The sequence below is a fragment of the Apus apus genome, chromosome 7 (genome assembly GCF_020740795.1).
Source record: "Apus apus isolate bApuApu2 chromosome 7, bApuApu2.pri.cur, whole genome shotgun sequence".
Taxonomy (NCBI): Eukaryota; Metazoa; Chordata; class Aves; order Apodiformes; family Apodidae; genus Apus; species Apus apus.
In genome coordinates, this window is record NC_067288.1 from 29,695,111 (window position 1) to 29,951,536 (window position 256,426).

General features: G+C 44.2%; 3 protein-coding genes across 6 annotated transcripts; 2 read left to right on the top strand and 1 right to left on the bottom strand.

Moving 5' to 3' along the window:
* Positions 1 to 39,403: 39,403 nt before the first annotated feature.
* On the top strand, positions 39,404 to 141,524 carry CACHD1 (cache domain containing 1). 2 transcript variants are annotated; one of them, XM_051625359.1, is made up of 27 exons: positions 39,404 to 39,668; positions 74,538 to 74,600; positions 81,282 to 81,430; positions 93,789 to 93,895; positions 103,627 to 103,753; positions 105,922 to 106,066; positions 107,598 to 107,814; positions 111,250 to 111,399; positions 112,502 to 112,735; positions 115,449 to 115,598; positions 116,066 to 116,189; positions 116,631 to 116,748; positions 118,284 to 118,452; positions 120,545 to 120,687; positions 121,667 to 121,848; positions 123,535 to 123,645; positions 127,434 to 127,556; positions 129,571 to 129,670; positions 129,794 to 129,910; positions 131,594 to 131,754; positions 132,609 to 132,695; positions 133,206 to 133,322; positions 134,622 to 134,773; positions 135,208 to 135,369; positions 136,259 to 136,336; positions 137,284 to 137,385; positions 139,859 to 141,524. In XM_051625359.1, the coding sequence occupies exons 1-27, from the start codon at positions 39,459 to 39,461 to the stop codon at positions 140,095 to 140,097; spliced, it is 3,837 nt and encodes a 1,278-aa protein (XP_051481319.1). In that variant the 5' UTR covers positions 39,404 to 39,458; the 3' UTR covers positions 140,098 to 141,524. The 2 variants fall into 2 exon arrangements, with proteins under 2 accessions (XP_051481319.1, XP_051481320.1); XM_051625360.1 differs by lacking the exon at positions 136,259 to 136,336.
* Positions 141,525 to 152,503: 10,979 nt separating this feature from the next.
* On the top strand, positions 152,504 to 184,386 carry RAVER2 (ribonucleoprotein, PTB binding 2). Its single transcript, XM_051625759.1, has 14 exons — positions 152,504 to 152,656; positions 162,338 to 162,404; positions 165,332 to 165,801; positions 169,507 to 169,698; positions 170,544 to 170,670; positions 171,548 to 171,633; positions 173,779 to 173,883; positions 174,081 to 174,192; positions 175,314 to 175,537; positions 177,576 to 177,687; positions 178,065 to 178,210; positions 179,924 to 180,013; positions 180,655 to 180,783; positions 183,687 to 184,386. The coding sequence occupies exons 1-14, from the start codon at positions 152,504 to 152,506 to the stop codon at positions 183,822 to 183,824; spliced, it is 2,151 nt and encodes a 716-aa protein (XP_051481719.1). The 3' UTR covers positions 183,825 to 184,386.
* A 1,382-nt stretch (positions 184,387 to 185,768) lies between these two features.
* On the bottom strand, positions 185,769 to 243,473 carry JAK1 (Janus kinase 1). 3 transcript variants are annotated; one of them, XM_051625492.1, is made up of 25 exons: positions 243,322 to 243,473; positions 212,901 to 212,975; positions 211,845 to 212,043; positions 209,160 to 209,283; positions 204,854 to 205,007; positions 203,268 to 203,431; positions 202,721 to 203,063; positions 201,297 to 201,470; positions 200,412 to 200,569; positions 199,575 to 199,698; positions 198,438 to 198,624; positions 196,489 to 196,595; positions 195,197 to 195,343; positions 194,619 to 194,709; positions 194,015 to 194,142; positions 193,617 to 193,752; positions 193,065 to 193,216; positions 191,531 to 191,681; positions 190,673 to 190,767; positions 190,381 to 190,573; positions 189,882 to 190,006; positions 189,345 to 189,517; positions 188,792 to 188,909; positions 188,417 to 188,527; positions 185,769 to 187,400 (listed from the first exon to the last, which is right to left on the bottom strand). In XM_051625492.1, exons 2-25 carry the CDS (start codon positions 212,904 to 212,906, stop codon positions 187,299 to 187,301), a joined length of 3,462 nt encoding a protein of 1,153 aa, XP_051481452.1. In that variant the 5' UTR covers positions 212,907 to 212,975; positions 243,322 to 243,473; the 3' UTR covers positions 185,769 to 187,298. The 3 variants fall into 3 exon arrangements, with proteins under 3 accessions (XP_051481452.1, XP_051481451.1, XP_051481453.1); XM_051625491.1 differs by having other exon boundaries at positions 212,901 to 212,979; XM_051625493.1 differs by having other exon boundaries at positions 194,619 to 194,706; positions 212,901 to 212,979; positions 243,322 to 243,472.
* Between the last annotated feature and the right edge of the window lie 12,953 nt (positions 243,474 to 256,426).

The window sequence follows — 256,426 nt, forward strand, 5'->3', positions numbered from 1 at the left end:
GGATTTTTCCCTACTAACCAAAGCAAAGCAGGATCAATTAAACTCAAATATGTAGAAGCTTTACCAAAATAGAAGTGCTATAAATTAAAGAATTGGGTTTTATATATCCAAAGTCAGGTGGTGGGTTACACACTTTTATTAGCATAAGGTTTCATTTTTTAATTATATTTTTTTTCAGAAGAAAGTACAGGTGGAAAGTTGTTATATAGCAATACTGTTGGAATTAAGCTGTTACACACTGATTTAAAATACGCATTATTTCAGGAGAGCACCATTACTGGCTTTCCAAAGTTGATCATTTTGCTGATAAGGGAATCTTCCTGGTATTCCTGCTAGAATTCACGTTGACCCAAACTAACACTTCCTAGGATTGCTAAAATAACTGATCATCAGAGGCCCAAATAATGTTGCATGAAGTGTGTCAGTCAGTACCTTCAGGGGAAAATGGCCTACAAATTCTTCATAAGTGTATGGGATGTTGTTTCATAACCTGAAACATTTTAGGCACATGTTTTTTCCATGTGAAAAGTATGTTTCCTAAGCTTTTTTCTTCCAGAATAGTATACAAATAAGAGTTTAGTGGTTTGGAGCATTGTGTTTTTCTAACATTCAAAGTACATGACATCACTAACTGGCTGCAAATTAGTCAGAAGAAATGTTTAAAAATAGCACCATTTTCTCAATAAATCTGTTCCTTGTTTGTATTAGAGGCATATGGGCTTACTTATCTGACAAAAACAAATTATAATACTGTTAACACAGCGGAGTCCTAGAGCTATAAAGGAGCAAAGGGGAATCCTGCTGACAGAATTGTTAATATTGATAATCCTGGGAGTGGTGGAAAGGATATTTCACTCATTCAGAACACAACATTGTCATTCAGAGCCTCGGAAAGAAACCCTGGTTTTGACAGCTTAAAAAGCAACTGTCCAGAATAGTTTGGAAGAATCTATGAAGTTTGAGTTTCAATAGATTAGTGGCCAGATTTCAGGCAGAGCTGTCAAACAGATGAAAGATTTAGTTTATTACATTATTCTGCAACTTGTTATACAAATACTTCTCTATTTATAGTGTCTGAATCTGCATGTTCCCCGCACATTCCCAGCAGATGCAGTTTCACGTATTATGAGAAATTTGGGCCTGCATTAAAATGAAAAATATGTTTGGGCTTGTTTTAGAAGCCTCCTTTCTACTCCTTCCTGCTGTACTTCATTTGCTTCAGTTATTATTGATCTTCCTTGTCCCAAACCGTAGATGTGCCTGAGCTCCTATCAGGAAGGCAAACAGCGGATGAGGGACATGGCAACCAAGAGGAAGGATGGGGGAAGTGGACAGTCTTGTAGCTGGGACTAACCCTCTATCAAAAGATGGTAGGATTAGATCAGGGAGACTGCATGTACAGATAAGCAAGTGCTTTATTACCTTTGAAACAGTTTGAGGATTTTTGTACCATTCCTACCAGGCAAATCTTTTGTCGTTACTTGGTTGGGGTTGGTTGGTTTGTTTTGCCAGGATTGTGCTATCAGCTTCATTTAGAGATAGGGCAGGAATAAAATGAGGATCTGGTTTATGCACGTAGGCTTGGCTTTTAACCAGGATTTGTATCTTCCTCTTACTCTTGGTGATTTGTTGCTGCGTAATTTCTTGGATCTTACTGTCTAAACAGTCTGGTATTTTTAAGTCTTCTAGAGATCCAGTAGATCTCTATGTGGATCTCAATAGATCCACAGGAGAGTGGATCTATTCAGTGAAAAGAGGTCTTCAGCTATATCAGAATCTAACTATGGTTGTTTTCAGACTTGAAAATCCAGCAACTCTAATTTTGCACTCCAAACTTTCTTCTGGTCTTTTACACTGGATATGAAATGTCTGAATGTGGCAAGTCATAGAAAAAGAACTGTACATGTCTTATCTCTTCCAGGCTTATCAGTTGTAGTCATCACTCAGTAATTCCTGCAGAAGTGTTGAGACCTATAAAAAGGGCAAATGACACACAGGCAGCTAGGACAGTACAGATTCATCCAGCTTGGATCCAGGCTCGGGTTTCAAGAGCCAGCCAGGTACTGTCATTCAGTCAAGAGCCACTCTGTTACAAAAACTACAGAATCACATTCACAGGAGACCTGTGAAATTACAGAAGAAATGTGTTTTTTCCATCTCAAGTCACTGGCCTCAGACATGTCTGTAGACTGCCTAAAGAGATGTGGAAGGGGCTTCTATATTGGGGCTTTTATACTGCCTAACCCAAATTAAGTGCAAGACACAAGGAACATAACTAGGACTTTGGTAAACAAGGGACAGCTTATACATGGACATCTGGAAAAACCAATACACATTCTGGGGCTAAAAGAGGGATTCCTCATCAGTCAGCACACCACATGAGCTGGGGCTGAACAAGTCCTGGCTCTGTCCACCCAGCATCTGGAGAGGTGGAGGATCACTGTACCAGATCCCTCCTGGTGTCTTTCTAGAAACGGTTCATAGCCAGGAATGCAAACAAGGTATAACTGAGTGAAGCTGCAGTTTGAGCTTCAGCCTGGATACATATGATCTCACTTTAATCCTATTGACCATGTGTGGAAAATTAGCTCCAGCTACAAATGCCTCATGTCTTTTCTAATGAAAATCTAGCGCCAGATTTTCCTGGGTACAGAGTAACAGGACACCCAGCTGCAGCCCTTTAAATTTCACACTTCTTTATGAGCCCTTATCTGTGACCTTTGCTTCATGTAAGATACAGAATGCAGGTTATGTGCCTGTGCTGCTATGAGATAACCAGGGGGCTCTCATTAACGGAGAAGGTTCTTCAATCTTTTGTAATCAGACACCTGTAGAAAGACTAACCAGCTGCCTCTGGTTTAGTCACAGCCGAACCTAGCTGAAGCAGCTGCAGCGCACACTAGGCTGCTGCAATGCTCATTAAGGCTGTTCAGGACTGTTGCTGTCGCTGAAGCTCCTTCTCCTCTAGATGGCCTCGTGTCCCCGCGTAGGACACGCCGGGAAGGGGCTGCTACTGCTTCAGGAGCTCCTTGTACGAGTGTCAGCTGCCGGAAGGTATTGTTCTACATGTGATAGTCCGTGTTAGGGACATGCTCTCGTGGAGCTGGGGACCCTTCTGTCTGCTGTACTCTCCATGGACTAGCTTGTGCTGTTCTCATTCTGAATAATGTTCTTCAAATAATCCTGAGATCCCCAGCTGAGTTACATACAGAAGAAGGTGCTACTTGCTCTGAACTGCCATATCACAATGACAATTCATATGATAATAAGTTGAAAAATAGTTTAGAAGGGGTTAGTGAAGTACAGAAGACCTTGCTCATAGTAAGACTGATCTTGGAGTGAAAGGCAATAAATGGTTTGTTACCCCTGGTACCAACTGCCAGAGGTAGAGTATTTGTAACCATATGTATTAGACTATTTAGCTTCCTAAGATGTCTATAACAAGCATGTACTCCTTTTTATAATTATGCTTTTCTTAACATTAAGGGTGACCTCTCTCAGGAACTTGGGTGACTTCAAAGTGCTGCCTTAGCTCAGCAGAAAATTCTGATGGCAAGGGGTTGCTGAATGGCTCCCTCTGGATTCTTGTCTCACTAGGGGTGTCCTGTGGCTTAACATCCGACAAGCAGGTTGATCAAAGATATCTAGTGAGAAACAACATGACCAGCTCAACCAAGGGGTGAGAATGAAAGTTGAAAGTTCTCTTTTATCTTGAGCATACTGTAAAATATGTTAATAATTTAGAGCATCCAAGGACAAAAAGATAGCACTTGAAAGGGGGGTGAGAGAATGGCAGAAGTTTATATGGGTTGTTTGCGAAGCAGCTTAAATCAAGCAAATCTTTCATTTGACTCTAAGCATAAAAAAGAGGTGTGAACAAATTCTTAATCAGATTGATGCCCAAGGCAAAGTGCTTTATGCTAAAGTAGGTTGCCAGCTTCTTTTGTGGGTTTGGTGGGGTTTTTTTTAATAAAAAACAAAATAATTTTCTTGAAGTCTTGGGGCCGAGTCCTATGGTTGGTTTCTTGTGTGTGCCCTAAAGGCTGCAAGATTTGCCTTGAAATGAAGCCCAGCTGTGGGGAACCTCATGCCTTGCCCCTTTCTCCCAGCTGCTCTGGGCTATGTTGATTTAAGGTGGAGTAGCCACCCTCACCTGCTGCTTTTTTTATACCATTGAGGTGAGGGGTTTGGAAGCTCTTCAAACCGTAGCTCTGACATAGCCAGGTAGTGTAGAGGCCATGTGGCCTTCTTGTAGAGCCCCATGTTTTAGGATATGAATAGCAAAGTAGTCTTTATGTTTGATGTTGGGGTTTTTTGAGGATAGCATTCCCTGTTCTCCTGATAGCAACACCTTACAAATAATCCATAGGGCATCCTGAGTTTGGTTTTTGGCCTCCTCACCCCAAATACCTTCTACAGGTCTGTCACTTCTACAAGAGTTGGCTCTGAACCTGTTAATCTGATGGGTTTAGCAGCTCCAAATACAAAGAGTGCTGAAGAGACCTCCTCAGCAGTGTTTGCAGTGGATGAAAAATCCCAGCTTTTTAGCATGATGGGTGAGTGGAGAACAACTTTACAACTTCTGTAACTTTTGTCTGCATTTAATAATTCCCTGCTTCTTCAATCTATTTGACTGCAGGGGTTTAAACAACATGAATGTGTGCACTTCTCGTGGCTAACAAACGAGTAGTATCAGCAAATGACTGGCCTTTCTTGGGGGCAGGTGGTGGTGTTCTGCCCTGGAAACAGTCATAGATCTATGCAGATTGAGGAGAGGGTGGGGGACAAAGCCAAACAGCTCCTAGCTGGGCACTGAGCCTCCCAGAAACCAAGGCTTTGAAAGCCTTCCCACTATTATCCCACCCCCGTTGGATGTTGTGGCTCTGATCGTTTCTGTGTGTCTGCAGAGCAAGGACAGCTGCTGTTTAAAATGATGGCACATTAATTGTTAAATTACATTGGAGAGCCCAGGAAATGCGTGTTAGTGCCACATTAAAGCCACATTAATTAATCATGATTAATTGCATAAGGAATATCAAATGAATTCTTCATTGGTCTCTTACTACCACAACAGCTGTCTGTCATTACTGTGTGTGGTGGTTTGTGATAACTATTACCCTTGTCATTTTCTGGGCTAAAACTCTGTGATGAATCATAATCTACATTCCCACAACCAACAGATGCCAATTTTCCTGCTTTCAGTGGTCAAATGAGTAGGTATTAAAGTTCAGTGTAGACACTGACTAGATAATCTAGTAGTGTTTAATATGTTGTTAAGGATTGAATAATTAAATGGTCCTGGAAGTACAACCAAGAAGGGGAGCAAACACCCCTAAATGTAGCTATTTTGGCAGCCTGTGAAGAAGGAAACTGCCAGGTTTTCATGCTAAGGTCAGGTTTGGTTTAACTGTGCTTGCCTGGAGTTCAGTGCTGTGCAGTGTGAGTTGATCCTGTGTGGTGAGGTGTAGCTGGGGCTTTACTGGTGTGAAATTGGTTTGTGCTTGCACCGTTGCTTTCTCTCCAACTGGGAAGAGGTGGAAGAGCCTCTCTCCCACTGTGTCTACTTGTTGACAAGCCATGCCCAGCTCGGAGCCAGCAGGGGAAGCTTTTGTCCTCCCCTAGAGGCACTTAGGCCTCCATTCACAAAATACACCACCACATCCTTAATTTTTAACTGCAGGTTAATGTTAGATCACATTGCCTATTTCTGGTGCTCCTCGCCAATCCTGGCAGTCACTTCCTCTGGGTGCTTCTCTTCCATGACATTCGTGAGCGAGCTTTGTTCCTGGCACTATAGGAACGACTTGGTGAGATGTGATATGTGAGGATTATAATGCACTGAGAGGGTATGACTAATTGCAATGACAGGGCAGAGCTGGTGGATTCATTGCAGAGAAATTAAATAGCACATTCCACACCACTGTCTGATCAGCTGTCGGCAAGAGAGGAAGGCATGTACAATGGGAAAGAAAGGCCAGGCTCCAGAGACAGCACCCAGATCCCCTCCTCAGCTCATCATCCTTTCAGACTGGGAATTACAGCAGTGTATGTGTGTCAGAGGAAGCCAAGCTGACATAATGGCCATTGGTGATTGATGAGTGAAATAAAAAGAAAAATGCAGGAGCAAAGACAAGTGAAAGCATCTCCTCGGGGCAGGTATTTGTGCTGTGCTGAATTCATCATGTCTTTGTCCTTGTCCACCATTCTAAATTGATTTTAAGTAAAACTATTAATTCTTGCGGGTCCCAAACTAAAGTGAAAGCTGCAGTTTCCAGTGACAATACATAGCAAAACATTGTACTGAGGAAAGCATCATCTCCAAAGCTGAAGCCAGAAGAGGTGAATTAACTTAGTCACTGGAAGAAATAGATACCATTACCTGGAGGGACAGACTGCAGCATCCCCCAGCCCTGCTGCTCCTGACACCAGTGATGGGATCATACCCCAAACTGGACCAGTGTAAAGTCCAAAGGATCCCCTCTCAGAGTAACAGAATTATTTCAGGCTTTTGTGTAGCAGAATTTGAAGGGTAACAGCTGCCAGGCTGTGACCCTAAGCACGAAACAAATAAGATGCTGGGTAAATGAGACCAGTTTGGCAGACATCTTCCCCTTTCTCCCAGGAGTACGTGCCTGGCAGTCAGAAAAGCATTCTGTGTTGAGCTGCTGCTGAGTGCTAACAGCAAGGGGATCGTGACAGAGCCCCACGCATACTTAGAAAACATTTAAAGTGTGCATGCTATTACAGAAGATGGTTTTGCCTGCAGTGGAAAGAAAGGTGAAGGTAAATTCAAATGCAAGCAGCTTATTTGCTGAAAAATGCAATTTGAGCTCAGCCCCAGTTGTTAGTAAATCTGCATTAAATTCAGTGAGTGCAGCCAGTTTTCTGTTGTAATGCTGAGAGGTTGCCATATTCCAGTTAGTAGAAGAATGCAGATAAGTTAGTAGTATCATCCTATGCAAAACCATCCAGGTCCATCTGTTGTTTGCAAATCAGCCCCATCCCCACTTCTTTCTGTATCTTTTTTCACCAAGCTCTGCTTGTGTTCTCCCTCCTGGGAGCATGTTTCCCCTACTGGGAGCAGCCCTGAGCTGGCTTTAGGGGCAGCATGGCTTAGATTTATTCCAAATATAAGATCCACTAAACAAAGAAATAAAGATATTACAATCCCAAAGCTCTTGATATAAAACCTCCTGACAACAGGCAATGTTGCCTCCATGTCAAGGAGTAACATGGATGGAAAAAATTGAAAAAATTCTTCTCTTCTATGTAAAGAGGTGATTTGGAGGCTGGAGCATGGAGTTGGGAAGATAAAAGCTGTTCTCTTGTCTCTGCTAGAGGCTGGTGGCATCATGCAAGGTGCCCTGCTTCTCTGCGTTGTGTTTTCCCCAAATGTAAGAAGGGAGATAAGCACTTTGACATCTCAGAAGTCTTCAAAAGCTATGGATGGAGATTACAACTTCAGAGTTCTGTATTGCTATTGGTGCCTAAACATCTCTGGTTTGACTCGGTAACATTCTTGAGATCTTCTGCAAGCTTCTTCTCCTTATCCCTTAGTTTAGCTGCAGAAATGAAGCTGAGCAGGGTTAAGGGATGCAGGAGGGAACTGCAAGAGACCGTGGAGAGAGAGCTTGGGGTGATGCCCTAGGTGGGAGGCTGGGGCCACAGACACAAACCTGTTAGAAAGGCTCTGTTAGTTCTGCTGCTGCTCCTGGTACAACTTGTTTACTTGACATTGCTTTTGAAGAGTTTTGAAGAACGAGTTACATTCTGAAAGTGAGGTTTGGGTTTACCATGAGAGCTTAATTTCTAAAAGAAGAAAATCTCCATCTCCCAGTAACTTTCCCCTTCCTGTATAGGGCTAAAAAAAGGAGGCAATTAAATATTTAAACTTCTCACTCTCCTTTGTTGTGCACTGATACTAACACATGCAAACCTTGACTCTACCTAATGGTATGATAGTTTTAAAATGCATTGCTGTGTAGTGTTGCAGTAACTGGATCCTAATTGGTGTAAATGGTTGTATTTGCATTAGTGGGATGGAGCAGGGCCAGCCCAGGCCTCTGTTTCAAAGGAGGCACCTCTGTCTCTTAAGGAGAACAGAATATTTTCCTGGGCTCTGAACTAAATGACAAAACCCAGACCTTTTCTTTTTGAAACCAGCAGCTGAATTCTGATGGAGTTAAATGGGAGCCACATTGTGCCCAGATGTGCAGAGGGTCTCTGCAGTCACCCTCCACATGGCAGGGAGGAGAAGTGTCCTGTAAAAGGAATATCAGAGCTTTTGGGAGCTTATGGTGGGGGGGAGGCTACCCAACTGCAGCGGAATTTGTCCAGCACTCCCTGGCTCCTTGGCCCCTATCTTGGCAGCAGCAGGATGCTACCTCAGTACACCCTTCCCTGCCACAGCTGGATTCTGCTCCCTCCATCCATGCCAGGTCCCACCAGGAAGGAGAGGCTCTTACTTTACTTGATTTGATTAGAAGTAATTTGTGCTGATAGGACCCTTCATCCAGATGATCTGCAGCTACCTAAGTGGCTGGGTGGCTGTAATTGCCATTACCAGAGGCAAAGGGAAAAACACAACATGTGGAGAAGAGGGAAGACATGTAAATGAGTAATTTCTGTGCCGCTTTCTTAAAGTAAGATGGAAGAAGTAATGAAGCCCAGCTCCTTTTGCTAGAGTGCCACAGCAAGGAGTAGGTGAGCACAGAGTTGTGGTCAAAACAGCAGCTCAGGTGAAGTTGGCCAAGGCTGTTGTTGGCTGATGAACTTCCCCCAGGGGGGATGGTTGGCTGCAGCGGCTGTGGGACAGGAAGGGCCGAGCTGCCACCAGCAGCAGGAGGAGCTGAGGCTGAGTTGGAGAGGGAGAACAGAGCTGGCCAGAAGCTATTTGGATTTTAGAAGTCAATTAATGAAGCTGAAATCCCACTTCAGGCATTGATTGCAAGGATCTGGAGATCTGGTGCCCTGGCTCTTTGCAAGTGGCTATGGAGGCAAGTAGGCTCTTCCTCACATGTGAACCAACTGGGAGTAGCTCCTCATCCCCTTGTGCAGATGAAAGATCATATAAAAATGTCCCTGGCACTCTGCAAAGGCTCACTGTCAAGTCAGTGGCCCAAGTTCTTAATTAGAACAGTATTACAATAATGGCCACTGACTGGATTTTGAGTAAAGAGGAATCAAAGAAGGTTCCCTTGGAAGTGGGGGTATATGACAACACCTGACTGACAGCCTGGTAGCAAACTGCTTTCAGGAGCCCATCTGCTCATCTCTGTCTTCTAGGGAGACTAATTTAATTTTGAATATCTTCACCTCTGCTTGCAGGAATGAGGAGATATCAGAGGGGACCTAGCGAGGAAAAAGAAGTGGGGAAAAGATACACATGAGACAGAACATTTCTGTTAAGTCTAATCAACCATGGCCCCTGTGATTGATAGACTTGAGTGTATCTTCCTGGCCCTGCTGGGGGATTGGGAAGGATGTTCTCCAAGTCAGTGCTTGGGGTCTTGCTCCATACATAAAACACTTTTTTTTTTTTTGGTGTGGAAAGCTGTAAGGTCTCCTCTGTGTTTGGTAGAACTATTAGGGCAAGCTTCCATTTCCAACTACATTATATATAATGAAACAAACCACTAAGTGTTTGCAGCTGGAGGCTATAGGATCATTAAAGAGTCCTTACCAAAAAAAAATTCCAACCAAGTAGCTCCAGCTTGAGCCACAGAATAGAGGAAATATCCCCAAATCTCCACCAGGGACCTCTCTCTCTTCTAGAATAAAAAGGTATTTGGCCAGAAAGAAGAGACTTGATTTCCTGGAATCATCTGCTGGGTGCTTGGTCTGTAACACAGGCAGGAAAAAGAAGGGAATTGGAGGTTTGAGGCTATTAATATGCTTAAGACTAGAGCAATTAATTGCAATTCTTGTGTGTAAGCTGTGCAATATTCCCTGCTTGCTGGTCTTTCTTCCACTAAACTCTTCCTCTCCCCTTCAAAACTCTTTCCAGCAGCCAGTCCTTTCAACAATAGTTCATTCTTTTCCTTGCTATTTATTTTTCCACACCTTTTTTTTTTTTTCCTTACTCTTTCCCCACTCAGTTTTTCATGCCCTGTGTTTATGGTGCCTGTTGGATAATGAGAACTGCAGAGACAGGTGCCCCATACTATGTTTGTAAACCCTGCATATCTGTCTGGAGCTGCCTAAACAGTTGACTGTAGTAGCATCTCTTATGGTTTGGGCTGTTTCTTTTTCCACTTTTCCAATGCCATTCCTCCATGATGAGCTTGCAGGGAAAAACTGAACTAGGTAGTCCACATTTTGCTGAGGTTTTAATATTTGACTATTTGCTCCTTCTCTTGTCTTCTAGTATGTAAATGTAAAAATGTCAGTCCTGGAGATACAATAAGATGATGATCAGTCTTATTCCCATATGTCACATTATTTTAAATAATGCAAGAGAGAAACTTATCTAGGGAAGGGAAATCTATGGTCTAGATTTCAGTATACTTCCAGCACAGAAATCTGCATGGATCAGAGACCTTTTACATGAGCAAGTTGGCATGCAAAAGCTCAGGGACTGTTTTCTCCTGTTTCCATCCCTCCCCCGCCAAGTGTAAGGCAGCTTGTTCCTGTTTCTCTGGAAGATGGAAATCATCATAGGGCTCTTCATAGGAATGATCTAATGCTGGAGATAAGGAGGCTTGACCACTTAGCTGGTGCTGTGAGTTCATGCTCTTTTTCATCTCTTGTTTTTAACTTTTTAGAGGACATGCCAGAGCTGGTACATACATTTGTAACCCCTATACCCTGAGGTACTGATTGCCAGACTCATGAAAGCAATTATTAGCACTTAAACCAGCCAGAGGACAATAAAGTTTAGAAACACCAGCTTTTTAGCAGCCAAACCACCTCTGGAAAGTACACTATTTGTTTGGAAGCCAGAAATTTGCACCAGCAGAAGCCAGGAGCGATTCTGTGGGAGCTGGTGTGGAGGTGGTGGCACGAAGCTGAAGCCCCCTCTGTGGATTGCTGAGGTCTGGGTTCAGTCTCTACATGTTTTGATCAAGTTTGCCATGGCTGCATTAGTCTCTTGATTAAAACCTGCTGTTGCCAGGAGTCCTCTCCTCCTCTCTCCTGAAACAGAAACTTGCAGAGCCACCAGAAGAAGAATTTCCACTGGTTTCCATCTGTCTGGAACCCAAAGCCTTGCAAAGGGAACCCTTTGTTGTGGGCCATTCCCTGCCATTTCAGGGATCTCCTGGATGTATCTAGCTACATCTCTCATTCCTAGATCCGAAAGCTTTTCTAGTTCCATGGAGAGATTTATAATCTCCTGTGAAAACTGAGATATGAGCTTTGTATTGGCAGTAGGGCAGAATGGACAGAAAGCCAGGGAGAGGAGAAATTCCCATTCAGTTGGTACTAGCTAATGCTAGTTAGCAATAGCTTTAACTAGCTATTCAGACTAATTATAAATCTACAAATAGAGAAATCCATATAGCATTTTATACATATTTAATGTGGTTTAAATTGTGGATTTAAAAAATCATCATTAACTCTCATAGTTAAGTGGCTGCTTTGTAAGTGGATTTGTTAGTCTGGTGTGTAATTAGTAACATTATCTGTAGAACAAACTTGACTTCTGTACGGTTTTTGATCACTTGAACATTTATCACCACAAACTGATACACAAGTATGACAAGAATAATTTGCTAGCAGCTACTGTAAAGGTCCATTAGGCCCTGCCATAATAGTTGGACCAAGTCGGGTCTGTCAATTTTCTCTTACTGTTTCTAGTATTTAGCACTTATTCAGATTTTCATTATCACTTTTTAAAGTTCCTGTGTCTGATTCATTGCATTTCCTGAATATATCTGTGTGACAGAAAATTGGAGAGTAATTTTGCTTTTCTGAAAGACAAAAAGACACACGCACTTCAGTAAAGACACTCCTTTGGAATGTGCTACTCTGCCCATTCTGCTTGAAATACATCAATAGTATGGCTTTCACAGCAGAAAAATCAGTATTAGAGGTCAGTATAATCTGCAAACCTTGGTCTTAGATTTTATTTTTGCATGTTCTCTCCTTCCAAAAATTAGATCGTGAAGGGTAACTAATGAACACAAGCTTGCTTCTGTATTTCTGAACGTGTCAGTGGCTTCCAAGCCAGTCCCAGCTGTAATTGCATACCTACTGTGTAAGTGATCCCAGTGCTCTTCATAAATAATTCACACCTTGTCAGCAGGTTGTCCTGGCTCCCTCAGAAAGTTTGGACCAAATACCAACTGCATTGCAGCATCTAATGGAGCTGAGTGCCCTGGAGAAAGAAAGGGGAGGACCACAAGTGGTGGCATCTGGCAGGGGCTGGAGGAGCAGCTGCCCATGGAGGCCAGCTCAGACAAACTGAGGTGCTGTAGCTTTTACCAACAGTGGTAAGGGTGGAGGAAAAGCATCCCTGTTGGTTGTAGCAACAGTTTGGGTACCCAGCTGGCTGGTTCTGCAGCTGGTCACCTCATGAGTGGCAGATCTCGTATCCTCTTCACTACTTCAGATCCTACTCCCTATGTGCAGACATATCAAGATATAATCTGGTGTATCTGAGGACAGATTATTCCTAGAGGAACTCCAGCATTGTACGTGGCTTATCAAGGGCATTGTCTGCTCCTGGCAGCCTTGTCTTCATAAGTGATATTAGGCACTAACAGGGAAAAATGTATGAAATGAAAAATGGTGATTATGCTCTTCATCTGTAAAGTAGTTTAAATAGTATCATTCCAGTCTGAATATGTAATTTGGCATTAAAATCTCATAACAGGATTAGCCCATCACTCAGAGACCCTGCAAGAATAATTTAAAAGGAAGTTATTTATATGGAGAAGCCATGGCACTTGTGCTTTTTACAGGCAGATAATGGAGACTGGAGAATGATTTATGCCAAATGGAAACAATTCCTTATAATTGCATGAAGTACTTAATATTCCATCTCCACCCCCATGAACAGGAAACTGTCTGGGTTTCAATTTATGGTTAATTTGTAATAATCATTTATTAAATCTATCATGTGTTCAGTTGCACTCTGAAATACAATGAAGTCTTTTCCCCTGAGAGTCGTCTTCCAAAGCCTCACTAACCCCTGCCTGTCAGCAGCATCGCTTCCTTTCCTTGCATCATGTGCCTCTGATCAATCAGCCTGCACCCAGGCATTACACATTTAATCCCTCTAGTATTTGGAAACAAAATCCATGCATTCCCATCTCCAGCAGCAGAAGAATTTCTCAATATACTACATTCATCCTAGGAGGGGAAAACACAATTTCTTTGTGTTGTGAGCTGGGATGTAGCTACAGGGATAGAGCAGGGCAGTGAGAGCTGCTGTTCACAGCATCCTCCTCCAGCAGGATTCCATTATTGTGTCGGAGCCAGAAAGTGCTTCTGTGTGTCTGGGGCTGCTGTGCAGAGTGACCCCCACTGCTGAGCCCAGCCAGGAGCTCCTGCTCTTCACAGGCATAACTTGAAGATCAATTGGGATATATTCTGCGTCCAGCATCGGTGTGGAAGGAATTTGCCTGGAAACCAGTTGACATTACAGCAGCATGTTCATTTTCTGAAGCTTAAGGATCTTGGCTTGAGCTCTGAATAAGAACCCACAAACCTTAATTTAGTGGGATGGCTTGAAATTGGGCCTCTGCCCTCCAGCAGACCTTGACATTAACCAGCTTCCCCACCATCTCTTCTTACCAGTATAATTACAATCTGAAATGCTGCCAGGATATGTGTGCCCAAGAGGGCAAGGAACTGATTGTGGGGGCTGCAGGAATGTAAATAGTGAGAAATATCAGAGCTGGAAATGCATGGGCTAGGTTTATCACTAGGAAACAAATGCACAGGCTGGCAGTGAGGTCTAGGAGTTTCTCTACGTTATTCCCAGAAGAAGTAGCGGAGGAAAACAAAATGCAAAGATTTCTTCAAGTAGATCTGAAAATGAAAAGCCCTGGAAGCTCTGCTGAGGGAAATTAGTCTGCACTGACCCCAGGCTGACATATCAGGATTCATGCACAGGGAAACCCGGTGGATATTCCTACAGGATCTAAATAAGTTTCTGTATGTTTATTCCAAGCAAATAGAGTATAAGCATGTAGCCAAGTCTGGAAAAATCCACAACAGATATGTAGTGAGAAACAAAGTTCTTGCCAACCTACATCCAGAGCTGGACTGACCCACTGTGCAACAAGGAAGTAGTTAAGGTGGGAGGTAGACAAGCAGGGATGTTTGCTGGGAGGCAGAGTTCAGCAGAAGGTTTGACCCAAGACAAACAATGAATCCTTTGTCCTCAGACAGAAGAAACCCAAAGCTGAAGGAAGGCACAGTCTGGCTGTTCAACCCAAGGCCACAGGTGGGGTGCAGGACAGGGGTTGTGTTTCTCCCTTCTCCTCTGACAGCTGCTCATAACATCCTGACCTGAGGGACACGATGCATGGAAGACAAACCTGTATAAACCATCCACAGAGACCGAAGGATTTTTTTGTTGTTGTTGTTAATTTTGGGAAGAAAAAGGACAGTTCTGCCTAAATGTGTATTTTTAAATTAATCTTGTAGAATCCAGCTCAAAATGACCAGAGTGTTTCAACTCACTGCAAAGAGCAAATATACCAAGTCTTTCCTGTACCTTGATTTTTCTCTAGCTCAAAGAAATACAGCCTGAAATCTTAAAGGTCATTCCTGAACATTCATGGGAAAAGCCAGATACAGAGAATGTGCTTGGTCACAGTCAGACAAGTGATTGGCTTTATCAATACATTCTTTGAGCCCAAAGATACCAAAAATGTCTGTCTTGTTTATAATCCCCCTGTGGAATCTAACTAGGCTGAGAAATATTTTTCTCTCCTCTTTCAGTTCTTCCCCAGAAAGACATTTTCCAGACATTGAAGCAGTTTTTGAGGATGACAGCTAGCTGCAATCCAGGCCTCTCTGCTAATTTTGAAGCACTGCTTGTTGTCAGAAAATATCTGAAGGAACTGGCTGTTTAAAACCCAGGAAATCTTGCTTTGTCTTGGAATAACGGAATACCTGGAAAACAGCTTGGCTTCCCAAATCTTCCTCCAAGCTGTTTTATCAGTAGACTCCAGCAGTGGGATGGGGTTTGGAGCAAGATGAGCATTTTATATTGACATTGCACAGCCATTAGCAGGAGTGAACGTGTCAGTAAGAGTCTTATGGAAGGAGGATGAGAGATGCAGCTGAATTAAAGAGCTCCATTACTGAGTACATGCATGTGGCAGTTATACTCTCCAGAAATTCGGGGAAACACTTCCCTCCAAGCACACAAATACTGGAAGAGAATGGCTTGCAAGAGGAGGCTGAGCATCAGGAATAAAATATCTGTGTTTTCCTGCAGTCAGGAGTCTTCTTTTATTCCTTCAAGGAACTCCTCTCCCTACCTCTCCAGAGACAGGCAACTGATGTGTTTGCAATATTGATTACATGGGGCATTGCTTGTAATGCCTGGATCCAGGAGAAATCCATCACTATTAATAATAATGTGGTTCAGCACTACAGCCATGGTCCTTTCCTCATCCCTCCCTTGGCTGTTGCCCTGGTGACTTCTCCAGCCATGGCTGATCCAGGCTGTGTCCATCTGTTAATGCCATTTCCAGTCGTTCCTGGGAAGGGAAAAGCTGAACACCAGTCAGAAATACAGCTGTTGTCAGCAGGCTGTAGCCATGATGAATGAAAACATAACTTTTCCCATATGCTCTCCCATCCTTTCCAGTTTCTCCATCTCCTGTCCTTTGCATTCATCAACCCTTTTATCCTGCTGCTGGGTTTGTGATGGTGCCTGTGGTCAGGAGAGCTGGTCTCTGAGTTTGCTTAATGGATGTTGACAGTGAATGGAACACAAAAGGGAGAGACTCAGCCCACAGCCACGGCCTGAGCTGGAAGTTTAATGGTTCAAAGACATCAAGGCAGCCTCTGCACCAGGGGAGCATCTGGGAGAAATAATAATCTGATGCAGCTGGTTGGCACGTTCTGAGCAGGTTGGACAGGACAGCCACAGTAAGGTAATGGTACAATTGCCCTGTCATTTTGGGCTGCTCTTGTAGATGCTAAAGTAGAAACTTGCTGGCCTATGTGCCTCCTGAGCTGCCCAGAAACCTGCTGCTGGGCTTTAGCTCCTCATGAAGATTTAATGATGTAACTTGGAATCAGAGTCAATCCTATTATTTTTATTATTTATGTGTTTTTTTCAAAACATATGCAGAAGCAATTGCTGGAACTAAAGGCAGTATTTATAAATGATGAAAATTAAATTATCTAGGCATGCATCTGTAGCTAATCATGCAATAAGTTGATTTTGTATGAATGTATTATGATATATATTATGGACTGGTACATCTATACTTACATAAAGCATATATGTGCATACACACACACCCAGACTCACACATGGTTTAGGAATACAAACCATAGCTGTATTGGGTATCTAACCAAAGGCTGGTCCAGGCAGGGAGCAGAAAGCAAAGGGACACAGGGGAACAAGGGCTCTGTACTAACTGGTTCTTCTGCTCTGCACCTCTCAGTTTCAGCCCCTGCAAAATAAAGCTCCCAAAATTTCCTGCTGCCACATCCAGCCTTATCTTGCTTAGCACCTCTACCAGCACAAGGGCTGTCCTGGGGGTTGGGAGGCTGCCCAGGTCCCTGATGTCCACTCAGAGGGGGCAAGAGGAACCCTTCTGTCTGCACACTAGGTAGAACGATGCTGACTCTTAGACATGTTGATTGTCTGTGCCATTAGGTGCTTTGCTCTTTTCTTTCTCCTAAGGTTACAGTCACCCCAGTGCTGCTTTCAGCTTATAGCTGTGTTTATTTCCTATCTTTCTCCTTTTCTTCAACCACTAAATTTTGAGTGACTCCTCCCTTTGCCTCCACCCCAGCCCTGTTCCCCTGACTGACCTGCAGCTGGGTGGGACATCCCGATTTTGCAGCCTGCATCTCAAATGCTGCCACAGGAAGGTTTGCTGGTGCACATGGCATCCCTGTCCCAGAGCTGTGCATTGACTGTGGGGAACCCAGTGGTGTGCTGGGGATCAGGGCTGCATCCTCAGCCCCTATGCGTTAGCTCAGCACCCTCCACCTTTACAAAGTGATGCTGTTTTACACCAGCAGAATCTCTGTGTCATTAGAGCTAAATACCAGTGGAAATCATTTGATTGATCCTACAGGCGTTGTCTCACTATTGATAGCCATGATCATGGGCTGCAGATTGCTGTTATTCCTTCTTAGGGGGAAAATCTTGTTTCCAGTAAGGAAACCTCATTGATCCTTGCTCCAACGCAGCACATCAGCAGGGTCAGATCCTGCCTATGGGCTGTCTCTGTAGGAAAATATCTGAGGGTGTTGTGCTGTATTTCTTCTGCCCAGCTTTTCTGCAGATGCACCCAGCCCAAAATGTGATCTCAATTATTTTTGTCATCATCAATGACAGTTGTGATTCATCATCCAGTTGTATTTTCTTGCACATAATAACTTCTTAGGGGCAGAAATCTACTTCAGCTGCACATCTGTCAGCAACCCCTGGTGCCTTTTCCAAGTAAACAAAGTAACTTCATTTATTCCTACTAACAAAGACATTTTCTAAAATGTGCTGTAAATATTTAGAAGGAGTTGTGTTGCTGTCTGAACTTTATATGCCTCTCAAACCTTTCCATCATTGTATTCTATAGTCCAGAACTGGACTGAGACACCAGCTGCATGTGCCATTAAAGGAGCAAATAATAACATCAAAGCCCTTTGGGGATGCACAGGGTGACTGCTCTTAGCACACTTTAGCAGTGAAACTATTTTAGCTTGAGTAAAATTGCTGTATATGTACTCAGATAAATAGTAAACATTTTAACGCAGTAATTAACTGATGTAAAAAAGCCCAGTGTGCTGCCTGGGCTGTTTCAGATGAGCTGGACTTCACAAAGGCCTGGCTGGCCAAGTCCACCTTGTTTTCAGCTGACGCCACGTCCCTTCCCTGTCTGTGCTGAGGGCCCAGGACAGGCACAGCCAAGTCCCAGCAGCTTTTCTCTCCTCCAGCACATCTTAGGGATGGTCCATGGCAGGGTGCTGCTTCAGCACGTCACACAGGGATGCTGCAGCACATGCCATCACCCACATGGTTTGGAAGATTTGATATGTGGAGACTGGGGAAAAAAGACCCAAAATGGTATTTGGATTTACACATGATATTTTAGCAAGGAGGAATAAAGCACATGCATTCCACACTTGTTAAACTCTCTCCTTAGGTGCAAACACATGTTATTCCTCTTTGACCTCTACGTAAATGGCAACAGCTCCTCTGCTGTTAGAGATCATGCAGCTCATGCAGATCATGTAGTGAAGTATCTGCTCTGGATTCAGATTTTTACTGCATCCTATGATCTATGTCCTGTTCACTGGTGCCTGGCCCTTTATATGTGGATATATCTATATTGTGGGCACCCCAGCACCATTTTACAAAAACAAGTGACATAACTGTTATTTTTTTTGCCACTTAACACCACCATGGTGCTCAACAGACAGTTAAATAATCAGTTTTTCATTAGCTTTGTTGCTAATTTGTGTAAGTACTTTGGCAAAACCTGATTCTGAGCCATTGGTAGTTCTTAAATGTTAAAAGAAAAAGAAAAATTTGGGTTTGAATTTCAATTAAAATCATAGAATGGTTTGAATTAGAAGGAACCTTAATGATCATCTAGTTCTACCCCCCTGCCATGGGCAGGGACACCTCTCATTAGACTAGGGAATGTGTCACAGGAAAAATTTTGTTTGGGAGACCCTGTCCTATCCCTCCTGGGAGCTGGAACTGCTGTCTTCCCATGTCTGCCCTCCTGGTTTGGTCTCCCCCATCCCACACTGGTGGCTTTGCAGGGAGGAGAGACACTGGGGTCCCTGGCAGCAAGTGCAGTCTGAGAACAAAGGCCAGCACAAAATAAAGCAAGAGGAGGGGTGATGGTGGACACCAGCCCTTGGAATGTGACCTACTGATGCTCTGGGCATTCAGAGGACAAGTGAGCCTCTGCAAATGGCAATTGAGCATAGGGACAAGTGAGGACCAGGTGGGTTTTTGACAGAGGTGGAAGTGTCAGATGGTGTAAGTCTGAAAGGACCAGCAGAAGTGCCTGTTGTTGCTTTGAAGCACTCAGAGAAGTTAATGGCAAAGCACAACAAGAAAATCCATGGGAAAAATATTCTCACACCAGAGAAGAGTTGCATTTGAGGCTGCAAGTGTGGATTGACAATAAGAATAAAGGCTTGCATGACTCCCTGTTAAATGAGCACTAAACTAGCTAGTGAAGGAGTCACTGGTATTTTGAGGAGAAAATAGAAATTACAGTGCCATGTGAGGCTATGCCATCATCCAGGGCCCAGCTGGGACCACACCCAGCCTCAGATCTGTCATCTCCTTCATTTTGAGTGCTTATTTTTACTATCTCACTTTAATATATGTAGCATATATCTGGGATGTGCGTGTGTTCGTATGTGCACAGGCATGAACTAAGTATGGATTCATGAATGTATAGATCAGTTAGGTTTTTCATAGTGTCTGTTTTCTAGAAGTTGGCCCCATGAATCACTGCCCCAAGGAGGGGACTGAGTCAGGGTCTCTGGCCATTCTCCTCCTCCACATTTTTCTTTTTTAGTGAATAAAACCAGATAGTGGTACACCTATTGACATCTACTGATCATCTTTAAGAGATGTCTGTCTCATCTGCTCTGAAATGCCTATGATGGGATCCACAAGCTCCATGTTAACTACTACCATACCTCAGCTGGATTATATTTCCTAAGTACCTAAGATGTATCCCTCGTGCTGTGAATTGAGCTGATTTATTCTGGTTTAATTCTTAGGGAATGTGGAAAACAGTTGATAATTGTCTTTTGTAACATAACTGAGGAGGATCCTTACTGTCTTTTACCTGTCTTCAGTTTTTTGTATGAAGAAAAGTCAATACTTCCCAACTTTCCTCATACATCTTAATTTAGAAATCTATTATCATTTCTCTGAACCTTTTTTCAGTTGCTTAGTGTGTGGGTGCAGAATAACTACATCAATACGGACACAACATTCCTCCTAATACTTGGCAGAGCAAGCTCTGTCATAAATATTGCAGCAATTGTCTGCTCGTGCCTGATTCAGAAGCAGAACTGAGGAGCAGTTGATCTCTGTTGCAAACCTCCCTTCTCCTCTGCTAAGGTGCTCATAGTTGCTTCTGGTCTCTTTACCTGGTGTTTTCCTTTGAGTAAATCTTTGCATCTTGGAAGCAGCCCAACAGAGGGGGTGCAGATCTCCTCTTGGAAGTAGGGTGAAGAGAGGATTTACATTGAAATGAATTCATGACTTTTTATTCTTGCCCCATCAAAGTTTCACTTTATAAAAGAATGCAGGAGCTATGTGCATGGCCAGATGGTTGCTGTCACCCAATGTCACCCATGTGAACGTCAGCTGAAAGATTTGCTTTGCTGATCCTTGGAAACAGTCAGAGGAGCTGAGGTCCCTCATCAATGTTTAATCAGTGCTTAATGGGGCAATATTCTCTGCGACCTCTGGCAGTGCTGCTTGAGCAAGAGATGCAGAAGTCAGCCTTTGGAGAGCAGCCTAGTGATAGGGCAGGTTCCTATTACGTGTCAAAGACATGCAATTTACAAAGTGAGCCGACAGCAGAGGTGAGCCTGAGGGACAGACAGAGATGGTGAACTTTACCCAGAAGGCCAGGAAGTTCTTTCAGGTTTTGGAGACATTCCTCCCAGAGAAATACAGAGTTCAGGCTCTCAAGTGAATACAAAAACTATTAGAAAGAGTGCTCAGGGTTGATTCTCCTATACACATGCAGTGATGGTGAGCCTGGTAGGAACTGGTACTGTGTTCATGATCAAGGGTAATACCCCCTGAACTGGAACAAAAAATGTTTGCTAGAATCAAATCAGTTACTATGAGAAAACCTTGAAACATCAACAGCCCTGGATCGACCTCTGAGTATAGTGGAACATATCAGTGAAATTATCTGTTGCAATTGAAAACAGACTTTGGATCATCAGATAAAGTAAACCTGGAGTTTGCCTGTATTGACAGAGCCCCTTAAGTCCTTGAGATGCTTCCTGGGTTAGCGTGCAGGCTACGAGCAAAATTAACAGCATGTGAACTTTGTCCTTTCCTCTTAATGTAGAGTTAAGATAATGAGAGGCCTGACTGGAGAGCTTCTCAAGCTGATGCTTTGGGAAAGGCAAAGGTGCTGTCACATGAAGCACTTGGCTATCAACTGTAGCAAGGTCTGTGTGTGCATTGCAGCTTGAGTCTGTGCAGTATCTCTGCAGGGCTGGAACAGCTGGAGGTTGGGAAGTCAGGTCCAGCTCTTCCCTTCCACCTGCAGTCAAGCATCAAGAACCTGCAGACTTCTGCAGGGACTCAATGGAACACAGGGAAACACTTTGCCAACACTCCCTCATTTTGAAGCTGCATTCCTTTGCATGCAAATGATTTAAAATACACATGTCCCACCTTTGGCATTGAACAAAAGGACATGTGGCATAAACCAGGAAGCAAGTCTGCAGGCCAAGCCAGAACCTGGTGCCAACACTTCTGTCCCCACCTACCTTACAAGAGCTCAAAAGCAGCCAAGAAACCAAGTGCAGTTTGAGCATGGATGCAAATATATTTTCATGTCACCAATTACAAGTCCTTTATTAGCCAGAAATGAAGGGCTGTGCATCACTCACATACCATGCACTGCTGAGGCCTTGTCAGGCCCTAAGAGTCAAACAGGTAATAACCAACAAGGATTGACAAGACTAATGAGTGTGTCCCCCCCAAATTTTAAACACTTCACAGCAGGTTTTTAAAGTGCATTTGATAAAAGTGGACTTTTCCCTCATTATTTAGAATGGTTTCTCCATGGAATGGGAATTGCAAGCTTGCTGCCAGCTAGTAATAACATTTTGCACTTTTATGGCATCTCTTGTCTGAAGATCTTAAAGCATTTTAAAAACATTAGCTAATTATGTGTGACAACACACCTGTCAGAGAGGCAGATGAAGGGATAAAGCAGCAGCAGATTTTCCTCGGTGCTGGAACCGAGCCGTGTGTTGGCTGGTGTGTGGGGAAGGCAGCAGGGCTGGGTGTCTGGCACCATGGGAGACCTAAACTCCTAACGGTAGAGTTTATGAGGGCAGTGAGGGGTTGTCCCTGCTGAGGGTGGTCTCTGGCATGTCTCCAGGTTCAGCTGGGCATAGTGCTGGGCCATCTTGTCTAGACTGTGCTTTTGCCAAGAAAGGTTGGAGGAGATGATCCTTGAGGTCCCTTCCAACCTGGGACCCTATAATTCTGTGTGGCTTTGGGACATCTTTAAAGTCATATATGCCAAGTTATTTTTTTATCATAGAATCATTAGGGTTGGAAGGGATCTTAAAGATCATCAAGTTCCAACCCCTCTGCCTTGAACTAAAAAGGAAGAAACTAAAGAGATAGCAGCACAGTGTCCCCCACCCCCAGAGGAGGGCTCACCGTTCCACATTCCTTCCATGAGGGAAACTTATTTTTACAGTGCCCTGCACAGAGGAGTTGCCGCCTCCTGTCCTGCTGTGTGGCTGAAATAGGTGAGCCTGATGGATGGCTGAGAGCCAGGGGACTCCAGCTCCCTCCCTGGAAGTGTTCAGGGCCAAGTTGGAAAGGGCTCTGGGCAACCTGGTCTAGTGGAAAGTGTCCCCATCCATGGCAGGGAGTTGGGTCTAGATGATCTTTAAGGCCTCTCAACCAAAACTATTCCATGATGTTATGACTCTCCTCATCATGGCTCTGTGAACCACAGCTGTGTTTGCTGAGCTCCAGTGTGGAAACCTCCACCAAACCTTTCCTCGTTGTACTGGGAGAACAACCCTGAATCTTACAGAGCAAGACCAGCTTCATGGTGCTCAACTCGGATCCAGGCCCTTTGCCACACTAATAAGGATTGACTTTGCTTTTCAAAGACGCTTCTTAAAGAAGGTGTTGCCCCAGCTTACAAAACCCCAAATAAGCACTTTGTAGCTCTCCCTAATTAGATGGTCTGAAATATAGAACACCAAACATAGCGAAAACAAAACAGAAATAAAATCTGTGCTCCTCACCATAATCACAGACTGCACCAAAACCTACCCCAGCCACTGCTCTGCCCCAGCCTTTGGTTTCCCTCCACACACCTTCGATTTAACTTCCCTAAACATGTTTGATTTGACTTCCCCAAAGCAGCCCACCCCCCCTCAGGCAGCACACACCAGCTCTGCACTGTGGTTGCCTTGTGGTGGTATATAATTTTCCATTTTTCCTGCTATTTGTTGCTAGGAGCACAGAAAAGCAGGAACAGGACCAGGAGGGACTCCTGGGCTCAGGGCAGCCAAGCCCCTGGTTTTGCAAGGCCCCACATCGCCCCTCCGCTGCTTGGTGCTGAGTGAGTGGGGTTTTCTCTGACTGTTCCTCCTTTTGGTTCATGTCCTGGTGGTGAGAGATGGTCTAACCTCCTGTCCAAATGTCTTTGGTGAATTTTTGCCTGTGTGTTCTTTGTGCCGGTGTTGTTCCCAAACACAAATAGCTCTTCTCTCCGGCTCCTTCCTTGGGTGTCACCTTCCGGATACTCTTCCTATTTTTATCTGTTGACCTTGTGCAAGTTTCAACTGAGTGTTTTCAATGCACTTGCAGTACCTGCTCATGATATTTTGGAAGCTTCTAGGCTTTTTTGGAGAGGGCCTGGCACTAGGCCCCCATGAAGCACACCTGCAACTTTGCAGTCTTCATGTGGTCGCATCTGTGTTCAGAGCTGTCCAGCCTGGCCTTGAACACTTCCAGGGATGGATGTGTTCAGCTTCCTGCCTCTTCCTTCTTTCCAACTGTCTGTATAGTTCCTTATAGTCCCAAGATCTGCTCAGTGGCTTTTTGCAGAGACAGTAAGTAGCAGACAGGGAAGACACCTATTGCCATTGGTGTAAGAGCCCTGAGTCCATCCCTGTCCCTAACCCTGCTCAGCTTGCGGCCTTTGGCTTGCTCAGTCACATGGCTCTGTTTGCTCCACAACTCAGAAATATCCCCATCCAGTCCACTCTAGTCAAACTGCATGAGCCAGACGTGAGGAAACCTCTGTTACCTGCAGCAGTGGAGCCCTGGCCAGTCTGACTGCACTCTGGCTCCCAGGGGGACTTTGCTTTCCACAGAACAGAGCAGAGAGGCCTTTGAAGGAGCCACAGCTCAAAATGCAGTGCTCGTTTTAATGAAATTATATAATCCTCTGTGCCTACTAATGCTGTGTCTTTACTACTGTCTTTTAAAATCCCTTTCTCGCCGTGTGCCAGAGCTGCTGGGCTCCCCCACCGTGTTGTCTGCAGATGTGCAGCAGGGAGCAGGCCGAGCGATCCCCACACACTCCTCATCACCCCCCGCTCGGCTGGCAGAGCCCGGCCCCTCTTTCCTCCTGTCATACTTTCAGTCAGTTTAAATGCGTATCATCTGCAGTCTCCATGAGAAAGGTAGTCCCACCACCTCCATCCTTGGCTGATCTTTCCTTTCTCCATCTCCTTTGAACCATCTTGGGCAACCAATGAGAATTTAAATAACTTTAAAAAAAAAACAACAAACAACAAACCACAAAAGGGTTTCACTTTAGCCCAAACAGGTTGCTTTAAGCTGGACCTGGATCACTGAGATGACCTCTGCAGCCCTGGCCTATGGTGGGGTGGCCACGGCCAGGACCCACAAAGCAAGGAGGTTTGTGGAACAGTGTCCTCGGGCTGATGGCCTCTAGAGCTACATAAAGCAGGAGAGATGTTGTCTGCAGGGCAAAAAGCTTTACAAGAAGGGAAAGATCTGAAGCCCAGCAGGTGAGAGCAGCCACTATCCTCAGTATCCCTGCTCTCCTCCCCATATCCTGGGCAACAGAAGTTTGCCAACGTGAGGCTTTTCCCCAGGCTCTTTATCTGCATCAATGTTCCAGGCTGCTTTTTTATTTTCTCCAGATGGACTACAATAGTTTCCTATCTTCCTTCTTTGGTCTTTTTATCTTTTATTTCAATCCAAATAATTTCTGCTCTTCTTGCCAAGCTATATATTGTATCACATTCTTTCCTTCTTCAGACACAATATCCTCCTTGACCCAGGCTGGCATGTTTCCACCTGCCCTGTTGTGTCTGTTCCTTCTGCAAACTCTTTATTTCAACGTTAAAAGCAAAACCAGAGGGACACGATATCCTGTTGTCTGTCATCCCAGTGTCTCTTGGACATCAAGGGAGCTAATTCCCATCCCTTTAAGCTCTGCAGCCATCCAGGAGGGCTGGACCTAGACCATCCCTTTTATATTAATGTTGGTACATTTGTTAAGCATCCCTTTCAAGTGAATCCTCTGTTTCCTCATACACCCACCCTCTCTCCCAGGTTGACTCCTGCTGTTGTCTACAGCTTCATGTGCCAAAAAGTACATTTTAAATTCCTGAATTGTTTCCTTTTAGCAAGTCAGGACAACATTAATTGCAGAGATGCACCTCTGCCTCTCAACCCCAGCTGCTTTAAAGCAAAAAATTATTTGTATTATTTTTTCCAATTTATTTCTGATCTTCAGTGGCTACGACAAAAAAAGGTGAAGAACCTTTGAGTGTTTCCATGCATGTTTTCAGTGTTTCCAGTGTTATCTCAGCATACTTTATTTTCTTGAGTAAAGCTGAGGACAGCCTGAATACATCAGAATAAATACTCCTGCTGATGGAGGGTGTTTGAGGTACTGATGGCAACATCAGATTGTCACTTCTCAGCACCTCCAGGTGCCAGGCAATGGTCTCATATAACCACAGGCACTTGATTTCAGAGATTACCCTGGATTTGCTCCCAACACTTCAGTTTTCTGTTTGTTTTTGTTGGTTTTTTTAAATTTATTTTCCACAAATGATCCAAAAGAGAACTGAAAACCAAGCAAATTATTCTAATATTTCCAACAAAAACAAAATAAGAAACTACTCCACTGATAAGTTTAAACTAATTTGACTAATAAGTCAAAACTAATTCAAGCAAATCATAATACTAGGGTAATTTACTATAATTTCAAAGTGAGTGCAAAGGTACATTTGAGTAGGTAGTCTGGTCCACAGGCTTGTGAGGAGTTTTTTGAGATTAATGATGTGCAAGAAGGAAGAACCTGGCTTGACTCTTTATATACATTAATATTTATGAGGTTGCACTGGCATAATGTGGCAAATCCCATGTATGGAGCTAGTGACACTAGGCAAAGATGCATTTGAACTGTCTTTTTTAGGGGTAATTGTTTAAAATACACTTATCTTGCACGAGCTAAAATTTTCTGCGGTAGAAGTGGGTTTGAAGGTGGGATAATTTGGGTCTGTTTATAGTTAGGAAAAATATTTTGCTGTTGCTACCTGAGGACCTTTGGCTCAATGTTCTGTTTTAACAGATATTCTTCCTGTAAGAGAAATGCAATTTGAATTTGCTAAATTGGTAAATAATGCGTAAGAGAAGTGAAAGAATTAATGCCTTCATAGACTCAGACCCAAACAAACGCCAGCTCAAAGACTGACTTATCTGTGGCTTTGCTCTGATGTATCTGAGGCTGTTGGATCCATGGCCCCATCTTAATTTGTCATTCCCACTGCAAAGCACCTAAAGGGTCTGCTGGGAGATCTTTTCATTGCTGCTGTTTAAAAAAGGCCATTTTCTTGGCAAGGCATTTGTCTCTGCCTTGTTTATAACAGCAGGAGGTATGGCTGCTCATGTCTATCAGATTTTAAAGGGCCATTGGTGAGAAGATGATCAAAAGAATGCAGATTCTGTACAACCACTTGAGTCCAACAAACTGTAGATCTCCCGTATGATGAATGGATTATTTTAATTTGCTCTCATTTTAAATACATGATCATTTTCAGCAAGACTGTGGGGTATGAACATGTTCTGCAGCATATCCCAGTGGCTGTGCAGGGTTGTTGAGTGGATAATTAACCAATAAGACTGTCAGGAGCATTTCATAAATGACATCCTGGCCTGCATGAGGAATACTGTGGTCAGCAGGGAGGTGACCTTACCCCTGTCCTTGGCACTGGTGAGACTGCACCTCGAGCAGTTCTGGGCCCCTCACTACAGAGAGGACATTGAGCTGCTAGAGCTGTCCAAGGAAGGGCACTGGAGCTGATGAAGGGTTTGGAGCATGTGTCTTACCAGGAGCAGCTGAGGGAGCTGAGGTTGTTTAGCCTTGAGAAAAGGAGGCTGAGGGGAGACCTTATCACCCTCTCCAATTACCTGAAAGGAGGCTGTAAAGAGGTGGGGATCCATCTGACAAGAGATAATGGCCTCAAGTTGTGCCAGGGGAGGTTTAGATTGGATGTTAGGAAGAATTTCTTCACTGAATGGGTTATTAGGCATTGGAACAAGCTGCCCAGGGCAGTGGTGGAGTTGCCACTCCTGGAGGGATTTAAGAGTAGCATAGACATAGTACTTAGGGTTATGGTTTAGTTAAGGACTTGTCAGTGTTGGGTAATGGTTGGACTTGGTGATCTTGAAGGCCTTTTCCAACCAAGGTAATTCTGTGATTCTGTGATAAGTGTTCCTCTATCTGTGATGAATCACTAGCAATACATTTGCAAGAGGCTTTGTGGAAAGTCCCCACCAGTTTTCACAAAGAAGCAACAGTCATCTCCTATTAATCTGTCAGGAGGTGGAGGAGGCCCCTGGGAAGTGCCAGGGCTGTGATCACTCACACTAAAGCAATCACATGCCTTAGACCTTTCATTTTGATTGGGGTAAAGCCCATCTCCACCAGTGCATGGAGAACACTGTTATTTAGCCTTCAGCAAGCATTCACACCGTGAAAGAAGGTAGTTTTTCAAGCAGCGATTGAGACAAACCCATAACTGATCTAGACTTCATGGTTGCCATGAGGCAAATCAACATCCACGGTGGCAGCGCTCTACAAACTGGAGCAAACGGTGAAATCTTGCCACTTGCATCGAAGAGCTGGTTTGCTTCTGGCGTGGGCTCGGTAGCAGGGAAGGGGCCCCAGGAGTGGCTCCTGTAAGAAGCTACCGAAAGCTCCCCCAGCTCAGGTAGTCAAGAGGGTAGTTAGAAAGACAATAGATGCACCTCCAGGATTAACATATGAAAGCACTGATACAAGACCCGCGGAGAGAGCAAGCAAGGAGAGCTGTGCTAGAGAGGTGAAAGCAGTGCCGGGGTGGAGATCCCGAGGTTGGTGAGGAAGAAGGGGAAGGAGGTGTCCGAGCAGAAGTTCCCCTGTAACCTCATGGTGAGAGGTTCCGTGAAGCTGTCCCCCTGCACTCGTAGAGAAGCACAGTGGAGCGTTCCATGAAGGCACCAGGAGGGATGCCATGGAGGACCTGTGTATTTTTACTGGATTTTTTGGTTAATGGTGAACTCTCATCTTCTTGAATAGAAAGTCCTCCAGGGCCCCCAAACACCTCTAGAGAGAACGTGCTCTCTTGACTGCACTTCCAAAATCTGCCGGCATAGGGAGAAGTGATAAGCCAAGTCAAGCTATGATTACCATATGCATTGCATTTGCTGTCACCAGCCAAGCTACTAAATGAAGCTTTTAAAATGTCATCATTCTTGTCTACCCTCTGACCCTACTTTTGTCTTCGCTCCTGAGAAGGTCTGCAACTAACGCCCTGCAACGTTTAAATATAGTCCTCTAACGAGCTGTTTCATATGTGTTAGATTCAACACTCCTGATTAAGAGAATGAATATCTGGAAGAAAAAAACAAAGTCTGTTTCTTTACCACATCTCAGCTGTTCATTGGGTGGTGGAGCTGAAATCTGTGATAAGAATCGGCAGGCAGAGCCAAACTGATAAGTTTGTAATCCTGTTGATGGAAGAAGAAAAAGAAAACCAGCTGGGATTTTTCACTCTTTGTTTCTTTAATGAAGTCTAGACTATATGTGTTGTGCAGCTTGGAAATACCTGGAAATATTTCCCAAATTGCATTCCGATTATGATGTCAATAATCAAATTAAAAGACTGAGAAAAGAAAGACTTGATTTGCAGATCCATGTTGCTTAACAGGACATCACTGAACTTCAAAGACAGAAAAGTTCTTTCTTCCCAGTTTGTAAAATTTATTCTAGCCAGCACTTCTGGTTCCCATGAAACCAGAATTTTACAACAGTAGCACCAGAGAAGGGATGTGGATGAGAAGATTTCACTTCTTGCCCTCTTGGCTTTCCAGTTAAAAAACAGAATCCCTGTTTCAGCCTTCAAAGGATTTCTCCAGCAAATCTCAAATATATAAGAAAAAAGCACCTACAGGGTTTTATGATCTCTAGTCTGAGGTTTTAGTCTTCCCAGACTGTACACAATTTCAATCCCTTCCTATATGTTTTCTTTTAAAAGCCTTTCTTTAATGAAATATAACTGAGGCTTCAAACCTATAATGACTTATGTATGTGTCCAACATGAGGTTGGAGGAGAACTTCAGATGAGTATCTGTGCACTCTAAACATAGTAAAATAGTGGCAGGATGAGAATATTCTGTTGGTACTTGCCAGAACAAAGAATAAATAGCAACAGACAAAGAGGAAGCCAAAAAAAAAACCAAAACCTGAGGAGGCATGGAGTAAACATGATGTTCATCAGATACAGAGATTGCTCTTCTCTGCCTCTTCATTAGCTGCAGAATTTACAGCAACATCTCAGCTAATCATGAGTGAAACTGTGGAGGAGCATGTCTGTAGGGATGATCATAGATCATCAGATGGTTCGGGTTGGAAGGGACCTTAAAGCTCATCCAGTCTCAACTCACCCTCCATGGGCAGGGACACCTCCCACCAGACCAGGTTGCTCCAAGCCCCATCCAACCTGCCCTTCAACACTTCCAGGGATGGGGCATCTGAAGTTGTTCTGTCATCCAAGATGACAGTAACTTTTACTGTTTTTTTCAAGAAAAAGACTTTAAGAGCAGTTAAGTGACTGGATCCTCTGGATTCATCCCACAGGTGCATGTTCTGACTGTTGTTTAACGAGCCTATAAATGAGCTGTTAAATTACCAGGTAGATTAAATAGTTTATAACATACAATTTTATTCCAAATGCAGACCTACAAACCCCTCTCTTCAATGGCTTTGTAATGGTTTATTTGATTTTATTTGTTCAGCTCAGGCACAGAATCATAGGATGGTGAAGGTTGGGAGGGACCTTAAAGATCATCAAGTTCCAACCCCCTTGCATGGGCAGGGACACGCCACACTAGACCATGTTGCTCCAAGCCCCACCCAACCTGGCCTTCAACACTTCCAGGGAAGGGGCTTTCACAACCTCCCTGGGCAACCTATTCCATCACCTTCTTACCCTCTCGGTGAAGAATTTCTTCTGAAAAGACAAAGCTACTTTGTTTGTCAGTCAAAAAATGGTAACTCTAAGTGAGTGTGTCATCATCTCCTGTTTTCCACCAAACTGGAAAATCTAAGAAAATATCTTTTTTCTTTTTAGTTTTGTAACATTACAAAAAAAGGATCAATTCAGGTGCATTCCAAACTTTCTTTTGGCAGACCTGTATTTCTGTCACTGTTACTGGTAGCAAAATTAATTACTGTCCTTAAATGTGATCCCTGTAAAGTCTGGACAGTCCTGCCCAGAGGATACCAGCAGTTTGCAGTGACACAGCTTGAAGATTTTGCAGCAATAAATTCTCCTAAGAAAAGCAGACATCATATCTAGCCACAGTGGTGGGATGACATTATAGGGGATACTTTTTGGAGGGGTTTAAAGGAAAGAGAGAGATCATAAACATGTAGGAAAAGCTGGAACAAAAGCAAAGATGGCAATGTACTCTGAAAAAATAATGACCAAAAAAAAGATAGATATATTGATTTGTATAATTTTGGTACTTGTTTACAGTCTGACACTGATTCACTCTGATGGCATTCCTCAGAAGGTGGCAAATTCCACCTTTCCATTCATATCTCACAAGATAGTGACACTCAAATCAGTATTTTTCAGCTTTTAGAACACACGTTTCCTTTACTTCTGTAGGTCCTCATGCGTGGCCGAATTCCAAGCCATTGAACTGGATACACTAAAAACATAACTAGCCACAGATGGTGTCATTTAAGCATTTATTTAGGTGCACATTAGGTATTCCTAAAAATGTAATAAAAGAAAATTCTACTTATTGACTGCCTAATTTCAGAGACCATAACCAGCTCAAGGTGTTCCTGGAGCACAGGCTGTGGTGAGGATCCCATTGCAGCCTGGCTCCTAAAGGCTAAAGAATTCCAGATGTGCTGGGCCAGAGGAGCAGGATGGGGAGGGCAGGACTCCAGACACAGAGGAGGGTGTTCATTAGGCTAGAAAGATCCCTGAATTTTGGCCTTTGTTCTTGGGATTATATTTTAATTGATGGTTGTTGAATGTAAAATGCAGAAGAGATGAGCAGAGCCCAGACTTGGAATCTTGGCTGCTGAGTGATGTACCCAGCAGAAAAAGCTGTTGACTGAGGTGGACACCATCAGGCTGTTTCCTGAGAAGGTGATGACACACCATGGAGATGACTATCACCCAGCATGGAGCTCCACCCTGCTGTAACTTCAGAAAGGACTTCCCAGAAGAACAGAAGATGGAGAAAGAGAGAGCTGGGTCCTGCTGAACACGCAGTTCCAAATCACCAAAATGCTCCTCAGTGACATTCTCCATGACTGGCCACATCCCTCAGCCCAGTGGGCTGGTGAAACCTGTTAGACAGCACGTTTTCACTGCGTGGCTCTTCTGCTTGCTTCCAGCTCTTCTCCAGCTTTGTTTACATGCTACAGTTGAGAGATCATATCGTAGCTTTCAGTTTGATGAGATGGCCGTGTCGGCAGGCGGCTCTCGAGGCACCATCCCAGGAGAACGCTGCATCCTTTGCCTAATTAGAGAGCATGTTCTTGAAGACAAAGATCTTGCCAGCCTGTTTACCAAGTGCTCCACAAACCCTCTCGGGAGGTACAGCAGGAGTGACTACTTCACCCCACAAGCCTTGCCTTGCGCGGCGGGGCCCTGGGTGACAGCGATATTAATAGCAGCGTGATGCCACCTTGAAAGTGTCTGCTCAGCATTTCGAGGGAGATGCAGATCAGGGACCTCAAGGAATCCCCAGGACAGGGACAGCTGAGATATATATACTGTTTCCCAAGGGGCAGGAGAAGGGTGAGTGGCTCTCACGTTCTCCTGTCACCACTGCAAATGCTTCCATCCAACTGTTCTGGCTGTGACAAAGTGACAGTCTTGGTCCTGTGGGGGATCATCCTTATGCCCTTAAAAAGCCCTCAATGCTGTGTTTATGTTCAGTCCTGTGACAAAACGTGGTCCCCCAGCAAAGAGAGAGGATAACTGCACCTCATCATGAGGCAGGAGCCCAGGAAGGGCACAGAAGGTACACCAAAATGTTGGCTTTTTTTCAAATAATAAAAACAAAGCTATTTTATTTTCAAGAATGAAGGCAAAGAAAAAAGAAAAGGGGGGGGGGGGGGGGGGGGGGAGAGGAGAAAAATATATAAATTTGATGCCATGAATACCACAGGATCAACATGAAGGTAAAAGAAGAGATGCAGAAGGAAGATAAAGAGATTAGAGTATCAGAATGATTACAAATCTTGCCGGTAGCAGTGCCTGTTCCCGAGCCTGCCTGCCATTTCTCAACGATAAGATCCAGGTTTTCAGGTTTGTTGGTTGTTTTGTTGGGGTTTTTTCTGTTAGTGCTGAGAAGCTCCCAGCTATTTTTTGCCTCACGCTCCAACGTATTCGTGCTGCAGGGCTCAGCCATGTCTATGATTGAGGTTATAGAAAACTATCAACAAAGCTGTTTTGTTGAGAAAAGGGAAAATATGGGGTTGTTTGAGTTCTGCCACCCTGGCCAAGACTGTGTCCTTGGATACACCTGGGAAAATCCAGCCAAATTGAACCAAATTATAAGTCTCTGAAAAATTATGATTTGCATATATTTGGCGAGTTTTGCTGGAGTCTGGCAGCTCCAAGGGTGGAAGTACACTAAAAACCCAGTGATTCACCCAGCTAAGGTGGAGGTTTATGTTTTATGAGATCACTAAAAAGTTTGATGCTGAACTTAATGAGAGGTCCAATCCTGTGCTCTCTGGCACCCGAGATACATGATGTCAGGAGCTGTTCTAGCCTAGTGAAGGGTCCTGTGGGTCTCATCTGCATCTGCTGCTGAGGCAAGGCTGCACCCACTCCAACACTGGAACTGCTGATGTGAGATGATCTTGAGATTGAAAATAAGTTAAAAAGAGGCATCTGGTGCTATTTTTAGAAACATTTTTCAGATGACCCTAAAATTACAGAAAAAGTGCAAGTAACACAATATGTTGATTTTAGCAGAACTCTCACAAATTGTATCTTCCTAACCACGTTTGCTCTTTCCACTACCTAAAATATAACACAGAAAGGGAAGAACCATGGCAGAATGAAAAGATCAAGAAATGTGAATTAGAAAGTAGTACCCCTTGTTTCACAGCATGGACATGTCCTTTTATCCGTCGGCATGAAGAATGCTTAGTGATTCATAGGGTCTGGATTCAGGAAAGAACCATGGATATTCAAAGAATTCCTTAAACATGTTTCAAATGTAATTTTCCTGTTATTCCCAATGTGCTAGGAATACCACCCTGGGAACAATGTCATTCCTTAATGGAGGTGCACACTGCCCAGAACTGGTCCATGTGGGAAAGCACAGCAGAAGCCTTGGAAGTGGCAAGAAGAAGATGGATACTCTGATGTCTGCTGGTGAACTATTAACATCCTGACGGGCTGGTTCCCTCACAGGTACTTGTGTGATTTTCTAAAGGACATGATTTATAAATTGCCATGGACTGCTGGAGAACTGGTTAAAAAAAGAGCCATACCATCTGCTTCCATGGTTATATGAATTCCAGCAAGCTCTGCAGGGGAAGTTCCTGGCTCTGTCTCCCATTTTCTCTCTCTGGGGACAGCACGAGGAGCAAACCAAGATCCTCAGGCCCTTCCATCTGCTTTCAGTGCCCAACCCAGCCCTTCCTGTGGCTGTCTCCCTCCAGCTGCAGGGATGCCTCTGCCTCTCCCCGTGCTCAGCAGATCTGCTTGGCTGGGCTGTTACCCCTCCCTGCTGTAATTCACCTCCCATAGCGCTTGACCAGACTGATCTGTCTTCTGCCCCCACTCCTGACATGCATTTCCAGGCATTTTTTTGCACTTGCTTAAACATTTCAGCCCTGCAAATATGATATTTTGAAGCCTACGAGTTTGTTTTCTTCCATACATCATGTTTCAGTCAGAATTCAGTATAAATTCTATACATTGAGAGGAGACTACACCAATGATGCTGTGGTCCAGCTCTGCTGCTAGCACCAGGTTTTTCCAGCCCTGAGCTGTGCAGCTGGGCACAATGCTCACTTTGAAATCCCACACCACACACGTGATGGCTTTCATTAAAAATATTATCTGGTGCTGATGGTGCTATGGAAAGAACTCTCTCATAGCACACTTACAGACCCGAGCTGGGGAGGGAGGAGACCAAGGCATATTTTCCATTTTCATTACTGGTTGCAATCCATAGGGGAATGACTGATTAGGTGGGCAGATGTTGCACTGAGTAGGAGATCAAACTTGGAGTCTAGAGCCTTATAGGAGCCACCATCTGATAATGTGAAAATGGGCACGTATGAGGAGCCCAGACCTAAGAACAGGCTTATACCAATGCTCTCCCCACCAGGATGATCAAGGAAGAGTTATTGCTGATGTATAACACTGTTTATAATCTGCATACAAGCAAACAAGGTCGGGAGAAGCAGATTCCAGATGCATTAATCAATTGTTATTTGGAATATTCCATGTTAACTCAAAGAATAGCAGATGTCACCCTTTGCTTAATCCCAGTGTACCAGTTTGTTCAACGTGTCACTCCTGTGAGGGAGCAAAGATCAAACTTATTGAGAAAGCAAGAACTGCAGCCAAAATTATCACAGGGGTGTAACTTCCAGAGAAAACATTTAAATATATAATGAGAGGGATGGGAAACTAAACATGAACATCAACTTGGGGAAATGAAGCCCTCCAGTTGTAGCCTGGGTGCAGCTTATTGATGACCACAAGCAAATGAAGGCAACTAGAAAAGGAGTGGGACAAGAAAGTAAAAACAAATCCCACAAATTGGGAGGTACCAGAGGAAGACTGCAGCAAAGCAGAAAGCAGTAGCCTCATGCAAGCTTCCACTTTCTCTATTTTTAATCTGGATGTATACCAAAAAGATTAAATTTAGTCTTTGCTTTGAGGTTAGAAATGAAACCCACAAAGAGTTTCTCAGTTCCTCTCTTGGTGAGTGGCTGAGTGTCACTCTGCCTTTAGGGGTTACTGAATGCCCAGTTTGCACACACCCAGTTAGAGAAAGGGCCACAGACTGGGAGAAGGAGGATCAGCCAGCAATGAGGAAGCTGCCAAATGCACACTCTGTCTACCTTATATATATATATATAATGTTTTGTATTGCTTGCAGGTGTGAAGATGAATGTAAAGAAAGAAGTGGGACTTCCAAGGAGATTTTTCAAAGCTCAGACCATGTTTTTTCAGCATGGGATGCTCCTGGTTTGCTCAGAGAGTGCAGGGACTGGCTGCAAAGTGAAGGGGCATTGCAGAAGAGGCCTCCACATCCATAGGATCTGCACCTGTACATACAGTAAGAATACAGTTTTAAAAATATAAATTAAATATTTATCTGTAGAGGAACTTTAGAAGGCATGTCAGTAATGTCATGATCTCTACGGAGGGATACATGCAATTACACTATGCAATTAACAAACCTTGATTTAGCACATGTTGACTCATTCACTGCAGAAATAGTGCTTTTCTTTGGTGCCATCACATGCACCAGCTACTCTGGAGACATCTCCCTTGCTCTGTTCCCCAACGTTGCCAGGCACTGACCTATTCAGCATCTGCCAACACTGCTGTCAAAAGCCTGTGCATTCCCACCATGGTGCTGGGATTTGTATGGGACATACGTTCCTCTTCTTCCCATACTCCATCACTTCAACTCCAGATCCATGCTTTTCTTGTTATTGTGGGGGGTTTTTTTTTGGCTGTTTTTTTTTTTGTTGTTGTTCTGAAAAAGGGACATATTTCTATTGTGGCCTCATTTTTGCAGATCTTAATGGCTGCATTATTTATGCCTGGATGCTGTTAGCAGAGGCTTCATCTCCTCTCTGCATCTCACTGTCCTTGCCTGCAGCACATATACACTGCCACAGGCCTACAGCACCAAGCAAGGGCAACTTCCCTCTTCTTCAAGGCTTATTCTAAATCAAGAGGAGACAGATTTAATCCACAGCTGAATCTAAGAGTGTTAAAGACAAGCCTGGTTTGAGAGGGCAATAAACAGCAGCTTGTCTGAATCAGCAGTTTTGACTGATATGTTTGGACTCCAAAGATCATATCATCTGAATTTTTAATATTTTAAATTTTTTTAAGACTTCCTGTCCTTTTTTTCTCCTATGTTTTTGAAAGGGAGCTGTTTCTTCTTTTTCTTTAAATATTTTGATGTGTGAAAGTGGGCACGTGTGTAACTAACTTAGAAATGGCACCACTGGGGTTGCAGTTCTGCATGGGGTCTGCTTTCCACGTCCCCTCCGTGAGTGCAGGAGGCTGTGGGGTGGAAGAAAGGGTGCTGGAAGCTGGGTAGCTCAGCTGGGGAAGCAGCAGTGTGGGCATGGAGCATTTGGGAACTGTAGGAGGAGTCTGGGTTTGCCTCAAGGGCTGTAGAATAAATGAGTTTAGGTTGTATGTGAAAAAGTTAAACCTGTTCAGTCGGTTCCCTCGTCATGAGCAGGATCCTGGGGCCTTGGAACCAGAGGACAATTGCCTCATTCATTTCCTGAGGTTAGTTTGTTAAAAAAATAATTAAAAGAAAGAATATTTGTAGCATCCACCTTGTGATTTCATGATGGGGTGCATGGATTGGATGACTGGGATAGCTAGAAATGTAGCAGTGTTGCTGATATGTGATTTAGCTCCAGCTGGGACCTTGATCTGATACTTTTGTATGTAACAAAGTTTACAGATGCTGAGTTTTCTTTTCAAACATGCAGCTAAGGTCAGACATAAAAAAAAAAAAAAAAAACAAAACAAGGGGTAGTTGAGCCAGGATAGATGAAAACCACTTGGCTTTTCACTGTAATTTAAAACCTTTGCATTCTACACTAGTGATTCTAATAAAAAACCCTAAGACGAAATATGAAAATGGCGAGTGCTACGAGCGACTTTGGCTCAGTTTTGCTACTTTCTCCCTTGGGTCCAGGGAAAATATTCCAACAGAAGTCTAAAAGCTTCAGCATGATGGAAAGAAAATTCCTTGTCTTTCAGGTAGCAAATGCTGCTTAAGGAATGGAGATACAGAATTTCTGATACTGATTATGGCAGCTTTGAGGGGCGGCGTTTTGGTTTGGGTGACTTGCTAAACCAGAAGCCCTCAGGAAAACAGAAAAAAATATATTTAATTTAGACCTATAATCACCTAAATTAACTGATATGGATTTTGCATAGTAAGAATTAAATTTAACTCATGAAAACCAAATGAAGAGCTTTGCTGATGTCCCTTAGAACAGGTAAAAACCTGACCCTGAGAGATGCCAGTGGATGCTGCCCAGCCACAGCCCTCTCCTGTGGGAGAAGGGTTTCAGGTCTGACCCAGCTCCCACTCTTGGGATGGTGGATTGCTGTTGGCACCCAGCACCTGGGAGAGGTGAAACAATCACCTCTTAAAGCAGACAGAAGCCACATTTCAAGAAAATAGAATACCATTATAGAAAATATGTCGCTGTGTTAAGTCTGAGGTGAACTGTTACCCTGTGGAATTCACTGCTGCAGGACGAGTGGCTCTGGGAGGACTCTTAAAAATTAACCAGTGAAGTGGGTCAGTTATTTAAAATTATATATATTTGCAGGGTTTTGTCATGAAGTGTTAATTACTGAGGAGTAAATCTAGAGGGTATGTGTCTCGTACATGCCTAGTATTTGGCTTCTTGTGCTGGCTGATTGCTGGGCAGGAATTGCTGCAGGGTAAATAAAGATACTCCTGCTTTCATTTGGAAAAAATGATTCCCCTGTACATGTTTTCCTAATACACCCATCACGCACACAAGGCTCCTGGCCTGTTCCTAAGGAGCTGTGTGACAAGGAGGGAAGGTGAGAGGAAGACGAGGGCTTGAGGAGGTTGCTGCTGTGTATCACTGGGTGAAGGGGCTGCGTGTTCTGGTCTGCTCGGTGCTTCCAGGGCCGAGGGGGCGATGAGCAGAGCTCACGGCATTTCTCCGAATAGCCCCAGCCTGGCTTTGTTCCTACCCCAGCACTTCCTCACTCAGAAGGGATGTTTCTCCAGAGGTCCCGGCTTGTTCTCCGTTCTCCGGGCCGCGTCTTCCCGGCAGGACAGCTGGCGTTCGGGTGCCAGGGAGCGGGTCAGGCTTTGCGATTCGTTCCTCTCTTTTATTTATTTTCCAACCCTGCTGCACAGTTCTCAAGCCTCACGGACGGCTTGACACGAGCCTGCGCTGCCCGGGGACGGACGCCTTCGCGCCCCGGCTTGTGGGAGGAGGCAGGATCGTTGCTCTCCCATTTAAGAGGAATAAAAGGAAAAGAGAAGGTTTAAAAAAAGTTAGTAAAGGAAAAAAAGCGTACTGCCTTTTTAGGACTGCGCTCGCGGCCGGTCAAAGAAGCACTCGCGGTCGCCACCGCCGCAGCCTGGGCTGGATCTCCAGCCCGTGCCGTGCTCTCCGGACCCCAGCCCCTCTCTCCGCGGCAGCCCCGCTCCCCCGCGCCCAGCTCCGCTCCCCCCGCGCCCTGCCCCGCTCCCCCGAGCCCAGCCCCGCGCCCAGCCCCGCTCCCCCCGCGCCCTGCCCCGCTCCCCCCGGACCCAGCCCCGCGCCCAGCTCCGCTCCCCCCGCGCCCTGCCCCGCTCCCCCGAGCCCAGCCCCGCGCCCAGCCCCGCTCCCCCCGGACCCAGCCCCGCTCCCCCCGAGCCCAGCCCCGCGCCCAGCCCCGCGGGGGGCAGCGCGGCCTGCCCCGGGGCGGTGGGGCGGGAGCGGGGCGGGGCGCTGCCCGCAGCACGGCGGCACCAGACGCCTCCTCCCTTTCCCCGCCGCGGCTCGGCCCCGGCCCCGGCCCTGCCGCTCCCGCTCCTCCTCCGCCCCGCAGTTTGCGTCTCTCCGCCTCAGTCGGCGGCGGGGCCCGCGGCGCGCAGTGTCCCCGGAGCCGGGCGGGCAGCGCGGGGCGCAGCGGCCGCCCGCCCGCCGAGCCGTTCCCCCTGCATGGCGGCCGCCCCGCAGCCCTAGCCGCCCCCCGGGGCCCGGGGGAAGAGGGCGCGGGAGTCCGGGGCGCGGGGGGAAGTTGGCCGGAGGCGGTGCCCGCCGCTCTCCCGCCGCGGCAGCATGGCGCGGGGCAGCGGGCGGCTGGAGGCCGCCGCCAGCTCCCCGGGCCGCCGCCCGCCCGGCCCGGGGCCGCTCGGCCTGCTCTGCCTGGCGCTGCTCTGCGGGCTGGGCGCCGCCGAGGCGGAGTTCTCCATCCTGGACGAGGCGCAAGTTCTGGCCACCCAGATGAGGAAGCTCGCCACCGAGGAGCTGGGGGTCGTCACCATGCAGGTACGGCCCGGCCCGCGCCTCGCCTGGTTTTTCCTCCCTCTTTCCTTTCCTCCTCCACACGCTCTTCCCGATTCCTGTTTCGCCCTTTCCTTCTTCATTCCTTTTTTCCTTCACCTCCCCATCTCCCCCGGTTCTTTTCTTCTTTGCAAAAACTTTCCGTACCCCTCGCGCGGGCCGCCCGGCTCCCCCCGGCCCCGGCTCCCCCGGTCCCGGCTCCCCTCGATCCCGCTCCCCTCGATCCCGCTACCCCCGGCCCCGGCTCCCCCCGGCCCCGCTCCCCCCGGTCCCGCTCCCCCTCAGCCTCCGCCCTGGCTCCCCTCGGCCCCGGTTCCCCTCAGCCCCGGCCCGGTTCTGGCGGGCGGCAGGTTCTGCGCCGGGGCGGGAGGCAGGCTGAGGGGAGGCACGGAGGGAATCCCGTTTTATTGGTAGTTGACACAATGGAACCGGGAAGAAAACGCTCCCCCCAAGTCCCGGAGGCCGTTTTTCGCAGCGGGGGCCGAGCCCGGCCCTGGGGCTGCTCCCGCCGCTCCCCGGGGCTGCTCCCGCCGCTCCCCGGGGCTGTTGCCGGGCTTGCGGCTCGGTGCGAAGCGCCCGAGCATCCCTCCCCGTGCCCGCTGGCAGGGAGCTGCGGTGAGCCGTGTCCTGCCCGAAAACGCTCGGATCGGGGGCTGAACAAACGCTCCCCGGCCCGAACGTGCGTTGGGACAAGTTTTTATTCAGATGCTGTAATTCGTTTCGGGGTTTGGGTGATGAGTTATTTGCATCCCGGTCTTGGAGGCTGCATCTGTAACGGGGTGTTCTGTGTAGGGACTGGTGGGACTGGCAGGGTGTGCTGGTACCTGCCTTGGGGCTATCGGCCACGGACCCTCCCTCGGGGGGGGGAAAAGTGTAATCTGATCCCGAGCGGCTTCCAGGGGAAGGTATGGTCAGTAGCAAATGCAGTTTTAAAAGCCTCCCAAATTGAAAAGGAGACACTTTCATAGGATCAGCGGGGGTCTCTACCCAAATGGCCTTTTATCTTCTCTGTAAACTGGCTTCATTCTCTCACCTCTGAAACATCATTGTGTCGGCCGGCCTCCTAGGGCTGCGTTTTGTCCGGGAAAACACTGAGCTGTCTCTTGTCCTTGATGCTAAGACGACGTGGATTTACATGACTTCACTTAACAAGGTAGATTATTCATGTACCGAATTCAGGGAAGTCACTTTCTTCTTACGCCCTGCATTTGCGTTATGTATTTCCCCTCCAAAGATCCGAGCATAATCCTGTAAATGGTGGAGTTTCTGATTAATGCAAATTAAGTCAGTGTAATTATGTTGCTAAATCTGTGCCTGGTGTTAAAAAAAAAAAAAAGCTAATACCATCATCTCAACATATATTGTCTTTTAAAAAGCAACGTGGTTACCTTGCTGCCGTATTCTTGATAACTGTAGGATGAGCCAGGTTCTCTTTCCAAGAATTGTACTGATGGTACAAACTTGGGAGCAATCTGGATGCTGGTGCACAGGGATGCAAATAGTGTTAAAACTGTGTTTACTATTCGTTGAGTATTTAAGGCCTTGAAATAATTTAATGCGGTGAAACTGGTAGTTAAACTCTGAAAACCCTTTTCATACTGAGCTCTATTTTTATATGCTTAATATTTTGGCTGCCTTAACTCCCATCAAGCTAATGCGCAGCCTGTCCTTTGCTCTCCCCTGTAACATTATTACAGCTGTTTAAGATTAAAAGCCTGTGGGAACAAACCTCCCCTGATTTTAGAAGCTTCTTTGCTGACCTCCTACAGTAGAACAAAAAAATGTTATGACATGTGTCACTGCAGCCCATGCTTCTCACTCAATTTTAAGGCAGAATTTTGCTAAGTGTGCTCAGGCAGGGCTGGGTGTAGCTGGAGCAGGATTCTCTTTTTCTCCATGTGTGCAGGGCTGATGGAGAGTGGTGGTGGGTTTCCATGCCACAGGACCCTCGGCACAGCCCAGGATGCTCAGGGAGTGCAGACAGGTGCTGGCTGTGGTGAGGCTGTGCCTGGGCACAAAGGAGAGGTGGAGGATATTGGGGGAAGAACGAGAGTGCTTTTGGACTTCAGTTGGATAAAAAGTCTGGGAGTGTTGTCTTGGGTTTAGAGGAGGCAGGCTTCAAATCAGGACCGAGTGAGAGGAAGTTGTGGCAGCGAGAGGAAGGATTAGTAACCAGCCATTTGGGAGCTGCAGTTTGATGTAGTTAAATAAATTGTAGAGGAGGAAGCAGCAGGATTTAATGCTTCCCTTCGTGCTTTGGTCCTTGCCAGTTGTGGCTTCCACATCTGCACATCCTGGCAATATGCAGGAGGTGGTGTCACCAGCCACTAAGTGGGATGTGATTGTGGGAGATGGCTTTGAAGGAATGGTAGGTCTGAGCTGGAGGTGGGGAGGAAGCATCCAATGAGTGAAGGAGCAGGTGGAAATGCTTCAGCAGAGTAAAGGTGAGAGGTTGGTTTGGGTGTGTTTGAGTCTGGAAGAGAGAAAATTGTAGACAGAGCCTCCATAAACACAGGAAAGGAGGGTGAGGTAGAGCCTCCAGATGGAACACAAGAGGAGCAATGGAAGAGGTAAGAGGAGAACCGCAAAAATTCTGATCCTTAAATGCCTTTGTAAAGAATATGGGAGTTGTGAGATAGAAAATAAATTTGATACCTGCTGGAGCAGCCATCAGTGCTATAAGCGAGATCCCTCTCCTCGGTGCGGTACTGACTTCCTGAGGTAAGGGCTTAGTGTTTTTAATCAAATCACATTGTTTTGCATTGCTGAAAGGAATGAGGTGCATGCATCTCTGCGTTGTAATATAGGCTGAACCTATAGAAAGAATGAGGAGGAGAGATTTCTGATGCCAGCATCAGTCTGACAGTTGTTTTAGATACTCACACCTCTGCTCTGCTATTTATAGACACTTGCATTAGTGCAATATCTGTTACCTTCAAGTAAAGCTTTATTTTTTCATCCCTGTAAGTATTCTGATTTCTTATATAAATGTATTCCTGGAATGGTGCTGTGCCGAGCAGCTGAGGATAATGTAATGTTGGTGACAACTCATGAGCTGCATCAGTCACTGAGCATATTTTGACAGTTTCTTCTGTAAGTTTCCAACTGGAATGTGCACATTTGTTTTGTGTGAGAACCTGCATTGTGTGCTGCATGCAGAAGGATGTCTGGGTTCCTGATGTCTGTGTGTGGTGTTACCATCCTGGGTTTTATTCCTCCAGGAGTGGTTAAACACAGAATGTTCTTTGATTGTCTGACTTCCTCTGTTGCACCGATTAATTGTTGTTCCCACTCTGTGTGACAGTTCTCCCAAACTACAGCTAAGGACACTGGATATCTCGATACCTCCTGTACCTTTTGTGCATTGGGGTCCAGACTGGTGTGTACATGTGTACTACTGTGCCTTTCCTTACTCTGAACAATGAAGGTGATCTGCTTAGGGTACTCCCCAAAGTTCTTCACTGCTTATTCCAAACTAACCAGGAGCCGCCACACCACGATCTCTTCCTCTGCCCTCCTGTGGGATGGAGGGTGCTGTGCTGTGACAGCGGTGGCAAGAGAAGCTGCTGGTTGGTGTGGGGGTGCTGTGCTGCAGCAGGACACAGGTACTGTCCCTGCAGTCAACTGGACTATTATCTTCTTCTTCCATTGACTAGAGCACATTGACAGCCCCCGTGTTGCGGCGGGAGCGGTGCTGGGCAGCGGCTGCGGGCTGGGAGGCGGCGCGCGCTCACCTCTCCGCTTGCCAGGCTGAGCAGCCGTGCTCCTTGTCCTTACTCAGTAGACTGTCTATTAAATAGCCCGGTGTCGTAATTCCCAGAGGTCTGGAGCTTGGTGAATGAGCAGCTCGCGTGACAATCCTGTAGTATCCTCTCCTGGGCAGAGCTGACACTCAGCAGTAATTAGAAGCTAAGCGCTCTTTTATGCTAAAATTATAACTAAATTGGTGGTTGTGGCATGACCTGATCTGCTGGTGGAGTTTCTCCACCCCTGTTAACCTGGCTCCTGTGAGCCTGGCTTCTCTGACCTGGTTGAAATTACAGAGTAGGTTGTTGGTTGAAACAACCGAAATTCTTCTGCTGGGAGGTGAAGGCAGGAAAATAATAAATCAGAGCTTTTGTGAGCATTTTGTTTAATTTTTTTGGCAAGGTTTAACCCTCTAAATCTGCACGGGGCGTCCAAGGTGAGGACTTTTTTTTGGTAGTGTGGGGCAAGGTAGTATCTCCACCTCCAAAATGGGGCTATAATACTTGCAGTGAGAGTTGAAAGGATTAAGCAATGCTTTGAAGATGAAAAGCATTGTTAAGTGTTTTTATAACTTTCAAAATGCATGTTGATGTTTCCAGCCAGATAGTAACAAAAGTTACAGGCCCAGAGGGCCTTAAATATTTTTGAAGGCAGTTCTGCCATCTTAATCCTCCGTGAAGGAAACACAGCCCTTTCTCATTGTCTGTGACTGATCTTGGAGACTGGAAGAAAAAACCCTGCATTTTGACTCTGAAAACAGCAATTGCTGGTAATTTTTTTCCTGTGGTGTTCTGTTGTTTTGTTGTTTGTTTTTTTTCTTTTTATATTAATACTTGCTTAGATGATCTAGTGATGTGTAAAATAATAAACAGCACAGCACAAGCTTCTCCAGGTTGATTGGCAAACATATTGTTTATTTATTTTACTAATAAGTTGTCTTGCCATATGTTTTTCAAGAAGAACAGATTGTGCACAGACCAGAATGACACAGAGATGGAGAGATGTCTGGGGGTTTGTTTGAGGAGGATGCTCTGACATTGTTGTTCTGAAAAATCCACGTTCTTTGAAGATTTCTGGATGATGGCAAAGAGCTGCAGTCACCAGAATTGTCTGTTGATTTAATCTCTTTGAAAATGAACACTGATGGGATACAGGATTGCTTTTTTCTAATGGGATGGTCTTCTGGCTAATAGCAATGGATGTGTTACTTAGAAGAGAGAAATCCCATTTGGAGCTGCACTGCAGACCAGCTGGAGTGCCAGAACCATGGTTCTCCATCTCTGAAATCAGAGGTTTCACACATTTCCCCTCTTCTTTCTGCTGGTATTTATAAATATATCCATTGCTGACTGCAAGGTACTTGTGCAGAGCGTGATACAAAGCACTGCAAGACCTCCAGCACTCAGTAGGAAACCTGGACCTCCATGGAAAATCGAATGACAGCACAGAAACCTGCTGCCATTTTTTCCCCCTCTTGTTTCGAGGTTGTTTCCAGCTTGTGAAGCTGAAATACAATAGAAAAAGATAAGTAGGGAAGGCTGATAAATGTTTGACTATATGTATTTTTTAAAGTTATTCTTTGGCAGTAGTCTTCACTTCAGTAATAATTACAGAGTAGAAACCAGCGGAGTAAAACCTCGTCTGTTTTCCATGATTATGCCCTGGTTCAAATCCAGCTACAGCAGCCTTTCTCAAGGCTCCCTGGAAGCCCAAGACTGCTGCAGTTTTTCATCCTGTTCTGCATGGATTCTTTTTTTTTTCTTCTTTTTCTGGCATCAAACACTGCAAAAAGAGAGAGAGAGGTCCTACTGGAAGGGCAGTGAAAATGGCTGCGCGTGGGAGACCGAATCTGAATTTTTAATTAGGCTTTGAGTTGTTTCTTCAAAGTGCCGGGACATCGTTAGCGATGTAAGTCCTGCTGCATTAGGGAAGACTGACGTTTCACTTCAAACGGGGAGAATGCAGCTGTCCTGTGCAGATAAAAGTTGCTGAGTGTGGAGCAGCAAGGTGGGTTGGTAGATAATTAGCTGTCCCCTGCTCTGCTGCAACGAAGGACCCTGCCAGCCATGGTGGGGACCGGAGGGGTTATTAGCAGCAAGAAATCCAAGCAGGCAGTGAAGAGATTGGGGATTTTTCAGCTGTGGCAGCGCTGATAACGTGTATGTTAAGAAGGCACAGAAGTCAATGCAGCTTGTGTTAGCTGACTTTTGCTTGGCTTAATTCAGCAGAGGAGGAGTGGTGAGTGCCTGGTGATGTGAATGGAGCAGAGAAGCTGCTCTGCGACTGGTAGCTTGGCCAGGCACTGGTGAGAAAACATGTAATGCTTGTTGTCAAATAAACTCGGGTGCTTTGCCTTCTTCCAGACAGAAAGGAAGATGTGTTAGAGAATGGAAGGAAATGTGAAGTGTTACATGGTATTTTGTGTGTGTGTATTCACCATTTATCATTTTATGTCTGAGGATAAAAGGAAGTATTAAGTATTAACAGATTCTGTTGTTCAACAATTACTGTTTTCTATTCCTCAATTTTGGTGAAAAATGGGCAAAGAAATTATTGGAGCCTTATCAGTTTGTGTGTAGAAGTGCCCAGCTATAAGCGATTATCCCAAATTTAGGGATGTATGACATTTCTCAGGACACTGTATGGTTTGTACTGCTCAGGGCTGGGATATGGGGCTACTTGAGTGAGAGCCTGGCTCTCTGTGAATCTTGCTGATGGCAACAGCCAGAGCTTATGGGGGCTTTTCTGGGGGCTTCAGTGAGGGTTTGATGATTTGATTAGGAAAATACTAACTTTATGTTGTTTGTTTTTTTCTTTTTTTTTTCCTTCACATTGATAATATAGCTTAAAAATTGAAAAGTAAGCAACTTATTTCATGTATCAGCCTTCTTTTTCTATGTTAAACGTTCTGCTGAGGTTTTGGCTGGTAGCTGTACCACCCCTTCTTGTACTGGGGGCTTGATGCAGAATAAAGTCCAAGATGCTGAAGAAGGGAGGGAACACCTTCTGCAGTCATCACTCCCCTGTAGTTTATGGCTGCATACACAGTGCATGCAGTGTTACTGAAATCCAAAAGGATACCCTGTGCTCTTTCCCATGGAAAACAGAGTTTAATAACATTGTTTCTTACCCAGTGTCTGTTGTGAAGACCTGCCTTGTCTAAGACAAAACAGTGCATGCTACATCATGACTTTAATCTTGCATCATGAGTGTTCTTCCCTGGTACAGATTTCTGTGCAATACTGGATGTCTAGATTAGCAGACAAAATCTGGGTTGGCTTTTGAAATAACCACAGTGCCACAAGTCTATAATACTCATTTCCAATTTCCTAAAAAGTTTTAATGGAGTCACTTTTATCAGCTGCCTGTAAGGTCTCTGTAGATTCTCCCAAGTGATTTTACAGAAGTATATTTGTACAATTATGATCATTAGTCAAAACAAACTATTGGGTCTCCCTTTACCAGCCTCTCAGCCAGAAGCAGCTGATAAAACCAGCTTTTCACTAGTGCTGTTTCCCTTTGCACACATGGTTTTGCTCAGCTTTGACTGTGAGATTTGCAGTGTTGGACATCTTTAGCACATATTCCTGCAATGCGGTCGGAATTTTTGGCTTTGCTTAGTGCTGGTCACAGGTGGGAATGAGGCCAGGGAAAAAGACTAAAACAGAGACATCTGGAAGTTGCCATAAAGATTTCTAGAAGCAGGAATGCCTTCAGCAGAATTTCTTCAGTGTTTGCCCAGGTAGGGTTATGAGAGCATTTTTTGGTGCCATTTTTTGTGGATTTCAGACCAGAGAGCATTTGAAGGCTAGTTCAGCCTGACGGTGACGATATGACTGTACCACTTGGGTGCTCCCATGGCCTTCCTGTCTCTGTTTCAGTCCCTGTTTCTCTTGCTTTCAGCAAAGGAAGTATTAGAAATATTTCCTCTTGGGCCATATTTTCACCTCAGAAGTAATACTGAACAAAACCTAGAGAGATACTTATGGTGATGGGGGAGAGGAGAGGGACAGGTCCCCAGATAGCTATAGTGGGACCCTGCTTGCCTGGAGAAAGTCCAGGCTCTGAGTCAAGACTGGAAAGATTATGTGGAGAGCCAGGAGAGTTCTCTGCTTTTTATTTGTTGGAAAATAAAGGAACCCCAAATTGTGTGGCTCAGGAGCACACGGCTGGTGCATCCCAGGGCTGGCTGGTGCATCCCAGGGCTGGCTGGTGCATCCCAGGGCTGGCTGCTGCCTTGGGAGCAGGAGAGAGCCCAAGTCCTGCTCAGGGATCAGTCGTGTTGGGCTTGGCACTGGCACTGTTTTGCCTCAAAACAGCGAGGAAGAGAAAAACAAGTTGTGAGATGCTTTTCAGGCTGCAGGAGATGCTGAGATGTTGTATGTGTTGGCAGGCACCAGGTGAGGAGTGCTTTCTGGGAATTCTCTACAACAGACACCTTGGAATGGCTGTGGAGGTGTGTGCTTTGTTTGGAGCAAAATGAAGTTTGCTTGAAGTGTTTGCTTTCAGTGGCAGCCTGTCCACGGCAAATCAGCACATGCTGCAACTGTGATCTTGGTAGTTAGAGTTCCTTGGGCATATTGTTTGCCCAAAGAATCATGTGTCATGAGAATTTCTTAGTTGTCTTGCATTTGTTTTGCCAGTGGCTATATAGGACTGCCAGGTGTGATATAGGATTTGTTCCCTTGGTCCGGCTTGGTGGAGTTCAGTTGCAGAAAACAGTTTACAGGGAAAACTGCACTTTCTGGTGCAGGAAGGAAGACAGGAATAAGCACTGAGGATGCCTTGTTTGTCACATTATCCAGCAGTGGTCTGCTTTTAAATTGTAAATTTCAAAGCCTTTAATCTGCTAGATTAAAATTAGAAAATGTTTTTCCTGGATACACGGTCTCTTGGGTCTTGCTTGTAGGAGGTCATGATTGAAAAAAAAACAACAACAAAAACCAGAAGAAGTTAATATTCAAATACATTGCAGAAGAAGGATGAGAACTGCACACTTTCCAGACTTTTGTAGCTTCAGGTTAGCTTCTCCAATCTCAAGGTCACAAATATAAAGCCAATGTCGCTTAAGTAGCCTGCCTTCTCTTGTGAGTTACTGCTCAGTAGTGTAGTTTGGGAGAAAATTAAGTCTATTTTTTATTACTGAAATTAAACCATAATTTAAAATTATAATATTCTTGCTCTTCCTTTTGAATTCTGCTGCTGCTGTGTTTTATATAGTCCTAGATGCTTTGGGGAGCTGCTCTGAGGTATGTGCTAGCTGAAGATCCAGCTGTCCTTGGTGGAGGTGTACCTGTGCTTTCCTGAGCTCACTGCTGGGACCGTGGGATTTTATTCTGAAAGCTGTGCTCAGGTTGTAACATTTTAGATACTGACATGCTGGTGATACTGTATTTCCATTCAAACGATGGGATGCAAAGCCAAAATTAAAATAGCTTCAACATTAGCATAATGGTAGATAACAAGCTTAATAGAAATGTCTAGTCATTTATTTCTGTTTGGTAAGAAATTGAATCGAGTGAATTCTAAAATACTGGCTCACTGTAGTATCACATAAATGCAATTTTACCTCCCTCTTCATATTTATGTATTTATTCAGTAAGTTGTTGACTGTAAGTCTGGAAATACATTTAAAAAAAATACGTTCTGGTAATTGCAGCCTCAGACTTTCAAACGCTGCTTTTTCATACGTCTCCAAGAATAGAAAGTCAGCCTCCAAAAATAAATGAAACCCACCATACATTGCCATGGTTTTTAGTGTTTGAAATGGAGGATTTCTCTTGGAGGAGCAGAGGTGCAGCAGCTATTTTGAGAAGGGAAGAAGACTTGGAGTCAGGACAAAATGAATGCAGACCTGCTATGTGAAGGCTTGTTTGAAAAGTAAGACCTGCTGAGTGTGCTCTTTGCTTTGAGTGTCGCCTGGGTGATTTATAGAGCCTGAAAATTCATGCTGAAGGGGAAGAGAAAAAAAATATAGCTAGGAAGGGATAATACAGTCCTAAAAAACGTTAGTAGAGAAGTGCATTGTTTTGGGATTCTTGGGAAATGTGATGAAAGCTGTTGTCCAAGTGAGATGAGAGCTGCTTTGCTAGGCGTGCATATAGGGTAGGTCAGGCTTATTCCAGGCTCTTATCTGTGTATTATTAATCCACATCTTGGTGTAGCTTTGATAAAAAAAAGTCACTGTGTGTTCAGAGCCTTTGACCCCAAATCCTGACTCACGAGGAAGCACAGGGTGTTCAGTGAAGTTGTACTTCAGACCCTTGTGCAGACTGAAGGTGCAGCAGAGCTGGGTTTCTACTGCCTTCCGGCATCACTCCACCATTTCCTGAGCTCTTGTTTGCTTCTTTTGAGGCTTTCTTTGCTGTTCCCTGTCTCCTTAATTTCCAGTACCACCAGTGTGCTGGAAGCAATTTCCCTGCCTGTCAGCATCGGACAAGCACTGAACCCTTCTGGTGTGATGTGCGTGGGGCTGAAGTGTTCGGTTCACAGTTCTGGTAGGACAGAGAGACACGCCTCTCTGCTCAGCACAAGAAACACCACCATTGTAACAGATCCCTGAAGTTTTGTGCTTGATGGCAGATATCCCTGAGGGCCTGGCAGGGAGCTGGATGAATTCCTAGGGCTGCAAACAGACCTGAAGAACTGCAGAGCACTGTCTGCATGACAAAACCCAGCAGTTTTGCAGCCACCCACTCATCCTCCAGGTCCACCAGCATGAGCTGGGCTGGGTTTTTGCCATTGCTGCTGGGAGATGACATTTAATTTTAATACTGAAAACAGATCCATGGCCTTTTTGGGGTTCTGGCTCTGCAGTAAGGTTAGAGCCCATGTCAGCTTTGGGCCCTAAGTCTGCCTGAGTGTCCAAAAATACATTTAAAATGTTAAAACCTTGCTGTAGCAAGGCTGTGGGCTGGCAGGGGGGCTAGCTGCAGATTCTGCAAAGGCCAGTATGGGAAGCTGGCATGAAGCCAGACCCACGCTGGGGAAGACTGTCAACTTGTGGCCTTGCTTTGATGCAGACAGAAAAAAGACAGGTTCTTTTTTTTTCCTTTAGGTGGACAGAAAATAACTTGGATTCTCGTAGGGCTGGCAGGAATTTATATCTACCTTAGTTATGCAAAACTGTAGGAGATGCTGAGCCCCTGTGTGCCAAGGAAAAACAGGAAAAAGGTATAGAAAGGGAAAAAGTGGATGAAGTGGCTGTTTACTGCTTTGGTTTTGATGAGTGCAGGAGCAAATGCTCAGGAATGGCAGCTCAGCAGCTCATGCTGGTGCCATGATGGGAGAGCAGGATCTGATCAAGGGTTTTTTTCTTTTAACCTTCCTGTTGCCAAGCCAGGGGGGGCAGAGATGCTGGTGTCCTCTGAGCATCCCTGAATGGTGCCAAATGCAGAGTGGTCATGGGCTGAGGTGCCTCAGGGGCACCGAAGAAAGGAATTAAAGCATTAACAGATACACCTTTGGCTGTCATTACAGATACCAGACCTATCGCCGTGTCACTGCAGAGGAGCTGTGGAGCATTCCCAGCTACTCATTTTAAACCTCGGTTTTCTAGTAATAGACTTAAAAAAAAAATCTTATTGGGGAGTTGAGTTAGTGACTGAGTCTTCACTTCATAATCTCTTTATAAAAATGTATGCCCATTAACAGGACGTATTTAATAGACACACTGCCTAGATGAAAGGGCGCTTTGTGGCAGGAGGCTTTTGTGCCTTTCTGGATCTCCCAGCAATTCCTGCGGAGCTTCCCAAGTCTGGCTGACACCGAGCGGCCGAGGGAAAGACCTTCTCCCTTTCAGCTTGAGTGGAGAATAATGGGGAAGGGGGGAGGGAGGATTGGTCCGGGCACTCACCAGCCCGGCGTTTAACACGTTGAGTTGGTTCTACCCCCAGCTGGGGCTTTGCATTTGCAATGAGCTCTGGGCAGCCCTGGCAGCACAAGTGGGGCTGTGGCAACAATAGAGGCTTCCCAGCCCGGGGAAATTGAGACAACTTTCCCCAGCCCAAGTAGTCCCTTTAATTCTGGTTTGATTCATAGATCAGGTTTGTCTGTAATGGGCCATTTACCAAAATAGCACTTGTTTTTATTTATTAACTCAATTGAGATCTGATGTTATATGTCTTCTTCTGTTTAATGACCTTTGTTCCCGGCTGTGGTGCTCCACAGGTTCTTGGTGAGGAAAAGGTTTTCTGGCTCAAAACAAACAAACCAAAATTAAAAACCTGCAAAGTCGTGGATATGTTTGGTTTGACCTAGCAAACATAATCATTAGAACAAGAATCTAGTGGACATCTAATGAAGTTTCCACTAGCAAAAAGAACTAAACTTCAACAACAAAAAATAATCCCGGAGTTCTTTGATGAAGACATCTCCTTTTGGAGCAGCTACCCATTCACGTGCTCTGTGGGGTTACAAGCAGAGAGAGCTTCACCTCAGTCCCACTGCAAGGGCCCCAGAAAATGCATTCCAGTTTGGCACCACCTGATTCGCAGAGAAGATTATTTAAAAAGAAACAAACCAAAACAAAATAGGGCAAAAAAATCCCTATGCACTTTTAATTAGGGCAAGCAGCTGGTTGGAATTTGTCTTTTTATTTATTTATTTATTTATTTTGGTGTCTTTCGTAAGGTTTTTGTGGCTTTACCAGTCAAATGCAGGTCTTGAAATAATGAAAATTCAGTAAGCCTTGAATTGTTTCTGCAAAAGCAAAAGGTAGAGACTGTTAGTTAATAAAAGGAGGTGGCCGGAACAGATGAAGTACCTGAACCTTCTGTGGTTTAATAGCCATTCTTTATATAATTATCTAACACTTTTCTTTCCTGCTTTCTTAGTGAAATATTTAGAGAAACACACAGAGCACGTGCTGCACAGTGGTATTGTGAGCTATAAAAATTCAGATTCTGGAAGCTAGAGAGATTTATTTTTAAAAAATGTTTTCTGTTCATTTCTTTGCATATTTGGTGCAGGTTTTGTGTTCTTCATTGAACTGAAAATCAGGATCTTAGTTTGTCAGATTTCTCATCAAGAGTGACATACACACATATATATATATATATATATATATATATATAATTTTTAATAGCCACTGAGTGCTTTGCAGATTGGGATAACAAGTATTCATGTTTTTTATCAGACCCCCCTCCAGTATTGTTGTAATTACTATTTTATTTTTGGTGACTAAAAACTGAAACAGGAAATGACCTGAGACATAGTTTCCATGACACCCTCTCACTTGAATCCAGTTTTCAAGAAGATGAAAGGCCCAAGCAGTCTTTTGATAGTAAGCAACTAATTGGGTGCTGATAGAGGCAGGTTTTTCTATGAGGAAAAAATAAAGGAGAAAAGAAGTGGAACAGCTGTGTTTTGGTACATATGTATGATCCCAGATAAAACTCTCCAAGGACAAGGTAATATACCAGTGCCTTTGTGAAGGGAAAATTAGGAATCTTGGAAAGCATCAATGTGGATTTTTGGGAGGAGGTCATATTTAAAATAAAAATCAGCTGGGACAAACATGTTAATAAATAATAGATCTGCACAGTCAGAACAGAACCTCTGGCTCTGTGCAGAATGTGGTGTTGGTTTTTGTTTCTGTCTCCACAAATCTTGAGAAAATGGCAACATGCTCAGGTTTAGTTTTGTTTTTGTTTTTGTTTTTTTTTCTGTTGTCTTTGTTCAGTGTGTTCCTACCCAGAAAGATGTGGTTGGAGCAGGGTGCAGCCAGGTCTGCTGGTCCTGCAGCTCCTCTGAGGACAGGTCTCGGACTCCCTCGCTTTTCAGAATTGCTATTGCTTCTCCTCTAATAGTGTGTGTTAGAAATGTCACAGTGCAAAAGTAGAATGGAGGAATGTGTCCTTTTGGAATATGGATTTAAATCTGAGAAGTCTCTTCTGATAATGGGGATGCGGATCAGGGTGTTCACATCCATGTAATCTCTGCAGTGGACAATAATCTTCCAAGACATGGCAAAGGTGATTAATATCTAAATATGAAATACTGAGCACAAGGATTCTTTATATATATAAATAGCTTGAATATAAGGTAATAAAGCAGATCAAATGCTCAGTATTCAGTTTATTTTACTTTCAGGTACACAATGCAATATGAAATTAATGCAGATTCCCTGGATGGAGAAACAGATGGAGTCTGACCTTGTCCATTTTTCTCTGTGCTGTTCTACTTAGTTTGGGAGCTCCAGGTATCCTGAACAAATGATTTCTCCTTCAAAAGCCTGTGTTTAAAGTTGATAAACATTGGAGTCTGTTACTAATTGGTATCCAGAATCTATTTTTTTATTTGAGGGACCAGTCTTGAAGGAATCCCAATAAGCTGAGTTGTAGAGCAAGATGTGAGTAGTGAGGGTGCAGTTTCTAAGTGGTTGTGTTTGCTTCTGCTACAGGGCCTGGAAGTGTTACAGTGCTGTTGCATTTATCTCTCTTAAAATAGGCAATGCACTGCAAGTGAGGACTTCAGTTTATAAACAGTTTGTAATATTGGCCTCTCCAGATATTGAAATGAAGTGGGGTTTTAAAAGTTCTTGTTTGAATATCACACAAAAGGAAGGTGTGAAGGACATCTTAATTTATGGTCCGTATTCAATATAGTTTCAGATTTACTCCAGTGAAGCAGGGAACAAGTAACCTTGAGTTGTGGATTCAGACACAGGTTGTTGTTAGATGTGTTGAGAGATGATGGCACATCCAACCTCCTGGCCAGCTGTTATGCAGGGAGGAGATCCTTCTGTGGGCACATGCTCCTGCCACAGCAGGCCTAGGGTTGCAGAGCAAGCTCATGAGACCCTGCTTCATTTTCCACAAGGATCTGTCAAAGTGACTCATCCTACAGCCTGTTGGCTTAGTTGTAGTAGCAAACCATGTTCAGGAGTGTTACAAAAGTAGTTGAACTCATCCTCCCTGCTGAGAGGAGAGGGTCTTGCTTGCCCTTGCATTGCCACCAGGCGATGGTCCATCCCTTGAGCTCTCTGAGCTGGCTGCACTCACCTGTGCAGTACAACAGAGATCTTTTCCCACTCTCAGATTAGCCTGGGCTTTCAGAAATAGTTGGGTAGATTTTCATGGCCTGCTCCTTCTTCAGTAGGTCTCTTTCTGTCCAGATGGAAAAGATAATTGCCTTATCTGATGTCTTTCTTGCTGCTGTGTGTGGGGTACCTTTGTTATCCCATGAAGTTTGGAATACCTGGGTAGTTTTTGTAGGAACATTTTTATGTCAGTTGTCTTCAGACCCTGTGTTCTCTCCATGGCCATATGGTATCTTTTGGTCTTGGAAAGTGTTTCCAGCTGGTTTGTGCTGTTTCCATGCATTCTTTTCTCCTTCTGAACTTTTAATGCAGAATGTGCCATCTAGGTTGGCATACTTCAAACTAAGGGAAATAGTCTGGGGTTTATCTTCTGAACATCAAAGCAGGGCTTTTGTGAATGCAGGAGATAAGGATCTCCCCACTGAAAGCTGTCTAAGCCAACAGTTGCTCCTCTTTCACAAAGACTTCAGTGGTTCATGAACCTAAAAATCTGCTGCACCATCGATAAGCAACCAACAGGAGATGAGTCTGGAGGAGTTTGGCACAGCTCTGCCTGGTTGATCTAAGACCTTTGCTCAACACCATCATGTGCTCATAACTCCTGCAGTGGTGAGGAAGCTGTTTGCTGCCTGACAGGGCTGCATCAACATCAAGAAATAAAACCCTCTAAAACCAGCTTGACTGCTCATGTTAGGCAGCTCCTTTGCCTTCTCAGATGATCTTATTAGGCAACATCTGTGATCCTGCTGCTGGTTTTCCCCTGCAGACTGAGCCCAGGGGACTGCTCATTAGCTCCCTGTGAGAGTGGAGCGTGGAAAATTAATACATGGAGAAGGTGCTGGGGTCTGACATGGTGGGAGTGCAGGTGGGTTGGGGCCATGGGCAGGAATTCCACCTCTCATCCTGCTCCTCATGGGAAGTGGGCTGCTCATTGCCATTCCTGTATTTGCTGGGATAATAATCCCAGTGGGTCTTTACCAACTCTTTCCAGCTCTCTCTGCTGACAGAGCCTTCAATAGCACGGTGAGAATTTTGGTATTGCATGAGAATTCTGAGGAATAGTCAGGTCTTCCCTTCCTCAGAAACTGGAAGTATTTCCCTAGTGATGAGCACAATGTGGTGTTTGCTGCTCCTTCTGTGTGACAGTGCAGTGTCAGGAGTGTCATTTCTCAGGACCAGTGTCTACCACAGGCAGAATTTTCTGTGCACTTGGAAATGTATGCAGCACTCCAGGCTTGGGGAAGTGTGGCTGGGAAGCTGCCTGGCAGAAAAGGTCCTGGGGGTTCTAATTGACAAGCGGCTGAATATGAGCCAGCAGTGTGCCCAGGTGGCCAAGAAAGCCAATGGCATCCTGGCTTGTCTTAGAAATAGTGTGACCAGCAGAAGTAGAGGGGTGCTTGTCCCCCTGTACTCAGCACTGGTGAGGCCACACCTGGAGTGTTGTGTCCAGTTTTGGGCACCTCAGTTCAAGAGAGATATCGAGGTGCTGGAGTGAGGACAGGGGAGGGCAGCGAAGCTGGTGAAGGGCCTAGAGAATAAATCTTATGAAGAACACTTGAAGGAGCTGGGAATGTTTAGTTTGAGAAAGAGGAGGCTGAGGGGAGACCTCATCAGTCTCTACAACCACCTGAAGGATCATTGTAGAGAGGTTGGTGCTGGTCTCTTCTCACAGGTAATGAGAGACAGAACAAGAGGGAATGGCTTCAAGCTGCAACAGGGCAGGTTTAGGCTGGACATTAGGAAAAAAAATTTTCACAGAAAGAGTGGTCAGGCACTGGAATAGGCTGCCCAGGGTTGAGTCACCATCCCTGGATATGTTTCAGAGTTATTTGGATGTGGTGTGGATATGGTTTAGGGAGAACTTTGTAGAGTAGGGATGGTGGTTGGACTCGGTGATCCCAAAGGTCTTTTCCAACCTGAATAGTTCTAATAGTTCTATGAAATGTAGCAATCCAATCTCGTGGCTGTGCTGTCAGTGTGGAGCTTTCCTTTAAGGCTGAAATTGTAATATTGTTCCCAGAGTATATATTAAACTCTCTTGCTCAGAAAATAGTCGTTATTTGGGCATTGTGAGAGGCTGAAAATAAAATAAAGTTGATCTGCTGTTGTGTGTAGGAGGCAGAGGGTAGTGTGTTCCTGTGGAGCAGGGACAGCCCTATGGGTCCTGACATCCCAGGGATTGTCCCTCTTTCTCTGTCCCTTTCATGTAACAAATCTGTTTTAACTGAGATTAAATTAAATCAAGCTGAAAATGAAAAATGATAGCAACATGTTCCAGAAGCAGCAATTTAACTATAATTTTGAAATTCAATGCTAAGTAAAACAAGTCTTTCATACAGATGCTGTTTCCAGAGGCCTGCTAAACTGCATTTATGGTCATGAGTACTTTATCTGAAAAATGTTTAGCAGGCAGGAAATACAGAACCTTTTTTGCACCTTTTTTGACGTTTATCTTCAGAACAGGTGGAACAATAACTGCTTATTTAGGGTGTTTGTCTTAAATGCAGCTCTTCAGGAGGCTATACAACAAATAAATTGGAGACTAAGCAAAATGCAGTTTAGCTACAGGGAAGATAAAGTTGAGAGCCAAAAAAAAAAAAGAGAAGCCAGGTCTCATTTTCTCTCCTACTGGTTTGCATCACTGTAATGGTGCAAGTGCCTTGAGGGGGTTGCAAATGTGATTTATTTACACTGGAAGGGTCTTGTTTGCTTCCAGCAGAGCACAGAGCAGTGAGTAAATGAGGGTTGGGCTTTAAAACTGCCTGATGGACTTAATCTTTCGTGAGCTGTACCAGTTGGTAAGGATTGTTTTGAGCAGTCAGTTTTCTTGCAACATGCCATGGAATGTTTTCTGAATTTTTGTGTGTTAGTGCAACTATTTGTGGGGCTGTAGTATAAACTAGATCCTTGAAAGGAATCTCTGGGGTTGCAGGGATGTATCACAGCCCCAGCAAGCAGGACTGGCAAGGAGGTATTTCTTAAGGCAGATTTACTGTGTATATTTAACTGCACCATTTGAGCTAAAGACTAACTGTGTTTTAAAAGTTGGCAGTTTTAGGGATGGGTGACTGTTGTCTGGCAGTCTCAAAGAATTTGTCCTTCAGAGGCTCATTCTCATTTGTTTTGGTATGCAAACCTCTGGGTTGCCAAGAGTTGCCTCCTGTTGTTGCAGCTGGGGTTGCACTTCAGCAGTCATCACCGAGTGGCACTGGTTATACTGGAGTGAAGCCCGCACAGTGACAAAACAGATCTAAAATTGTTGTATAACAAGTTGTGTTCACAAAACCTGAATTGAAGGGTTTGCTTATGAGCACTTAATGCACCCAGGGAGATGTAAAAAGACCCTTAAGCCTGATAGCAGAGATTTCTTTGTGCCCAAATCTTTGGCTTCACAAGTAGTTCATAGATCTGATGGTGTTTTGGTTGACTCTGGTCTGCAGAGGTGAAGGAGAACCTTTCAGTACTTCGAGGGGGCTTATAAGAAGGATGAGGACAGACTTCTTTGCAGGACCTGTAGTGAGAGGACAAGGGGTGATGGTTTTAAAATGAAGGAGGGGAGATTCAGATATTAGGGAGAAATTTTTCACAATGAAGGTGGTGAGACACTGGCACAGGTTGCTGAAAGAGATGGTTGATGCCCTGTTGCTGGAAACATTCAAGGTCAGGTTGGATGGGGCTCTGAGCAAACTGTTCTAGTTGAAGATGTCCCTGGTCATTGGAGAGGTTGGACTAGATGGCCTTTAAAGATCCCTTCCAACCCAAACTATCCTGTCATTCCATGAGAACATTGTGGAAACCTGTCCAGGAATTGGGGTCAGCTGGGATTAGTGCTGACTGTAGAAGAGGAAGGTTCCTTCAAAGAGAGATCTTCCACCTATTGCATATTTCTGTAGCTGAAAACTATGTTATGGGGCAGCTGGAAGATCCTCTTCAAGCTTGAGTTTTTTGCAGAAGCCTCCCATGCCCAAGGTTAGTTTGTGCCTTCTCTCCTCCAAGAGACGGAATAAATGCTGGGAACACTTTGGGTTGATTTTTAATATTTTTTTTTTTTAAAACCAATATATATGTTTATATTAGGGCTTTATCAGCAGTTCAGCCTTGCAGGGTTAGGTTTTTAGTTGTTGTTTTTGTTTGGCTTTCCTCTGTGCGTATTTCAGGTCTGTTTTGGTGCTTGAACAGGACATGCCAAACTCTTAAAGTAACACTAACTTTGCAAGTTGTAAACTTGAAATGGCCTTGACACTGTAGAAACTGCTGGTCTTTCTTTGTACACTCTTTCAGCAAAGAACACATCAAAAACTAATTCAGGAACCTTCTTGTCCCTGGTGTCTTCTACACTTCATGCATTTGATAGCTTTATCATCTGAATCTCCTGCTCTTTTTCACTTATATAAGTGAGAGGAGCAGTGATAGTTCCCCTATAAAATAACAGATCAGATTAGGGGGCAGGTGTTACAGCTGAAATTACCTTTTTAATTATCCATGTTAAAGATGACTACATCTCTTGGCAAATAAAAGCCAAAGATACAATAGGTCATTCATGTCATGGATTCTTTTTTTCATTGCTTTGCAGGGAGCTGTATTTTGTACCAGCAAAATTAAACCAGAAACTTCCCTGATAACTTTTAGGGGGGCTGAGCATGGAGGGGATGTGTAAAGTGATGGGGTAAAATGTTAAGGAGAGTAGGGGGAAGGTATGAATTGAATTTTGGTTTGGAAAGAGGGTCTCTGAATTGTTAGCACTCCAGGGTCAAGCAACTAAACCTTCCCAAACCCTGTAGAGCTGACAAACCAAACCAGGGCACCATCTGGAAACGATTCTCTGCTTTGTTCTCTGTATTGCTAGTGCAATGAAATAAAAAATATTCCAACGCCTTGTAATTGCTAAATTTTGTCATGCAAATGCATCCTAGACTTGGAAAAGGATCGTAAAGGTTTTGCTCTGATTTTCATATGTTGAAGAAAACCCCCATGTCTTTGCTGCTTTGGTTGAACAGAGGAGCAGCTTGTAGAAGGACATCAGCTTTTCAAATCACTTGTATGTGAACAAGAGCTTGTGGTTGTGAATAGGTGGAAACTGGATGCAGATACATGAAAAAAATACTGAATTCATATCAGCAACTAGTGATTGGTGTGATTGTTGAACAGGATACCTTCATAAATTGTGTGGAAATTCTCTAATAGTCCTTCATCTTCAGATGATCCGCTCAGATGTTTCTTGGCTGGCTGCTGCCTACAAGGGCAGGATTTGGTTAGCATTCCACTTCTTGTAGCTGGTTGCAGAGGTCATCACCTCATAATTCTGAACATGTGGAACAGAGTGCACACTGTGGTACCTTTTCTGTCTGGGTAATTTTTGGTTTTATGAGATAATGCTCATGCTGGAAACTTCCCGTGGTGGAGGAGAGTGGAAGCGCAGAAGAGGACAGAGCAGACAGGAGCCAGGGTGTGAATTGGTGGTGTTTACTTTATACTTAGTGATATTGTTATAATTGCCACATCATAATTTTGACTTAAATTTTATATATATATATACACACATAAATGTGAGAGTCTGTAAATCCTCCACTTTAAGGTACAGCTGCTTTGTATTGCCACTTGTTATGAATTCATCTGCAAGTATAGGGAGAAACAGGAGCACACTGGATGGTTTAGAACTCTGATTTAACATGTTAACATGTTTCACTTGGGAAAGGACTTTGCCTTGCATGGAGACAGGGCTTGCAGAATTTTCAGGTTAATTATTTTTTCTTCTTAAGCAATTTGATACTCTGACTTCTTCCTAACCCTGAAATCCATGCCATTACTTTGCCATACTGTGCTTTATCCTGTCTGTTTGAGGATGGACACAACTTGTTGGAATCTCCTGAACTTTTATGTTGCCTCATGCTTTTGATTTTGTGGTTTTAGTCTTGTGTTTGCATCCTTGCTATATTTAAGAGTGAAAAGATGTAGAAAGAATTAAAGTCAAGCTGGGGAGGTGAGACAGAAGCTTTAAGCTGTTTGCAGTGCAGGTCTGCCTGTTCCCAGGGTCTCTGTTTAGTGAAGACTGTATTATGAAAACACACATTTTAATTGTGCCATGGAAGGCTTTTGGAAATTAAAATACAGATTGTGTGCTGAAGAAGGGAGGTAAAGTTAATTTGTGTGGATCAGCAGTTTATTAATTTAATAAAGTTAAAATTTATTCATTAATTTGTTAAGATAGAGTGTCAGTATGAGGGTTTTCCTGTCCAAGAAATCAGTTTTTTTCCCTGTTTGCTGACTGGCAAATACTGATACTATTGCAGTAGTAACTGTGGTTGACAACAGGAATATTTATTCCCTGAGTAACATTAATTTACTTCAGTTCTGTCTGTGTTCAAAGTAACATTAATGCCTTTATTTCTCCGTGGTGTCTGAACTGGCTAATCCTGATCCCAAAGTGGATTACAGTGTCATTTCCATGTGCTCAGACAGATGTGCAACACATAGATAATTGCACAAAAAAGCAAAAGAAAGGGCATTTATTTAGGTGCTGAGCTGGAGGTGGTCTCTACACAGCCTTAAATCCTTGATTCAGTTTCAGGTTTGCCAGTCAGCCCTGTTGGGCTCTTGTGCTGGATGAAGCTCGTGGCCTCTTCTCATGCTCAGTTTTGATTTTGGAAGCTCTTCTGCCACTAGAGTAACACTTTGATGCCTGTTCAGCACAATTCATCGTGTATTAAAAAACAGTGGAGTTGTTATATAATGCTTTAAGAGAATTACACATTTTAGTAAAATACTGGTGGTTCTAACACAGCAGCAAGCACAGGCTTTTCGTCAACATCTTGCATTTCTGAATTTGATAAAATTTGACAGATGAAGCTTAGGTGATTTACTGGAAATGAGATAAAAACTATTGTCAGAAAGAAGCTGATCTTACACATTCTAATTTGAAAACCCTTTTGGCTGATCAGTATTTTATGTGCACTGAAGCATCCTCAAACGAAATACAAATGAATGGTGGGAAACCTTGCACAAACTGAGAAACACTGAGATTTTATAATTTTGAGTGCAAATGTCTGCCTGGGGATTCTTGATTATTTTTAATTAAGATGACACTGTACACATGATTAGCATGAGTGCTTCTTTAAGTGAGTTCCTTGAAGTAGTATCTTCTGAAGGAAATCACAGCAGAGATTTATTTTGAGTAAATCAGCAGCCTTTTCTCCAGAGGCTCCAAAATATTTTATTTAGACCAAGTTAAACATTAATTGAGATTATAAAAAAGGTCAAGTAATTCTCTTCTGTTTTGAAACAGAAATGGTTCTAATTGTGTTCATTTACCAGGAGCAGTGGAACTGGCTTCATAGTTGGTAAATGTTTTGTGAAAAAGCAGCTTGTAACAATATTTACAGAAGGAATGAATAATAGTAATTGCCTTTGTCATTGTTTTAATTTTAACAATGTGTGTGTGTGCATGAGTCCTTTTTGATCTTTTATAATAGGTACAACCCAACTGGCAGTGACATCATGTCATAGAAGGAATTAACCTCTTATAAAAACAACCAACCAAAACAACCCTGCAAACCCCTTTGCACCCAGCAGTATTCTTGCTCCCTTTCTCAGCGTTTTCACAAAGAAATGGAACTTTAGAAATAAGTAAGAGTATTTTCAAAGGGCCAAAGGAGTAGTTACTGAGTATTGTCATACCTTTGTGATGAGAAGAGGAATTCAGGAAATGGAGAGCAGGTGGTGCTATTCCATCTACAGCTTGTATGTCTGCAAACTCAAATGTAAAGGAGGATCCATCTTTTCAAATAATCGTGAATAGGAATCACACTTAGAAATAAGTATTTTTAATTTACTTTCAATACATGTATGATATGTTTGTTCAGTGTTACGTGCCTGTGTATTTGGTGCTCTCATCAAGTGATCAACCTTCATTATTGTATAGTGAATATATTTTGCAAAGGCTTCTTAAGAACAACAGCTTGCAGAAGCTGCTAGTAGTGCAGGTCTGTTCTGGCTGGAGCTAGAGCTGCATTTTTCTCTTGAAAGCTCCAGGGTAAACAGTGGGAGATCTGGGACAGCCCCAGCAGAAAACCCCTCCCGCAGTGACTGAGGATCTATGGCTTTAATGTGAAACCACAGGAATCTGACCACATGGCAAAGAGTATCCCATGCTTTGAAATAGCTGCAAAAAGATATTCCATTGACTAAGGAAAAGGTGCTTTTGTGGAGACTAAAAAAATCCTGCGTTGTCATCTGAGGTGTTGTCTTCAGTCAGGTGAACTGCCTTTAGAGACCTCTGGAGAGGGGGAATTCTTACACATTTCAGCTGCTCATTGGTAGCATCCATTTGCAAACACAGAACTCATTCAGAAGTTGTTCATCTCAGTATTATGAATCAGCAGCTTATCAGAGGAATGTACACTCTGATTTTTAAATTGAGGCTCAGTCCATTTTCTTGCTCCTTAGTGCTTGAAAGAAAAATACAATTTCAGTAAAACTCATTTTTAGAAAGCTAAAATAACTATTTTTAGTTAGGAAATACTGTAGGCTTTTCTACTTTATGAATGACATCTGTTTTCTTAGTGAGTATTTATTCATTTTATTTAAGATGACAAATACTGGGTTGCCAATATTAGAGCAGCAAGTGAGAAACTCAGTTTTGTGTTCTGAGTTTTTTATAAGCCTTTTATGCTACTTGGTCTTCTTATGTTGAAACATCAATAATGCTTAAGTTGCTTTTGCAGAGCTGAGGTTGGTTTTACGGTTTGAAGCCCTGGTTCAAGAATGACTCCCTGAATATTTACAACATTTGTCAGGGTGTTTTGGAGACCATTATAGATCTATAAAAATTTGTACTTGACTGTCAAATCATGGACTCTTTTTAACTGGAATAATTGTGTGTACCTCAGTAGCCCCCACCTGACTGCTGTTAGGTGAACTTGAACTGTCCAGTGTTCGTTGTGTGGAGAAACAGGCACACAGGTGATGGGTAAATGTCTGTGGTGGGGACATCTGGTATAGACATGGGAAAGGAGGTATGCCAGAAAGCCAGCTCTTTTTTTTTTTTTTTTTTTAATTAGGAAGACTTTCTTTATAAAAAAACAAAGTAAGACCACTAAAAAGTGAAATATGAAAGAGTTCTTTCACTTCGTGCCAAGCCCTCTTCAACCTGGGGCAGGTTCCTCTGGTTGAGGCTTCTCCATCTCAGCAGCTGCCTTGGTGGAACTGTCCCTTCTTTGTGCTCTGCAGGTAAGGACCTTGCAGTCCCACCCTTGGCTTGCAGCCTCCTCAAGTTTGTGAAACAATGAGGATGCAAGGTAAAGGGCTTTTCTTTGCAAAACATCTGACCATTTTTTGCTCCCAAAGGCTGGATGCAGAAATTCTGCTGGGGTGGTTTGGCAGAAATGCTGAGGCGAGTTTTGCTCTTCTTCCCTCATTAAATCTGGAGCTTTCTCTCCCGTTACTGGGTTGGAATCTACTCTGCTCTTGATTAACACTGAGGTTTTGTTTGATTTTTGATTGTTGGTGTTTTTTTTTCACTCCTCCCCTCTTTCATGTAAATAGTGTCTTGCTATTTGGCTTCATTTTTTTCTTTTTTAATTAGAAGAATAAATGCTGGCATTCATGCACTGATTGCTTTGAAGTGCCCTAGGAGTTCCATTCACAAACCTCTCCTTAGTCTCAATCTTTGATTTCTTTTTTATTTTTTTATGAACCGATAACATCTAATGGCTCTGCTCTTTCCAGAAGGTTGCATTTGTTTTCTGTGGGTTGCTCTGCCTTCTCCTGTGTCCTGAGATAACAAGCTAAACGCAGGGAAGAACCGTTAATCGGCCGGCTCCTTTCCTGCGCCGTTTTGTTTTGCAGAGGAGTGAGTTGTGCTGGACTCCAGCTCTGTGACAGAAATGAGGGAATAATAGTGACCTCTGTTGAGCAGGAGCCACCAGAAGAGGGGTTGCTGGCTGCCATGGGCCAGCTCTCCTCCTCTGTCTGTTGTGCTGCAGAGCGTAGGGGTTATCACCAACATTGGATGAGCCTCAGTGATTCACCTGGAAAAGTGGTTTAGCAGTTTTTTCTAGAGGTCATCTTTGCTTTACTGACCTAGCAGTTATTTGCTGCTTTGCACCTGGTTGCTAGTGTTTGGAGGCCAGGATGGAGTGTTTACTTCTGTTGCAGATCTGTTTAATCTGGTCGATAGTGTCAGATGGTCTTCTGGCTCACAGAACATAACGGGGAGAAGTCAGATAATTCAGTTCATTAGTGTGCTTGTTCCCTGAATTCATTCCACCTCTGTTTCGGAAGCAGGAGGAGAAATATCTTGTTTCCAGTGCTGGTTGATGGGTAATCCTCTTTTCATTAGCAGCTAAGTGTAGGGAAATGTTGTTTCCTGAAGCTCACAGAATGTTCCAGAGAATTTAAAATTCTGGGTTCAGAAAGAGTGCAAATCAAACTAGGTGTTCCTGGCACACAGGCGTGCAAGTGTAGGGAGAGCTTTGAACGTGAATGTGTGCTGCTATGGGAGCCTGTTCCTGCACAGACGCTCTGGCTGCCACTGGGTGCCATTCCCACTTGCTGTTGGTGGGCAAACACTGATCCTTTCCTCCTCTGTACATCTTTGGCTCCTACAGCTGCTGCCTAAACCAGGTTTGGCGTGAGGAGTGTTTTGGAAGGCTACATCTGCGGGTGGGAAAAGCCCCAGTTCATGCAGCAAGTATTTCCTTCTAACCCATAAAATATGCTGATGTTAAACTGGGACATTTTTAATACCTTTTGCTGTCCTGTGAAACCCCCCAGAGTGTAACTTTCTAGGAGCTGGGGAGCCAAAACCAGCTTTGTGAAGATGGGACCATGAGTCACCTGAGAGTTGGTGGGACTCAACTCATGTCTGCAAGGGCAGCGTGAGGGGCACAAGTTTAAGTCAATTTTAAGACCTGTGTCAGTTTGAAATGTAAAAGTTATTTTTAAATAAATTTATATCTGGGCTGGAGATGATGAAGATAATTTTTGCAAAGTGTTTATCTTCTTAATTTAATTTTTTAACTTCTTTTAAAATCTAATTGAGAAATTAAACCTCTTAAGAATTCGAGAGTGTAAAGAATTTCTCCAGCTCCCTTCTGCTCGAAAAAGGAAGGGTGTGGATTATATCAAAGAAAACCAATGCAAATGAGATATGTAAACAGGTGGCCTTAAAACTCTCCTAGTTATTAATATAAATAATATTATCATACGAGAGCACTCTGATACGTTTTATTACAGACACTGACTCAAACAGGAAGGTAGTTATGTACAGACAGTATCTTTCAGGTTGTTACTCTATTATTTTTCTCTTGAAAGAAATGCGTGAGTGCCTTGGGTGGAAACAGCTGAGGGCTGGAGCAGCTCTGCTCTGGAGACAGGCTGAGAGAATTGGGAGTGTTCACCCTGGAGAAGAGAAGGCTCCAGGGAGACCTTAGAGCAGCTTCCAGTGCCTGAAGGGGCTCCAGGAAAGCTGGGGAGGGACTTTTTGACAAGGGCAGGGAATGAGAGGACAAGAGGTAGTAGATCAAAACTGGAAGAGGGGAGATTTGGGTGAGACATAAGGAAGAAATTCTTCACTGTGAGGGTGGTGAGACCCTGGCCCAAGCTGCCCAGAGAAGCTGTGGCTGCCCCATCCCTGGCAGTGTTGAAGCGCAGGCTGGATGGGGCTCTGGGCAACCTGATCTAATGGGAGGTGTCCCTGCCTATGGCAGGGGTTGGAACTAGATGAACTTTAAGGTCTCTCCCAACTAAAACCATTCTGTGATTCTATGAAGCAGCTGGGAACCAAGTGCAGTGTGTGTTCCAGTTTTAAACCCGAGTGCCCTTCTGCGCGCGGGCAATACCGGGCGGTTAAGGCGCCGCAGCAGCGGTTGCAGGGAGGGCTCCTAGTGTGGTTTTTATCCTCCGTGTGTTGATGTGACTTACTGAGAGATCCTGAAAAATGATGGTCTTGGACAGTTAAAGAAAACAGTTCTGTAATTACGTTAGCATCAGCCCATTCATTTTATGCACAGAAGTTTAGTGTCGTGATTGATGAACTACAAATTTATATGTTTAAGCTTCTCTTGGTTTTTTTGTTGTTTTGTTTTGTTTTTTTGTGTGTGTGTGTTGTTTTTTTTTTTATGATTCAAGTAGATCTCTTTAATACCTCACTCCAGCCTTTGTGTTCCTGTGCTGCAGCATTTCTCCAAGCAAAACCCAGCCTTGGTTGTGTTAAACAGATCAGGAAACAAAATCACATGCTCTCAGTGTGTGCCTGTGTCTCCCTTTATTTTTTGGGTTTAATTTTGACATTGCTGTAAAATTACACAGTCCTAGCTGGAATGTTGCATAAATTGTTCCATGTTTATTCTGCATACTTGGTGTATATTGAATTTGTGACTAAATTGGACAAGCACAGTAATTATACTAAAATGATGTCAAGCCTATAGAGTTTCATCTATTTGGGGAGACCTTATTATCATGTTCCAGTACTTAAAGGGTGGCTACCAAGATGATGAAGACTCCCTATTTACAAGGAGTCACATGGAAAAGACAAGGGGTCATAGGCACAAGTTGCACCTGGGGAGATTCCTGTTGGGCACAAGAGGTAAATTTTTCCCCATGAGGACAGTCCAACATTGAAAGTCTCCCAAGGGAAGTGGTGGATTCCCCCACATTGGACAGTGTTAAGTCTCAGCTGGACAGGGTGCTGAGCCACCTCATATCAACTATAGTAGGACCTAGAAAGGTTGGACCAGATGATCCTTGAGATCCCTTCCAACCTGGCATTCTGTGATTTACATGCATTGTTTTGCTGCTGAAGCATTTCCCCATTTTTGATTCGTCATTTTGGCATGAGCTTGAAAATGAACTAGTAAAATGAAACACAGAGTTCTCCCAGTAGGGTTATGTTTCAGGTTGATTTTCTCCTCCTGATAAATGTTCCCTTTAAAGGGAAGAAGACCAACAAAATGCAGCAACTTGAAAAATGTGCAGTAATCAAAAAATTTTCAACCTGCAAAAACCAATATAAATATTTTAAGTTTCACATTGTAGAGGCCATAATGAGGAATAAGTAGAGGGAGAAAAAAATCCAGTCCTATTGAGAAGACCATCTGCTTTATATTTTAAGGTTGGGTAGCATGACTTTCCTCTTTCTGAAGTACTGCCATATACATTGTCATGTGTATAACCTTAGTCAAGTTACATTGGTTAAATGAATAATCTTTTTAACATGTGGAACTAATTTTCTTAGGGTATTTTCTCCTCTCTTTTTTCCTCCCTCTTCTCTGGTCCCTTGAAAAAGAGGGCAAAAAAATCTGCCGGTTGTTGATTGCATTTTTGGCAGTTTCTCAGTTTTCCATAGTTTTCTCCCCTTGTAAATGCCTTGCAAGCTTTTCAAGGAAACAGATTTATAAGAATCCTGCTCTACTTTGACTCTTTTCAAGCAAGTCATAGCGACTTCCTATCTCCCCTTCTGAATGCCACTTTGAAATTAGTCCAAAGGCTTCTGCCTCCCACAGGGTAGTGATAGTAGTTTAATTATAAATGAATTATGCTTTCTACCATAAAAATCAAGATCAGACCTGAATACCAGTTTTTCTGTTGTCCTCTTTGTTGCATTAAATGATTTTGCTCCAGTGCTGGCCGCAAAGCGGGGAGCAGAGATGATAGAATCATGGAATCCCAGACTGGTTTTGGTTGGAAAGGACCTTAAAGATCATCTAGTCTCAACCTCCCTGCATGGGCAGGGACACCTTCCACTAGACCAGGTTGCTGAGAGCCACATCCAAACTGGCCTTGAACACTTTCAGGGATGGGGCATCCATCCATCCATCACATCCGAGATGTGCTGGGCCAACTTGGCACATGTCAGAAGATAATGGTAGCTTGATTTGTAAATTGTGAATTGGTAAACAATCTTCATTAAGATAAAAATCTGGAAGAGAAGTGATGTTTTGCTGCTTAAATCCTTCTTGAATACTGAGGAATGTCTACACTCATCAAGGTGTGTGTACAAGCACGTGGAGATAAATGTCTGCAAGCACACACACAGTTTTCATCTTGAATGCCAGGAGGTTCTGCCTTCACTGTGCTTATGGAAAAGCTATGTCTGATAGGTTCAGATTTTTCTCACAATTGTTCTTTTTTCCCTACAAATTCCTTCTCATTCCAAGTAATCCTGTGTGAATTTTCTATGTAAAATGAGTAAAATAATTTAAATGACAATGGGAAAGCAGCCTTTCAAATGATGATGTAGTTTAACAACACTCCAGCAATAAAGATGATTGAGCACAAACCAGCTTTTCCCAGTAGGAACAGAGCTTCTCCGAGCCAAGTGTTGCTGGTAGGAGATAAACTGGGCCAGGATGTAGAATCACAAGCTGTATAAATCTTGGCACTTCCTCATTTTTTAATTCAAGTTGCTGCTCGTGGTGCTGCTCTCTGAGATGCTGCCTTGGCCCTGACCTCAGTTTCTGAGCTCTCCACCACCTTTGTCTTTGCCTGCTTGTCAGGTAAAACTAGCAGTTGCTGCTTGACAAAAAATGTAATGAAAAAAAACATTAATTAGTTAAATCCTTCCTGAAAACTTGTTCTTTTCTGAAACACACAGGAAGAGAGAGGCCTTGGCAGGCTGATGTTGGGATATTCCTTTTAGTCCTGTAGCTACCAGGCTGCAACCATCGTTGTTCTCGTCCGACTGGGTTTGCCTTTCACTGTTTTCCTCCCAATTTATTTTAGCTTCTTAAATGTATATTGTAAATTCTTAGAGGAAAACATGAAGCATGTCCCTGATCTCATGGGAACCCACTATTTAATGTTTCTCGGTTTTAGAGAATGGTAACAAAACAGAATGTGATAGGACTTCAGACACTGCAAAAATAAACTCCAGACAGAAGCCACAGGTTTCCCTCCAAACAATCTCACTCTGCAAGTTTCATCAGAAAAAGGATTTGTTATATATTTGTTTGCTCACCACTTTTAAAAACATTAACCTTTAAAATAAGAAACAGACCCTGGTTAGTAGCTGCTTGAAGCTTAAAAAGTAACGTAGCCCTGCTGAGCTAATACTGCTTATATTTGACACATGTACATTTTGCTACTGATGCTTTGTGTATTTTTTAATATTGTTGAGTTTTTTCATCCTTTCATTACCCAAATATGACAGATAACAGCAATCTGCCTCCTAAATTTGCTGAAAGTTGTGTTATTTTTTCTTTTTCAAGCCTTGCAGCGTAGATGCTAAACCAACTTCAATGTATTTACAGCTCAGTGGATATTTTACTAATTCTGTATTTGTTTTTCCTAATTCTCTTTGTCTCTAAAAATGTTATTTTTGTCAGTAGGGAGATGGATTTCTATCTTATCTGACAAGTGAAGTGATGTGCAAATGGTTGACTGCTCTGCAGAGCAGTTGACGCTTGGATTTGGTTGGGGACCTTGGGGGTTGGGGACTTTTTTGTTTATTTTTATGCAGTACTGACAGTCAAACTGGAGGCTTTTGAAGTATTTTCTCACTGTGGTGCGTTGCTGATGAGTTTATTTTAATCTCCAGTAACTGAGCGAACAGGCCAGTTAGTATTTTACTTTTTATGCTGAGCTTGGTTTGGAATCATCTTCCATATTTAAAACTGAGTTGCTTTTGGCTTCAAGTCTCTTAAGCTTTGTTTCAGCACCCCACAAAGCTAAACCAAAGCCACCCCTTAGCTCTGGCTTGGTGGAAACCTGACCCCATCCTGGCTGGAGATGTGGGTTTGGGTACTGTGCCCATTCATCACTGTCAGACCTGCCCCTGGGAGGCTTTAGAGATGGTGGTGGCTTAAGTCTTCCCTGTTCCAGCCCCAGGGACCCCTGCCCTTGGGTCCTTTCACTGCTTCTGATGTGTTTCCCTCACCAAATATTTGTCCTGTTGTTCAAAGCTAGAAATGAGGCAGGCTGGTGGCAGCGAGAAGGACTTGGTTGCAGTTAAAGTGATTAAAGTGTGAATCTAGATGCCACAACAGAATATTTTCTAGGAAGTTGCAGGTGCCTTGGCCCAGACAGGTAGTTAAAGTTCCTAGGAAGGCAAGAGTCTCCGATGTGTTGAAAGTGTGTATTTATAAAACAAACCCCAGGTTTCTCAGGACTCCATTGAGGCTGTGGTCTTCCTTTGCATGCTCACAGGGACACATCACTCAGCTCTCCTGAAGCCTGTGTCTCAGAGCTGTCACAGGTGGCCAGAAATCCTGCAGTAGCGCTGCAGATACCAGCATTTTCTCTTTCTGGGTTTCTGTTTGTGTAGCTGAGTGTGAGTGCTGTGTGGGGTACGGACAGGGCAGGATTAAGAACATGAGTGACGTGTTGAGCATCGTGCTGCAGGATTCAGGTGTTGCCGGGGGCGCGGGGATGGCGCAGGGCTCTGTGCTCAGCCCCGCCTGCCCCACCGAGTTTAAATGTGAGCCAGAAGCTGCAGGTGATTGATACAGCCATCCAGACAGGTGGGATTTCCCTCCCAGCAAACCGTGAGGTTTCCCTCCCTCCAATGTTTCAGTAATTTGAAAAGAAAATTGCACTTTGGCTGACTTTCTAATTTAGACCTGGCTGCATCTGGAATTCATGTCATTTCTGAAGTTTGCTTTTGGAACTAAGTGTGGAAAATGCAGATGCTTCAAAACTCCGAAGTTTTGAAGAAGTTTGGAGTTTTGTTTACTCTTTTAATGTTTTCTTTGCAAACTGATGGTTTGTGGTGAAAATAGATGCAGTGGATGAAGCAAGGTTTGCTCGCCGTGCTGGGTGAGCTGTGGCGGCACAAAGGAGGAGCTGTAACTAACCACTGGTTTCTAAACCAAATCTTGTAATTTAATTGGGAGCTTGGACCTGGTGGAGGGTGTGGGGAAATGCTTTTGTTTCTATTCAATTTTTTTTATGTAAAAAAACAACTTTGTGGAAATCTGCTTGATGGAACCAAGCCCTTGGAGTATTGTGCAGGTGTATGGTGGCACGTGAGGGGTTGGAGCATGATGGTGAAGCAGCTGTTCTCAGCTCAGGACTTAAGTAGTGGACAGCATAAGGTGTGTAGTTTTGCCCTACCACAAGAATAAAGCTGTTACCTTTTTTTAAAGATGTCAGGTTGAAAGGAATTGGAGATTTCCTAAAAAAAAGGATTCTTTTTCACGTGGTTGAATGTCTTGCTGATATTCAGAAAGAACCTGAATATTAATAAAGATCATAATGAACTTAAAATAGCTGAAGATAGCAAAAAGGGGGAAGAGGGGGAAAGGAGAAAAATGAAACAAAATGCTGTTTCAGAGGTTGAGGTGGTGTGTGAGGAGGCATTGGGAAGGGCTGGAGGCCGCAGCCTTCGTGCGGTGTGAGAGCAGGTGGTGGTGGGTTATGGCAAATAATCCTGAGCCAGCATCTCATTAAACAGGGGTGTAATTGTCCTGTTGGACTGAATTTAGCCTGCTGCCATCTGCTAAGCAGATTCAATTAAACAACGAGGGGTGGGAAGAATAAAGTACAGATGCTAATGCGCTCTGTAAACTATGGTGGGCAAGTTCTCCTAAATATTTAGACTGTTTTTGTAAGTTCATGGAGTTGACTTGCTCTTGGGTTTGTGAAGTTCTCTTCACTCCATTTGGAGGTTGCTCTCGTTTTCTACTTGGAGTTAGATTACTTTTTTAAGTGAGTGAAATTAGCTTCAATACAACAGGGAGATGTTTGGGGTGAAATTCAGCATGGGAGTTGTTGAATAAGGAGCAGATATCCTAACGGGTCTGGACCCGGGAGGGGGGTGAGCAGCTCCCGTAGCCTCGGGGAGCTCGGTGCGTGTCAGCTCGAGTTTCCCTGGGTGGTTTCTCAATCCTTGTTTAGTTTGTACTGTTGGTTTAGGCTTGTCGTCTGTGGTGGGGACTAACAGGCTCCTGCTACCCCCTCTCTGACATGCAGAGCTTTTAATTAAAAAAAATTAAAGAAGAAGCTTTTAAGGAACTTGGATAAATTATAAATCAAGGAAAAATAGGTTCAAAACCTAACCCGGTGGCCAAATAAATTCCTGCTGGCGCAGTGACTTTTATATAACAGTGTGTAATGTTCTCTGGCATGATTTTGAAAGTTCATAAACACAGCAACGTGTTGAAGGGGTGGAGGAAGGGGTCAGCTTTGTGTTAAGGACCGAAAGCTCCATTCTCAGTAGCTGACAGTCGATTTCCTTCTCGCTCCCTTTGATGCCTGGAGACTAAATGCTGCCTGAAGAGAAAAATTCAATTCATTTAAAACATTTTGCATCAAAATGACATGCTTTAATGTATTTTCTTCTGATGTTTAAATTATCTTTTCATCTTATGAGGGGAGGGAGGGGGAAAAAGCCAACATGTTTGTAGTTAAAGTACCCAAGCAGAGCTTTAAACAAAGATCTGGAAGAAAAGGGAAGTCTGAGTGTACCGGCAGCTTTTAAGAGTCGATGCCTTTATTTCCCCCCCCCCTCTGCTTCTTGGCTCTCTGAGACTTGTAAACTGAGGAGATTTATTGCTGCCCTTCCAAATGGTTCTTTCAAATGAAGAGTTCAAATTTCTGAGATTCCTGAAGTCCTCAGGAGGGAGAGGGACAAGGGGAAGTGATGATCATAAGTGGAGCAAAGAACACCAAAGGGTTTTCCAGGCTGGTTTTGCCAGCTGTAGCTGCATATGGCCTTACTAGGAGAAAATGAGGTAAACGTGCATCAAGAAAACTCCTGGAGTCTTGAGCCAGAGTAGGGTGAAATTTAGACTTCTTTGGTAATTGCAGTTATTATTGCTAATAACTTGGAGAGCTGACTCTGGCTTATGTTGCTGTAAACATCGCAACTGCCATGTCAAGGGAGGGACTCAGTGGGGTCTTGATGAATCACTGTCCTTTGCCAGATGTGGCCATGCTTACAGATGTTCTTGCTGATGTATTGTCACATGTTTGACTTTTAACACCAATAGATGTGGAATCCACTCTGACAGTGAAATCCCAGCTCCCCTTGAGTCTGGGAGAGAAAAGTCCCATGGACTTAGATTTTAAAAATGTTTTTGCCTTCTCATAGAAAGTGCAGTGTTGCAAACACTCATGTTTGCAAGGAACTGTCACCATATTAATAAGGTTCTGCTTGGAAATTTTGTTCAGCTTCTATATTGGGTATCTTGCTTTGGTAGAGGATGTTTGGTACACAGTGGGGAGCTGGCCACTTGCTTTCTAATTAAACCTGTGAACCCTTCCTACCCTTTGGTGCTTGCAGGGGTTGGCATGGACCTGAGCAGAAGAGGAGAAAGTTGGAAGATTCTGCATAAAGGAGTGGAACATATGTAGGTTTTCCAGTGGGGCTAGCTCCACTGTCCCTAAGGGGAAAGCTGCCCTTGGGAATGAGAAGTCGTGAAAGAGAAGCTTAGATGTATCAGGCAAACTTTTTGGGAATGCTGTCGGTGTAACCCCAAATCCTTCCAACTCTATTTTCCAGTCTGAAAGCAGACTATTAACAAGGTGTTGAGTGTTCTTCCCTCCATGTAACCGCTGTAAGTAGATGGTGATGGCAGTGCAGCTCTCACCTGTGGAGGCACAGTGAATGGAGGCACTGGTGTCTCTTGGGGGCAGATGGGAAGCTTTCCCAGGGGAGGACACAGCTCTCTCACTTCTGTCCTCTGGTATGTCATTTTTTTGCCATTAGTGAGCTCAGTCTGGTTCAAAAGTGGGTCTCTTTTCCAAATACCAAATAGGTTTAAGTTCAACACACAGCCTCTTACCTGTTAGTTGGAAGCAACAAGTACTTTTAAAAATAGTTATATTGAGTTAAATGTTTAGCACTAGAGAACAGCCATAGTTTGTGTGGGCAGTAGCTTTCAAATGACAAATATTTTATTTAGCACCTTATGTCAGTTTGGTAAATTAACAGATGCTTTGGAAAAAAACAAAGCCAGATCCAGAAGCAGGTATATGGAGATGGCTTCCCCTTGGATAAGCCTGGCAATAGACTTACCAGGTGAAATGGTTTTTCTGACACAGATTTCCTCACCTGTGCACCTTTTAGAGCTGCTTAGTGTGATATTTATAACAAAAGGTCTCTTACACATCCTTTCTGATTTGTCTTGCAGAGGATATTCAACTCCTTTGTGTACACAGAGAAAATCTCAAATGGAGAAAGTGAAGTTCAACAGGTGAGTCCAAAAGCCCTTTCCCACCTCCTCCTGTCCATTGGCAGTGTTCAGAGGCAGCTCAGAAATTACAGTTTATCCAGACTTACCGTGTCCACTAGTGTGACTAATTTGGGCATACTTTGTTGTTGATGATGTATCAGCGAATTATTGTAAATTAAAAAAGAAATAAGACATTGAATGCTCAAACTACTATCCCATTGAAGCAATTTGCTGCTTGGAAAGACATTGTGCAGTTTGTGATGAAAAGTGGTTGGTTTCTGTTGTGCCCAAGGTTGGATGTGTACAAATGGTGGTGGCTCAGCCTTGTGGACAGGAGATAGGTTCCCCTCTTGGTATGATGCTTGGAGCCCATCATCCTCCCTTGGGAGCCTTTGGCTGCTCTCTGAGCAGGCACAGGTAGGAGCTTGTCTGCAAAGGGACCATGAAAGGGCAGTTGTCACCCCAGTTTAAAAGTTTCAGTCTGAAACCATCCTGACACCTTACAAGAAGGGTTCTCTGGCTGTGATGTCACACCAGGGCAGTGTTGTTCTGGAGTGTCTCTGGGTGGTCTGCACGCTGCAGAAGGGCCATGTGGGCTAGATTATACATATCAGATGGCTTTTCAAAGCCAGAAGTTTTTTTTGGAAACCAAGAAGCTGGATTAAAACTTCTTTGAAGTCTTGACTATCGATTCTCCACTTAGGAAAAGACTCTGCTTGTTTCCCAGCCACAGATGTATGTATTCTCCCTAAGTAGATATAAATAACTGTCCAAACACTGTAGGTAGTGTGATGAATTTGGGGCTGTCGGAGGAGAAAAACGAGGCCCCGGTGAAGCATAATTGCTGTGGTTAAAAGCTCAGCAGTGAAGTGGATAGGAGAATAATTGAGCACTTCTCTTTCATTAATAACCAGGTCTTTTAGCCCTAATGAATCACAAGCAATATAAGCAGAGTGTTAGGAGTAAGAGCAGTGCATCGAACAGGCTTGTCTTGAGCAAATGCAACCAAATGTAAGCAAATTAAATCCCCTGTCGCTCATTCCTGGTCTTGTCATTCATTAACATTTTCTCAGCAACTGATAGCCAAAGGCAATTAATTACAGTTTTATGACAGCTGGGATTTTTATTTTTTTGTTTTCCTGGCAGGCCACTGGGTTGTTGTGGGGGATGTTTTTCTTATACCAAACTGTGTAAATAATGACTTTGAGTTTGTTGAGAATGTGAAAAACTACAGCTGGTGGCCTTCAGGCCCAACTGTTTAATGCACTTGGCTTTCTGTGTGCCACACAAGGAGTGCTTTACCTTTTGACGTTAAGCTGCTTATGCTTTTAAGGGCTACAGTTACAGAGTTACTATTGCACGTAACAGAGAAAAGCTTTTCTGCTTTGAATAGGTTATTAAAAAATAGGATGGCGAGTGCCAAAAATAACTTGGATTCCTTTCCTGTAAGTTATTTCAGTATCAGAGAACTTGCACACAATATGAAACTTTAGTGGTGTAAACTAGTGATAGAAAGTGGAAAATGGTTAGTTTTAATAGGGAAAAAACTAGATTAGCTCTTTTAAAGGAAGTCAGTGTGTGTTCAGCATCCTGCCAGACATCTGGTTTTGCAGTATAGAGAATATGAACCTGGGCTCCAAGGAGAGAGGACGGTGAGGCTGGCTTGAGCAGGAGCACATTGTCCAGCTTAATGCAGAGAAGTCTTGGTGCTTTGAACTCTCTTGTATAGAAGCTGGAGGTCCCCAGCAGCAGCATCTCTGCACAGATAAATTCATAATCTTCTCTTTCGGTCTGTCCATGCATCCTGGGGAAAGAAGCAGTAGCAAATAAAATAATTAAATTAGTTGAGATGGCCAGTTGTAAATATCAGCTGAAAATGAATTTGGTTTTGGGCTGGGCAAAGAGCTTTTGAATGCTCTTGAGAGGAAATATATCAACATGCTGAAAAATCTACATTTTGCTGTTGAGCCCAGACATCTCTCTGGCTGTGCAAAGTGGTACGCTTGCACAGTGTCACATTTCATGTCAATTAATTGTAAGCCTCATGATGAAGGCAGTTCATACTGTGTTTAATGTATCTCCAGAGTGACTTTCAGGAGTTGTGGCCCTTTCTCTAGTTTTTACATGTTTGACATCTTCTTTGGAGTAAGTCTCAGGAAGCCTTGCCAAAGTTACTGACCAGGGGGAAACCTCAAATGAGTACTGGTCTCTTTGAAGAAATGCACATTGGAAAGTAGTTTCCTGCATCCTGATTGAATGACTACATTTTCCGTGTCATCCAGAGGAGTAGGAATTATTTGAATCTGTTAAAGCAGCAACGTGGGAAGAAGCTGGTGGTGATTCTATGATCCTTTCTCAAGCCATGACCCTGCTCACCTTTGTGCTCTTTTGGGTTTGTACAGAGCAGTGGTTTGTTCCAAGACTCAAGCAGGTTGGGAATAAATATGTTGAAAATGTTCTAGAATAGGAATCCGTGGATGCACAGCAGAGTTGTGATACAGCAGGAGGAATGCTGGTGGATCTCGGGGAGAGTATTTTTTCCAGGTTCTTCTGGTTTACAAAAGGGGTTGAAAGATAAAAATACTAACTGAACTTTTAATGTGTAAGCAATACCTTACCAGGAGCCCAGCAGTGTTCAGTCTCCAGCTGTGAGTGTGCTACAGCATCCATGCCTGTCAACCTCACTGATACATATTTTATACACAGCCTTGAAAACATGAAAAATACCTTGACTTTCAAGATACAGCCAGAAATCAAACCTCACCTTGGAGCTCTGCTTCCCCTCAGTGCTCCCTGGAAAGGGAAGACTTCAGAGCTGGGGAGCTTTGAGAGGAACTAAACTTAAAAAAATGAAAAGAAAGCTCGAGGGAACTATGCAAATGAGGCAAATGTCTCTGGGAAAATTAGAGAAACTCACTGATGTTGTGATGAAAGGTTGTCAGTGGAGCTGGTGACAATTGAAGTGCATTACCCATGGGTGCTGTGGTAATAGAAACAGGTGTTACCATCCAACCTGTCTGCAGACTGAAATGCTTTGGCTGTGTGCCAGCTGTCAACAGAAATACATTTAAAAAAACCCAGAGCTAATGGCTGCATTGTTTGGAGGGAGTACTCATTTCTTATTATTCAGTTCCTTGAAATGGAAGGAGAAAATACAGAAATCTGCAAAAAGATGAGAGGAATGCCAAGGAAACCTTTCCCCCCCTACCCCCGTTTGTTGTTAAAATGAGGTGAAGAGCGCTTAGAGAATTGACCCAGGGATAATGGCATTTTATGTCAATCTCAAGTTCTCCAGATTTATTTTAGTCTCCATTAAAACAGGAGAATTTGAGCATTTCTGTGGGAGCAGGAAATGTCTGTCACTCTCGGTACCTCCCCCAGGGTATACCTGAGCATAGGATGTCAGCTACCTGCCCCTTTTATGTGCCTGATTCGAGACAGTTTTCCATTTGCCTTAAAAATGTTTTAAACAATAACGTTAGGATGGTTTCATAGTTCAGTGCTCTGTCCTTTCATTATTCTCTCTTTCTTTCTGTACCTCCGAGGTTTTGTCACCAGCCTGGTGTGGGTCTTGCATCCGTCAGGATGCAATGGCTGCTCAGCTCTGAGCAGGTTAATAAAATCAGGAGATATGTTGGGACATAGTTATCTTTTGGTTAAGAGTTTTAGGTTTATTTAGAAAAACGAGAAGGTGATTTAAGCCTGCAGCTTTTATTCTGACAGGCTGTAGCAGCAGAGTTGCATCCCTTTGCAGACTGGATAATGTTCCCCAGCTGGTGCTGTGAGGGTGCGTGCGTGGGCATGCCAGCGTGGACGAGGAGCTAGGAAGTATGTGTTATTTTTTGCTGTTGTTTTAATCACTGAGAGCTGGAATGCCTGCTCACTGCTGTGGATTTTTGTGCTCCAGTGAAGCCCAACTATGGAAAAAAAATGAAGTTAAGTTTTGCCTGGGCTTCGTCTGGATTATACTTCTCGAGGTGATGAATTGGAACCATTTGTTTTTAGTAGTTTTTCAGCTAGTTGGTGTGTTACCCTTAGGTTCTCTGCTTGGATTATTCATTGTAATTGATTTTCAATGGAAAGCTGCTTTTCGATCATCTTAACTTCTAAAGTTAGCTGTTTTTAAAGTGGCTTTGATTGTTGGGAGTGTTCTCTTGCTATCAGAGGGCAGTATTTTTAGGGTTCTTTGGAGAAGACAAACTCGGTTCTTCCAACTGTCCGTGGGCAGGGAAGAGATGTCTTTGTAGCTCTGGGAGGCTGCAGGTCCCTTGATGCTGACATGCACTTGGCTCTCTGCCCCAACTAAAGTGTTGGATCCCATGTAATGTAATGTAATGACTTTGAGCCATTCAGAGGTTTTTTTAGATGGGAGATGCAGTTTAGGTACTAAGCGTTTGCTCTTTAGCAGTATCTGAGGTAGGGGCTCTTCTGAAAACCAGATTTGTTAGATCCCCAGACTGTGCAAAGCAGGGTAAAATTCGAAGGCTTGGGGGTGTTTTTATCATCCAACCTGGAAGGTGAAAACTCATCAACGCCAAAACCTCATCTTCTGCAACATTAATTTATCAGAGGAAAGCAGTGATTCCAAATGAGATTCCTTCTGCTCTGATGCTCTGTGTTAGTTCTGTTACTGCTAAGGATGGTCTGCTGGTCTTTTTTCAGCAGACTTCATCTCTCTCCCCTTCTTGTGACTTCAGGCAGGGAAACCAAGTAGGAAGTGTATACATTCAAGTATCTGGTTTACATGGTGCTTAAGCAGAGGTTTAATTTGCCCAAATGGAGAGAGGGACTTTGTAACCGTGAGCCTTAAATGCTTTAATTTAGGAAATTTGGCTTGTGTATGGTTGGGACCCCTCTAGAAGAACACAGTTCTCAGGGACACGTTGAGGAGTACAGTTGGACAAAAATGTTTACTGGAGGATAGAAAAGGAATCATGCAGCAGATTATTAACTAACAACTTGGAGCAGTTTAATAGTGTTGGATGCCTAACAAGGAGGAGACCATTAGTAGTCCTCTGGTGCCTCAGCAATAAATCATTCTACAGAACTAATTAGGTATAATTCTGCAAGTCATTTGAGCAAGGTCCTATTAAAACCTGTGCTCCTAGGAGACCTGGTTGTTGAGCTGCAGCATTTGCTGGAAACAATGGAGGCAGAGGCATTGCTGCTATCAGTGTGGGCCTCGTTATTCGCATAACGAAGTAAATCATGATGAAATATCCTGTTAATAATAGTTAGGAAAGATATTTGTCCATCCAGAGGATCTGGAAAAACCAACTTGTGTTTCTCAGCACACTGTTAAATCATCCCCATAGAGCTTGCAGTGCATGGGGAGCAGGAGGGATGAGGGTTATGAATGAATGAGCCAACTTCAGCTCTGAAAAAAGTTTGCAGAAATGCAGAATGCAGCATTTCTGAGTATCCAGCGCTGCAGTATATTGCTGAGAGATGACTCTCCTTCATTTAGGATCTGTCTGGTGGGTGATTAAGTGTACTAGATAGAGTGAAAAGGATACCAAAAGTGTCAGAGCAAATTTTGTGCGTGCCTGATCCATTTCATTAATTTCTCACTTTGAAGGATTGGGAACAAAACTCTCCCTAAATGTCTCTTGTGAACGCTGATGCTTCCTAGTAACTGTGGTTGCTGTCATGTTTATTCAAATAACAGCCACCAAATTTTCCCTTTTAATTTTCCCCTGCAAAGCCCTTAGCTAGGTTAATTCTGAAGTGCCTAATGAAGGAGACCCAAGCGAGCTCTTTTCCTTCAGCACAGGAGCTGCCTTCATCAGAGACACCCTCTGACAACAAAAGGCTTGTGGGAGAACTTCACCTGTGTGAGGCAGTTGTTGTCGTATTCCGTTCTGTTGTGCTGTAACATCAATTACAGATTTCTCATTTTGCTGTTATTTGAAGTCATTAGTTAAGCTGTTGTAGCTTATCAGTAGCCACAGTGAGCTGGGTGAACAATCAAGAACATCACTTGGAAGATGCTCAGCTAAGATGCTCAGCTAAGAGCCTGTTGTGCCCCTTGGGAAAGCAGCAGGAGATATGAAGGAAGAAGCAGGAGCTGCAATGGCTTATTTTGCCCAAATTACAATGAGTAGAACTACATAAAAGGAGGTGTGAGATACTTCTGCACTCATCCACCTGACTGAGGAGTTTGGGTCTGAACAGAGAAACACTCCTGGCAGTATTTGGGGCTGCCTTGCTCCTGGTCTTCTTCCCTGAAACCAGTTCATTTCACAGGCAGATGTCCTGTTGCTGTTTGCTCCTGAGACAGTCAGAGATTTCTCTGTAGGTGAGGTCTGTGTAATACTATTATTTGGACTTTCGTTAAGTGTCCTTAACGTGGAGAGCTTCACGTTATGCTGGTAACATGGGTAGAGGCACATCCAGGTATCAGTTCTTAATGAAATGGAGATTTAATATAATGGAAATTTCACTTTCCATTCATGCAGAGCTCCATGTTCAATACACAGGTGATAAATGTATTTTCTCTTTCTCTGTAGACTGCTTTCAGTAGCTAATATTATCAATTAATTGACTTCACAGCTCTGAAGCAACCGAAATAGAAGTACAGTGAGCAAAGCAGGCAACTCATCTTTAACAGATACAGTTTTTACTTTCTATTTAAGTTGGTTAATAAGGAACACGGTAATACAGAGAGACTGACCTCACTTCACTCTTCTTATTTTTTTTCAGTTGGCAAAAAAAATCCGGGAGAAATTTAACCGCTACTTGGACGTTGTGAATCGCAACAAGCAAGTGGTGGAAGCATCATACACTGCTCACCTCACCTCGCCCTTGACTGCCATCCAGGACTGCTGTACAATTCCTCCATCTATGATGGAGTAAGTATTACATTATTTCTGGAATTCCTTATGCTGTCTCTTCATTTTGTGAAGAGAGAAAGATGATTTCTTTGCAAAATAGGCTGTGTTTTTGCTACTCTTGCTAACTGGAAAAGGGGGAAGACAGTACTCCAGAGGTGATCCTTATCTTGTCCTTGTACACTTTGACATTCCTACTATGCACATGTTTAATGAGAAGCTCTAAACAAGAAGTCAGCTGGGAGTCAGCTGTGATGGATTGTAAAATGAAACAAAAAGTTAAAAAGTTTGTTCCGCCCTTAATTGCATGGACTAGTCTTATACACAGAATGAGTCTGTCTGATTCCAAGGCACTGTTTTTGCCCTGAGACACTGCTTACCCTGGATAACTCTTCTGAAGTTGGTCATGGGACTTAGTTGTTTTTTTTTCCTTTTGAGGTGCAGCAACCAAAAATCACGAGTTGGTCAGTACATCACAGGCTAAATATATTGCTTTGCAGTTTAATCAAGCTGACATGCTGCTCTTTGGTACACAGAGGTTTACCAAAATTGAGTGCATCGCTTGGAAACTGAATTGGTTTGTTTTCCATTTGTTTTGGTTTTAAATACAGGAGTTTTGAGTAGTCTAAATCCAGGCAGGTGGTTGTCTTTAATCATGCTTCATTATGCTGTGTATTTGCAGAAACTTCTTTGGGTTTCCTAATTGTACAAAGGTGTGATGGAAGGTCTGATTTTTCCCATAAAAGTGTAATAGTTTATTTTAAATGCTCAGCATTTCAAACATTTATGTGCTAGGAAAGAACAAGAGTAGATTTCATTTTATACAAACCTTGATTGCAGAGTATATTTTCATTATTATTATCTCAGTCTGATTTAAAAATATTTCAGAGACAGGAAGGTAATTTGGGTAAGTTAATGCTAAGAACATATTCTGGAATCTGTAGGACAGCTCTTAATGACAGCCTGCTTCCATCTTTTCTGCAGCATGGCATTAACCTTTGTTTATATAAGGATTCAAAATGTTCACTGCACTCAAGGAAGGGGTACCTTGCTCTTGGATTGTGTGTTGATTTAGTGGTGGTCTCAGTGCAGTTCCTACTGGACAAGGTGCCTCCGTAAAATGCTGACACAGCCAGGGCTCTGTGGCCAGCCTGTTGGCAGTGTCAGTAGAAAGGTCAAGAATTAGTAGAGGATGAACCTTTCTGCCCTCTGATCCCTCTGTGCAGGAATCATCAGCCAGTAGTAACATCTTCCAAGCAAGGGGTGAAGAAAAGGAGGAGATTTATAACCCCCTTGTCAGCATTGCATAGTTTTTAATTAAAAAAATAGAGAGAGAGAGAGAGAGGGGTCTGCTCTTAGTCTGGAAACTTTGTCTTTTCACTTTGTCCTTCAAAATTACTTCACTTGGAAGTCCTCTGAAATTTCTTTACCCGTGGTGGACTTGCATAAGGATCCTTCACAGTAAGTGATTTAAAACATGGACTGGAGGTTACAGCTGGCAAAGCAGAGAGGGGTGGATTTGCTATTTGCAGAGCTCCTCATTCGGGCTCTACAGTGTGATTCTCATTTTTTAGTTATTTGGCTTGATAACGTTAAATCTGCTGAAGTGTTTACTAGGCCAGGCTATCAGTCGGCAGGACCTTCCAGGCAGCTCTTCAGCCAGATCCGATAGGGTGTTTGTGGTTGAAGAACTTGGTGGCTTATCAGACCACTGGGAATACACCCTCTGCTGTCTTTAGGAGATTGTCTACAAGTCATACGAAGAAAGAATGTAAAACCGTGGGTGTTTTTGTGAAACTTCACCTCAAAGTTGTTACTGGTACTGTACTTTCTTAATTGCCCAGTTGTCTAAATGCTTCTGCTGTCATTTCAGCAGTTGTTTCTCCCCCTTCTGCCTCTCCTGCCTGCTGCTCTTCCTTTCACTTTACTTCTGGGAGGTTCCCCACATTGGTTAGAAGTCTCATAATGAGATAACTTTCGTTTTAAACAGCAGCTTTCCATAAAAACTAAAAGGTCACTTGCTCATCAGGATCTCCTTTTCCCTCCTTTGTTCATCTCCAGGCCTGGTTAAAAGGGGGACACAGCCAGCGGGGTGGGTGGCTTTGCAGGAAATCACCAGCAGCATATTTTTTTGTCCAAAGGGATACATAAACTGAGATTTTCTGCAGAAAATTCTAGAAGTTACTTACCTTAATGGTCAAATTTTGGGGAACTGGAACACACACATGAGTGTTTGAACGTGGATTTAGGAATTGGTTGTGTTTGTGTTCTAAAAATATCTCCTACCTGAACGTTATGATTGTATTTTGAAGGTGACTGACTTACGTGACCTTTTCCACCTTTAATTTTTGGTCTGACTTGGTCCAGCTATGAGGAGGTCTGCACTAGGGAGGAGTTAAGTTTGATGTGCTGGTGGTGACAGCTCATCCTTGATGTTTAGAAGCTGTGTGTTAGTGCTGGGCACAAGAGTGCTGGAGTTAGACCAACAACCATTGTAACCGTTTGGTTTAGAGCATTTATTAGCTGCTGCTGTAGAAGAGGTGACATGGAAAAAGACACAGATTTGTCTGCACTATTTGCTGTTTTCAGGAGACACTTTGTTTTAGATTGTAACTTGAAAATTCACCTGTCCTTAGGGCTGTGGTTTTTCTTTCAGGAGGATTGTGAAATATTTTTGTTACAACTGCTTAACTCTGTGTGTTCTTTTCCTTGGTGTGGGGAGTTGTTCCTTCATGTGGCCTCTTGACTTGAGTAAACGTTTTGTGCAAGAACAGTGGCAAAAGTGCTTTATCTTCAGGGTATATTTTTAAGGTAGATGTAAAGACTTGTCCCACAAGGGTGGGAGACCACAAGGGTCTCGCCACTGGGGGGGTGAGACACTGACCCAGCCTGCCCAGAGAAGCTGTGGCTGCCCCATCCCTGGAAATGCTCAAGGGTGGGTTGTATGGAGCTTGGAGCAGCCTGGCCTAGTGAGAGGTGTCCCTGCTCATGGCAGGGATTGGAACTAGATGAGCTTTAAGGTCCTTTTCAACCTAAACCTGTCTGGGATTCTGTGATTCTATCAATATTTAAGGTTGTTTATCACACAGTTTACAGCTTCTAAATATACAATGACTTTTGTAAATCTGAGGGCACTTCATGTTGTCAGGCAGGTCCTCCATCAGCCTTTTGCACCACTGTCTAGCTTGGTGATGTTGATGTTGCTTTAGGAATGCAGGAAGTTTGGGTTGGTTTTTGAAAAATGATGTGGGAAGGTATTCACCCTATCTGTGTAAAGTGGAGCTTATAAACTACTGTGTAGAGAGAGGATTTATTTTGAGTGTTTTTTTAATGGCTTGGCATCTTTATTTAGTTTGTATCTGTTGTTAGCAGTAACAAAGTTATCAGTGTGTGGCTTTGTATTTGCTTGTATTTATCTTGCAAATCTGAGCATTGGCTTAGAAGGCAGTTTGCTATTGGCTTAGAAGACAGATAAACTGTGAGAATCCCATGCTGGGTGATCATAAATAAATTATAGGGAATAGGACTATCAAAGGACAAACTGGGGTATGAAATGAACATGGTGTTTAAATTGCTCATTTAGTTGAGATATGATAAGGAAAAGAGTATTTTTTTATTGCCATTATGTGGTGTTGGCTTTTACAGTGAAGAGGCCAAATGAGTAAGTTCCCCTGTGGCTGACTCCAGTCTGCAGTGACTTGTTCTGAACTAACATGATCAGCCACTGTGCTTTCAGTTGCTGTATGGTACCCACATACTTCAGCCTAACTAGCTGAAGTACTAGCAGTCACCTCTTTGCTCTCCCTACCAGGGCAGGCTTGTGCACTGGAAAGTGGTGAAAAAATAAATTAGATTATGCAAGGTGAAGTTGATGAGGCAGCAGAGTGAGTGGTTATCAAGCTCTTATGGCAAGGGAATTTTCCACAGGCCTTAATTCAGCACACATTTGATCATACACTTTTGCTCACCTGCTTTATCAAAGTATTGATGTGTGTGCTTGTATGAATGGCATTAATCATACAGTTATGTGTGCATGCAAGTACTGCTCAGAGCTGGACTGCTGAGTGGGAGCCACAGAATCACACAGGGGGTCAGAGAATAATCACAGCTGGAAAAGACCTCAAAGATCTGTCAACCCCCAACCCCTCCCCCTCTACCCCCCCCAAAAAAAGAAAAAAGAGCCCCCTAAGGCATGTCCTGAAGTGCTACATCTACATGGTTTTTAAATACCTCCAGGGCTGGTGACTGCACCTCCTCCCTGGGCAGCCCATTCCACTCTGACTGATCACTCTTTCAGTAAATAAATTCTTCCTTATCTCTTCAGGCCATTTCCTCTAGTCCTGTCTGTCATTCACTTGAGAGAAGAGGCCAACACCCACCTCCCTACAACCTCCTTTCAGGTAGTTGCAGAGGGGCAATGAGGTCTCCCCTCAGCCTCCTCTTCTCCAAACTAAACAATCCCAGTTCCCTCAGCCTCTCCTCACAGGACTTGTGCTCCAGCGCATTCCCCAGCTTGGTTGCTCTTCTCTGAACTCACGCCAGCAACTCAATGTCTGTCTTATAGTCAGGGGCCCAGAACTGAGCACGGTACTGGAGGTGCAGCCCCACCAGTGCAGAGCACAGGGACTATCTGTTTGTCTTCAGGTTTTGCTGTCCCTTGCTTCAGGTGTGGCTGTGTGTGTTTTCAGTTCTACTTAATCAAGGATTGGGAATGGAAAAAACCATGGTGGCACTGGAGGGAGAGGCAGCAGTGGAGAAGAGCAAGCAGGGAGCTTTCAGACAAGCTCAGAAGTGGATGGTAAAAGTTTCTGCCCCACATCCATGCAGTCAAAGTCTGGAGGCTGGCTCCTTTTCCCAGGGCTGTGTCACATTGGGGAGGGCTCATAGCCTTGGAGACCAGGCATCCCTCCAGCCAGGCAGAGTTAATGCGGATAAAGTGCTTCAGGCTCTTAGCAAAACAGATGGGTAAACTGATGGGAGATAAGGAGGATGGATGTCAAGTGACATGCATCTTCTAATCCTTGAAGAAATCCCTGCTGGAAAAATCAGGCTTTGTGTTTCCTTACTAATACAGGCTGCCACAGAAGCCATGAGAAAGAGAGTTCATGCTGTCTCCAGACATTCTCTATCAGATTGAACTGGGTGGTTATTTACAAGACAGTGTTTTAATTAAAGTATCTTCCTCCTTAAAAGGATAAATATTTTCTGTACAAGATGATGTCTTCTGTTTGGCATGCCTGAGGTGCTCTGTTCCCAAGAAGGCCCTCGGTGGGTCTTCAGTATCTTGGAACTGAAGTGGCCTGATGTGAGTGGGGTGCAGATGGGGCTATAGCAGAGTGTCAGCAAGGGGGTAGGGAAAGAACAGACAGTGTTGATTTATCTGGCACCTGCAGCATCCCTGCACCTTCAGTGGGAACTTACAGGATACGTGTTTGTCATGAAAAGTCTAAAAAGGAACTTGAGAAATGTATTTTGGGAAACAGGTTTGGAAGCATCAGCTTCGCATGGGGTTGTAACTTCTCTTGTGAGTGACATCTGAAATAGCTTCCTTCATGAAGGTGGTGTTGGACTGGATGGCAGCATGTAGATCAAACAGGTGCTTTATATTGAATATTTGCAGATTAAAGAAAATAAAACTCTTTCCACACACAAAAAAAGATTAAGTCTGATAACATGTGTAATGTTTGATTATTCAACACCTGCCTGGTACACAGAATTTCAGGAGAAGCTGTGATGGATGCTAGCTGGCTCTTGTAGGAGGCTTTCAGAAGTAGCATCATATAGATCCATGTTTACCAGGTGAGTCAAAGTTATGTTTGCACGTTAAATACGTGAAGATGCAGCTGCAAGTGTGTACTTGACAGAATGATCCTGCAGAGTCCATGCCAGGGGTTTTCTTGGCCTAGCAAAGCCCTGCACAGCTGCAATAACCTTACCTCCCAAAAAAAAAAAGCTGTAGCTTCTCATTCAGGTGCATTTGTGAGGAAATATGCAGCTGCCTTTGCAGAAAAAAACCCACAGACAATGTTTTTAAGGGGAGATGTTAAATCTTTTCCGTGAGTTGCCTGCACTGGGGCAGGAATATTCACCTGTGCTAGTGGAAACATCCCCCCTTCTTTGCTTCTACCCTTGAGGACAAAAGTGAATTTCACTGCTGGTTTTTATGGAAGGTTGTCATGGGTCTCCAAAAACCATACATTTGGACATGCATTGCTATTCATTAATGCTTCTGCTGCGTAGTTGCTTCTGCTGCTAACATCTGTGTTTCAAGGTGGCTGGAGATGTGTTTTTGTTCCTTATTTACCCACGCTGATGAGAGCTCAGGGAATGCATTTATCTACATTTGTGAAGGGAGATGGAATGGAGAAATATTTGTTGGTAAAACACACTACTTGGCAGAGTTGTGTTACAAACATTAATAGAGCTGTTTGAATAAGTGAGTCTACAAACCTATTTTTGAAAATCATTTACTCCCTGACTGTGATACCACCTTCAGAAGTGGTCTGGTTTTTTTCGTTTTTTAAACAGATGGTTAAATATTTGCTAATGCAGTTCAATTTTATCACAGCTCTTTCTGTGTTTATCTTTCCTCTCCGGAGCGGTTAAGTGGGAGATAACGGGAATCCCATTCAGTTCCTTCAGTTACCACAATATCTGAAGAGCTGCACTTCCAAAGGAGAACTGGGTGGGCCACACTGAATGAAATTTAAGATAAATTTGCTGTTCTTGCAGAGTATCAGACTACCTTAATGCGTGTGGGTTTCTAGAGAATGTGAGGAGCATGCATAGTGCTGGTCTTGGCATGACCTCAACGTGTCCATAAACCCTAGCCAGTATTTAGGAAATTGCTCTCTTGGACTGTTGCTTTTACTTCATAAATGTAACCAAGTTTCTCATTAAAAAAGGAGTTTTTGGATTAGTTTGTCTTACTGGGTTGCAGTCCTCCTTCCAATAATACACTTTCTTTACATCCAAGAGCAAGCAGACGTTGACTTTTTCAAGCAGTGGTTGAAATAATTGGAGCAACTTCTGTGCCTTGCCAGAAGAAAGTGGTTTACTGAACCATCAGTAGCTTTTTCTAAATTGAATTTGTTCATAAAAACATTGTTTTTCAGCATTCTGCTTAGATGCAGTGGGAACCGTATATTGAAGTATTTAAGTATGTGAAGTATGAGTGAAAATTTTGCCTTACAATCAAGATACACGCCTAGTTGTGAATTTCAAAGGAAGTGCTGAATTTTCAACAAACTTATGTAATTTCATTTCCATACTAAAAGCAGCTTTAAATTTGCATGAATCTTAAAACAATGAGAGCCCCTTGGTAGCTGCTCAAATGTCATTTTTGTACGCAGCTGCCTCATTTTTTCCCTAAACTGAAACTGTACAAAAGAGGTTGATTTAGCCTGTAAATTCAGGCCGAGCAAAATCCAATTGGAGCTCACTTGAGCACTGTTTTGATGTAAGATTCAAAGCTGCTGCAGATTTATTTTATCTTCTACACTTGCTGATCTCCTGCTTGTAAATCCTGTTGAAGGAGAATAAAAATGAGTGCAGCCTGATGGGAATTTAATGTCTGAAGTTCAAAGCAGTTTGCACATCAGAGCCAACGTCAATCAAGGGAACATCTTGCAAGCCGGGCAGGGAGCGCGCTTCTCCGTGGGGAAGAGATCAAAGTGGGAGTCGTGGCTCTGTTGGCTCCCTCGGGATGCACTTTCGATCGGTTGTTCATTAAAGGGAATCCAGAAGGAAGGGCTTTTCAGAGAGGCAGGGAAAGGGGAATGGGGTGAGGGGGCCTGTCTTCAAACTGCGTGTCAGCCAATGTCTTTTGCTCTCCCGGGAGTAAGTACAAAAAAAACCCGAATGACATCTAAATACAGGTTTTGGTGTGTTTTTCTGGGAAGGGTTTTGGAGGACTTCCTATCTGATGGCCGTGGTGTTGCCACCTGGAACATTCTGGGCCACACCTCAGAGGAGACCTCAGTCAGCCCTCGCTGTTATCACCCTCATCATAGTCTGGCTTCTGGCCAAAGCGGGGGCACTGGTGAAACTTAAGTCTCCTTTGTGCAGAGAAGGGGGTGGGTGATCAGTGCTTCTCTACAAATCTTAAAGCTTTTGGCTTTTTAGCTTCTTCTGAAGCAAGTGATGGGAAGATTTGTACAGTTTGGAACTTGGAGTGGGAATCGTGTGAGGTATAAATACATCCTAGAAAAGGTAAAGCCAGTAGTTGCAGCCAAGAATAGAAGTGGTTAATGTCAGTGCCACATGGGGGTGTTGAGGCTTTAGTTTTAATTCTTGCTTTAACGATGAAGATTGCCAAATAGTTAAACAGCTCATTCTGAATTGAAAGGCATTCCAAAGAAGCTCATGGAAAATTCTTCACTTTAATTAAAACCATTGTAAATATTGCAATGTTAATTGTCTTGGGTTTTCTGAAGACCTATATTTGCGGAGTCCTTGTGTCGTGGAGCCAGCTGTACTTTAAAAATACCCTCCCTTGCAAGGCACAAGCAGTTTTAAGGTAAATTGCACCTGAAAAGAGATTTGAGGTGGACATTCCACATAGGTCAGTCTAGAGCAGTCCTCGGTCTCAGATAACAGTTCTGTCTGAGGGTTGCCCTTTAATTCATGGGGTTCAAGCCAGTTCTTCTGTATGTTTTATTTCTATCATTTTTCCATGAACTGTTGTTTCACTGCTTGGCTGCTGTAGCAATAGAAAGGGAGGGGGGTGGGCTGGGCTGCAGAAATTTGTTGCTTTCCTTTTCAAGCTCTGATGCAGATTATTTAAGCATCTGTGCCTTAATTTGCCTGATGGGTAACATAATACATGCTTACTGAGAAAACTTGAGGGACATTGTTGATGTTTGCATTGAAGCCCATCAACGTGCTCCAATTAAAAGTGCAATGGAAAGAAGGTGTGGAGAGCTGATCCCCTTGGCCTCTGGTGATGGGTTTGGGGCTGCAGGAGCACCTGTGGTGGGGCTGTTGAGGGTGATGGCTTCATTTTTGCCTTCCTAGAAGACCTGCCAGAATTGTACCTGGTGTTGATCTGCCTGAAGCCCCAGGTTAACATCCATCATAACCGAGAGACCTGAAATTCAGTTTGGCAGCTCGGAGCATGTGAAGAAGTGGTGCAGAAAAGCACTCACTGTGGTGCATCGGGATAGATACAGCTGCTCCCCTGGGTAATTGCAAGCAGGTAGTTTGGGTGGTGGGAGGACTGTGTGTCAGGATGCACATGTCACTTGGGGTGGCTGTGAGCAGTGACTTTAGGCATCGAATAAAATCGAGAGGAAGGTTCCAGAGGATTTTTAATTGAACTCCAGCATTTACTGCCCGTGTTCTGAGACTTGAATAATGGTAGCTGCTCACTAGGTATCCTGTTGCCATCATGAATAGATTCTGATGGGAGCAGTGGGACAATTAGCTAACATCCTGAAAAGTCATTATCTTTCCTGAAGAGTTTCTTCTTTAGTATTCCTTGGAAATATTTCTTTAGCATGGAGATATTTAATTTGCTGTCTCTAGCCCTTCTCCATCTGGTTTTGCCTGAAGATAAACATGCTTTTTGTGAAACCCATCCTTTATCATCCATCTTCTTCTTGAGATTCTTCAGCCAACAAAAAATCAACTTTATTTTTGCTTGCTTGGTTAAGGAGCTGTAATTTTTTGAAGTGGTTACATTTTAATGGGGATAGGAAAAGCCACAGCCTTGATCTGAGAACTGTGTTCCTGTGAAACATCTTTTCCTCAATGGAGAGGTCTCTGAGGAGTTGCCAGAGAGCAGGTTGCAAACAGTTTCAACAAGCAGCTCCCTGCAGAGTGGCTGAGCCCATGCAGATCTCCACACCATCAGGGTTTGGCTGTTTCCAGTGTCTGCCATTGCATCCCTTCTTGATCTTACAACATGATGGTGGTGGGCTCTGCTAAAGTGTCTGGAGGACAATTCATTATTCCAAAATATCCATGATTCCTTTTTTGTTTTTCCTTAAGTAAAGGTTAGAGAAGGGATCAAAAATTGCTGTTGCCTCAGTAACTCTAAACTGCTCACCAGAAGTCTCATTAATCTCCTTTAAGAATAATGCAGTTAGTTTAAAATGCATGTAGTGCTTATGGATGTAGATTAAACAATTTTTTAAGCATGCCAGCTTAAGGAGACACTGTTTTTATTGGTATTTCTACATGGCAATGAAGATAATAAAATGAGGATATTAAAATTTGGGGCCTTGAGCAACCTGATCTAGTAGGAGGTGTCCTTGCCCATGCAGGAGGGTAGGAACTAGATGATCTTTAAGGTCCCTTCCAACCCAAACCATTCTATGATTCTATGAAGCAGTTAGTAATCAATAACTCTCAAAATTTAGTTTGATTAGAGCATCTTCAAATAGAGCTTCTGGTCTGATAAGCTCTAGTGATGTAAAATGGGACTTCTTGTGCCTCCACAAGAATCCTGAGATTTAATCTGATGTTAAGACCAAAGAATTCAGTGTCTGAGGTTTTGTTTGCATGAAAGACTATTTTACTTACTTGTAGTTCAGAAAATCATTAAGGAGTTTAATAGTAAGTCCTCAGGAAATGCCTTCCATACTCAAAAGGAAAATTTCTAAGCTTGGGAGCAGACTGTGCTCTACTCTTCACTTGTAGGAAGAATTAAATCTCTGCTTTAAGAAAAAAAAAATCAGTCCAACCTTACATATGGTCATACTGGTGTGAATCATGAAGAAAGGAAAACTCACAGCTTGTGCATGCAACAGCAGTGCTGCTCCCAGTGAGCTCCAGTGCTCCTCTCAGGAGCATTGGGCTGGTTTTGTAATGCTCAGATTTCTGGAAGTGGACCCAGTCACCTGCAGAAATGGTGATCTTAAGCCTGCTATCAAATATTTTTTCTTTTCCTTAGTGAGTTTTCACCTATCTCTTCCAAGTCATAGAAGGCTCTCCTACATCCCACTTGTGAGCACCCCTGAAGCAGAGATGGAGGCTCTCAGCAAATCCTGCATCTGGGGCTGTCCCAGCTACCTCCCTGTAGGATGAAATTAATTTGAATTGGGCTGGAAGATAATATATTGGATTAGGAGAGTTTTAGTTTGCTTAAAAAGCCTTGCTTCCTGTGGTCAGAACTTGAAATTTTCTTGTGGTAACCAATTCCATGTGTCTGTGGTTTTTGTTCCTGCTAATTGTTGTTTTAAGGGGATGGTTTAGAAGTGCATTGTTTCATTGTCTGTTTGTGTCTCCCAGTCCTTTGAACAAGCATTCTGTAAGGAAAGAACCAGAAAGTTGGTGTCTTGCCACTCCTACTGGGCACCATATTTGTTGAAGTCCTTGCAACTTGGGGGATTTCAATTTCCCAATTCAAATCTTCAACTAGAAAAATGGTGCTTGTTTTTTGTACCACTTTTGTGTGTAGTATTTTGGGCCTCTGCTGTGGGAGAGCATATCTAGGTGGGTGTGTTTATATGTGCACCTATTTGTGTGTGTGAAAAAGCCACTACCCTGCCCAGTTCCTCTCCAAGTCTTGTTTCCTATCCATTGTTAAGCCAGAACGGCTCCTAAGTCACCAAAATATTCAAGGTCACAAAAATGTTAACAAATAAAATTGTCCTATGTCAATGATACAAAAGTGCATTTAAGTCCTTAAAAGCTTCAGAAGAGTTTCCAGTTAGTTATAACCCTGTAAAACCCATTTTATTTGAATTTTGTTAAGGCTTTGGTTTAATTGTTTTATGTTCATTGGAACTACACACCAGAATACTTTTTGAATTGGGCTTACAAATGTATTTGAATTATTTAACCTAACCAGGATGTCACAACTTCAGACTGTCAGGTTCCTTCTGCTATTTGGAATGTAAAATCCTCAAGTTTGGAGACAGAAAGCAGGTTTACAATTGCTCTGTTAGATCTTTTTTGTAAAGACACAAGGGGGGGGAAATCCTCTTCGTGGAGGGTGCTTGGGGTAAATTTTTTTAAAGTGAAAGATGAAATAATAGTAGTGGTGAGTCTCTAGGAGTAAGAGTTTGGTTCAGCAACAGGAAGAGGGACTTTCTAATGGCATGACTGGATGCCATGCACATTTCCCAGGCTGTAACCTCTGCTCTTTACATCTAGATGAAAGAGCACAATCTCTCCTGTGATCTTATCTTCCAAGGAATATCGTGGGAGGGGAAATGCGATGGGTCATTGTAGAGAGCAGATGCAATCCAGCCATGATGAGTATATCCCCCCCCCCCCAGTTTTGGGTTTCAGAATTTTTCCAGGATCCTTAAAATATGTATAATGTTGGAGTTTTCAGAATAATTATTTTCCATTCAACCTGCAAAAAGATGTGTAAGTGCTGGTGGATTTAATAGATGATGTTAGATTGCTAATCCTGTTGTTGTCATTTCAGATTTGATGGGAATTTTAACACCAATGTTTCAAGAACTATTAGCTGTGATAGACTGTCCACCACTGTCAACAGCAGAGCCTTCAATCCTGGACGTGACTTAAATTCTGGTAAGCAGTCTAGTTTTCTTCTGTTCTAGGGGATTTTTATCCTCCCATTAGACTTTAGCATTTCTTTGGCACAGAGAATTAGCATTGATTGCCATAGCAACAAGGTTTTATTTCCCCTTGAAATTGTTGCACTGCTCTTAATTTGAGATTTCATGATTGAAAGATGATATCTGAAGTAATGCCCCTATGCTAAGTACTTTATAAAAATGTCAGGAAGATCTTATTCCAGCTTACTATTGATCATTTTGTTGTGGTTTCTGCCTTTTTTGGGTTTTTTCCTTCTTATTTTTTTCCCCAAGATGCTTTCCTTCCCCTGGCTGGCTGCTTTGCCATGAGGAGTATCAGCTGCTGCAGGGGCCAAGCAAAGAAGTTTTCTCTGATCTTCTCAGCTGAGTTCAGCTACTGTGAGGCTGTGTTTGCAGTGATATGCAAAAACTATCAGAAGGACACCCTAAAATGCTTCCTTTCTTTGTCTTGTCAGGGCATTTCCATCTTGACAATCTGTGGATTTGCTTGATGCACTTAAAGAGCTAGAAATATGCTGAGAACCAAAATACTGAAGACTTATCCCTGAATGATTCTGCTTTTGGTCCTCCAACACAGCAGGGTTTTTTAGTCTTAATTTTGTCTCGTAGCTCTGTCTTGCTTTTCAGCTTTTTAAGATGCCTTAGTGCTGTAAGTTAGAGAATGCTACAGATTTCATGTAATGTAAGTTTGGGGGGGGTTGGGGCATTTTGCTTTTTGTTTTTTGTTTTTTTTTTTTTACTGGTGATGCAGACTTCAGGGAATGTTTTTTTTATTTTAATTCTCATGTGTCTTTTGGAATAAAATAGTGATTTATTTCACCTGCCTGATGAAGTGGCAGACACACCCTTCCACCCTCACCATGCACACAGCATTTGCATATCTTAGAACAGATAGGATGGATGAACCCCAAATTTCTGCCTAGCCTCTCTTAGTGTCTCCCTTCTTACAGCCTGGCATTGTTTCTGGTTCATTACTGTCTTTTAAAGAAAAAACTAAAAGCTAAAGGACCAGTCCCTATAGGTTCCTTTCCAGCCCATCCACCACATCTTGAATGCAGGTGCTGGCCAGACAAGCCGATTTCCTGACATGTCTCATCACCATAATTTGTGCAGTGTTTTCCATCCTAAAGACAGGCAGTCTTTGTTCACTTCCTATGATTTGCTGGGCTTTGTTTTACTCATAACCTATCTCTTTATTAAAAAACCCAAACAAACAACTTGGTAATATGTTTAAAGTCAGATGCAATTTTTGATTAAATAATTTTAGAAGGCAAGTTTTTGGGTACTATTATAAAAGCAAACCTTTGAATGAATCAGTGTTTCTTATTTAAGTAGAAAAAATATTCTTAAACTGCTCTTTACTTTTTCTACTGCAAAAGATGCAAATAAAAAAAGTATTAAAGAAATATTCCTCCTTCTTGAGAGGTGGAAAACAAATAAGGTATAATTCCTTTAAGCACATTTTAAATTTCTGGTTTGAGTTCTCACAAAAACAGGAGGTGTCTTTTCAAGCCTCTTGCTGTCCTGGCCTGCCAGACTTGAGTGCCTCCTCTTCCCTGGCTCTGGCTTGAAAGCTTCCTAATGGAAGGAGAATCTTCATAAAATGGCATTGGCAGGAAAGGGCAGCAGAAGAGAAGAGGGAACTTGAGTGATAGTAGGAACAGGGAGATGCTTCAGGATTTATTGACAGCAGACACTCCCCAGCTTTGCTGTTAGCAGCTCTCTGCCTTTGGGAGAGTTTTTTGATTAGTGAGAAAATGTCTGTAAGATAAGTGATATGGAAAGACTGGATTTATGCAGAAAAGATGAGATGGAAATGGGCTTATTTGAGAAACAGAAGTTGATACTGGGTACATATCTAGTGAAATAAGAAGTCTTCTGTAGATGAGCCCCAAGGAATTCCCTTAGTCTTCACCTCTTTGTGCAGAGGTGTTGGAAAGTTTGTGAGATGACAGTTCTCACCTTCCCTTCTCGGTCCTCAGTTGAGAACATCTACACCACATGAGCTCCACCACCCTGACCATGGAGCAGGAGCCTGCTATGGCTTCAGGGAAGGGTTGCTGCCAGGAGGGTTGAGCTGAATAATGCTGGTGTGGAGCTGGGCACTGCCCACATCCAAAGCAGAAGTACTTGGGTTTGGGAATAAACTGGATGTGTGGGAAGGGTTGGGGCAGGAGGCTGGTGGTGGTATCTGTATTTCATGGGGGTGGTATCTGTAGATCTGACTTATGTAGTCACGGGCCACGACCTGTTGTGCCAGAAAAGCAGTTTCTGCCCAAAGGAACTGGTGTTCTAAGACAATAGTTGGGTTCAGACAGACCAGGGATATAAATAGACCAGGAAGCAGTTTTGGTCGGAAAGGCAGAGTGCTGTCAGTGCACTGGCATCCTTGCAGTTGTGAAGGTGGTGTCAGGTTAGAAATGGTTCTTAGAAGTACTTACTTAGTGTCATCTGTCCCATGAAACTCAGTTATTCTTCTTTCTTCAGTGACCTAGTTCAGTGGAGCTGCTTGCCTTAGAGCACGGAGCACTCTGCCCGCACAGGAGCTGTTTCTGAATGAATCTCTGTATATTTGTTAAAGTAAAACCACCTCCGAAGGATGATAAAGATCAAACAAGAAGAAAGGTTCTCTAATCTTATATTTTTCTTGCTTCTCTTGCAAATGTCCTCACGTAGAGCTAGTGAGTAATATCTGTTGCACTTTGGATTCAGGTTCCACCTCAGCTTGAATTATTTTCCTGCTCTAAAAAGCCTAGGAGCTGTTGATACATCTGAGTGTTCTGATGGTGTTTTTCCTCTCCCACCTTGCTCATTTAGACTTAAAGGCAAAATGGGAAGCCATGGCTTCCCACAGAGTCATGTCATACTGGCTACCCAGGGAGGTGGTTGAATCACCATCCCTGGAGGTGTTTAAGAGATATGTAGATGTGGTGCCGAGGGACATGGTTTAAGCACTGGACTTGGCAGAGTTAATGGTTGGAAGAGTTAGGTTATGGTTGGACTCAATGACCTTACAGGTCTTTTCAAACCAGAGGGTTTCTGTGGTACCAGCTTTCCCACTGGATGCAGCATGATGGGGAGAACTCCAGGGCATCAGCCTTCTAAAGGAAGGGTTTGAAAGCCCTCTGCTCCTCCAGCCCAGAAGTAGGAGCATCCGTACTCTTCTCTGATTTGCTCACAGTTTCCAAAACCAACCCAGCCTGTCCATCGACCAGATTGTCTTCTGAAATGGCTCAACAATTTGATTCTTGGTGTAAAAAAAATATAATTCCCCTGAGTATCTCTCTTTCCCCACATGCGTTTTGGAGTTTAAGTAATCCAGCCTCTGAAACCCTCTCAGCAAAACATTAAATTTAAACTCTGCTCTGTTCAGCCTCCATCTCCATTCTTGAAATGTTAATCTTGGCCTGCTGTGTGCCCAGCATAAGAAAGTGGGAGCAGAGTGGTGAAGCTGTAGGTGTTGGAAGGGAATGGAATTTGCACCGCAGGCTCTGGGCAAGCCACAGGAGCAGAGCCTGGGAGAGCCCTCAAGTGCCCTCAAGGCAGCAACCTCAGCTTCTGGTCTGAGCAGTGTGTTCAGAAGGGCAAAATGGCTCATCAGACTTCCCAAAAGAAAGAATTATTTTATTTCACAGTGTTCTGGTGGATGCTTTATAACTAAGAAGAAAGCATTAATCTTGGGGAAAGGAAGAAGAAAGAAATCGATGTACATCTCTCGCTTCTCGACTCTTACCAATAATACTTTAGCCACTTTTTTTTCTTGATATTAGGTGACTTTTTTTAATGTCTTGTTCTCTCTTGGCCTGAGTTTTCCATCTGGATTCCTTGTAGCCATTCCTATGGAACAGATAAGGAGAGAGTCTTTATTCTTCAGATGGAGTCCCAGGCTTTGGTTAGTTAGATGGAGAGATTTGTCCTCGCTGGTATGAATAGTCCGTTGTTTATTAGACAACAAAATCTTACCTACAGCCAGTGCCTCGTGTTACCAGATTCCTTTGGGTTTTTTTCTTTTTGAATAAACAAATAACCAGTTAAACTTTTTCCTTCTCATCCTTCAGAGTTCCAAAATACCTCTTTCAAATCAGGCAGTTTTAGCAGAGTGCTCTTCCCCAGCAAGTGCAGAGATGGTACCAAGGTGCTCAATAAATAATGTCTGAGCCTTATAAATGAAAATGCAGAGTGTCTGGTCACGTTCCTCACATTGCTCTCCTTTAAACTGGTGGCTCAGGTGAGTTAAAATAATTGGGAAGTAACTGAGCAGATGAGCCAATACTCCCCTCCAAGTGCTTTTAATCAAAGAAGCTGGGCTTGTTCCTTAAAATGAAGGTGTTAGAATTCTTTGCCTTTCAGAGTCAAAAGAGCTCCCAAAAGAGCCAGGCTCCTCCTGGCTCGTGCCATCAGCAGAATTTTAATTGAGTTCAAGCTGCAGAACTTTGTATTTCTGGTGAAAACACATGAGCCAGGATAACAGTTAGACCCAGAAAATCCTGGATCAGATTTGTAGGTCTGGAGAGTTAGAGGATGGCTTTACTTGTAAAATGAACCCCTTTACTTTCTGCTGTTGTGTCTGGGGAGCACTGAAGGATCTTCATGATGATTATTTTTCATGGAGGCCCTTGCCAGAGAGGAGCTGCAGTGTGTTGCACAGAAAATTAAACTTTCCTTTTTTTGCTGGGTGAGAACTGTGAGGTCTGCAGCTTAATAAATGTGGTGATAAAGAAGAGAACTGCAAGAAACTCCTTTATAATGAGCAATTATGCTTGGTAGTTCCTTTTTTTTTTTTTCCCCACTGACTGTGCTGTTCTTTGAAGATTAATTAGTTAATGATTTGACTATGCTTTGAAGATGTAAAGTGGTATCTAGAAGTGCTAAATGTTATCATATCTCATTCCCTTTGAAGTTTTATAAACTATCACGTAGGGCTTTCTTTCTAAAAGTCCTTTTTGCTTTGTGAGATAGTTATAATTAAAGAGAACAATAATTTCAAATACTCTCATGTTAATACTTTCCAACTTTTTCTGTCTGCAGCAGAATTTGAGGTCAGAGAGCGGAGGGGACAGAGGTTTTGGAGTGACTTGGCAATGGCAGCTCATGGGCAGCTCCCAGTTGGCCGTTTATATCCCCAGTTTCTGTCTGGAATTGAGGGATACCACTAAGATTTTTGCATTTATCACCAGCCCAGGCTGCTCTAAGCCCCATCCAACCTGCCCTTCAACACTGCCAGGGATGGGGCAGCCACAGCTTCTCTGGGCAACCTGGGCCAGGGTCTCACCACCCTCACACTAAAGAATTTCTTCCTGATGTCCAACCTAAATCTCCCCTCTTCCAGGTTTAATCCATTACTCCTTCTCCTCTCATTACAAGCCCTAGGCAAAAGTCTCTCCCCAGCTTTCCTGTTGCTCCTTCAGATACTGGACTCTATAAGACTTGGACTCTTGTCCTCCTCCAAGTAGCATGATATCTAGGCTGGGTCTTTAGCCCTGATGCTCATTTTAGAAGAGCAAAATCTTTCCATGTGCTCAGTAATGCCAAGCACCTTGTCCTTTCTGTTAGACCAGGGAGATGGACACCTTCTTGTCCTTACAAAAATGACTTGAACCTGTCCATAAATTTAAAAGTAAATTGCTTTTCAGTTAAAATAGGAACCACAGGCCATCATCAACCGTACAGATGCCTAGAAAGTGAGTAGCAGTGAGATGCCCTGCACACATTTCTGCTAGTGCTTCCAAGGGTGGAATTCTGACAAATTTACCCTTTAGCTGTAAACTAGACAGAAAACTCACCCGACTATGTTGTTTGTTTTTCTCATGGTCTTTGATTGTGTAACCTGCCCAGAGGAGGTGAGAATAAAGTACAGGCAAGCAGCTGGGGGAGTGGAATGTTTAGGGTAAGTGAGGTTAGGCTGAAAAAGAGCATCTACTGGCTGTCCTGGCAAGGACCAAGAACTGAGGAAATATCTGCAGGGCATTCTTACTGCTTCAGTGGATGGAAAATAAAAGGGTACTTAAAGAGAGAAAGTGTGGGGGTTTTTTCAGCCATGGTTTATCTGCTGAGAGATTGTCTGCTGTGGTCATAGGAAAAAGAGAAAAAGAAAAGCAAAGAGTTAGGATAAAATTGGTAGGCTCTGGGGAAAACTTTATTGAACTAACATACCAGCTGAGGGAAAAGATGAGCAGAAGTTTGTGAGAGAGGAGGAGCAGTAGAGAGAGGCACTGAGGCTGTAAGAAATTTGTCTGAGGTTGAAACCCACTTGTTTTATGGGAAAAATGGACACTTTTAAATCCAGATACTCTCGTGGGGAAATAAATTAAAATCATGGCTTTGTGTGAATAAGTTTATCTTAAACATGGCAATGATTTAAAAGCAATCCCTTTTCATTACTAACTCCTTATTTTAATGTTGTTTGTGAAATTAAGCTGGACAAGTTATTTCATCCAAGCTTAACTGAGTTTTCACATGTCTGGTTTGAAAATACATTGAAAGTTCTGTAACCCATTACAAAAACTTAAGTACCAGAAATTCTGCCTATTTGCTCAAAACAATGGCCATACTTCATCCTCAGAACTGTGACATCCTGGTGGCTAGACCTAAAAAGGAGAATTTCAATGTTTGATACTCTCTCCTGCCTCCCTGCCTGTGCAATGAAGTGAAGGAGCAGGTCAGCCTGGACTTTGATGGCTCTTTTTGTACCAAAGTGTAACAGTATTAGCTTTTTCTAAGTTGTTTATATTGCTGTAGAATGGATAATGTTGACTCTCATATACTGCTGGAAGAGTGTGGATGTTTTTAAAAAATACTTTAAAATAGTTACCATTTTCTCTCTGTCTTTTTTTTTTTTCTTCCAAGGTTTTGATACTTTTAAAAGATTTTTTTTTCCCAGGCTTTTCTTTGCATCTTAATAAAGGGTTATCAGATACTCTCCTGGATTCCAACAGCTATGGCCACGCGATGTGCTCCCATGCTGGAGAGCTTGTGTGGGCTGTGAGCGTTGATACTGCCTCTTTTCTGAAGTGTCAGGCTGCCAAACCCTCAGTCAGGTCAGAAATTAATCTGAATTTTCCCAGAAAAGATTTCAGAGAGGAGAAGAGGATGGATGGATGCTTTGGGGGAAGATGAGGAGAGGAGTTTCTGGTAGTCCTGGCTGTAAAAGCTAGAAACTCTGTGTGGGTTAGGTTTGGGCAAAAAATCAGTTTTAATTAAAAACAAAATAGTTTTCAGTGGTGCCTAAATTTGACAATATTAAGCTTTCATGTTGCTTTGTGTCCCTGCTACACAGACATTGTTGTCCGTGACCAAAGAAACCTTCTCTTTGTACAGACCAGAACTGGTGCTGCTAAAGTGGTATTGGATCAGGTGGAAAACCAAAACAAGGGTTTAAAAAAAATTTAGGGGAAAGTTGAGTGAAACAAACAATATTTGCAAGTTTGTTTGACTTTTGGTTGCAAGATCTTTCTTTGAAAGTGTGAACATTCCTGAGAAAGAGATTTTCTGCTCCCAAGAGTGTCACCAACCAGGTTGGTTTCACCTAGGCACAGGAGAGAGGAAGAAAGGAGCTTTGACTTCTTTGCTGTGGTTGAACTGGTGTTTTTTGGAGGATGAGATGGTGAGAGGTGTGAGCAAGAGTGTTATTCTGGTCCCTGACTTAGTCATTAATGCACTGGGAAAACACCTGTCAGCCATTTCATGTCTTGTTTCTTCCTCCCTCCTCCTCCTCCTTGTCCATAAAGGCACCAAATTCTTCAAGCCACACTTGTGCAAAGCTGCATCTTTGTACCAAGTCCAGCATGGGGTAACCAGGGCTTCCTCAGGGATTTGGAGACACTGTGAGAATCCAAACAACTGTGGCAAAAAGGAGGGAATAAAAACCCCAAGGGAGTGGTTTTTACAGGGTGATTCTGCTGAGCTGAACGTGGAGAGAACATCGTGGCCACAGCCAGCCTGGGAAACTTGAGAAGATGCTAAACTGTTGAGGATGTTGAACTTAGCCTGTGCTCTGCCTGAGTATTTTGTCACAGAATGTCTGGCTAAGGTTTGAAACGTGCCTTGCAGTGATTTCCAACCTGGGATGTTTGATAATGACTGAGATGTGGGAGGTGAAGCTACCTGGCCTGTTTTCAATGTCTCTCTGAAGGGAAATGGCAACAGTAAATGCTGAGCAAAGGTGAAGCACTTACATCAGAGCTGCCCTCTGCCAGCTCTGGCAAGGCTTGTAATCAAAGTGCATGACAGGAGAGATGACAAGAAAATCTCCATCACACTGTGAGGGGAAAAATCCCAGTGCCACCTCTGCCTGGGGTGATTCTAACACGACTGTCCCCACCAGGGCTCTGGATGCTCAGGATTTCCACAGTATCCACACACTGGTTTAACTTGCTGTGTTAAATCCCTTTATGAGTGCAGATGGTCTCAGCCCCTGGGGTAGGTGCTTTATTTGGTTGCTGATTTTGGTGGTATTTTGTGTTTTGACTGGTGGAGACAGTCTGTTAATATTGCTAAGCTATAGATTTTGAATTACTCTTAGTGTTTGGTAGCATTTCCATAAATTTTACTTTAATAGGAAAGCAAGTACATGAACTACAGGAGGGTTTGAGATCTGTACCCTGTGGTTATGTTCTGACCCTGGTTCCTGCTTGACTACACAACTTGGGAACATGTCATTTACCTTCTTCTTTCTTCACTTTTTGTCCCTGCAATGTGTAACTGATAATCACCTGCCAGAGAGGAGTTTGATAGACCTGGAGCAAAGTTGTGATATAGGTGCTAAGGACTGGTATTATAATTCTTTCTGAACTTTATGATCTTGAAAACGAGAACCTGGTGGTGATGCCTATGGTGAGGGCAGTTCAGCCAGCATGGAGCCACCACCTGCCAGGTGGTGCTTGGAAAGTGTGATCGCTGCATAACCCTTTGAGGGAAGGTGTTGAATTTTCCCTGGAAAGCAGCTATTTCTCCTATAAAAGCAACACATTATGGGCCCACAGCCTTATTAATTATGGCACAGGGATAATGAGAAACTGGGATAAATTCTTGAGTCCCAAGAGTGGGAGCTGTATCTCTTATCTGTGCACAAACAGGAGAGCACAACAATGAGGGAAGATTCTCTATTTTTTAACCTTTCCAACTATTTCTGTACGATGACTTTTCCCACTACCTGCATTTGCATGGGAAACTATTTTTGCTAAGTGTTCATGTCAACATTTTGAAACGTGTCAGCAGAGACAACGTGAACAGATTGGGTTACAGAGCTGTAAGCAGCAAAACTATTAAATATTTTGGTATTACCTCAGTGTAAAGAGCACAAACCTTTTTAACATTAGGATTTTTTTAATGAAAACTCCCTGTGGACAATGTGTTGATCATTGCATGTAAATGTAGGGATGTATACCTATTACATATAATTGCCTTAACCCCTTCCCTGCTCCTGCCTTGGCTTCTTGGGCCCCGGTTACGCTTCAGAGATTCAGGAATATTATCACATATTATACAAAATCTGTCCAGTGCAGTGTAAAATTTCCAAAAGCCTTTAACTGTTTACAAATCAGACCTGATGCTCTCTCAGTCCTCAAATAGAGCTGCTTGTGGGCGTTGGGACCCAGGTTATTCTTCTCCGAGCACACGAGAGAGGCCTCGAATGAATGTACCTCCCAAGTTTGACCTCCCTTGGTAATTCTGCTTTGTTTCTCATTTTTCCTCTCCAACCTTCAGTTCTTGCTGATAATCTGAAGTCTAACCCAGGAATTAAGTGGCAGTATTTCAGCTCAGAAGAAGGCATTTTCACCGTGTTCCCAGCCCACAAATTCCGGTGCAAAGGCAGCTATGAACACCGCAGCAGGTATGACTTGTCTCGTGTGATTTGTCTCCTTGTGATTTAGTGGGCCAAGCACTTCAGTTGGATTCCTCAAGTGCTGATTTCCTTTCAGCATTTTCCTTTGCCAAGACAACAAGAACATTCCTGAGTCGTTTTTAATGGGGTCCCTTGGGTTTGCTTGGGTTTGTTTTTTAAAGCACCGGTCTTTGCTTTTAAGAAACTTGGAAGTAAAATAAGATGACATACATGTTCCTCACCTCTCCCAAGTCAAATTAGCTGTAAAGAGCAGTAGCTTGTAAATTGTAGGTCAGCCCATGAGCAAAATTCGTCCAGTTTTTGACTCATACTTGACCCTCATTAGTGAAGCAGTGACATGCATTCTACTGATTTGGCAGGAGCATCATGAGAGGGGTGGAAGGATGAGAGACTGGAAGGGGCATAGGTAGGAGCAGTTTTTCAATATCCACCCAAGGTTCAAGTGGCACATTCAAGGGACACAGCAATAATGGAAACTTCATGTTTCCACCAAGCAAACTGTACAAAAAAGGATCCAAGTAGTGCCATGGTTTTCCCTTGCAGGGGAATGTTCCAGTTCTGAATGCATGAAGCAGAGCAGTTGCAGTGCAGTACTTTTTCCCTAGCCTTTGCTGTCAATATTATGGGAGTGGTCAAGAGTCAAAGGTGGAGTCTTCTTAGAAAGTGCAGTGGCTGTAGTATCTCTGCTCACACGTTAGCTAATTGTACCAGTTAATCAATCTATGCAGAACAAGTACACCCAGCTGCATGTCTACATAGCTGAGAGCACAGAAACTTAACAAGTGTTTTGGTTACCTGTCCCTGTTGAGCAATCAAGTGTTTACAGATGTTATCTTCTGTGTGTCATCAAAGCTTGAAGTGTCTGGGCTTGATGAAGGTTTCTGTGGTCTTGGGAAGGTGCAGTCAGAAGGCATGGGAGCCAGGGGCACCCCAGCCTGGATCCAGATTTTGTCACAAACCATTGGTGGTTCCATCCACATCACTGAGTGTTGGTCGCAGTTTCTCTATGGCTAAATAAGGGATATCTTTTTGCTATTATTTATTTCAGAGGGTACTTTGGATGCCTTAATTAGTTAATACATCAGTGCTTTGAAGATCAAAGGTCTGATTTAAGTTCTAGGTAATACCAGTGTAGAGCTGGAGGCTGTTTTACAATTATGAACTATTTGTGCCAGTTGTTCTTTGCAGCGCCTTGTCTAAAATCATCTGCATTTCCTTTATTCTTAATAAGATTTCCATGGCTATAATAAAATTTAGATTCCAGAACTCACTCTTGACTCTTAACTAATTTGGAGCCTGGACTAAAGAGGAAAGAGGGTCCTGTCTTTTTTTAATTCTTCCTTCTTGCTGAAGTTCTTCCTAAAACGTTCCAGGTTGACACCTTGGTGTGAGAGCTTGTGAAGTCTTTGCCACCCCTCTCACAGGATCTGAGCTGGATCTGAGCACTGCTTCACTGAAAAGAGGGGGTTTGGTGTTAGCACAGGCAGACACATGGCAGCACCAAGAGCCTTTACCAGGTTTAACTCAAATTGACCAAAAGGTTTAAAATTGTGTAGACCCAAAGGGTTGTGGAGCACAACCTCCATGAAAACCATCCCAAGGCACCAAGAGAAAACCCTTTCTTGGCCAGAAGCCTTCCCTTATTACATTGAGCTGAACAGCCTATGCTAATGCATCTCTGCACAGGTTTTCACTTGTCACCTAACCACAACTACCCACTATTGCATTTTTACGTGTGAGTGAAGTTCCTGGCACCCAACTTCTATCATGAGGCATTTCCTGCTTAACAACACTCAATCCAAAACTCGATGGGAGGTGCTGCTAACAGTAACCCCAAACACTGCTGCTGCCTCAGCAAAATGGTTTAATCCTAGCTGAAAGTGGTTGCTGTGACAGAGGGAGAAGGATCTGACACCTGATTTTGGTTAAAAAAAAACAAACCATGAGAGTGAGAGGAAGGGCTTTTCCAGTATGTCCAGATTCTCAGCTCGTCTTCCCTAGTAGAAGTTTGCATAAAGGCCAAAATTCCTGTTAAAATGGATTGTTCCTTCCTGGGGTGTTTTTGCTTTTCATCCTCAACCATTTTCACTTGTACATGTTTTAGTGGAAATGGCAAGATGACTCATGCCAGTGGTTTGGGTTTTGTTCTCCTTCAGGCCTGTCTATGTTTCTACTGTTCGACCTCAGTCCAAGCACATCGTTGTCATTGTGGACCATGGGGCTTCGGTCACGGAGACACAGCTTCAGATTGCCAAAGATGCTGCCCAGGTCATTCTGAGCTCTATAGATGAACATGACAAGGTGAGCTTTCCCCAGGCAATCAGCATCTTCTCATTGGTTTCAAGCATGCTCAGTGTTTCTAGTTTTCATCCACAGTGGTGTTCTTAACTTGTGGTCCGAGGCCTCTTAGGGATCTGTGGTCTACCTCTATGGAATGATGAAGACTTGAAGTAATTTTTTGAAATCCCCATTTGGGGATCCACAGGCTGAAAAAAAAAGTGAAACCCACTGATCTAAGGCAAAATCCTGTTTCTGAGTAATCTTTAAAGACTTGTTCATCTTGGTGAAGAGACTGGGTGACGGTCTGAAGTGTGATACAGTGTGCAATTAGGAGAACCATGCTCTGAGCATGAATACTCAGATGATGCTCTTTAGTGCTTCTGAAGTACTAGATTGCTTTGAGCAACCGATTTTACTTCTGAGGCTGACTGTTTTGCTTATGAAAATGGAAATTATTTATTCTGCTGGAGCATAATTAGTGTCTGGAAGATTCCCAGACAACCATGATACCAACGAGGAAAGGCTAAAGCAGAGGTCTGAGAAATCTGGATTTTATTTATGTAGGGATTACAACCAGGTGTCCATGAAGTGCCTCTGTAGGATCACAAACAGTCCTCAGTTTGGTCTTTACTTTCAGTAAGTCTCTGTTAGTAGGACCTTGACAATTCTTTCTGCTTGGGTTTGTTTTGTTTTAATAGGAAGGGAGTTTCAGTCAAATGAAGTTGAAGAACAACTGATTCTAATCTTTGCCTGCTTCTCATTAGTAGTGTGGGAAAAACACTTGTAACTTCTGTGCTTTTAGAGAGTTTTAATACTGTGAAATAATGGTTATAGTTCAGCAGAATTAATAGCACTTAAATTTAAGTGTCAAAAGTATTTGTCTTAATGAAGACCTATAATGAAGAAAATACATTTAAGACATATTCCTTGGTTAGTAGCTCAGTGGTTATATAGCCTGCTATATGAGTATATAATTACTGCTTAATTCTAAGACTGTCTTGCATCAGTTGTAATTAATAATGAAGTACATCACTCATTTAGTAAGACTGGTGTGTTATGTGTATATTAATGCAAGTGTTACCACTTAACTGCCTTAAGGTACTTACAGGATAAAAACTGATGGTAGATTTGGCTTGATTTGACCGAAATGCTTTGCCTGTAAAAAGTTCTTAGAGGGCTTTTTAGTGTTGTTTTTTTTTTTCATTTTGTGTGCATTCAGCTTTTCCACAGGCACTCAAATCTGTCCTGAAAATGCTCTCTGCTCATTCTTTTTTCAGTTATCCCTAGTTCTGCCCAGAACAGTGTATTAACTATTATGGAGGAGCAAAGTGAAGCTGACTCATCTGGGAAACAAAGGCTGAAGTCTCTTTTTCTTAAAATCACCATAAGTCTAATCCTTTTCAAATGTGATGGTTTTATGCCTCAAGCATTTATTTTTTTTTAACAATTGAATTTTAAATCCAGGGAACCTCTTCAGTTGGCTTATCATTGTGCTTTCTACACCAGAATTACAAATGGGAAGGTAATCCAATATAGTTTCTTCTCTTTCAAGATCTCCGTGTTAACCGTGGCAGACACAGTAAGAACCTGCTCTCTGGATCAGTGCTATAAGACATTTCTGTCTCCTGCCACTAGTGAGACAAAGAGGAAGATGTCCACCTTTGTCAGCAGCATCAAGTCATCCGACAGCCCCACGCAGCACGCCATGGGCTTTCAGAAGGCTTTCCAGTTGATACGGAACACGAACAATGGCACAAAACTCCAAGGAAGTAAGTCCCCTCTTGTGCAATCCTGATTATCTCTGAGGTTTGCAAATGGTTTTAGTTGACATTCTTGCTTTGACAGAGGCCGGAGGAGTGTAGTGTCTTGAATATTAAAAGAAAACCAACAACACACAATAAAAGCACATTTTTATTAAGTTGTATTTACTTGATCTGGAATCTGCATGAGGGACTGTTGAATGTGGCCGTGTCCTTTTAATTTATTTCACTTGCTGAGTTTGATGACATGAAATGGCAGGATTGAATTGCCTGAAAACTGAGTTATTTCCCAAGTGTGTGGGGCAGGGGTCCTTTTAATGAGAATTGCTGGTGGTGCAGGTTGATTGACTTACTGCTAAAACACTTGTGTACACGTGACCTGCCCAATTGAAATCCTTTGGAAGTGGCCCTTGGTTCTCAGGGAAAGGGGTTTTTGAGATTATCAGTTATGGGTGATATTCTGTAGAATGTGAGGTTGGCCTGACTAAATGTTTCTTGATCTAAGAATACCCTCCTGAATTTTGGTGTATGCCTTACGGGATTTCTCCTTCCCATTCCCAAGACTGGGGGAGGTTTGTGTGGGTTTTGTAATGAGGATGTGGTGAAAGATGTGGAAAAGATGGATGTAAAATGGAGTGGCACGTTAGCTTGCCAGGAAGCCATGGAAAGCAAATTCTTGAAGCTGAGTGCTTGTTGGAGTCAGGTAACATGGCCAGTGCCATGGCAGGGTGCAGAGGCAGCCCCATCTCTGGTGGTGTCATTCGTTTCTGTAACACAGATCCCATAGCTTGGCCCTGTGCTTGCTCCAGTCGGTGCCAATTCTTTGTTGTCCTGAAGGGCACCAGCTCAGAACAGAAGAAGGTGAAAAAGAAAAGTCCAGGAATGAAAGTGCTTTGGGAAGACTGAGGAAACATGCTCCCATCTCATGTCACTCCTTTGCTTTAGGAAGTGGTGGTTTTGCTGTTAAAGGTTCAGCCAGCTTCTGAAGTTTAGGCCATAGATACAGTGAGACATTTATCTGACTGTGGAGCTTAGCTGAAGGGTGGGCTTGTCAAGGGCAGTTTTTTAATATCCTCTGGAAAAATGATGGAAGGGCTGCAACTTCCTAGAAAATAAAAAATGAAAAAAGAAATAAAATCCAGCACTGCTGGCTGGGAGATGTGTTGGTCGTCAGTACTTATTCCAGGAACATCAGCTGTAGAGTCTTGCAGCATTCTACACATCTTTCATGTTTGGCCCTCTTTGTATGTTAGAATTAAAAGGTTTGGGCATCTTCTTCCTGAATGTGAAAACACCTACTTTTACTAACTTACATACCACACCATTATTTTGGGGCACAAGGCATGTGCTTTGGATTAAGGTTTTATCTAAGTGTGGAAGATTTTGAAGAACCTAATGTGTGTTTAGCAAATTGCACCATTGATAGGGTGAGACTCAATAGGTTTGAGAAGAGGATGTTTATAAAACATGTCTCATTTTCATGTAAATAATCTTTTCATCTTTTTAAAAAAGAAAAATAAACCTAGAAAAAAGAATTCATTCATTTCACTGTTAATTTTCTAACATCCTGTTCCTGGAGAACAATGTGTGGGTGTGTCAGGGAAGCTGTTGAGATACAGCCTTGCTCCTGAATTTGCACTGGGAAAGTTAGAAAGGAACTACTGGTATGAGATGGAAGAATTGTGCCCTTGAACACGTCTGAATTTCCTGCCTTGTGCTGGTTCCTGTTGCAGTCCTGCTCAGCAGAACCTCATCCCAAAGTGGAAGAAAATGCTCAGAGTACCATAATTCCCTGAAAAGACTCTGGATAATAGGCAGGGTTTGTGTTTATATTAAAAACTGTAGTGCATGTGTGTATTTTACACACACACCATCAAGCAGCATGGGATGTTGATCAGCTATTGAACAAGAAGAGAGGTTGTGGAGTCTCCTTCTCTGGAGACTTCCAAGACCTGTCTGGACACGTTCCTGTGTGATCTGCTCTGGGTGTTCCTGCTGCAGCAGGGGGCTTGGACTCGATGATCTTCAGAGATACCTTCCCTATGATTCTAAGATGCCCTGTTCAGCACTGGGCCCTGATGCAACCTTAGGACTGTCTCATGTAACTCCTGCTAGCACAGGTTTTAGGCTGCAGCATCATTTCTGGCTGCAGCATGTCACAGTTATTACAGGAAACACAGGAATAATTTTCCTTGAACTACAGCCCAAGCTGTATTGGTACCTGGCTTTGCTTTTTTTTTTTCTAGTTTAGCTTCTGAAAAAAGAAAAAGGCAGAAATTCCCCCCAAAATTAGCAGCTCCTCTTGACTTATTTTTATCAAAAGCTGATTCTGGCTGAAACATTCTTCAAGTCATGATGACAAAATGTACAAGGCAAAGCATTCATGCCTACTCTTAAAAAACCACAAAAACCCCACAAAACAGTCTAATGAGACAACAAAGTTATTGTGTTACCAACCAACCTCATGTGCTTCAGATTACTTGGTGGGGTATGAGCCTCACGTGTGTCTTAATGATATGCATGAAATACTTTTAATACTGAGATCCAACATGATGAAATAGGATGGTGTGTAGGTGATTATTTGAATTTACACATTCCAAGGCTTTGAGGCTGGCTTTTCACTGAGAACACACTCAGCTTGAAAAACATGTTGGGCTTCACACAAAAGGGGGTGCTGTGTCACATCACCGAAGCATGATGCTTGAACCCCCACTGTAGGGAGTTGTTGGGTGCTTTTCATCCCACAGCATCCTCCAGCTGTTGTGTCTTGAGAAGGTGTGGAAGCCCCATCCCTGGCCAGGTCAGGTTCAAGGCCAGGTTGGATGGGGCTTGGAGCAACCTGGTCTAGTGGGGGGTGTCCCTGCCCATGGCAGGGGGTTGGAGCTAGATGATCTTTGAGGTCCCTTCCAACCCAAACCATTTTATGATTTTTGGGTGACTTTGATGTTTGTTAAATGCTGTGAAGGGAAGTTTATATAACAAATACTGTAATTCCTAGGGCTGCAGTGTGCTTTTCAGTTGTAGATTCCATGGGGCTTTGATCAACCTGGTCTAGTGGGAGGTGTCCCTGGCCATGGCAGGGGTGTTGGATCTAGAAGAGCTTTAAGGTTTCTTACAACCCAAACCAGTCTGTGGTTCTGTGGATCTCGCAGATGAAGCTGGTGGCAGTATATGGTAGTAAGCAGACTGGTGAGGTGTTGGAATGAGCTGCCCAGGGAGGTGGTGGGGACACTGTCCCTGGAGGTGTTAAAAAACAAGTAGAAGTGTTTTCAGGAGACGGTTTAGTGGTTAGGGGTGGTAGAGTGGATGGTTGGACTTGATAATCTTGAAGGTGTTTTCCAACCTTGATGATTCTATGATTCAATAAGGACTTTTCTTACCACAGTACTTTCCTGAGGTAAAAATCTAATGCACTTTCTGCTGTAAATATATAATTCTTTTTAGATACCGATATGGTCATCATTTATCTCTCAGCCGGGATTACATCCAAAGATTCCTCAGAAGATGATAAAAAAGCTACTCTACGTGTCATCAATGAAGAAAATACTCTCCTCAATAACTCAGTCATGATTCTCACTTATGCACTTATGAATGGTAAGCAACGTTTTTGTGTTTCCAGTGGATGAAAATCTGCTTTCATTGTACAGCTACTTGATTAAGCTCATCCAAATGCAATTCCACGCCTCATTGGGAGCAGTTTGTTAATGGGTTCTGGCCTCTGTAATCTAGAGGCTGCATCCAGATGTTACATTTTGGTGTGTAAAACTGTGTGTCACAATCTATGTGCTGATCTATCACAGTGTAGCTGCTCAGGATATAAAGTGTTGTTGCCTAAATTGTCTAGTGGCAACCAGACTGTTAAATTTTTAACTATTGCAACTGGAAGCCTTCCTGACACTGCCCGTGTTTCCTGCTGCAGCCAAAGGAAGAGTGTACATGGTTCTCTCTTCATCATTCAGGAGCATGAATGTAACATCAAACATCATCTGAAGTGCTTTGATAACTTAGGACCCAACTTAAGAATGGGGTTAAATACAGAGATCACACACACAGCAGCTTGGCATTCTCTGCTTCTTCCAGCAAAGCATTTTCAGTAAGGAGGCTGTGTCTCATATTACTAAAAATTGCACAGGGACTCCAGCCAAGGAAACCAGTGCTTCACCTGATGTATCATTTGACTGTAAATCTAAATACTCATTTGAGACCTAATATGTACAAAAGCCTGTGATTTGTCTGCAGGAATTGAGCCTGGGACTTAAGTAAAATGTGAAACTTTAATGTTTAAGCTAAAGAACAAAGCCTGTTATCTCCAAGGGTGTGTAATAGGCTCCTGGTCCTTGATGTGGACTAACCACCAGTGGAGAACAAAGAGCTGTCCTGTGGATTTATGGGTCACATAAGTCTTCGCTAAAAGAGCTTTGTTTAAAGTGCTGATGTGAACAGTATGTTGAATTTCTGCACCATGCAACAGTGTGTGAGGCAATCTTATTAATTTTTGCACTAGCTAATTACTCTTCCTAAAGCCATACTCATTTTTCATCACTTTACCTTATCACTTAAATAGTATATTCAGCCTGTAGTGTAGTATGTGTATAATTTTGCTTTTATTTACAGTACTTGGGAGTAAGATACAGAAGTCTTGATGGAAATGAAGCTGCTTCTATCTCCTTCTTTCTGTTCCTCACATCTGTTGCAGAGGGAGTGACAGGTTTGAAGGAACTGGCCTTTCTGCGGGACCTGGCAGAGCAGAACTCGGTGAAGTACGGGGTGCCAGACCGAGCAGCCCTGCCTGTCACCAAGGGCAGCATGATGGTCCTCAACCAGCTGAGTAACCTGGAAACCACCGTGGGCAGGTTCTACACAAACCTCCCCAACAGAATGATCGACGAGGCGGTCTTCAGCCTGCCCTTCTCGGATGAAATGGGAGATGGTAAGTGCCTGCGCTGAGCTGAGGTATAAAAACAGAGCAGGTTAGGTTCCCTTTATTTACATGTTCTCAAATATGCTGTAGTTTTCTGAGATGATGGTTTCAGGTGTGTTCCCAAGGCAAATGTAAATTCAGCCTTTCACGCCAGTAGGTTTTTCATCTGCAGAAGGTCTAGTTATGAAAAAAGTGGTAACAGGACATGGAGTAGATAGATTTAGGCTGGATTCTTAGGGGTGAAATTTGTTCTTATGTGTGAGTACGTATACAGCATCCATAATTTAATTTATGGAGATAAACTCTTTGTACTTGAGGGGAGCAATCTTGTCATGGTGAAACAAGAGCCATGGCCATGCTGCACCATTGCAGTTCATGATTTCAGTACTTCTCTATGTCTTGAGGTCTTACAGGTAGACTCAGGGGATTGCATAAGTCCCTACAGTGGAAGACAGAAAAAGTTCTCATCATTTGAGTCTCCCTTTCCTGTGGAGCCATGCAGGGGACTTTTGAATCATCTTTCTTGCTGGCGTTCTCTTTTTTCTGTCCTTGAACCCAAACAATGGCTCATCACAGCTGGTTCAGCATCCGCTCCTGCTGCTGGGCTGTGAAGATGAGGATGTGGATGCTGGCAGTCAGACCTCTGCAAGAGATTATTAGTTAACACATTATTAATCATTATCCAAAATTTGCTGTCCTTAGCTTTTCCTTTAACTCTAGCACCCTTGGTCAGCCCCCAGCCCTGGGCAGAGGAAGAAGTCTGAGCTGGCTCATGATGGCCCAGACAGCCTGGAGCAAGAGATACACTCCGTTTAGTGGAAGCCTGGTGACAGTTTTTCCAGACTGTGAATCTACCCTGAAGAATATCTTAATGCAACAGATGCCTGCAGTCTGCTTCTCCCATCAGTTTCTAATTTATGCTGATGTGGTGGAAAAGTGCATGGATTTGCCCTTTTAGCTTAAAATTAATGGCTACGTTAATGATTACTGTGTGTTGAACTTGATCTGATCTCACTGCTACAACCAGCAGGGGAGAGGCTGAAGGTGTTGAGATTGATGGAGACTTTGGGTTTACCCCTCTAGCTCTGGGGCAGCTCACCTGGCATTTCTCTAGCATTGTTCCAGTGCTCTTAAAGAGACAGGACATCACAGTGATGTTAGGAAATACATTGGTATTGTTCTGGAGCCCCAAACATAAAAAGGACGTGGAGCTCCTGGAGAGAGTCTAGAGGAGGCCATGAAGATGCTTAGAGGGCTGGAGCAGCTCAGCTCTGGAGACAGGCTGAGAGACATGAGGGTGTTCAGCCTGAAGAAGAGAAGGCTCCAGGGAGACCTCATAGCACCTTCCAGTGCCTGAAGGGGCTCCAGGAAAGCTGGGGAGGGACTTTGGGACAAGGGCTTGTAGTGAGAGGACAAGGAGGAATGGATTAAATCTGGAAGAGGGGAGATATGGGTGAGACATGAGAAGGAAATTCTTTGCTGTGAGGGGGGTGAGACCCTGGCCCAAGTTGCCCAGAGAAGCTGTGGCTGCCCCATCCCTGGCAGTGTTGAAGGGCAGGTTGGATGGGGCTTGGAGCAACCTGGTCTGGTGGGAGGTGTCCCTGCCCATGCAAGGGGGTTGAATCTAGATGATCTTTGAGGTCCCTTCCAACCCAAACCAGTCTGGGATTGGTGATTTCATAGTGCTTTGATAATTGAGCAAATTCTGTACTACTTCATTCAAGACTTTGCATATTTTTAGTGTCTGCTGGTATGCAGGAGTATTTGAGGGCTGAGCTGAATAGTTTTCAAGGGCTGCTGAGCTCAGCTTGCACATTTGCCTTGTGTGTTGAGACCCAAAGCAAGTTTAAGACTATTCCTGAGCAAACCCCTCTGAGTCAGAACACTCACCACTTGCTGCCTTTGCTCACCTGGCTAACTGAGCTGTGTTCTGGCTCTCTCACAAACCCATATCCCAGCTTAATGGAAAACCTGAGCAACAGAAGGGTTAGAAATTGTGCAATAGAGATTTGTCTTGCATAAATTTCAAAGTGCACTTCAAAGCTTCTATGTGCAAATGAACTTGATATTGGTTTGGAGGGAGTCATGGAGTTTCCAAATCACAGTGGTGTAGAAAGTAGGAAAAAGGAAATACTACCAAAAGTTCTTACCTCAGGCACAAGCTACATCCCAAACCAGTGGGTAATTACGGGTATGATTCCTGGTACAGTGATCATACTGGAATTTAATTAAGGAGTGGAGGTTTAATATTCTGCATATGCAATTAGATGAGCAATAATTCCTCCCTGTTGTTGCTTCAGAAGTACAAATTCTCTTCCTCCTCCCCTATTTTTTAACTTGCCTTAAATGATGTTCAAGGGACAAAATACTGTCTTGGCTTTTGGTGCAAATACGTTCCTTATCTGTAAGGCATCCACTTGTAGACTGACAGAAACCCCAAAACAGTACTTGTGTATTTTAATACATTGATTTAATGTGCCCAGGTCATTATCAGAAACATAAAATTAACTCATTAAGGAGAGTGGCTAACAACAGCCAGGCAGGACAGAGAACCTGCTCAGCTTCCCTGCAGGTGTGCCAAGTTTTGTCCATATCTCAGGAAGGAATACAAGATACAATTTAACTGAATAACATCTTGAAATGATAAAGTGAATGCTTTGTTTCCCCTAAAAATAATTAACTGTGATTGCTGATGGCTTTATGTTATTTCTCTCATTCTAAGGCCTGATAATGACTGTCAGTAAACCATGTTACTTTGGAAACCTGCTGCTAGGGATTGTTGGAGTAGATGTTAATCTTGCATATATCTTGGAAGATGTCACCTATTATCAAGATTCTTTGGGTTCCTACACTTTCCTCATTGATAACAAAGGTAACTTTTTGGCTCAAATAATCCCTTCTAGTCCCACTGAAATCATAAACCATCAAAAGGAAACTCACAATTCTCATGTTTCTGAATAGTCTATAAGTAATGAATGATAATATTTATTGTAAAGATGTTTGTTTGGTTACTTTTGCCTGAGAGTTGCCTGAGACTGTAGGTGGATTCATGATAGAGGTTTTCTTTGTGTGGGGCAAAAGGCAAAGCTGGTGTGTGTTTGTGTTCAGCTCCTTCCCTCTGATCCCAGCCTCTTATTGCTTCATTCTTTTAATTTGCAACTTAACAAATTCTTAGTTTGCAACTTTGATGATAATACTGCTTGTTCACTTCCTCTCATTAAAGCCATTTTACAAACTGTGTGGTTACTGGATGTATTATTTTTATTTCCAGAAGTATTGAGCAGGAGCTCAGCTGTGGCAGTGCATTCATTGTGTTGGTTTGTGTCTGTGTTGTTTTAGGGTACACTCTGATGCACCCCTCCCTTACCAGGCCCTACCTGCTGTCTGAACCGCCGCTCCACACGGATATTATCCATTATGAGAACATCCCAAAGTTTGAGCTGGTGCGCCAGAATATCCTCAGGTAGGGAATCCGAGTTGCAGGTTCAAACATCAGGCCCCTCAAAGTATTTCTAGAGAATTTTGAAGAGAATTTAAGGTTAAGTTCCTTCTCCTTTCTGGATACTTGGATGGATTTATGCCCCGCCACCCCCCCCCTCCCCAGATGTAGACCAGTTCTGGATTGGTTTTTCTTCCAGCTTCCTTCATTTATCCCCTGGTGTGCTGAGCAGCAGTTTCCACAGCTGATCAGGGGGATACTCTTTCTGATGTCTCTCCTCCGTGTCAAGATTTTCCATTATTTGGTCTGGCTTTTTCTTTGGCCTTTGTGCCATCTGAATGTTTTAACTCAAAATGTGCCTTTTCAGCATACGTACAGTTTTTATTCACCTAGGATATTTTGGGTTTTGCTTAGGAGCTCTCTCAGTGTTTAATAAAAAGCTGTATGTTTTATTTGCCAATACAGCATCCCCCTGGGCAGCCAGATCATTACGGTTCCTGTGAACTCCTCACTGTCTTGGCATGTAAACAAACTGAGAGAGATTGGAAAAGAAGCCTACAATGTCAGCTATGCCTGGAAAATGGTAAGGAGTGGAAGTGACATTGTGGCAGGATGGCATTGAGTGAGTTCAGATACTGAAGAGTGCCTTAATGTGTTGAATTTAGTGAAGCATGAAGCATTGCTCTATACTGAAGTGTGAGGCAAACGTGATGTACAGTCACATGGAGGTTATCCTCATGCTTCCCTAATGGAAGTAAATCTATACTGGTCTGGATCTCATGCTAACATATAAATGCCTACCAGAGACCACATTTGCATCTGGTGCTGAGGCAGTGTTTAGTAATTCTTTTGCTTACTACTCTTGTTATGTTTGGGACAGAGTAATATGAGCCATTAATTAATACAATTGGGAAAATGTCAGCTTTTCATTCTGATGCTACCTTGTTTCTGAACTGGATCAGTACCCAGTAATGATGTTTGCTGTAATTTAACACTTTCCTTACAAACAGAAGTTAAATCGAAGCTTTCAGTGAAACTGAGTACAGGCTGTATTACCAGTTGTAAGAGCTTTAAGAGAGCTTTTAGCAGCTGTCTTCCTTTCTTCAGTGTAACTTTTATATCTGTACACTAACTGGGGATCAAAATGGAATGTAAAGTTAAATACAATGCAGGTGAATTTCACTGATGTCAGAAATAATTGCCTACTTTTTTTGAGCCAAAAAATTCAAGAGGGTACTTGTGGATCATTTCAGTGTATTAAGTTAAATCCAACTTAAAAGAAGAAGCTGAGCAGTTTAAAGATATTAAATCTGTCATTGTGTAACAGGAATTCACATAGGAGGGTGTCTGGAGCTAATTTTCTAGTGTTGTAATGCTACATTAAATATCAAACACCTTTGCAGAGCAGCTGGGCAACTCATGGTTAGCTAGTCTGATGTACTATAGGATACTTAAAATGTACAAATCAGTAAAGCATGTGACACATGCAGCACATAATCAAGAATGGTAATAATGAAGTCTTATTTTTGAGAGTTAATTTCTCTGTGTTTTTCGCAAGTGGAACACCAGGGTGTTTTTATTAACTGAGAACCTGTTAATGACACTGCAAAAAGTACCTGCAAAGGTATGTTAGAAATTGTTGCTAATTGAGCAACAAAATAAAGGTCTTAATGAAATCTTTTTTCCTGAAAACAGTATTTTTGTTTTGTGCATAGACTGTGGAAAAGTAGGGGTTTTGTACAGGTTTGTGGCTCTGAGAGATCCTGGCTGGTTGCAGACTGGAATGTAGCTGTATGGGACTGAGTTGCAGTAATCAGAGCACTGAAGACAAGTGTCTCTATCCTGCATGGAGAATGATAGGGCTTGACAATTTTATCTGCATAGTCCTTCTCTGTTTTCTGTGGAGTCATGTCCATATTAGCTTCTTTGAAAAGGAATTGTCTTGTTTTCAGAGACTGGGAGCTGTGGTCCCTGAGTGTGGCAAAAAGTGGTGCTGCCTTCCAGAACTGGACAAGATGAGCAATTCCAGAAAAGAGAATGGATGCTAAATAGTAAATAAGTTCTGTAACACTTTCACCTTTCTCTTTGTTTGTCTGATGACTGGCCAATGTTTTTCAGGTGCAGGACACATCCTTTATTCTTTGTGTTGTGGTGATACAGCCAGAAGTACCTGTTAAGCAGCTGAAGAACCTCAACACTGTCCCCAGCAGTAAGCTTCTGTATCATCGACTGGATCTGCTGGGCCAGCCCAACGCCTGCCTGCACTTCAAGCAGCTGGCTACCTTAGGTAGAGCTTCCCTGTGGTTCATCTGGACCACCTCCTGCATGTTTCTGTGGAGTGTAGCAGCAGAAAGTCAAACTCTGCACACAAAGCTCTAGAAATACTCTCCTCTTGAGGCTTTTCTTTCCAAGGCTGATTTTCTTATCAGCTGTTACCTAGTGCTCTCTGTTGGTCACAGCTCCCCTGCTCAGTGGTGAGCACTTGCATGGGTCTTGCTCACCACAGTGTGAGATCCATGCACCCTGAGCCTGGCTCCATCAAGGCCTCATAAACTGGAGTCGGGAGAATGAGAGATGTCTCACCAAGCTCAAAGCTAAGTTCTCTTCTCTAGGCTGTGTTGACAAATAACATAAGTACGATTAAGTCCCAGCCAGTTGTGCAGGGGCACTTTTTGACTTTGGATTTTTGTAGTATATTCACTGCCTTAAGCATTTAATACCATTGATCTATGTGAAGTCAGAAGTTAAGTCTGCTGGGGGAAAAACTGAAGACTCCTGTGGTGTGATGGTTTCCAGACCCTCCTGACATGCTTAAAAATTCTTGGGTCACTGAAACATTCCTGCTTTTGATAAGCTAAACTGATTCTACTCTACCTGACTCATTTCAGGCTCAAACATACTGGAAAGAGGGAGTGTCTAGGGCAGCTCTAGTGTCTGGAAAGGATAGAGAACTTAAAAAGCATAATATACCATAAGAACATGGATTTTTTTTTTTTATATAAACTTCACAAGTTGCAAGCTTTCCTATGTAAACGTGAATCTTGGGGGTTTTGCTAAAATCTGTGCTGAATTATACAAAGTTCTGAATCAAATGCTTTTGTTTGTAGTGAGGTTTGAAGGTCTCGTGGTGGATTAGCAGCACAGTTGTGATATTTGCTTGGCTAAATTTCAGTGCCACAAATAGCTAAGTGAGATTAGACTAGAGGAGTTAATGAGGAACTTGACAAAGTTATGGAAATTGCTTTCCCAATTGTTTAAAACACAGGGTTTTTTTCTTCAATGTGGTTCCTAGTCTTGATTAACTTATATCCAGAAAGTCAAGATGTAAATGGAGAACATCCAAAAAATGCACTACTAAGCTGACAAGTGGAAAAAACTTCATGCAAAGCAAAAAGCAATCACATCAGGATATCTGGTCTGGGAAGCAGATGAAGGACTATAATAGAAGTTCCTGAGTGATGACTGCAGTGCACATGGCTGCTGGAGGGAGTGTGATGTGTTTTAGAGGAACGTGAATAAAAGCAGAACACATACTCCAGTGACATTTTTCCTCTGGAGACCATTACACGTGGGGAAACAGGGTTCTATGGGCAGATATTCAGGGAAGCTGTTATTCTCAGCCTTCAGGCCTGCATCAGCATGATCATTTTCCTTTTTAAAATGAAAGAGCTGTCTGGGTTTGCAGTTTCTGCATGAGAAAAGTTTACTTTCTAGTCTCTGCTGAAAGTCACTCCAAACAGCAACACTTTTCTTGGGAAGCTCCCATTCTGTGCTTGTAATTTACCAGTTCTTCATTATCTGCAAATCTAAATGCTCATTTTAGTTTTCCTCTGCTGTATCCAGCCTAAACATGGACAATTAATTTCTTCTGCTTTAGCACTTTCTTAAGAGAAAACAGCCTCTGTAATCTGTCAAAAAGTAATAATAATAACAACAACAACAATAATAACAACAATAATTATTGTTATTGTTGATGTTGTTACTACTAATAATTGTTGTTATTATTATTATTCAGAAGTTGTTAAGACCATGAGAGCAAGGGACTGAAGCCCACCAAATAACACCTGGAGATCAGAGTAGATGGACCAACTTTGTGACTTCTCCATTTTGAAGCCAGAGGGGTAGCTCACATGCAACCTAAGTTTTGTCAGTGCCTGGGAAGGCAAGTTGTGCTTGTTCAGTGCTGTGATTTGGGTGGAAAACTTCACCTTTCCATCCCTCCCAGGGTGCACCCATGACCTGAAGGAGCTGTGTCCTTTGCATACTGTAGTGTGAGGGAGTGGAGGACCAGGCAGAGACCTCTTCGTGGTCTGAATGTGTTTACTGGGCAATATGTGCAATTCTTTGTCCTAAACTCTCTCTCATTTTGGTGTTTTTAGAAAGCCCTACAGTGATGCTCTCTGCTGGCAGCTTCTCTTCTCCGTACGAACACCTCAGCCAGCCCGAGACCAAGCGGATGGTGGAGCACTACACCGCCTACCTCAGCGACAACACGCGCCTGATTGCCAACCCTGGCCTTAAGGTGTGTCCTCCTGACCCTGGGTTCCTGCCACCCCATGCCTCCATCCAGGAGGGGAGTACCTGAAACGTGGATCTCCTGGTGCTCAGGGAGCTCTGGAGCAGTGGTTTGGAGTGGTATCCCCACGCCTGGAGAGATCATAGAATGGTTGGGGTTGGAAGGGACCAAGTCCATCTCCCCTGCCATAGCAGGATCACCTAGGGCAGGTCACACAGAAGCACATCCATATGGGTCTTGAAAGTCTCCAGAGAAGGAGACTGCAAAACCTTTTCTGGGCAGCCTGTCCCAGGGCTCCATCACCCTCACAGTAGTTTTTCCTCATATTGAGGTGGAACTTCCTGTCCTCTAGTCTGTGTCCATTGCCCCTTGTCCTAACACAGGGCACCACTGAAAAGAGACTGGCCCTTCCCTCTTGACACCATCCTTTGTAAACATGAACGAGATCCCCTCTCAGTCTTCTCTTCTCCAGACTACATAGCCCCAGGTCTCAGCCTTTCTGCATAAGACTGGTGTTCCAGTCCCTTAGTCATGGTCATGGGCTTCAAGGCCCAAGAGAGAGGAGAGAGGGGGCTTCCTCCCCAGGAGGTGGAAGAAAAGTTAATAAGCAGCTACTAAAATAACCACTAGAAAATGTAAAGCTACAGTAAATTCTTAGCAGAAATAAGTTCTTAGCAGAAATATCTGTGTTCTTAGGCATATAAATGAGACATGCCTGTTTGGTGTGCAAGCAGGGCAGTATTTATATTTACTTGAAGTAAAAAAGCAAACTCTCAAAGCCACAGAGCTAATGACACCAATATTTCATTATAATAAGCTTTTCCTTTGCTTGGAATGTGCCTGATCCATCTGATGTGAGAAGACTTGAACCAAGTAATTGAGTTTAGATGATCTGCAATGGCTCTTGAGGAAACCCCGCGAGCAGCTTATTATCTTTCCATGCAAGTCCTGGAGGAGCCCTGCTAGGCCTGCCTTTGTTTTGCAGTTCTCTGTCAGAAATGAAGTCATGGCTACCAGTCACGTCACAGATGAATGGATGACACAGATGGAAATGAGCAGCCTCAACAGCTACATTGTGCGCCGTTACATAGCAACCCCCAATGGGGTGCTCCGAATTTACCCCGGTTCCCTCATGGACAAAGCATTTGATCCCACCAGGAGACAATGGTGAGTTTTTAGGCTCCTGTTATCAAAGCTTTTTGGATAATCTTGGAGGGCAAGGAGACAAGTATTTGGTATGGATTTCATAGCCTGAGGGTTTTTCGTGCCCAGCTACAAAGTCTTTAACCAGAAACGTTTCCATTGTGGGTAAGAGGCTCAGTGCTTAAATGCTGCTAGTTACAACCCTGAGTGGTTCTAAACCTTTTAAGTGGTAGTTCCTGTGTCATCTCCCTGCTATGGCAGATGGGAATATAAATATTCAGAAAATGAGCCATCCCTTTTAGGGATTAGCTGATTTGGGAGGATTTTCAACTCCCAGTGCCATTTTTGGTCGTTAATATTTTAGTCCTTTTGTTTGTTTGTTTACAGCAGATTTCCTTGTTAATTGAGAGGAGGGATTTGCTGGCTCGACTGTGTGCTGTTAATTATGCACTAGCATCTGATTTGGGAAAATATTTGTATACATTACAAATGAGAGCCTGAGACATGAGAGCTCTGGAGGGTGTTTGGATGTGGGTGCTTGGAGAGGAGCCAGCTGGGTGCTGCCACCCAGCCATGCTGGGAAAGGCAGGAGCCAACACTGCATCCCAGCCCTCTGGCTCTGCAGGGAATGCTCTGAATTGCTCCTGGCATTGGCTGTGCTGTAGCTCTCTCAACCCCTATTTTCCCTGAAAGAAAGATCATTACCATAACTACTGATTAGCTTTGCTCTAGTTTTTTTTCCTTTTTGCTGTTATTTCTGGTGTTGCTGACAGTGAAGAGGATGGAATTTTGCTCTCTTGTTTTGTAGGGAGATGTACGAGGTGCATTCATGTTGTGAATGAACTGAATGCACTTTTACAAGCCTTTGTTTTCATTGAAAAAGCTCTGAAATTATTTTTATTATTGTTTTGGGGAGTTTTTTGAGGCTTTATTTTTTTTTTCCCCTTTACGCTTCATTGATGTTTTCAAGCCATGGTTTGGAAAAAACCTCCATGTGCAGCAGGACAGTGTCTTGGTGTTTATATAAAGGCCAGTGGTGGCAGTGTTTTGGAAAGGACATGCAAGCAAAACTCTGGTGGTAAAGCAGAATTCAGTCACTTGCCCAGTGCAGTCCAGACTGGTGGGTTAGTGTCCTGGCAAGCAAAGCAAGAACTTTTTAATACACAAAAGTCCTTCCAACAGTTGGAATGTTTTATAAACTTTCTTACAACAGTAGGAAGATATTTGAGATAATTGTGACTCACTTTGTGTTGACAGTAAGTTTTAAAAGACTGTAATTTGTAATCACTTTCTGACATCTTCCCAGATGTTCATGTGTGAATCCTGCCTGTGGGATGTCCTTTCTCCTGTGTTTGCAACATAATAATCTTGCCAGTGTTTGCTTTGAGTCTGAGACTCCACTGGCACAAATAATACGTTGTCCTGGGGAAAAAAGTCTACAATGACATTCAGCATATTCTGTGTACAAGTAAATCATGCTTTTTTAATGCAGTATGTACTGCAGAACCATTTATTGAGCAAGTCTGGGTCCTTATCATATTTAGGTACTTGTTTAATATTAAGAAATTAATATGAAGAAGTTGATTTGATAGCACGTTGTTCACAGTGTGCAGACTTCAGTGCTTGTTTCTGTAAAATCATGGATACTGTCTTAAAGTTTACAGTGACCCTTTATCTCTAATGAGGAGTGTTTCCTTTGGCTGCCCTTAGGTACTTGCATGCAGTGGCTAATCCAGGACTAATTACCTTTACTGGTCCCTACTTGGATGTTGGAGGGGCTGGCTACGTCGTCACAATCAGTCACACAGTCCATTCTTCCAGGTAAGTGGTGTTTTGAGGTTTGTCTTAAGAATACACTCAATTATCAAGATGTGCTTTGGGAAGGAGAGAAATAAGCTGAACGACTCCTCTGTGTGTTGAGGAACTGAAAACCAAACCTGGTTTTAAAGTGCTTTTGATGAAATGTGTAGCTTCAGTGGAAATAGTGTATTGAAATACTGAAAATAATCCATGGTATACGAATAGTTTTATATTTTGTAGCTTTTGTGATATACAAGATTGAGAGAAAAAGATGGATGAGACTGTTCTGGATGAACATGGCATGAGATGTCACGTATGCATGTACCTGGGAGGAGGAGAGGGATCACTTTCATGAGCCAGTTTGGGATAAGTTCCCTCTCTGCTGGTAGTGAAATACTTTTTCATCAAGGCAGCTCGTCTCTAAATCTCACACTTTCTCTTCTGAAGCTGTATGTCCCAGGGTGATGTTTTGAAAGGGAAGAAGAGGTGAAAGCAGATCTGCAAGTGGAAGTTAGTCTGCAGGGCACTTCTAATTAAAGAGCTGTCTGTACTCCAGGAATAGGGGGAGCTCCTCCCCTGGGCTGTTTAAATTCAGCTTTCAGAAGTAAGAACTTGAGGAGAAGCCTGTAAACCTTTAACTGCCCTTACAGGATTGCAGAAAACAAATCAGAGTGGAAACAGCAGCCTGTGCCCTTGGCACCAAACCCCACATAGCAAAAGGACCACGGTAGCCATATGTTAATGTGGTCAATATTGCCACCAGAAGTGGAGACAGCCTTTCTGTGAACATCTTGTCAGTGCTGGAATGTCCCCTTCCTCAGGGACCAGACTTTTGTTTTGTTTCAGCAAGTGTTGGGCAGGCCCCCCGCCTAAGGCTGAGGTCTGAGGTTTGAGATGAGGGCTGTTTCATAGACTCAGACAGGTTTGGGTTGGAAGGGACCTTAAATATCATCTAGATCCAACCCCCTGCATGGGCAGGGACACCTCCCACCAGACCAGGTTGCTCCAAGTCCCATCCAACCTGGCTCTGAACACTTCCAGGGATGGGGCAGCCACAGGTTCCCTGGGCAACCTCTTCCAGTGTCTCACCACCCTCATAGTGAGGAATTTCCTCCTAATGTCCAACCTAATGCTCCCATCTTCCAGTTTTAAGCCATTAAAGGCGGTCAGTTTATAGAATATGTACAAACCTTTCTGGCATGAGCTTTCCCAAGATTCAGAGATGGTAGTTATTTGTTTTGTTCTTTACGTGGAGTCCCTTCCAAGACTTTCACCCAGCATGTGGCTTCTGCACACTCTCCATCTGAGATCCCACCAGCACAAAGGTAACTCCCAACGTTGTGCTGGTAAATGCAGAGCACAAAGCCAGAAGAGCTTGAGATGCTGCTTTCCTTCTCGTAGAGTTATCTCAGCTTTGTTTGGGATTTCCCACCACAGGACATCTGCCTGTCCTTTTTGGCAGGAGTATTATCAGGCCTAATGCCTGCGTGGTGCCTCTCACAGGAATTTACTTAGGGGAAATAAGCACTTTGGTAAGAAGAGAAGTGCAATTAATCAAAGTTGTGATTTTTATCTAGCAAGCGGCGGTTCCGTTAGCATTAAGAACTTAAAGCTCGTGTAGGTTATTAGAACATGATTAAAGAATGGTTAAACAAAGTTTGGCAGATGTGAGAGTGATTCCTGGGTAAATGTGACCTCTAAAGCTTATAGTCACATGCGGTTATAATCCCCAAAGAGGTCTTGGTTTAAAAAAGCTGGAAGGGTGGGGGAGGAATCAGTAGAGTTAGTAGACACGCTTGCCTTAGAAACTGCTGCGTGGGTTCAAATAACAACCTTAGTTCATCTGGAGCTGAGGTTTTCCTCTCATTCCCATCTTATGTATATCTTGTTTTTTTGGAGGCTGGGAATAGAAGTTATTCAATACAGCTTTTGTCAGCAACCCGGGATTGAATGCTTAAAAACGAAGGTAAAATATTTACAACATTGCTAGTGGCTTTTTGTTTGTTAGGACAGAGCAGTAACTTCATCACTTGGTGCCTTGTCACGTACAGTTAAATGTGTCTGTGCTGCTTCACTGTCATCCTTTTTCCCATTCCTCCTTCATGAAATGAGTAATGTTAAAAATAAATTAAATGCAGATTTTTAGAATCTGCATTTATAAATCTACAACTTAGGTTTGACGATGTCGTCACTGAACCTCTTTAAAAGTAAACAAACTTCAGTCCAGTAAACAGAGTTAGTTTTATATAAACGGGTTGCCACCAGCCTCTTCTCTGCATAGTCCAGCTGTGCTGTTCAGTTATCTTTTCTAAACATTTTCATTCCTGTCTTCAGAGATCTGGAAAAGTAAATTTTACAAAGTAGTAAGTCAAAGGTGTCTCCTTTGTCATCAACATGAGGCCCACATAGATGCAAAATACCACACCCTGTGATCTGAGGGTGAGCTGATCATCCTGTGTCCTTCAGGGGTGAGAGGCAGCTTGGTCTGGCCATGCCATCTCAGTGCTGCAGGAGGCAAGGGCTGAGAACTGGGGTGCTGGAAATGGAGGAGTTCTTAAGACCACCACATCATATAACCATTTTCATAACCTGCCATAATGAATATTAGCTGTTTTCCTCTGTTACTGCATTAGAAGGCTTTTCTTGCAGAACCTCTGATGGCCACTGGGGATTTGCACCTTAGTTCAAGTGGATTGATTCAGGAGGTCTTGACTGTCTGGATGTTTCTCCTGAGAGGGAGGTGGGAATTTGCCAGGAAAAGAAGTTTTGGGAAAATAACAACATAAATAGAATTCAGTTTCTCTTTGGAACTGTCAGCATCCAAATGGTCGCATCCAAATGTCAAGTATTTTTTTCTGCCAGGAGAGCTCTTGCAATTGTTTCACTGATGGTGAGGAAAGTTGGAACAATACAACTGAGCAGAAGTAGGGCTTTTTTACCTTTATAGAGCTGTAGGAAAACACACTGCTACACATCAGCCTGAGTCTGTTTTGTTGGTCTTTGATATCTCAGTTGCTAAGGCAACCATGTGTATTCCCAAACTGGTGGGTAAAAATAGGAACACAAGCACGTTCTCAGGATGGGTGAAATACTACAATTTACAGCAGCTCCTGCTGCCAGGGCTGGTGAGCATCCACAGGCTCCAGGGCCTGCCCTTTCCCTGAGTCTTTATTTTATGGTTGCGCTACACTGGGGATAAATACTGAGTTGGATGTTTTGCTAAGTGACATGGGTTGAACTGTCACCTGGCAGTCCCCAGGCAGGGTCAGGTTAACAGGAGGTACTCCTGTTAAATTCCAGCTGGCACTGGCCTGGTAGTAGGATGTGGTTTGAGGCATTTAGTTCATTCATGTTGCCACCCTGGCCAGCTTTTTTCTTCTGGCTGAAATTCATAATCTCTCTTACACTTTGGAATTTCAGGGATTTAGCAAAGTATCTGTGGCAGCTTCACATACATGTGCTAATGCTGGGGACTGAGCAGAATGTGAAAGTCTCTGGACTTTTCCTGGGTGTGATCCAGGCCTTCTGTCTCCTCGTTTTGGTTGTATGAGGTGGAATTTCAGTGAAGGGATTTTGGGATGTGCAGCAAAGAACTCAGCTCTGTTAGGACACAGTTCTCTCCATTCACAGCTGCTAGGACTGTTCACTTGAACACAAGCAGGTGACCTGCAGTGTGGAGGTGTGGAGTTGAGCTGGTCCTTTCTATGCCAGGGAAGCCAGTCCCCTGTTCAATTAGGGAATTGAGTAATTAAAATATGAATTATGCATACAGCTGTCAAAGCCTTTTTCCTTTTTTCCCCTCTTTGCAGTGCACAGATGTCCTCAGGACATTCAGTGGCAGTCATGGGCATTGACTTCACCCTGAGATACTTCTACAAAGTTCTCATGGACCTGCTGCCTGTTTGTAACCAAGATGGAGGAAACAAAATAAGGTAAGCTCTTCCTTCCAGGCAAGAAATATCTAAAGCCTGCTTTTTTTTCCTTTAACCAGATGACCCAGAGATACTTTCCAACTTAGCTTATTCTAGGATTCTGTTCCTTTCAATGCTTGCTCTCTGATTTCCACTAAAACTTGTGCTTGTTCTTCTCATAGAGATTATGTGGACTTTTGTGTTATTCAGGATCAAACTGCCATCAGCTAAGTAAACAGTCTGCAGGAATACAGAAACAGAAGATAGCTAATTTTGTGTTGTTGTTACATTAAGACTTCACTGAAATCCTGGACAAAAATAACTTTATTAAATGAATACACTTGCCATTCTCTGCCATTTGTTTTCATTTTACTTTAGTTACTGTGAGCATGTAATGGTGATATATTATCTCTACTTATTTTAACTATGATTATTAAAGTATACTCTTGTGTTTTTATCAGAAATAGATAGCACAGCACTAGTCAGAAGAAGCCAGATTTCTTCTGGAGTATCTGATTTTATTTAGACCTGTGTGTCTTAACTGTTCCTCTTTACCCTTTTTTTGAAAAATCATGGGGAGGGGGGGGCAGGGGTAGATTCTAGTTTGGATCTGGAGTAACTTGATAACATGGTTTGGGCATTGTTGTTGTTTCTGTCTTTGGTTTTAAACCTTGGATTTGGAAAGGGAAGTGGTTTTTTTGTCATCCTCCCAGTTTTTTCTTGTTTGGTTTGGGTGGGTTTTTTACATATATTTTACAGTGTAGAAAAAAAACCCAAACACACCAGGATTTCTGGTTTGGCATCCCTTCTCCCCTATTTACAAGCTCCTAATAATCAACAGGGTCAGATGCTTCATTCTGTTTCTTCATTCCCTAAATGAGGAATTTCAAGCATATTGTTAATTGCTTTGTTAGACCATTCTAATGTAGGAGCTGGATCTAGTGCTCACAACTTCTGCATCCCTGCACACAGGTACAGAGACAACTATTCTAACCATCTGGCAGGAAATGGGGCTTTTAAAATGTATTTCTACAGAGCTTTTTCTCTCTGTAGTCATTCTGGAGTAGCCACTACTAGTTCTCCTGTTCCCTATAGCATCTTCCAGGAAAAAGAGAAAATGCAGCATCACAATATGATTTTTCTACTGCAAACCCCAAACAATTTGGGACAGTAAAAAGAAGCCTAACAAAAACTTTTCACAGCTCCTTTTTGTGCCTAAAGTGCACGGTCCCATCTGTCCTGCACTCATCCCTCATGGATTAGAACCTTACAGCACCTTGGTTTCTAGGTAGGGGCACAGATCCCACATCCTTCCCTGACATTACATGGGAAACAAATGGGAAGAACTGAAAAGGGAAAGGTTGGGAAAGCTGTGAGTGCAAGAAGAGGGAGTTATCTCCCTCTTAAAATTGAATTATAAGGCAGGAGGTCATTAAAGGAGAGTGTGAAATCTCTGTTTAATTAGTAACATGGAAGATTAATAAACTGGTAAAGCTTTCCAAGTTCTTTATGTTTCATTTAGTTCTGGATCTTCCCTGATCAGACAAGACAACACACTGATAAGTTTTCCTTTCTGTCTCTAATCAGTTCTGTTTTCAAGTTCTTGATGGCCCAGGCTTGCTGTAACAGATTTAAAAGCTTCAGGGAAACACCCAATATAATTTTAGAGATGTTTTGCAGTGAATTTTTTTAATGGCCCTGTTATTTGAATGAACAGAAGCCTTTAAAAATGCTTCCTCTAACTGTACATTGAAGATTGTGTTTTATTTTGCCATATTTTGCTGTATTCTGACACTGGCCCAGGCTGCCCAGAGAAGCTGTGGCTGCCCCATCCCTGGCAGTGCTGAAGGGCAGGTTGGATGGGGCTTGGAGCAACCTGGGCTGGTGGGAGGTGTCCCTGCCCATGCAGTGGGGGTGGAACTAGATGAGCTTGAAGGTCCCTTTCAACACAAACCTTCTGGGATTCTGATGATTCTATTTCTCCAAAGCCCAGGAGTGTCTAACGGGAGGCTCTTGGCTTTGTTTGTGGTGGCAGGTGCTTCATCATGGAGGACAGAGGGTACCTTGTGGCACACCCAACCCTCATTGATCCCAAAGGACACGCACCAGTGGAGCAGCAGCACATTACACACAAGGTTTGGCCCCTTTTTCCTCTCCTTATTCCTACCTTTTTAAACTTCTGAGGTGGCAAGGACTGTAGAGAAGCTGCTGTCTGTCCGTGATTTCAAAGGCATAAAATCCTCCTTTTTTTCACTTAGGAGCCTTTGGTAGCAAATGACATTCTGAACCACCCAAACTTCGTCAAGAAAAACCTCTGCAACAGCTTCAGTGACAGAACAGTTCAGCGGTTTTATAAATTTAATACCAGCTTAGTGGTAAGTATGTTTTTCTATTTTATTTTGCTTTTGAATGTACTTTGGTTGGGTTGGGTTTCTTCTGGTGGAACACGAATCCTCGCCAGGATCAGCAGAGGAGGCTGGAATCCAGCCTTCTGTGTGGATTGGCCTCCGTTCACCCGCTCCAGACACACAGTCGGTGACCTGGGTTGCACAAACTGGGCTCCCACAAGGAGTCAGTTGACATACAAGGGATTATGGTTATGGTCAGTGGCCAAGTGTGGTTGATGTCTGCAAAGTCTCATCTGGCATCAGGAAGGCAAGTTCTCGGTTGCTGGGTGAGGAGTTCCCAGTAGTAGTTGGGATTTTTTGCTTTGGGTCCTGACCTCTGGCTTCCAGCTCCGACCAGTGTCACGTCCTCCTGTGACGTGGGTAGTAAAAGTCTCTAAAAATGTAGGGAGGTGACTGAATAAATGCATTTATTGATGCAACTTGAGCATTCTCAGTGTCATTTGTCAAATTGCAGCCTTTGGAGATGTGAATGCTCCGTGGTCCCCTCTGGGCCTCTCTGAACTTCCTCGTGTGCAGAGAGTTCTAAGCCAGGGGCTGTCATCATTCTCTGTGCCATGAATGCCAATTGCAGTGCCACAGATCCACCCCTGCAAGAACAGTGTGGAATTATTCAAAAGAGGTTAAGCTCTGTGGGAGAAGCTGCTCGTTCTATTATACTTTTCAATTCTTATTGGGAGGAGAAGGTGGGAAATGAGTGTCAAAAATATTTGGAAGTTTTGTGAGAATATGTTGATGTATGTCAAGGCGGGCTAAAACACTTTGCCCACACTTGAAATGCAAAATTGCAAGTGGGTTACTGGAAATGAAATTGTACAGGACAGAGCAAAAACTCGGGATTGTGCTGTGCAGACAGGGATCAGGAATCACCTGCCTACCAAGCAGATCCCAGCTCTACACTGCTGTGGTGTGGGGTTTTTTAGAGTAGATGTGCTAGGAGGTTTTCAGCAAGTCGTGGTGGTGCCTCCCCATCAGAGTGGAGCCTCTTGGCTCATAAATGCTTATAAATATCTGAAGGGGTGTCAGGAGGATGGGTCCAGTCTCTTTTCCTCAGTGTCCAGTGACAGGACAAGGAGCAATGGGCACCAGCTGGAGCACGGGGGGTTCAAGCTAAACATAAGGAACAACTTTTTACTGGTGAGAGTAACAGAGAAAGAACAAGCTGCTCAGGTTGTAGAGTGTCCTCCTCTGGAGACATTCAAAACCCATCTGGACATGTTCCTGTGAGATCTGCTGTAGGTGATCCTGCTCCAGCAGGAGGGTTGGACTAGATGATCTTCAAAGGTCCCTTCCAACCCTGACCACTCTGGGAGGCCCCTGGTACCTGGCACAGCAGGGGTGGGTCAGGGAGTGATGAGATGGAGGGAAATGCAACCTGCTCTTGGCAGGATGTCAGACTCAATGTCCTGCCCCATCTCTGCGTGTTTACAAGTGAAGTGTATTTGTATCTGTCTTCAGCAAATTCTTTCCACCCAGCAGTAGCTTGGAAGCAAAACTCAACAGGTTGATGAATTTTCTGTTATTGGTGAAGGCAGCACTCCCGTGCGTTAGTGTTCCCTCAGCTCTGTGCCTTTCCTTGGAAGGAAGAAGGTCTTCAACTTGCTAAAACCAGGTTTCTTACTACACCCTTAACTCTACTTTTTTTTCCCCTAGGGTGATCTGACAAACCTTGTGCACGGCAGCCACTGCTCCAAGTACAGGCTGACAAGAATCCCAGGCACCAACGCTTTTGTGGGAATCGTCAACGAGACCTGCGATTCCCTGGCCTTCTGTGCCTGCAGTATGGTGGACAGGCTGTGCCTCAACTGCCACAGGTGAGAGGGAGGGCAGAAGGGAAGGGCCTCATCCAGCCATCTGCTTCTCCCCTCTTTGATTCCGTGGTTTGTTCTTGATTCAAGGGTTAGAAAAACCACATTGATTTTATAAGCTAAATGAAAAACATGCGGTGCAAAGCTGAAGTGAAAACAAAATGGTTCCTTGACCTGTGCTGTTTGTAAGGAGCATGGTGACTTGGAATGCCTCTGATTCTTACCCAGGGAAGTTATGGAAGCCCCATCCCTGGCAGTCTTGAAGGGCAGGTTGGATGGGGCTCTGAGCAACCTGGTCTAGTGGGAGGTGTCCCTGCCCATGCAGGGGGTTTGGAACTAGATTATTTTTAAGGCCCCTTCCAACCCAAACCAGCTGGGGATTCTAATCCTTTGCCATAATGTCAGCTTACTAAAACATGGGGTAGTTTGTTCTTGATGCATTTGTACATTTTGGGTAGATAATGTTAAGTAAAGACCGTGACTGATTTGGTTTCTCAGAGTAAATATCTGTGGATCAGGGCCCTTGTTCTGGCATGTTAAGGCTCAGGATTTTATGTGGATTGTCAGTTTTCCATCGAGGGGTTCCTCCTGCTTGCAGGAGGTGGCTCCACCAGCATCAGTTAGGTCTGGGACTCTTCCAGGGGTTGTCTGCTTTTGAAACTTCCACGGGTGGGTAAGAGATGAGAGAGGCTCCATGAATACATGGTCCTCAGCCCTAGTGCAGAAGAGAAGCAATCCTGGTGTTCCTGGGGGAAGGAGAAAGGTTATTGAGCAGCCTCCTCCCCGGCACCTGCGCGCTGGGGTTAACATCGGGGTGGAACGTCTGATGGTTTTTTTTGGTGTGTTTCGTGCCCCTGCAGGATGGAGCAGAACGAGTGTGAGTGTCCCTGCGAGTGCCCTCTGGAGGTGAATGAATGCACCGGCAACCTCACCAACGCCGAGAGCAGGTGAGACCCAACCTCCTCATGGACAGCACCTGACACAAGCCAATCAACCGAATTCATCGTTTGGTCATGCTGACTTACCGGATAGAATGGACAGTATTTTTAGTATAACTGAACAGATGCTCTGTAATAGGTAAAATGGTGGGTTTTATGGGGGCTGGGTATCAAGAAGGAAGGGACAACCTCTTTTCAGTTGTGTCCTGTGATAGGACAAGGGGCAGTGGATTCAAACTCGAGCACAGGAAGTTCCACCTCCACATGAGGAAGAACTTATTTACTGTAAGGGTTACAGAGCAATGAAACAGGCTCCCCAGAGAGGTGGTAGATTTTCCTTCTCTGGACACTTTTCAAGACCCATCTGGATGTGTTTCTGAGCGACCTGCCCTAGATTTGGTCCTGCTGTGGCAGGGAGGTTGGGCTCGATAATCACCAGAGGTCCCTTCCAACTCCTAACATTCTGTCATCATGCTTTGACTACTTTAATGTAAGGCTTGACTTTGTGCCACCATACAGGAACCCCAGCTGTGAAGTCCACCAGGAGCCCATGACCTTCACGGCGATCGATCCAAGTCTCCAGGATGCTCTGCCCCAGTGCATCAACACTCAGTGCAACCAGAGAACAGAGAGCGGGTAAGGGGCCCTTCTGCCTCCCCCAAAATAGACTGTGTTCTTGAAACACTTCAGGGAAAATTGGTCTTCATGCACAGTTTAAGAAAAGAGAAGAAAAAAAAAAAACTTATACCAGAATGAGGCATTAGAGCACACACCAGGGATGGCATTAGGCTGCAGTGCAGAAACAGAAGACCTCAGTATTCTTGTGTGAGTCCCAGAACACCAGTTGTAGTAGCAGCCTTTCCAGTAGCTGCAGGGGCTCCAGGAAAGCCGAGGAAGGACTTTTGACAAGGACAGGGAGGGATGGGATGAGGGGGAAGGGTTTCAAACTGAAAGAGGGGAGATTGAGATGAGATCTTAGGGAGAGATTCTTTGCTGTGAGGGTGGTGAGACCCTGGCCCAGGTTGCCCAGAGACGCTGTGGAAGTCCCATCCCTGGCAGTGTTGAAGGGCAGGTTGGATGGGGCTCTGAGCAACCTGATGTAATGGAGGTGTCCCTGCCTATGGCAGGGGTTGAAACTAGATGAACTTTAAGGTCTCTCCCAACCCAAACCAGTCTGTGACTCTGATTAATAGCAAAGAAGTGGCTTTCCTCTCTCACCGTGGGACTGGGAGCCGAGGGCTGTGCAAGTGGAAGATCTGCTCTTGAAAGCACAACAAATTCTCCTTTCTGGCAAACTGGATAGTTTTGCTGTGTTTGTCTGTCATCTGCAGGAGTGTGTGGACTCAAGTGCTCACTGAAAGTAGACTGTGCTCTCATGCTGGGGGCTGTGGAGCACATTTGAGGTGGTAGCTGCTGGTCAGCTGCTGGTTTCCTGCTGCTCTCTTCTGCTCCTGGGTTGTGTAGGGAAGCATGAGGGCTTGTTTATTTTTCACTAGTTATAAGAAGTCTCCAGGGAACTGAGACTGCTAGAACATAACGTGCTCTGAGCAGACTCTCCAAACCCTTACTTCCATCTTCCAAAGGATTGCACAAAAAGGGTGGAGCTGTAGTCAGAATTCACTATACTGAGAAATGTCTTACTGGAGAAGTTACAAGTAGGAAGTTCTTCCTTTGCTCAGGCTCTGCTGGAGGGAAAAAACAAAGCAGACAGGCTTGGAAGGTGCATGCTGAAGATGCAGCTTCCCTTGGAAGAGTAACATCCCTTATGGTACTTGAGCTTTTTAATGAGAAGGTTTTTGTGGCCAAACATTCCATGTGTGAGAGTTTGCAGATGATTTTGACCTCCCTTTGCCTCACTAAAATAGCCGGAGCTGTGCCAAATGAGGAGTGTTGAACTTGAAAGTAAATATGTCTCCTTTTGGTTTTGATTTTCAGGGATTGCTTTGGTGTATTGGACTGTGAGTGGTGCATGGTAGACAGTGATGGGAAGACCCATCTGGATAAGTCCTATTGTGCTCCTCAGAAGGAATGCTTTGGTGGCATTGTGGGAGCAAAGAGCCCCTACGTGGACGATTTGGGAGCAATAGGTAACTCTGCCTTTCCAACCAGGTGCTGCATGTACATGTTTTTAGTCAATAAGAGGCACACTGAGTGTCAGAGCATGCTTCACAAAACACGTTTCTCTCTTATACTGCTGGTAAATCAGCATAAATACTGCATCAGGCAGTGAAGAAGAAGCACCAGGCCTGTTGTGGGCATTATATTTTTGAAAACACTGATGTGTAGCTGAGTGTAGCTACACATTCCTGTCCTTAAGACAGGATTTCTTTCGTAAGGTCTTACTGTCTTCATCTCTGAATGTCTTCTCCTTTTTAAAGTGTGCTATACTGTGTGTGCAGTTCAGCACCTAGAAAAGCCTTCAAGATCTTGTCTTCGAGATCTTCAGAGGTGTTGATTTAAACCTTTCTGAAGAGCATTAATGTGTTGGGTTTTTTCCTCTGTTTTGTCCCTTTTGATTTAGGAGATGAAGTGATCACTCTGAACATGATCAAAAGTGCACCCGTGGGCCCAGTGGCAGGAGGCATTATGGGCTGCATTATGGTGCTTGTCCTGGCCGTATACGCCTATCGCCACCAGATCCACCGGAGGAGCCACCAGCACATGTCACCTTTGGCTGCCCAGGGTGAGCTGATAACTCTTGAGAAAAATAGTAGGGTGGGAGTTAAGAACAAACCAAACCAAGTCAAACCTACAAAACCAAACCAACCAACAAAAAAGACCCAGAACTTCTTTCCTTGCTTTTGTTTCAAGGCTTCACCCCATTTTATTTACCTTCTGCCAACCTTCTGGAGTCAGGTCTCGTCCAGGGTGCTTGTGTGTTGCTGCCCTCTCCTGGGCGCAGCCAGGCCTGCTGCTGCCCGACAAGAGTTTGCCCAAGAACTTTGCCGTGCAGACGATTAGCTCAGCTCCCAGCCTTGGGACCTTGTCATACCACAGCATCCTACACGCTTATTGTGGCTTTCACACCCTTGCTGCTTGGGCTGTTTGGGACATGTCTGTTCTTACTTGTGTTCCCTGCTTCTGATCCATGTGTTGTTCGTGGGATATTTATACATAGATAAAGCCTCTGGACTCTTAGACAAAACTGAGTGATCTGCCCTAGTTTTGGGCCTGTTCTGGCTTGGGGGGTTGGACTTGATGATCTTTGGAGGTCCCTTCCAACTGCAAACATTCTGTGATTCTGTGTTTGGGAGAAGGGACACAAGTCGAAAGACACAGAGGTGAGAAGTGTGATCAGGGCTAATTACCTCTGTATTTGATTATACCCCAGCTCTATTGTGAACCAGTTCACTTGCTTTAAAGCCTGGTCTTGTCAAGGCTGTAGGGTGTGTGTTTTCCTACTACCCCTAGACTCATCCGTCTTGGAAAAAGACCCCCCCAAGCTCAGCCTGCATCTCTTCACACAGTAACAAAGTGCTTCCGCTGTGTTACCAGGGTGGACAGCCCTTAGTAAGATGATCCAGAATTTTTCTCTTTAACAGTTGCATTTTTCTGTTTGTAATGGTGTGTAGAAATGTCAGTGCGTATGTCGAACCTGGAAAATGATAGGGACGAGAGAGACGATGACAGCCATGAAGATAGAGGGATCAGTAAGTACCAAATCACTTCGCTGTAAAAAAATCTTAGCTTGAGAGTACATGAGCTATTTGTTTTCTTAATATGCTAGAATTAAAAATTCCCTAAGGAAGCCCTGTGCTGATGAGCAGTGCAGAATGGCAGAGCAGTGTTTTAATTGATGGAAACTTCCAGTGCGCCTTTATTCTCATGCTGAAAAGTTTCATTTTTTACTTTTAAAAGACAAATCTGGATGTATGGAGGAGGTTTGCCCCTCACCTCCCGCCAGCATGACCACTTCCACAAATAGCTCTGATCAGCTGAAAAATTGCAATTGTGACAGCACAGGGTATGGAAAACCCCTACCATGGGTCAGCCTTGGAAAGGAGAGGCCAAGTCTGGCACGTACATTCAAGAAGCATGGCAGTGAATCTTCCCTGCATTGATTTGGGATGCTTGGACTTCTTCACTGTTCAGTAAAAATGGCTCTTTGCATGTGATTCTGCTGTACTATGGGAAGAGCTGGCGCACCTGAACTCTGGGAGAGCTCCAGAGCCAGATCCCTGTCTCTGGGCCCTCACTAAACCAGAACTAAAACAATACCCGAGATTTGAAACTGTGTCAACACTCAAAGATTGAAAAATAAGTGTATCTGAGTTTCATGGCTTGCATCTACTGCTTCTCCAAGTCCTTCTTAGTTTCAGTTTGGGTTGGCCTTCAGTGTTGCCACAGGTTCCTTAGCATTGGCACAGTACTTCTCTAACTTCTCTTAATCCAAGCAGATGAAGCGAATGAGTTTGAATGGACCTTGATCTGTTCCACATTGCAACACCACCTCTTGACTCCTACTCCTCTGTCACAGCCATCTTAAAAGAAGTAGTATTTGAGAAGCACTAGTTTGCAGAAAGCCTGTTCCCCTGTACTGATTTCCTGGAGGAGAAGCCCTGTGTTTCAGCCCAGCCCTGTTTCTTCTCTCCCGCAGTCAGCAACACGCGGTTCATCGCAGCGGTGATCGAGCGGCACGCGCACAGCCCCGAGCGCCGCCGGCGCTACTGGGGGCGCTCGGGAACCGAGAGCGACCACGGTAAGACCTCGAGTCCCTGCCCGGGCCCCACCTTCATCTTTGTGGTTGTTGTGTTGCCTTCAGATCCCTGGCACGTTGCAGATAGGGCTGCCAAAAGCAAAGCAAAGCAAGCGCCTTTGCTCCTTGTTCCTTCGCGGTTAAACAGCTTGGGCACCCTTGAGGAGGTGACGCTGTCCTGCCAGGGAGCTGGTGGTGTCAGAGCAGTGGAGCAGCAGCCAGTGCTGTGCTCTCCCTGGCTGATGGTGGGTTCTGCCAGCTTCACTGGGTCACCCATGTTCAGGCCAACAGAAACAGTACCGTGGTTACCATGCTCTTTTTCCACCACCAGCCCTAAAAGCCTAGGTGTTCAGTGGAGATAATGGACCTCTCCTACTTAACAGGGGAAAGGAAATCCCTTGCAGTGAGGTCAGCATCTCTGTGGCTCTCCTCTCTGCCATGACAAGCACAGCTTTCACAATATTCTAGCAACATGTGCTGGACACCTGCATTTGCTGGGGTAAAAGAAGCTTGCATTTAGACACCAAAGAGTCAGGGGCCTCCTTAGCCTTTCCCTTGCACACTCAGTCCATACCATCACCACAGAGGGCATCTTATGTCACCTTTAAGCAAATAACATTAACTGCGCACACGTGGAGCAATGAAGGGTATTCAGCCATGGGTGTTTGCCCCCCACACATACTTGAACCCTGGTTTGAGTCAGGGAATTCTGACAAGACTCTCATGCCCTGAGACTAAGTCTTCTTAACTCATGTAAGCTGTGGGAGGCGTGTCATGGTGTTGACTCATGAGGAAGCTCAATGTAAATTAAGAGGAGGGTTGGACAAAGCAGTCTGCCACAGATGTCAGCTCTAGCTGCCTGGGTATGTTACAGGCCTGTTCAATTATTAAGACAGTGGTTGCACTAATGCAGTTGCTGAGGGACAAGACATTTGAAGGCCAAAGCCTGGGAGGGCAGGTGAACAGATGTCTGAGGGACAATCTTGCTCTAGGAGGAATTACCCTGGATTTGGGGTCAGATTACCTGTGCTGAGGCAGATTTGCTAGACTAATGCTCCTTTTCCTCCATTTCTTGCACTCCTAGCAGATCCTTCCCATCTTTCTAGTCAACATGTCAGGGTTAGCAAGGGAGCTGTCTACCTATTTCTGAAATGTGTCTATTTTTAGTTTCTGTAATTCCATCTTCTTCAAAAGGCTGCCCAGTCGTCTCCCCCAATTCCTCTCTGCCAGCTAGAAACCATGGCTTGGAGCATGGGAAATAAGAGCAGCTTTGGGTACTTAGCCTGATATTTTTAGCACACTTCTTTTAGTTGTCTCCAGCTGAAAACCTGACAGAGATGCTCAGAAGCACCAGTGGGTTTTCAGCTCTCAGCCACAGTTTTTGGATAATTTTTCGAAGTAAAGCAAGATCTTTTTTCCTTTTAAATGTTGTAGGTTTGCATTTAGAAATACCCAGGTGGTGGTGTTTGTGCTGCCGACTGGTTTTGAGGGGTAACAGCTGGTTTTCAGTGGCAAATCCCAATCTCCCAGTAACTGCTATCACCTGCTCCAAAAGAAAGGGACAGAAGATCTCTGAGGGATGTGTTAAGAGACAGGTTCCTTACTGAGCATGCATGACCTTGTTGCGAGGGCTAGCTGTAGCTGGCTTTCTACTGACAGTTTCCTTAGGATATCCCATGGAATGTGACATCTCATAACTCCCATGGATGGCTGATCTGGATTTTTAACCTCTCAGGGTCAGTTGTAGGTATTTTAGCCAAAGGAGAGCCTCGAGTTCACTGCATGTGCTTAGCTGAAGTGTCGGCACTGCCTGGCTGAAGGACCTGCTGTGTCAAATACTTCCCTGGTGGATTCAATAGATTTCTTTAACTCCATGGAAAGCTCCCCAGCATTAAAAACAGCTGCTTGGTTTTTGCAAACAGACCCTCCCAGCTGAGAAGTGCTCTCTTCTTTTTAAAAATATAAAGTGTTGCTATACAAGATGATGTGGAGAACAACTGCTGTTTCCAGAGACACTCCTGGCAACCCTTACTAAGAAAGATGGAGTTTGATAGGAATAGAGGACAAGGTAGTGGATCCTGCCTCTTTCTTGTGGGTTTGCAAAAAATCCAAGTGATAGTTGAAAAGTTACCACCCTTCAAAACAATCTGCTATGTTTCATTTTTTAAATTGGTGCCAGCAGTTCTGCTGTAACAAACTGTTGAATGTGTGATTGTTTGTTACTGTTTGGGGTGGGACAAACCAAGGGTCTCCAAAGTTTATAAACAAGGACAGTGACAGGGAAAGGGATCCATTATGAACCTACAGAAGAGGATGGACTTGTTTGCTTTTCATTTTCTAATAATTCCAGAAAATTGGTTGTTTCCTTCGTTACAAAGCACTGACTGATTCCATGAAGGGGGCAGCAGCCAGCCCTGTGGAATATTGATTTCTGTTCTTGCTTTTAACTCTTTTGTCCTGCTGGATGATTCTCTAGGCTACAGCACTATGAGTCCTCAAGAAGACAGCGAAAACCCGCCCTGCAATAACGACCCCTTGTCGGCCAGCGTTGACGTTGGGAACCACGACGAAGACTTAGACCTGGACACGCCACCTCAGACAGCTGCCCTGTTGAGTCACAAGTTTCACCACTACAGGTTGCACCACCCAACTCTTCACCACAGCCACCACTTACAGGCTGCAGTCACGGTACACACTGTGGATGCAGAATGCTAATGAACAACCACACCAGAAGTGTCGCTCGCGAACAACCATCCACGCGGCCACGGGCAGCTTTGTTTCTCTGCTCTTCCCCAGGAACCATTTAACTTCCTGAGTAAACTGTTAGGCATAAAAGCTTTACATTTTTAGAAATGTAAGGTTGGCTTTGAAATGGAAGGGAAATGGGCTTGATGAATGGACCTGCCATAACATTTAATAAAATGGAGCAGGAGGCACGTTAGACCTCCAAAAACAGGGATGTGAGTTTATACAGCAGCTGACGCTTTGGAAGCCCTGTTACACTGAGCCAAGAGGAGAGAGTGAACTTAGGAGCCAGAGGTGATTTAGTTTCCTTAACTGGAAGAGCAGAAATCTGCAGCTGAAGACTAAAAAAGTGCCAGACAGAGGATCTGGCAGGGGGGGAAAGGCTGTTGGTTTCCCTGCGGTTTGTTTCGCACGTACAAAGCTCACTGCTCCGACACGTTGCCGTGTGGAACCTGGGACAATGCATCTCCAGATTTTTAAGTAAAGGATTATTTTTCTACTATTTATTGAACTTGAAACTCTGGGGGGGAGGGAAGGGAGAAAACATGTTCGCAATTCTCAACAACTACCACATACACTCTGTGATGGTGAAGTGGTTCTTCTGAGGAAGACATCTGTTTCTTATTAGCTGATACTCATCCACTGCCCCACTCTGCAAAAGGGAAAATGAAGAAGTCCTTTCTGACGTGTTTACATTCTGAATACTTTCTTTTCCTCCATTGTTTTCTGTAAATATTACAACCTGATTTATATCACAGTATTTTCTTCCTATTTGCAGAGGAGAAACCCTGTACTAGGCTACTAAAATTCTGAGAATTCTGCCCACCAACCTCTCCACCTTTACCTCTTTGATCATCCCTAAAGGTTTCCTGTGTGGAAGTAATAAAGGATTTATTTAGCATTAGTGACCAGGTAATTTCAAATGAAATCTGTGCCATTCTTCTGTTCCTATAGGACACTGAGATCAGAAGTAGGGATAAACCAGTGTTTTGTAAAACTTGGGTTACTGTGGAAGGCATCTTGCTGAAATCATGATTTTAAGCTGCTGCTGTTTGTCTGGAATTTAACATTGCTTGGTAAGTCAAACAGATTAATCGCAGGGCATCATAATTATGAATTAGTTTGAAATCAGTGTTGTATTTTAGATTCACATTTTGTGATTACGGTGATAGAAAACCATTCTTGCACTGTGCATATGATAAACATCCATTTATACGTAGGTTTTTTTAAAAAGAAAAATAATTTGTTTGAATTGATATGGTACTTAATACTGTATTCTGTAAAAAATTGGTTCTTAAACAGTATGGTAAAATAACTATATGTGTGATATCAGAATACCCCTTTATACTGTGTATAAAATTAAAATCTCTAGTGAAATAAACTGTATATAAAGTATAGTTCTGTGGATAACTGGCTAGATGGAAATGACTTTCTCAATTTCCTTGAATTTTTCTGGCTGATGAGTGCCACAGCAGGAATGAAACATTGGATCAGGTTGTTCTTGTTTTTACCAACAAGCCTGAAAGATGTGAACTTCATATATAAATGACAGTATTGACAAATATTTTAAAGCTTTTTTGAATGAATGTTTCTGGAAGTGGTCAGCCACTGTGTAGACTCACCAAAGCACATAATTTGGGTTTTTTCTGGTGTTTCTAAAAATTCTGCACTGGGTTTGTCATTCTGCTGTGTTTGGGTAGGATTGAGTTGTGGGGATTTGCTAACCAGACAACTGGAGAGATCTGTTGAGCACTGCTTCATGCTCCTGCAGGCCTGAATCAGATGCCCTGCAACAGTCACTGTGTCCATCTATAGACCTAACTTGCTAGCATTTCTAATTATGAATCCAAAATAATCGTGGTTGTTGGGTAGTGGTCAAATTGGCTAGTTTGCCAGGTTTGCCTTGAGGAGAGAAAATGCATGATCTTACTGTTAGAGCAAAGAGCAACATACCCAGCCAAAAGCAGAATTTTTAAGCAAGAAGGGAAAATATTTTTCAGTGTGGAAACGGTTCAATTGTATGTAGGTTTTAAAACCAATTGATGTTAAACATCAAACAAGGTACTTTGTGGATTTCCTAGTTCCTACAGAACACCATACAGGTGTTCTCACTGAAATTCAGAGATGGGAAGTTCTGGTGAGGACTTTATTTGCTCAGATATGTGCATGTAACATAGAAGCTGGAATTACCACTTGGCAAAAGTATCTCTGGAAGTCACCAGGTTGTAAAGCAGAATTTAAATTGTATTTTGCCCATCTACATGTATCTGGAGGAATCTCACTCTGCAGCAGAAGGTCTTGAACTTGAGTATTTGCTCCTCAGTTGTAGCTTTTTTATGTGAAGTAACATTAGAAGAGTTTCCTTGCATATGAAATACTATAAGCAGAAATGAAGCAAAGCACACCTTTAGCTTGATCTGCACTTGCCTGCCTGCTCTGGTGCTGATGTGAATTTACACCAGGTGAGGCCATGGAGCACATTTGTAGTGGGAGGCACATCATTAAGCCCAGCTGTAAATAAACTGCAATGTTAACCACAGGTTGTATGGATACATTTATTAACCCACACTGGCTTATTTGCTACTACTTTTGTATAGTGGGCGAGATATTTTTTGTTCAAAATGTACCATATGCACATCTCTTGTGAAATGCAGTGATATTAATTATTTTCTTAACTCTCATACTGTTTCAGGGGAGAGGTTTTGTTGTTGTTCTTCACATGACATGCTGGGCAGAAGCTGCTTGCAGTGTCCTCAGATGCAGCCCTGCCAGACAGATACCCAAGGGTGGCAGAGCACTTCCCTTTGGACAGCTACCAAAAACTCTCAGCAATCCAGCCCCCTTGCTTTTACCTTTAAAAGCTTTCACAGAGCTGCACCTCACTGCTACTTCATCACTTTGTTCTGGGACAAACAAACTGTTCTTGATTCCTGAGGTCTGGACAACCTTGCTTATACTGGAAGTAAGAAGAGCCAAAGCTGCTCCTATTAAGGAATAATTAAGGGAAGAATACAGATCCAGAGATGTGCCAAATCACAGCTACAAATGCTGACAGCTAACCTTGTCCCAGCAGGAATAAATGCTATGCTGGTAAAGATACTATTGTACTATTGTCTGATAAGCACAGGAGGGAACATGGCTGTGATCAAGGTTTTGAAGAAGCTGCATGATAGCTCTTCCTTTTTTATTGCCCCTGTTGCTGCCAGGACCTTCCCTCCCCCTTATTATTTTACTGTTGGTCGAGGAGCAAGATCATAAAATGAGCAGTTAGCTGCCTGACTTGGACTCAGACCCTGTATCCTCCTCACCTGGAACTGGCAGGTTTTATGGCCATTCATTTTCCACTTGTTCCATTTTTTAAGCTTAGTTTTATTAATTTCCTGTTGGTTTTCTTTCATTCTTCCAGAAGAAGCTCTTTTGAAATACAGTGTCACCTTTGGTTTCTGTTCACCAATGGTAAATTGACTTAATGCCTTCAAGTGTTTGAGAACTGTGAAGTGTTTTGATTTTTCCTATCTGTAACAAGCAGGTTCTCCATCCAGATAACCCAGCTGGCCCACCCTGAGATAAGAGCTGTTTACAGGTACAGGATATATTGCTTGAAAATTAACTGAGATGATTTTTTTATTTGTTTATGTGATTGCTTTGATAAAAATTGTAGTTTGGAAAGATGAGTATGTTACCATTTGCCCATGAACATTTTATAAGGCCACTTAAGCCATGAAATATTATCTTTAACCTTGTCCTTGGCAATGAGGGAGAAGACAGATGAGAATTCATGAGATGTTCACATGTGCAGCAGAAGTTGTGACTATAACTGGTCAAAATGAGGACTCTGGATTTCAAAGGCTTTATTCTGTAAAGTGACCCAGAAAAGGTGAGGAGGACATAAAGTAGATGTGTCAGAGTACAAATTAGGGTAGTAAGCTGGCAGCAAATGTGGAAAAGGGGGAGGGGAAATGGGATGCCTAAGTCTGGGTCACATTAAGAGAGTACAGGTAATCCAAAAGGCTGCATGCAAGTGCAAAAATCAATTTGCAGCCTTCATACCTCTTAGCTGCCCATTTAATTTGCTCTTAGAAGAGAATCCCAGCTATGTCTGGGATTTTCAAAGGAGCCTACACGAGGCTTTCAGTGATGTTTGGAATATTAATTCCTACAGCAGTTAATTGGGTAACTTGAGTTGCTTTGCTGTACAATCCCCCCTTTGCCGTGGACCCTAACTGCGAAAAAGTCATGTAAGTGCCAGAGAGTATCTCACACTCCTTCTTTGCAGCCCTTCTGTGTGGTGAGAGGTCGTTATTTTCTCTGCTTTATGTGCTCTGAACTGAGTCATGGAAGGACCTTGGCCCAGAAGGGCTGGCATTTCTGAAGCCAAGGCTACAGTGGAATTTAGACACTCGAGTCCAAGAGTGAAGTCCTCCAACCCCTGCCTTGTTAGTGAGGTGCCAGACATAGCTGGTAGGTTTTGCCAGAGCATGCACAGAGCTGCCACCAGGTCTGTCTCCACAGGACAGCCTGATGCTTCCCTGCTCGGCGCCGTTTGTTGCCTGCTTGGATTGTGCCTTTTGAGGCTGGGCTGTGCAGATCCTCTGCCTGGGAACCCAAAGGAGCCTGGACTGGCAGAAATTTGGAGCATATCTAACCCTGGGTGTGAACAGGAGTCTCCAAAGTGACCTGCTGACTTCACATGGCAGCCTGCACTAGATCTTGCACTTGCTGGTTGACTGCACCATTCCAGGCAAAGGCTTCATCACCCCTACCTCTCTCTCTTCTGCAAACTTCCAGTTTCATCTTCAGGAAGCAGTTGATGTAATAGTGTATTAAAGGAAAATGAATATCTGAAGTACAAAAAAGTTGCCTTCAGATATACTTCATTTAGCCACGGTTTTTGTTGTAATGCAAAGCAGTTCTCTGCCCAGCAGGAAGTGGCAGTGAGCACTGACAAGTTAGCAGCAGCAATGGCCTGGGAGAAGTGTGAGTTCAGTGGCAGAGGTGGAACATTTATTAGATCTGGAAGTTTCACCTTCAGCTCACAGATGAATCATAGGAGCCTGGTCTAAATTTTGTGAAAAAAAATTCCCAGTTGTTAGTTATCCCTGGGCTGGTTTCATTAGTGGTGGTCAATGGTCCTGCTCTCAGAAGTGGGAGCCAGCAGTAACAACTATGTTTTGTTCTGGTTTATTCTGTGTTTTTATAGCTGACCCTGGCAGAAACACCAGCTTCTTGGAGAGCTGTCTGAACAAGTGGTCTCCACTGTTACTGGCACCAGTGGAATGAAAATGGTGTTAGGAAGGAAGGGAAAAGTGCTGGCCAGAAAGCACTGAGCAGGAGGAGTCTTTCTACCCCTGTTGCCTCCTGGCAACAAAAGGTGAGGGTGTGAGTCCAGCAGCTGCTCCACGGATAAAGGGAAGGACCTCAGCCTCCCAGACTGTCCTGCCAGCACTTTTTACATGCAGGGAAAAGTGAAAAAATGCAGGGAAAAAACAACACGGAGAAGGAGGTGGTGCTGTGCCAGGCCACACCAAAGTTCTTCTAAAACTGGGAGTCTCTCCTCTTTAAACCCAGGCACCATCACAGCAGCTGGACAATGGGCCAGCCTTGGATTTATGTTGCCAAATATTTCCAGGTTGGTCAACATGGATGGATTTTTCTAGTTTTATAACCTTTCCACTGCACCTAGAGGTAATGAAATCAGACAGACACTGAGAAAGGTTGGCACTGAGAACTGCAGGAAACTGGGAATTTGGTCAAATAGCTTTAGTACACTTATTTTTGGTTTTCCAACTTTCTGTCACTTCAACAATAATAACTATCAGTTCTCTTGGCACAACGCATGCAGCTGGGAGAGATGAAAGGCCGATTAATTAAACTACATGATCTAATTCCTGCAAAATAACCTCTTGAAGTGTGTTTATTTCCATTGCTGCTGAACCAAGGGAATCTCTATAAACAAGTCAAAATGTGTCACTGTTGGAACCTCAGCTGGAGAACGTGGATGACAGGAAAAGGATGGGCTTTTTTGCTCCCCATGAAAACAGAATGAAGATGTGGAAGTTAGACACTTCAAGAAGGGTGTTCACAGCAGAGAGTCATGTTGCATGACAGTCTCTATGGAAACCTTTTTATGACTGGATGGCAGAACGTTACAAAGTCTCATAAACTTGTGAAGAATGCACTGGGAAAATTTCGTTTGCCTCACATCCTCTATGCCAGTTTTCCATCTTTGACAAGTTGCAGCGTTTTTAAAGGCAAAATATTGTGGGGGTGTTTCAAATTCCAACCTTTGCTGGCAGGGATAAATCACTGACGATCATATCGAAACAAATTGCTGGTAAGATGCCTGTTCACTCCCAGTTAATCACATCAAAGATTTTCTTCAGGTTTATAATTAGCCAGCTCTGTAGGGGCTGTAAATGAGATAATAGTGGAGAGATACCAATTTACCCTAGTGAATGAATGCTTTAATTCATCATTGTTATTTCATTGGGTTTTGATGCAAAATTGTTTCACAATTTCCTGTGAACTATCAATACCACTTTCCAGTATCTAAAAAAAATAAATGGCCCTTATAGGGAATATGAGGCAGAATGATTTGAAACTACAATTTCCAGCACATTTAACAGGTTAGCCAATAAAAATACTCTGTGTAGGAATGTGGGGTTGTACCTGCTTTTGCTAGAAAACCGAGGAATGTTTTATTGTTTTTAATACTGGAATTGCCAAAATGTGCTTTCTGCCAAGAAGTTATGACTAAATTTGAAGATGACTCTGAATGAGGAAAAATAAAGCCTGTGGAGGGAAGAATGGTGATTTAAAGCATGGAGGGCTTTGTTTCAGAAGGTTTGCTGAGGTTCTCCTGTGAATATATTGGCTCATAGGGTCATTTCTAGAAGAGAACTGAACTTATAATAGTTGTTTGATCTTAGTTGCTTTTGTTCTCAGTTATTACTCAAGAATGTGGTGGTTTGTTTTGAGATTTACTCTTTTTTTTTTTTCTGTCTTTAAATATAATCTTCACATGGATTTGCTAATGATTTGCATTAGGCAACAAAGGTTATAAATTCTGCTGCAAAGACCACAATTCCAAAAGTAGACCATCACATTATGTCTCAGTGTTATTATTTCCTCAGAATAGTTGCTTGCTTTATAAATTAGAGCTCTTAGCTCTTTCATCTTTCTCCTGTTTATTTGCAGACCACTGTGTTACAGAATGGAAACTGAGGAGAAGCTGCTAACCAATCTATTCCTGAGGTAATCCATCATTCCTGCCCCACTTAGGAGCAGCATTACACCAAGTTTAATAGCTCTCAGGTTCCACTTGAAAAGAAAATGTTTGGCTGTGGGGGCAAAGTCACTTGAAGTGGTTTTGTGTCTGTATGGAAGACTGTTTCAGGAGTAAAGGAACATCCCATTTTTGGGCATACCCAGCAGTACCTGACACATCCCAGTGAGTGAGCTATGTGCAGTCCACAAGGCTCCAGCAAAGGAGTGTGAGCAACGTGAAAATAACTGTTTGTGGGCAATGCAACTCTAACCAAGTCTGTGGCTCTCAGGGTGTCTGAAACAATCTGCTGCCCATCTGACATCTCCCTGACAAGATGGGCACTGCTGAGCTGGGATTTGATGGACCTGAAGTCTGATCCTATATTACTGCAATTCCTAAGTGCTTGGGGAATGAAACATTAATCGAAATATCTCTGGTATTAAAACAAGCTTAGCACTTAGTTGGGAGGACTTACCCCATCACAATACCTGTCTCAACAGAACTGCAGTCTAGACAGGCTGTTATCCTCATGGTTAATTAGGGAATTGTAACCCTGCAGATCAAGAGAAGCCTGAGCCTGCTGTAGCTGCAGGGAGGGGAACCAAGTTTTTGCTTCATTAGAGCACTGGAGGTATCAGTTGCTCTCTGTGCTGTTGTTCTAGGCTGGTAATTCAATAGGAAATTCCATTTGTTTCCTCACTGTTCCTGCACTGCAGGATGTTACACTGAGAATGCCAAACAGCTTTGAATTTGCTGGGAAAATGGTGAAAGGAGCTTCTTTGGGCACCTCTGGTATGTTTGGGAGGCAGCACCTAGATGATCATCACTGCACTAATTAATATTATTGGCAATTGAAACTACATCTTTGGGTTTCAAAATTTCAATTTCCTAACAAAGCACGAGGAGCAACTCGAGCTTGAAACAGTGGGTAAAATATAAACCAAAGGGAGTGGTGTCATCTCTGCCCTGCTCACAAGAAGTGGTGCTAGCAACTGGGGATTTTAAAGGAGACTTTGAACTGTTGGATTTCACAGCCTCATTGCAGGAAACATACCCATCAAACTGATTCAGGTTTTTAGGAAATTGTTTAGATTTCTTTTTCCTTAAAAAAATCACTTATCTAATGAGCTCACAAATGCATTCCTAGTATCTTGTATACCTGGGTACACGAGATGGGTCTTTGAGATCCAGCAGATACTCTAAATCTTGGCTGTTACTTAATCGGCACAGATCTGGGCTTGTTTGTTCTTTTGAACATGGACATTTATGCCTGAGGGCATCTTAAATTCAAAAAGAATGTGACACAATTATCTTTTAACACTCTTATCCCATGAAAATGAAAAAAAAAAAAAAAAAGATATGCCTTGTATTCCTTCCAAGCTGCAGAAGCATGGATAAAGTAATCTTCAGCTTAGAAGAGCTACAAAAGCAACTGCTGCGGATGGGTACATTACTCTTAATTAACAAGGAATTTAGGGAAGTAAATTAAATTACAGCTAAGTGGCTTATCTGTATAATAGCATCAAGTCAGCAGTGTGGCCAGAGTTACACTTGCAGATCACTCGACTTTTCTGCTATTTTTAAAAAGGGCTTTTTGCTTTTGCAGCAAATGTGAAACATAAAAGGAGTGCATTAGAAAACTGCAGACTGTTGAGAGTGCAGAGCAGAACCATGCAGGGCTTTGCTGTGAAAGCAGCAGTGACTCAGGGTGTGCTCATACCAACACATGCACAACAAGTCTGCATAGAGAAGGATGGTCTGTAATCAGCAAGATGAGATTCTTTCAGGAAAATCGGTACAGGCTTGGGTCACAGTCCTCCTCTCCTGGGCACAGGTGGGTGGAGGCTGTTACCACTTGCATGTCACCCTGAGTTACACCATCTCAGCATCTTCCTGAAGAGGTTCCCTGCTCCTGCTTGTGAGAGGGTTCCCAAGGTTCTGTCAGTTCTCACAGCAGGGCTCAGCAAGGACTGGTCAGGCTGAGCAGTTTATTGTCTCTGTTACCGAGCAGTTAGTGGTTATGAAGAAAGCTGAGAGCAGTAATGGCTGAGCTGAAGGAGTGCTGGCCAGAGCCAGCACGCAGGACAGTAACCTGTGCTGCCAGCCCTGTGGTTTGGTACTTCTGGCAAAAATACTGGTGAAATGGGAGAATCCCTGAAGGCAGAAAATTCACTGGTCAAATAAGAGAGCTGCACATCTAACGTGCATGTGGAGCTTCAGAGGAGCTGGACTCTTGGCTCTCACCATTGCTGTGGTTCACTTTATCAGTGAAATTTTTCAGTTTAATTGATTGCTCTTTCAAACTAGATTTCAATTCCCCAGGTACCTGCTTGAGGGTGTGGTGTAGTTCAGAGCAGGGATGACACTTGGGTTCAGGAGGGAATATTGGTCAGTGCTGCTGGTGCTTATTTTGCTTGTCAGATGAGGTGATGAGTGGCCTTCCTCCTTGCTCATTGCCATGGACCATCTCCACAGCCAGTGGCAATAACTTTGGTGTCTCCTGCTCTCTTCCTGCAGCACTCTCTAGTTGCCTTTTAGTGCAGGCAGTTTCTTAATCTACCTGTGCAATGTCAGTTACCTGTACACAGAATTAAACATGGGCATTGCCGGGGCTGGGGGAGCTACAAAATACAACCACTTAAATATCCATCTGTCAGCATGAAAAATGCTTACATTTCTCTGGAACTATTTAGAACTGAGACTGCAGTAGTTCTATTTTTTGCCCTTAATATATCAGTATATTCATTTTGGTACTATTTCTTTTCAGGATGCACTTTAGGTTTTAGTGACTTTGATCAGACACAGCTGCAGCCAATAAAGAAGGAGTCAGGCAGCTTTTGTGAAGATAATTGCTGTAGATAGGGTTAATTATCAGTAGCATACAGCTGGGCCAGAGTGGCCATCTTCAAACTGGAAAACTTAATGGTATAGCCAATTACTCTGCTTTCCCTACTTTATTAGCTTCACTTAACTGTATAATGTTTTAGCAAATCTACAGTTTCTACTTTAATAGCTTAATCTGGCAATTATTTCTGAGGAGATTAATTACGTGTTCCAGCATTCCTAGCAGAGCAACCTTTTTCATGATCCCAGAGTAATTTATGTCACATCATCCATGATAGGATTCAGACAGGTTTTCAGGAGACAGTCTTTAGTATCCCTACTTCAGTACCATAGCTTGACCTGAAAATCAGTTTGTAAATATGCACTGGCATACTTTTCACTCATAATTTATTTTATCTTTTCCATGGATAATTTTATAGGTGGCATGATTAGTAATCCATAAATCCTTAGGCATAGGAAGGCTATACCTTGGAGACTGTGCTGGAAGAGATGTTTTGTAGCTTTAAAATGCAAATCTTCACCTGAAATTTGGGGGGGGGGAAAAAGCAGGCATATACTGTTTTTTTCAGTTATGTTTCTCAAAGAATGACAAATGTGAAAGTCTTGCTTTTCTAAGAATTTGAAAATTTCCTTAGATCCAATCTCACACTCATGTTTTGTTATAATAGCTGTTCCTGTTTCTTGATGTAAGATATGAAGGCTAAGCTAGTGTTTTTTAGGACAGGCTGAACCTGGCAGTTCTCAAATTCCCCCGTGACAAAACCTGAACTATTTACAAATGTCCTTCACACCTCTGATTTCCAGCAGTTCATTACACATCATGAAAATACTGAGGGAGGACGAATATTGGCTGTTTTAAAAAAATGCAGGAAAAGAAAGCCCTTGAACAGAAGCTTGTCAACCCTGACAATTTTTTTAATAATACACCAAAAAGAACAAAATGTACTTTGATTATTGTTCGCTTGATTGTTTGAAAATTAATTTCAGAGGTAGGGAAGGTCCAAGATTCCTTGTAGTCTTCCCTTGCTAGCTTTGGATTGGACCAAAGCAATTTCTAAAAGCACTTGCTGTTTGGTGAGGTGGTTTTTTTTCAGGAGCTGGAAATCCTGTCTCTAAAATGCCACTTTAAACCTAGTCAAAGAGTTACAATCCAGAATCAGATTTTCTTGATAAGAACTTACATATATCAGATTTAACTCAACGTGTGCTTCCAGTTTCCTTTTGTAAGGCTTCTGTTTTTCAGGTTTGGATTCCCTTTTGCCTGCTCTTTGTGGCCAGCCTCGTATCTAAAACTGGATACAAATATTTCAATCACTCCGCATTCATTTATAGCAACGATGACAAGAGCTAAACTGTGTTGTAAATGACGTGGCAAGTCACGATGCGAAGGCAAAACGAGTGTTTCAAAGAGAAGAACCTGTTTTTTAAATGTTTATATATATTTTTTCAAGGAAGTGCTGACTGGCAGGGAAACCTTTGTCCGGGAGCAGGGGAAGGCGCTGGTGCAGCGTCTCCCCGCAGCGCTCTGCTGCTTCTCCCGCCGCCCCGCACGGGGCTTTGCCACCAGAGCGGGGACCGGTGCTGCCGGCGGGCCCCGGGTTACGCGTTCGGGGGCCTCGGGATGTGTTTTGCTCTCTCTTTCTGATGAAGGACAGAATCCGAAGGAGAGCATCCCGGCCCCCCCTGCCTGCTTAGCCTGGGACGGAGCCGGTCGCCTTTGCTGTCGCTCTGCGAGGGGGCCGGACCCTCAGGAAGGTACGGACGGGGGGCTGGGGCAGTCCTGAAGTCCTTCCAGGGAGCCCCGTCGCTCCTCCGCCGGGGGGAGGCGGGTGCCCGAGCCCCCGGTGCCTCTGTCGCGGTGGGTTTCCCTCACGCCAGAGCCCGGAGCTCTCTCAACAGAGAGCGCCCGAGCCTTCCCCAAAACCCTGACTCGAACGGCATCGCTGTGGGGATGAAATCCACCCTCCGATCCCTTCGTATCCCCACCCCCACCCCCGGGGGGGGTTTCGCAGCCCGCTCCGAGCTCCACTCAATTCTCCCCTCGCGGGGCGTTCGCGCCGCTCCCGCCGCGGGGTCTCCGCGCTTCTCCCCCTCCCGCGGCGGGGCGGGCCGGGCCGGGCCGGGCGGGGCGGGGCTCCCGCGGGCCGTGCCGAGCCGTGCCCCGCGCCGAGCCGTGCCCCGCGGGCCGTGCCGAGCCGGGCCCCGCGGCTCCCCCGCCCCGCCGCTCCCCCCGCGCCGGTCCCGCTCGCCCGGGCGCTCTGCAAGATGGCGGCAGCAGGCGGGCGCGGCGCGGAGCCGCCCGCGGAGCCGCCGCTGGGCCCCGAGGAGGTGGCGAGGCGTCTGGCCAGCACGCGGCGGGAGCTGAGCAACAGGCGCAAGATCCTGCTGAGGAACCTGCCGGCCGAGAGCAGCAGCCAGGTACGGGCCGCCCCCTCCCCTCGGCGCCCCGGGCGGGCCGTGCCCGGGGGCTGGGGGCCCGTGCCGGGAGCCGCTCCGCAGGGCCGGCGGGAGGGAGCTGCGGGGTGTGCCCTCGTCCCCGCGGGAGCTGCGGGCAGCGCAGCTTTCCTTCCTCCCCGCCGCGGGTCCGCTCGGGCTTCCTCTCCCGGCGCCTTCTTCGTCAGACGGCTTTGTTACCGCCCGGAGCCGAGAGCGGCCCCGGCTCGTCGCCCCCGTCCCCGGGGGGCTGGCAGGACGGGGCTCCGCGGCAGCTGCCCGGTCACCGGCCCGCCCGCCCCTGGGGGCTGCGAGGGGCAGGGCCGGGCTCAGGGGGGCTGCGAGGGGCAGGGCCGGGCTCGGGGGGGCTGCGAGGGGCAGGGCGGGCTGCCGGGCTCACGGGGGCTGCTCGGGCCCCGGGCAGGTGCGGCGGCTTCGCGGTCCTGCAGCGCGCTCCGGTTCGCCGGGAGAAGCGGAGCTCAGGAGCTTCCAACGCCTTGGTTCTGTTGGTGTTTGGTTTTTTTCCTCCCTCCCCCCGCCTCAGGTGAGCGGCGCGTGGTCAGGGAACGTGGTGTCCCGCAGTTTTTGGTGGTTTAGGGAAATCCCGCCCAAACTGCTGCAGTTCGTAGAAGATCGGTGAGCTCTTAAAGCTAGTGCGTGTGAGTCAGGTTTCGAGGTGATTTAGTTGTACAGTCGCTTACTGGATCTGTACCAGCTCCATGGGCTCAACTTGATGCAGAAGTATATATATATACATAGAAAGAACGTAGTTACAGCTTTTGTTCTGCGCTGCCTCTGGTGTCTCATCCCTCGCTGTCTGAAGCACAGGCGGTTTTACTACCTGTCTGTGGGTGCAGTGTGTGAAGACTCGTTTTCTGCATAGCTGCAGGAGAAAGAGACCATTCATGTCAGGGAGAACCTCTCAGCCATCAGTGTAACTCGACCCAGCGCCCCGGGCTTGCTGGCCGCTGCCGGTGCTGTTTGTTCTCGGTGGCTCTGGCCGTGCTGTAGTGTGACCGTGGGGAGTTGCAGGTTTGGAAATGACAGTTTTGCTATCGTCCTGCGTGATGATTTACACACCGAGCCTCACCTCTATTTATAGCCGCCCGGTGACCTAATCAATAGCAAACTCGCAGCTTGGAAAAACCCTGCTAATCTTCATCATCTCTTCAAGAAGCCGTCACGCGGGGCTGTGTTGACAGAAAGGGCTTTCTGGTCTGTCACAAAATGCTTGCTGCGGGTAGCTGGAGCAGGATCACCTTGTCCAACACTCGGTTGTGTCACTTGCTCGTGTTGCACACAGCAGGTACTTCATGAATTTGCACGTGGGCTGGTTAAAAAGCACATCTCACCTGTGTGGCAGCCGTCAGGTTTGGTATTGCTTAGTCAAAGACTGCTCTAGGGAAATACTAGCACACAAGTCCACTTTGACAGCCACAAGGAGTTTTGGAAGGTTGCCATTTTGCTTTGATGACTTAAAAGTAGTACTTAGATGCCTTTTTCTCCATAGGTAAGGTTCTAGTTTGTACCTGCCGCTAGGCTAGAGCAGTACTACCGTGTACAGATCCTAAAATACAGTTTGAAAATAGGTAATTTTAATTGTTAACATAGTTGAGCTATTGGTGTTGGCACGTAAACACAGAATAGTTGTGCTACAGAGAGAAAGTTTCTGTCCTGGAGCAGTTTTGGGAAGGAGAAATATGTTTGGTCAAGCTTGTGAAGTATACCTGTGTGTTTGGCTGTCATGCATTTCCAGAAATTACCATGAAACTGAATATCTTTTATTTCAAGTTAGCAGCCTTGGTAAACACTGTCCAGAGGTGTTTTGCCTGAAATAATTGATTAGTGAAATCAAATGAACTGTTGCTAACCTGGCTGGTTTATTCACCATCAAAAAGAGATTAACATTGTTAAAATGCAGCAAAGTTTTCCAGAATAGGTTTTCATAAATTATTTCTTTCTAATCACTGGGGAGTTGGGTTTGCTATCATGTGTTGTTATGTGAAGGGTGAGGCTTAGATTTACCAAAATAGTTTTCAAGCAAGAAATGGCTCTTCTGCTGACACAGGTTGATGGAGATGTTCAGTGTTGTCAGAAGGTTCATGATGTTCAAAATGAGAACAAAACATATTTTTTTTCAGGTGAAATTAGGTAGCGGATATTTTTCTCTGCCAGTTGTGGCTGCATATTAACTTTTTTATTAAGCTTCTATTATCTTTGAAGTTCCACCTGTGTTAAACTGAATTCAAAAAACCCAAACTACTCATAAGGCCACAGAAGAAATGTACCTCAGCCATGAGGTTTCTGAACCAGAAACAAAGCACCACAGGTTTGTAGTCTTAGAAACCAAACAAACAGATATTTAAGTGTCCGAAGCACTTTGGGTCCTCGGGGGCTGTTGTGAAGGGGCAAAGGTTGCTCACGTTTGAATCTTGGCAAGTAGGGTTTCTCTCTGAATGCATTTGGCAACATCTGTGTTCCTAAGGAGATCCAGAGCCTGTTCTCAGGGGAAGGACAGCCCCAAGAAAGCACTTTACAGTCTGTCACACCAAGGAAGTCAGTGTTCCCTTAGGAACTTGTTTTCATGGAGTGTCAGTATGAAACAAATCCAGAGGGGGAAAAATTAAATCAAAGTTATGTCAAGAAGATTCTTTCTGCGTTGGGCTTTTTAGCGTAATCTGCAGGTATGTACATGCAGGATTAGTATGTCTTCAAGCAATTCTGCCACTATAGCCATGGAGAAAAGTATTTTTGTGACAGATCTGCAGGAAGCTTTTATTAGCACCTTCACTGTTCTTGAAGGCAAAGCCTCTCCATTTGCTGTTTCGTTGGCAGGTCAATCTGTTTTGTCCTGATCTGTTGTGGTGAAGTCTTCCAGAGTTCCCAGTTATCTCCCCATATTCATTCTCAACCGATTCCTCCAGCATGGTACCTGAACTGTGCATATTATCAAATGTGTGATGTGATAATGATCTAAAAAAAAAACGTGCATGTAGGCTGTTGCTGTGACCTCTCTAAATCAGTTGATTTCTATGCAGCTGGTTTTGTTACTTTTCAGATTGCTGAACCTGCTCTGACTGCTTCCTTTTAGTTGGGGCAGTGCTGGGTCAGCTTCCCAGATCAGCTTCTGTCTTAACTAATATTGTGTTTTCCTTCCCTCAATTCCATGTTTTTCTAGCATTGTAGCTATATGTGAACCATATTAAAAATCTGCTCGGTATTTTGACCTACTCTGGGGGTGTTCCTTATCCTTTCAGTCTGATCTTCGTGCTCCAAAGCGCCGAGAGAGGTGTGATCTGGTAACACACCATGCACTGAGAATATGGGGTTCCAGGAATTATTCTCAATGTATTTTAGATTTTGGGGAGATGCTGTAGCAGTGTCTTTACAAAAAGATAATTTGGTACCAAGTTTGGACCAGGCTGCATGGAGAGACACAACTGGCCTTCCTGCTTCTCCAAAGAGTTTCCCTGCTTGCGTCAAGAATGTTGCACTGCAGACTTCATGTGCAGGATGTGCTCTCCAGAGCAATGATCTTCTCTTCTTCTGCAGCCTTTGCACAACATGCTGCTCTAACTTGCAAATCTTGCAAGAGTGAGAAAATGTCATCTGCTCTTAACCACAGTAATCATTCTATGGCTTCATTAGGATGAAGGGCCATGAGCAGGATCCAATAAATCCTAATGATATGTGTTGTTCTACAGTAAGACAGGCAAGATCATTCCATTGGTGTTGGTCTTCTTGAAAAATGTCAGGTAATGGGTCTGTTCTTGTTTGCATTAATACGTTCTGATGCAGTGTTGTGGTAAGACTGATGTTTCTATCAGGAATCTTCGCAAAGAGACTTAAAGGTAAGCTTGGTTGTAGTCTTTTATTCTGGTCAGTGCTTGGCAAGGAATTAGCAGTCTCTTGGTTGGACATCTCTTGGGATTGCCTCGTTGTGTGTGCATCTCCCTCAACTGCCATCTCTGCTGAGTAAATTCATCCATTTCCATGGCAAGGAACACAGCTGCATGCGAGGTTGGAAGTGCAGTGTTCAAGGGATTGTATTGCAGATTGAAGGTTCCTTGAACTATCATAAAACTGCTCTTGAGTGCTTTGGGACGTAGGAGGGCTGCTCTGGGTAGAGGGAGGGAAGGAAACCATTTCTGCTCTCCTTTACTGGTAAGGAGATGCCAAGAACTTCAAGATAAGCAGATTGTAAGTGAAGTTGTACCTTACTAAATGGGAAGTTTTATTTGCTGGAGTAATGCATGTCAAGTCAGCTTCTGTTTGTTTGGATTTTTGTAATTACCCAATGGATTAGAAGAATTGGTTTTGTTTTCCCCCCAAGTCATTGTTTTTTTCGCTGTTAGTGGTTCCTGATTTATGTCTGGTTAACTTCCACAAGGGCAGTGGTTTATAACTGTGACACAATCAGCGGTTTGGTACCCTTGGCATACTAGTTTGGATCCCATGGAGTTGCTGTTAGGAAGAATAGACCTTGGTCTGTCTTTTTTGCTAATCATTACCGAGATTTGCAGCAAAATCTCCAGTGTTCACTACTAAAATTAGCTGGCCAACAAGGGCTCTTCCCTTTTTGATTTCTCTTTGCAGCTCAGGAGCCAGTGCTGTGGAAGATGCACTTGCTTTCAACCCATTTTTTTCTGTGTCTAATTATCTTTAAATGCCACCGTATTACATTCACATTTCTGCCCTTCTCCTTTAACATTTGAAGCTAGAAAATAAATCTTACAGAGGGGGTGTTCTACTTTAATATAGGACATAAAGTAATGTAGGACTGAGTAATTATTTTAATACCCTGTAGTTCTTCTTTGCCATGACAGAATCTAAAGAAAGATGAAACATTTAGGTGTTGATAGGAAACTGGTGCAGTTCACCCAGGATGGGGATTTATTTTGTGTTTTGGGACCTGATGTACCCGTCCAAATTTTTCATCAGTGTCTGTTTCTGATGAAAAGGCAAATCACTACTTAGCACGATGCTGCCTCTGGTGGGGTGGTTTGAGGTGTGGTGGTGTTTTATTTTTCCTGCTTCTTTCTCCTTGGATTAGCCACAATTTTTCCTTGTTCCTTTTTGATCGAAAGCCTTTAATGAACTGTGATGATTTGAGGAAGTACTTTCTCCGAATCTGTTGTACGCCAGACGTTTAAGTAGAAGGGGCCTTTGTGTTTTAGTTAGTCCTCTGTCACACTGACTGAACATGAAAGGCTGGGTAGTGAGTAGCTCTCATGCCTTAGGACATACATGCTTTTTGATTTTCTTTATTGCTTTTTGTTTGCTTTGTGCTCTTGCTCTCTCATGTTACCTCTTCGATGTCTTTTTCATCTTTCATTTAGCTTGCATACTGCCCCATATACCCAAGATATTGAAATTGATTTCCAGTACCCCAGTGTTGCTCTTACCAACTCACTAATACGTCTCTGGAAGGTCAGAGAAAACCATTTTTCATTCCGCGTCCGTCACAAGTTTATCGAGAAACTGTTGTTCTTTTGTCATAACGTTTTCTTGTAGGGCTTTTTTCCTGAGAAGTCCTCCACTTTTCCTGCTCAGCACAAATGAAAACAAAGTCATTTTTAGTTTTGAGATGATGTAAAACTTCTTGGTTAGCCAAACATGTTCTTTAGTTCAACTACTTAAAACATAATTGATTCCTGTTTCAAGGATATGAGTGTGAATTTCAGGCCTTCAGCTATGTACTGAGAGCCAAGTTATAGACCAGACTTGTCCAGTGTTTATATTGGAAACACCACTAAAGCTTACTGTGGAAATCTGGCCAGGCACCATTATAATTGTTAAATATTTTTGTTGCCAAAATAACACAATTCAGTATTACATCTAGAGAGAGAGAAATACTTGGGTTTAGGGTGCTGTAGGTGTTACATACATGGTGTTTTGTTCCAGGTGATGACTGTGTATTTCTTGCATATTTATTTTCTTGCACTGTGGGATCCTGGGTATGAAAAGCTGGTTTTATTCAAATAATAGATTGAGCTTTGCTGATTTGATAAAAAGGGCAAATGTGGCTGTCAATGACTCCCTGTCTAGTTTGCATTTAAAACAGAGCAGGTAATAAAGCAGCAAGGCAGATCCTCTCCAAGAAAGGCATTATTTCCATTTAAGAGAAGTGCATTTATAACTGGTAGTTTTTCTACCCAAGACAGCACAGACCAAGAATTGAAGTATTTCAAGACCAGGTTTCTTAAAGCAGTGAATAATGCATTGGTCAAAGTGTATTCAGCCTGTGCTTGCTAGCCAGGACTTCTCACCTCCTTTCAATAGATTTGGTTTTGCTTTTTCTGCTAATTTTTAAGTATGAACCGATTATTTTCTAGTTGGAACTTGATTTTCTACTGATTATAAGATCAGCTGTCTTTCAAAGTTTGCTTTTAGGAGCTTTGAAGGTTGAAGGGGCTGTGTAGTTGCTTAGTTGCTTATGCTTCTGCTCCACATTGTTCAGTTAGAGCCGCTGGTGTGGCCCACATGTTCATGCAACTACTGTCACCCTGAGCAATCTCCCTACTCCCTTTTCTCTCCTCCTCTATTCCTGCGGTACATCTCATCCTTTCTTTGCCCAGGGACATGTCCCCTGGAAGCTGCCTGAGAGGGAATTTGTTCAGGTACAAACACACCTCGGTGTCCAGGAGTTGGTGCTTTTACGTCTGCTTCAGGAGTCAACTGCAAGTCCGTCCTAGGAGTACAGGAATTAAGGGCCAGGATATGCACTGCTGTGAGCAGTGTTGGCATTGGAAACTTCTTGGGATCCAGGACTGCTGTGTGTCTGCCAGATAGCTTTAGAAATGCTTACAGTTTTAGTTGTCAAAATACTCTAAACTAGCCTGAGGTTCAGTGCATGTCACTCGTGGCAGCTGGACCTTCCATATGTTAGTGGATGTTGCCATTTTGTTTAGCCTTAATATGATACACTTAAAGGGTGATTCATGTGGTGGTTTTCACTGACTTATTTTTAGACTAGTAGATTCATTCATTTATAAAAGAGTAAAAAAGAAGTTTCTGAATAGTATGAGTGACAAATGCTAATAGTGGCCTGGCTTGGCCAACAGATGGTCTGTGCGTGGATATTGCAAGCGTGGGCAGGGTGGTGGCAGCTGGGGGTGGCAGCCACTGCTCCCCTCTGCTACCACCTCTGGGTTTATTACTGCTGCTTTGCTAAACCTCCTGTGATAAATGGTGAGTGCCAAGCAGAAGGCAGTGCCATGGCAGGGCTGACCCAGGGAGGGTGACAGGTTTCCCTGCCCTTCTCCGTGGGGTGTGCCGAGTGCCGGTGGCAGGTCCTGGTGTGAGGAGAGGGCTGGCCTGGCTGAGCCCGCGCTCCCTGCGTGCATCCTCCAGCAGCCGCGGGGAGGTCGGGAGCAGTGAATAGTCTGTGGCTGTTTGTTTCTGCTGTGCTCAGGGAGACAGCCCTCTGCTTACATTCCTTGCAAATTAATAGGGTCGCACCAGAGAATATACCTGACTTGGATGCCCCATTTCTCCTCCTGAACTAAACACTCCTTCCTGGCCCAAATTCCAGGCAACTACTTAGACCAAAGGGCCTGACTCTGTTCAGCGCTAAACCCCATTGCCAACAGTGGGTGAAGTGTTGCTTTCCCTGCCAGTTCTTCTCTGAGCTGTCAGGAATAGCAACTGTTAACAGTAAAATGGCAGTAGTGTTCGTTCTTTTCTAACAGACCCAAGTGTTGAGAGACGTTGGAGGTGAAGTTTAGAGAAGTGCCTGAGTTCAAAAGCTGGCTCAGTAATTTTAAAAATATTACGAAGAAGCTTAGTCTAATGTACCCGGAGATTTACATACATGTTTAATTTGAAGGACTATGCATTTGCTTAAGATTTTATATGGTGTGTTTTGGTTTTGTTAATTGTCACAAACAGTCTGTATGTGAAAAATGCTTTCCCTGAAGTGCTACACAAACCCAGTTCCACAGGGAAAGGTCTCAGCTCTGCCACAAGGGTCACAAAGGCACAAGAACAAGCACCATCCTGAGAGAGCTTCTTGCACAAACCAGGCAGTGTTTGCCACAAACTGGAAATAGGTGTTAAAATCTTTTTCAAAATTGCTTTGCTTAAATTAGGTTTTCATTTTAAATCTTCCTGATGTTGTCATGATTTTTTACATGAGACCTCATGATTATCCTATGAAGATATGTTCACTGTAGGCTGTTCCCCTTCTCAAATAAAGTTTCAAACAGTTGCTGGGAAATCATGTGGAATCATCTGATCCACAGATGACTTTCGAAAGAGTGTTCAGAGCTGCTTGAAATAATACTTCCTGCTACTTAATCATAATATAAAACTTTCAGTGTTACTCTTGCAAAATAATACAGGAAATTTAAAAGGTAAATATGTCCCCCTTTTTTTAAGGGGGGACAGAAATCACTTCTTTAGAGTCCTCAGTGCCACAGTACTGCTGAGCTGTACAAACTTGTGGAGAAAGTGTCTTCTCAGTCTCTCATTACTGAGGAAGATCTACCATCTAATTCTTGTTAGAGAGAGGCCCAGAGTCAGATCACCTGCCTGACTTGAGTCATTGAGTCGTGCCTGCTGTATTTTGCTTTTCAGAAAACATCCTTATCGCATCTGATTAAGGAGGGCTGGTAGCTTGAGAAAAGCTGCCATATTTTATTAATGTTGTATTTGACAGCTGTTAAGTAGTGAAACTAGAGATTGGTGTTCTCTTGACTAAAAGGTATGCACTTGATACCAGTCATGGAGAACCCAGTTAACCTCTGGGCTGTAGATATTGAATTAGCAAACTGGCAAGTAGATGGAACTACTGGAAATTGTCTGCAATTAAACTTTCAGACAAAGCTGGTTATTTTCCTTGCTCAAATGGACTTTTTGCTATTGTGTATGGGATTTGTCCAGCTAAAATAATACGTATATCCAAGTTCCTACTCCCAGTAACTCATGTGACTATGCCTTGCTCTTGTTAAGGAGTACCTATAGCAAACTGGTACACACCTCTTAGAGTAGCTCTTGTCCTACCCCTCCCACACCCCTGCTCTCTCCTCATTAATTAGTGGGAGCAAATAATGCCCTTGAGATGGATTCTTTGTTGAGCATCTGTGCAGTAACTGATAGAGGATACTTTACAGGGGGGAATTCTGGGCACAATTATCTCCTGATTGAAAGAATATTCATTATTAAAAGAGTGAAAATCTGTTAAAGTGAACTTGAGCAGTTAGAAGAAACTAAAGCATCTGTCACATTTTCTGGCAGTGTTGCCTGCCCTCGGCTGCATGATGTGATGTTGCTGGTATTTCTTGTCTGTGTGGTATTTTAACTATGCTAGCTGTACTTTGGAGAAATTGGAGGATTGCTGGTTGATGAACTATGATGGTATTTGTCTTTATCAAAAGACAATCAAATGGGACACTGTGTGGTGCTTGTGTGACTTTCTATAATGAAAAGTAAATTGATCAAGTTCAGTAAGCCAGTTTTTTTATACGGAATAAAACCTTGCTGTAGTAGTATAACTAGCTCTATTAAAAACAAATTCTTGGTAGTGTTTCTATGGTAAGATTGTCTGTTTCTTGGGAAAGATTTTGGTTTTGTTTTGTGGGGTTTATTTTTAATGAAGATGAATTTATACACTAATTTGGCCTGGTGAATTTTTTATCTGATGTCGCTTGTACTTTTCTCTTTCAGGAAATCCATTACTTATTTAAAGATTTTGAAATCAAGTATTGTTACGTGGACAGAAATAAAAGAACAGGTAAGAACTTAAAATCTTCAATGTCCTAAGTATCAATTCTGTGATCAAACTAGTGAGGAACATCATCTACCATGTATGAAGTCATCACTTTCTCTGCCATCACATAGCAGGATTGTCCCCCAGTGCCTTTTTTAGCTGCACAGTTGGTCACTTTCTGCAGAAGCCAGTGGAGAGCTGGAAACTTTACTGATACCAGCCAGAAGTAGATGATCCACTAGGGTCTCTCTCAGGCATATTCCCTTAGTGAATGTCTCTCTGGGACAAAGCTAACCTCAGCTGGCTGGTTTCCTTTGAAAAACTAGTCCTGAGCCCTTTCTGGGGACTAACCACATGTGAGTGTGACATGATCAGAGGAAAACATTCCTAGCTCCAGGTGCATTTGTGTGAGGTCATGCAAACCAGAAGCAATGTATTAAAGGAATGCTCAAGTCTTTGAAGTAAACGTTGTCCTGAATAAAATCCTGAATTATTAAAGTCTCATCTTCCATTTACAAATTAATATTCTAAATAGGGGATTAATAGATTTTCAGCACTTGTGAGGCACAGAGATTGGCAAATATTTCTCTACATGTTACTCTCCTTCCAAATCACCATAGGTCCCCACAGCCTGGGCTGTCTCCTGAGACAGCCTTGGTTTCCAGAAGGAAATCTTAATGCAGCAGCTGGGATAGATTTCTGTCAGGATTTCATAATGATAATGGTGTTTCTTGACATCTGCCTCTAAGAAGCAAAACTTTGTGTTTTAATGTCCCATTATCTTGCAAATTTGATTTCTGAATATGGAAGAAGGCTGGTCTGTGTGTGAGATACTACAGCCTGCAAACCAGCAGCCTGAATGTCTCTGTTCAGTGTGATGGGAAGTATTTGAAAGTACTTGGAAAGCATAGGGATGAATTATCTTTATTTAATTTAGATGCTCTCATATATTAGCTGTTTAATGTGTGCTTGTGTTGTTTTTAAGAGTGTATACATGTGTCTTTGTGTATAGTGGGGTGTGTGTATATGTAGGGCTTTGCCTATTCATGTGAATTTTTGTATGTTCTTCTGCAAATTTTCATGACTGGAATACACTGTAGGTGCTGTATTTCTTCTTGGCTCCTTGTTTGGGTAGAGTAAATTACTTTATTTCCATATTCATGAAGGCTTTAAATCTTTGGAGTCCGTAATGTCACACAATCTTAACATGTTCCTAAATGATCAAGGAAGATCTTCCTACCCGTGTCCTTTATATTACAGATTATTTTTGGTGTTAGGAGCTTTGCTGTGCAAAAAGCAGAAGTTCTGCTCATGGTTTTGACTGTGTCTTTGGGTGTTTGTGTATACTTATTCTGTCTTGCCCACATAATTACTGGTGCAACAGAGAAATCATCCCTCCACGAGATGGACATATATATTGTAACGTGAACTAGCTGTGTCAAGGAACTCCATCTGTCATGAGCTTTTTTCTTAGATATCTTTAATGACTTTTTAATTGACATACTCAGAACTTGATAGAGCTTCGTAGATGTTTCCAGTTTGGTCTTCAGAAATTCTGTGGATGGGGCAGCTGACTTCTGTTCTCAGCTGTAGGCATCTGCTGGCTCTCTGTAGCATGGTGATGGGCTGTGGATCATGTGGATGTCATGTAGGCCCCCTTGTCCTTCCAGCTGCCTGTGGGAGCATGACATGAGGTGGTGCGTGTTGCAGTGCTCCTGTTGTCCCTGGGTGGGGTATAGATATGGTGGGTGGTGTAGCAATCCCTTTGCCCATGGCTGTGGACAGCCTCTGACTGGCTGTCCATGACATGGGAGAACTGCCAGTGTTGTGCCTGCTGTGACATAGCCTGTAGACCATCAGGACTGGTTCCCAGCCCTGAGCTACAGTGGGGAGAGGGTTGTGGAGCTCCTTTGTCCATGGTTGTGAGAAGCTCCTGGCAAAACCAGGATAGGGTAGTGGCCAGATCTCTCTTACCGGCCCTGTAGAGCGTTGAGAGCTCTTCCTCCAAGGGCTGAGGTGGGCCACATGCCATCATGTGGTCATGGCCATGTCCCAGCTGTGACTTTCAGAGGCAGGAGAAACAACCACAGCAGCCCCCCTCTGTCACCATGAGCAGCCCCAGCCTCCCTGTCCACAGTGATGCCAACCTGATGCAAGGCTGGCTGGCTGTCCTAATGGCAGGCTGAGGTGGCACAGGAGCCATGGTCTGGTTGCATCCTTTTCCAGGAGGCTGGCTATCATTCTCAGGAGAAGCAACAAAAGAGAAGTTGCCCTCCCTTGCTGTGGGCAGCTCCAGCTCCTCACCTGCCCCCTGGGCCTGCTCCTCCCAGCCCTGGCTCACCCACCTCCTCATCTGCCAGTCTGGGCTGGCACAGCCCCTTTTGTACCATCTGGGGCCACCATGTCATCCAGCCCTTTGTGATGAGCTGATGTCGCTGTGACCACCAGGGCTGCTGCCTGGTGCTGATGTGATGCTGCTTTTCCAGCAGTCCAATGAGAAGACTCATTTAAATAAACAATAAAATTAAATAGAAAATAAGAATGGGTAGTTCTGGAGAAGGAAGTGAAGTAACTGTCAGATCGATGGAGGGAAAAGGATCTCAGCAACTGTTAAAAAAGCATTAAAAGCTGCAGATTCCCTTTATAAAGTTTTCTGTGGCTCTTGCTGCTGAGATGTGTGGGTTTGAAGAGAATTGTGGAAGACAGATGCTTGTTGAGTTTTCTGAAGGTGATCTTTCCCACCTTCAGCACTGAAGACTCATCCCAGTGCCCAGCCTAGAGCTTAGGGACATGCGTTAAGCAGTGGACTTGATAGAGTTAGGTTAATGGTTGGTAGAGTTAGGTCAGGGCTGGACTCGATGACTTTAAAGGTCTTTTCCAACCAGAACGATTCTGTGATTCCATGGAGAGAAGCTGTGGTAGGTGATGTGACTTCCTTTGGTCTCTTGCAGCGTTTGTTACTCTGTTAAACGGAGACCAAGCTCAGAGTGCGATTCGGAAATTTCACCGTTACTCTCTTCGGGGAAAGGAAATCTCTGTGCAGCTCCAGCCAACAGATGCTCTGCTGTGCATCACTAACCTGCCCGTTTCATTTACCTTAGAAGAGTTTGAAGAACTTGTGCGTGCCTATGGCAATGTCGAGAGGTGTTTCTTGGTCTATAACGAAGTTACTGGCCATTCCAAGGGCTATGGCTTTGTGGAATATATGAAGAAGGACTCTGCTGCAAAGGCAAGACTGGAACTTCTAGGGAAGCAGTTGGATGAGAGCATTCTCTTTGCACAGTGGATGGATGTGAACCAGCTGACAATAAATCTTATTCACTCCAAGTGCCTTTGTGTAGATAAACTTCCAAAAGACCACGCTGATTCAAAAGAACTGATTCAAACTTTCTCCCTGAAGTATAAACCGGTTTTCTGCCAGGTATGTTGGATTTGTATCTGTCAGAAGGTCAAGATCATGGTTTAAGTAGTTCTGTGTTTGCATCTTCACTGCTTGCTGTCTTACCTTTTTATTTTTCGTTGAATTAGTGAATGGTTGTGCATCTGCATGGCAACACATGATGTGGCACAGATGCTTCATAGGTAGGGGTTTGCAGTGCTTTTTCCATGTCATCTGAGAATCCTGCAGGAGACCAGTCTCCTGAAGCACCAGTAAAATGTTTATAAGACATCTTCTCCTCATGTATTTTATTGAAAGTAATTTTAGAAATATTTTTGAGAGCTTTTGAAGTAAACACTGATGATGGTTTTATTGCTCAGTAAAGAAAGCCAGAGTGTATGAATACCACAGGCACAGTTTAGATGATGGAGAATAAATGTGTGTAGATAATTAATATATTTAAGAAACCTGTGCAAATATCTAATGTTTTTACTCCTATCTGAGGAAGATGTAGGCTTGGGATCTTGTAGTTGGCTGGGCTTGCCTATGATAGAAGGGGTTCATCTTTTGGAAAGCTTGCAGGAGGTAGATCCTTGCCAGGTTGTGCAGGTAGAAAAGCTTCCTTCTCATCTTCCTGGCTTGTGAGGTACCAGACCACAAATAAAATGTAGAAGTGGTAAAGACAAGCGTACCATCAACAGGCAGGAGACAGAAAGCTTGCTTTGTAGTCACATGGCTGAGTAAGATTTCAGTTGTTTTGTTGTTTTGTCTTTTTCCTTAAGTACCTTGGAAGGCTACGCAGGGATTAGCTTCAGGGATAAGTAACCAGAGGTCTAAAATCTAAGACCAGAAGGTCCATCAGGCTGTGGAGCTTGACCACCTGCAGGCCATCACATCTTCCCTAGTGTTCTTCTCAAGCCCCAGGAATTTGTAGTTGGCCAAGCACATCCTTATTCTTGTCTGATCCAGATAGACCAGGAGATGCCTCTGTTGGAAGTAGCTTTTTCTAGAAGCTGCCCATCCCTTGTTCTTTTGCACTTGGGTTTGTTTCAGTTGAATGTGTCTGGCTTCAGCTTCACCTCACTGATGACTAGACTGGGGAGCCTTGGCTCTCCCCTGTTCTCTTCCTGTAAGAAAGCATTAAATGCTGTATTCAAGTCACTTGCTCAGTCTTTATTTAATTAGCTAAACAGATTAATCTCTTAAAGTCTTTTACTTCAGGGCAGCTTTCCAGCTGTCAGATAATCCGGAGGCTGTTATCAGATCTCCCAACCGTTTTTCAACATTCTTTTCAAATTCTGAAGTTCAAAGAGTAACAGGCAGCTTTGATAAAGAAGTTTTTCCGTAACAGTATTCTGCTCTGCACTTAAAAATTTACTTATACCTTCTTTAAATCAGAATGATACATGGGTCACACCTGGTGTAGGTGAGGAGGGGCTGTTTGTATGTGCATTCTGTCAGTAAATGGCACTAAATATATGTTTCTATAAAATACAGGAATTAAACACTGTGCTTCTGAGTTAGGAAATAGGCACCCAAAAATATATCCAAGAAAAAATTATTGGCACATTCTCATATTACCTATCACTTGTATAAACACACTGTGTAATAGACTAATAGGTAGGTCACAGAATTAAGATAATAGAAGAAAAATAGGTTTACTGATGATAACTTATGAGCCCCATGGGCTAATGGGGGAAGCAGCCCTCCAGAGAGGGAAGGTATGAGGGCAGAGGTAGGTAATCAGGTAGTTCAGATTTGCTAGATAAAAAAGGGAAGGTGGCAGATGAATTCTCATTGCAGTAGTGCTAATTAATTATAGGTTTGTGAGTGAGATGACCTAAAAATGAAGTACAAAGAAAGGAGAGAGAAGAAGACAAGAAACTGTGGAAAAAGTGTGTGTGTGACCTGATGGGTAGAGGTGTAAGAGGAAAACTAAGAGAGAGCAGAGCAGGAGAGACCTGGGTGGGGAGGGAATTTTGATAGAGGATGACTAGGAGAAGTGCTTTGTCTGGAAAACTAGAAGAATGAGTAAGTTTCAGAGAACAGTTAAAATGTTCATTCACACTCTTGTTATTTTACCTCTTCATGAGTACAGTCTCTCCCTTCCTTTTCCTAGTCCTGACCAACCCATCCTTCACAGCACTCCTCCTGTACTCATATGGTCCCTCTGGTGGGGTCAACCTTGACCATTTTGCCCATTTCCAAGTGTGGCTTCTTTAACCTTGCTGTGTTGTGCTGCTTTCATGACACAGTTAGTTCTGCTGGTAACTGGTGCCATATTCATCATGTAAATATGGTCTTATACCTCAAGTTCTTGGGTAAACTCATAAAATAAACTCTGGTTTGTTTAATTTTATTCCAAATTTACCATTTTTTGAAATAAATTAGATTTCTCTTTTTTTGACAGTAGAAAAGTTCTGTCAGGAAGAGCTGAAGCCAGATACTTTCAACATGGGTGTTAGAAAAAGGGCATTTCCTTGGGCTTACAGGAACATGGTTTAACCTTTAATTCAACAAAATGGACCAGAAAACCTCATGCCTTTCTTATGGCAACTTTAAATTGTCACTAGGTCTCCAGTGTTCCCTAGATAGGGACAGAGGGCTTTTCTTCAGTACCTGTATACTTGGGAAGTTTAAAAATTCCTAATCTGTTTGCACTTGTTAAGGGGGTTATTAACTGTGTATCAAACTACAGTATGTTCCAGAGCTGCAAACCATTCTCTTAACAAGCAGTTTAGCTTCAGTGCAGCTAAAGTGTTGTCAAAATAAAACTTAATGCTTCTCCACATTGACACACACATATCTAAATACATACATGGCATACATGTATCTGTGTGTGTATGTATGTATCAAATATGTGTGTTCTCCAGACCTCTTCCCAGAGGCCAGTCTTTTAACGGTGGCATCAAAGATCTGACCACCCTCTTTTTCTTCACAATCTTTGCCATTTATATTTCAGTTGTTAGTCTGGATTTGTGGGATCTAATAGTTGGGAATAGGTTGTTTTTATCCCGTGAAATCTAGAGGAGATTTCCTCTCTTCCCCATCAGAGCTAGTCTCAGTATGTAATTTCTGTTCATTGTGGGACTGGAGATTTTTGCTTAAGCTTTATTCCCTTCCATCTCACCCTGTTTTTTTTTTGTTTGATTTAAATCTGCTCATTCTGCTATAAAACTCTGCAAACAAAGGACAAAGCATTGTTTGACACATGAGCCTGTTTCCAGTCTGCTTGATTGATCAGTCTGGCATCTTCTCTTGGCATTAGATACAACCACATACTCTCCTAAAAGGCAGTATGTCTCAGTGGAATTTGCATTGTTACACATTTTAACAGCTGTCACCTAGTCTGACAAATGAGATGTTTAGTATTGGAGGCTTAAAAACTCAATAATGAGTTCATCATTCTTACCCTGCAAAATAAAAATAATTGCAGCATACAGCTGTGCTTGCAATTCCCTTCTCATTCCTTCTCAGTTCTGAAAATACACGTTAAAGAGGTTTCATAGCTCGGATTCTCCATCAGATTGGAATGAAGATGGCAAATCAAGTAAACACAGTGTGCATGCCAGATGTCATGTGAAGCTGTGATAATCAGCTTCCATCCAGCATATTTGAGAGAGAGATATGCTGACTGGGTAGACATGAACATAGGATGTCAATTGTTGGTGAAGTATTTTGCAAGGGGTAGGTGGAAATACTGTGGTTCCTGAGTTTTGTTCAGCATATTGTAAAACATTGTTTCAGTTTGCTCAGGATGAAGATAGTTGTATTGGTGACTTTGCTGTGGTTGAGTATGAAACTGCAGAGCAGGCTGAGAAGGTGCGAGAAGTCACCGATGGAATGATGATCAAAGGCAGGAGAGTCCAGGTGTCCTTCTGTGCTCCAGGAGCACCGGGCAGAAGCACCTTAGCAGCACTTATAGCAGCACAAAGGATGGTAAGATGTTTGCAAATCTCTTTTCTGAGTGAGCTTGAGGCACCTTGAGCAGCCTGAGTTGGGGCAGAGGGACTTGGGGATGAGGAAAAGGAGCCAAGCTTTTGGAAGCATTAGCCTTTTTTTTAAGCTGGTCAGCCCAGGTCATCCTCCCTCCTAGGAGAAGCATGGCCCTATTCTGCAAGGAGGAAGGGTAAAATATGCCCATCAGGTATCACGGAGTTACACTTACATAGCTCTGGGATTTTAGTAAATCTAATTTTCTGTACAATAAATTGTTCCAGTTCAAAACAAAAGTAACTGTAAGTGGAGTCATTTGACAAGCTAAGACTTGATTTAAACCACAGAGGCAAGAATTTATCAATTTTAAGATAAATTTCAAGGTAGGAAAAATAGTTTAATTTCACGCTTGATACAGAAGAAAGCTTTTTACACCCATATGTCTTATCAAATTATTTCCTGGAAAATTGGATGTGATAAGTGTTACATGAAGCTGCCTTAACAGTAGAAGCAGAACAGTCTCATTACTTCAGCTAGCTTTATAAAAGAGATGAGTGGGGCTGTTACAAGATGGTATGTGGTGCTCATGTTAACAGTGCCTTTCATGTTTTCATTTATTGATAACACTGTCTTGGTTTAAGGGAAAAAAAAGAAATGTATGTCAGGAAGAGTAATACCCTTGAAGTTTTGAGGGAATAGTTTGATAGGAGTGGGGAACAGGGAATGACATGTTGGGGTTATTTTCTGTGTAAAATGATACCTGTACTTTACCCTCACGCAAGTTTGAGGGATTTAAATGTATTCTTTGTTTTCTCCTGATCTAACATTTTTCTCTCTCTTAACTGGAGATGAGGAACAACAGGAAAGGCTTGCTTCCAGAGCCAAATCCAGTGCAGATTATGAAAAGTTTTAATAACCCAGCAATGTTGCAAATGCTCCTGCAGCCCCAGTTGCGTGGACACGCTGTTAAACCCGGTAAGTTGTTTTCAGATAGTTGTTTTAAACCTGTTCTTGGTGTCAAAAGGCCTTCAGCAAAGGAGGAGAGCAGGGATACCATTTCAAAACCTGTGCCCTCTGACAGTGTGTTTGTGTAGATGCTCCCATATTGTATGAAAACAAAAGCAGGAGGTGGATTGCCACACCCTTGTGTTACCTAAAACTGTCCTCATATTAACTTTGTGGTCTTTGAATGTTTGTATCAGAAATGGGTTTAAAATTAAATGTCTTTTGCAGACATAATGAAAATGGCAAGTTTAAGTCCAATTCTGCTTCTCAGTTTTGCAACCTGAGTCTTTTTCCCGTTGATTCCAATGCAAATACTCACTTGGATGCTGCCACAGTTGTACGTGGCATTTCCTAACCGCATTTCCCTGTCTCCTCATTAGGATGGATGTGTATAAACATAAAAAAACCAACCTTACCACATTCCAAATGGTGAAAGCATTAGGAGCAGGAATGAAAACATACAATGTGAAGAGTCAAGTGGGAGACAGCTAGGAGTTTGCGACATGACCTACAGACAGAAGAAACACAGAACTTGTGTGTGGAGTGACCACTTTAGTGAAGAAACACTTCAGCTAACGCTGATGTTTCCAAGCACTTCAGATAATGCTGTGGTCTTGCAATCAGCTGCAGGCACTGCTGCTTTTTTATGTGAAACTCAGCTTCAGAGGAGCACCTTCAGATCTCTGATTTTGTTAACTGCAGATCAAAGCTGGGTGTATTGAAAGATTTCATTGGAGTGAGCTTTAGTACACTGGACAGTTTCATGGAACCAAAACTAAAAAATACAGAGTAACTCCTATAAAGATTTTTACTTGTCTAACTGCAGCTTTTTCTTGTGTTTCTGAAGCAGTTCTTGGAGCATCTGCAGGTTTACCTCACCTTATAAACTCAGCAGTTGGCCCACCTTTTTTGCAGCTGAATAAAGTTCACCAGGTACGTGGCAAAATAACATTTGTCAAAATAGATAATTGTGGAGATCTTAGCATGAAAAACTTTCTCAAAGTTTTAAGAAATTACAACTAATATCAAGTGTTCTCATTCAAGCCATCTTTAAGAAAAGCACTCTGTTATGAGGTGCCTCTGAGGGTGTAAGAGCAGGCTGGGCTTGCTATGCACAAGTGAGTTATTTTACCTTAACTGAGCTTTTGATTTGCTTACACCTGCTGGTGCAGAGACAACTTGCCATTCCTGGCAAAAAAAAACCCCTCTTTAGATTAGAGCTGAAGGAGCACGTCCATTTCTCTTGGGGCTGCTCATACACACTTCCTGTAGAGACTTGATTGTTTTATCTTATTGAAGCCAACAAGATTAGCAGTGTTACCTTCATTTTAAAGCTTGCAGGGACCAGTGTATGCTACACATGCCATAAAGTATAGTGATTTGCAGATGTTACTTCTAAGTCAAAAAAATCCCAAGGTTATATGCTGTATAAAGTGGTATCTCCAAGTATACATAATTCCAGATGGACACTGGAATTTCTGAAAGATACTGTGAAGGATATTTGGGATGAATTTGCCCTAGAAATTGGAGATGAGAATATGTTGGAGTAGCACCCCCAACCAGAACTCCTCTCTGAGCTTGGCCAGCAGCCTGCCTGGCCTCTGCCTCCTGTTGAGGCTCTGTCAGAGATTTTTACAGCTCTGCCAGCAGCCAAAATCTGCCTTTTAATATCCATGGCAGGGATTTTCATAAGTACCTGGGAGGGCCTGGAGTCAATTGCTTTGACTTACTCTCTCTGATGGTTCAGAAATTCCTGTTTAAAAAATCAAATCCCCTTAAGTGTTAGTTGTTATTTCTGCTTTTCTTTTGGCAATCAGGGACTTGTGGATCTTTAAAAAGACCAAGATACTCCTTATGTTAAGTACACTTAGGTTTTTTTGTTTGTTTTTTTTCTGAAAACTTATAGGTGTATATAATAATTTTTAATAAACGCTACTCAACTTTTCCCCAGCAAGTGAGTTACTTTTTGCCTTGTACAGGGAAAAAAATCCATCATTCTTTGCTTGTACTTCTTTAATTTAAATGACATTTTCAATTGGTATATTTAGTCACTGCTGCTCTCTCTTCAGCCTTGGAGAGTCTGTGCTTCCTTGGAAGGCAATCTGAATGTTTTCTAATCACAGCTGGAGTCAGGCATGTTTTACACAGTTAGCAGTGGGATTGATGATGATCCAATGTTTTTTGGCTCAAGAGGGCTGCAGTCAAACAACAGAGTGTTTTCTCTTTCAAGAGCCTTACAAGTCTAAGTCTCTTCCAGAGACCTTCCTGTCATTTAATTAGCTCCAAACCTGGTCTAAATGCCTGAATTTTATTGACAGTGATTTGATTATCCCTATTAGGCACATTTTTCTGTTATTCAGTGACTTACTTCAGAGTATTCTCTAAAGCCAGAGGACCAGGTCACTATTTTCATTGTCTTGAAATTCAGGATTGTCACAAGACAGAGGAACAGGGAGCATCTGGCTCGACTCTCCCAGCCTCCCCAGTCACACGCTGATCCAGCTTCCTGCCTATCTTGGGTTTGCTATTTTATATTCAAGATTATGTAAAGTAATAGAATGTGAAGAAACAGTATTTTTAGGTTGATTATGCCACAACATTATACAATAATTGATAAGAAAAGATTCAAGAGAAGAATTTGAACAAATGAGTTATTCATCCAGTAACCTTTCAGCTCTGGAGGCAGCACAACTTTCAACTTCTTCCTTTTAATTTATCTTAGTTACAGTTACCAAGTGGCAAAATAATGTATTTTAAACTTGCTCAATGGTGTGTTTTCCCGAGTCACCCAGCAGTTTTTTTCAAATCTTTATTAACCCAGAGGCTTTTTTTATCAGAAAACATACTCGTGGTTGTGAGGTGAAAAAAAGGGCTAGGAGGAAGAGAGGGTAAAAGAAATTGAAATAACTTTCTATGAATGAAGCAAAAATTTAATTCTGAAGAGGAAATAGTTATTTTCCTTTGCTGTATTAACCAGAAACTAACCTCCATTTCTTTCAGCAGCATAATCTGAAAATGTTTCAGGAATGTACTGTTTTCCAGGGCTGTCAACTAACACTTCTTTTATTAATTTCACAGAGTTCAATTCTGGGGAGCACATCTAATTTACTGCTGCAGAGCCCTGCTCACCTCCCATTGCCCCAGCAGCAGCTGATGAAGGTTGAAAACATCCAGGCTAATAGTGTAAGGTCATCACTGTGACTGTCTCTGGACATTCTTGTAACTGAGAAATTATTTTCTTCATCTTGTATAATGAAACAGTTTAGTATCTCTGAAGATTAAATCAATGTGAAAGTTATAAGCAACCTACAGATTATTTAATTAATTAAAATGGTGATTCTATTTTAGTTGTTTACAGAGTTTTCCTTTCTTCCTTACAGAAGCCAGGTTTGCTGGGAGAACCTCCAACAATGCTGCTCCAGACAGTGCTGGGAATAGGGGTGGTGCCATCAGTGAGCTCAGGCATGGGAACCCGTGGAGAAGCACTCAAATGTAAGTTACATTTTATTTCATACCAAATCAGTAGAAATGCTCAGCTTGACATTATGCACCTGATTTTCTCCCCCTGTAGCAAAAGCAATAATACTTTTGAATCTTAACACTGCACAGGAAGGTAGGCAGAGAGCTGGACAATAATGCACATTATTTAACTATCTAGTTAAGCAAGGTAACAAGTTACGTGTCTGTACAACCAACTATAACCTGCTGGTTTTAGCAGGAAACAACCTTGAAGTACCTTGCCTTGTTGCCTGGCTTCTCTCTGTTTGTCAGGGCACAAAGAGAACACTGTGGCATTAGCTGAATATTTGAAGATTATTAAATATTCTGGTGGCTCAGTTACTGCCATTTTTAGTACACTTGGAATATGTTTTTATTTAGTACCAAATTTGGGGGTTGTTTCAAAGCAGATGAGCCTGAGTAGCTGAAGAGGCACAGCAAATAGGGGTTTTGCATCTGTTTGATTAAGCTTTTGCATTTGAGAAAGCACTAGAGCTTTAACACCCAGTCTGTGACAGATGTCAGCTTTGAATGCAAGTTGCTGCACCAGTGATGTCCTCAGTTTTTATGAGGAAAAGTCAGTTGTGATCCTGCTTAGTGCATCTTTTTTGTTTGTTCCACGTATGCTGCAGTTCCAGATCTGCTCTGAGAAATGGTATTAAGCAGGAGCTAGGGAAAGTTTGTGGAGGTGGAGGGGTGGGGAGAAACCTATTCTGAAAGGCTGGGTTTTAATTTTGGAGAATACTTTCTAGCTCTTGTGTTTGTAAAAAGAATTTTACTCATTTGAGGTGGGGTTTTTCATGTTGTTCACAGGTTTTTTGAAAGTAACAAGAAACACTGAGTAGCTTATTATTACATTGAATGTTTAGAAAAGTCAGAGCTGTCTCCCACTGTATTAGCTTTAAGTTGAGTTGTTTGCTCCTGGGATGGTGAAAGAATAAAAACTATTGTCAGAATCCAGTGTTCTGGGTCAGCTGTAAAACAGATCTCAAAAGTGGTTTTCTCATCACTTAGTAAAAAACCACAAACAAAACGGACTGATAAATCTTGTCTAACAGAAAAGTTTCTCCATTTATGGTTGACTGCAGCATCTAATCTGCCTCCAATTCAAACAGCAGCAGCAGGGCTGGGCATCCTGCCATTCTTCCCGAATCAGCACATTGTTGGACAGGCCCTGCCAGGGCCCAACAACGCGCCAGAGAAACCATCGCCCGCCGAAGCCGCGGTCTCGGGATCACAGCCCTATCTCCAGACCTTAACAAACCTTCCTGCAGCACCTCTGTGGGCTGGACATGCCAAGCAACAAAGTCAACTCAAAAGTGCTGATCCGAGTTTGGGGGTAAGGAGCACTGCATTCCAGTATTTGCCTTTTTCTTCTGCTGAAGAGTGAACTTGCAACTGCTTATTGTGGTTCTTCGCTACCAAATTTGCTAGATCACAGGATCATCCATGAGACATTTTAAGGTCATTTCAGTCATGAATAATAGGGAGAGGACAATAATGCTCTTTGGTGGTCCAAATGAATTAACAAAGGAATCTTTTTACAATGCTGGAGGGTTTTTTTTCCATGTGTGTGCCTCATAGTATTTGATGATGAAATTATCTCAAGGGCAATGTCCCTTTTAAAGACTGAAAATGGGACTTGTGGTTGAATTTCATGACTAATCAAGGCCAATTCTGGTAGCACGTAGGGCCTTTGGGTTACCAGGTGGGTGGGGTGTGTGTGTTTTTTTATATATTTTTATATATATATATATATATATGGGTATATATGTATGTATATATGTGTGTGTATGTAAATTTTCCTTTCCACTTTTAGTCCATACCCTTTTAACTACAGCTGACATATTCTTAGTGTATAATTTTAAATATTTATTCCCCTTGAAGGTAGGGGATGGGAAGATGATGTTACAGGATTGAAGTTGAATTAGAATGATCTAGTTTTTTCAGATATTTTTTTCCCTGCCATTTACAGAATTTCCTTTTTTTATGATATGCATAAATACTTTGCCATTTATGAAATGTCAAACATGTTCTTAACTCAGATCAGATCTGTGTTTTCTTTACATATTTTTGAAGCATCTGAAATGATCAGGTTATGTACAGGATTGGTGTCTGCCCTTGCTAGACAGCTTGGACAGATTTGGTCCTGCTTCAGAAAGTGCACTTTTCATTTTCAAAATAATGTTTAATGAAATGGAATTTTACCTGTTTATAGAAACAGGTAACATACAAAGGCTGTATCTGTGTACGTGTGTAAAATCAGAGTTTTATTTCAGCATCTAATTTAGTTAAAAAGAACTAGAATTAAACCATTTGAAGTCTAGATAATGAATTTATTCTATGAATAGTGTTTATCAGGAGTTCTTTTTTGAAGTCCTGGCAGATGTTTTGATTTTTTCCTTTTCTGCATCAATGGGCAGAAGGCCCAGTTTGCAAAATTCCCTTCCTTGACAAGACAGCCACAGTCTGTACACTGAATGGTCATGCTGTCTTAAATGCCTGCTTTTGCAGCCAGATGAAGCATTTCAGCACTCTGCTGAAGCTCTCTCTGTTTTAAAAACTGGTCTCACTGCTTTTAGAGAGTTGTTGGCTAATACCATTTCACTGAATATACAGTTAATCCATTAAAATAATGGATTATTTTTTTTTCCTTAATGGGCTTTGAAAAATGGAATAGATGTAGAGTAGAATCCTGTATAGATGGCTCTGGGCTGTGTGTTTCAGACAAGCTGGGTAACTTGCTATAGCTGCTTCATCCTTACTTCTGGCATTTGGTCTAACCTAAGGCAAAGGGAGCTAAGCTGGCAGTGAACCCTTCCTAGCCCTTGGAGGGAACAGTTGTGCTTTATAGGAGTGAGTCAGTCCTGACACTTCATTTCCACTCATAAACATTTTCCTCTTTTAACTCTGTGCTTATAAATAGCCTGATCAGTGAGATGGGTTATAATGGCAGGTTGCAGACAGGGTCATCCCTCCAGGCCAGAGTTCATTTGTCCTTTTTTTGCTTTTGACTCTGGGTGAAAAGAGTTGATTTTTCTCTTGGCTGTGAATTTAATGCTAACTCCCTGCATCTGGAGTCATTATGGTGTTTGATACTCCTTTATTGGAATGTAAAATGTTTTGTTTGATTGGGGTTTTTTTAATATCGTTTAGTAACTTGCTGTCTAAGGAGAAACATTCCTACAAAACAATTTGGGGGAAAAAAAAAAGGACAAGCAGTGTGTCCAGATAGTTGTCCGCAGTATTTAATTTAAAAGTTTTGCTGTTGGATTTCGTGGGGCTAAGGCAATTTTTCCAAAATCCTGCTGGGACTCTTATTTCTGACAAATGTTGTGTGAATATACAGCACACTGACCTGTCTGATTGTTTCACAGACTCCCTTGAAAAAACAAACTTCACTCCTAGGAGAACCACCAAAAGAAATACGTCTGAGTACCAACCCCTACTTGAACTTGGCAAGTGTGTTGCCTGGTATTTGTCTTCCAGGTAGGCAAACATTTAGTAGCTTTAGTTGCAAGTTGTTATTCTGTTTGGCAGATGATTCTAGTGACCACAATATTTATCTTTAAGGAAATCTTGTAGTCTGTCTTAAAATGGCAGTGTAACCTGTCCTCATAGTTAGTATTTTATTTGGGAATTTATTTGGGAAATGTTAAGAGTTAATGGGCTTACTGATGTAGACAAACTTCTAGAAAGCCTTTCAGTTGTTAGTAGCACTGTTTAATTTTGAGCACAGCCTAATCTGAAGTAGCCAATTTCTGTTTTGATCCCAGAATGTTGCTGAACAAGAGTGCAACCTAATTTGGGCAGTTTATGCAAACCATGTGTTTATACAAACCATGTATCCTTTGTGTCACAAACAGCAATTGCCAGCAAAGCCTCCAGTCCACCACAGCAAACTGGCCTTTCAAACAACATGGTGGATGCTGCTGTGTCTCAGGGAACTACATCACAACATGCCATGGAAAATTATTTTAATTACTCTCAACAGCATGGGGAATACACACAGGTAGGTTGTTTTGCAGCACTTTCTTCTGAAAGCTGGCTTTTCACTCAGAGCTGTGGTAGCAGGATTTTTGGCAGATCTGCTCAGAGATCCCACCCTGAGTTGCTCATTGTTTTTCTCTGTGTGCTCTCAGTGCCCTTCTTGGTTCACATGTGATCTGAGAGCCTTGCATGCAGTTGCACAGCCTTGCCCAACATCATGAACTCTTCAGCAGTTCCTAGGCTTTTCTTCAACCAGAGCCCACCCCGTTTTTCACGCTGAACCTCCTAGGCCCTCTTCACTCATCTCTTTCAGAACAGATTCAGCACAAAGTGCACCTAATGCCAGACAGAGAAAGCCTCAGTACTCCCTGCTGCAGTGTCATAACCTGGAAAGGTTCCTTGAGATCCTCAGCTCAGTACTACAGCATCACTTCTTAGAACAACTGGCTTGGCTTTTGTCTGCCTTCAAAACCCGGAGGTTTTCCTCTTTCCCTTCCCAAGAAGTTTTCAAGTTTTTCTTGGCTAGATCTGTCTACCAGGAGTTCCCTTTCAGCCTGGGGGATCTTTGCGCTCTCTGCCAGGTGGTTTAACTGCACAGGATTTCCTCACCATCTGCCTCATTTGGTGATCAGAGTGTGGCCATTGAGGGCTGTCCCTTGTCTGGAGAGTGTGGCAGTCCTGAGAGCACCTGCTGGGTTTCACAGGCATCAGGACACTGGGGAATAACATGTCTGTATTTTCATTAGCCATCAAGGGCCCATGTAGAAATAGAACTGTACAAATGAAATATGGGGACTGGATCGTAGGGCTGCCAGGTAACCTGTGTCAGAATCTTGGATCTGCACTGGGACCTGGCTCTGCTGCAGGTCTGCTCCTGGCCACTCCCATCTCCTCCTCCCCAGAGTTGCCTGATCTCTGCTCCCAAGGCAGGGAGACAGAAACGAGCTGTGCTCCCCTCTCCTAGGCTGCTGGCAGGGGAATCTGGTTGCTTCAAAACTCATGGGGTGGAGCAGGGCTGCTCTGGGAGTCAGCTGGGTCTGCAGGACAGTGTGGGCACAGGGGCTGCTCTGTTTTAGGAGGGTCTCAGCCTGGGCAGGGGATGGAGGGGATGGGGTGGCTGCACAGCATTCCCTGCCCCAGCTTTGCCAGGAGCCAGACCCATCTCGTAGCCAGATCACAGCTGGTGATGGTTTGGGGTTAGAGAAGCAAGAGGGATGGCCTCTGGGCCCTGAAGCTGAGGGTTTCATGTGAGTATTAACATAGTCTGGAATATTTTGTTTGATTAATGGCTCTAACTTCATTTTGATGTCTCCTGGAGGTAGTTCCTGACCCCAAATACTGAAAATATTGCCAAAAAAAATGGGTAGTATTGTAGGAATTGTGTTATTAACTTCAGTAACACGGAGGACTCAAATGTTGTCACTTGGGTGCAGAGGTGCCACATGTCACATCATTCAGCTATATTTGTAGTGTCTGTCCCTTCCATGTAACAGAAATGAGGCTGTACTTGCATGCACTGCCAAGGCAGTGGTGCCTCGTGCATCTTCTGAGCACTTCACCTAGTTTTAAATGTTTGGTTTGAGCTTTTTTAACTCTTGTTAAACACATATTGATGCTTCTCAAAGAGCTTTGCCTTCTTATTCACGCTCATGTCCCGTGAAGCCATAAGACTTGTTTTCATTTAGAGTGACCTCAGTAGACAGTTAACGGGAAGAGGTTTTCTCCTCCTTTATAGGAGGCTGTTCAGCACTGGCATCAGCATTGTGCTCAGGCCTGTAACTCTAGCCAGGCAAGAGTCGATGAATTTGAAAATGAAGCCTCTGAGGTGAGAAATAATTTTCTTTCCTTCCTGTCTCCATTGGCTGGTTCTCCCAGCAGCTGTGAGGGTGCTTCTGGAGTCTGGACACCTGCTTGGTTTGTCCACGAGTGGCTGTTGCTGTCAGTACCAGAGGAATAAGGGGCTGGAGGGTGTGGGATGAGTGGCACTGCATGGTCACCTTCTGCAGGGCATCCCTGCACTGTTGCTCTCCAGGATTCCTGCTCACTCTTTTGATCCTTTCTGGCTTAAGGGTTCCTCTCTCCCAGGTCCCACCATCCAAACCTGCCTGTAAGGTTCAGGAGTGTATTAAAACACTCCCACCAGGAACCAGCACAACACAGCATGATTTCCCAGTGAGGCTACTGAAGGGTTGTTTCTCATCCAGGCTGTTACATAGCCCAAGGGTTCCACGGCCAGTAAGAAGCACACTTTTTTTTTTTTAAGGAATTGTGTATAAATTGTGAGTTTTGCTCAAGAACTTGCTGCATGCCTGAGCTGCTGTGACTTGGACACTCCTTTTGGCAATTGAGTGTGACTCAGATACTCTCCTGTCTGCTGAGTGCTCATTACTGTAGCAAGTGTAGATGAACTATTACACCTGTTTTCTTTCAACTCCTGGTTGATCATGGATCCCATTCTGCATTTAGGAATCTACAGGTGGATTTTACCCAGACTACAGTACCTGCTTGCAGGTCATGCCTGCTCTTTACAGTGGAGCCCAGGGATCACACCAGCCAGGCAGCTTGCAGCTTCCTCCACAAAACCCCTTAAATAAGGTGAGAGGAGAGACCCAGCAGAGCTGCAGAGCCAGCTGCTGGTGGAAACACTTACTTGTCTTATGCTGCCACCGAGTGGACTTCGGCCCCACAACAAGCTCCACAAAAGTGGAGCTTTTCCACTGCATCCCTGCTCCCTCAGGATGCTGAGTTGCTTAGGGTCACACACAGTTCCTGGTGGATGATAAACAAAAACAGCAGTTGGGCAGCATTTACCATCACCAGACCCCCTCAGAGCCCTCCAGCAGCCTGGAGATCAGTGCTCCTCACTGCCCACAAACCACAGGTGAAGAAAGGCTGGATGATTGTGAACAAACTTCTTGGAAAGTTGTTATCTGTGAGGGTGAATGTGCCAGAATGCCTTGAAGGAGGCAAATAAAGTAGGAAATGAACAAACGAAGAGGAGGACGGTCATGCTGGGTTTAGATGGTGGTTTTTTGCCTGACTTGCAGATGTTCTACAGTGACTGTCACCAGGATAAAACCTTGGAAATGGAGTCAGCAAGTCACAGCAGTGTCCAGGTTACCTAGAGCAGCCACTTAGTGATACTGCTAAACTGGATCCTGGGAGGAAAAGCATTTAAAATGGCTTTCATTTGGAACATATGATGTGAGATGCAACGTGCTTCAGCCATACTCATTGAGCAAAGCTTCCTTCGTCTGTTGGACCCAGCAGGTGCCTAGTTACATCAACAGAAGATGCAGGAGGGGTAGGGAGATGCTGTGGAAGCCATGAGGACCAGCTTAAGGGAGGCTGGACTGACAGGAGGCCAGTTTAACACAGGCTGAGACAGTGGAGATGAAAGCTTTGTTCAGTGTGATCTTAGGTCTTCTCTTTTCCTGAGTGCCGTAGCAGTCCTGAGGAATTCATACCCTCATGCCATAGGCAAATCCTGGTTTAGGGATGGGAGAGCCCTTAAAAGCCAGATTGTCATCTGCAGGGAAGTGTCCCCATCAGCCCAGTGAGCTGCCCCCTCTGTGAGTCCAGCCCCAGCCATGAGAGCTCTGCTAATCTCTGGGAGCTGCTGGCGGGAGGCCCAGCTGGCTCTGCAGCCTCCAGCTCAGCTCCTGGCCCTCTGCTCCGTGTCCAGCCGTCCCGAGAGGAGCCTCAGGTCAGCAGAGGGATCTGGGAGGGCTGAGGGCCCAGGCTCTGCACAGCTCTCCTCCAGCCCAGCCTTCATCCCTTTCCTGTGCAGGGTTAGTAGCCAGGTTCAGCACATGATGTTCTGGCATTTGGGAGGTCACACTTCTGACTTGGCATGAGATTCCTGGGTTTTGGAGGAGATGGAGAAGAAAGAAACAACTGTAACAACTGGTGACTCCTGGACAGGAGACAAGGCCTGGCTGGATTTGGCTTTGACACGTCTTGGGGTAAACATGGCCAAGGCCTGGGTAGGTTACCATGGGCTGTGAAATCTCTAGCTCTGTGCAGGGAGCAGTCCTCTGTTCCTAACAGATTTATCTGGAAACAGGTAAAATTGTGACAAGAGGAGGAGACATGGGTTTGAGCTGACACCTTGAGTTTGTTTCCAGCCTGAAGAGGAGGGCTTGTCTCTGGAGGTGATGTTGAGCAGCTCGCTTGGAAGTTGAATGCCAGAGGCCATAAAAGGCAGCAAGGCAGCTTGGTCCCTTGGCAGTCACTAAACTGAGGCAGAGTTAGTCTCTGCAACGAGGTGCTTTTTCCTGGACTTCCGAAGAGGCATCCCCATGACTGGCAGAGGGATAGGAGAGAGGAGGGGAGAAGACAAGAAGCTCTTCCTCCAGGAGATTCCTGCTTCTGATAACCACAAGTGCATGGTAACATGAAGTTTGCCTTGGCAGAAGGTGATCTGAGTTGTGAATGTGAACTAGCAAGGGATGCTCCTGAGGTTGTTTCCGTTAAGGATTTGTGTCCTGGTTAGTGAAACATATTAAAATTTCTAAAATAATCTGTCCAGCGTGAACCAAACCCCCAGATCTTCTGATCTGGGAGCCAGACCTAACGCAGGATGTGTGGGGTGGCTGAGCAGGATGGGGTGAGATCAGGGCTCAGGGCAGATGCTGCAGTCTTTGCAAACAAGGTGACTGTTTAAGCTATTTGGTCATGAAATTAGTGTCACGTTAGGGGAAAGGGAAGTGATCAAGAGTCATTGATTAGGGCCTTGGGCTCTAATGTGTATGTTCAGCTTCTAGTGCTGTAGGTCCATGGATAGTGCAAAGTCCTGTGGTGGATGACAAAGAGGAGCTGAGCCTCATGCATCCCAAGGAGCCCTTGGCACTGGAGCAGGGTTAGGTCACCTGTACCCTCCCCAGAAACACCTCTCTGGGACCCACAGGACTGTTCTGTGTATCAGAGTGAGGCATTTTCATTGAAGTTTTGATTTAAGAACCGTTACTGCTCTCTCCTTCATGTCGGTGCCACCTGTGAACTCATGGGTACCCACAACACAGACCTGCTTTGGCACGGCTGGAAACCAAGTCCTTCAGCACCTGGCTTGCCACGGGAGCTGTGCCAGGACACTTCAACCCTTTCAGCTCTCCCAAGAGGAAAGAGGAATGAAAGGTGGCCCACTGGTGCCTCGCTTGAAAGGATGAAGGTGGCCGGAGCTGCTGTGACACTGCAGGGAACAGCATGGCCATCACACCACTGCTTTTGAACGTGCCCTGTGGAGCGGGGCCACCCAGCCCCGTGGCCTCACAGAAGGGCATGTGTGTTGGGGCACTGAGGTATTTACCGAGGGGGTTTTAGGGAAAGGGCACCAACTGACTCATGAGCTGTGTATAGCTGGGCCTTCCAGCCCGAGGAGTCGGCCCTTTGGAGTCGGTTACTGGCTCCGGGTCCTTGGTAATTCCCAGCCTGAAGCTTCTATTTATTGCCACCGCTTGCTCTGGATCGTGTGTCACTCGGTTCCTTCTTGTCCTCAGGCGGCTCCGACCAGGAGCGAGAAGCGAGGCGCCGCGTTCCTCGTCCCCTCCCCAGACCCAGGGCCCGTGGAGCTCCTGGGCCCGCAGGCCCCGCCGCGCTACGCCGAGTCCGCCCTGAAGAAGAAGCGCGTGTACTGAGCCCCCGAGACCCCTCCTGCCTCGGGGGGCCAGGGCAGAGCCCTCTCAGCGCCGCTGGTCATTGCTGCCTTAACTTCAGACACGTCCTTCTTGCTGCGTGGGGGACGAGGACCCCGAGAGGAGCCACCCTGTGCGGCGGCAGCTCTGCCGAGGCCGGAGCGTCGCGCTGCGCGTCGGGGGGTCTGACCCACCTTTGGGGAGCCTGGGCTGGAGCTGCCCGAGCCCCCTGCCCCCGAGGGGCTGGGGCTGACAGAGCAAAGCAGCCTGGTGAGTTTGGGTGGCTTTACCGGCTGAGAGCAATAAAACACTGAGGAGGGACCGCTGAGCCTTCTCCAGTCCTCAGACTGAGGAAGTTAAAAGGTAAAGTCTTGATAGTGGGGTGTTGTTTTTTTTTTTTAAATGACCACGGGGTTCTTTTTTTCCAATCGTACTTCTTCCAGGATTAAGAGTTCTGCATTTACAGCCTTTATATTTTTAATATTTCTCTTAATCCTGGACTGGAGAGATACCAAATGTATAACCAGAGCCACTGTTGTTTTCAATAAATGTTTGTTAAAAGTGAGATGCTCTGATGTGTGCTGCCTTGCACTAAGGAAGTCAGTTTGGATTGGCGATACTTGGGCAGCAAAGTAGCATTTGTCTGCTTTGAGGCCAAGGATCCACAGCTTTTCCTTGAAATAAGTCATTTCCAGTTTGTAACGAGATGTGTGTCGTGTCTGTGGCAAAGCAGGGCCTGGTGCGTCAGGCAGGGCCGCGGGCACCACTGCCAGCTGCTGGGTGAGGCTCAAAGGTAACTGAAAGGGGAGAAAATCGACTGCCTTTCTCGGACTTACAGAATTTGGAGGATTCAGGTAGAGCAGAAGCACAGCTGAGATGCTCCTCAGATGATGGCTTTAATCCTGCTCTTTCCTGCCCTTTTCCAGGCAACTTGCTGTTTGAAATTCGCTGCTTTCCAAAGCCTGCGCGAGCAGAGCAGCCTGGCCCTGCGTTCTGTGGGGTGGGTTGTTTTGGGTGTGGTGTTTTTTTTGCTCTTTTTGCCACATGCTACCTTTGCATGCAGCAGTGCTCACCAGAAGCAGCTGTTTGCTCCCTCACCTGCCCAGGTATGTGTGGGGGGGGCTCACCCCACCCTGTGACCCACAGCAGCCCCGGGGGGTGAGGGCACAGCCCAGCCTCTGCCCAGCACCCTGGGCCTGCCCCTCTCTGGGGGGCTGGGTTTAAAAAAAAAATAATAATAATACAAGAACAACACAAAACAAACCTTTGCATTTTTCTCTTGCTCATTAAGTAGCTCTGGCTCGAGTCTTTATGCTGCTAACCCTTGAAAATCCTTACTTCTGCAGTTCATTTTATTTTTTTCTGTGGCAGGTAAAGGCCCAAGCTCAGTGCCAGGCAGTGCAGGGATGGGTTTGCTGCCTCGGAAGCCTGGTGCAGCTTCACTTGGACTGAAGGTCCTTGTGTCTTAATCTTGATGGGTAATGCTGAAGCCATTTTTTAACGTCCTCAATGCAGCCTGTCAAGCTTTGTGATGTGACCAGGGTATGTATTTTTCAAAGCTTAAAAAGAAAAAAAAAAAGACCCCACACTCCCAGTCCCTCCTTGCTCAGCACTGGGGTGCACAGACAGGGCTGATAGTGCTTCCAGGCACCACAGGGTGTAGGAGCTTTGCTGGGATTTTGCACCTCTGTATTGATAAATGCATTGGTACTATTTTGTTCCAAGTGTTTGTATTTGCCACTTTCTCAACTTGTTATGCTTTTCAATGACAATAAATTGTTGGTACACATTTAAAGTGGGTGTCTGTGGGAGGAAAACAGCTCTGGCCTTCCCTTCCAGTAATCATTTAATGTAGGGAAAAGTTGTTCTGAAGACAGCACGTTCTGATCACCATTCCTATGGATGTTACACTTTAAAATCTTTATTACTAAAAAAAAAGACACATAGTGGAGAAAAAAAAAATACCTTTATTAGATTCCTTTGTATAAAGAGTAACAAAGTGCTTACAGATTCAAATCAGGTTCCTAAGTGACATACAGAAAAAACCAAAACCAAAAAAAAACAACAACAGGTAATACTGTAAAAATAAATCTGACCTCATGGTAGCTCTTACTTACAATTTTATATATATTTATAGATGTATGGTTCAAGACATCTTTCTGTTATTGCCAGAACTGAGTATATCGCCTCAAAAGCCTTTTTCAGAAATCCAGGTGTGGTGGGAAAACATTATCACCCCTGACTGTCAGCAAAAGGTTTCCAGTTAAACCGTGGTGGTGCTGCAGAGCCCGGTGGGTTGACAGAACAAGAGTGCAGTGTCCTCAGCTTGCCCTGCCTGCAGGGATATCCCACAGCTGCTCCTGACAGGAACACCTACGTGGTCCCAGTCGGGCCCCCCAGCTCTCCCTGCAGATAACAGGTTTGGTTTGAGTCTAAGTCTAACTAACTACAGGCCAATGTTGTTCTGTGAAGATTCATCATCTCAGGCCAAAGGAGCAGCCCTTGAAGTGCCTGAAGGTGCTGCCTAAAGCAATCCCTGACCAAGGCAGGGGTTGTGCACCCCAGGTGGCACAAAGGCTTGGTGTGTTGGTGTTCCCTGGGATGCTGGCCCTGTTGCTCAGTCCCCTCCTCTAGCTCATGACTCCTTGTGAGGGGGTGTGCTCCCCCACCTTCTGTGCAGATTCCCTTTTCCATCCCTCCCGGGGCACATCCCACTTCAGGCAGGACTGGCTCCAGCAGCAGGGGAGGCTTCGGTGGGTACAAACCTGGCCTGGAGGAGGCAAGGGCTGAGCTAGGAAAAGAGAATCCAGCTCCAGAAGTGTAGAACTATACATGCTGATCAGGCTTGTTCTGGTTAATTTTTTAACACAATGCTCAAGCAAGGTTTTTATAAAATACACATAAGAGCTCAGAACTGCAGCGTGGGTGAGACAAGCTGATTATTTTGCCTTCTTGGGCTTGGTAATGTCAGAGTTGTTTTTCCTTACTAAGATTTAAGTGCACATGAGAGACATCTGTCAGCTATGGTGTTTTGGGTTTTGTTTTTACACTTCCTCAAATCCCCATAAAAAGGATGAAACTACGGCATCACACCCTCTTTCTGTCCACCAGTTTAGCCATTCAGGGAACAAGCAGATTTGTTCTAAATGCTGCAGACTGCCCTTAGAACTGCAGTATTTTTGACACTGCATCCATCGGGGTAGTTACTTGTGTCAAAACCATCATCAGGTGAAGATAAAACTGCCCTGCAATAACAGCAGCAAAAGGAGTTGAATTTCTTGTTTCTCCCATACCTTTTAATTCATTTGATCCAACTGTTGACTAAAATTAAAAAGGAAAACTGTTGGAAAAAGAATCCTTTAAACACATTAGCACAGTCAGAGTACAAATTACAGTAGTTAAAAAAAAATGAAAAGACCCTGGGCATGTATATATTTGGACACACATTGAAAGTACTGACAGTATAAAAACAAGTAACTACATTTTACTCATAATTGTTTCAAATCCTTGAATCAGATTGTGGAAGGTTGTCCGCTCATCATGCTTGAGTATCCAGCACTTCCTCATCAGCTGGTCCACCTAAGGACAACAAAAGAGACATTTATAGGAGGCATGAACCATCTCACTTGTTATTCCAGTTAACACTCATGGAGCAGGGTCTCAGTACCATGAAATGGAGAACAGGGACAAGAACATGCCTCAGATTTCAATCAGAATTGGCAGGTATCTGTTACCAGGGTTTTTTTGTTGAGGTAAAGGTGTGTGCTTGTCTGAGAGTGCCAAGAGTTGAAGCACTAGAAGTTCCAACAGCTTAAAACAAGGCAACAGCTCAGTCAGAGTTTCAGGAAGGGCTCCAGCAGAGCTGTGGGTCTGCAGCACATTCCAGGGGCAGGAGGAGGCAGGATGGGCCTCGGGCTCTGCTAACCCAGGGACAGCTCCCTCTGGGCTGCTGCACACCCAGATGTCAACCATCAGAAAGGTTCTGAATTACTTTTACATGGATCTAGACACTACAGCAAAGTTCTTCATCCCTCTGAAGGCAAGTTGTCAACTTGGGAATGACAGTGTCAAGGACCCTTTACAAACAATGCTTACAAGATTTGGAAACGCCTTTTTAGCAGCTGGCCTGAGGAGTCACTACTGAAATGGGCCTGTGTTGCCCCTGAACAACCACCCCACGTGCAGCCTTCCCATCTGTGACTTGCTGACCACTTTTTCTGTCCAACTGAACACTACAGCCATTTAATGTGGACTAGACTTCCCTGGCTTCAGTATGTACACCTGAAGTTTAACACTATTTGATAGTTTCAGTAAGTCCTTCTAGAGTTGAAAAGTGAACAGTATTAACTCTTTGGATAACAAAATGCCAGCAACAGCCACTTCAGAGAACAAGCTTAGAATTCAGAGTGGTCTTGGCAAACTGAAGTGGTCTGAAATGAATGGGCTGTAACTCAAGAAATACCAGTGCAAGGCACTCAGCAAAAATAACTGTACAAACAAAAGTTCTGAGGGAAGGATCTGAGGGTTTGGGAGATGCACAACCCGAGCCTGAAGCAACACGGGCAGGGTGGAGGGAAGGGCCCCGCTCCCCTCACCTCCTCGGGGCAGTTGGGCGGCCGTGGCAAACGCTTTTCTTCCTGCAGGACACGCACCAGCCGCGCCACTGTCATCTGTCCCTGCGTGGGGCCAATCATCTTCAGGAACTCCTGTGGGAAGAGCAGGAGTCAGCTCCGCAGCCCCTGAGCTGACACAGACCCCCCCCTGAGCTGACACGAAGATGACATTAGGATCTCCAAATGAAAATGAACAGTAGCTGCTCATCACAGTTCCTCACAGGCTTTAGTTAAGTTCAACCACGGAGGCCATTTTCCTAAGATAGAGAGATTCATTCTGCTTCTTGTTTCCAAATCAAATAGGCTTGAAAAATTAATAATCTGATTTAAGAAGGCATTTCTTTCACAGCCACTTACTGCCATGGGACTGGACTCGGAGTCACAGTAGGTGAGCAGCTCGTACAGGGTCACCCCAAACGACCAGACGTCCGAGGCGATGTAAAACTTGCTCTGCAGCAAACACTCGGGGGCGTACCTGGGGACACGACACAGGGCATCAGACCCAGAGCTGCACACACCTGCTCAGCACACGGAAGTGAGCCAACCACAGAGGCACCTTCAGCACTTCTAGAGTCCTCCTCTATAAATCAATGTTCCCACAGAGCTTGGGATGCCACAGAAATAGTAAATAAGGCACAACTGCTAGACAGCAAGTCACTGAAACTAAAGGGGAACAAAAATCAAAATTTGGGGAAAATGAGTAATTAAGTGCAGGAAGAAATAAAAAACATGAGAGTTTACAAGTAGAGTTTACCAGGTGCCTCTTCCTTGCTCTGATTTTGGATCCTTATTTAGGCCTCTTACCAAAATAGGAAAAATCTGAAGGAAGCCTAAAAGCCTCAGTCAGTGGGGACAGACAAGTTACTTGGCTGCACAGTCTGGTTAAGGAACAGGAGTTGTAAGTTACTACCAAAACACGGGGCTGTCCAGGTCGTCCTTGACAGTGTAGTACTCCTTGTCAGTCTCGATGGCCTTGGTGAGACCAAAGTCTCCAATCTTCACTCTGTTCTCACTTTCAACAAGGACGTTTCTTGCTGCTAAGTCACGGTGCACATACTGACGGGAGCCCAAGTAGTCCATTCCCTAGGAGAGAAGAAAGCTTTTCAGGCTAGTTCCTCCAATACTTCACTATTTTTTTCCAGGTTGTCCATCTGTTGGCACTTCTCAGGGTCCTTTTCTAACACACCACCCCCTTAAACTCAGGCCTTTGGGTTCCTTATCTCTTGAGACTCTGTTCCTGCTTTGTGCTTTTTAATTTTCAGCTGAGCAGCCACCCCCTTCAGACCCTTCTCCGCAGCACAGGAGAGATGGCTCTAGGATTCAGGTGCTTGGGGACAAAGCAAGGAGGACAGGTTTGTTCATCAAGCCTCTCCTCCCCTCCCTCTACTCAATTAAACATTAAACTCCTCAAGCAGGAGCTGCAGGAAGGCTCTGGTGCCAGGCTCACCTTGCAGATCTGAACTGCATATCTGAGAAGCTGTTTGAGATTGATCTTGTTCTTGTTCCGGGGGAGATACTCCTTTAGGCTCCCAGAAGGAAGAAATTCCATGATGAGTTTAATCCCACTTCCTCCTAAAAACAGAGCATGTTTAATGTGCAGACAAGGGACCCTTCTCACATGATTAACACCAATAACCAAGCTCACAGCACTGGCAGCATCTCACAACGTGATGTGACCATGGCCAGACTATGAGCCAGATCCCATTGTCCCAGATCCAGAGGAGGATCTACTCCAGGCAGGACAGTTAACAAACATAAGGTTCTTGAAGTTTTAAAATACTGTTGCTCACATCCAAGACTTTGGAGACAAATTGCTGCTTTTTCTATGGAGAAAGAGATCTAAACCTTTTAAGATTGGCCTGTTTGGCTTTCAGAAATGCTTCAGTTTTGAAATAAAACCCATGTACATTTAGTGTATTCTTTTCACAGTCTACATGAAGATTTACCATCCTCTGTGCAAATCCCCTTGTACTTGACAATGTTCTCATGGTAAAGATTCCTCAAGATTTCTATTTCCTTCTTGAGATCAGCAATGTGGTTCCCTCCACTCTCTGGCTTTAGGGATTTCACTGCCACTTGCTCCCCTGTATTGTCTCCCTCTGGGTCGTATCGGCAGAGTTCAACCTTGCCAAAGTGGCCCTAATTGGACAAGAAAAGAGCAGCAATTGTTAACAGAGTAACTAACCACTATTTCAGGTATGTATGATTCCCACCTTCCTGTGCCTGAGCACCTCTTACCTCTCCCAGATCACGGATTCTTTTCAGGAACCTCTTTTCGAAGAGTGTGGGATCCACCTCTGTCACGGGTTTCTTCTCCGAGACAATATCAGGATCTGGGAGTGAAGAAAAAAGTCACAGGTCAGGCAGGTTCCTGTAACAGCATCTTGGGCTTGACACTTCAAGGCATCCTTGCTCCATCCAGTCTGCCACCATTACTGTCTTTGTATCCCTGTTGTCACAACTTTTGTTATTTAAATCCTGCCTCCTCCTCGGCAGGGAACTCCCTCCACTTTGTAGTGGCAGTGGATCACCCGCTGATGCTCCTCACTGTGTGAGTAGCTCACTGGGTCTTCTGCAAGATCCTGAGTCAGTTTTCTCTTGGTGTACTTCAAAGAATCACAGAACGGTTTGGGTTGGAAGGGACCTTAAAGATCATCTAGGTCCAACCCGCCTGCATGGGCAGGGACAACTTCCCACCCTGCAGCAGTTATTCAGCTTCCATATTATTTATACTCTGTAGTAATCTCAACAGAAATTAATTAGAAGCAGAGTTATCTGTGCTAATAATACTCTGATTCAGTGAAGAGAGTCCTATGGAAATCTCAAGGAACCTCAGCTGCTGGACAAAGTCTGGACCATCGAACCAAGTGGCAGTAACAGCAACACAAGTGAGGCCCCACACTCCTGTGAATTCAACACCCACATCCCATTTGCACCTCTCCATGGGAGGGTTCACTCCTCTGCTGTAAGGACACAAATGTTCTGCCAGCACAACCATCCACAGGAAGAATGCTGCTGCCAGGTGCCCAACTTAGCCACAGAAACCAGCCTTCCCTCCCCCTCCCTCCAGCTGACAGGCAGACCCCCAGGCCTTACTTTGCTCCTCCAGTTTGTTGATGTCTCTCATGATGGCCCTGAAGAAGGGTCTCTGGTGGGGGTCGTAGTTCATGCACTGCTTCATCAGGTCAGCGAGTTCCTTGCATGAGGGTGTTGCCAACACAAAATGCCCCTCGTAGAACCTCTCCTTCTGCAAAGCACAAATGGAAGCTCCTGAGTCAATTTTAGCTTTTAACTTCATAAACCCACGTTCTGCACCAGAAGATGTGACCATTAGACCCTTAACTCAGTGGGAACAGTCTCACATTGGTGCCAAGAAATCCCCCTTCCCAGCAGTGATTCTAAACCATCTCCTGCCAGTAGAGAATTCATGTTGTGCTGAATGTGGTGCAGTTCAGAGGAACCATTTAAAGCACATGAAGTTTCTGAAATGTGCAGGTTTCACCTTTCAGAAGTGATTTTCCTGCCACATTTGCCACGTTACTTGTGCACCAGGATGTGGGAATGCTTGCCAAGGAACCAGCCCAACACTGGCTGCTCTCCACAACCCCTGAGGTTTGGTGCAGGTGGGATGAGGGTGGGCTTGTGTGTTTCTCCAGCTCTGCAGAACCAGCCCTGCTGCCTGACACATGCAGGAAGCAGAGTGGGGCCAGAGCAGCCAGTTCCTGTCTGCTCCCTCCTCACAACACAACTTGGACAGTGACTCAAGGACTCAGTCATTTCCTTCAGAGGAGCAGCAGCTGCCTTGGTCCATCCCCTTTCCCAACACAGCAGAACTTCAAGAGAGAAAAAGCACGTTTGGAGCACAAGCTGAGGGACTCTGGCAGTGATGAACAGCAACTGCCAGCAGTACGGCACCACAAGATTTATTTCCATTTTTCTTTAATTTCAGAGGGAATAATAATGGTGTCCCAGAGGAGACCAGTCCTGAACCAGTGTCCAAAAGGAACAAGCAAGAACAAAACCTGCTTTTAAGCAGAACCTCAGTCAGTTTATAACTGGACACAGGTTAGAAAAGAGCAGATGTGACAGCATCAGAAGCTCTGGTTACTTGTTACTATGCTGAGTTTGGAACATCACTAACAAGGTCAGGTTGAAGGAATATGAAGCAATTTTTGTAGTAAGGACAAGAATTCCTGCTGCCTGTCTCAACAGGACAAAGGGGAATGGTTTTACATTACAAGAAGGGAGATTTAGACTAGATACAAGGAAGGAATTCCTTGCTGTGAGGATGGTGAGACCCTGGCCCAGGTTGCCCAGAGAAGCTGTGGCTGCCCCATCCCTGGCAGTGTTGAAGGGCAGGTTGGATGGGGCTTAGAGCAGCCTGGGCTGGTGGGAGGTGTCCCTGCTCACTGGAGAGGGTTGGCCTAGAAGACCTTTAAAGGTCCCTTCTAACTTAAACCAGTCTGGGATTCTCTAACCTGTGGCAACTGAGATGGCCCAGCCCTTGATCACATCCAGCTCAGCTGATTTCCATGTCAACTGAAAGCAGCTCAAAGTGGGGACAGAAACCACACTGCCCAAGAGGGTATGTGGGAGATGTCAAGGTGAAGTTTATCTGTCCTGGTTTTACCTCAGCCAACGTCTTGTCTTTCAGTGGTGTTTCTCCATTGTAGCAGATCTCCCACAGGGTGGTACCAAAGCTCCACTTGTCTGCTGCCACACTTAAATTCTTGGAGTCTTCAACACACTCGGGTGCAATCCAGGGGATGCGCTCAACACATTCTGAGACAGAACACAGAACCAAAGCATTTGGGAGCTCATACCAGAGGACAAAAAAAATCAGCCTTCTACATTATTCTTAACTAAAATAAAGCTGCAGTGTTTGTCCAGTTTGAGGGAAATCTTGATTCCCAAATCCCTGTTCTCAGACGCCATGTTTCTGTGGCTTTGACACGCTACAAAATACTGAGATTCCTTCAATATTGTCTCACTAGACTTGACATGATTTTAAGAGAAATGTCAACAACACCCCCCACCATCAGCAACCCCCTTCCTGCCATGTAGATTTCAGGTTCATGGAAGCTGGTAACTATTCTAGAGTCAGTTCTACTTGGTACAAACAGTGTTTCTTCCTCTCCCCTTCCCCACCACGCTGCAGAGAACGCTGCCTCCTGCCCCATACCTTGTCTGGACAGCACAGTTATTGGGATTCCTGGGTCACTCAGCTTTATGAAAGGCCCATATTCTGTGTCAATTCCCTCTCTTGCCAGGAGGATGTTCTTAGTACACACGTTTCCATGTACCAAGTCCTTATCCTCCTACAGAAAGGGAGGAAAAGAAGAGTGAGTGCAGGGAGCTCTGGAAGTGCTCCAAGACACCTACAGCACAGGGGATCACTGGGAAATACTCCAAGCTGAAAGCCAAAACTGCTGCTTGGAAGAAATTATCCTAGGGGAAAACCACAGAAAGGAAGAGTAGGGAAACATACTGTTCACACGTAAGTATTTGTAGAGCTGATACGTTTTGGAAAAGACAGAGAGCAGCAGCTCCAGGCAATGCTCTGTCAAGGTATCTTCTTACCAAGTAGCTCAGGGCACTGGCAAGTTGCTTGGCAACCTTGAATTTCCAAGGAGTTGTCAGGACTTCACTCTTCCGATGCATGAACAGATCCAGGGGTCCAAATTCAACAAACTCTTCAACCATGATATCTGCAAAGTCAGGGGCACCAAGTCAGTGCTGCAATAACCCGTGTCTGGCGCAACCGAACAGGCTGGTACTGCTGCCCAGGGAAGGTAGTTACAGCATGTCTTTATTTCACCTTCCACAAGGTTTATTTCAGTGCTCAGAGTCCAAACAGAAAGGCTGAGGAGAGTGGCTTTACCTAGTAAATGAACAGTAAACCCAGAACCAAGCATTTCAAACACCAGGCAGAGCCTTCCCAGGGAACAACCATCTGCCAGAAGGTTGGGGGGTACGGACACCCCCAGGAATCACCCCCTAGGACACTTAAGGCAGCATTGGGAGGGGAAATGTGTTACCAGGAAGGGCTTTGCCCTGCCTGGTGTTCAGTTCCCCTTCTGGCTGTCCCAGGAAGCCAAGAGCAGCAGGGGCTGTGCCTGCCCCCCATGAGCACAGAGCTGAGCAGCCCCCCTGACCCTGCCCAGGCCTTGGTCACTCGACTCACTTTCCACGTCGCGGACACAGACCCCGTGGAGAAGGACAATATGCTTGTGGGACACCTGCCTCATCATGCTGGCTGTTTCAAAGAATGCCTGCTGGGAAAGAAAGAATCATGGAATCACAGAATGCCAGGTTGGAAGGGACCTCAAGGATCATCTGGTCCAACTGTTCTAGGTAACAATACAGTTGATAGGAGGTGGCTCAGCACCCTGTCCAGCTGAGACTTAACACTGTCCAATGTGGGGGAATCCACCACTTCCCTTGGGAGACTCTTCCAATGTTGGACTGTCCTCATGGGGAAAAATTTACCTCTTGTGTCCAACTGGACTCTCCCCAGGAGCAACTTGTTTCCATAACCTCTTGTCTTTTTCCATGGGACTCCTTGTAAATAGGGAGTCTCCATCTTGGTCGCCACCCTTCAAGTACTGGAACATGGGGATAAGGTCCCCCCTGAGCCTTCCCTTCTCCAGGCTGAACAAGCTCTCTCAGCCTTTCCTCACGTGGCCTTTGTTAAAGGCTTTTCACAGTGAGCCGTGTGCAGGATTGTTTGTACCACCACAAACAAAAAGGAAAAATACTTGCCAAAGAAATGTCTCTGTGGCTGGGGTCCAAGACCTTGAGGAGCACTTTGATCTCTTTTTCATTCTGGTATCCTAGATTCTCATCATCCTTGTAGTTGAGAATCCCTGAGTAAATCTGTGTCCTCGTCCCTCTTCCAAGGTGCTCACCCTAAGACATGACACACCAGGTATTTTTCAAACCAAGACAGGAAGCAAACAAGTGCAAATCTACACAAATACTTCCATCTCCACCCTGTTCTGCCTGAGTGGACTTGGCCCTCACTCCATTGAGCTACATCTAGACTTTAAATCATTACAGTGAGGAAGCACTGACAGCCTCTTCATCCTTGCTTGACTGGTGTCTCTGAGCATCCTCACCCCTGCAGGTCCACCTGGTGTTAAAGGGCTCTTAGATCTCCATTCACATCAAACACATTCATTTAACCTTACTAGACTAAACACCAAATGAATAAATAATAACAGGTCTCTTATTGACAATAAGCTGCAATTGAGGCAATCTTTCATGTGTTTCCAAAAGTTAAGAGGAAGTAATACTTCAATGGAACACTTTGTTTGGGAAAGCAATTTCCTCCTAAATAACCTGGGATGTGTTTGCAGGAAGCCTGCACCCTGACTGCAAATTAACCAATCAAAAAACAATCCACATCATCTGTATTTGTCCTCCCCAGCCAGTCATGCAATTAAAAAAAAACCCAAAACTTTTTATTCCCCTGAAGAAGATGTTGGTTTTAAGAGCTCAGGTCTTTTAGAAACATTAAATGTGGGTTTTTTTCAACTTTATACAACTGTTAGAATGTTTGGGTGCTAGATCAGTTTGGAACACAGAATTTTAAATGGCAAGACTCTTCAGGGCTTGAATTTCACCCTTTTTTTAAACTATAGGATAGTATCTTAAACCTCAAGTTGCCTGTTTCTCTGCCGTATCAGGCTTTGAAAGATACAGCCACATTTAACAACAAAGCAGCTGGGAAAAGCAGCTCTTAAAACTTCCAAGACTTTTTAATAATGACCTTAGCAGCACCTCTTTCCACAGCCATTAGAAAATTGCTCAAATACCAGTTTGATTCCTGGTGAAAGGCATTTCTTCCAAGCCTCTTTTCAACACAACAACACACAAACATTTAGAGTCTTCAGTAAGAGGCTTCAATACAAACAAAGATTCAAAAGAAGTTTTGCTGAGGATAAAGGGGAGTGGAAAACCAGCCAGAATGGGGTGGTTTCACATGGCTTGATGTGTGGGGCTGGGCTGGCAGCCCCTCTGTAAGGATGAAACACAGCCCAGCAGCCACTTACCTGCATGATTTCTTCCTTGAGGATTCGATGGAAACTCAGCTGCCCCACGTGATCAACAGGCTGCCATTCCTGAGCCTTCTTGGTTGCAACCAGCAAGTTGGAGATTTCTGGAAGGCAAGGGAGAGGAAATGTTCCTTAAGGCTTTTCAGAGAGAACTGCATTAACCCTTCTCAGTCAGTAAAGGCTGAGAGACCTGGGGCTGTTTAGTCTGGAGAAGAGCAGACTGAGAGGGGATCTTACTGATGTCCTTAAGTATCTGAGGGGTGGGTGTCAAGAAGGAAGGACCAGTCTCTTTTCAGTGGTGCCTGTGATAGGACAGGGGGCAGTGGGCACAAACTGGAACACAGGATGTTCCACCTTAACATGAGGAAGAACATCTTTCCTGTGAGAGTGACAGAGCCCTGGGACAGGCTGCCCAGAGAGGCTGTGGAGTCTCCTTCTCTGGAGACTTTTAAGACCCACCTGGATGCCTTTCTGAGTGACCTGCCCTGGCAGGGGGGTTGGACTCAATCTCCAGAGGTCCCTTCCAGCCCTGACAGTTCTATGACTGTGTGCTCACTGCAAGGTAATTCCCCAAATGAATGAGGAGGGAGGGAAAAAAGAAGAAACTTTGAGTTCACTTATGCTTAAGCAACTTCTGTTCTCTCCTCAACACAGAAATCACTGCAGCAGAGCTCCATGTTTTATATTATATCTAGAATGTTAATATCAGCCATATTAGGGCTGCTGTTCAGAAACTGAGCAGTGTTCACTGCACACAGGAGTGGCTGGGACTGAGCCTTCTGTTAGTCTTTGTCAATAACCAATTAAATACACAGATTGAAATAGCAGGAAAAAAAGAAAAAATAAAACCAGGGAAGAGGGAACAGAGTAGCCAAGATAACACACTGGACCCCAAGGGAAGTGATGCCAAGGAAAAGCTGAGGTGGGCAGTCATCCCCTTGACCCACTTTGTTCCATTCCAAATGCAGCTGTCAAGTTGTAATCAAAATGTCTCCATGCTGCATGTCTCCATGCTGCTGACAACCACCAGTGCTGTTCAGAAGTGCTGCCAAGCTCAGTGTCACTCTACAGAGAGAACATTCTCCTCTAACACTGTCAGAACAAGCAGGTAATTATTGTTGCCCAGTTACTCCCCTTCTTCTAACAGGAAACCATTATCTGATCAACACAACCATCCTGCTGTGTTTCCTCTTTCATATCAAACAGCTGCCAGGCACTTGTAGTTTACAGCAAACCATGTTACCCAGGGTTGGTGTGAAGTTTAACAAATGCACAATTGTCCCAGCCCTCTCAAAATCTGACCTCACAGATGGATCTACTGACTGCAGGGCTGTCCTGCTTGCTAGCAGTTGGGGACCAAACCTTCCCTGCTGCTTCCTCAGGATTAAGAGAGTCAGGAAAGCTCATAATGGGAGCAGACAAGCTTCAAACCAGAGGCTGGAGCCCTCCTTGGCTAGAGGAACACAGCGTGATGTGTGGTGGCTCTGCCTGGCACGTGACTCAGTGGAGCAGAGGAAGGACCTTATATGGTCCCTGCTTCACAGCAACCCTGCAGCCCATGACTCTGAGTCAGCTGTGACATTTTCTTTTTAAACACATCTGGGTGCATAAAGGAAACCAGAACTTCTCTCAGTGTCACTTGAAGAGTTCACACAAACTAGAGAAGAAGCTGGTGCTCTAGAAGCTCCAACCCCTGAGCATCCTGTGCTGAGCTTCTAACATTAAAAGGAGACCCCACAACCTTGCTCATGGTGCTTGCTTTCGTTTTTTGACAAGATTCCTTCTCCACAGAGAAGGAAAAGCCTTCCACTTAACCACTCTTAAGTGATAAAAGAGTTTCACAGAAGAATCCAGAACAAACCAAAGACACTGAGAATGCCTCTTATTTCTGGAGTTTGTTTCCTTTCAACAATACATTGTGTTGCTTCTGTTAAAGGACAGATTACCTCTGGGTTTTGGTTGGCAGCACCTCTTCAGTGTAAAGCTTATGTTGTCTGTCCGAAGTATTTGTCCTTTCAGGTGATCCATCAGCTCTTTTAAGGATGAGAAGGACTTGTTTGAACCATGCAGGAAGTACTCGCCTTTCTTCACTTCAATCTGGAAGTTCTTGTACTGGATTGAATTATTTATCATCTGGTATTACCAGAGAGAGGGGGGAAAAAAACAACAAAATACCCATCATTGAAGTGAAAGGATGTTTGTAAAGCCATAAAAGCTCCTCAAAAGCCTTTCACGTTACATGTAGGACCAGTCAGTCACCTGCTCCTAAGATAAGGTCCTCTAATCAAACTCCACAGAAGTAGAAAAAGGCCCTAAAGTTCCTATCACCTTCAGTCCCAGGAAGGCTCATCATAACCCACTGGAAGAAGAGCAACAGACAGATGCAAATATCTAAGTTTAGATTCTGGCTTCTGCGTTTTGCAAAGCCTGAGAGCCAGCAGAAGCTCTGACCCTTCAGAAGGAACTTTCTCTTCACTCAGCCAAGAACTTCAAAATCTGGACCAGGGTTTCAAAATCTTAGCTTAAAAATAGCCCAGCTGCCTTTCACAGCCCACACTGTTCAGCATGAGACAAGATTTCAGGCAGGTGATCAGACCTTCCAGTTTCATTCAGAGGAGCTGGGGAAGAGCAACTGAACTTTCCTACTCTGCTCTCCCAAGCTGATCGAATCATAGAATGGATTGGGTTGGAAGGGACCTAGAAGATCATCTCATTCCAACCCCCCTGGAGGGGGGACAGTGCAGACCCTGGAACAGGTTGCCCAGAGAAGCTGTGGCTGCCCCATCCCTGGCAGTGTTGAAGGGCAGGTTGGATGGGGCTTGGAGCAGCCTGGGCTGCTGGGAGGTGTCCCTGCCCATGCAGGGGGTTGGGACTGGATGATCTTGAAGGTCCCTTCCAACCCAAACCAGTCAATGATACAGCAGAAGGGTCTGGAGAAAATCAAGTACCATCATCTACCCTCTGCTGCACCAGCTACCAACAAAGGTAAGGGAGATGGCTCTTTGATAAATATATCGACATAGATTACTGCTGGGCTTCAGCTCACGGTCAGCTTCCTGCTGGGAATGTCCCACCTGACGTACCTCAGAGCCTTCCAAGCAAGTCACAGTCATGAGGATGTGGTTGAAGTTGGTGCAGCTCCACCTCAACACGTACATTCCCACCTCGTTCCCCTCCTGCCGCAGTTTGCTGATGGCGTATTCCGTGCTGGAGGAGGAGAAACAGGGAATGAGCAGCTGCATCCAAAATCTAGTATTAGTAAATACACAGGAGACCAACCCTGTATTTGGAGAACAGCAACTTAGAAATATTGATACCATTATTCCAACATTTGTCTTCATTAGACAGGCTCACAGTCAGCTGCAAAAGAGCAAGGGAAGCCTGTTGCGTGAAGCTCTCCGCATGCTTAGGGGGACACGCTGCTCCAACACCCAAGCTCTCCCTTTTCCACATGCCCCATCTTCCAACAGAAAGGGAAAAGCCAAAAAGGAGGGAAGAAGGGAAAATACTTCCTTCAGCTACTTTAAAAAACCCAAGGTTTTGTGCCTCCACCTGAGGACTCCCAGGATCAGTGCAGATAACAGTTCAGCTTGGTTTACCCAGAATAATCCCACCTGTTCAGCCAACAATGACCTTTACAGCTGTTAGTGAAGTGAGCCTCAAAACCCTCCTGTAGTGAGGTGTCTTGGTTTGAGCCAGGACGAAGCCAATTTTCCTGGTGACATGAGGACACACTGGTTTTCTAGGTGAGCTGATGTGGAGTGAAACACTTGACATTCTTCCATATCATCATCAGGAAAACCAAGTTGTTCTACAACCTGTTGTTAACTGACCACCTTCCAGATGTCCCATTTCCTACACAGCAGTACTAGAGGACTCATTTTTCCAGTGGGAAATTGCAAATCCAACGTTTTACTAACCAGATGGGTCCATGGCATCCATTTTTTATGTTGTGCTCAATCAGGGGAGGAGCCACATCCGTGCAGAGGTAGTGGTGGGCATCTGCTGTCAGCCTGAAGTACCCATCTACCAGGGATGCAAAGGACAAGGCCTCATCATGTGAGGACAGCTTTAACTCCTGCAGCAAAGAGAGGTGTTAGCCAAGAGTCCTCACAGTTCTGATAAAACATTTCAAGAGTGGTTTAACACCCAGCAATTTTTGCACAGAGATGACTACAAACTGCCCAGAAACCTGTGACAGACAAGCATACATATTAGGGAGGCAACACTGAGCATTCTCTAGCCTCCCCACTTATTACTGGCTAGAAACTTCCACCTTCCAGGATGACTTCTGTTTTGCTGGAACTCTACGTGAGATCCGTAAGGAAAACTCTTGTGCCAGCCTTTGTGAAAGGCCAGAAACTCAGGACTGGGGACATGAAGCCAAGGGCCCTCTGGAAGCTCCTTTCCAAATTCTAACAGCTGACAGTCCACAGCAAGAACCACTTAGGACACTAAAACTGGGTATCTAAATCAAACCTCCTCTCCTTCCCTCCAGGTCCTCTCTGAATTGTCTCCTCTCTGACATCCTTGCTGAGCTCCTCTTTCTTGATGCTGCTTTTGGCTGTCCAAGCTGTACAGAGGAAGGCCACAGACTAAGAAGCCAAAGAGTCCACCAGGCAGTTTGCAGCAACAAGTGGAGAGGAACAACTGTGCTCACCAGCTTGCTGCTCTTCAAACTAGCACTCTGGCACCTGCCCAGTGCTGAGGACAACATGTTTAGCTGTTACTTTAGAAAATGTTCCTCAAGGAGGTTGTCACCTGGTGCCCAACACCACTGGAGCTGTCCCAGGTTTGGTTCTCACCATTCTTTTGTTATCCTGCTTGTTAATGCTGACTGTAGACTCCTTGATCACAATGTGGGTGATTTCAGGGAAGTAGGAGAAATTGTTCCACAAGTCTTGAATTTTGTGTTTTTCTTCATCCTTTTTGGTTTTGCCATCAGATTTTTTCTTCTTCTGTTTCTCTGTCTGAGCAGACTGCAAATAAATTTTGGATAAAAGCGTAATATTAAAAACAAGGGTTTTTTTAGCAGAGTGTTTTTACTCTGTAACAGTCATGACAAATTAATCTTGCAAAGCTATTTAATTCTTGAATGCTTTTTGCACTGAATTATCAATCCATTTACATGTTCAGTGAACCTGTATTGCAAGGATCATTTTATCACACACTTCTATCAAGAACTGCCCACCAAACTACTGAAATTTCTTAATTATCTGCTTGAAACACTCTCTCTCAGAACTCAGCATTCTTGTTGCTGTTCATGCCTAACCCAGCAGCAGCAGATGAAATCCTGCCTGCAGATCAGCTTGAAGCTGAAGGTCAAAAATTATTGAAAATTATTGGTAACAACATCATTGAAAGAAGATTAATGTTCAGGCTGAGCAAAGCTTCCTGCTAGTCACAGAGAAGTTCCAACTGAGATGAAAGTCTTTGGTTTAGACATTTAAATAAGTATAAATCAGCAGAAACAGGAGCCTTGCAAGAAACAGGCTGCATTTCTTGTAAGCTTTTCTGCTCCATTTTGAGTTCTTCCTGCCCTCACCCCCACATTATCATTTAAAACAGAAATTGTCCATCAGAGAATTAGGTGACATTGAAATGGAGCGAAGTTCAAGTCTTCCTGTGCTACAGCAGAGAGCTGGCAGTGGGCTTCCCATCACCGTGGGGAGCTGAGGCAAGCAAAAAGAGGCTGATTTGTTCAAGTGTTCTATGTGCAGACAAAATCTCACTGATGTGAGAAAGCTTTAGAGTCACAGTGTCTTAACTGAGTCATGAGAAGTCTGCAAGTATGAGCAAACAGGGAGCCTGGGCTGTCACAGCCAGGAAAAGCATCAACAGGCTCTGCCATCAAGGCAGAGCACCAAGGCACAAGGGCCTTCCCAGACCTTGATCTTTCAGGACTTGTGTCTGGTCTGGCAGACACAGTAAAGTCCTTCATTTCCCTGGTGACCAGGGTGCCCCCAGAGGTTGTTCAGTGTCCAGCCTTGGAAGTTTTCAAGACCAAAATGGATAAAGTCCTGAGCAACCTGGTTTGATCCCAAAGCTAACTCTGAACAGAGGGTTGGACAAGACATCTCTAGAGGTCCCTTCCAAATTGCACAATCCTATGACCCTATGAAAGTCCTTTCAACAAAAAGCTGATCTGCAGTGTCTGAAGATCATGACCATTGTTTTGTTACACCCCCCAAAGCAACCCTCTGGTTTCCATTTATCAAGGGATACTTACATTTGGCTTGAGCCTCCACTGAATGCCATTGTTTCCTGTGACAATGACTTCATACAGTGGGAGGGTCTCATTGTCTCCACAATTAAATCTGTTTATTTCATTCTCGGAGGAAATCAGCAAAAATGGGGTCTCAAAAATTTCTGCTCCATAATGCTTAGTCAAGGTCTCCATCGTGGATAAGTATTTAACTTTCAGCTCACGTGGAGACACACTACTGTCACAGATGGTTTTGTTGTTAAACTCTTTCAGGAAATGCTTGAAAACGTTATTTATCCGAATCCTGGTTAAGAAATTCCTCTGTCTGATAGTCTTGTTCAAAGTTTCAGGAATGTAATGCTTGTAACTAGAAAGAAAAACAATGCTACGAGTTAATACTGTTGTCTCCTCAACTTTTAACTCTTTAAAAACGTGCAACTGCCTTACTCTGGGTTACAGCAAACCACTGTGCAGTTGGTACTGCAGCCCCTGGAAGGTGGAACCCCTTCAAATCCCTTCTGGAGAGAAGTTCAGCAGACCCAACAATGACAAAGAAGTGATCCCAGCTCACCTGATGTCTTTGGGAAGCTCGGGAAGCTTCATGTTTTTCTTGATGGCATAGTAGGAGATTGCAAGGACAGCCATCCCCAGACATTCATTCTCAATTTCATGGACCTCTTCATCATTTTTAGGATCACGGATTGGTGCCAGGCCTTTCACTAAGTCATACTGACCCTTAATAGGAAGCAAAACAAGAAAACTACCAGCTTTGGTATTTGTCACAGTTGATCTCTAAGCAAGCATCATGGCACAAGATCAGGGGCTCTTCTCGAGCAAGAAGAGTCACCCAAAACCAAAAGCCAGGACAGCAGCGGGTAGGAGAGGATGGGAAGAGCTGGGCAAGAGATGCAGTCTTCTCTGGAACCAGTGGGACAGAAATCTGGGCAAGCCCTGGTCACCCCACAAACCCAGCCTACCTGAGAAGAACCACCAGCATCTGTGCCTAACACAAGTCTTTTAAAATGACAGTTTGAGAACAGGTGGAATCATCACAACCCTGCTTGACCCAATATTGTCTGACAAGACCCATTAGGGTCCCTACTCATTCCACAACTGAAAAGGTGCTTTTCTTCTTTTTGCTGGCACTCAAAAAAGGTGATGAAAAGAAAAAGGAAGGACAACACTCAATTTTACAGCTGCAAGTGTATCTATTTTTTAAGTGTAGATGGGAGTGTTCATGTGAAATATGGTATAAGTTTGATTATGCAGAAAAAAAAAATCTGTGCTTCTTTTATCACTTTAGAATGCAAGTGGCACCATGAACATGCACAGAGAGCTGTAGGTAACTTGGTGCTTCATTGTGGCTTCACAACAAAACAAGGACTCACTGGAGCAGCTTCATGCTCTCTCTTTTTCTGCAGGCCACAATCATACCACAAAGACTGAAAATCCTGCAGTAAGTACACTCAGAATTAGCAGCAAACGTTTTTCTCCGCTGCATTTCATCTGCTCATTTCACAAGCCTCCATCAACTTCAACCTCTCCACTTCTTTGGTGAACCCAGACAGTTACTGCTTTGCAAAACCCTCTGTGTGTCTGTGAACTTCTCTGAACAAGAACACAAGCTTTCTGCAACAGGGACCCTGCCTACTTAGCAGCTACCAAGTGGGAGGCACAGCAGAAGCAAAGAAAACCTGCCTGTCATCAGGCTGGCAGTGATTTGATCCATTTTTTAACATCCCACAGGAAAAAAGACTCATGCAAAGGACACTGCACTGTCCCTTTCTATACTGCTAATGTTCCTCTATAGGACTATAAAAGTCAAAGTCACTATGTGCAAATGTTTTGCAAATAAAAGATGATGGTATTTATTGGCAAAAATAGCTAATATTAAAAGAAAATATGCTGTAAAACCGGAGTCATTTGTGGACTGTGAGATGGGCAGTTTCTTCACACTTTCTGCATATGGGTAGGTTGTTCTTCATGGAGCAAATTCTCCTCTCTCCACCATACAGGACTGTCAATAAGGTAAGGTTACATGTGCTTGAATAGTCTGAAAACAGGTCTTTAAAGCAGCTTCTACTGGATCAAACAGTGTTTGTGCAGGGAAACAGAATCACAGAAACACAGAGTCAGCACCACCAAGCAACCTCTTACCTGTGCAAAGATGTATTCTAAAGAGTTTGCATCAAGTATGGGGGCTCCCTCTGGAGCCAGCTTCTTCTCATAAGTGCTCTTTGTCTTCCTTGGTGAATGCCTCCGCACTGAGGGCTCGTTTTCACTAGCCCCATGCCAGTTTGTAAAGTAGTATCTTGCAAGAAAAGAGGAAGAAACTTTAAAACCTTTTGGGGAAACCATCCTTTTGCATTCGATACATAATTTAAACTTTTAAAAGAAAACCAGTTACAAGTCAAAATCCATCAATTATCAGCCCTGAGACTGCAAATTAAAGTGGTTCATTGCTGAAACTGCAGGTCTGGCCTGAGGAACTGGGGGAAAATGGTGTGTTAGCCAAAAGTCTGGAGTGTCTCTACTCAACAGTACCTCACCCTTCACTCAGGATGCCATGACTGACTGCCTGGCGTGGCCCACACAGTCCACTGAACAAGAAGACACCACTCAGGTGACAAGTCCATTCCCATCACCTCTGACATTGCTTGAGCAGTGTGAGAGACTGAAAAGCCTCTACTGTGCATAGACCCACAGCTGGTGGTTTTATCCCAAGAGAAAATGGCTTATCCAAAGGGTTAAAGAGACTTTCCTTTCTAAGTTAAGTCCCCAAAAGGCATGTATCTATAGCAGGAGTAGGGACATGAACACAAAACTATACCAGGAACTCCTGACAAGTACTGCAAGATACTGCAGAGCTCCTTTGGTTGGAGCATATAAAGCAAAGCAAAGTAAACCCAATCCTTCTGCCTCCAGGAAATGACTTTGTTCCCTTATGCTCCTTTATAAAACCAGTGATAATTAAGAATTCCTTTTTTTTATTATTATTTCCTGAAAATAATTATGGGCAAGGTATTGTGTATTGTTTGTAACTGAGAGGAGAATTTGCTCCTTTCCCCATTAAACTGCACTGATTACAACAACACTTAGAAGCTACAATAAAAATTAGAGCCCCATTTTTGAGGAACCACATCAACACAGAAGGAGAGACACTGCCTTGAGGAGAGCCATGGGCTTGGGGTGAGGGGGAGACAAATTCTTACTGTTCCACTTCCACAAGCACAAACAGGAGCACAAGGTTTCCAGTTCAGAAGTCCTGCAAACCAGCCTGAAAGGAGACTCTGTGCACCTGGGTTTCAGGAGCACAACCCACCTCTCCTTCCAAGTACCTACAGCATGGGTGGGAACCAGTGGAGGGGAGGGATTTTGGGAGACAGCCCAGGCAGGTCAACCTGGGAAGGATCAGTTCTGCACTTTACCCAGAAAATGGGAATGCTAGAGGGGGATCTGCTGTCCTCTCTCACCTGTAGCAGCCCTGATAGTCCTTCTTTCCAAAAACGTGTCTTGGGTCCCTTCTCCACACCCAGAAACGCTGCCACCTCTGGCTCAAACACAACCCAGCCGTGGAAGAGTTAAACTCCTCCTCCATCAGCTGCTGTGCTAATTAGTCCAGGATGTTACAAAATACTGTGGTTTATGTTGTAGACTTTTTGGTGGTTTGTTTTGTTTTGGTTTTTTTTTTTCACTTGAGGCAAGTGAAAGAAATATAAGGCTGGTTACAAAGCTTCAAGTGAAAAGCAAGTCCTTTTCAGACCTTACCAGAAGTACAGCAGCTGGCACAGATGTGATGGGGACAGGAGGAGGAGGAGAAACCTGCACAGTCAGAAACCAAATCTAAAGCTTTCAGCAGTGGGAGAAAAATCAAACATCTAAATGTGTTTGAAACTGCTCAGCCACACACCTTAGTTTTATAGATACAATTTTAATAGGACATGACTAAATCAAACCTATCAGTGGAAGGAAATTTCAGAAATAAGGCTGTCCACATAAAAATGATTTAGTCTCTAAATGATTATATACAGCCTGATACACTGCACTTTTAAGTAAGCCCAGATCATTTTCCTTTTTCAAGAGAGATTCTGCCTCTTGCAGAGCTCTGAATAAACAAAATCCATTCAGAGAACAGTTTCACAATCCTGTATTGCCCACAATTCTTCAGTCCTCAGCTGTGCTCTCAGTTCAGATGCCCAAGCCAAGACACACAATAGATCAGAAATGAAAGAAAGGAAAACACCACTTCACCAATACACTACAGTATTCCTAAGGAGACAGGAATCTTCAGATGTTATTGCTTAACTCATAGTATTTTCTTAAATGCATAAGAAATTATTTTAAATACGTTTTATTAGACCAAAGTTTGCCAGTTTTCATGAAGTGCAGCTGACAAAAGAGATGCCCCTGCCAAACTTCAAATCCCAGCTCCTAAGCCTAAAAAAATAAACCACCAGAACTTTTAAATGGAGGAAGCAGGGCATTCTGCAGCTTCAAAATGGTGGAACAGAAGAATTTCAAGAAAACAAAATTCAGCATGGAGTAATTTTGCCCCTGTGCCTAAAACTGGATAGAGTTACAAACACCCAGTGAGGATTGTAAGAGAGTATACTGTTCAAGCAGGTGTAAAGAAGGTGGTCTGACCCACTGTGCAGGTAAGATGCAGTAGGAATGAAGGAGTCCCTGGAGAGAGCTCTCAGCATTCACCCAAAGCAGAAACATCAACACCAAACACAGCAGAAGCTGTTCTCTTTAAGAAATGAGTTAAAAACAGCATCATACTTCTAGTTGGAGGATTAAATTCCCACAACTACATGTTTAAAAAGCCACCTTCTTCTCTTGAGGAGAGCAGACCACATCAGAGAACTTCAGTATCAGGGGGAAAAGCCCCAGATACACATTATGCCAAGAGTTTTTATTATCCAATGCATGGTTAATCTGACTGATCTCTTGAAGCAAGAAAGGGCACTTAATGCTCTGTAAAAAGCCACGAGAGTCCTCAGAGCTTCTTCTAGAGAGTCACTCAACTGCATTATTGTATGGAGTTTATCTGCCAAACTTAATTGCAGCTGTTTAAATCTGAGATTAGTCAAGGTTAACACTGTTAACAGACTCTGATACAGTAAAAGGACAAAACTATCATGTCCTCTTCCTCTGCTAAAAACAGGCAGTGGTATCATCCTTACTTGAAAAGCAAAGATCTTTTTGTTGACTATCAGTATTTTTTTCCCCCCCTCGTAACAGTTGATCCAACAACAATAACAACTCCAGTCTGGCACAAATGTAATCAGAATTGAAACACCTTCAAAGGTCATATTTTCAAAGCTCTCTCTTTGTATCTGCATAAGCAAAGTGGTTGTTTTTCTCTAAGGAGCCTAGAAAATGGTTTAGATGCACAACCTGAGGTTTACACGTGCCAATTCTCAGAGTCATGATCTCTCTGACTAGAGATTATCAGGAAAAAGAGGATAAAATGCATATAGATATATCACTACTTGAAGTTTTTGTCTCTACAGTCCAAACTGACCGTGCATATGAGTATTACATTTTAATCCAAAGAAGGAATCATACATAAAAGCTTATTTTCTTACAGTTGCACCTTGAAGAATCAGCAAAAATGATCTGTGGACTTGCTTTAGGAAGATGGGTAAAGTCTCTAGACTAATTATTCTTGGAAGCAAAGCTTATTCCATATATTTTTCTCCTACATCATATGCTTAAAGCTCGTATTGATGCAGAAAAGTCAGACTAAAAATCCAAAAAAGAAGTGTAATGTGCAGAATTAGCTTTCTATCAAATCCTAAAAGGACACCCTTCCTTTAGCCTCAGCATGTGAGAGTGCTGAAGGGCTGCCAGCATTCCTGCCTTCCTGCTCCAGCGGATGAGGGCTGCTGTACCCACCCATTCCCCAAAATCTCCACAGGTTCTGTGTCTATTTTAAGTATGCCACATAAGGCCCAGTCTGATGGCACATGTCAGGTAAAGATCCTGGCAACAATGGTTTCAGGGCACTCACAGCAAGATCACCTAAAGCCCTCTGCATTCCCAGAGAAGAATTCCAAAAGCAACAGCACTTTGCTTTTCCCTTTCAGGCTCATACTAGAATTCCCATTGACTCCAGTAGGAGTAGAGTTCCCTTTCAAACACTTCAAATGGAAATTGAAACATGCAAAAATACTGACCTAATAAAACAACATTCTCTGATCCTGTTTATTTTTCCAGTTTAGCTTTTAGCTCCTTCAGTCACCTACAGCTTTGTGGATAGAGGTTCTTGTGGCTTTTTCACTTCTGGGGCTTTTTTCAAGATGCAAACAAAAAAATCAGGAGACTTTTTAAGCTTCTCCTGTTAAGCTCTTCTCTACACTGTGAAAAGCAACCTGCTGCTTTAATGAGTTCAGCAGTAAGAGTCAGAGCACCCATCCTGTGTGGCCAAGGAATCATTTTTCAGATGTTTTGCACTTACCTCATTCGATAATGGAGCCGCTGTGACGTTTTCTCATCTATCTTAAAGACCTGGTTTGGTGCATACCAGAGTTTTCTGTTCTCATCATACAGTGCAAAGAGATTATGGCACAGAGGAGATATAGCTGTTGGAGAAGAGGAAACAATTGTATGAATCACCAGGCTGCAAGATATACGCACATTTAAAAAATATAAAAGGGATAAAGCAAATATCTGACCTTGCAAAACAGACCATAAAAAGAATCTGATACCAAGGGTTGTTTAAAACAAACATTAAGAAAGTTATGGCTGAAGTGGAACTGCAAACTGTGCATTGGTTGACTCCACTAGTTTTATGGTGTATTAAATAGCACATCATTTCAGCTACTTCCAGCATTAAACTTAGTCCCGAATCCTAATTTTGCCAAAGGTCTGAACTTCAGAGGAAAGGACTTAAAAATCTTCCCTTTTTGCAGATTGCAGACATGGGTATTTTAACAGAACCACTCAGCAACACCAGAACTTTGCTCTCAGTCGTATTTTATTAATAAATTTTACTCCCATAGTTGAAAGAGAAGCTTTTAGTGACAGGATGAAAATCCCCTTCTCGTTAGCCAACAAGCAGGAAGCACAACACGTCATTTTTCCATTCTTTGCTAATTCAACAGACCTTTTTTCCAACAGAAAACAGACTTTTATCTAGATTGTCCTGTTTCAACCTTTGCATTTATATCATCCCAGCAAAAAACAGGCTATGGTATGTTTACAGGTCTACGGTTGTTTGAATTCCTTGCTCAGTTCCTTGAGTTTCCTGCTGGAGAGGACAAGGGCTTTTTGCAAAGGCCCTGGCCAGGCAGCAGCTCTGCAGAGAGCACAGTTACCATGTGCTTAAGTGCCTTTCTGAAACAAGGCCAACTGCAGAGCACTTCGTTGGGGTCCTGCAGAATTCAGTGGAACCATTTCTGTTGCCAGCTGGGGAGAGAGAGCAGAAGGGAAGAAGCCCAGGAAATAAAAGCTGAAGAGCCTAATTGCACAGTTCACAGCAGGTGGGGTCGGGCAGCCACTGTCTTCTGCAGATCAACCAGCAGCAGGGAGATGCCCCCACGGGTTTAACCCTTCCAGCTGTGATGTGCAGCACGGAGCAGCACCACAGGCTGGCTGAAACGGGTCAGACTTCTGTCCTCCACTGCCTTGTGCTGTGGACTGAGGAAAAGCCAGAGATGGCAGAAGGAAGCTCCCTCAAGGAAAGCTCACTTTAAGTCATTCCCCTTCAAGGCTTTTAAACTCCCAACAGAAACTCCTGGGACCAGTTGCAGTGTGTAGGTTCACACCCACACCAACAGCAGTTCACAGCTCCTACACACTGACATTAACAGGTGGAGTTTAAGTACTCCTCATTTCCATTCAAACTTCCAAAAACAACATGAGCACTTATTTGACAAGGTTTGTCCTTCACACTCCCATCACTCCTGCCTTTCCAATGGAAGAGAAGTACTTTGGCAAATGAACTGAAGGGTACTCAGTGTTACAAGGACCAAGAAGAAACCATTTAAAAGGTACAGGAAAACTTATGCCCAGTTTGCCTGTTTATACAGGCAGATTCACCACTCCCACATGAGCTGAACAATACTTAGTGTTCTGTGAAGCTTGGGGAACACAAAATTGAGATCAGGGCAGGAAAGAACTTTATGGAATTGTAAATGTAAAAGTTCACTGGTTCATGAGGCTCAAATATAAATTAATTCCACTAATTCCAGAATTACATAGATGTTTAAATATTTTGCTGAGTCAAGGCCACAGTGACAAAGCAAGGTATCTCCATTATATATTTATGTGTTACCACAGTTCAGGTTATCTTAAGAGATGAATTACTAGTGCTACAGCAAAGAAGTGTCAAATAACAGAAACCAAAACCAGCAAATAGGTTTTGTTTGTTATTTTTTCATTTGCCCTCTCCAAAATATTTTATAACACAGGTCAGATCCTGACAGGCTCAGCAACTAGAACACCAGGTAAAGGCAGGTCTGTGTTTACTTACTTGCACAGGGTGTCTCCTCTTCTCTTAAAGGAAAACTAATCATAGAATCATCACAGAATCCCAGACTGGTTTGGGTTGGAAGGGACCTTAAAGATCATCTAGATCCAACCCCCTGCATGGGCAGGGACACCTCCCACCAGACCAGGTTGCTCCAAGCCCCATCCCAGCTTCCTTGGGCAATCTGGGCCAAGGTTTCAACACCCTCACAGCAAAGAATTTCTTCCTAGTGTCTAACCTAAATCTCCCCTCCTCCAGTTTTAATCCATTCCCCCTTGTCCTCTCACTACAAGCCCTTAAAAAAGTCCCTCCCGAGCTTTCCTGGAGCCCCTTCAGGCACTGGAAGGCCACTACAAGGTCTCCCAAGAGCCTTCTCTTCTCTAGGTTGAACACCCCCAACTCTCTCATCCCACCCAGATTAAAAAAATCAGTACCTGTATCTGCCAGAAACCAGGATGGGAAATCACCACTTGACACAAAACTCCAGACAGTTCTCCCATTTCAAGCAGTTTAAGAACTGCCCCACCTGACCCTTGGCAAAATGTTCCACCCTAGACTACATAACATGCTGATTTTTTCTACAGGCACTGCCTAGCATGTAGAGAAGGACACATCACTTTGGATACTGTCAGGCCTTGCCACTGAGAACTTAGATCAAATCCAGATACTCACAACACTTCTGGGCAGCTTCAATGCACAGCTCCTCCGAGGTGAACTGGCCACTGCTGTAACAAATGGGACTTTTATCTTGCAGGTAGAAAAGCACTTCTAAACCCTGATGCTGGGTTTCCAGGTTTACTTCACTCTTCTTTGTGCTCCTCATTTTTGCACAGAAAGCCATGGCTTTGCAATCTTCTTTAACATTTAGATACTGGAAGTGAAGGAAGAAGAGTTAAGCAAAATGTGAAGAAGAGATTTTGTCAGAACACAAATCCACTGCTTAATGAGCTGCTGCATTCTACCTGGGCTAGGCTCAGCACTTCTCACATCTTCACACTGGGAGCCTGATTATTCCAAATCAGTACTTTTCACAAATGAGGAGAAAAGCAAAAAATAGAAAAGTCAATGATTTTTTTTTTGTTTCCGGTAACTCTGTTCCAAATAATTTCTTCTATTCTGGTGGTTTCACAACCATTCTAGAAGGTTTCTCTTCTGACTGGAAAGCAGGATTGACTTTCACATCCTTAAGCACCTATCTGGCTGAGAAACAATACTTGAGGCTGGGTAATATAAACAGTTCAAATTATATTTCCTTTTTTTTAAAAAAAAAAAGTTTGCTTCTGTTTTTACCATCTCCTTAACAGCCAAGTATTTGTGATAGGCTTCTGTCCTCTCACCCTTTGTTTTTTAAAATGGTGATACTTAGTATGTCATGGTGAAAAGCTTTACTGAAGTTATTTTTTACTAGTACTTTTCTCTATCTTTAGAATGAAAGAGAAGCACTAAGTAGGTTTAATGCAATCACTTTAGATTGCCAAGAATGCATGAAGACAGTTCTGAATCAAAAGAAAACGTGTGTTCCATTTTACATTCAGTGCTTCAATAGAAAGAGCAGAAAGGAAACAGATGAACACACACTCCAGGTATGATGGGGTCTGTGTTCCATGTCTTACTAAGCCTTAGCTCACTTCACAACAAACACCCAAACCACCCAATTCTATAGTTCACAAACTTAATCCTCCCACCGAAAAACAAACAAACCAACCCAAACCTCAAAAGCCAACATACCTGCATTTATGTGACTGTCTGATCCTCTAGCAACTGAAACTGATTCTCTTCACGCCCTCCAAGAGCAACTTGACCCTGGCTGAGAGAAAAAAGGAAATTGTCAGGAATGGCAGTTTGAGGCACAAAGGATATGGTCAGGAAGACAAAACCCCACTTGCAGTTGGAGGGAATCTTTCCATTAATGTAACTGAGATCCAGACCAGGTCTCAACCAAAGACAGTCACAGCATCTCGGAGTCTGTGTAATGCTGCTGATTTCTTGTGACCCTCTGGGAGCACTGACTGAGATGCAAACAAAAACCAGGGGAAAGACTTGGTTATTTATTGGTTTTTTCACTTTTTCAGAGTATCAGCCATCAGTTAGGTGTTGTACTCACTGCAGCCCTTCGCTCTGACACCCACGCTTCTCTTTGCTTTGCCTCCTCCATGGCTTTTCAAGTCACTCCATTCTTAACTCCAGTTCTTCCCTGGCCTGTATTGTTTCTTCCCCTTTCAGTGTATCCGTTTTAGAGTTAGGAGTTTTATTCTCCTTTGCTCTGTGTAAAGTGCAGAGCCTTGGGTGGGCAGCAGAGAATAAGGCTGCTACTCAAGGGAGTATCACTGTGAGGGCTGAATTTCTCTCAGAGGAACCTTGTTCACTAGGAGAGCAGTCCTTGACTTCAGTGATTTAAGCAGCACTGTCACCTTCAAAGAGCCTACTTTTTTTTAAGCCTAATCTAACACAACAAACCACGTCTGGGGCTGGTTTGCAAAACTACTCCCACCCAAAGTTACAGGTTGTCCTTATCACCTGAAGCAAACCTGGGAAATATCAATACCATCTTTTTTTAATGGTAGGTGTGACAATGCCTCTATTTAAAGTATTGTCTGATACCAGAGCTGTAAAGTCAACAAAATGCTACAGGAATACTTAAGAAGAAGAGGGGGGAAGAATGGGTGTTGGTAAGAAGTCTCCTTCATCTCAATCCTGGTGGTAGAGCACAGAGCATTAGAAAAAGAGCTGGCTGGCTTGGAAGACATGCCTGTGTGCTCCTCTTCAAAGGTGGGCAGGCTGCTCTATCCCACTGGCATGGGAATAAGCCAAATGGGAAGGAGTCTGGACTCTGGAGAGCCTCCCATGCTCTGGCAGTGGTCCCACATCACAGTCTGTGAGCCACAGATCCATGCTCCTGAGAGGAAACCATCCCACTGGAGTCTCCTGGGACAGTCACTAACCTGGACAGTAAAATAAATGTGACAAATGTGTCTAAATTAAATGTGACAAAACGTGTCTAAACTAAATGGGACTGTATGGATGGTTTGGTGTCACCCATCACTCATCTGAAGCTGAAAGACTCCTCCATTTGTCTTCTCCACCCCTCCCTTTTTCTCTTCTCTCCTACCTCTGCCAGAACATACTTGAACTAAACGTGTGTTGTTTTTGCTGCAACAGCATTAGGCCCCTTCATCTGCTATGGCAGACTTCAATTAATGTGATTTTATAAACCTTAGGCTTAGTCTGCAGAAAGTCTGACCCTGTTACACAAGCTTGAAAAGTGTCCAGCAAACACGATACCATCTTAGAAAAACACAACATCTAATAGCACAGCATGTATTTACAACTAAATTGCATGTTCCTCCCATCTGTGCCACTTTAATGCTACATCTGAATTCCCAGACACATTCCCTCAACAATAAGATGGGGAAGAAGTAATTGAGAGCATGATTACTGGAGCATGCAGACAAGCCAGTCATTCTTTCTGCACAGCCCCAGAAAACTGAAATGCAGAAAGTTAAAGATATTAGCTTTAATCTAACTGAAAACACTCCCTTTCAAACGACATAACCTTACAACTGAAACTCAATATACTTTACTGTCTGTGTGGGCATAATATTAAAAAGTTTGTCCAGATGTTTTAAAATGGGAAGGGAAATATAAAACCGTTGCCTTCTAGCAGATTCATAAATCAAAAATGTTGCTTTTCAACACAGCATTCTTTGGTTTTGCTTAATAGCTCGTACTCTTGTTTCTAACCATGGCAGCAATGCCCAGAACACAAAAGAACCCTAAGTGCAGCTTCGCTTACAAGACACTTTGAGGGATGAACCAACAAAACCCACATCCAATCTCTAACTTACTCTTTACCAACGACCTTTCCAGGTATTCCCATCCTCAGGAATTCACCTTTTTAAAAACGCATCTACATCTTCCCAAAAGTCTCCTCTGCATGTGACACATCCCTGCCCTGGCAGCAGCATCTCCCCCCAGCTGGACAGAGTCCCCAGGGCAGCCGCGTCACCGTCCCCTGTCTCCTCTGCGGCACCCGGAGCTCCCCACGGCCACCACCTTCACTCCCTCCCATCTCAGGCCTCACACTACTCAGCCCTCTCACTTCACCTCCAGAATCTGAAGGGGTATTTTTATCCTTTCCCACTAAAAAGGTTTCAGAGCCCCAGTAGACAGTTGTTTCGCGTGTATCTTCTACAGATGATCCCCCTCCCTTGTGTTTCCCTGATGAACTGACCCATACCAGCTGCATCCTTCCTCAGACTGCATTTTGCTTGGCTTGCACCACGCCCCACTGGTCTCTTCCTGCAAAATAAGCTCCACTTTCCCCAGCTCATCCTTGCAGCACTTCCCAACACTTCATCCACCCTCCTCGAGCAGCACTAACCCCTGGAACCCAACACAGGGTGCCTGGGACGCACTCGGCCTCTGCCGGGAGCAGTCAGACTGACAAGACACCATGAGCTTTTTCCAGAGCCTATTTGGTCTTCACCTAGAAATGGTCTTTAGTGACACTCAGAGCAAAATATTTAGGGGAAAGCAGGACTGGCTCTTCTCCAGATCCCACTTGGTAATTCCACACCTCAAAACCTGCAGGATTCCAGCCTTCGGAGCGCTCCCCAAACCAAAGGGCTTCTCTGGTCATTTTAAGTCCTGACCAATGCACACACCAATGGACCTGTCACTTGCTTCAACATCTGCATTCGAGTCACAGAGGAACTCAGCTGGCTGGCAGGGTGAACAAACCCCCAGCCCAGTGCACCACCAGCAGAGGAGGACAACGATTCATCCTCCACACAAGGGTTATGACCACAAAACTGCTGATTTTGGCTGCACACGAGGCACAAAAAACAAAACCATGCAGCCACAACTGCCAAAATTTGCACCTCATTCATTTGGATGAGGTCAACAAGCCAATCTGGGGCCGCAGAAAGCATTTCTTTCTCATGCACAAATGAGATCCTCTCAAAATTCTGGTATCAGATAAAAAGTGAAAAAATAGGGAGGAAACCCCTCAGAGCACATCCATGCTTAACCTGAGGCAAACCTGCACACCCAGACGCGTTGGGACCTAAAAGGTGAGTTTTGCTTCCTGCTCATTTTGGGGAGGTCTGGCAGGGAAACAAGACTCTGGCCAGCTCTGCCGACCCCCTGCTCCAGCCTTGCTCCACAACCATCCCTGTGCTCTCCACACTGCCAGCAGAAACAAAGACCATGGAAGCAAAATGCAAAGATGGAAGGTCTGGTCTGGGGGCAAAAGTCCCTAAAATGTAAGGAGAGGAAAATCCTGGCTAAAATCTGACCAAACCAGACCTCAGTTTGAAGCACCATTTGCAAGCTCTTCCTCTTTTTTCCCCCTCTCAGCCCATTTAGTTTCTGGTTTCATGACAGTGACAGGGCCAGGGGATGTTTATGATTGCTTACACTAAGAAAGTAGCAGGCTTCCCTTCAGCATGCAGGGCATGCAACTTCTGGAGTCACCAGAGTTTCTGTCAGCCTGGAAGTTCTCAGTTCTTATTTTTCAACACACTCATAAAAAAAACCTGCCCAGCCTGCAGAGCACTGGACACGCAGCCAATCCAGCACAACCTAGTAGAGGCTCATTTAAAATAAAACCAGGTGCTCGACTTAACTTCATACATTTTAGCCAGAGAAAAGGACTGCAAGGATATGACAGCAAAGCCATGAAGCAGCACATTAATATTCCTCATGACTGAAGGGGCCAGCACACCCCTGAGCGACCACCCTGGGAAGGCACAACCAACACCACAGCAGGCCAAGGCTGGACCAGCCCTGATTAACTCAAGCTCACTGGTTAAGTTAAATTGTGCCATTAAAGTAGAAGATGGTGCACAGAGCTCCTTCAGGCCTAGAAGTCCTGCCAAGTAAGCTTGAGGACAGCAAAAGGTTCAGCACCTCCTTCCCTGCTGCCTGCGGTGTCCATGTCTTCTTCTGAGCTGTGGATCTGCTCACTGCACTAACTCAGCTCTCAAAGCTCCCATTCATTAACAGCAAATAATTTAACTAGAGTAACTACTACCCATGCTCTTTTCTGGGGATGTTTCTTTCCAGTCATACTGAAAAAACCCCCACAAAATACACTTTTAAAGTATTAGTTCTGGAAATGCAAGAACTCAAACAGTACAGGGCAGAAGGAGGTTCCCTTTTTAGTTCTATTTGGGTCCTCTCTGTTCATATGCATCATGTCATCATGTTTATGTATGTCACCATGTGCTATTTTGTTGGGGTTTTTTTGCATAAGACTTTTTTAACTGACCGTGTAAATTCAGTCTTTACTTTATTCTTCTCTTCTGCATGATCTCACCACACACTGTTTTACCTCTGTCCCAGCACTGCACTGGGGTTTTTCCATAATATTCATCCTGTGATAGGATTGATCTGGCCTGTAAAACTTTGTTTTAAAAAATGGGGCTGAGAGGGCATAGAACAGAGATTTTCAACAAAAATAGTCAACAGGCAGCAAGGCTCTTAAAAACTGAAAAACAGGGTGCAGATGATCAGCCATTTACAGATGTTCTATATTTCCATTTTTAGCAATCTAAGCGCAACAAGCAGAGGGGGCAGACCCCATGGGTTAATTTCTGACTGCTTTGGGCCAGACCAGCTCTTTATGAACCCACTCAACCCTCTGCCACACTCTGAGGAGGAACCCTGCTCGTTTCCTGTGCTTTTCCAATGCAATTTCAGCTGCTTCTCTGAATTTCTTGACGTCTCACCTATGTGGCAAGAAGCTTTGCAGCTTGCTCTGAGAGCTGCCTGGTAATTTACCACCTTTATTGTCCCATCTGCAGTGGCTGCTGCAGATGCAGGAGCACATATCCAAACACAAAGTCATTTTCCTCTGAGTTCCTTCATCTTGCCAGCCTGATGTTCCTTTGGGTATGGACTAGGCTTCTATGAGAGGATTGGCAACCAGCATTTTTTGTAGCTTGCTTCTGAACTATAAATGTGTACTTAATCCTTTCTAATCCACAATTTCTGCTATAACAACAACTTTCAATGACACAATTCTTGAGAAGCTTACAGTCTGTTACTACATCCTTGTATAGCCAATACAAACCACTTTTCAGCTAAATGAAGCATTCAAGGGCAGGTTGGATGGGGCTTGGAGCAACCTGGTCTAGTGGGAGATGCCCCTGCCCATGCAGGGGGGTTGGATCTAGATGATCTTTGAGGTACCTTCCAACTCAAACCAGTCTATGATTCTCTGATTAAAGTGGTATCCATTTATTTGGAGGCAAGTTCATTCTCACATCAAGCTTCAAACCATCATGGAAACCTACCAAACGACACGATTTTTACATCATGACCATGTAACCAATACTCCAAAACCTATTACAAGCAAACTAAAGGAAAGCTGATTTACTTTTTTCTCCCCACAAGCCAACCATCTAAAAAAGAACCTTATTACTAAGAGCGATGCTAACGGAACTGAAGGGAGATTCCAGACTTAAAAGAGATTTACATGGACAATGTGTTTTTATTCCTGCCTAGGACACAGCATTAATGATCCTTTTCCTTCCTTTATGTTCTCCATGTCGCTCATCTACATGTCCCCTCTCTGCCTGCACTAGAAGGCAGCAATCAGTTTGCACCTTTCAGACGTGATGGAAGTTTGCTGGCCAAGAGCCACCTTTTCTTCCCAGCAATGAAGCTGATCTTCAGGAAATGTGGCCTCTTCCTGGTGGCACTGCACTGATTTCAGGGGTTTCCTGAAGTTCAGCTCAGATGTGTGGAGAATCTTTCAGGAAAAATCAGTCGATGTGACAAAAACTCCCATGTTTTCTTGGAAGAGAACGTGTTAAGGGTGTGCAAAGCATGTCCCTTCTGGGTTTCCCTGGAAAGTGATCCTCGTCAGGTCACTAGAACTGGATGTGGCAAAACTGCTCAAGTGCTCTTTGTGCCCCAGTTAAAAGCTAAAACCAGTGAAAGCTGATCTGTGTCTGAGAGCTGGGGCAGACAGAGCAACACGGGGTCATGTACGGCAGCTCTGCTAACGCACAGTGACTCCTTCAACTCAAGAGTCAAACGCCCAAGCCAGAAGTCAGCACTTTAGGTCTATGAGGAGATGCTGAAGCCCAGGGAAGAGCTCTACCTTTCCAACAGAGGAAAACTCCCTGTAGACATTGCCCAGATCCATCAGAAAGGCAAAGCTGGAAATGAATGTAGAAAGAATGGCAGAAAAGCCACTGCACCACCTGGGACATTCTCTCTCTGGAAGACCACAGAGGGCTGCCATTGTCACAGCGCTCGCTGCGCCGTGACATACCCAACAAGGGCAGCCATCTGGCCAGCATGGTGCTGGGATTCAGGAGCACAGAGAAGATTCAATGTCCAACAACATGCCAGGACTTCTACAAAGCTTCAATACCTGCCTTCCTCTTCCACAAAACAACCTAGCAATCCAAGCTCCTGTTGCTCCCTGAATACTTAGGAGCTACCAGCAGCTTTCCTAAGCAGAAGAGATGAACCCCAGGTCCAAGATGTACCATCCTGGCACTTCCACTCTCAACACTGCTCTGCTGAATAATTACTGGGAGCGTACCTGGGAGGGGACAATTTGCAGCCCCCTGTTGCCAAACCACATCATCACCTTTGGCATATCGAGCTGATATATCCCTCCAGGGTCACTGACCATCTCCATGATGCACTGGTGCTCCTCAACAAGGGAATCCTGCATTTCACTTGCTTTTAAAGAAAAAAGCGAGCTTAGAATTTCTTATGACAGCACCTGGACTTCCAACCATGTCTTACATCTTCAGTAAGAAACAAAGGAAACCAAGCAGCTGATGTCCAGCAAAGTCAAGACCAGTGAGACAGCACAAGAAGTGTTAGCATGACTCTTCTGCAAGTGAGAAGGAGAAATTCAATGACTTGCCCACTTACCCAGGAAATACATGCCAGCAACTAGCCTGGGTCTCCCATGCCCCACTCTGCAGCCTCTAACCCCAGAGGTAGAATTAGAAGCAATGGTTCCTCCAAATACCAACAGCCCGAGTAGGTGGCCTTCACACTCGCTGCAGCTTTCTAGTTCAAGAGTATGTAAAAGGTGCAAAGGGGCTGGGACTCCCTGATGACCACAGAGCTACAGCAAAGCTCCCCTCCTCCATGACTAACCAGCCTTTCACAGACCACTGCAGCAAAGCTCCCAGCACAGTAACCACAAAGTCACTTCCCTTGCGTTCAGCCCCGTGACCACTTCCTTGAGAGCAGCTACAGATGTTCTTAACCTTTTCCATTTTCAAATTGTATCACAAGATGGAGACTCTTGTCCCAGTTCTCTCCACCCCCTGCTTCCTCCTCCCCAGAGCTGGACAGTTGCACACTACAATGGTGGAAACCAAGAGGGACTGCACACAAGCCCCAAGCTCCCTCCTCATCCTCTACTACCACAGAAGCACTCAGAAGAACAAACTGAAATGCCAGCACCTCGTTCTACCTGGTTTAAAAATAAGCATCACTAACTTGTTGCCAAGCACACTTAAATCACTTATAAAGGCCTTAAGAGTTTCATCAACATGGTCAACTTCTACTCTGCTTACAGCAGACACTTGAACCCCCCAGACTGCTTTGTTCACAAAGACTTCTGGTAGTCGTGTGCTTCCTGTGGTGGCTTTGCACTTTAGGAAGTGTTTTTTGATGGTTTGTCTTCTTCTTTTTTTAAAATATTTTTCTTCTTAATGTGGTGAGAAGACATTGTTAAGGTTCACTCTTAAAGGGCTTACTATTCAGAACAAGTCATAAACAAAAACACACAAAACTTTACCAGCTATGTTACTCTTTCTGTTCAGACCAAACCACCAACAAAGACATCCCCTAATCAACAAACGTTCTCTCCAGAATACATCTGCAAGGCCATAAAATGTCAGAGCAAACTTGAGATTTGCTACTGACAGCAACAGCAATTTGATCTTCAGAGTCTCTTACCCCTCTCTGGGATCTCAAGTTAAAAATCACCCTGCTGTAGGGCTGCTGGCCCCTATACTGGGACACTTCATCCAGTTCTGGTTGGAGAAGGTACGGCCAAGTGGTACAAAAACAATCTCAGGGTTAAAGAAGGCATCTCAGCTGAAGCCTTTTCTGTTAGGCCCTAAATATACATATAGTTCTGACACAAGCTGGTTATCTGAAGTGCAGAAATCTCTGTAGAGCAGCAGCGGGTGTTCCTGTAGTGGAGGAGATAGTCATTGTAGCTGCATGGTCCCATAAGTCATGGTGCAAAAACATCAGTAAAGGCCATCACACACAGGACAACACAACAGGAGTGGAGCAACAAGAAAAAATTCAGTGGGATTGCAGATCTGAACACAGATCACTTCTGATCTTACCAACAAGGCTCCAGGTTAATCAGAGAATAGTTTGGGTTGGAAGGGACCTTAAAGATCATCTTGTTCCAACCCCCCTGCATTGGCAGGGACTCCTCCCACTAGACTAGGTTGCTCAGAGCCCCAACCAACCTGGCCTTGAACACTTCCATTTGGTGGGAAATTCTCAGGTACAGCCTCACATACGGCTATCAAACAGAAGTCACCAACCTCCTCCTCCTCCTCCTGTCCTCACCAGATCTCACCAAGCTCCTCCAGCAGCAGCACACTTCTCCATTAGCTCAACCTTCCTGTGCAGATCAGCGCCTGGCTACGCTGCAACTTGCACAGCTCTTGAAACCAGGAAGAACAACAGGCACCAGCAACAATGAAGAACTTGTAGCTGGCATCTCTGTCCTTCAGGCAGAACCTAATTCCTGGAAAACCTGCCACCCAGCAGAGCGAAACTTGGCAACAGGAAAGAACAGAGCTGAGCTTCATTTCCCTCCCCCCACCTTTCTTCCAGCATCTGCATGAAAACATGGCAATTTCACCTAACAGTTACACTTGCACAGCATTGCCACTGAGGAGGACTTCAGGGGACTCCAGCTGGTCTTTCTCCACAGCATGAAACCCTTCTACCCTCAGAAAAAAAGCCCAAGTCCTGGTTGTGCTTCCAGGTCTAGAAAGTTACAGAAACGCTGGTTTGAAGAGCAGCATCACCTCTTCCTCTGCCAGACACAAGCTGCATTATGGTTTCTGCTACACTGGGAAGACCACCACCTAGGGCTGAAAACAGATGTGTCCCACATGCAGCATTCCTCTCCATGACTGTAAGCAGAGCAACCCCAGCTTTGCCTGCCCATCCCACTGCCCACCCCATGCCACCACACACCATCTCACACCGTTCAGGCCACCAGAACATCCTGGACACTGGGATACCAGTCAATGGGGAAATCACTCCTTCATATCAAACTATCATTTTTTTGCTGCTTGTGAGATAATTTACACACAGATATTCTCTTGCAAAAGAGTTAGCAAGTGTTGCCATGGAAAGCCACAGCCATCTGAGACCAATTTACAGAAAGAAACAATCTCTACAGGAGCTGTGCCAATGCCACCCAGAGCTTTGAAAATCCAATACACTGAACTCCAACTAAAACCTATATGCTGGGCAACTAATAAAGGAGTGAGTCATGGTAACACTTCAACCTGGTCCTACTATACCTATTAACTACCATATTTTGAAGATTTTGTTTTCTCAGTCACTGGGCTTCATCCTTCTCACTACAGGGAAAGGCATTCACCATGTCTGCAAACCAAAGGTATAGTACTGGGCTTACAAGTGCTACAGAAGTTGACAAATTAAGGGTAACTTGTACTGGTGGCAGATGTAGCAAGAAGGAGCTATTGCTTAAAAGCCTAAAGCATTCAGGTTGATCAATGGTCCAATAAACAGGACGATAAAAGAATAATAAACTAGATTTAGCCACGTAGATGCAAAAGAGACATGTTCAACGGAAGGTGAGCAATATGGACTTTTCCAACCCAGAAAGTTCCCATGGAAAGTTATTGGATTATAATGGTTCACTGTGTATTGAAAAAATGTTCTAAGTTTAGAAAAGGACATGCTCTAGTGGGCTTTTTTTGGGGGGAGGAGAGCATGAGGGTTCTCAGTTGGACACAGTGATCTTAGAGGTCTGTTCCAACTGTGACAATTCTGTGATTCTGTGCAAAGCTGGAGGAGAGTGACTAGCTTGGCATGCCAGGTAAAAAAACAGCTAACCCAAGGAAGAGGCCTCTGACAGTCCCATCTCTGCCTCCATGCATGATTCCTGGGGACAGGACCCATATGCTGGGACAAGAAGATCTGCTCAGCCAACCACGAGGACCACAGTGGTCCAAATGATGCATTTGCTCTTAGACCTCTTCTGCAAGGGGAAGGCTGGATGTGAAGGTCAGCATATGTAGGACTGGGTGGGCTTCAGAGCAGGAACGATCTCTGCTGTCAGTTGAGCTAAGAAGTACTCATGTCATTTTCCAGCCACTGTATTTTGTTATTGGTGCTGCAGAAACTAACACAGCATCTTTGGCTCAGTCACCAACCCTTCGATGGGTTTTTCTTTGGCTCAAGAGAAATCTCAGCAAACTGCACTGAAGGGGCTGCACCAGGGATGGGTGTTCAGGAGATGGCAGGGGGCCCCAAAGTAATGTCATGCTGACACCTGATGATTGGTTTCTCACCCTGCACAGATCCATTAAATATATTTACATGGCATGTTAAACAAATCCAGTTAAGCAGTACGGCTCCCACCAGCATGACGGAGACCAGAAGGAAGATCAGTGCCCAGAAGGAAAAACCAAAATCAAGTTCTGGCAGTGCCATTTGAAGCTAATTGTATTTTTTACATTTTAATTTAAGCAACTGCTTCTCAACAGGGCAGTCCGTACCCACTGGCACTCTCATACCTGTGTGCATTTTTCAAAGGATGTGTATGACTGGAGATGAGAAAGACTGACTACTGTTGAGACAATTTTTAATATGAATAGAAAATACAGCTCTTTATTGCCCATCTGTTGGCATAAACACACACAGCAATTACTTTTTATTACTCAGTCAGCAGAGTACACCTGTATTAATGCTTAGCTGTAAACCCATTTATCCCTATTAGTCAGGGGAAGGAACTGCAACTAGTTAATTGGTTTGTCTGAAGCAAAATGAGACAATATTCAAGTCGTTCTTCTAAGTCCATTCAGTCGATTCTATGGACTTATTTTCTGCTTATGTAGTGTTCTTCTCACTGCTGCACCAAGGCCAGAGCTTCTCTGGCTTCACAGTGGACCTTCAGAGAAAAAAGGATCAGAGTGATAAAACTTGAAACTGGTTTATTTTTAGTCTCTGCCTGAAAGGCAATGGGGTAGGCACTCATTTTTTCTCTTCAAGAAGCCAAGCATGGCTACATCTCTTCTCCCACCCATGGGCAGCATGGGGAAGAGCTGAAGAATGAGTTTCATTGGCCTTTACTCACCTGGCTATCAGGTAAATGGCTTGTTAAGAAAGAAGCTGAGTTCAAAGCAGGTTTCCTGGCCAGAGATGAGGGGACCCCAGCAATACCTGCATGTTGCCCTGTTTCCCATCCATACATGCAGACATCTGTTTCGGAGCTAGCACTGGTTGCTCCCCTCATTGTCCCTCCAGACAACTGAATCCAAGATGCATTTTGTCTTATGCTGGCACAAAAGTCTGAAGTAGGTTGGATGAGGTTCTGACCCTTTTCTCTAAGGGATTTCAGACATCTGCAGCTAAGCTTGTCTCTTTAGACCAGAGATTCAAAAGCAGGATGGAAAGAGCCTCCCCAAGAATACACTTCAGTTTGCCTGCAATTATTTTTATATTCTCGGGCTTTAATGAATCCTTACACTGCCTACCTTCGTTTGAAAAGAGGAGATAAGCCCTAAATACTACCTGTAAGGGTAATAAACACCACACTTCAGATCCCACCCTAAATTCCTTTTCTCTGATCCCAACTGTGACAAAGACTGGAAAAAAACCAAATCATTTTGCACAGCTGTGGTTCTTTTCCTTCTAAAAATCCCCAAATACAAGTAAATAGGCAGAAGCCACTTGAAGTAAAGGAAGCCAATTGGTGAAAGCCAAATGATGCTATTTAGCCAGATGTCTGAGGAGACAACTCAAGCTCTGGCAAATAATGAGGATCCTCATGCTTCCCTTTGGCATGAGCTGAACTGTGGTGGCTGTCCAAGGGTTGGATGTTCCTCCTTCCAATGTAAACATGGTGTCAGTCACATCTCAGATGCTCTCTGGATCCTAAGCACACATCCTCCATGGTTTCATACCAATTCTCCTACAGAACTTCAGGACGTGGGACAGCTGTGATACTATGAAGGCCAGACCACCAACTGCTTCAGTTAAGAGTCTTATCTAACAGTTGTTTTCAGTGTGAACCAGAGGAACACCCTGATATTCCTCTAGTATCAGTTTAATTTCCTGAGACAACTAAAGTAATTGACAATTCAGTGTTTAAGTCCAGTCAGACTTTGCCATAAGCAGCTTGTTCTGCAGGAACACAAGGCTGAGAAGGAACCCATAAATCCAGTCCACTCCTCCATCACCACCTGTTAACACAGACAGAAGCACTTCCCCAGCTTGCACGTACCTGAACTGATGAGCTGAGCAAAGCACTAGTGTTTCAAGACACCGTAATACTCATTGTTGGTTTTTTTTACCACCCAAAGTTCTAACAATTCAGCAAGTCCTCTGCTGTCTCCACTACACAATTTAACTGTGAACACTTTGGCTTGACGAGGTGTACTTGTAACAATTAAGAGAAACACTGGTGGAAATCTGTCAACTATGAACTATATCCCAGTATCACCCTGTCAAGCAAACTAAATATTGACACTCAATTCAATCTCTTGGACAAATATATTTGCTATTTTTAACTACCCAGCTACACAGGAATAAATTCTGCATGTTTACCTCAGAGAGCTGTGCCAACAGAGGTTCAAAGGTGGCGAGACACGTCAGTGGCTTTGGTGTACAATGCTGAGCAGTGGGACTTTGTTTTCCTCTCCTCAGGGTTCCTGTTTGGGTTATGAATTTGTGAGTTTGTACTGCAGGTTGCACAATTATCCTATTGCTAATGGTTTGGTCCCAGAATGACTAAAGCTGGCCTTTACATTCCTCCAGACACAGAGACTCTGCGAAGCTCACCATCTGACATAAAGGTGTGGCAATGCACAGGATCTCATCCTGTACAACAAATTTCAACCTGGCAGTCTAAGTACTTTTCTGCCTAGAAAGTCTTAGACCTTTTCTGGTTTACCAACCCAACTTAACTCTTCTACAAAACTCTGGTAGGGCTGAAGCACCTCATGTTTATTTACAGTTCACTGACTGCTCTTTTTAGAAAACATTTGCTTGTCCTGTTTCTTCAGCTGCTGTCTGGTAATTTGGTGTTTTCCCTTTAACAATAAAATCATCCTCCTATAAGTCTAATGCAATGTAAGAGAGAAAAAAAAAAAAAGTCTGAGTAAAATAGATTTTGTATTTCAGAATACTGAGTGGCACTCTTCAAAGCACAACTGTAAGGTCTGTTTAAAGTCAAATATTACAAGAGGAATATAAAATCTCACATTTTCAGGATTCTATCTGCATTCCCAGTAGTGTCTTTATAGTATGAAAATTTGCAGTAGCTCACTGTATTTTGAAATGTCCCTATTTCCAGTTTTGGCCAAGAGCAGTTTCATGAAAGTTTATGAGCAGTTCACTTTTCAGTCCAGGTATAATTTTATTTCAGTTCTCTAGAAGCACATACCAGCAGACATCACTTCACCGCAGTTCTCCCTCTGTCCTGCTGCCATCTCTCAAGAGCAGATCTGGAGGCAGGACCATTGCCCTGCTGCTGTGACTCAACAGTAATACATCCCTGGGTCTTGCTTTGCTGCCCCCACTGATGTGTCCCAAGGTTAGCTGTACATTCCATGGGTCAGCCCTTCTTCCCAAGAGGCTGATAACAAAAGTTATCTTGGCTTCAACAGCTTGACCAGTTTATCCACACTCAAAGAGCTTCTGGTCTGAAGAACTCTGATCCCAACCTCCCTCCCCAGCTTCAGTGCCAGCACAGAATCAGAGTGGTTGGGGTTGGCAGGGACCTCTGAAGATCCTCAAGTCCAACCCGAAGCTGAAGAAACTTGGCTGTGCACCAGGAAAATTTTTCAGCAGCAAGAAAGAGACTTCCAGCCAGCACTTGGATTGTTGCAGTGCTGCTCTGCAGCAAACACCCCAACCCAAGGCTCCAGGCACTTCTGCAGCACCTTGCCAAGGCATGGGGAGGGTAGGGAGAGGCAGGGGCAGACCTGTGGAGCAGCAAATCCACAAGCCACACTCTTGCGTCTCCTCTGGCCTCAGTCCAAATCCTCACTCAGCAGCAGTAAACAGGAAGCCACTGCTGAACTCCACAACACCTCCTAAAGCAACCTCCTAAACTTCTTCCTCCTGCAAATACAGCTGTCAATATCTGTAAAGAACAGAGGATCCATATCTGTAAAGAAGGGGGTCGGGGCTGCACCTCACTGGTTATCAGAGCTCCACCAGCTGAACATGCTGCTGCCCCAGGAAGGGCAGCACCTTAAGGATTATGTCAATTGCAAGCTGGATTTTACAACTGAAAAGGTGTGACTTGTATAATCCCAATGTGGCTAAAACCCAGGAAATTTTTTTATTCTATTAAATCACGTCTTTCATAAAAGTCTTCCACCTGGTGAGGTAGAAAAGCACCTCTAGGTAACCACCAAGCCACTCATCACCAACCCTCCTCACTGCTGAGCTGGCTGTGAGGTCCCAAGTTGTAAGGTTCAATCCCAGATTACCCATGTGGGTCTAGATGCAGTGCTGTGAATACTGCAGTGCAGTACTCTGGAAGAATCAAGCAGAGTAATCATCACACTAAGACCTAAACAAATCTCAGCAAAGGCAGGCCTGAAGATATCACTCCAAATCAATAAAACAAGCTGTTGCCATGAAAAATGGCTTTATCACCTTACTAGAGCTTTAACTACCTTTCCTGTAAAGAGTTTCGTACAGTAAATGTGAGTAAGCAAATATTAAAAATAGCAAAGCAGAGACACTCTTGTTCTATCACTTTTAGCACTGACTCAAACACGTATGACTCATCCCGAGCACCTCCTCCCATATCTACTTTCCCAGTGCTGGCTGTAACATCTCTCCCTTTACACATCCTGGACAACACCACTCAGGACCTCCAGCACAGAGGAGCCCCGTGTCTCAAATACCCACATTCAGTGTCATCTGAATCTTCTGACATATCTCTTCAACCTTCAAGGATTTTTTCTAAGTAAACGATCCGCAGGGTTATACTACAAAAGGTCTAAAAGCCAACGTTAAAAAGGGCTAGAAATTAAGGAGCTGTTGTGCTTAAGTCACTGAAGAAGTTAAACAGGAAATTACCAAGAAAACAACTTTCTTACCCTCTGTCCCTCCTAGCTGCAGCCTCGCCAAGTTACTGGTACAAGATCATACTCCCAAAACCCTCAAGTTGTGCAGCCAGGCTTTCTGCATGTGGTATCTCTGCTGTTCTCTGTTCAAACCACCCAAAAAATCAGAAAAAAACCTTTCTAAAACAAGTTGCAGTCTTATTTACTGGAGTTCACAGGAACTAGCAGTCACATACAGGGAATTTCCACATAGTTAAGTTTGTAACTTAATGTCATCCTGTATTTTATACACATAAGTAGTCCCCCAGATGTACTTAAAAATCATATATACCAACGTCTGCTAGATTTGCAATGATATCCTGACACAAATAACTGAATGTTGAGACTTGTGCCTGAAGAGATCATAAAATGACAATGGGAAGAAGAGCCTGAGGCAGGTGGTAGCAAAGCAACATGATCTAGTCAATCAGCACATATATCCACCACGATATCACAAGTTTTTATTACATCTTCACTTCTCACTGACAAAATAAAAATGCTATCATTCTTTTTATATTATTATTGTTGTTGTTGTAGATGATTCTATGATTCTTATGGGGCTCAGGGGCTTTTTTTGGACATCAAGGAAAACAAAAACGCAGGAGGAGAATCACTAACCTGAAACCTTTAAGAAAAATACTATTTTAGGGAAGTCTTTATTCAGTACCTTATGCATTAATTATTCATAGAAACTTTTTCTCTAGATTACATTATACCAGCCCTAAAAAATAATACTTTCTGCTCTTCTTTGCCAGGAAAAGCATAACATGACAGTTTAGGGGATGTTTCCAGCATAACTGAGAAGAAAGAGAAGACAGATCAATGTTATGCCCAGACTGATCCATTTGTTTAATTATCAAACAGCATTTGCCTGCTTCCAAAGCTAACAAAAAATAGAAGTATTAAGTCTGAGCTCAAACTGTCAAGTCAGAAAAACAGGAACTGTGCTGTAGAATTGGGGTTTCGTATTTCCCCTTCTGAACTTGATACCAGAACGACAAACATATTTTGCATCTCACAGATGATGAGACAAAATCTTCTGAATTCAGGGGGAGGGTAAACTTAAAAAATCAATGATTTGCTGCAGACTCAGTTCTAACTGAAATAAACATACAGAGTGGCTTCACATACTGTGTACTCCTTTTCATAGCTCCACAAATGTGAAAACAGAGGAGTGAACTGAGCTGAAAAGAAAGGGCTACCAGAGAGGCCCCCCCTTGAAACTCTACCACCAGGAAACTGGGAAAGCCAGAGGGGAAAAAAGAAGAGAAGGAGAAAGGCAAGTCCAAAGCACTTTAAATCACACCTCCACCCTGTTTTTATACACTGTGATGAAACTGCATGTTTTACAGTGACAATTATAAAGCCTGGATTTCAAAACTAGGAGCTATGGAGAAAAGGAACTTCTAAAAAGCAGCTGGACATTTCATGCTTCACTCCAGGTCTGCAGCCAGACCATTTGCAAATACCACAGTGCAGCTACTGCAGGCAAGAAATATTTCACTGCAGTGGCCAATACTTCCTACAAATTTTCCTAGAGGGAAAAAAAGCTTCAGGGAGCTGTTAAAGCCTGTGCAACTCTATAGAAAATAATGAAAAACAAACCAGAAGGTGTATGGTGTGCATAACTGCTAAGTACACAGCTGGTAACTCAGCAATCTAAGATGGCTACTTAAGCCTTAGCTCTAAATACTCTTAACCATAAAAGTACTTCCTTCTTTCTGTCCTTAAAAGCAACATAGAAATTTATGCAGGAAAACTTAACAGCAAATCCTCTTTCAAACATCCTCATGTTGCTGGCTTACCGTTACATGCAAATATCCCCCAGTCTTAAACTGCTCAGCCCCTACAAAAAAGTAGCAAGATCACATCAGGTTGTCCTCACCATTTACAGAGGGGTTTTAGGGAGATAAGAGGCTTCCCTCCAGACCACTGCCCTGAGACACTGTCATTGCCTGAAGGCTGTTTGCCCATGGACAAACAGCTCAAAACACAGCAACACATTTGAAGAATCATAAAGCCTGACTGGTTTCAGAATTTAAAGATCAGTCCAAAAAAAGTATTGATCTGTAAGCTAACACACAGAAAGCATTTCTGAAAGACTATTCTACTAAACATTACACAAATACGAGTTACACTAAGCAGATCTCTGTATTGAAAGGTTATCCAGAAACTCCTGGGAACACTCACAGAACTCAGTTCCAAGTGATCTCTACAAGATTGATTATTTGTTTTTTTATAAAAAAATTCTCTGTAATCCCTATAGCAATTTGGATGCATTGCCCCTCCAGCAGTTTCCTTAAGCAATCTCAGAATTATCATATGAAGTTCACAGAGACGAAACACCCCATTTTTAAACAACTAACCAAAAGCTTTCCCTGTGTCTTACCCAGAGATCTGGCCATAACCCAGCTGCATTTCTGCCTCCATATTTACTTCTGCATTGGGAAGCAAAATCCATTCACTTTCTCAAATGGATAAATGCACATAAATTGTACTTAACCAAAAATTGTAAAGCAAACATTTATTTTTATGCCTTCTGTGCATATGCAGAGGCTATTTTGCCAGGTTATTTGCAGTTAAGAACAGCCTACTGCATTTCTCTACACCATTCTAGACACAGTCTTTCTCTGCAAACAGAAAAAAAAATATTTCCCTCATTCTTAAGAGGAAATAAACTGAGGAAAAAAAACCAAACCCAGTGCACTGAGAGTCTACAGACATTAAGCCAGTCAGCAGTGCAGAACTTGTCACTTCCATGTCTGTGCATCGTGATGACTAACACCACAATAGACACCAACCCACCCAGGGACCATCACCTTTGTCTCTCTCCTTGGAGGCTGGGCTGGCTCCTGGCCCTACTTCTGGAGTGCCCCAGGGGCTACCCAGCTCAGACTCAAGCCCAGCTGATGATCCAGCTGCAGTACTCCATCCTCACAGGCTTCTGAGGCATAAAGTGAAGTGAAAATGGGGATTTCAGCCCTCCCCACAATTTCTCCTTTCCACTCCAAAACATGTCTTATGCCACCACTCAGGATGGGAGATCATCTTTGGAGTTGTATTTTATAGTTTCTGCTCTGGCAGGATCTTCACTCCCATGGAACAAGGATGTTCACACCATGCCTGTTCCACCCCAACCACCGGCTCTTGAGCAGAATAAGAGGTTTCCAGTAACACTTGTCAAAAGGGCTCATGCACAATTCCATTTTTGTTTAATGCACGACACCTACAGTTATAAGCACCTCACATTCCTCAATTTTTGCTTCCTTACCGCGCCGCTGGAAAGCTGACTCTCTGTGTCCATTGCCTTCCAAAAAGAACACACTGCCTTTTGGTTTTCCCCTGTGTTCTTCAGTGCACAGCTAATCTCTTCATCTCTTTTAAAAATCACAAAATCACAGAATGGTGGGGGTTGGAAGTGACCTCTGGAGATCATCCAGTCCAGCCCCCCTGCTAGAGCAGGATCCCACAGGAACACATCCTCTCCAGGGAATGAGACTCCACAACCTCCCTGGGCAGCCTGTCCCAGGGCTCTGTCACCCTCACAGTAAAAGTAGTATTTTCTTAAATTCAGGTTAAACCACCTGTGCTCCAGTTTGTGCCCACTGCCCCTTGTCCTGTCACTGGGCAACACTGAGAAGAGTCTGGCCCCATCCTCCTGACACCCCTGTAGATACTGATCAGATGATACTTGATGAGATCCCCCTCAGCCTCCTTTTCTCTGAGCTTAACAAATCTGAAGGTTCAGTGCAACAAGACATGAAGAAAACACTCTTGAGCAAAATCACCTGAATTTAAGCAAAAAGGCCACAGCCTTTCCACAAAAGCACCATAAGCAGAACTCAATTCCTAACATTCACGAAAAGAGGAATCTCCAAGCCATTATTCCCTTACCATTCATAACAAGGAAGCCAAAGCACCCCCAGGGAGATTCAGAAAAAACGCTCTATATTTTTTTCTTTGATGATAGCAGAAGACTTGGCTTAAACAAATCAGAAAAACTAGACCACGATTTTTCCCCTCCTCAAGAAATTCTGAGAGGTAATGGCTTGTGAGCAGAAGTCACTGAAGTCAGGGCAGAGGACTTAATTGAGGCTGCTTTAAACTTTGTTTTCACTAGTTCTCATCACCTGCTTATCCTAGGCTCCTGAAAGATACTTTTCTAAAAAATCTCTGAAAGAGCCACCCTGCCATTTCAGCTGAGGATGATGAAAGCTTAATTGAGAATTACAGAAGCCAAACCCACCATTTTAAATCTTTTAGATTCTTTTCTGTTTACTGTAACACAAGAGCAAACAGATGTGGCAAGGGAAACAGAATAAGCACACCAGATATTCCAATAACAAGTCAGTCCTTACTACTTATTATCATTGGCTTTTTTTTTTAAGAGGACAAACACAAATTTAATCTGGTAATAAATTCAACTACAGAATTAAATTTTAAATGGACACATCAAGGTGTTTATTTTATTAAACCACAACTTAGTGACCATCCTCACAGTACTGAAGTGTTACCTGAAAGATGCTCCAGCCCCTTAACGATGAAAGAATTGATTTGAAATACAAATTTAAACTGGAAGAGGGGAGACTTAGGTTACATATTAGGAAGAAATTCTTTGCTGCGATGGTCAAGAGACCCTGGCCCAGGTTGCCCAGGGAAGCTGTGGCTGCCCCATCCCTGGCAGTGTTCAAGGCCAGGTTGGATGGGGCTTGGAGCAACCTGGGCTGGTGGAGCTAGAAGAGCTAAAAAGTCCCTTCCAACCCAAACCAGTCTGGGATTCCAAGAAATTAGAAGGGTTATTTAAGATAGCATTTTGACTTATAAAAAACAAACTGGGATCAAATTATGATTTTTCTTTGCCTAAATCCAGTGCCTTTGACTTGGAACAGGACCATGACTATAAAATGATAACATGAAAAAAGAAAAGATCACAGAATTATTGCAAAATTAACCAGACTGAGCCACTCCCCCCATCCCCATTACATTACTCATGCTCACACATGAAAAAATGCACTAGTTCATTTTTTAAGGTCACAGCTTCAGCAAATGAGCAAGATCAAATGCCAATCAAACCAGGAAGATCTACCTCAGCTATAAACTAATAAAATTTGATGTGAGACTTAGAATGCAAAAGTCAAGTCACAACTCTGCAACAGCATTCCTAACTCATCAGCATCTTGCTCAGTACTGAAGACCTCCCATCACACTGAGCTCCTCCACAGTATCAGACTGGTTTGGGTTGGAAGGGACCTTAAATATCTTCTAGTTCCAACCCCCGCTGCATGGGCAGGGACACCTCCCACCAGCCCAGGCTGCTCCAAGCCCCATCCAACCTGCCCTTCAACACTGCCAGGGATGGGGCAGCCACAGCTTCCCTGGGCAACCTGGGCCAGGGTCTCACCACTCACACTCCAAATAACAACTTTAAAAAGTTCTTTAATTTGTATCTCTTTGCATAGAATGTATTTAAGCTGTTAAGAATTAGCAAAACACCCAAAATACACACTTTCCTAACACATAGAAAGGGTAATAGGCACTTACATGCCTCTTACAGAAAAAAAATAATCTATTTATACACATACAGGACTTAACTTCTCAGATCAAATTCCCAATAAGGTCCCTCCTCCTCCTGCCCCTTTAAAAGACAATTTAGAGGTCATCCCTAAGTAAGGATGAGGCTGAGACAGATGGGGGAAAAGGAATTACCCCAATTTAACACATTTTATAACGGGATATTCATGGAGTAGGCTGCTTGCTGCTCTACAGAACTATGCTGTATCACCCACCCTTAAGAAGAGTTTTGCCAAAGTAAGTCCTGAGAAATTAATCGCTATTAACATAAAGATATAACATATTAATGTTCTTCTTAAGCCTTTGGCTTGGGCTCAGCAAATTACATTAGTGTTTGCAGGCCTCTCCAAGTACACACCATGATATGCACCACTGACACCAGGAGAATAGCTGTGAAGGTCCATGTGTATTTGTTTATGACTAGGATCATTCTGTCAGCCTTGGCTGCTAATTAAACTGTTCTCAACTCTCCCTGAAGCCAAATGACAACGGGTTTTGAAAAAGAAACACCTTGAAACGGGCTGGGAAAGCTGCTGATCTCCACTGCTTTCAACAACTTCTAAGCAATATCCAAGCGAGAGAATTTTCTTTCAAAGCATAATTCAGTCATTAGGACATACCCTAAAACATGTCTAAAATTACTTTGGCTGCGAGCAGATGCATGTACTTTGTGCAGGCAGCAGAGCCTGGGGAAGATGTTGCTATTTCACTGGTGGTTACCAGTCTTTGGTGGTGAAACAAGGACGCATAGATGGTTCAGCAGTGGGGTGGCAGTACCTTCCAACAGAAAGGGAGCAGCAAACACTCCAGGGATGGCAACACCTCAGGGGGTAGTGTATGCACTACCACTGTCCTGGCCTCCAACACAGAATTCATGCTGATTAAACTGCTTTAAAAATGTGAACCGAAATGTCTGATAAATCTTAGTTCCAGCCAAAGCCAAAAAGCTGCAGTTCTAACAAAAGCCTTTGCCAACTTCAGCAAAATTACCAGGAAGAGGCAAGGGTTGCATCTCAGCTGTATTTGAAAGGCTGAACTTAACACAGAGCTTGGGACTAATCAAGCTCTTTATGTAATTACTCAGCTTCACCAATATGCACTGATTTGTCTGTGTGAAACTGAACTTGCACAGCGCTTGAGAGAAACAGGAGTTGGCAGCGAATACGTACACAAAGAGGCACGGCTGTTTACATTAACTGCTAATTAAACTTTATCAAGCAGTTAAGTAACAGAGATAAAATGGACTGAAAAAGTCCTAAGGAATCTGATTATCAGAGAAAGCATGAAACAATCCCAGGGGATGCCATGAGGCTGTGCTAGCACAGCAGAGATGACGGCAATTCATTATCTGAATTTCTCTCCCTAAATAAGCTGAGACCTGCCATGGATTTACAGGTTGGCAGGTCCTGCCCTTGTCACATAAAATTAATCCTTCAAGTACACAGAGTGAGAGGGTGGCTCTATATAAATGCTTCTCTGCACGCAAAGTGACACACAAAGCACATCAAGAGGTACACGCTGCGGTGCAAGGCACGCCAAGAGAAAACTACTGCGTGTACACTGGGCTGCATGTAGAAGCTCAGCTGCTTCCACTGAAGAACATACGGGTGTTTCCTAGCCCGTGAGAAGTCCTCTGAGCTGGAGCAGGGACCCACCAGAGGAGGCACGGGTGACATGCCACAACAGGAGCGCTGCCGTGATCCGCAGGGTGAAACCAGGGCCTGGATAACCCCCCAGCAGCACAGCACAGCTCACCACCTCCCTCCACACACACACCCCAGGCCAAGGAAAACGCAGGCTCGTTTTTCACTTGATGTGAAAGCAAACTTCTAAGAACACAGCGTGATTAAACCTGGAGCTCCTACACACTTTTATTGCAAGGTAAACTTTCAGTCAATACCAGTAAAGAGAAAAGAGTTAATCTTCTGTACACAGCCAAGCTCACAGGATAGGCATCTTAGGCTTTAGCTGCTCAGGGCTGTGCTGGCATATACTGAGTACTCAGGATTTAAAAGGTGTCTTTTTTTAAAGCAAAGTGAGCCCTCTGCTTCCTGATGTATCTTGCTTATATAGATGTAACTTGGCCCTGTTGTTAAGTCCCATGGCACAGGAAGCTGAAAGGACTGTAAAACCCACAGGGCTGCTGGTTTGGTTTTTTTTAACTTGGCAGAAGGTAGCTGTTCTTCTCTTGTAACCATGCAGCTTGAAGGCAGCTATCCCTTCACATCCTTTCACTTACACCTGTGGCTTTGACAGTGAAATCAAAGCCATTCTCTCCTGCACTCACTAACTCCACACTCACAGGGAAGGTGTTCATGGACACGACTCACCACTAAACTACATGCTGGCATAAAACAAGGCAAGCTGATTTTTGACAGGAGGTGCTGGTGCTAAGACAAAGGCTTCCAAATGAAAATCTCAGTTGGCAACACTCATACTGGCAATTTACATCTACGTACAACACGTTTATTGGGCTGTGAGGGCTTGCTCTACATCACCAACTGTGTTCCCTGCGTGAGGGCAAAGGTACAGCAGCATGAACACAAGTAGAAACTTTCTTGGCAACCGTTAAACAGTTATGACTCTTCAAAAAATCAGGCTTGGACAGACTCCTTTTCCTTCACTATAGCACTTTCCACAATCTGGATGAACTCTTCACTATTCCCTGTCTTTAGGGGACAGAGTTATTAAGCCACTTTCTAAAAATCAATACTTAACAAATAAAATACATTTAAACCACTCTTTGCCTAAGTCAGGCATTGATGTTTCCAACAGAAGAAGAATTAGAAAAGGATATAATGCCATTTCAGAAGAACATGGTGTCCATTATGGCCTGTAGACCACTTCAGACTTTATCATTAGGAAAAGTGGGAGTCAGCAAGCAAAAAGTTTGGCAATTGCAGCTGTTACTTTAATAATAAAGTCAAATGCACCTTTCTTTTCCTTCAGCTTAAGTCTTAAAAACAAGAAAGAAGGGTAGAAGATTCAAGTAAAGAAAATAAAAAGGGCAGTTTAACACAAACATAACATAAATAAATAGGAGGGAAATGCAAAAAGGCAAACTGTAAATTTGCAATCTATTTTTTTTAGAGGAAAGGACAACTCCTGTAGAACAGAGTGCTCCAGCACGTTGCAGAGCAGTACCGGGTGACAATGGCGGCTGATATATACAGGTCAGGCTCACTGATTTAACTGCCTGGTTCCTTCTGAACTTTTAAACTCTCTAAATAACGGGACTCTGACAATTTCAAAATCATTGGTGTATTTTGCCATACTTTTCCTCAAAGTGAAATACAGAAGTGTTCAGGAAGTGAAAGGTTATTTGTTGTGTATCTTCAGTAAACACGAAAGAGACTTGAGCGTACAAGAGAACCATATAAAGTGAATAGCAAATGCCAGCTTATGGTTGTTCTTGATCAAAAACCTCATAACTGAGGGTGACCACATTTTGTTTCCATGCAGGAGGCCACCAGCTTGAGTTAAGATGTGAAAGCCTGACATCCTAGGGACAAAAACCTAACGTGTGCAAAATAGCAGCTTTAAATACAAGAGACAGAGCCTAATGCAACACATAAGTTAGATGGTACCTCTTATACTTGGGGGTTTTTCCCCCTTAAACATCTAATATCCTGATATAGCTTTACAAACAATTTAAAAACAGACAAAAAACCTGCTTGGAATTTGTTATTATATTCTGGTCATATCCAGAGGCACACAGACAGGTATTTATGGATGGCAAGCAACAGGAAGTTATTCAGACAGTAAAAGTGCCAAGGCTTTTAAAGTTTGCTTGAATATATCTCTCTGTGCTGCTGGTGTCTCAAAATGAGTATTGAAGTTAGTTCTGTCAAATTAATTTCCTGCTGTCTGGAAGGTACCTCGGGCATGGTATCTTTCACAGCAGATACAACCTTCTAGGTTGAACAGGAATTTTCTTCCTGTTCCAGAGAGCATGAGTCAGTACTATCTCATTTTTTACTGGCTGGAAGTTGAGATTAGGTAGTTTAAAATATCTAAACTGGAAGACCAACAAAGTTATTTTAACAGAACATGTCCCAGATTGAAAGGTAATTATTACGAGTTCTGCTAATAAAATTAAATCTTTCAGTACCCTCCTAAACTCCAACTGGGCCACCTGATGAGCAACCCAGACTCCACTCAAGTCTTTGAATAGCTGGAAATGACAGGGAACTCCAAGAACAGTTTAAACAGCACCTGGTGTCCAAAACTCCTAAAAACTTGCACTATAGTCACTTCTAGATGCCTCGACAGCCAGACTCACTCTGCAACCAAGGGGGATTCCCTACCACGGCCTAAGGAATGAGCATATTTTCCTTTAGGAGTTTTCTCCTGCAGGTGTGAATAGCAGCTGCCACTTAGATTTTGTGTTCAAAGGGAACTAAATCCACCTGGGGACCAGGGAGGGAATTTCCAGGAGACAGTGGAGAAGAAGCTTGTTGGAGGACTAAACAGGTTGTTTAACCAAAGTCAGGCACCAGTGACAGAGTCAAGATTAAAACACCCCAAGGCTTCTAAATCCATCCAGTGCTGCATTATGTGCTAATCCACCTGCAGATTGACTCCTTATCTCCATGAACCTTCCTGTCCCCTCCTCCAGCACACACACAGGCAACCAAAGCCTTGACTCATTCTAAATCCTACATGCTTCAAAGTCACAGAATACAGCACTAAATACTGAATTTAACAGACCAGCTTCAAAGGAGAAGTCTAAAATATTTCCTAGAGCAAAGCTACCAGATCAGTGTGTTTACGGTGGATGAGTTTCTTGAAGGCAGACACCCTGTAAAAGCTTGTTATTCCCTAGCAAGCCCTTGCTGCTACTTTGGGAGCTCCATAGCTACAGCAGAACACTGACTTGGTATTTCTGGAAGAGGGTTTGTTTACTATCAGAAGCGCTGACAAAGCAGAACCAAGGGCAACACCAAGCTACTTACTCTAACACAAATTATTTTCCTCTTCTTTGGTAGCTGTAACTGCACTTGCTCAGAATTTCAACTCCACAGGTAGGTTCCTCCTCAAAAAAAAAACAACCCACAAACCTTTAATTTGATTTTTCCCAGGCTTTCACCACTAGCTTGCTCCATAGTTTGGGATGATCCAGTTCTTGCCCTTTATTTCCTATCTTATCTTTCACATCCTGCAGAGAAAAAAAATCTAACTTCATTTTTATGGGCCAGCTATTTTAAAGTATAATCATAATCACAGAACATGCAGAGAACCACATTCCTGTCACTGTTACCTCACAACTCATACAGTGTCAGAGGATGGCAATGATATGCAGTGTGAGAGCTACAGACTACACCTTCCCAAGTAGAAGCTGCTCTTCCAGCTTCCTGTAGCTGAGTTTTTCTGTCAGATAGGCAACTTCTGTTGCTTTTATATAACCAGTTCAGCAGAAAAAGACAATTATTCTAGCCAGCAAAACTGTCTGACATTTTCTAAGCCCCTCAGCACGAAGAAAACGTCAGGACCTCTTCCTTAAAAATCCACCTGTGCTCAACGAGCCAGGAAATTCAAACCACTAAATCACACTTCCTTTCTTCTCCCCTCCATTTTGAACCAAGAGAAATTGCAACCAATTTGCTCAAGAGAACCATCACCAACTTCTTTTTTTCAGTAACCTAGTACTTTTTAGTATTATTTCAGTTTTGTGGAAGGATCAGCTGAATGGGGAAAACAAATACTGGATCAGGTACCTGAAGTGCTGCTATGGTCATCAGGTGCCCGAGCAGAATAGTTCCCCCTAATCTGTCATGTCCTGTACTGGATAGAAACTACAGCAGTAAAGTAACCATTTAGCTGCCAAACACCCCAAAACTCAGCAGCAGAACTGAGCAGCATCAGGCCATGGAAAAGCTTTCTCTGCAAAAGGCAGCCTCTGAGCATGAGCTGCCTGAACCATCTGCTGAGCTGTAAAAGCCATTTTCCATCAATCTGGCAAGTGTTTGACATTGCCAATACCTGAAACCTAATTGCATTTTAAAGTGCTTTAGAGATCTAGAGCAGCTTTGAGTGTGTTTACAGGAATAATGCCCAGTCCTTAAGAAATTGCAAACTGTTGGACAGGCTACAAAAAAAAACAACTGGAATACTGCCAGCTTATCAACCAGAAAAAAAACCAAAACAACAACAACAAACAACAACAAAACAAACAAAAACAAACAACAAAAACCCCACACACGAAAAAACACCACCACATTTTGTCATTTTTAATAGCTGTTGGACATGATGTAGGGGCTTACAGGAAAGCTGGGGAGGGACTTTTCACCAGAGAGGGCAGTGATAGGACAAGGGGTAATAGTTTTAAGCTGAGAGGGGAGATTTAGGTTAGACATCAGGAAGAAATTCTTCACCATGAGGGCAGGAAGGCACTGGAACAGGTTGCCCAGGGAGGTTGTGGGTGCCCCATCCCTGGAGGTGTTGAAGGGCAGGTTGGATGGGGCTTGTGCAGCCTGGTCTAGTGGGAGGTGTCCCTGCCCATGCAGGGGGGTTGGAACCTGATGATCTTTAAGGTCCCTTCCAACCTTCACCATTCTGTGATTCTATGAGACAAGCCAGGAACCAAGACCCGACCCAGCCTTCTCTCCATCATCTGGCTTCTCAGCATGCTTCCTCCTTCATGGGTTCTCATAACATCCTTTTCACATCTCAATACAAACCAGTCTTAAGGGTTTGTTTTTAGTGTAAAAAGCTTTAATCTCTCAAAACAATTCAAATGCCTTCCTCCTTATGTAAACACTGAGTGGCTCTTTTTTTGTGCCATTCACACCCAATTCAGCATACAAATTCAAGGGTTCTCCAGTTGGGTTCATGCTCTGTTTTGGGCCTCTCTTCCTCATACCAAGTGGGGCAGCAGCAAGATGCCAAGACACCTGAGGCCAGTTCTACAGGAGAAAAAGGTGTTTCACCTCCAAATCGAGGGAGGATGAGGAAGCACGTGGTAGGAAAGAGGCAAAATCTTCCCTCCCTTGGCAGCAGGTATCACTGTCAAGATGCTGCCTACGAAAACGGAAAGACTTCTCCCCTCCACACAAAAAAGGGAACCTGGTTTCTGTGAATTCAGTCTTTTAATTCCAAGACTAAAAACTACAGAAATGGCCCTTTAAGCTTACTGTAAGAGCATTACTTAAACTTCCAACCAAGAACCACAGATAAGTTCCAGCCCCTCAAGAGGTAAAGTAAAAGAACGAAAGTAAGTTTAAATTTCTGACTAAAAAAAAAGCTTCAAAGGTGTGTTGATTTAACCCAGTAAGTCTCACCCCTGACAGTTCAAGTAGACTTCAGCTTTTTGCTTTACCATTAAAAGAGGTTTGTTTTCCAAAGCTTTTGTATTAGATATTCTCTCCACATATTGCTTCCCATTTGTTTTTTAAATAAGCTAATTGAACAGACAAGCCAACTCTGACATACAGAAACAGCACACTCCCCAACAGCTTGAGATTTACAGGATCTACCTCTCAAAAAAGTCCACTTGAAAATTAATTCTGAATTATTTTTGCAGTGCAAAGACTCCCAGTAGTTCACAAACTTACAAGCTGTCCCAGTTCTGTGTTTAGATTCTTGTGCAAATTTCAGCCCACTCACCCTGGCTTTTTACAAGTTCTTCACCTAACCTTTCCCAAAGGTCAAGTGCTTTCCTCTGCAGGAGCACAGTACAACCTCTGTTCCACTGGGCCTTGGGGTGAACGGCTTGAAGATACTTAGACAAGTAAGATATTTACGGATAATTTAATCACTAAAAAAGTATTGACAAAAACACTTGGAAGATCTGCCCGCAATCACCACATTTTGACAGCACAACGGGCAGCGAGAGCCCGATGTTGCTTGCTGGGACACAAAGCAGCACGTCTTTACCCAGCTCCCTGCTTCACAGCACCTGCCCTGGTGTCACCCGGCACAAACCCCGATCAAGGTGCAACTTCCTGAGCGTTTTACAAACAAGTGCCAGGAGGAAATGCCGTCCACTCCCCATATACGGTCAAAACTAAACTTAACCCCGAGCTTCAGCAGCTCTGAATAGAACGGTACCAACTAATTCTGCTCCAGAATAAAACGGCAGAGAACCTTAGTTTTTTATGTCTTGCAGATTATCCAGCTGGGGCTAATTTGAGCTAAGCTGAAACCCCCGAGACAGCTCTGAACGACTTCCATCCCCCCACCAAGGAAAACACCAACCCACCCACCCACCCCCAGCCTTCTCGCGCTGCACTCACCTGCCCTCCAGGCCTGCAAGGAGAGGCCCCCATCCCCACCCCGGCAGCCAGCAGCTCCTGTCCTCCTCGGAGCACGGACCCGGGGGCTGCTGGAGCCGAGGGACCGGCCCCTCCTGCCGCTGCCACGCAGCCCGTGCCCCGGCCCCCGCGGCTGCCGGCGGGGGGGACACGCTCCACGCTTCTGTGCCCCCGCGCTCCTGCGAGACGGGCTTTCCACGCCTGCTTCCGAAACCCTGGCTCCTCAGGATTATTCGAACGCCACAGCAATTGTTCCCGCACACCGAACTACGGCAGAATTAACGTTTGGAGGCGTCCGGAGAAAGCGACAAGCTGCCGGCGGGGGGGGTTCCCCGCCCCGCATCCCCGCCGGGCCTCCCCGGGGAGGCAGGTCCAGCCCGGGGGTGACCCGCCCGCACGACGGCTGCACCGCCCCTCGGGGAAGGGGGGAAGGGGGGCTGGGGGCTGAAAATGGCCCGCACTGCTTCTCTGTCCCTGGTACGAGACCACACGCCGGACTGCCAGCTGCACCCAATCAGTGCTTCCAAGCCCTTAATGTGCACAGAAGCGGCAACAACCTCGAAGCAGCTGCACCTGCAGAGCTGACCGAGGGCTCCCGGGGCGGGGGGAGGGGGCCGAGCTCGCTCAGGAACACCTGGGTATTATTTTAACTTCACCCGTTTCCACCGAACCCCGAGCTCGCTCGTTCCGGCTCCTCCTCCCGCCGCGACGGAGCCGCCGCTCGCCGGAACGCGGCTCCGAAAACCCCCGAGCCCGGCCCCGCCCGCCCCGCCGAGGGGAACCCACCGGCGCCGAGCCCGGGCCCCGCCGCCGCGCTCAGCCCGGGAAGCGGCCGCCGGGGAAGCCCCGCACCGCCCCCGCGCCCGGCGGCCATCTCGGGAGCCTCCCTCCGGGGCAGCGCCCGGCCGGGCCCGCACCGCCCTCCCCGCGTCCCCCCCGGCTGCGGGCCCGGCGCGGGGGGCCGCGGCAGCCCCCTCCGGCCCCACTCACCGCTTCCGTCGCGCCCGCTCGGGCGGGGGGGGGGGGGGAGAGGCGAGCGCGGGGCGGCCGTGCCCGCTCAGCCGCTGCCCTGCGGGGCCGGAGGGGCGGCCCGGCCCGGCCCGGCGCGTGCGAGAGCGGGGCCGGCGGGCGCGGGGAGGCGGCGGGGCGGCGGTGCGGGGCGCCCGCGGAGCATGCGCGGGGCGGGCCCGGCGGGGCGGGGCGGGGGGCGGGCCGCGCTGCCGCCGGGAGGGGGGAGGGGGTTGGTGATGGGCGCTGGGTCCCGGCGGGCGCGGAGCGAGGGGAAGCTCTCACGGTGGGGCCCAGCCCCGTGCCCCGGGCGGAACGGGGGGTGCCGCAAACATCGGCCAACGCGCCTCGTGAGCCGCGGGGCCGCTGTCTTGGCCACCCCCGGTGTGTTTGGGTCGTCCCTGACGGACCCGCAGCCCCGTCTCCCGCCTCCCGCGGGGGCGGGCGAGGCGGCGGGAGGCCCGGGGGGCAGCGGCGCGATGCTGCGCTGGGCTCGCTGCGGCCTCAGGCTGCTCCCAAAGCCGCGGGAAACGGCGCAAGTGGAAGGAATACCGGCAAGAAAATGATGCCGTTCGGTAACGTTATTTCCCCCTTCCCGCATACACACACGTATTTGCATTTATTTCTGTAAGAAGAGCCAATCTGCTGCTGCCTTCTGGGAGAATTGTCCTAACAGCTCCATCAGCCATTAGAAAAAAACAAACCCAAAAGCCCTGATAACTGCGGTCCCCTTCGATGTAACGGCAGTTTCGTGCACTTGAGAGGAACCAGGGCACCCCGATAGCATCTTTTAGTCAAGGTCTCCTCGCGCACGGCAGCGCGGGGGGTGCGAGGCCCTTGGCCCTTACACAGTGTTTACAGACAGTTCATCGCCCCAGCTCGCCCCTGGTGCTGCGGTGATCCCGAGTTTTCAACCTCATCTCCAGGAAACCAGCCCGAAGAAGCTTCTCACCTCGAGCTGGGAGACAGGAGCTGGCTGCATGTGAGGGCACACGTCTGCACGTCCGGGTGCTTGCCGTTGACAAACTAAAGACAGATAACAGTTGAGTATTTTTTCCCCTCTACCAAGAGAAAACAAGCCTGCCCTCCCCCCCCATCTCCACAGCTGCCAGGGAACCCGCAGAGCGTGGTTTGGATGGCTTTGCACCGAGTTAACCTTTTCCCTGGGGCACGTGGCACTGTTGGGTCTGGATTGGCTGTGCTCTGTGGGTGCACAGGGAAGTGCTGGAGTCTCACTCTGTTTCCATCACCTTGCTGACCTTCATTCAGGTTAGAAGACAGTCTGAGGTTGGAAGGAGAGAGGGCAAACCCTTAGGATGGAGGCATGTGTGGCCATGCCACGGCTCTCAGACCTGACCTTTTCTTGCTTTGGTGTTCCCTGTCCCCTGTGACCTGCCTGCATCTGCTCCCGTTGAGGAGCTTTCCTTCTTGCTAGCCCTTTCCATAGCTTTGCCCTTAACATTTCAAAACCATTTTTTCTTGGTGGGTTTTCCTGCCCAATAACATACCAGATATTTATTATTTGCACTTTACAGGCAGGGCTCCTTTCCCAGCACAGCAACTGACTCTGTAAACATCCTTAAATCTGGAAGGTCTGAGCTGCAAAGCAAAGCCAAGCCAAGGAGGTGGCCGTGACTGAAGGATTGCATAAGGGGCTTAGCCTGGGGCTGCTCGTGGCTGCAGCAGCTCAGAGGAGACCAGCTTCACCTCTGCCTCCGTCTAAATGGGTGCTCAGAGCCCAAGGCCACATCCAGGCACATCCCAGGCTCCCTTCAGCAAGAATTAAATTCTCATATGCTCAAACACCTCTCTTTAAAAAATGGTACTTACAGTCTTACAGATACTGGGTGTTCAGTCCCCTAGTCCTGCCTGCAACGTGAGCTTTTTGCTTTTTCTCCTTAATTTCAGGACACTGGTATCTGCTGACTTCTACTAGTTGTTCTGTGACATGGAACTGGGATGAGATCACCATGCTGCTAAAAATTGCCCCAAGAACTATGTTAATAACAGGGGAGAATTTCCAACCTATCCCCAAAATGGTCTGATTTGACCACAACGTACCATCCTATGGGAAGGATGTAATTTTGTATTGAAAACTTTCAAGTTGTTCTCTTTAAGGCATTAATCCCACATATTTGTAGCTGTGTATCTTCTTCTGCCTTGCAAAGAGCTGCAGAAAAGGCCTGTGGTGCTCCCCTGTACGTTCTGTGCTGGGCTGTAGTGACAGGTCAGAATTATTTTGTATCCTACACACTTCGTTTTGCAGCTTCCAGAATGCACTGGTACCCTCCACACACACCAAAAAAAAATAAAAATGGCAAAAATACAGGTGACTAGACTTGATTGCCTTGGTATTTCTGAATTAAATTCAAACAAATTTGTGAACTAAATTCAAACAAATTCTCTCCTGAAGCCTTCTTTAAAGAAGGGGCAGGGATGGATGCACAAATTATCCCTTGCTTGCCTGCTCTGCAGTGTGGTTGTCAAGCTTCCAGATGCCAAACTTCACCTTTGCCTCCGAAATGGTGATGTGTTCACACTCCTTTAAGCAGTATAAATATTTAAAAAGCTTTTTTTTCCCCTTTTCTTGGTATTTCAAGGTACAGTGGGGGGCTCTGCATACAGTAAAGTGCTTTAAATCACCGCTGCTGTCAGCTTGGGCTTGACTGGACCTTGACATAAATGTGATTTAACACTATCTAAGTGGTTCTGGTTTGTCATTGATTGGTTCCTGGCAGTACTTCTGGAGCCTGGTTCTTCTCAGATGTACCAGCAAAAGTCAGGGGGCGGAGATGAAGTCACAGGCACTGTGTAATGTGTAAAATGGGCTGCTGACTCTCAATGTCAGCAATTCCTTACCCTCCAATAGCATTATAAAGTATCTGAGGCTAATTCCCTGTGCTCTTGTATGCTTCTGCAGTGTCAGACTCTGTTCAGCACTGCTCAAATTAGAAGTCATTTTTTTAATTATTTTTTTTTTTAATCCAAAAGTTAAACATTCTTCCATTTTTATGGGGGGGACAAAAAGTGGGAGTTACAAAGGAGAGCAAGTCGAGTATTTGTTCCTTGTGGTTGATGCAATTGATCTTTCCTCTAACACAAAGTGGAGAAGCTGTTCTCAGCTGGGTTTGGTCCACCTTATGGTGGAGTGTGGGGAGCAGCTGGGATGCTGGGCCAGGAGGAATAGGAGGACCAGGCTCTTGGGTGGGCCAAGCAACGACCTTAGGTGCTCCAAACCATCTGTGGGTGCCCATCAGCTGGGTGTCATGGGTGAATTCACCCTGCACCCTCCTCCCTGAGATATCTCCCCGTGAGTGAAATGGAAAGCACTGAGCACCATCATCATACAATATCTTAGAGACTCTGAGGCCCCCGGATACAGCAGTGATGGGGTGGGACTTGCCATGGGAGCTGTACAAATAGATAGGCAAACGCACAAGGTCTTTCATCTGATCTGCTGCTGAATTTATCTTAAACTTCCTGTGCTCACATAGCAAGTGTGAAGCTGTGTGTGTGCTGCTGTTTTCAGAGTGCTTGTCTCTGCTTAGAAAAGCAAGTGAAGAGTTTATTTTGAGACATTTGGAATGTGTGAATTGCTTCTTCATCAGTACCTACCCTTTCTTTTTTCGAAGCTAAGTGGGATTCCTAATAATCTCAGCTGGGGGAAGGAGAGGTACTTGTTGTCAGTAGTCCAAATGTACTCTGCAGAACAATGATGAGCTGTTGTTCCCCCGAAGCAGTGCTTGCTGTGAAGGTGCCGTGGCAGCTGCTGCGAGGCACAGGGGGATTTCCTGCGCAGGGCTGGAGCTGCTGGCAGAGCAGCGAGTGGGAGGTGTAACACGTAGCTCCTTTCCCGAATTCCCTGGCCAGGGGGCTGGAGCTCACCCGCTTCGCCCCAAGCTGAGGAGTGTGAAGGTGCTGTCTCATGTCTCCTGCAACAGGTGTGTTCATGTTGCTGCTTGCCTTCATCGTCTGTGTTCTTGCTGGCAGCTTCCTGGTTCTTCACTGCCCCCTTAACTAAACCAAACCAACAACATCATTTGCATTTCTTTCCCCTAGATTTCTCTGCTGGAAAATACACCTTCTATTCACTTGCTGTGAAGCAGAGACTGGGGTTGTGTAAAGAGCTGTGGAGCAGCTGCAAAGGATGGAGTTACAGCAGTGCCTGTGGCTGGGCAGCTGGCCTCAGAAGCAGGGCAGCCTAAAGCTGCTCTTTTGTCTCAGCCTCCTCTGTTCTGAGACACCACGGAGCAGTGTGGTGGTGATGCTGGTGGTCATGATGGTGGCCAGCTCCAAATCCCACTTCTGATTGCCCCTCTACTGAAGTCAGACTCATTCAGTGAGCACCTTTTATTGTGCTTCAAGCAGACTAATAAAATACGCAAATAAAGTCAATGTTGTCCAGAACCTTAACTACATTTTCTTCAGTTCACCTGCTTCCCAGCATGGCTGTCTTCAGAAGGGTAAGTCTGGTGGCACAGGTACCCATTTGCCACCTGCCACACCACTAGAGCTAGATCCACTTGCTTTTATACTAGCTATGTATTTATATACATATATATATACATATATATAAACTAGAAAAAGCTCTGTGTACAATAGTTGGCATTTATAAAGGCAAGTCTAGCACTAACTGGAGCTGGAGGTCGATCTGCTGCTGGGGAGGGACAAAGCAGAGCAGTGACCTCAACCAGAGCAATGATTACATTTTAGGATTGGAAATGTCACCCCAACGTTTGCCTTTCTGTGGCTGTACACAGCATTGATTCACATCCCTCAGGGCCTACAGATCACAGAGCTTGTTTACGTGGTGGGGCCATTTCTCAGGTCAGTGTCCAGCCCCCAAGCCCAGGTGCCCCCGTCTCTTTCAGGAGAACACACCTAAGCTGGAGCACACAGCATGTGCAAAATCTTTAAGGAATGACCTGCAGCTGGGCTATACTGCTGGGCTTGGACAGCTTCCAAAGCACATTCTGTTGCTGCTGGTTTTCTCGTGTGCACTTCTGGAAACTACATTTCTTTGGTCTATGTTATAAAGCAGCATTTTTATTTGGCGTTTGTCATATTCCCCCTCTCTCTGTCATAAAGAGATGGAGAATTAAGGTTGTGTTTCCAGGAAGGGTGTTGCTCACAATGGCACAGAGAGTTCAGAAATTCCAGCAGGATGGCAAACTCCAAATGTGGACTTTTTTCCAAGCCCATTAAAGTCAAGCAATATCACCATCAGGAGCTTAAGAGTCCCAGTCTTGGCCTTCATCCTGCCGTGCTGCTGAACCATGTTCATGGTGGCAGGATCAGATGAGATCTGCCCACGATCTTGAAGACAGAGAGGGGGGTTCAGGCTGATCCCTGTCACCCTGGGCTGTGTTTAAATGGCACACTCTCTACAGCAAGAGAATAATTGCTGCAGTGCATTTGGGTATTGGTAGTTATGGGTTTCAAAGGTACCTGAAGCACTCAAGTTGCAATACAAATCTGGTGAAAACAGCTGATGTTGCCATTTCATTCCATTAAACCAGTGGAGGTGAAAACCCGAGTAGGATTTTTTCTCCCATTTTCTGTAATTTTCTTTTTCCTTATTTGCTCTGAAGTGAAAAACACACTGCGTCTCATGCAGCTGTTTTATAAGGCTGTGGCATGTTTCTTGAAATTTAGCTGAGTGAAAAAGTGAAAAATCCTTAGACTAAGAAGGAGCTAAATAGATACCGTGTTCCTCTAATAGTTTTCAGATAAAACACCCACTGTGGATTGTGATGAAAATGAGTTTTTCTTTAGTGAGGATGCAAATGCAGCTGCAGCAGCATGTCACATTTACATCCAAAATTAATTAGGCTTCATTAGCAATAAGCCTCTGGAAATGTTAATTTCCAGAGGGCCCTGAGGCACTGCCTTTCACACCAGAATGCAGCCAGGCTTTGGGTGCTGGAGGGGCAGCATCAGATGCTGTCTTGGGATGTTCCTGCTCTGCACCAGGTGGAAATTTTTCTCAAACAAACATGACATTTTTTATCACTCAGGGAACATGAAGACAACATGTTTAAGGAAATTGCTTGTATATGAAAAGCACCAAATCAGCAGATAATCCCAGGCACTCATCACAAGTGTCCTCACAGAGCCTCTCAGGTTGTGTCTGCTGATCTGTGCCCATCTCCACTGGCACAGGCTCTATCAGGGCACCTCCACAGGAGAGGTACTGACTCCTGCTCACCCACTTCCCTCTGCAAGAGTCACTTCTGCTCTGGCCCCCAGAAACACTGACCCTAAGGGGCATCTGTGCCTTCACATTTCTGTGTTTTGTTAAAAATCATGCTCCCCCACTCCAATAACCACAAGAGGTGAGAATTCCAGTTATGAAAATCAGTTACCCTTGTAACTTCAGAGGAACAATTGAAGCTGCTGATGTTCAGACCTGTTCCTGAGCACCTCTACCAGCCTGTTCTCCAGGGTTCTTTGCTGCCTACCACCTGTGCTGGTGCTGTCCTTGTACGTGCAGCCCTTCATTCATTTCTGTGAACTTTACACCACCAGCAGCCCCAGGTTGGTCCCAGCATCAAGGATGAGACCCATGGGTGGTGTCTTCTTGTGTGGAACAACACAACAGTGTTGGGATGGGGTCCGTGGCTCTGTTGTCCATCCGCCAACACTTCAAACAGGAATCTTTTGCTCTCTCAGATTTATTTTTAGGCAGGAGGAATCTGAAGCTTGTGCAAATGTTTAAACATGTGTCTCTCTTGAATTATTCAGTATACTTTGCCTGCTTCTGCAGTTAATTAAAATGGAGGGCAGTCGATGGCAAGCTCTCTCATCCACTGGAGGCAGAAGGCAGCAAACTGTGGCCAAGTGCTGATAACCACCTGCCCTCTCCACCCATCCTGCACCACAAGCTGTCATGCCATCCCTGCTGTGCTCCTGGGCAGTGCTGACCAGCGGCCCCACAGCACCAATCTTAATGAGTTTGCCTTAATTGAAGGAGTCGGGTTCATGCACAGCACTGGGGACTGATGTCCTGAGCTTTGCTGGAGGCTGCAGTGCCTGATTTCAGACCATCTAGGGAACCACTTCAAGCCAGAGCTGCTTCCCTCCCTCCCAAGCAGCCTCATGCTCCTTTTTCCATTCCCTGCTACAGCTGAAGGAGACTTTTTCCAGTGCCAGATGTGCATCCCTGTGTATCACAAAAAAAACAGACCAAGTGCAGCTCTCATTTTCTTGAAGTCAACAGTGTATTTGAGATTGGAATCAGAATTTCACCTATGACGTGAAGAACAGGTCTGAGCCACACCCCTTTGGAGTCCAGAGGGGTCTTTCCTTGGGCTCCAGCAGTGTTTGGTCACAGAAAGAGTGTAACATTACCCCAAAATACATGTCTGATCTCATGTAAGAGTGTATTAATCACATCCCTGTGTGCCCCTCTCCTGCTCCTGTGAAATGTTATGAAGAGCAAATTATGTACTAAGTTGCACAACCTTGACTCTATCCTGTGCCTGAATACAGAAACAACAGCAGTAACTTTGTCACCGCACTGCACTGAGACACTCAGCTCCGGATATTTTTGTCCCCAGACAGACATCAAGTAAGGTCAGTTTCCCTCTGTGAATCAAGCTACTGACAAAAATGCCAGGGTAACATGTTCTCCAACAACTTGGCCAGCAGATAGTTCCAAGATGTGAGGTATGGCTTGAACTGCTTTATGCAAATGAGAGAAATGCTCGTGCCAGCCTCTCTTCACACAGTGCTCCTGGGGACTGCTCTTCCTGGTAATGGGCACGTGTTTGCACTGCATGGAAAAGGACCCTTCACCTGGCAACAGGAGCATGAAGGTTATCACAGCATTCCGCTGGGAACAGTGGGAATGCAGCTCCAACACATCCATCTGATTTTACTCTGAGAAAGTGAAAATATTACTGTGGTTGAGCTGAGCAACTTTGTAATGAACGAATAATGTTAAATTCTCATTAAGCTCAGGAAATTTTGCAGGCAGGGTGCTCGAAGTGGAGCTGGCAAGCCAAGAAGAGTCCTCTGCACCTGCAGAAAAACTAATGTTGCATGGCTGAGCTGGTGATGCTCCTGATCACACAGACCGCACCACAGTCTTCATCAACTTGGGTTTGGTTTTGTTCTTTCTGCTCTGTCCAACATCTCCAGGCTCACATTCAGAAATTGCTTAACCTGACCTGAAAACAAGTTTGTCATTGTTACACTCTGGTACGTTAATATATGCGCATATCAGGGCATCGCAATTAGGCAACTTCATTTGTAAAGAGGTTTAATGAAGAAGGCCTGGATTCAAGTTCTCTACACTAGCCAGAGAGAATTTGAATTAACACTAATTATAACACAATCTGATTCATACGGGGCACTGCTGGACTTTGAAACGCCGACTGTGTGCTTGAAACTCTTGTTGGGCAGGGTTCTTTTTATTTCAGTACAACTAAACAGAGGCTTTTTGGTGCTGATGCTTCACAACAGTAAGAGCAGTCACACTGAAAAAGATGCAGCCTTTTGGGAAAAAGCAACATCTTCACCTGGGGTCAAAGCTGAGCACTGGCAGACAATGCAAGTCTTTTATCCCACTGCTGTCACAAGCTGACAGTGGCTGGCCAGCTTGCTGGGAGCAGAAACTTGGACCTTTCAAAGGAAGGTTTGTGGATGGGAGCCAGGGACAGAACAGCCCTTCTTGTCTGCAGCCCCAAGGAGACGTCGGGGGGAGCTGTTCTTCTCATGCAAAACGTGGGCGGGAAGGCAACGGCCTCCAGATGGGAAAAGGGACTTTCCTGCTGAAAAAGCCTGAGAACCACCGGGTTAGAACAAATCCATCTGGAATGACAGCTGAGACGTGTCAGAAGGAAACTGCCTTGCCTTGGGATCAAGCCCATAAATGAGAGTTTTATCAGAAAACGGATGGTCCTCGGAGACCTTATTTTTGAGCAGAAAGTGATGTGCTGCATCACTGTACGCACGTTGTTTACATCTTGCTTTAACACGGTTCATGGGAGGAAGTGCTCCACTGCCAAAAAAGACTTGATAGTTGCATTGTTCATGTGTAGCAGTATTTAGACACAGCAAACCCACCAGGATCTACAATCAGCCTGTCCCGTAACTCTTATCAGTAGGGACCTACAGGAAAAAAGAGATGTACTCTATGTCTGCTGGGCTGGAGAGAGAGATAAAGGTCCCTGGTAAATCTGATGAGAGAGGTGTTGTTTTCAGTGTTTCAGTTCCTGCCCCATGCCAGAGCTCGAAGCTCTGCTTGTTGTAACAGGAAACGAGAATCACAATCTGAAGCCAGAGGCACATGTCATTTGAACAGGCTCTTTGCTTTTTCACCAGCACTTGACACGAGCTGCAGCACACAGCAAGCAGCTCTGCTGCACGTCCTGCTAAATGACCCTGCTTCGTCATTAACCCTCAAATCCCACCCAGGGCTCATAAGTGAGGAACATTATTCCTGGCATCTGATCCATAATACCCTGCACTGGCCTCTGAGCAGTTACTTTATTCCCTGTGGGAAAGATGGTAACTTTTTTTGTTTCTAGTACAACTCAGCACCTTCACCTCTGTATTCATCACTGAACACCCAAAACCTTTCTTGGGGAGCACTGGCAGGAGCTGGCTGAAGGCCACAGTACTTCCAGCTCTGAACTCCACTGCCACCTGCCTTTCTCCCAGGAAAGGGGACTCAGGTTCCCCAAGCACTTGCTGGCTCCTAAAACAACAGCAGAAATAGCTAAAACGAGATTAAGAGCAGCCCTAGCCAGCCTGGAAGCCTAGAAACGCTCCCACCCCCAAGAACCCACAGCTCCTCTCATGTTCATCCAGTAGCCACACGTGAAGGAGGAGCTCAGATGTGTCCCTGTTGCACGGGCAGGGATGACCAGCCACTGCACCCCAGGAGAAGACCAGCTCTCCTTTCTGGGATGAGCAGAGTCCTGCCAGGTCAGAGGATCCCCACAGGCTTCGGCAAGAGGCAGAGAGGAAGCTGAAGGTTGACTCTGCTCAGATTTTAATCTATCTAGAATTTAAACTCTTGGTAGCAGGATGTCTTTTTTATCATTTGCTGAGTTTCTAGTACAAGAGAGTCCTCCTCCAGAAACAGACCCGAGCTGCTATCATGACACCAGTAATAATTTCCCCTGTTGAAATGACGCAGGCTGGTGAAACGTTCCATCAGGGCTGTGCACCAGCCCAGCCTGGGCCCACAGACACAGCCTGGCAGAACACCTCCCAGTGAAGATCAGACAAGTGACAGAAACCTTGTGACTGCCATCCTGGAGCAGATCCCTGGTTGAGCAGATTCCTGTCTCCTCCCTGGAGCAGCAAGCAGCAGTGAGGGCTGTGCAGGGAAGCACAGGGCAAGGTCCTGGACAGCCATGAATCACCCAGTCCAAGAAGGATGAGTTTTCTGAACGTCACCGGGTTAATGACCACACTATCAAGAATAAATGGTGGCCTCTGGAAATCGCTGCATCAGCCTGCAGCCTCTGGGACACGCACTTCCTCGGGGGTTTCTGCGGAACGGGCACCACTGCTTATTTTATGCTTAAGATCCCTCGGATGTCAGTCCCCAACACAACCCGGCGTGCGGGGCCCCTCTGCTGTCGTGTCCCAGCACTGCAGCCCAGCACACCCCCGAGGCAGCGACAGATAAACCCTCGGTTAATTCACATGGCACGAAAATCAGACAGCAGCTTCGGCCAAGAGCAGCTTCCCTGAGAACCTTGCCCTTTTGATGTCTTCTGATGACACTGCTACAGAAATTACCCGGGAAATCTGCAGTCTCCCACTCACCGGGGCAGAGAAGCCCCAGGCAAACCCTGCCAGGGACTGCACCCTGAGCACCCCACTGCATCACCCTGAGCACCCCACTGCATCACCCTGAGCACCCCACTGCATCACCCTGGCTCAGCTGTGCCCCACCATCTATTTCCAGGTACTGAGACATCCAGAAAATGAGACAGGAGCCTAGTTAGCCAAGACTGTGGTATCTCTCACAAGAAGTATTAAAAAGTACTTTAAAAGGGCTTTGGTTTTGGTATTGCTACAGTCATTTCTGTTTGCTCTGGTACCAAGTATGACCCCTTGACCTGCTCCTCCACTCTTTAACACCTCACCACACTGCATGGGACCCTGCTTTCTGTACCACTTCCGAAAGTCTCCAAAGCACAGCATTTCTGGAAGATCCTCCAAGGCAAAACAGTCAATTAACAGGCACACTCTTGGTAAAATTTAAGATTTTATTCAAACAAACCAGAAGTTTTCTGAACCCGTGACCTTTATGCAAAGGGGTACATCTCAAAGGAGCACACTGGGCTGCAGCAGGATGCTGGGCTGTCAGTCTGTCCAGAGAGAAGCAGGGCTCTGTGAAGCTCAGATGGCTGCCATCCTTCAGTTATCACAGTACTGTACCTTTACAAGAGACAGCATCAGCACTGTGATAACTGAGCCAGGGCAGCCTGTCAGTCATTGTGGTCCCTCCGCAGCACTGTCCTCCATCTCCTCATCCCTCACGTGCCCCAAAAACCCCACATCACCCCCAACAGACACGCAGCTGCCAGGTGGAAAGCTCAGGAGAATTCAAGAGAAGTGGATTTGTATCAGGAGGTTTCAGTCCAGAAAGTTATCCAGATAATTAGTGCTCTCTTAATGACCACAGAGACTTATACAATGCAGCTCTAAAAACTAAAAAAGTTCTTTTTCTACTAACTTTTTCTGGCCAAATCCACCAACTCTGGATTTAATAGAGAAAGGGTGACTGACCACTCCACAGATAACAGTGGAGAGAACAGAGGTACCCTTCCTTCTCTCCCCCTTAAACCCACTGGAGCAAGATAGCAGTGCTTGGTGCACGCTCCTGAAGTATCGGATGTCAGTGACCAGGCAGTGGGGGCAGTGGCAGAACACCAGGGAGGTGAAGGGATCCCCGGCAGGAGGGCAGCACCAGCCATCACTGGAATTTTCCCAGGCTGCAGGCACATTCAGCTGGGCTTAACCCCCATTTGGCACACGTGCCTGTGGAGCCAGCACTGCAGCCCCTTCCTCTGCCTGCCCAGGGCAGCGGCACCTGCAGCAGGAGAGGGGCCTGAAGGCTCCAGGTGTTCAAGTACACAGCTGGTACTTTAGGCCAAGGGATTCAAACGCAGAATTGTGAAATAATTCCACTGCAAACTAGTTAAATTACAAACTTACATCAACCTATACCTTATCTCCACCCCCTTTTTTCTTCATCTTCCTAAAAACAGGCATTGCTGAGAAAACCATGGCACTGCTTCTACACAGACACACCCCCTTTAGCTAAGGGAACCAAATACATTTCAGTTCTGAACCAGTTTTACAAACCATTTTACATAGTAAACAGGTTATTAAGCTTTTTATAAAAAGTTCATTTATGACACTGGTGGACTCCACCAATACAAGTTGCTCTCATGTTTCTACCAGGAGGAAGCAGGAGCTCCAGAAGTGGCCCTAACACCCTAACTAACTTCCCCGGAAACCAGCGAGTCCCGAGGTGTTATGGAGACTGTTTTTAAGAGAGAAACACGTAATACCCAGCTGAATCCAGCTATCAAAATGGTGCCTTACAAGCTTTTAACTCAAGAGGGCAATGGAGAGACGAATATGAAGTATCTGAGGAGATGCACGCAGTGGAAAAAAAAGATATTTGCACATTTTAAAACAAACTACAAACATACATTACATAAAAAGGGGAGAGTCAACAGATTATGCAATACTGACATATGACAACACAGATGACTTAAACCTGTCTCCTAAAACTCAGATTTACCAGCATTTGTAGACTAATCCTTCAAGAATCTGCTGTTGGTAGGGAAAAAAAAAACCAAACACAACAACAACAACAAACTGGGCAAAAAATATGAATAAACTCTGTACATATACTGGTGACTTTTGAAAAGGCAGGAAGCTGCACAGCTAATGAACCACTTGCTCTCATTCCAGGGGTGTTTTTATACCACCACTACTATTCCAGAAGAAAAATGCTACTCATTTCAGGGGAAATGGCATCAGCGTTGGATGGGGAATCCTTCATTTCCGAGGGTGAAGCGATGAGAGAAGACATGCTACTTTATAGCTC

What these genes read in the sequence shown, in the direction of transcription:
- CACHD1 (XM_051625359.1), top strand. Translation starts at nt 39,459, where the DNA reads ATGGCGCGGGGCAGCGGGCGGCTGGAGGCCGCCGCCAGCTCCCCGGGC. An exon ending in GGACGATTTGGGAGCAATAG is followed by an intron (nt 134,774 to 135,207) that starts GTAACTCTGCCT and finishes CTTTTGATTTAG; the next exon opens with GAGATGAAGTGATCACTCTG. An exon ending in GTCACCTTTGGCTGCCCAGG is followed by an intron (nt 135,370 to 136,258) that starts GTGAGCTGATAA and finishes AATGGTGTGTAG; the next exon opens with AAATGTCAGTGCGTATGTCG.
- RAVER2 (XM_051625759.1), top strand. Translation starts at nt 152,504, where the DNA reads ATGGCGGCAGCAGGCGGGCGCGGCGCGGAGCCGCCCGCGGAGCCGCCG. An exon ending in CGGCCGAGAGCAGCAGCCAG is followed by an intron (nt 152,657 to 162,337) that starts GTACGGGCCGCC and finishes TTTCTCTTTCAG; the next exon opens with GAAATCCATTACTTATTTAA. An exon ending in TTGAAAATGAAGCCTCTGAG is followed by an intron (nt 180,014 to 180,654) that starts GTGAGAAATAAT and finishes TTCTGCATTTAG; the next exon opens with GAATCTACAGGTGGATTTTA.
- JAK1 (XM_051625492.1), bottom strand. An exon ending in GGATGCCATGGACCCATCTG is followed by an intron (nt 199,699 to 200,411) that starts GTTAGTAAAACG and finishes CTCCTCCTCCAG; the next exon opens with CACGGAATACGCCATCAGCA. An exon ending in TCAAGGAAGAAATCATGCAG is followed by an intron (nt 195,344 to 196,488) that starts GTAAGTGGCTGC and finishes GTCATGTCTTAG; the next exon opens with GGTGAGCACCTTGGAAGAGG.